The sequence below is a fragment of the Eublepharis macularius genome, chromosome 2 (assembly GCF_028583425.1).
Source record: "Eublepharis macularius isolate TG4126 chromosome 2, MPM_Emac_v1.0, whole genome shotgun sequence".
In the NCBI taxonomy this organism is placed as follows: Eukaryota; Metazoa; Chordata; class Lepidosauria; order Squamata; family Eublepharidae; genus Eublepharis; species Eublepharis macularius.
The window spans coordinates 66,170,926-66,459,283 of NC_072791.1; the positions used below are offsets into that span (position 1 = coordinate 66,170,926).

The following is a 288,358-nucleotide window of genomic DNA, read 5'->3' on the forward strand; positions in this document are numbered from 1 at the left end:
TTCAATACCCACTCTATCAGTAGATCCTCTGTCCTGAAGGAGCAGGCTATGAGTTCCTTTTTCTGGACCATCAGTCTGGCCCAGCATCTCCTCTCTCTGTCCTTTCTTGTGGCCTTCTTCAATTTCATAATATTTTGTTCAAGTTCAATTTTGCCTTCACATCAACGATTCAGGATATCCAGATACAAATGCAAATTAAAAGGATATCACATAATCTCATTAACGCAATCTGTAGTGTCCTGTCCTTTGACTCAACTTAAACTAGGACAAATTTGTAAAAGAACGCTGTGCTGAACTTGCTTGTGGCATGGGGCTCCGCTCAGGCCCGTTTCAGACAAGTAAATTGAAACTATGGGGTTCCTCTCCCATTTCACTCTATCAAATCCTTACTTGCTTGTGGTGCAGTGCTCTGATCAGGTCATTCTCAGACCTGTGGTGGTCCCTACATCTCAGGGACAGGTCTTGTTGGCAGAAGGTCTTCCTTGTGGCCAGAGGAATATGCACTTGTCTGGGATCTGAAGGCTTGCGCTGCCAGAGACCCTGGGGGGGATATACTCGTATGCTGGGCAACACATCATAGAGGTGGGATTCCGGATGGCTGTAGCGCCCCCTCGGTCATTCATTTTGGCTTTTCCAAGTAAAACTGGAGTTTGATGGGAGAAGGCCTCCCTGGCGGATTCCCATCGGAGAGGTGTTTTTTGGCTGTCACTTTCTTCTGAATAACATTCTTTCCATGTTTCCAGCCCACCCACCCACCAACAACAGGGGCACATTACTGAGGTCTCCCACCACCAGGGGTGGGGAAGGCATCCATCCTCCTGTTCCTTTCTGCTCCGTCATGGCGGTGAGTTGTTTGGACAGTTGATGTTTACACAGTCCTGGTTGTGCGTTGAGGACGGCAGGCTCCTCCATTCTGGGTTCCATGCCTCCTATCCCTGTGCATCAGTGTGATGGATGCTGTGCCAATGACATCTGGAGTGCAAGCTTTCCTGTCACCACTCCATCTGGTCACGAGGGATGTTCTTGGGCTGGGCAGCACTCATGCCCACAGTGCACATACCATGTCAGAGAGGTGCGTTCCGGCTGCTGTCCACTGTGGATATTGATGGCAATGCTCTCATCGAGCAGGGCTGTGCTTTCCCTCTTCTGCCTTTTCGCCCCCTCCTCCAGCAGAGAGGCTGTAGTCTGAGGACCGTCCTGCTCCTGCAAGCGCAAGGGGCCCTCCGAGTGGGGAGGCTGCTTCCGCTCCCTCCCCCCAGGCATGGGGGAGGGGGCTGCAGTGCCCACATGTCCTTCTTTTGCTGACACCGCCACATTCGGTTCAGTGAAGTGGGTGTTGTTGGTGACTTTCCTGCTCCTGTGAGCACAAGGGCCCCATCCAGCTGGGGAGTCCGCTTCTGCTCCCTTCCCCCAGGTGTGGGGGAGGGGTCCGCAGTGCCCGTGTGTCCTTCCTTTGTTGACGCCACTATGTTCGGTGAAGTGGGTGTCATCGGCAACCATCCTGCTCCTGCGAGCGCAAGGGCCCCTCTGAGGGTCAATCCCCAAAGTCCAGTGACAAGTAGGACAGTGGCCCAGGTCACAGCCCTGCCCCTAACCAAAGCAAGCAGACACACCGCATCACTGAGGTGGGACTCATTGTCCACTGCCCAAAGAGGCTCCCTCTGAACAGGGTAGCATAAGTCTCCTTCCCTCAAGGTGTGGAAGACATCCTTTCCATCCCTCCTGTGCCTTCCATTCCAGCAAGGGGCCTTTGAATTGCTACACGATCTCCTGTTGCGGAGTTGGCTTTCACTCAAGTACATACATTCATTTCCCATCATGGGGAGTTGGTCTCCCCACCCCCGGGGAGGGCATCTATTGTTGATGCAGCCCCATGTAGGTGGGTTTTGTGGGCAGCCACCTCTCCTGGACAGGAGCACAAGTCTCCCTCCTTCCACCAAGGGCAGGTAAGGGTCAGACAGAATAGGGGAGGGGAAGTTGTTGTTTGTCTCTTTGGAAAAGTGATAATCGAGGAGTGTTACATGAGAACCTTTGGTGGGGAAACCCTACTCAAGTGAAAATCTGTGGGAAAAAGAAGGCCTTTCTGAATCAAACCGGTTATCGAACCAGTTATCGAACCGGGCCGGTCCATTTAAAAGTTCGTGGTCCGTGGAAGTCCACGAACCATGAACCGGTGGTCCGTGGCTGCCTCCCGGTCCGTGCCCATCTCTAACCAGGAGCAATTAAAAAATTAGCACTGAGAAGCTACACTGTAAAAAATATTCAGACTTTTTATGTGTTCTGTTTGGTAAAAGGGGTTGTATGAGTGAATACAACTTGCATTCTGAATGCACAGTTATCTTCCTGGCTGCCACTGCAAATCTCCACTTCCCCAGTCCAGAGATTATGGCAATATGGAAAAGAGGATCTTCCATATCACTCCATTATGTTTGTATGATTCAAATTCTTCTTTCAATCTGAGAATGTTTTGTGTGTGTGAAGAGGGATTTATGTACAACTACATTCACCTTTTTTGCTTAGAGTTGTGTCTTAGTAGGTATGCAAAACATATTCTCTGTGGGATGGCGGCGAATGTAACTTACTTTGCTGTCACTTGTACAGGCTCCATTAAAGTCAAGAAAAGTGAACCAGCAGGGCACTAAATGAAAACCTTCATGTTGAAATGTACGCACTTTGAGGTTCAGCTCTCATCATACAGCAATAAATAACTAAGACCAAGAGCTTTCTTAAATGTGTGTGTGGGGGGGGGGGAGAGATTCACAGCTATTACACAATTACTGAGAAGTCTTGTATGTTCAGCATAAAGTATCTGTCCTCTGATGTTTTAAACTTGGCTTTTTGTCCAGTACTGAAGAAGCTTTGCCAGTTTAATAGACAGTGTAATCCTATGCAGAGTTACTCCAATTGAAATTGATTGAAATCAATGGGCTTAGATGGGTATAACACTATATAAAATTGTGCTATAAATTCTGTACTTCAATAACTCATACTATGCAAAAGACTTTAAGAAAATGAATTTCCAATTTAGAAAAAAAATTAAGACTGTAAATTACACTTTGAAAATTATACAAACTCAAATTGGACTGTGAATTTCCTAAAAATGCAGCATATATAAACCAAAGGATGTGCATTTCTTCCTTCAAAAAGTACCAGCATTTCTTTACTGCCAACTCCAATGCAAGCCAAACATTTCCCGCCTGCTGCACTAGGCCCGTTTTCAGCAGTTGCTTGTAGAGGCTTGATGAGAGGGTTCCAACAGGCATTCTGTAGGGTTAGTACTGGGACCCTCCCCATTACTGTACAGTATGATTTTTTATGGGGGCAGGATGCTTTAGTCAGCTGTTTTTTCATTTTATCCACTTGCTTGTCCATTCTAATAGTTGAAGTGTTTATGCTCCTTCATTCCTAAAATGTACTGCCAGTACCTTGAACTCTGAAGAACTGAAATAATGCAAAGGGTCAGGAGAACTCCAGGACTGGGAGATGTTGTTTACTGCGAGTCTGGGACTCTAGCCTTCCTTTGAGGACACTGAAAAAAAAGATTTCACTTCCCTCTTCTATTTATTCACCTTTCCTTCTCTAAAGGAATTTGATACAGTTCACATTCATACATTTGTCAAACCATTCTTCCAAGTTCCACAGCTTCAGAAAAACAATACGACTGATGTTTAAAGCTCCTCTTAAAGAAAGCACATAGGCTTCTTGGGGGCCCTCGCTAAGGGACTGAGAATTTGGGGGGATGGAAAAAGAGGAAGCCTCTTAGTCACAGGCATAAATTGACAGGCAGCCATATTTTTTTAATCAATACTTTTCTTTAACAGAGCACAAAATACGTAAAAGGGTAAAAAAGACTATTAAAAACAGGTTTTAAGTGGTCAGTAAATATTTAAACCATGTTACAAACAGTAAAAAAATCATATTTTCCCTTTAATTTTTATTCTTTGAATGTTTCTGAAAACAGATGAAAAACAGATGAGTAAGATGCATCTGAGAGTGGAACCACACTTTACAAAGAGTATGGGTTTGGTAGCTCCATCTGAAGTTTTTTGCTTTCTAGTTCAACTTACCCTGGGATCTAGCATAAGAACATTGTGCATTTCCTGCACCCAGGCTGCCAATTATGTGGTGCAATGAAACATGCATCCTATTGTCATCAAAATATAAGCTGTACTAGGTATTACAGAGTGGGAGGCAATAGCTCTGTATAATGTATATACTTGCCTAACAAGGCAAATTGTTCCAAGTTAGAATGTCCACCTTACAGTGAGAATTGCCATTTTTTGTCTTTGAGAGGGCCGTCTCTCAAGAGAGCAGAGAAAAACAGCTTTAGTGCAAATAGCACTCCACTCCAGGAGCAATGACCAACACAAGCACCAAGCTCCACAATAAGAGGTGGGGACTCCATGTTTGGTCTTTTAACGAACCTTCTCTATGAGACTGATTTCATCTGTAAGCACACCTATGGTATACAGTGTTGGTACACACTCTCATAATACTAGTACTCTTCATGTATTTTATGAAGTGAGGTCTGACACAAAAACTTATGTTGGAAGACCCACTTTAGTTGGAAGAAAGCTCTATAGCAAGGCTCCAAATTTTGCTGAGCGGAGAGATTAAAAAACATGCCAGTGTCTATGGTGCAAGATCTGTGATGGCTCATTCCTACACGGAAATCATTGTGTGACATTACAGTCTCCAAGAGATTAATACACAGGTGTCCAATCTATATGCTGCAGCAGCTCCCATTGATTTTAACTGCACCTTTGATATCAAAGTCATGTTGCAAAGGCATTGCAAATTGCTTGTAAACATATGGCTAACTTCCACCCTATTTTATTCTAAATTTTAGTGAAAGCTACCTGAAGTTAGCTGAGGTCAATAAAAGAACGGGCATTTTAAAAATGAATGGGACAGTGCACACTTCCTGAGAAGATCGCTTCCGCCGCCTTTATGCCAGGTTTAAAAACCTGACTTTTAAATCATATTTGGGTGTGTTTATATAGCCTCACCTATCTCCCAGAAATTATTTTCTTGCCAGTCATGATAGTGTTCATGTTTACACTTTCTGCTTCTCAACCCTATCCTGCTATCATTGCAAGTACCCTGGGAACTGCAGACAAAATTATGTGAAAGGTCAGTTAAGCTCAGGCAGGGATTCTGTTTACTGGGAACTGAGTGCAAAGTTTTTCCAGGTCATGGAGGCAGAGAGTTCATTCCCTGAAGCTGAGGCGATCAAGGGAAAATGTCTGCTTGTGTAAAGATATCCCCAGACATATTTTGGTATCATGCAATTACTTCTGCTAGCCGTCACCCTCTTGGGTGCCCCCTCTTCCCCTTTCAGCACCTTATGCACGTGGATGTGTGCATGCACTCATGCACATAGAGCCTGTTCTTTACAAAGTAATGAGAAGCTGGGCTTTAATTCTGCATTAAATCTCCACCTGCTAAGGATCTTCTCCCTGCTGTGTGTAAAGCCACTCAGGGCAGGGAGGCAGAACAGGGGGACTAAAAGTGGTGGAGAATGGAGATAATGCACAGTAATAAGATCTATATCACATGCTGAAGGTCTACTGAAGTGCCCGTAAATACCAGAGCAGGAGCCCCAATCTGGTTGATAGGGTTGCCAACGTGTCTGGAGAAAAATGTTCTGTGAAATGTATGGAAATGGACTGTTCAACCTTTTCATGGCATAGAGGTAAATAACACCAATCCAGAGGAGTTAGCCATGCACCAACTTTGGTTAGTCTTAAAGGTGCTACTAGACTCTTTACTATGACACAGTAGGGGTTTGAATCTGGATCTTCCAAATCCTAGTTTGACACATTAACTATTACACCATACTGGCTGGCTCTATATATTGTAGTGTGGACTAAACTTCCTTGGTACAGTACTGGCTTTTAGAAATTTCTGATGTCCGAGTCCCTTTATCAACATTTTGGGCTTTGTTTTTCTATGCTTTTGTTAAATTATGGAACATACTTCAATTTTGATAATTGCACACTTCAATATAAACATCTGCAGACTTCTCAGTCCCTTTTGCTTGTCCTTTAGCTTCCACTGAAATGTCTTGATGTGTATGTGTTATGTGCCGTCAAGTCGTCTCCGACCTATGGCGACCCTATGAATGAAAGACCTCCAAAATGCTCTATCTTTAACAGACTTGCTCAGATCCTGCAAACTGGAGGATGTGGCTTCTTTTATTGAGTCAAGCCACCTCCTTTTAGGTCTTCCTCTTTTCCTGCTGCCATCCACTTTTCCTAGCATTATTAACTTTTCCAGAGAATCTTATCTTCTCATGATGCGACCAAAGTACGATAGCTTTAGTCTTGTCATTTAAGCTTCTAAGGAGAATTCAGGCTTGATTTGATCTAGTACCCACTTATTTGTCTTTTTGGCTGTCCATGGTATCTGCAAAACTCTCCTCCAGCACCACATTTCAAATGAATGAATTTTCTTCCTGTCAGCTTTCTTTACTGTCCAACTTTCACATCCATACATGGCAATGGGGAATACCATAGTTTGGATTATCTTGATCGTGGTTCCCAGAGAGACATCTTTATCTTCAAGGATATTCTCTAGCTCCCTCACAGCTGCTCTTCCAAGTCTCAATCTTCTGATTTCTTCATTGCAGTCCCCCTATTGGTTGATGATTGAGCCAAGGAATAGAAAATCTTGAACAACTTCAATTTCCTCATTGTTAACTTTAAAACTGTGTAATTCCTCGGTAGTCATTACTTTTGTCTTCTTGATGTTCAGTTGTAATCCTGCTTTGGTGCTTTCTCCTTTAATCTTAATCAGTAGTTGTTTCAAGTCTTCACTATTTTCTGCTAGTAATGTCATGTCATCCGCATATCTCAAATTGTTAATGTTCCCCCCACCAATTTTCCCTCCACCTTCTTCTAGATCTAATCCAGCTTTCCTTATGATATACTCTGCATAGAGGTTGAACAGGTAGGGAGATAATCTGCATCCTTCTCTGACACCCTTGCCAAATGGAAACCATTCTGTTTCCCCGCATTCTGTTCTGACAGTAGCCTCTTGTCCAGAGTACAGGTTGCACATCAAAACAGTCAGATGTTGTGGCATCCCCATTTCTTTTAAGACTCTCGATAGCTTTTCATGATCCACACAGTCAAAAGCTTTGCTGTAGTCTATAAAACACAGGCTGATTTTCTTCTGAAACTCCCTGGTATGTTCCATTAGCCATCGTAAACTTGCAATGTGATCTCTGGTGCCTCTTCCTTTTCTGAATCCAGCTTGAACATATGGTAAGAGTCTTTGCTGTATAATTTTGAACATCACTTTGCTTGCATGAGAAACTAACGCAATTGTCCGATATTTTAAAAAAATGGGGTGATGCCAGGAGATGCTTGTTGCAGCACAGATCCTGAGGCAAGAGTGTGAGCCAGGGTTTCAGGACAGTAATGTACTTTTATGCCTGTTGTAAACCTCGAGTACAATATGGTAGAAATGTTTTAAGTAAAATAAAATAAATAAGAGAGGAGAGGGGGAGAGGGATGAAAGAGTAACAAGCCACGTGAGTTTTATTTTGTCTGGGGCAAGGAGCAAGAGGTAAAACTAATGGCTTCCCAAAATAACTAGATGCTGACAAAATGTAGAAATATGTATTCTCTTTGGCAATTAAATTGCAGATAATTGTGAGCCTCTCCACACAAGATATCTGGCAGGTGTCGGGTGATGCAATGTTTCCTGGGAACTGTAGTTTTAAGAGTTGCTGTGGAGAGGATGACTGAAAATACAAGAAAAATTAGTTTTGAAGCATTTCCTAGTGTAGTTTATGGGCACAAGCCTTTAATCTCCCTCCCTTCCCGCCCCACTCTGGGTGGAATCTGCCAGGTCTTAAAATAAAAGTTTTCAAAGATTGCTGGGGAGAGGAATTTTGCAATCTCCCCCTACCCCACCCCCCATTCTGGGTGGAATGCAAAGTTCCTCTCTCTCCAGCGATCTTGCGCTTGTCTGTTTTTGAAAACCATTTTTTAAAGACCTGGCAGATTCTACCCAGAGTGTGGGGGGAACACTAGAAAAATGCTTCTAACCTCATTTTTATTGTATTTTCAACCTTCCTTTCCACAGCAATACCAAATGACTCTTTTAAAACTACAGTTCCCAGGAAACATTGTGTCACCCGACACTTGCAGAACACGTGCCAGATGTCTTGTGTAGAGAGACTCATTGAGAAGACATTTATGAATTGTTCTGAAGAAAACTACAATGTAAATGAAAGGGTAGTTCTAAAATGGCCAAAAAACAGCCACTAGAGGTCTGTGGTTAAGATTTTTGTGGATGACTTCTCACACACCCTTCCTCCTCTGTCTAGCCACGGTGCTCTCCAATCCATAAACCATATGAGAATCATTCTCCGATATGGCCTGCTTGATCCATTCACATCAACTTCTCAGCCATCTCTTTGTCAAATATCTGTCAATCTCTCACCACATTTTCTCCCATCTCAAAGCTTTCCACCAAACATCAACTCCAAGCAGGCCTGTTGGTTTCAACATAGGTCTTCTCTAAATGCATATAAAATGTGGTATGAGTGCCACACCAAAGTTTTAGAGCAAAGGGAGCATGTGGGTGAAGAGTTTATCCATCCTGTGCCCACCTTTCCCCCCAGAAATCCTTTTCAGCTAGCTGTGCTCAGTTCCAGTACTGGAGCTTGGTTGAAGAAAAAAGTAAGCAATGGAGCAAAACTAAAAGAGCATACACAATGGGTAGGGTTCAGTATCTCCTTCCTAGGTGCCCCTTTCCTCTAAAATTTGATATTCCACCCTCCATTTTATGTGTACTTGAAGCTTGCCACTGTCACACCCTGTTTAGCCCTACCTATGTGTTGTTTGTGGTAAGTCTCTCCTCCCACAAGTGCAATACAGTGTAAGATTTTCTGTATTTGCCCAGGATTTTGGCCAGAAGTTAGGATTTGCTCACCACATACAATAATACATTTTAGACTGGAAGAGATTCTACAGATCTGAGCACTGCAATGCAGAACAATGTCATGTAAACTAGAAATGCACAAGGAGAGAGAAAATGAGGAAGCTAAGGGGATTAAATAAATTGAAATGCTTGTAACACATAATAGGGACTAAAAATAGCTACAGTAATCACCTACAAAGTGTAAACACCAGTCAGCATGGATTTAAGGGCAGTTCATGAAGTCAACATATTATTTACAAACTGGCTATCTATAATTACCATGCAGGGCTGTTGCCCGTCTGCATTATTGCTGGCAAAGTTCTCTTAAGAGAAACTGCAGTAAGTGCAAATTGGTAATGATACATAACCCCAGAAAACAAATGAAACCTCTCAGAAAGAAACATGTCCTAGCAGCCATCAGACAGAAGTGAAAACAAATCTTAGAGAATTCAACAAAAGTTGAACAAGCCTCATTACACATTAAGGTTTTTTTAAGGTATTCATTTTAAAATGTGAAATGTGAATAAGGCAAAAAGAAATATAAAAATATTTGCATTGTAGAGATATATTTTTGGGGGCCCGAATATCCCAAAATGCTAATATTGATGCCTTTGCAAAATCCAAATCCAATAAACCCTTAAGTTTTTGTTTCAAGCGCACAATCTTACTTCTCACCTATACTACATGTGCTCATCAAGCATAACAGCTAAAAACCACATTTACATCTCGATATGAAAGTTGAAGTGGTCTCTTCCATTAATTTCAAGTGTTCCAAACCTGCAGCTTCTGTTGGTTGCCCTTTTTACCTCTAGATAGGGTACAGCTCAGGAGAAGAACACAGTAGGTCTGGGTAGTTGGTGGGACTTGACTAGATGGGGACCTGGGCTGAGCTGGGCCATCTATGTCTTTTCACCTGTGACTATGTAGGACTTTTGGCCCCAATAGTTCTGAATGTTTCATCTAATAGTTTTGGCAAAAGGGGGAGATGAGACAGCTTGACAAGGAGAGTCTACTACAATGGCTTCCTCTCTTTCAGCAAGACAAGGGCCCCCATGCACAACATGAGGCTGGACTATTTATCGCCTCCACTAAAGGAGGAGAAGCACCTTAGAGTTCTGTCACCAGGAACAGCATGAGGAGGGTAGGGTGTGTTTACCTACAGCATTCCATTTTCAGTACTAGTCTGCACCACTCATCAATTAACAAGCAGATAATTACAATCACATGGCAGGTCTAGCATCATTGTAAAGCAATTACAAAAGGAGATTAAACAGTCACAGCATTAACACTCATAAAAACATCATTTAAAGGAATTCCAAGGTGTATCAAAGTGACAGCTTCTAATTTAAATGATAATTGGACACAAAGATTACACATTTTAAACATAAATGGGACAACATGCATAAAAAGGAGAGGTACGTGATACACACATTTGCTTTATATTTAATCGTCAGGAAACATTTCAGCAGGACTTCATTCATTCTTCTGCAGCAGAGAGAGAGCTGAATGATAAACTGAAGGATGTCAACAAGGAACACAAATTATAACTGCCAGTATCATCATCTCTATCAAATGTGAACAAAATCTTAGATAACCAATTAATGTTTTTGTTCTAATCAGTATTTTGCTGAGGTTTCTAACATGATTAAGGCACACTCTTGGGAGAGTAAATCTTAAATCTGGTGGAACTTCTGATAAACACGTATAAGATTACAGTGTGTCTGGGTGGACTGCAGGGTTGTTTCCTAATTTAAGGTATTCCTAAATGTATTGCTCAGGTAATTGAAATTCAACTTCAAGGTTGCATTCAGACAAACAAACTCACTCTAGGTTGCTCATGATGAAAATGTACAAGGAAGTCCATGCATTTGCATGCTCTACCCACACCTTCATGTGTGGAACTGAGACTGTGTGTATGGTTTTTTACAAGTCAGGATCTGCTGACTTTTACCAACTTTTTGATATATATATAAAGGGCAATATTGGTTGGGGAGGTCCATCCTAATTTCAAATGCTGGTAAATCATACATATTCATGATATAGTATAAATTATATGATTCCAATAACCAAGGAAAGGGCATAAAGCCTTCAGTTTCTAAAACTAGCATGCCATCATAGAAGAACTATGAAGGTCAACAGCAGTATCAAAAATTTGTATACAATATGATAAAATGGAAAGTAAGAGCTCATGAAAGACAAAAGGGAGTATGCCAATTTCATGGCCCCCCATATGGTCCCAAAGCCATGGCTTCCCAGCACCAGGGGATATTTGGCTACATCACTGACTACATATATTCTATTCTCCCAATGTTTCTCCATGCCCGTTGGGGTGGGTTCAGTTCTAAAACCAGCAGGATTCATACTAGACCCATCCATTTGTTCAAAAACTATAGGGTCTTTGAGTTCTACAACCTCTAGTCCTAATCCTGCGACTAGGGCTGGTGACATTAGGTCCAGAGTGCATCCGGAATCTATTAAAGCTTGCACTCGCACGTGTGTCCCCTTTTTTGGGTTAAGTAAAGTCACTGGCATAAACAATAGGGCCCCTTTTCCTCTCACCTCTGATGGTTTGGGCTCTTTTGGGACCTGTCGTTGGGACCTTTTTACGGCAGGTCTGTCTCGTTTCCTGACGGTGGGGTGAGGCCCTCCTTGGCTTCTTTCTGTGCAGGTTCTTCGGCGTCTCTGGGACCCTCATTGGCATCCAAGCCAGTCTCAGGCCTCCCACATTTCGGGGGCAATCTTCGGCCTGGTGGTTTTGGGGGACCTGATGGATTTGGCACAGCGCAGCCCCTTTCCCCTGCGGGTGCTGGTCGTACAGGGCAGTGAGATGCAAAATGTCCAACACTCCCACACTGCAAGCATAGTCATTGTTTCCATCGTAATTCCCGTTCAGTCCCTAGGTGGGGAGGTTTAGGCCCTGGATGGCCACATCCCCTCCCTTCCGTGGTTGGCTTCCTTGCCCCTGCCTGTTGTTGCATTCACACCAGTTTCACTACTTGGTTCCTATTTTCGACCTCGCACGCTAACTGGATCCATCCCAGTAGGGTCTGTGGGTCATCTTGCATTAGCGCCTTATCTAATAGGTCGGCATTTAGTCCATTCCAGAAACATTCAATTTTGATTCCCTCATGGTAATCATGCACTTTGGTGGCATACAACCTGAACTCAGTGGCATACTCTCGCATGGATCGTTGCCCTTGCCTTATAGTCTTGATGGATATAGATTTGGAGGGTTTTTATATACTTATTTTTATATACTAAACCTATGCTTTTTCAGTATTACATCCTTTGCACTTTTTCTATGCTTAGGAGCCAAAGTAGTACTTGTAATGTAACCTGTAAGAATTTGACACTTGAAACAAGAAGACTTGAAACTCTGTAAGAACTGATATACTGCTTTTAGGGCTGCACTTATATTATGTGTTATATTATTCTATAGATTCCAATTGAAATCAGTACCAGAGAGCCTTTTGTAGAAAACTGATTTGATGCAGCAAGCTGGTTTTGGCCACCTGTGGTATTATCTTCCTTAAAGCTGATAAGAAACTGGGGAAAGGACACAAATAGGAAAACATCCCTTCCTATCCACCAGATTGAGACTCATTGGCGCCCTTGAAAGTATTATGCCCAGAAGAAAGTAGGTAAAAGGTTAGACAGTGTCCTTCCAAAATGAGGGCAGAGGAAAAAAACTGTGAAGACTGGAATTCCCCCAAATTGAGAGGCCAGCCCAGAATTGCATCTTCAAATCAGAACTGACCCTAGATATGTTACGAGCCAATAAGATATCAAATATTAGAATACTGTAATATTGTTATGATTATCTGAGAGTATTAATTGCCTGTATTTCTATTGTAATTTTGATGAGTTCAGGACACAAGGAGACCACCTACTTCTGTGAAAATAGGCTCCTCCATTGTTTAAATTAAACAATCATATATTGCTTCATTCTATAGGACTCCGTGGTGTGTGTCTCTTATTGTGATTGGCGAGAGGGACACCTAAGGCACAAGTTTGTGCATAACAGTCTTTAGCTTTGTACGGGCCCGCTCCTCCTCCAGAGGATCTTCAAATTGGGCTCCTGGGCATATACAAACACTTTTAGATCATATAGTTCTGGTGCTCCTGCCTCATGTAGAGTTACATACCATGTAGCTGCAGGGGCCCCCAATCGGGAACCCAAATGACTCACTTGGCTGTGTTCGGTTGGGAACAAGTGTCCTCAGTCCTGGTAAAAAATTCCATGGCTTGCACTATAAAAAAATCCCCAAGTCCTCTGGGTTGCCATCAAATCTGGCTTCTAGTTTAAAACACCCTTGTGGCAGCCCCGTGGCGGGAGCTCCTACTCCCTGATTTTCTACAAGCTGCTGTATTGGGGCCACTCTGGGTGGTGGCTGGATGGGTGCCTGTGCCATGTAGGGTAGGGTGCTGTACTACATTTGCTCCATACACAATAGGGGCTGCTTGTGTCACCACTCTGTGAGGTGGTTGGAGCGGTTGTGCTTGGCCTCCCAACACTCTCTGAGGGGGGTATACTGTGGGGCCTCCTGGCCACGGATGGCCCATTTGTAATCCTGTCCCTGTTGGGACTACGATCGGGGCTCCCTGTGGTCAGGCACTTCAAGGCACTCTCATCCCTGTTGTGGCAACCAATGTCCTTACGCTTGCTACCACAGGCGGAGTGCTCACTGGCATTGTTCTCCCCTGTGGGCCACCCACTCTCCCTTGGGGTGGGAAACCTGGAACTGTCATTACTGGGGGAGGGTGGAAATTGACCCTGTAAGTCTGTCCATACTCTTATCCCTGAAGTGGTGATTGGCACCCCTGCGCTAGTCGTGGTCGTTGGGATGATTAAAAGCTGTGCTCCCCCCCCCTTGCATGACCCCAGCTCCTCGGGGTGTTATATTAGAGGCAATTATTGTTATGGGAGGTTGAGCTGGCAAATATGTCGTGGGGGGAATCACTTGCGCTCCTATAGAAGATGCAGGAGCAACTAGAATTGGTCTTCCCTCCCAGCAGGCATTAGTCCCGCAACATGTATCGGTCCCTGACAAATCTGTAGATCTCTCCCTCGCTCCCTTGGCAACCTAGAACTGTCATTACTGGGGGGGGGGTGGAAATTGACCCCTACGCATATATTTTTAAGAAATTTTCTGAAACGGAATGCAATTACAGCATATGGGAGAAGGAAGCTTTTGCGGTGAAATTTGCACTTACCACCTGGCGACATTGGTTAGAGGGGGCTAAATTTCCTTTTGAAGTATGGACTGATCACAAAACCTTAGAAGCTTTGCACACACCCCGTAGATTGAGTGCCAAACAGTTAAGGTGGGCAGAATTCTTTTCCAAGTTTAACTTTGCATTGAAGTACCTCCTTGGCTGATCAAATTTCCTAGCAGACGCGCTTTCGCACATGCCCCAACATGACAGCCAAAAAGAGGAAATAATTGACACAGTTTTCTCACCAGCTCAACTGGGAGGAGCGGTGACGACACGCAGCCAAGCTGTGAAAACGCAGAGCAGCCCAAAACCTGATCTCTCAGAGTGGGAAGAGTGAAAGCTGAAACCAAAAAGGAAGGGGGTGGGGAATGCCCGAAGCCGATCTAAAACAAGAGAAAGATGGCCACTGGTACAGAATGGGCAAATTATACATTCCAACCAGCCTGAAATTGGCTTTACAACAATGCCATGATTCAAAGCTTGCTGGACATTTCGGGTGCCTTAAAACCCTACACTTAGTACAAAGACAATTTTGGTGGCCGGCTATGAGAAATGATGTTTCACAATACGTAGCTTCATGCCCAGTGTGCATAATGGGGAAATCTAGGAGGGGAAAAACCCCTGGACTGTTACAACCTTTAAAAACCCCTCCTAGACCATGGGCTGTGGTTTCAATGGACTTTATCACAGACTTTCCCCCCTCAAAAGGGCACACAGTAATTTTGGTAGCAGTGGATTTATTCTCAAAGCAAGCTCACTTTATTCCATGCACCACTATTCCTACAGCTAAGAAATTGGCCAGCCTTTTCATGAAACACATAGTCAGACTGCATTCATTTCCTACCAAGGTAATCTTGGATTGAGGTGTACAATTTGTTGCCAACTTCTGGCAGGAGCTTCTTAAAGTTGCTGGAATTGAACAAGGTCTTAACTCCACCCATCATCTCCAAACCAACGGACAAACTGAACGCACAGATCAGGTGTTAGAACAGTTTTTAGGTGTCACTGTCGTCAGAATTTGTTAGTGGATCGGAACCAGGCCTTTTTGGCCCATGTTAGAAATAGAGAACCAGCTATAGTTTGGAAAAAAGAAATCTTCTCAAAGCCCTCTCTCTCTCTGCAGAATAAAGTTGCATTTCCTGGGAAGACTGCACCCTCTGTGACAGGGAACAGATAAGGCCATAAAAGTTGTTAATTGTTTGGGACCTTTGAAGGGTCCTCTGGCCTTTTGCATATAAATCACCAAAAGAGCAAGGTGATAAGGACCAGGACAAAACAGCTTATCTCCAGGAAGAACAGGATATCCCAAACCTACAGCTAGTGAAGTGTGAACATTCCTTTGTAATTTACAATGTAGCCAAATGCATATCAAAGATGTAGTCTATCTTAGAGGTAAAGGATGTGTAGACTTGTGTTTACATGAAAGACCCTCAATGGAACTGTCTTTCAAGAACAAAGACAATGTAATTGATTAGGATGTTAATGAAGCAAGCCTTTGATATCTCCCTATAAAAGATGGACGAACCAGGCACTCGGTACCCTTCACTTGCCAACATGCAGAGACTAGCTAAGTCTCTCAGCTGTGCAAGGGGGGGGGGTGTCCCAGAACTCTGGAATGGGGGGAAAGGTTTTTGTAGTTGTCTTATAATATTGCTGTGTCTTGCATGCTAACTTGTATTCTGTATCTGTCTCTCTAGTGCTTTAGTGTTCAGTGGGTTGGGGCCCAGGTCTGGTGCCTTGCCCAACTGCTTGTATTCTCTTATTCTTTTAAAAATAAAATTACTAGTTTTGGTTAAGAACTTTTCTGTGCTGTGTACATCACTTTCAGCCAGATACTTAGAGACCAGCAATAGGGAAAGAGCAGAAAGGCTTTATTCCATCTCAAGCCTTTGGTGAGGGGCTACCCGAGCAAGAACCGAACTCTGCTGGTGGGACCCGATCCCAGCAGAGATTTCCCGCCACAGTTACATCAATTATCAACAAGATGACTGGATTGATTTTATCTATTTTGCAGAGTATGTGTACAACAACTCAGTACACTTCTACAGGAGCTTCCCCTTTTAAAATAGTACATGGATATGAAGGAAATGCCTTGCCTTTTGCTACAACCCCTGGCTCCCAACAGTCATGAGATTTAGGAGAACGGTGGACTAATCTAACTTACCAGTGGGAAATCATACAAAAGACTTTGGACAAAGCAAAAGAGGACTAAAAAAGTTTGCTGACAGAAAATGCTCTGAACAATGAAAACTACAACCAGAAGATTTTGTTGACATCTCCACCAAGAACATTAAAGGGGAGCAACCTAGCAAAAAATTGGGGTGGAGATATTTAGGACCTTTTCCTGTGAAGAGATTAATCAACGAAGTAACTGTGGAAGTAGAACCCCCCCAAAACTTAAGACAAATTCACCCAATATTCCACTTCAGCCTTTTAAAAAGGGCTCCCCAACCTGACCAGTGGCATCCAGAAAGGGGAGCCCCACACCCAATACTAGAGGATGGACAAATCCATTATGAAGTGGAAGACATTTTAGACTCTAAAATAAAACACAATAAACTTTTCTATTTAGTAAGATGGAAGGACTTTAATGAATCTGAGAGAGAATGGGTGGAACAATCCCATATAAACGCTCCTAGACTTATATCAAAGTTTCACAAATGCTATCCTGGAAAACCTGGACTGGGGAAGGGACATCTTTAGGGGGACAGTTAATGTCATGTCTGCACCTCATCCATGCCATTATTTTAAGCTGAGCTGTTACAGTGAGCCATTGCTGTTATAATGTAATGTTGTACCTTTATGTCATATTGCAAATGCCATAAATTGCCTTGCTTTCACAGGCCTACTGAAGCCACAGGTGCCTTATCTAACTGCTTTGAAGCTCCCAGGACTTCTGACCTTGTAGACTTTTTGTTCTCATGAATCACTGTTTCATTTTTAATCTTATGCCTTCCTAGTGTCTAGACTTGATATATAAACTATGCGAGGAGTACTCAAAACTGCTTCGCGCCAAAAGTTATGATTTACTGTTGGGAAGGGGGATGAATAATTGTGCTCTATAAGAACGATGGTTTTCACACATTTAGGTATTCCTGTCAACTTGCTTGTATGCTTGCTTTTCTTCTGAGCAACCCTATGGACATATCTGTGGATTTTATTGAATTCCTGAATAAAGCCTTTCAACGAAGAGTGTGGATTTCTTGATGTGAGGGTACAGGGGTCTATCTGTCATAGCCTGTCATCCATAGACTGACACTCAGTTCCCCCGCTGTATTGCAGCTCCTTGAGACATTTTATTTATTCCACTCCCCATACCCAAGGATTTTCAGGGCAAGAAGGAAAAAGGGACTGTTGATTTAAATTTGTTCTGAATGGTTATAATTTCCCACAAGAACAACTGGGAATAGTGTTTTCTAAAACTGAGCCAATGTAATGGATACTGTTGGCTTTGGACCAGTAATATCTGAGTTCAAATACCTATTTAGCTATGAAACTTGCTGGGTGACTTTGGATAAACCACACTTGCTTTGTCTAACTGATCTCACAGAAGTGTTGTGTGGTCAAAATGGAATAACCCCATGCATGCCATCCTGAGCTCCTTGGGGGAAAAGACAGGATACAAACAACTCTGGGACCACCGGATATCCAGCCATCACAAAGAATTAAAAATTACAGTTTCTTGCAGGAAAACCATGATAGTTAAAACTATTTTAAGTGAAAACTTGAGATGTAATCCATTTGCTAACTGCACATGACAATTAACTGTTTGAAATGGTATACATGTGAATTTTATTTAACAGAATGAATGTCTCAAACATATACCACAGCATATAACTCAGCCATGCAAAACCACAAAAAAGTAACTTGGTAAGCACAATTTCATCCCATCTGATTCACCAAACTCTCTTTCCATATTTCAGGGCTTAAGGAGATACAAACAATTGCTCAGAAAATATCACACTCTTCTCTGAGCTGTTCAGTACTGAGCACTGTGACTGAGAAAGTGAGGATGGCTGAGTTTCAATGCGAGTGGCTGTGTCCATATGATTTATGCTGAATATGCTAAAAAGCCAACAGGCAATTCCTCACCGCCTTTTTTTTAAGGGAAATTTTGCTTCCTTAAAGTGCATTCATATGAAGAATGGCTTCAGTTGAAGACTACTGAAAACTAGGGGTGTGCGCTTCAGGTTCCCGGTTCGGAACCCCCCCCCACCGAACCAGGCCTGATTCGTAAAGATTCGGTATTTCTGAACAGGGGCTAGTATGATGGCCCTGATTCAGAAATACCGAATCAAAGCTTCCCAAAGCAATTCAGACTGCTTTGGGAAGCTTCGGGGCCTTTTTAAAGGGTGCCCTCCCTCCCACCACCACCCCATTTACCTGGTGACAGTGGAAGCAGCAGCCTTCCCTGCCACCTTGCTGGCCGCTGCGGAGGTTGAAGTGGCGGTGCAGGCAGTGGAGGCGCCGGCGTTCACTGCTGCCCTGCCAGCTGCCGCAGAGTCTGAAGTGATGGCGCGGGCGGGGGAGGCGCCAGCTGCAGCCTTACCTGCTGCCCTGCTGGCTGTGGCGCCTACCCCGGCCTTCGTGAAAAGTAAGCGGGGTTGGGGTAAGGTGGCTCAGGGGGGAGGTGGGGATCATTTCGGTATGCTCCAAATCATTAAGAAGCATACTGAAGCGTTTCCGACAACCCGAACCCGAAGTGGCTTGCCGCTTCAGGTTTTGGGTTATTCTGAATCATTTTCCCACTTCAGGTAAACCCTGGAGTGGTTCTGCACAGGAGTGGAGTAGGCTGGAGTGGTTCTGCACAGGATTGAACTGTTGTGACTTACCTTTAGTAGAATCAACACGCAATATGAATGAAAGCAGTTCTGAATGATCCTTCTTCTTAGTCAAGAGTGTGCCATTCAACAACTTGCCCATCTGTTCATTGTCTTGGTTAAACTTGCAGAGACGTTAACAAGTTTTTCCATGATTAAAGGAGGCTATCAATTTTTTATAATTTCTGCTATAATGAAATTTGTTTACCTTATGTTAAAATCCAAAGACCAAATAAACCCAGCCTACAGTATCCTGCAGGAGCAACATTCCAACATCCTCCAAAGATTGCAACATTCATACTACAAAAGACCATTATCCATGAGGGGCTCAACCTGAGGGGCTAGTCCTATTCAATATCTTTTTAATGGTTGTGATTTGTTAGCAAGTTGCAGTAAACGAATAATGCTGTGAGAATTTAAAGTGGGGAAAAGTGATGCAGCTGACTCTTCTAATATTTTGTAAATTAAGTTCAGACAACGTGATGGCAAAGAAGGTAAAAAATGATGCACTTTGTGAATTAAATGACATCATAAAAATATAAAATTAAGACGTAAATATGTCTCAAAGTCACAACCTTCTATCAAGTAAATATTTTTTCTTCTTCACTCACAATAATAAAGTACAACTGTTCTCAGCTGTAACATTCTCTCCCTCTGCAGGCAGCAATTACAGTAAGAAATATATCAGATAAGACTGGACCAGATTTACTACTGTTGCAAGAAGGAGGGACAATTTGCATGATCTCCTGCACACTGCAACCTTCTCCCATGTAGCATTTTGTCCACCTAGATTCCACAATCCTTGGCATAGCCTTCTTCTGTGGTGAAAAGGGGTCCCCATCTCCCTTTTGCAAGAATGGAAATGCTTATACAGTGAGGATAAAAGCAAAATTGAAGAACTATGGAATCACTGGTAAATGAAGTAAAGGTGCTCTAGTGAAGAAATTATGTTCAAGGGCTACATGAGGGAGAGCAGGTGTATACTATTAGGGACTTAATTACTAAAGACATACAAACAGAGGAGAGATCAGAGTATCACAAAGCAACCAGAGGTCAGACAAAGCATTAAATTTGATTTGAGTATCACAGAAAATGTTTAGTGAAGTCAAAGGTAAGAGATTAACAGATTCTTGTGGAATCCCATTTACAAATTTTCTTTGGTGCCTAGCAAAATGGCAGAAGATTATTAAATCCCTAGAACAATTAATGAGTAAGAAAGAGCTAGGATTGCTTGCCAGCTACCTTTAGTACCTGAGATCATGACTTGTTAGTATTAAGAAAATCTGAGCATCTCAGATTCTCATCAATACTAATCAAACAAGATCACAACATCTGCATATCACGATTTCCCTTAGCAAACCAATGGCGTTCAAAACTTTATGGACTCTGACTATCTCGGCATCCTCAGAAGCCACTGTTGGGCACATAGCTACCAAACCATAATAGGCAAAAAACCCCAAAGCAATGTTGTGTGCCTTTAGTTTGGAGTTTAAGAATGAAGGGAGAGAAGGATGCAGGGGAGGGTGATGGTATCTGTAACATCCATAATCTATAATGTTAATCAAAAGATAAAAGACTCACCATACAGAATGGTACGCATTGTTCTGCATCTGCTCCTTCACTGTTCCATCCCACAATACACATTTAAGTAATATTTGAATGGGGAAATTGCATACCAGATCACCCACATAAGGACAGGCAAGATATGGAAGTCACCTATATTTTAGATCTCAATTGAACAGCCAAATGGCTGAGATTATAGTGAGAAGGAATCTTCTCTTGCAAGCTCCTGCAAAACGTCCATACATCTTACAGCAAGTAATCATTACCTTTTTCTATATTTCTGTAAGATATCAAAATTTAACAAAAGAGTAAACATACTTACCTAGGCACACTTTCAGAAAGAAATGCTTCGACATGTATTTCACCACACTCTCATGGAAAAACAACCACAGAGGCTGAATTTACATAAAATTATCTCACTCCATTTTATTTAAGATTCTTTTCTCCAGTTAGTAAAAGAAAGATGTGTCTCTTTTTATACATATATACAAGTTCAGTTATAAAAATAGACAGCACATTCAAAGAGGAAAAAAAGGCTTGGCATTTTTCTGATTCCCTCTAAACACTGTATATACATGTGAATCTCGGGGGGGGGGGGGAGAAGGGTAAAATCTTCATGATTTAACTTAAATATCCCCTCCCTACCCAATAATCCCCTCCAAATCTTTTTCTTTTAAAAAAGGTATCTAAGCAAACTCATTTCTGCTATTTTCAGGTGTGCAAATTAGAGGCAAAGTCAACAGGAAGCACTTGCTCTACACTGTGGGATGCCAGGCAAGGTGCATGAGATTGAAAAATCCTTTGCTTTCTTAGCTAAGATCTTCACCTCATAACCTGGTTCATCCTTGAAGGATGAAAATGCCCAGAAAGAACAGCCATTTATTATCAACACAAAGGCAGGAATACTGCCTCTCTCCTTCATTTCAGTGCAAGGCAGACATCATATATACTATGCCAAAACAGAGGGATCTTGGGCATTCAAAATGGACTACCAAAACAAGAGAGATGTACTAACACAGTTGCTGCTCTCTGACAACTTTTGCTAGCTTCACAGAGCTTTTCTATAGAATAGATCATCACAATGGAGCAAATCCTAACCTCTTGGGGGGTTAAGGGTTGAACAATGAGATATGCTTAAAAACAGCAGGAAAGCAAGTGAGTGGATGGCTTGGAATGAGCCATCACTTTAGCTAAAGACTGTGTGGAAACAGAGAATGGTGCATTGCCCTTGCTCTTTTATTGGGGTATGGCAGCTGATGGTACTTAAAATGTTATTTTAAAAACTCTTCTATGGCACAATGAGAAGAACAGAAGTGATCTTTTCCTTCAATCAAATTCCTTGTTAAAAATTACACGCAAAATGGCTGACTTTTTTCCTTCTAAAACCTTTAACATTTCCACATAAGCCAAATGCAAGAAACTGTATTTAAAATCAGATGCTATGAAAGTAAATGCTTCTGAATCTAGGTACTGTGATGTAAAGCAGCAACTTAAAGCATCTTCTGCTCTGAGGAACAACATTTCCAAAAGATCTCATCGGATCTGCTGTCATTTCTTCCAAATGAACAGAACTCTGGTTGATCAGAATATTGACTTTTAGGCCACAGTGCAATACCCCTCTCTCCTCACAAAACCATTTTTCATGGCATCTACTTATTCACACTCATGAGAACCATCAAGTTGTTCCTCCACAGTTCTCCCCAAAATATGCACTAACCAGAAGCCTCTTCAGAATCTGCAGAGATACCCCCAAAATTTAGATACTTATCTCTTTATTTTAAGAATAGAGCTGAATTCTGCATGAAGTCTGAAAGACGAAGGGAGAAGATGCTGGTGTGAGTACTAACAAAGGGGGAGAAACTTGCAACTAGTCTCACATGGAAGCCAGATCCTTTGCCCACATGATTTCTAGGATGCTAGAAAAAATTAACTTTTTCAATTAAGCACAAGTACCCCAAGTCTATGTCCCTCCTCCTCACAAATTCACAAAGGTAGTAAAAACTGGGCTACACATGACAGTGCACACAGAACACCTCTCGCCCCAATAGTGCAGTAATCTCATACCCACATATGGGATGGAAACAAGGCATCATCTGTATATCCTTTTGCTGGTAGGAGTGGACTGCTTAGAAAGCCGATATGGATATAGGTAAGGTTCCAGGGATTCAAAATTACTATCGCCCACCTGTGGTGTGGGCTCCTTTGTATTGTTTGCGGACTGGTGTTTCCGATGCCAAGGAACTTGTCAGGTTTAAAGTTTTGGAGGTTCCACAAACACTGTTTCCTTTGCTTAATGGAGAAGAGGCGCTTGATGGTCCAAAGTCTGCAAGTCCAGAGGGTCGGATAAGTGGCATCTGCAGCGGGCTGCCTGAAGACATACCTAGCAATAAAAAGCAAACCCTTCCTCAACATGCCATACTCAGACATTATGGATTTTAATTGAAAATAAAAATTACAGGATTAAAACTAACTTTGCACTTCACAGTCCTAATTATGACTGTTGTATCTTTTTAAAAATATGACTAGCTTGCCTTTCACCCTGAGGATACTGAAGGTACTCAGTATGATGGAAAGGAAGTTTTTAAAGCAAAACCTTGACAAAAGCTCAATGTGAGTATTTAATGTCAATTTGACCGATCTCCACCTAATTTTGGTGTGAGAGAGTTAGTAAGCTTTTTAGTTCAAAAATGTGGGGAAACTTTTTAATTACAAGAGTAATGACAACAAAAAATTAGAGTGGACAAGTGGGGGACCAGCAAGCATTTGTGGAGGGCATCTTATTTTCTCCTCCCTTACCATGTCCTCTTCCCTTTCCCTGCCCCCCATAGCCTCTCCCCCTTTTCCTACTTCCTTCTCTCCTTCCCACACTCCTTTGTCTGCCCCTTTCCACGTCTCCCACAGCCTCTCCCCTATGGCTCATGGGCTGGGCCCAACTGTGCTGTGTGGATCCTGTAAGGACTTGCAAGGAGGGGGTAGTTCACTTTTCTCTGTATCTCCTTCTCCACACTATTTCCTCTTTCCCTTCCTCCTGGCAGCCTTCATATGCTCACCTTTCCCTACGTCCTCCTCTCCTTCAAACCCACAAAACAACTTACCTTTTATCTGCCCCCCCTTCATCTATATTTATTAATTTACTTCATTTATATATTGCCTTTCTCCACAAGGTGGAACCAAAACAGCTTACATCATTCCCCCTGCCTCCATATTATCCTCACAATAACTCTAAGAGATATGTTAGGCTGAGTGTATGTGACTTGATCAAAGTCACCTAATGAGCTTCCACAGCAGAGTGGGAATTTGAACTTGGGTCTCTCATATTCTACTCTAAAACTTGAACCACTACACTACATTGCTTGGGGAAGGGGGCTGCTGTTGAACAGTAGCAAGCTGTTAGACCTGGGTGACTCATGACAGTCAAATGGTATCAAGTCTTTCAGCGGTTGCTTCTGAGTGTGGCCCTAATGAGTTCTCCTTCAAAGGCCAAAACAGCTCTGGAAAGGGCCCAGGTCCTTCCCCTTGCCTTTTACTGAAAGAAAACAAGCCTGGAATATTGGCTAAACTGTTATGGTTGCCTAGCGACAGCCACTTGGGGACACAGGCACTCCTTTGGCGTTTTTAACCCACCAATGTATTCTTTTTTAAAAATAATAGATTTTTCTTCAAAGCTGGGGAGTGTTTTGGGTGTGCAGAAAGATCTATCTTCTCCATCCATGGCTCCAATCTCTAGATTTAAGTATCCACAGATCAAGGACACTTGGCTATTGGTTACTTTTCTCTCTGGGACCATGTAAACTTTTGTACCATTTTACACATTGGTTATTTCAACATGCCCAGATTTTACTTGGAGAGGCCAAGCTACACAAAAGATTTCTTACAGATAACTGGGGTCTTGAAATGAAAACATGCAAAGTACTCTACGGCACTCATTTTCTCATACCTTTAGACACATTGTATCCATACGCTGCATATGCTGCTGCAGAGGCAGCTGCTGCCCCTGCTTTAGCACCTGCCATGGCAGCTGCACTTCCTGCTGTTGATTTTCGGCTCCGGCCTTTTCCTGTGCTTTTTGACCCACTGTTTGAACCTTTGGGGCGACCTCGGCTTCTACTTGAATGACCTCTCCCTGTGACTGGCATATCCTGTATGGAAATTCCTTAAGGAAACAAAGACAACATGAACACATTCACGAGTGTATCACAAATGGAGATGCTATACAGTTTAGTAAAAAATACAATTTATTTAGTCTTTATAGTTCCATAGATGTTTAGTGCAGGTATTATAAATTTCATTGTCCATGTATTCCCTATATGTAGCAGTGTTAATCTGCAGCTGCAAGATACAACAAGAATCCACTGACACGTGAGACTTTGTTCCAGCATAAACTTCCATAAATTAGAGCTCACTTCATCAACATACATGAAGTGTATATCCATAAGGCCAAATGAATTATTTATTTTATTTATGCAGAGGAGTTAGCCGTGTTAGTCTGTAGTAGCAAAATCAAAGAGTCCAGTAGCACTCTTAAGACTAACCAACTTTATTGTAGCATAAGCTTTTGAAAATCACAGTTCTCTTCGTCAGATGCATGGAGGGCAAGAAGAAACTCGTCAGATATATAGGTGGAGAGGGGAGGGAGGAGTAGATGCAAACAGTTTCTTCTTGCCCTCCATGCATCTGACAAAGAGAACTGTGATTCTCAAAAGCTTATGCTACAATAAAGTTGGTTAGTCTTAAAGGTGCTACTGGACTCTATTTTATTTATGTCATTTATAGTCCTCCTTTCTCATTGAGACTCAAGGCAGATTACATAGTGTGAGATTAGTATCAAGGACAGTATTATAAACAATGTCATAGCGTAAATAAACACAAGTTTACAACGACATAACGTTAGCAAGAATCCAATACAGAGTTGAAGAAATCCTGAAACAGAACATAAGCAATTCTAGGGCTGACATAGGAGCACATATTTAAAGCAACAGATAGTACGTAACGCAACATAGCGGTATGTGAGGCAATATAGTGCTGAAATCTAAGGGTGAAGTCTATGGTCCCTAACTCATTAGTGGAGCAACTGAGACCCCTCCCTATAATACAAATTATATTACATTTATATGGAATCTAATATAAATTCATTGCCCTTATGTATATACATTTCATACATCTGATGGAGTGAGCTCTGATTCACAAAGCTTACGATGGAATAAATTCTGTTAAAGTGTCATTGGACTCCTGTGGGACTCCTGTGGGACTCCTGTGGGTTATCTGTGGACTCCTGTGTCATTGGACTCCTGAGGGGTGAGATTCTGAGATGGAGAGGCAAGAAACTTGCCTATAGTCACCCAACAAGTTCATGGCTAAAATTATATTGGCACCAGTGGCTTCCCAAACCATGCTTAGCCAGGATGATACACTAACCTCTAAATCTTACTAAAAAAGCATTATATAGTGAATGATGAAACACATCAGATTTCGATGGCTGTTGTGGGTTTTCCGGGCTGTATTGCCGTGGTCTTGGCATTGTAGTTCCTGATGTTTCGCCAGCAGCTGTGGCTGGCATCTTCAGAGGTGTAGCACACTGTCTTTTTGGCATCTTCAGAGGTGTAGCACACTGTCTTTTGGTGCTACACCTCTGAAGATGCCAGCCACAGCTGCTGGCGAAACGTCAGGAACTACAATGCCAAGACCACAGCAATACAGCCCGGAAAACCCACAACAGCCATCGTTCTCCGGCCATGAAAGCCTTCGACAATACATCAGATTTCAATTAAAAAAACAGTACATCTCTGGCCTGTGCTTAGACAAATTTCACATTCATAAGCAACACAAAACAGAAACCACACTTTGATATTCTTAAGACAGGGCCTTACAATGACAGAAAAATACCAACCATTCATGTTGTCAGAGACGGAGCCAGTGATGGAAGCAGGAGAATTGGTAGCTCTTGACTGAGGTGCTGAAGATGCTGGATCATCTACAATCACCAGCATGTCACTGCTGCTCTCATCAGGAGGGATGGAGCCCATGTGCAATTCACTGCTGATGGAGATCTAGACCACATAAACACAGAGAGCTTAAAGCTTATATATACATTATATACACATTATGCCCCTCTCCCAAATCTGTCCGCAGGGGCAACAGAACTCTCACATCCCAGTGTTCCATCCCAGATGTGCCTTGGCTTGTTCTGGGCTGAAATGCTAACTAATATTTATTCATACCCTACATGATGGACAAACAGGAAGAAAAAGTGTTCCATCTTCAGGTGTTTCTGGCAACAAAGGTCTTCTGGATTTCTTGTGCAGCAAATTTCAGGACTTCAGATCATTTGGAAAAACCAAAAGAGTTTTGAACTAGCTTCATAGTGGTGTAAAGAAACTCTTACCTCACTAAAAGGGCTAGGCATGGCAGAGTCTACGCTAACAAATGACTCATCTCCATCTGCTGAGAGGTTGGAGTTATCTGCAGATGGAACAAAGGGGATCACTAGATTCATGCCTTCTCTCCTTTTTTTCCCATCCAACTCATCTTCTTTTTTCTTCTGTAATCCAAACAAAAACAAGCATCATAAGGTCTGGAAACTAAAAATCCAGAAATTAGGAAGCTAAAAATCAGGCAGATTATTTAAGTGTCCACCATAATATGCTATGTAATAAATTTCATTCTGCGATCATCTGCCAATATGAAAATTACAGTCAGCTGCTCCAAGACTTCCACTTATTCTAATAAAATAGTTGGATGATGTAATTTAAAAGCAACGCTGCGGAATCAAGACACAATTCTATCTAGTGCAACATTCTGTTTCCAGCAACAGTCAGTCAGAAGCTTCTAGAGAGTTTATTGACAACCCAGCTATGGATCAATGATAGACAAACATAAAAACCTGGCAAGAAATCCAGGCACAAGGCAAAAATATTCCTTGGCTGACTTATCACCAAATAGTATCAAGACTGAAAGATCAAACTCTCAAAGAAGGCAGCAGGCTGAGAGCAAACACACAATATGAACTATTAATATCTGCAGACTTGTTGCAACTTTTGGGGAAGAGCTTTTGGGAGCAGACTGAAGTTGAATCCAATGAAGATGGGGGTCCTGTACCTGGGCCATGGGCTATTGGGTTCAGGGATCCGGCTCCCAACTCTTGATGGGGCACTGCTCACGCCCACTTCAACGGTGAGGAGCCTGGGTGTGGTCTTGGATATTTCCTTGTCTATGGAGGCCCAGATCATGGCAGTTGCCAATCAGGCAGCTTGCCCCCTACCTCTTACTCCATGACCTTGCAACAGTAATCCATGCAATGGTCACCTCCAGGCTGGACTACTGTAACTCGCTCTATGCTGGGCTGCCCTTGGGCCTGCTCTGGAGATTACAGCTGGTCCAGAATGCAGTGGCGCGGCTCTTGATCAGGACCCATATGACACCTATCTTGCGTCAGCTGCACTGGCTCCCAGTGGAGTTCTGGATCAGGTTCAAGGTGCTGGTCTTGACCTTTAAGGCTTTTAACGGACTGGGACCAGCATACCTTCGGGACAGTATCTCACCCTATATACCCCAGAGGGCACTTTGCTCAGAAGGGAAACATCTTCTGGAGATCCCTGGCCCCAAGGAGATCCATCTTGCCTCGATCAGGTCCCGTGCCTTCTTGGTCCTGGCCCCAACCTGGTGGAATGCTCTGTTTGAGACAACTCAAACCAGTGGGATCTTTTAGCATTCTGCCGGGCCTGTAAGACAGAGATGTTCCACCAGGCTTTTGGTGGTTGAGGCGGGCGGGCCTCCTCTTGGCCTCCTACCAAGGGGGGGGGGATTCCCCCCTTCCTGGTTTTTAGCTCATTGTTGTATATTAGCATCCACAGACCCAGTGATCTATCTACTGTGAAATCCGGTCTGTTTAAATTTTGCTGCCAGTTTTAAATTGCTTTTTAGCTATATGTTATTTATTGTATATTGTATTGTGTTAATCAGGTTGTGATCCGCTCTGAGCCTGCAATGCGAGGACAGCGACTATAAGCCTAATAAATAAATTTATAAAATACTATTGCAATACCATACAGAAATGGAGCAAGTCAAAACTGCATGATAAAATGGACGCAAAATTTTGGGGAAACTATTCCAATGGACTTATAGGGAAATTTATGGACTAAGGACATAAAATTTACAGGCTGCCAGTTATTGAGAGGAAATTGGTATAAAATGTTCTTTAGATGGTACATTACTCCCAAAGATATTGTGAGGATTAGTAAGGGTTACGGTAGACATTGTAGGAAATGTCAGAATATGGATGCAACATTTTACCATATGTGGTGGACTTGTAAGGAATCATGAAAATACTGGATAATAATACATGAAGAGATGCAAAAGTTTATCAAACTCAGATTTGAATTAAATCCGAAAAGTAAGCTCTTAAATATTTTACCAACTAATCTGAGAAAAGAACAAGGAGACTTCTTCCGTTATATGGTGATGGCAGCGAGAGTACTATGCGCAGGAAAATGGAAAAACTATGCTTGTCATGGTCTCCCAGAGTGGAGAGATCAGATTCACGAATTCTCTTCAATGGCCAAATTGACTACCTACTTATAAAATAGACCGATAACTGAGTTTGGGAAAAAATGGAAGGATTTCTTCGATTACTTAGGCTAAACTAATTGACATAGAAGCTTGGAGGGAAGGAGAGAGAAGGAGAAATGTATTTAGGTTTAGGGAAAACAAATATGTAATGTTTTGTTTATTAGGTCAAAGAAACTTAAATGTATTGCTTGTTTTACTCCCAAAACTATTATAACTGTACTGTTTATATACTAATTGGTTGTATAAGATTGTATAACTTTTTAATTTAATGTCTAATTTAGAATCTGCATAACTTTTATACTATGCACTTACTTTCTTTTCTTTAAATAAAATTCTTTTTTAAAAAAAGAAAGTTTATTAACTGGGCTCCAAGGAAACAGCCCTCCTCTACTGTTTGCCTTCAGCATCTGGTCTTCAGGGGTATGAATTAATATGAAAGCTCCATTTAGATATAATGGTTAGATATCTGAGCCAGTGGCCTTCACCTCATTTTGTGGTAGTGAATGACAAAACTTAATTTAATTATAGTACACCAATTATATAACAATAGTTGCTTTAACCATTAGTGATCCAAAGAATGCTGTTTTTCAAGTTAGAAAAGCACAAAATTTTAAACTGAATTTCTTAACAAATATTATTGAAAAGGCAGATACGTTTCTAAATATTATTTTTTTTCACGAAAACTCAATTCAGGAGGCAAAGAACAGACACATATTTATTAGAGTTCTTGTATCAATTCACTGAGTGCCCAGCCAGACTGACCTCTGACCAGATCAGGACTTGAAATTAGACCAAGTGGAACACACTGCCATTACTAACCTTGATTGATAGGTGTATGGGACAAATGAACCCTATACTTATTCAAAAAGTTACCTTTTCAGCATATTTTTCCCTCTTTCGTTTACGCTCTTTCACACGATTTGTCTCCTCTTGCTGCCGCTTCTCCTCCTGACGCTGGCGTACTGTTGATTTAAAAAGTAACCATCAGAAAACTTGTATTACTAGGGATGCTAAGACTCTTACATGTCTGGGTTGCCCCTTTAATCCCAATTCCCTTCTGCCATGCTTTTAATTGAAGAAACTGATACAATTACAGCAAAATATACACAACTTTATACAGGGAAAAATAACACTGAGACTTGAACTGGCAACACACCTCTCCCCAACAAGTTTAACATTCACCAAAAGGCAAAGCATGAAAAAAGAAACAAAAGATCTCACTTTCCTGCATTATGTCCACACTCCTAACTTGTGTTTGTTTATATGAAATAATGTTGGCTTCCCGTTTTGATTTGATTTTCTCTACATGCTATTGCTGCTGCCTGCTGAGGCTCAGCCCTAGCTGTAGGAGGACAAGTACAGCCATATAACACTATTTGTCTCTGGTGTGCATAACACTCACACAACAAGTAATGTCATTCCATCCTTCCATACTCCAAAATGTACAAAATGTAGGGTTGGGGTGAAGATTGGCCCTATCCTTCAAATTTGGAATCTCCTGCAGTAGTTTAAAATTCCTCTGGCAGAACTTTATCGTGGGGCATTAATCCAAAGTAAGGCTGCACTATGCAGTAAATAGCAGAGAAAATGGAGTCCAAATATGGACGGTATAATTACTTTTAAAAACCATGACAATGCATGCATGCACATAACTATACTATTTCATCCACTGCACATGGTAATTATCAACACAAAATAAGAAAGCAACAGAAACACGTTCATGGCATTTGAATGGAAAGATTTCTAGAACTAGGGAAGTACAGATCAGACTTGGGAACGTGGCCTCAGACGTACATTTTTTCTCAAGCTCTTCATCATCAAGCAGCAGACTAACCACCTCTTTGGGTTTTAAGGTGTCTGGTTTGAAATTGCCGCCTGAAATCACCATTCTTTGAATCTACAGGAGAGAACAAAGCCATTAGCCTTTCTTCTTGGACTATTTAATGCCAGAGGACCCCCTCCCTCACCAAAACCAACCTCTATATTATTATGGTGATAAGGAACAGAATGAGGAACTTTTTTCTAGACTATAGATTGGATGGATGATTATGAACATGAAGCCAGACATAATACTGAGTACAGAACATTCATCCGCTTAATAAATTGTTAATAGTAAAAGTGAAGGATATTTAAAGCTTAAAAATAGTCATATAAAATGAAAGCTTTTAAAAACAAAACAGAAGTTTATATCTTGCTAGGCATGCTTAAGTAATAACGCACTGCAGCTTGGCCTACATAGGCCATAAACACAGTTAACGTCCTAAAATACGTTCATATAAACATGTACTCATGAACTCAAATTACAGCTTCAAATAAAAACAAAAAAGAGATTGAGAAAAGGAATAATGGCTTTGTGACTGCCACGCTTTGTAAATGGCATTTACTATAAATTCATAAGGCAACTGAAAGGTTGCATTGCCACTCTCAATTTGAGTTGTTCCCATCTCTCAGGATTATATCTGGTTAGTCACTGTCCAAATTCCCTGCCGTTCCTTCTACCTTTCATTGATCCATGTGTCCTGCCTCACTTACCTCACTTTTCTCCTTGGCCCTCTGCAAGATGCGCTCCTCAATGGTGCCTTTACAAATCAATCGATACACAGTGACCTGTTTTGTCTGACCCAACCTGTGAGCTCGATCCATGGCCTGCTGATCCACTGTTGGATTCCAGTCACTATCGTAGAAAATTACCTGTCAGGGCATTTTTAAAAAAAAGTTACAAATAGAAAAACTAAATCCCAGCTGTTACTTCTAAAGAATATCTGTATTTACTCTGATGCAACAGCTTTGCTCATCTGAGAGAAGTCTTTTAAAGGTGCCATCCTGCAAATGGGTAACGTTGGCAGCTGCTCATCCATGTGTATTCTTTGTTGTAGCTCCCTCTTTGTGGAATGGTCTGCCTGAGGAAGGCTCTCCCAACTCTGTCATTCCATAAAATGTTCAAAACCGTAATGATCAGTTATTAGAACGGTAGTATAATGGAACATTCCAGGAGAGCACCTCTATAATGGAATAGGATTACAGGCCACTGCAATGATTACTGCAGGTAGTACCTGCTTTTACTCCATTGTCTTATACCTTGTAATCCACTTTTTGTATTGTATTCTGCATCGTTAGGGAGAGCATGGCTCAGTGGTAGAGCATCTGCTTGGCATGTAGAAGGTTCCAGGTTCAATTTCTGGCATCTCTAATTAAAAAGATCAGGTGACAGGAAAAACCTCGGCCCAGAAGAGCCGTTACCAGTCTGAGTAGACAATATGGACTTTGATGGACCAATGGTCCTATTCAGTATGAGGCAGCTTCATGTGTTTATAGTATACTTTGCCTTAGATAGTTGTTTGCACTGTTCTCTAATTCTGTACTCCTAGTCCTATTACACTGTTCACTGGTTGTCTTATGCTGTCTAATTGAACAGTTTTATATCCTTGAGTGTCAGGAAGAAAGGCGAGCTCTAAATGAAATAGATAATGATGGCTTTTATTCATAAAACATACATTTTATTGAGTGCTTGTTCAAATCTATGACATGCAAACTATAGCCTTTGGTGGTAAGACAACATATTTAAAGCAAGCTGTTTACTTACTGTATCAGCAGCTGTAAGGTTAATACCTAAGCCGCCAGCTCTTGTGCTTAACAAGAAAACAAAGATATCATTCCTATAAAGACACAAAAGAAAAAGAACTCTTCTGTTTAAACTGTATTGAAGCACTCTACACAAACATTACATATTATAAATCAGGACAAGTTTCACATCAGGCAACCTTTTTACACCAAAGTACTAATTTAAGTTGGTTTTACATAGTTCTGAACAATTCTTAACAATTCATGTTTTAATGATTCAGTAGTGATTTTTCAAAAAAAATGCCACACAATGGTGATTATTTAATAAACAAATATATATAAAGGTTTTAGAGCGGTGTGTATGTGAGAATGCTACAAAGAAGAAAGCATTCTACCAAATACTTTATTGAAGAATTCAATGAATGTGCAAGAAAAACATTGCTAGCACAGCTGTTAGATTTATTTTTCTTCCTGGAAGCACATCTTAAGGAATAAGTTCAGAATTCTTGTTTAGCCTGCTTGCATATTGCATTGATTTCTAACTGACCCCACCCTTCCAACCTGCCCCAGTCATTGTACCATGAATCAACACAATTTATACAACACCTGACAAGATGAACTGCTGATCTTTGAGGGAGATTGTAATAAACATTAAGAAAACATTGCTGCTGACATTATCGATTACATTCATGATTTTCATTCCTCGCAGCTAGAATAGGCAATATATTTTTTTTTCTTGCAAAAGATTCCTGCTTAAAGGGTTTGCTTATGTGGTATACAATAGCTCTTGAGGCTTAGATAGTATGTTTAAGAATATAATTTCCCCTTGTTGGTCTTAAGAAGCCCAGGTAGATTATATTTCATAGGACAGTGCATAGAAAACTGCATGTCAGTTCCAAGTATGCAAGAATGGAGAGATTTCTGCTTTTAAACTTTCTAAAGATTTGTTTCAACTTTCCCTTTAAAGGGGCTTCTGCTGGAGACTGCATCCTCCCAACTCTGCCTCCTTCTTCCTCCATTCTTTGCAGCCACGTCAGAGCTGCATTGTGCAGCAAGGTGGAAACACAGGAAAAAATAAGCTTGAGAGCCAGTGTGGTATAGTACTTGGGTTCAGATCCCCCAACTCTACTATAAGGTGACCATGGGCCTCTCACTATCTCTTAGCTGAATCTACCTCACATCATGATTGCAAGGATAACATGGAGGGAGGAAAAATTATATACTCTCTCCTGAGTTCCTTGGAGGAAGGGTGGGACAAAAATTTGATCCAGACAGATAATTCACTGGTATGTAAGAATATAAAGACAGGATGGGAAAAAACCCTAAACAGCCAATTTAAATGGGAAGAAAGCAACAGGGAAAGCCCACCACAAAATCTAAAACAAAATTAAAAAGCAGTTACTAAAACGAATGATGAAGTTCACAGTGTTTTTCCTCTTGAAATGTCTCGGTGTGGTGAAAATATGGTGTGTGACTCAGCAATCCACTAGTACATTTATTGCAGTTATTTCTGAACTGCTGCCTGCTTTCTGGCACCACACTGATGGCAGAAATTGCTGCAAAATATATCTGTGCCCTTACAGTTCACATAGTTCTTTCTTTAGGATGTACAAATAGGATTTGTACAAATAGGATTTGGGTGGAGCAAAAAACTGACTGATAGCATGCATTAACCCTTTTTGCATGCAACTGCAAAGAAATTGTAGGACTTTTACACTTTGGGCCTTTGTATTTGCATAGATCTTATTTTATCTTCAAAACTGCAATTTACAATCCCAGGCAACAGCCATGACAACATAAGCAGTAGCCAAGGTAAAAGGTAAAGGTAGTCCCCTGTGCAAGCACCGAGTCATTTCTGACCCATGGGGGGACATCGCATCATGACGTTTTCTTTGCAGACTTTTTATGGGGTGGTTTGCCATTGCCTTCCCCAGTCATCTACACTTTACCCACAGGAAACTGGGTACTCATTTTACTGACCTCGGAAGGATGGAAGGCTGAGTCAACCTTGAACTGGCTACATGAACCTGGCTTCCGCCAGGATCGAACTCAGGTTGTGAGCAGAGATTGGGCTGCAGTACTGCCGCTTACCACTCCGCGCCACAGGCTCGGTAAGCAGTAGCCTACATTGCATATTTTAATTTCTTGGCAGTGAGAAGCCTCTACTTTTGTGAAAGGAGACCAATACTGTTGGTCTCTGCAATACTGCACAGTAACAGGGAAGGCCCTCTCTGCTAGCTGGCCATGCCCGCTGCGGCTGCACAGCGGCGGCAGGGGAGGCCTTCTCCACCGGCCAGCTGTGCCGGCTGTGACTGTGCAGCAGCGGCAGGGGAGGCCTTCTCTGCCGGCCCGCCACGCCGGCCATGGCTGCGCTGCGGTGGCAGGGGAGGCCTTCTCCACTGGCCAGCTAGCCAGCGCAGCGTTTGTGGCTGAAGCCTGACCAGGTAAGAGGGGTGGGGTTAAAGGGTGGGATGGGAATTTAAGGGTGGGGGTGGGCCTCCCCCTCCCCATCACTTCAGTATGCTTCGAATCTTTACGGAGCATACCGAAGGGACTTAGAAACCCGAATCTGAAGCAGCATGCTGCTTTGGATTTCGGGGCTTTTTCCAAAACCTTTTCCCGCTTCAGGTAAACCCGAAGTGGGAAACCCGAATATTTTTCAGGTGCACACCGCTACTCAAAACATTACAGAACAGATATTTAAATGTAAAAAAGCAGTCACTTTTATATGGAAGGTTTGTTTTGGAAAAATCTTCACAGGAGTAGAAATCCTGGTTAATCAAATTCCAAATATGTAAAGGCTTGGAGAATCTTACATAATTCTCTTGAATCTGAAGTTTGGGGACAGGGATGGTGTGGGGAAGGAGAAAGAATCAATAAATTCTGCTGTGGTTATTACATTATACATTCTCACAAAGTAATTGTAAAATCTCTGGTAGACCTCACCTGGCTGAGACCTCTTGCATAACTTCTGACCAGTCACCAATGTCCCTTTCATCATTATCACAATGCACTGCAGTTTTAAATAGCTGAGTATGAGGCAGAATCATAAAGGAGTATCTGAGAGAACTGCCAGCACAGCCCCTTCATGCATGATTCTGAAGCAGGGATATCTTACATTTATATTAATGTGGTAATTCCCAAATGGAAGAACAGGAGTCACTACCACAACTGTACTGGTCACCAGTCTAAGACTGGGATCCAAAGACTACCACGTGTGAGCTGAGAATGTTTCCTGCATGCACTGTGTACACATGTGCTGCCCATTCTCTCTCCTGGCAGTATCCCCTCCATGCCATGTTGCACAATACTTTGTTTTTTTTTTTGTGAAAAATTTTTATTGGGTTAGAATCCATTATTTCCACATTTACATTCAATTTTCCCCAATTTTTTCATCTCTAACCCCCTCCCTTTCCCCCCCCTTTTTGTTGACTTCCAACAGCTTTCCAACCCTTTGTCCCCTTTCCCTTACTTTTATTAGCTTCCTCTATCTAAAACAAATATATATTCTCCATTATTCTAAGCAGTACATCCTTAACTATTTTTAACATTATATGCCCAAACTGTAAGTCTTTGTTTCCATCTTAGATAAACAATTTATCCCAATTTTTCAATTTCAGATATTTCTATATATCATAAACCATATAGATCATACATTCGTTTATATCAAACAATTTGACTTATTCTCTATATATATTACTCATTCTATCTTTTTATAATAGTTCTATATATCTCTCCTCACGTAGTCAATCAATTTGACCCATCTATATCTTCAGACATTCAGTTTGGTACAAAACTTATCAGAAAAAAAGAAAATATTGTTAGTTAATCGCTCCTTATATTTAGTCCTTATAATTAATTATTTTCTCTATGTTCTGTTTGTTAACCTATATATATCTATATATATGTCAATCTATTAATCTGACTGCTTATTAATTCACATTTATCTCTTCTCCCCCCGGTAAAGTCTCCCCCCTCTACTTCAATACTTCAGTAGTTCTCAAACTGCCACAGTTTTCCTCCCACCTCCCATTTCTTCTCCAGGTATTGTTTCAGCTTCTCCCAGTCTGTGTTGAACTGCCCTGAGTCCAGATCTCTCAGTTTTCTTGTCATCTTGTCCATTTCAGCCATATACAGCAATTTGTAAGTCCAATCTTCAATAGTTGGCACTTCTTGTACTTTCCATTTTTGCGCATACAAAAGTCTAGCTGCTGCTGTCATATAAAATATCAACGTCCTGTGTTGGGCTGGAATTCCCTCCATTCCCAAGTTCAGTAGCAGGAGTTCTGGGTTCTTATTAATTTGAAATTGTAAAATTTCACTCATTTCTCTTATTATTTCCCCCCAGTACTGCCTGGCTACCTCACACGACCACCACATATGATAGAGGGAGCCCTCATGCTTCTTACATTTCCAGCATTTATTAGAAGTATTCAAATTCCCTAGCGCAATCTTCTTTGGTGTCATGTACCAACGATAGATCATTTTGTAAATGTTCTCTTTGATATTAATACATGTCGTTGTCTTCATTGTAGTTTTCCACAAGTATTCCCATGCCTCCATTGTTATTTCTTTATTAAAGTTTATAGCCCATTTCACCATTTGTGTTTTAACTATCTCATCCTCGGTATACCACTTCAACAGTACTTGGTATACCTTGGATATTCTTTTCTTATCTTCTTTAAGAAGGGTCTGCTCTAGTTCCGAATTCTCTATTCGTATACCTCCCTTTACAGAGTCCGAATTATATAAGTCTCTGATCTGTCTATACTGGAACCAATCGTAGTTAGGTGATAGTTCCTCTTGTGTCTTTATTCTAAGTTTGGATGCTTCAGTTTTAGTTATTTCTTTATACGTTAAACATTGTTGTTCATTATCAACAGCTCTCGGGTCTATCACCTCATATGGAACCACCCACAAAGGGGTTCCTTCTTGTAGATAAATTCTGTACTTCTTCCAGATTATGTATAGACTTCTCCGAACAAAGTGATGCAGGAACATCGAGTTGACCTTTACTTTGTCATGCCATAAATATGCGTGCCATCCAAATATTTTTTTATATCCCTCTAGGGCTAATAGTTTCTTGTTCTTTAATGTCATCCATTCTTTCAACCAAACTAGGCAGATTGCATCATGATAAAGTCTCAGATTGGGCAGTTGCATTCCGCCTCTTTCCTTTGCATCTTGTAAAACTTTCACTTTCACTCGAGGCTTCTTGCCTGCCCAAACAAAATCTGATATTTTCCTCTGCCATTTTTCAAATTGTTTGGAGTCTCTGATGATTGGTATTGTCTGTAGCAAAAACATTACTCTTGGTAACACATTCATCTTAACTGCTGCAATCCTGCCCAACCATGACAAATTCAATCTATTCCATTTAATCAAGTCTCTCTCTATCTGAGTCCATAGTTTTTCATAATTGTTTTTGAATAGATCTATGTTCTTTGCAGTTAATTCGACTCCCAAATATTTCACTTTACTTGTTACTTCACAATCCGTTGTTTCCATTAACAATTGTTGTTTCTGCTTAGTCATATTTTTGCATAATATCTTTGACTTCTTTTTGTTAATGAAGAAACCTGCCAAGTCTCCAAACTCCTTGATCTTATCTATCACTCTTGGCATGTTCTCCAATGGGTCCTCTACAATTAACATTATGTCATCCGCAAATGCTCTGACCTTGTATGAATAGTCCTTTATTTTTATTCCACGAATTTCATCATCTTGACGTATTTGTATCATCAGAATCTCCAATACTAAAATGAACAACAATGGAGATAACGGGCAACCTTGTCTTGTTCCTTTACTTATCGTCAATTTCTTGGTCAATTCATCATTCACCACGATTGCTGCAGTCTGGTCTCTATAAATTTCCTTAATTGCTCTGATGAATCTTTCTCCCAATTGTAGCTTTTCCATAGGGGCAAACATAAAGTCCCAGCCATGTTGCACAATACTTTGGAGAGCTCTCTGATCTTGAGAGTGGGGGTTTGGGGGGTGAGTGGGAAGGGCCCCAGTGTGTAAGTGGAACTGTGTGTGACCTTTTGGATTCTGACATATATTAAGAAGCTGAAAAAATTACCCAAGCAACAGATTATGAGTAGTTAGGAAGAGTTCCAACATGAAGACTAAATATGGGAGAGGGAAAGTGATATGCTTAAATGGGAGTTTGGGAAGTACCTATCAACACAATTACTACAATTAAAAAAGATACCTGTTCTGAAAGTCAGCAACCATATCCCTTCTTTCTGAGATTTTTGATGAGCCATCTAATCGCATGTATGTATGTTTCCTGTAAACCATGTATTCCTAAGTCAAGAACACAAGAAATCCAAAAGAAAATTGATTAATCTTATACCTTTCCAACTAGAATTTCAGCAGAAGTGAAAATCACACTAGCTATTGAACATCAACTTTGTATATCATATTATGGGTGCTCTGATGTACCAAAAGGCAACCTAAATGCAAAGTAACATTTTTGTACAATACTATTAAAACCTATTCATTTTGAAATGAATGGCATAATGAAGAAATATTGGACATCAGAAAGCTTGTATTGCACAAGTACTTTGTGAATTCCCATTCGATCAAGATTAATTAGCCAGCCAAAATTACCAAGTGATTTTAACCCTGTACCTGCTTAACTATTTCTGACCTACATAATATATTGTTTGGTTATCATAATATGCAGAAACAATTTCAAGCTCTCTGGAAGAGCATTTGGGATGCTCTTAAAAGGCTGTAATAATCTATAAAGTACAAATACTGTAAGAGAATCAAGAGCACAAGATCCTCTTGCTATATGCAGCCCCAGCACCATTCTCCACAAACACTGCATCTCTTTTCCCATCCATAAACACAGATGCTCAATATTTTGAATGTTATATTAATGAAAACAAGGATGAAAAAATACTAATAAACAGACTGCCAGTCTTGTTCAAAAACTGTGTTGCTATCACAAGCAAAATCTAAATTACTTACCTTACATCCCAGAAATAGATTAGGTATACATTTATTTGTTTTTCACAACTAATTTCCCCACAAAAGTAACAGGACAACATGAATTAAGGATATATTGCCTTCTAGCCATAACCCCTCAGTCTACTGCTGTTTTTCAACAATACTGGCCATCACACCAGAAGTAACTAGCATTCTTGGTCTTCAGCTCTAAAAAAAAAAGTGTACCAGCCTTCTTGCACTCAGCTGTCAAACACACCAGACAGCCTTTTTGACCAGGAAAGAAAAGGAAGGCCAAGCAGCTTTTGTAATAGAAGCAGCAAGAAGGGCAAAAGGAAGCCCAGATCCCCAGGCAACATCCAGCAAGCTCCAATCCTAAATTTACATGATTGCCCTTTTGTTGTGTTGGCAGCTGCTGGGGGGATCTCTCTGTTGTACTGTAGCGCAACCAACAAAGATATTTTAGCATTGCAGCCAGCTGTCTGAATGGAGGTGAATTATCCTGGACAAGCAAGATCACTGGACATGGTTGCTAAGCCACAGGGAGCTTGAATCATGCCTGCTACAGATCTCAGAGCAGCTCATACAAACATCAGAGTAGTCGGGTGAGGATGGAGTGTATATTGGAACCTGCTTCAAATGGGATAAATATATTTGTATGGCTAAAGTAGGAGGGTAGAATCGGGGCCTAATGCACTGTTTGTTCTTCTAACAGAAATCCAGAGTGGTCTTAATATACAGGCACATTCAACATCAAATGTAATATTTGGGATGTTAACACAGGCACAATTATGACAGAGGTTTCAAGAGGTCTCGCCTGATAGATCTTTCCCCACACACAGACTGGAATTTTCAGCATTTTTAAGTAAAGAAAGGTGATACTGCCTAATCCTAAAAAGTGTATTAAAATCACTGTGAATATGTTTCATTAAGCTTGTTCAACTCTAAAAGGTCATTATAACACCAAAGGAACTAATCCTGAAAAATAATGAAAATCAATTTAGAGTGTAGAAAGCCTGTTACTTAGGCAACAGAGGAGTTGACTCATTTCATCTCTCCCTTCCTTTGATCCACTGGAAATGACAGGGAATTTGCTAAGCCAAAAAAAAATTATACACCACACAACAGCAATTATTCAAATCAAGAAAGTTTATGCAGAGTCTGAGCTCTTGCTTACTGTGGAAGCAAGAAACCAGGTAGGACTGGGGAAATGGGCCATCTGACAGTGCAAAATCGAGTCACAGAGTGGGATCTTACCATCCTCAAGTGCAAGGAACTTGTGGAAGAGAATCTTCCCCTTCCCCTAACAACCTCCTGGAAAGCCAGTACTGATGTTCAGGGAACTCTTCTGGACAAGATGCCACATGCAATCTGGATGCAGTAAAAAGGAGGAAATCCTCCCCCAGTTTGTGCTGGAGGAGCCTGCTCCTCCATCATCACAAGGGGATGAAGATTGCCCTCTCCCTGCCCTTCACAGCAGTCCTTCCCTATTTCATATGATATTGTGCCAGAATGGCCCTTTGATCCCTACTATCAACTTTTTGGGGCACACGGGGATCTTGAGCAAAGGTACAGAAGATTCACCTCTGCAAGCTCCTCCTATAAGCCAATCATTCAATACTGCACAACTGCAGGTGCACACAATAGAACAACTGTTCTGAGCATGGTTTTACAGAAATCAGTTATGGTAGCAATGGAAAAAGTATGCAGAGTTCTATGATAAAGAACATATGAACCAGTCCTAAATACTGCAGTACTAAGGTAAAGGATGCACAAAGTATCATCAAGCAATAAAACTCTTCTTCTGGCACACAGCCATAATTGGAAAGACTGTGCTATTTAGGTTGTGCTGTGGCCTGAGCCCCTGCACAACACACCTACCACATAGATAAAGATTCATCAACCGGCAGTGGTGCTGCACAAAGGTACTCATGCTGCACTCCTTTACACATTACTTGGGCCTACTGGAGATGTAGACTCAATATAAAGTCTGTACAACGCCTCCAAATTTAAGTTGCTTGGTGAACTTTTCCCTGGCAGTGACAGAAGGGTAGCAGGGAGCTCTATCTCCCTTGCCAAAGATAAGAGTACTGCACTAGGAACACTGAAACTACGAAAACTGCAGTTCTGTAAGTCTAGAAGAGAAAGTGAAAACTTGTAAAATGTCACTGGATCGATTGGTCTCTGGCTTTTCTTTTAAGATTCTAATGCTAGATCCTAGATTGTAGATTTCATTAGTCATCAGCTTCAGAATACCCTCTGTACAGGTTACATGGTTCCTACCTCCAGTAAGTCAATCATCCGCGTCATTTGAGAGTAGATAAGAACTCTGTGTCCTTGAGATTTTAATCTTGTCAATAGAACATCAAGGGCATAAAGCTTTCCGCTGTCTGTGATCAGGCTCTCTTTGTCTAAAGGGAAGGAAGGGGGAAAAGATAGCTAAAAGCTTGCCGCAAGGAAGACATTGCAGCACTAGATAAAAGATTCATTTTTACAATCATACTTTAGTTGATTTATATGAAGATGCTCCTCAACCTGACTGAGGAAACTCTTATACCTCATTTTCAAGTCCTTAATTCTCCAAAACCAAGGGACTTCTCCCAAAGCCAGCCATTCATATTGTACTTTTCAGACATTTAGACATTGCCAAGTTTATCTATAGTTTTCCTATACAAGCACGAGCAAAACAATGATGAACACAGAACACAGGTAGTACTATGAGCAAACAAAACTCTATATGCCACTTAGAGCTCAAATACTTTAAACAGTAAATAGTAAAAAAAAAGTCTCAGCTAGTAGAATTACAGGTGTGTGAGAAAATACATGTGCCTCTCCTTTATTTTCAGGGCTAATAATGCTGTCAGTTGTAGATAATTTATATTAGGCCAATATGACCAACTTTGTGTTCAGATCTTTAAAAAACTCATTTACTAGATACTAAACTCTGTACTTATTAGATACCTATGGAAAACTGCCATCTTTACACGACCACCTTCTTTTCCTGGTTCACATTTTTGTTATATCAAGATGTTAGCTATAACCATGAGCTGTGTATATATCCTACGCATATCCAGCATAACATGGGATACTTGAAAGATTCTGGCATCATGAATTTTACAATTTTCATTTCTTCTCACTTCAGCTTCTCAGTTCATAGTGGCAAAAAACATTAAAATATGTGCACTTGGTAGTGCCTGCCTAATAAAGACTTAGAAACATAAAGGGCTTTGGAAGAGATTTCTGGGTATCCAAAGGCTGTATTTCTCCAACCCATCTTACCACAAATGACAAATTCTGTAATATAAAACATGCTTCTATCTATCCCTCCTCTTTCAAGATCCTGAATTGGGAAAGATTTGTAAAGATTAAGCTTTTTAATCACACGTTTGGTACACAGCATATCAGACAAACCAAAGTCTTTCACTCTTAATGTGAGAAACCAAAACTGCAAAAGAAGAAAAGACAGAAGAAGCGCAGCCAAGTCATGGAATTGACGTATAACTGCCTGCCTGATTTAGAACTATATTAAATGCCGCTATGGTTACACCTACTGTCTTGCTTAAAGTGGATGCCGTCATATGACTCACTGAGCTGGTATATCTATATATGTTTAAGGGTTCAAATTACAGATGAGAAAGACTGTAGGCTCCCTAAATGATGCTGAAACAAATTTGCTTACAAAGGAGATTTATGATATCAAAGACTGATTAATTCAATCCTATTATATTTTCCCTTTATTTTCACAGTATTATTCCAGAAGCGGCAAAAGTACTTTTAAAACACCACTCTGTGTTTTTCTACAAACTGTCTTGTATAAGGTAACTAATATCAGGGTAAAGCTGCTGGGCAGGGGGAATTCCAGATTGTGAAATCACAGTTTATGTGATTTGTTTTCATAGGATGTTGGGGTCTGCATATGAGAAAAGGGGAAGAGAACTCAACGACTTTCAGTAGCCCTGTGCTAGGAGGTACTTCCTGGTATGTGTTTAGATTATCTCATGAATCTGAAACTGTCTATCAGACTTTACAAAAACCTTTTAAGGAGACTTTTGACCTTGATGCCCTCTGCAATAGTAGAGGACTGATCATTTTATTTAAAACACTGGTATGTCACCTTTGACCCAAACAGGGCCTTCTGATGAAAGAAAATACTTAAAGAGTGGCCCAACCATATTTCCCTTACTATAGAGGACAGAAATCAGATACAGTAAATGAGAGGTGGGGAATACATTTAGCTCACACAAAATATATATTACTACTAACACCAGTGTTTATATCTGAAGCAAACTGATATGGATAAATGTTTGTATAAATTCACTAGGAAATAAGCAGAATATTTTTTAACCTGGGGAAATATTACCCACATAACATGGTACCTTTATTTAACAAACAAAAGTTAAAACACACAAATGTTTTTAATCTGCTATCTAATTGTAAAAAGACAAACAAGTCGTTTCTAAACTGTAACAACAAATTGTTAAATTATTTGTCCTTTGAACTGATCTCTAGCTCTCTGTCATCTCCAACAGGACGAAAGAGTATGAATAATTTATGTGTTATAGATTACCTAAGCTCCAATTCTGCCTTCCATACAATATATAAAGAATTTTTAAAAAGGAAAGGCTGTTCATCACTGACACAAATTTGTGCTGCCAGAATATTAATCAAAACTGGCTTCCTTTTATTAAAAAAATTGCTTTTAGTAGGCTTAACTGAGCTTAGTTGGTTAATGAGACGGTACCATGGATGCTGTCTGTGGAAATAATCAAAACAATAGCTTAAGAAAATAGCCCCAAACAGATTTTATTGAGAAATATTGCTTTTATCTTAGTTCCTACTAGGGAGTTTGAAAATGACCCCCTGGTAATGTAAAAATAGAGAAGAAAAACTGCTAAATCCTGGTTTCTGGTTTATTCCCTCCATGAGAAGTCTGCAGGGCATAATAAGGTCAATGAAGCGTTAGCAAGCTCTCACAGTAAACAGTCAGTGGAACTGGTACTGTTTATCAATATAAGGAGGACTCAGACACTTCCTGCCATTTAATCCAAGACCATTTTTCTTTCAAAGAACAGGAAAAGCCTCAAGAGATTCCCACAGTGATCACAAATGGGAACATGGAGTCTGAGAGAAGACAGAGTTAACTGCAATAACAGCTGTTCTGCTGCTCATTTCAATATCCACCTCTCATTGCACTGAATCACTCCTAGAATTGTCATTCTTCTAAAGCAAGCTAGATCTTATCTACTTTCACATCCAGTTTTCCTTATTCAATTTCAAAAGTAACTCTGCTGTAGATTTTTTCCTCAGAACTTCCTGGTATGAATCTAAAGCTACTTTTATTAATTTACAATTTACTATAGTCCTGTTTACAAACTCTTACCTGAGTCAATCTGCCTCTTTAGAGCCCATATAAAGCTGTATACTTATACATGGGAGTGCACATATTGTGAGAAAATAATGGATGATGGGACATTTGGAATTTTCTTAATAGTTTCACTCTATTACTTGACAGTACCATATACAGATATATATTAGGACACTTCCATGATCTGACAATGCAAGAACCTTAATTTCATATCTCTACTTATAACCATCTCACACTTTTCCTTTTCTTCTACAAGCAGTTATTAATACTGTGCAATGGAGACAGTTAATATAATGTAGAGATGCATGTAAACACAAAGCAGTAATCAAATATATGCAAAGCATAATTAAGGAAAGCACAGATCCTACACATGTCCTTGATAGTTTATCAAGTGTCTCGGAGGAAGCCTTCATTTTACTTTCTAGCATATTGTTACACAATACATGGACCAAAGTTTGAATACTTATAGCAATAAGGTAAACAAAAAACACACCCTGACACACCCTGACACACCCTGACACACCCTGACACACCCTGACACACACACACACACACACACACACACACACACACACACACACACACACACCTCCAAATATATATATTTGGTCTGCTGCCTCCCACATCCATTAAATTATTCAATCATAGGACTGCAACCCACCTGGTATCCTTATGAAAGACCAGCCATTTTGAGGCCTGATCCCTAACAATCCTCCAGGGTATTCTGGGAAGAACTGAGAGCACCTTTTCAGCCAGCCACTTGTTAGTTCAGGTGCACCATGCAATATACACTGCTTTGCTTCAAGGCTTCCCCCATCTTTGAATGCCCTACGTTCATACTCTGCACTCCGATCATTGCAGTAAAAGTCCAGTGGCACAGCTGTTACCTGTGGATTAAAAGAGTAAAATTATACTGGAGATTATACTTAAACAGCAGTAATAATTTACTTTCTTTTAGGAACACAACCATAAAAACCATAACAATCATTCTATCCAATTTGCAATAGTGAATGAGTCAAACAAGAGGTGATGTCACAGGTGTTAGGTTATGACGTATCAAAAGGATTGTTTCTTGAGGAAGCTATTACTATTCTTGATGTTTATTATACCTTGGAGACATACTGAGGACAAGGATTTAGGATTTTGACTTGCTCTAACCAGCTTGAAACTGTAGAAAAGAAGCAACACTATCACAGCTGCATTCATGGATTCAGTTTAGTGCAGCACATTTAAAAGCTGCCTTGCAAAGAATCTCCAGTGTTCCCTTTGGGGGATGGGGACTGGGCTTAGGCTTCAAGGACCAACTGCAGTGGTGGCACAGCCTGTTCTCTTATGACCCTCAAACCGCTTGAGGTGTGGACAGATCTCAGAAGGCACCCAACATGGCACTGCCATGTTGAGTTTGCGCAGCAAAAAAAATTATTTTTGTATTTTCTAAAACAGAACACTTTATTTAAGCTTGAGAGTCAACCTGGAAACAGTCCTGGACTATCCAAACACAGAGCTCCATTTCCATATTTAGAATGTCAAAATCATTGGTTTATCCTCACACACCACTTTCCCTACTATCAGTTTCAGAATGAATTACCCTACCAAATGAACAACATTGCCAACATAGGAATCTAAACTGTATACCAGAGTAGCTATCCTGGACAATCTCCATCGTTTTAATCCTTGCTGTTATCTGGATAGAGCAGAATTTTAGCCAAAGAGCTGTCTCCTCAAATGAATGGCTTCTTGATAAGAAGTCTATTCCGCCAGACAAGGTTGTCTTTTTTAACACCCCCCCCCAAGCTATAGTACCCTCTTTATCTCTCTTCAATAGGCTATAAGGCAAGACCATAGTACCACCTTGTGCAGCAACTCACTGCTTCTGAAAACATACACATTTTCAGAGATAATAAGTGAATGCCAAGGCAACAACAAATGGATGTAAGATATAGTGAGAAAGATACAGAGTTATAATCTCTGCTTAAATACTTGCATAGCAGATGTTGGGCATGTCTCATCTGAAAAACTATTAATTAAACAGAATGTCAGTGGACAAATCTCTTCAATGCATATCAATGCAGGAGGGGTACCTGTACTATTATGGAATGGAATGCACTATAGCCCCTCTATAAACAAAGAGAAGCAATCCAAATCTGAATTAAAAAAAAAATAGCAGTCACTGTTTATATATCCAGAATTAAAACAAGTAATCCCGTGAGCTACAGTTCTTCAGGTAAGGAACAGAGCTTTCACAATTCCTTAGTAAGTCTATTTAACTCTCATGTGAAAAGGGAGAAAGAGATGATTGCCCAAATAAATGATCCTGTTTCCAATGATCCCAAAGCACATTCAACAAACCAGTATAAACCAGATGACCCAGATCCCACCTCCACCTGCCCTGCCACATGGAGGAAGTCAAAATCATGTTTTGCAACAGAAGTAAGTAATCTTTGGATTTCCTTGTCCACTACTTCACTAAGCCACCCTGCTATTTTAAAAGACAGTAAGTATGTTACAGTAGATGTGAGAAGCAATGTGTATCTTGGTTTTCACCAGAAATTCTTAACAGGCCTTTGTATTCCCTAGAAAAAATTTCTAGCTATTAGCAAACAGAAATTGGACATACGCTTATAGCTTATTACATGTGATTAGGTGTTGATATGTTTGAATTTCTCAAAAGGCACTGTGAATGTCACTCAACTGAATAGTTCTATACAAACCCTACCCTATGACAAACGTTTATTTATACCATGATATACAAAAATAAAAGTCAAAACTGTTTGAAGTCTCTTAAGATATAGATACTAGAAAAGGCTGAAGGTACTAGGTAGTAGGAAAGAACAAAGACCCAAAATGAGATGGAATGACTCAATAAAGGCAGCCACCACCATCATCTTGCAATACCTGAGCAAGGCTGTTAATGATAGGACATTTTTGAGGTCATTTATTTATAGGGCGTCAGAAGTCAGAAGGGACTTGATGCCACCTAACAAACACAAGATTTAGAAGAAGTGGAAAATCATTACTCAAGCAGGTATAAAATTAGGCAGTGGATAATGGATGAAGCCTGTGTATCTGACATTCTGTAGTCCATGTATGGTACAAATTCAAAAAAGAAAGGCAGTGTGTCAAGTTGTATTGTATGCTGCAATGCATCTGAGATAAAGAGACCGGCCCATGAAACAATTCATAAACAATTCAAAAATGTTTTATTTTGGGACAATAAAGCGAGAAACCAGTTACTTGATGCTTGTCAGAGAAGAGATATATAAAAAGCAGTTCCAATTGAGCAGTATGCAAAGTATTACTATTTGGAGGAGTCTGCTACTTTCAAGTCAAAAGCAATGCTATGGACAGCAAATACAGTCACAAATAATGCAAAAGTACCTAAAAAGGATATCCTATACTGTGCTGCCATCTGCAGTCAAGAAAAAGGAAAGGTTTTATAAGAACTATATAAAGGTTCCTCTGATGGAACACTGCCACCAAGCATTCATTCTTCAGCAATGTATGCTACGAACATTAAAGCACCTGAAGTCTACTGCTGCCCAATAAAGTACAGCCTCACAGTTTGTTTAGGTCTTAAATGAAAATGAAGTATAAGGAATCTAAAAAACCAAGTTGCTTTCTTTCCACTCAACAGTGAAGTATTAGTTCCTAAAAAAATACTTGAGAAAGACCTCATAAGATCATACTGAATCAGAGTTATGAATACTGTTTGTAGGTATGAGTGCAACTTTTCTGAAACTATGCCTCAGTGTTCTGCTAAGGACTTATCCAGAAATATATTCCTATACATACTGCCAATTTTACCTTAAAATCTGCCCTAGCTGCAAATCATATTCCCAATGTCAGAATCAATACTCAGGTGGATAGAGCAGGAGGCTGATGTTCGGAGGAATGCCTTTGTTTAGTTACATCTGGCTTGGAAGCTGTGTCTGATGTTGAATACAGCTGATTTGGCCACAATGATCCATGCTACTGTAGGGTTGCCTTTGAAGACAACTTGGAAACCTCATTTAGGGCAAGATGCAACAAGATTGGGACACACAGAACCAGTCATGTTACTGAGATACCTAAACAGCAACACTAGCTGCCAGTGTGTTTTCAGGTTCTATTCAAGATTCTGGTTTTAACCAATAAAACCCTTAATGGCCTAGGACCCACATACTTACTGGACTTCTTTCACACAAGGACCTTTTGTGCCTGCAGCAAAGATTGTTTAGCATCCTGATGACAAAGGTCAAAACTGTATGAACAAGGGATTTTTCCTGTGGCAGCTCCAGTTCAATGGAATGGGCTGCCCAACGAGTATACCATTATTTAAAAGAAAGTACAAAGGAAAGCTTTTAAAAGGAATTTTGGTTGATTTAGTATGGTTTTGGTTTTTCTGGAGAGCATATTGCTTTTGAAACTCTTGCAAAATTCATGTTTTATAGACTGTCTTGTTTTCCTCTTTGTCTTATGGAAACAAGTCATATACATAGTTTAAATTAAGACTTTAGCCCATTTTTTAGAGTGCCAAGGACAGAAGTTGAGCTGCTTATATTATTCTCCTCATTTGCCAGCACATAGGTATCTATGGCTCAATTCAGATAATGCCCACAGATGTATTACTATTAAAGCAAATACAGATCAGCAGTGGGCCATTTGGGCAGCCTGGTGATATGGGCCTTCTGCTCTTTGCCTGCTTCTATTTGATTATTGCTCTCATTGCTTCTCTACACAGAATGGGGATTTATTGCTCTGCTATCACTTTCAAATAAACGACATCATACAGTGGAGTGCAAGCAGATATCCATACCAGTGGAACCTTACCCGATAAACCACAAGCATGTTTAGGGTGGAGAGGATTTTCTAACAGCAGATGGTTAACTGTATCTGAAGTTAAATGTTGCTGATTATGGCTTTTCATATTTTGTCAGCAAACAATAACAGCTCATAAGAAACCAAAAGACTTTCAAATTTTATGGAACAATAAAAAGTAAAGTTAATATGTAAGACACACTGGCGTGTATCCTATCACTCTACTCCGCAAAATTTGATGCCTTGCTTCATCCTAATGAGGGGAATGCTCAGTGTATTTGTTTGACATGCAGAAGGTCTCAGGTTAAATCCCTGACATCTCCAGTTAAAAGGATCAGGTACTGTGAAGGACTTCTACTGGAGACCCTCTATCACTGGTAGACCAATGGTCGGATTCAGTATCAGGCAACTTCATGTGTTCAAAGAGACTTCTTCCAAAAGCTACTGAAGATGGAGGAAGGCTCCTTAGAATAGAGAAAGGCATCAAACTTTGCAGAGTGGTATGGTTTGATACATGCTACTCTCTATCTGTGCTTCCCTTTTCCTTGGCATTTAAAGTTTAGCCGTACTCTCCAAATTTATACTACCACAGAGTTTGTAGAGCACTAGAAATCTGGATATCATGAAGTAACTTAAGTGGTCAACGCTCTTGTTATTAAGTAATTTTCTGCACTGTATCCCTAAATTGCTACTGACTTAAAAATACAGGCATTTCCCAATACCTTAAGACATAAGAAATCTGAGAGCAGATTTACTGGTTTCATATGAAGTGAGAAAGGATCTCATTATTATCCAAGAAATTATACTTCATATGGATATGGGGCAAGGGAAAAAAACCCTCAGTGCCTCTTCTATGTTGCAATTAAAATAGTCGTTAACAAGGTGAAATGGTACCAAGCAGCTTGTAGAACATACTTGGTTATGATGAATTTCTGATTTACACATTCTGAAATGTAGTTTCAAATGCTGTGGACGCTCTATGCAGACACTGTATTTGATGGAGAGAACAAGATTGCATACTCCTCCTATTACATTTGGGAGATGGGCTGCGGCTCAAGGAGGAAAGCATCTGCTTTCATGTAAAACTACCAGGTTCAACCCCTGGCAGCTCCAGTTAAACGATTTCAGATAGCAGATGCTGGGAAGGACCTGTTTCTTCCTGAAACCTCAGAGAGCTTGTGCCAGTCAGAGCAGACAATAATGAGTTGTATGGAGTAAAGGTATGACTAAGTATAAGGCAGCTTCAGATGTTCACAGGCAGGCTGGATGATACTTGTGCAGATCAAGTGTGAGGCAGAGGGTACAAAATTAGCATATGTAGAATTCTGTGGTATGCACATATGTTACCATGCAACTATGATATACAGTATTCAAATGTTAAATGAGAATAAGGCAGGTATGATCACATGAAAAGTAACAGTGCCTGGATTTCTAACATCTGAGCAAAGCCAAAATTTCTTTTGGAAAATAAAACAGCACAAAATTAAACATTCAATGAAATATAATAAAGATCAAATATTTAGAAATAATAAGAGCACTGGTCTTCTTCCATCTACGATACATTTAAAAATATTCATAAGAGAGCAGGAAGATGGTTTTAAATACATACCTTTGGGCTCACTACACACAGGAAGGATGGCAGCTCTGTGATTTGACAACACTGTTTCCATGAGGTAGCTGATCGTTGATGAACAATATAATCGGAATAGCCAATTACTGCTTTACAGTGACTTGTGAACACAAGGTTCTAAAAAAAGTAATAAATTTCAAGATGTTTACAAAGATTTCAAATAGGGTTTTTTAAAATAGTAATTCTATTCCATGTAAGAATGGGTACTAATGCAAAATTATCAAATATCTTCTTTACAGTATGGCCCTTCTTTCCTAAGAAAATGACCTCAGTCTATTGCCACTAATGATCTTTTCAAATTTGATTCTGATAAGCAAATTTAATTCTGGAGAAGCATAATTACCATATAGTGTTATTAATAAAGTATATTGAAGTGGGAAAGATTAATTTAAAAGTTCTGAAACTTATACAAATGCTGAGTGTAAATGCTGTTAGCAATATTTTCAGAATATATTGATAAAAAAGCAGACCCCAGGGACACACACATTTAGTCATGTCTTGGCCTCCAGTGGAGACACATGAGAGCATGTAGAAGCTTTAAAACTTGACTGGACGTAATGGGGGAGATATGAACCGATACCTCCATGTAGTAGATGGTTTCCATGCTTTGCATGGCCACTGCAGCATTAAGCAGGACCATCAGGATTCCACAAATTGCTCCCATGAAGAGGCACCAGTTGACACAACCAGCACTTTCAGGCAATCAATTTGGTTAAGAGCTCACTGGTGGCCTAAGGCACACACTTGCAAACAATCACACAGAGGGCAAAAAGCATCTGAACCAGGCCTCAACGTAGAACCGAAATGTACAGAACATATGAGATGATGGAGAGTATAAATAATTGAGCTTGTGTTGTATCAATATAAGAAATTTTAGTAGTGATGAGCTCACCGAAAAGGAAATATAATTTCATACGGTGGACAAAAGAAGCTACTTCACACCTGAGAAGCTGTCACGGGTATAAACCAACCTAAAATATTTTAGGTTGGACAAAAGAAGCTAACAAAGTAACCTTTTGGTGGCTTCATTTTTAATTTAAAAAGCAAGATGCTCTTTTCCAGCTATATCAAAGAGAGAGATAACATTGCAAATAGCTATATATATTTAAGGTTAATAAACCCAGACAATTTTACACCAGGGGTTGTAACATAGCTTTCTCTATATAGTCAGGCCCAAGATAATGTTTCACATGGCAAGAGTTTTCCATCCTAAGTCTGAGGGAATTAAATCAGATGGGTGATCATGTCTTGGATACTATAACTGTGAAACAGGGAAGCGGGTAGCATTGCTGAAAGCAAGTGAAATACATATTTACACTGAACTCTTGGCAGAGTTTAGAGAACAGCAAATCTTGCTCTTATTTTTCTACTAACCCACCTGAGCAACAAAACAGTAGTTGCAGAGGCCAACATAATCCCCTTCCTACAATTAAAGAATCCTTGCCAAGTTAATTATACCAGGAATTACACTAGAACCCTGTCCATGTCTCCTTTGTTAATTCAGGTCACAGTCTCAGATTTGAATGAGATCATCTGGACAATCTGGTTTCTTCTGCACAAACCAGGCTTCTAAATCATAATTTAATCCTGGTTTAGAATCCTGGTTTGTGGAAAAAAAACAAGCTCTAGTTTGTCCAGATACCCACATTTGAATGTCGTAACAAACTGGCCAGACTTCCAAAACCAGGAAGTCTACATTCTGTGTGAGGAGAGGAGAGAACAGAAACACAAGTACAGTAATTTTAACCAGATTTGTGACAGTCATAAACAGAGGTCTGTTTCTTGACACCTCAGCGCACCCAGTCCCTAAGCCAACAACTGGCACTAAAACTCTTGAATCCTGAAATCGGTTGCAGTTTCCATCTCTCTTCTTCATGACTACTACCACACAAATATGTATTTAAGAAAAAAAAGGTGTGCGGAATTATAGCTACTGTAAAGCTGGGGCAAGGGTACTGCACAGAATTAGATAACAGCCCCTTTCCACACAATAGTGTGCCAGAAAACTATAATATCCTTTGCTCTGAGGGTAGATCAGATTAAAGGAAAGAGGCCCCTTTCTTGTATGCATACTCTTAGTGGTGGTAGATTATCTATTACCCCTTTCCCCTCCAGTCTGTTCTTCACTTTCACCAGATTCTGGGAGGTAGAAGCTACATCCTTTCCCTAAGTTATCAAGAAAAACACAGATACACCACAGTCTTCTAATTTGTCAGTATGTGCTACTAAGGCAGAGTACCACGAATGTGCTGAGGCCATTAAGGCCACGACATGCTGAGATTGCTGGAGGCTTTAAAACTGCACCATTTAACCCAAGTAACTTGCAGTTGCACAGAACTGAAAGTATTGCTTACCTGCAGCAAAGTGCAGTTGTGCAAGTTGGGAAGGGAGAGCGGGTAATTGATTTCCAGCAAGAAATCTTTGTTCTTCAGACACTGAGACTTATGCTGGTGATCCCCTTTGGGCTCTCTCCAGAAGCGCCAGTGGTTGAGCCTGTAGGTAGCTTTCAGAGACAGGAAAAGAGCTAACCATCTGAAACAAACCATAGTAGACTCTCTTAGTCACAGTTCAGTTAATGCACATGTAAAAACACAGAAAGACTACAGCTTTCTAAAGCCTGTTTATTTAGCACCTACATTTGGAACTCATTTTTAAAAACAAAGTTATCAGAATTTTTTAAACTTTGTGCAATGTGACTTTTATTGTGGGAACTGTTTTATAGTACACTAGTTACTCCAGTGTAAGCTCACTGACTTCAATGAACTTAGACTGGAGTAACTCTGCACACGACTGCACTGTTAATTACTAAGTAAATCAACTTTTTGTTTCTAAACTTGTTAGTCATTCAACTGCCTTTCCTTCTTTCTCTTGCTAGGTTTCAAATTTCCTACAAAAATATTCTACTTATCAGTTATCAGGAGAAAGATTTTTCCAGATCAGGAGATGCTATTGATAAACACCATCCTGAAGAAAAGTAGCATTTTGTGTAGCAGAATCCCAAGTGGGGTTTATGCAAACCATTAGACGCAAACAGAATAGTTCAGCATATTGTTAGACTAAAAACCAGCAGAAAAGGTCATCTTCATGTAAATCAGCTCTTTAGAAAACAGGGTTGCACTTACCTGTAACTGTTGTTCATCGAGTGGTCTTCTGTGTGCAGGCCAGCCACAGAAAAGATTTCCACAGTTATCTAGAAGACTAGGAGTGCCCCTCTTCCCCTTTGGCATTTTCTCACCCAAATTATCACATGACCAGGAAGAGGGGCACTAGTCCCTCAGTTCTCTTCATGTCGCTGCTGGAGACATCCCACCCCCCTTTGAAACTAAATTTCCAGAGAGCTCACAGTGGGGCAGGAGGGAGGAATGTGTGCCTGCACAGAAGACCACTTGATGAAAAAGTTACAGGTAAGTGCAACCCTGTTTTCATCTTCCCACACTGGGAGAGTAGCAAGCTCATTTACTGAAGGAAGTGGGTGTGAAGCTGTCACATTAAGAGACTATAGAGATTCACCTTCCCAACAGATGCTTAGCGTCTCATTGACATTCACCCAGAGGTGCTTCTAAAGAAGCAAGGAGATCTCTAAAAGTGTCCCTTCCAAAGTACAAGCAGGAATCCAACAAGAAAAAAAAACAATGCTCTGGTGGGGGAGCTGTGCAGGGTAAAGGATGTTGAAGAGTCATGTACTTGAGACAGTCTGACAGCTTCTACCAACGCAAAAAGAAAGGATTGTGTGAGGATACTGCCAGGTCTCTCTTGGAGCCTGAATGACTAATACAACTGATAGTGTTGTGAGACATGAGGGCTGATATCCAAACCCTGGAAGGGAGTCCTGGCCAGAGCACTGGACACATTAACATTGTGAAACTTTATGAATGGGGGGACATAAGCTAGAAATGCAGTGTCCTCATTCCACAGATGGAAGTATTCAGGGCTCATTTTGAGGGGGAATGAACTGGAAAGCCGTTCCGGTAGTTCCTCCAAGTCAGGTGGCCCCGCCCACCTGACTTTAAAATAGTTTGGGCCATTGTCGGCCATTTTGGCCTGGATTGGGGCCGAGACTTTAAAATATTTAAAATATTTTGGGCCATTGTCGACCATTTTGGGCCGTTTTGGCCTGGATTGGGGCCGAGACAGCCCGAATCTGGTTGGTACCAGGCGGGGGGACCCTCCTCCGCCCAGCATGGATACAGTCCCGGCCATTTCGGCCCCAATCCTGGCCGAAACGAGCTCAAAATGACATTTTTGGCCTTTTTGGGCCTGGATTGGGGCCAAAGGGGCCCAGATCGGGTTGGTGCTGGGCGGGGGACGCCTCCCCCATCCAGCACTGACCTGGTCCTGGCCTTTTAGGCCCTGATTCTGGCTCAAAGGGGCCCAAAATGGCCACTTCAGCACTTTTTTGCCTGGATCTGGGCTGAAACAGCCTGGCTCGGGTCAGTGCTGGACAGGGGAGGGTTCCCCTGCTCAGCTCCGACCAGATGCAGTCCTTTTTGGCCCTGATTCTGGCCCAAAATGGCCCGTTTGGCAGTTTCAGCCCATTTGGGCCATTTTTGCCGGGATCAGGGTCAGAACTGCTGGGATCTGGTCGGTGCCAGGTGGGGGATCCCTCCCCTGCCCAGCACTGATCTGGTCCAGGCTGCTTCGGCCATGATCTGGGCCCAAACGGCCATTTTGGGCCATTTTGGGCACTTTTCGGCTGGGATCAGGACCAAAACTGCCAGGATTGGGTCGGTGCCTGGTGGGAGACCTCTCCCCTGCCCGGCACTGACCCGATACAGGCCGTTTTGGGTCTGATCCTGGCAAAAACGTACCCAAAATGGCCATTTTGGGCCTGTTTTGGCCTGGATTGGGAGCAAAACAGCCCTGATCAGGCCACTGCCAGGTGGGGGAACACTCCCCTGTCTGGCAGCAGCCAAATCCTGGCCGAATCCATAATGAGTTATGCGAATGAGTTATGCTAATGAGTTCCTGCAGTTCTTTTTCTACGAAATGACCCCTGGAAGTACTGTACACTAAAAATGATGCACCAAGGAAGTCAAAAAGGTTCCACCCCTACTTTAAATGCCTTTGGAGAGATCCAATAAAGAAGAAACAAGTTTAGAGTGTTTGAGTCCCAAACACAGTCAACAGCACAAAAAGAAGGGTCTATGTTCTGCTATAGCCTCAGTAGAGACTCTTACACTTAGAGGTGCAAGATATGGTAGTTAAGGAGCAGCAGTTGCCATTCAGAAAAAAATTGACACTACTACTATAGTACAGGAAAAGGAGCTGACCTGAACTGCCAAATCTACCAGTGGGAGCGAAAAAATAGTAGATCCACTCTAGAATAATGAAAACAGTGAAGCAGGCACGATGGGACCAAGAAAGGACAGTATATACCATCAATGAACCTTGGTGCTGCTAGCAGATCAATCTGAGCAGCAAAAAACAGCCAATGGATAAAACCTTGCAAGTGGGCTAACCAGTGGGTTAGCAAGGGCATTCCCCAACGATGGGGGTCCCCTGCAGCAAAGGAACGAAAAAAAGGGCAAGCCATGGACCATTATAGTGTGTTGCAAGGCCAAATAGCCCATGCCTCCAATCAGAGTATCTAGGAGTTGGAGCCAGTTTGTTGAGGCAACATTATTGCAATGCACTGCAATGACATGGAGCATTTGCAGTAAAACCAAAGACAAAGGTAAGGTATATCTAGCACTCTTGGTGAAAGTAGAAACAGTTGCATGACACAGCCATTTTGCAGAAGACCAGGAGCCAGCTGGAGGCACATCCTCACAGTAAGGCCCCCAGACCATATGGGCAGCCCCTGAGATGGCTCTAAATCTCAGTCACTGCATGAAGTGTGAAACTTAAGCTGAAGACTACTTTCTCCCAAAGTGACCATGCAGGTATATAAGAACACAGAACTGCAACTGTGAAAGTGAAAACACTGAATAATCTTAGTTAAATGTGGATTGACTAAGACTGAAAAGGCAAAGGAAACTAGGGATGTGCAGCAAAAAACAGATTCGGTTTTCCTGCTTCGTAAATTACGAAGCGGGAAAAAGAGTCGGAAATAAGTAATTTCTGAAGCCACTTCGGAAATTGCTTCTTGGCCCGCTTCAAAATCGAAGCTTCCCTGTCCCCGCAGCTTCCTCTTAACCCGGGGGGGGGGGGGGGTGGGAGAATTCCCTGTCTCCCCGGCATCGGGTCAGTGAGTGGGGGTGGCCAGTTTAAACTAGCCCTCCCACCGCTGCCTCCTCTGCATCTGATGTCAGGAAGATGGGGGAGTCGCTCCGTCTCCCTGGCATCAGGTCAGCGGTGCCACCTTCACCCACTGCTGACAGGGACAGGGAACTCCCAAGCCCCGCCAGCAGCAGGTGAATGGAGTGCTCGGCAGCAAGGAAGGAATGCTTAAGCCTACCTCACCTCTGCTGCCTTCAGCCGCTGCTGAACGGAGCGCACCCGGTGGCAGAGAGGGATTTTTAAGCCTACTTCCTCTGACGCCTTTGCCCGCTGCTGACGGTGCCAGGGAACTCCCTGGCCCCGTCAGCAGTGGCCAAATGGAGAACTCGGTGGCAGAGTGCAAGCTTAAGCCTACTGTCCCGCTGTTCTCTTCACTCAATGCGAGAGGGGTGAGAGAATCTCCCCGTTCCTCTTGAATCGTGAGAACGGCACCACCCTCTTGAATCGGGAGAGTGGGCACCACTGTCTTGCTGCACCCAGTGCCAGAGAGGCGAGAGACTCTCCCCATCCCTCTTGCCTCGGGACAGCAGACGCTGTCTGACTGCTGCATCTGGTGCAAGAGGGGCAGGGGATTCTCATCTCCCTCTTGCCTCGGGAGAGTGGGCGCTGCTGGGCTGCTGCATCTGGTGCAAGAGGGGCAGGGAGATTCCCTCGCCCCTCTTGCACCGGGTGCAGTAAGTGCAGTAGCGCCTGCCCGGGTGCAGTGGTGCCCCCAACAAGTAGCTGATTGGAGGTTTAAATGCCTCTTTCCGTGCCACTGCACAGCAGCATGGAAAGGGGCATTTTAAGCCCCGCAGCCTGCACTCAGCCGCTCGTTGGGGAAACCCCCGACGAGCAGCTGATTCAGCGGTTTAAATGCCCCTTTCCATGCCGCTGCGCAGTGGCAGGGAAATAGGCATTTAAACTCCTTGACCCAAAGCTTCCTGAAGCTATATAAACAGCTTTGGGAATCTTTGATTTGGGGTTTCCGAAACTGATCCAGCATGCTGGGGCCATTTTGGAAATCCCGAATCTTTGCGAATCGGGTTCGATTTTTCCTTTATTGGAAACCTGAATCACACATCCCTGAAGGAAACTCTTCCTCAACTAGCAGGACAAAAAAGGGGGGGAAAGGTCAGTAACCAACCATCAACAAAGCAGAGGAAAAAAATCTGTATTGTAGTCTCAAGTGGGATACCTTAGTTGTCATGCATTTTATAAACATCCAAGGTGTTGGAATTCTGCCACTAGTAGTCTGCTCCCCCAATAGCAGAGAGACTCTCTGCAGGAAGGGTAGAGAGATGTGTGAATAAGACAGCCAAGCACAACTGTTAAAGACTATAATACACTAAATTAGATTACCTGGACCTAAAATAGGCTTTTCCATAGGTCCTCAACAAGTAAGGAACACTCAAAAATAACACCTTTTTCCAGTCTCAGGGGGAATACTGAGCCAAATAGTTCAATTAATGGGAGGACAGGTGACCTGCCTTAACAGGAGAGGTGGGGAAGACTTTTGAGCCTACAAAACAACATATATATGGAAAAGAATTGTAGGAAAGCTGTGAGTGGTGGACAAGGCAGCAAACCAATGAATTTTTATTCTCTCTTGTAGAGTAAATCATCACTGAGGATAGACAAATTAATTTAAAGGATTTGGCAACAAGTCAGTTCATCCCCATAGAGAGTTGTCTATCTGAACTGAAGAATCCAGTCTCTGTATCAAGTCACAGTAACAGCCACTACTTTTTTTTTAGAACACCAAGTCCTAACATGGACTAAGGCAGTCCAGCTCCAGATTAAAGGAACAGACTGGTCACAATAATAGGCTGGCAAAAACACAGATATCTGAAGAAGCAAGCTGAACTCACAAAAGCTCATATCAAACATGTTAGTCCTTAAAGAGTCACTGAGTTTTTATCTTATTATACAAAGAGGCAATCTGCCGCTGGAGATGTTCAATAATCTCAATTGTAACAATTTGGCCCCAGGGTGGGGTTATAATGTGTGTCATGCTCCCTTCAAAGGGGATGGTAAAAGGAACATTATGGTCTGTTGATCAACAGCTTAAAGGAAAAATTGCAGCAGGAGAATTCTGCTTCCCACATAGGCTAACAGTTTATAGCGTTCACACTTTACAGTCACTGGATTAGAGATGAAGTACTATTTAATCTGCAGGCCATCAACAACAATAACCATGACCGACTTCCGGTTTGGGATCCATGGAGGTCTAACGCAGCTCTAAGTGCAGAGCTGACCGGGCTGCCGTTTCAGCGGCCGGAGGGGCACAAATAGCCCCCGGCCACCTGCTCTCAGGCGGAGAACAGGCAAAGAACGCTCAAAGACCTCAGGGTGCGTCGATCTCGGGCGAGGGGGGGGTTCTGCGCTAAGGACTCTCTCTCGACCCTTGAGGTCCCACCCTTTGACAGGTCGGCATAGATCTCTGCGGCAGACCCGGGGCCAGTGCGGCTGGCATAAGACCTTTGTGCCCAAGCTTCAACAGGGGGAAAACAAACGGAAAGAGAACTTAAGATTGAAGCAGTGATTACAACCCAGAAAGACGTTTGAAAAGGTAAAGATCACTATCTCCTGAATTGGGATGGACTGTTAAGAGTAACGAAGTTTTAAAAGGACTTTTTAAACTGCAACAGACTTATTATAAGGAGGGGGAAACCCGGCAAGAAATAGATTGGAAAAAGGACTAAGTAAAAAGAAGTAATTTAAGAAAAGGGACATTTGTTTATCATACCTGTGGTTGAGAATCGATAGCAGGCTGTGGGAAAATTTCTACCATCGCGAGAGCTGCAGCGGAGAGTCGGGAAACAGGAAGTACGTAATAGTGATAGAGTCGTCAGAAGGAGACGGCCCCTACTGGAAGACAGGAAGAAGGGCATCGCCATTTTTGAACAGGGAAGGGCTTTGGCTTCAGCAAGGGCGGAAGTAGGACATCTTGGATTGCAAAAGGGTACAGAGAAACCATAGAGAAAAGACGCCCGACATTTTGGATTTTTGGAGCGATTTTTGTTTATTTAAAGGACCGGGACTTTTAAATTAGTTAAAAGGATTATCAATTTGGACGCCACGGAGCTAAGAAAACGATCAGACTCGTGGGAGCGAGGTAAATCAAGCCCCACGATGTCGAAGAAAGAGTGGCAAGCAGCCATAGAGAACTTGGACAAAAAATTCTGTGAAATGCTAAAGGAGCTTAAAGAAACAAAATTGGAGTTGGTGAAAGAAGTCAAAGATGTCAAAGAGACAGTTAAAAATGAGCTGGCAGAAGTAAAAAAGGGAATGGAGACGATACAAACCGACTTGCAGGCAGTGCAGCAAAAAGTTAACGATGTGGAGAAGGCGATGGACAATCTTACAGAGACGCAGCGAACGGATATGAGAGTAATGAGGGGAAGAATGGCAGTTGCGGAGAGTAAATATATGGAGAAGCAGCTGAGGTTTCGAGGTTTGCCGGAAGTAGAAGGAAAGACAGCACAAGAACAGGTGACTGAAGTGTTAGCTGAATACCTGGAAAAGGAGGAGGAGGAGGTTGTGGCTTTCCTGGATGTGGTGTACCGAATAAATTCCAGATTTGCGACCCAGAGAAAGGTACCAAGGGATGTGATAGTGCAATTTACGACAAGGAATGTAAGGGAAATGATAGTGACTAAGCAATTTCAAGATCCACTGATAGTTGATGGCAAGACAATTATCATTATGAAGGAGTTACCCAGATCGGTGCTCTTGGACCGGAAAAAATACAAAGTGTTAGTCCAGACTTTGAAAGACATGAAAGTAAGATATAGATGGGAATTACTGGAAGGGATATCTTTTGAATTTGGAGGAGTAAGAAAGCGCATCAGATCTGAACTGGAAATGGAAAGGTTCATGACGGACAATGAAAAAGACTTACCAACAACAAGGCTTTGAATATGGAGTGCAAAGTTTTATCGTGGAATGTAAATGGACTTAACTCACCTAATAAGCGAAAAAGTATTTTCCACTGGCTATTAAAACAGAAATGTGATATAGTTTGCTTACAAGAGACTCATATTAGAAATCAGGACGTAAAATATCTTAAAGTAAGTAAATTGGGCATTGAATTTGTAGCGGCCTCAAAAAAGAAAAAAAGGGGAGTGGTACTATATATAAAAGAAGAGCTGCAGCCAAAGGTGATAATTAGAGATGGGGAAGCCAGATTTATAGCAGTGGAATGTATTTGGAATTTAAAGAAAGTGTTGGTGATTGGAATATATGCACCTAATGGAGCTAAAGAGTGCTTTTTTGAGGATTTAAAGAAGCAACTAGATGAACTTTCATATGATCAGATAATACTTGCAGGAGACTTCAATGGAGTTACGAATTTGGAACAGGATAAGAAATCAGCCACTACACAAAAGAAAAGAGGACTATTACCAAAGACTTTTTTTGGATTAATGCAACAGGAAGCGTTGGAAGATGTGTGGAGAACGCAGAATCCCATAAGCAGACAATATACCTTTTTCTCTGCAAGACATTCTACCTTATCGCGTATTGATATGATCTGGGCCTCAAAGGACTTAGTACTTTGGACTAAGGAGGCAGAAATAATGCCCATGGTAGGCTCAGATCATAACCCAATTATGTGGAAGTTTGGAAAAAGAATTAAGAGAAAAGGATGGAGAATAAATGAGGATTTGTTGCAAGAGGGAGAAAATATGGAAATGTTGAGAAGGGAGACTAAATTCTTCATACAGTACAACATGAATCAAGAAGTACCAACCAATAAGGTATGGGACACGTATAAAGCAGTAATCAGAGGTGTATTAATGGACTTAAATGGAAGACTTCGAAGGAAAAAAGAGGAGAAGAGACAGGAGATTATGGAAAAAATAAAAGCCAAAGAAATACAGCTGAAGAAAAGACCAGGGAAAAAGAAAATATATCAGGATATTAAAATCCTTCAGGAGCAGTTGACGGCTATGAACAATAAAGAATTGGAATGGAATCTTAAAAGACTGAATCAAAAGTCGTTTGAAGGGGCGGACAAACCTGGGAAATTTTTGGCATGGCAATTGAAGAAAAGAAAGGAGAAATAGATAATAAATAAAATATGTGATGACAATAAAGTACACTTGGAACAGGTCGCTATTAGTAGAGCCTTTTATAAATTCTACGCTAAATTGTATGATAAGAAAGAAGTGAATAAAGATGCGATAGCCGCATATTTGGAGAAAATGAAGCTTCCAGTAATTTCCGAGAAGTGGAGAGTTAAACTAAACAGCGAAGTAACAGAAGAAGAGATAAGGAAGGCAATACAGTCAACAAACTTAGGAAAAGCGCCAGGGCCTGATGGACTTACAGCTAAGTTTTACAAGGCAATGGCCAATGAACTGGTACCGTTTTTAAAAGAGGTGATCAATGGTGTTTTGAGGGACCAAAGGATCCCAGATACCTGGAGTGAAGCAAATATATCATTGATCCCCAAAGAAGGACAGGACTTGACCAATGTTAAAAACTACAGACCTATCTCTTTACTCAATAATGACTATAAGATTTTTGCAAAGATCTTGGCGGAGAGAATAAAGGGATGGCTAGCCGAAGTTATTGGAGAAGAACAAGCAGGCTTTTTACCAAATAGACAAATTAGAGACAACCTAAGGACAGTTATAAACGCTATAGAATATTATGACAGGCGATGTGATAAGGAGGTTGGTTTCTTCTTTGTAGACGCTGAAAAAGCATTTGACAATTTGAACTGGGACTTTATGTTTGCCACCATGGAACAGCTACAAATGGGGGAAAGGTTCATAAGAGCAGTGAGAGAAATTTATAGAGACCAGAGTGCAGCAATTGTGGTGAATGACGAGCTGACTAAAAAACTGATTATTGGAAAGGGTACAAGACAAGGTTGCCCGCTATCCCCATTGTTGTTTATTTTGGTTCTTGAAATTTTGATGATGCAGATTCGAGAAGACAATGCAATCCGTGGTATAAAGATAAAAGACTTTTCCTATAAGGTCAGAGCGTTTGCAGATGATATAATGTTAATTGTGGAAGATCCAATTGAAAACATGCCTAAGGTAATAGAAAAAATTAAAGAGTTTGGAGACTTGGCAGGTTTCTATGTAAACAAAAAGAAATCAAAGATTTTATGTAAGAATATGACCAAACAAAAACAACAGTTATTAACGGAAATAACAGATTGTGAGGTAACAAGTAAGGTGAAGTACTTGGGAATTGAATTGACTGCAAAAAATATAGATCTATTCAAGAATAATTATGAGAAATTATGGACTCAAATAGAGCATGATTTGATTAAATGGAATAGACTGAACTTGTCATGGCTGGGAAGAATTGCAGTAATTAAGATGAACGTGTTACCAAGAGTTATGTTTCTGTTACAGACGATACCAATCATTAGGGACTCCAAGCAATTTGATAAATGGCAGAGGAAAATATCAGAGTTTGTGTGGGCAGGCAGGAAGCCTCGAGTGAAAATGAAAGTGTTACAGGATGCAAAAGAAAGAGGGGGAATGCAACTGCCCAACTTGAGACTTTATTATGATGCAATCTGTCTGGTATGGTTGAAGGATTGGATCATGTTGAAAAATCGCAAACTGCTGGCCTTAGAGGGATACAAACAATTATTTGGATGGCATGCATACCTATGGTATGACAAAGTAAAAGCAGATTCTATGTTTCTGCATCACTACATTCGGAGAAGCCTCTTTACAATTTGGAAGAAGTATAAAGAATACCTACAAGAAGGAATTCCCTCCTGGGTGGTTCCATATGAAGTAATAGATCCAAGAACGGTCGACAATGAACAACAGTGTTTAACGTACAAGGAGATAACTCAAATAGAATCTTCTAAAATAAGAATAAGAACGCAACAAGAGTTGTCTCCAAATTACGACTGGTTTCAATATAGACAAGTTAGAGATCTTTATTACTCAGACTGTGCGAAGGGAGGGATAAGGATGGAGGACTCAGAATTAGAGAAAGTAATTTTACAAGAAGACCAAAAGGAAATTTCTAAGGTTTACAAAGTGTTGTTAAAATGGTATACTGAAGATGAGATAGTCAAAGTGCAAATGGTGAAGTGGGCTATAAACTTTAACAAAGAAATAACAATGGAGGCGTGGGAATACTTGTGGAAACATACATTGAAAATCACGACATGTACCAATATTAAAGAGAATATTTATAAAATGATCTACCGTTGGTATCTGACGCCAAAGAAGATTGCGCTAGGGAACTCGAATATGTCTAATAAATGCTGGAAATGTAAAAAACATGAGAGATCAATGTATCACATGTGGTGGACTTGCGAGGTAGCTAGGCAGTACTGGGGGGAAATAATAAGAGTAATGAGTGAGATTTTACAATTTCAAGTTAATAAGAACCCAGAACTCCTGCTACTGAACTTGGGAATGGAAGACATTCCAGCACAACATAGGACATTGATATTTTATATGACGGCAGCAGCCAGACTTTTGTATGCGCAGAAGTGGAAAGTACAAGAAGTGCCAACTATTGAGGACTGGATTTACAAATTGCTGTACATGGCGGAGATGGACAAAATGACAAGAAAACTGAGAGACCTTGATCCAGGGCAGTTTAACACGGACTGGGGAAAGCTGGTGAAAAAATGGGAGGTGGGAGGAGAACTGTGGCAGTTTGAAAACTATTGAGGTACACAGGAGGAGAGAAGTGACTATACCGAGGGGGCGGAGAGTTAATGGAAAAATTCTAAGCAACTTTATATGATTTTTAAGTATTATATTAAGTAGTGTTGATACTATGAGAATTATTGGGATAGAAATTAACTAATCTATATTTTTTGGAAAGATAACCGTATAACATAGAGTGAATATATACATACATACGTAAATTTAAAGATAGGTCTAATTGTTAGACTTATGGTATATGTATAGATAAAGAACAATATATAGAATAGAAGCCTAAGCAAATGACAATAAGTGTGTATAATAAGTATGTGTATAGCAGTATTGGAATTGATGTATAAAGGGGGGCAAATTGTTTGTCCCATATCGAAGAGAATAGAAGGAGTAAGATAAAACACAGGTTATCAAAATGAATATTATTAGTAGTTTTAATGAAGAAGATAGATTAAGAGGTTTTTATTTATATGACAATTTATATGACAATTTATATGTGAAAGGAAGTGGAAATAGTGCTTAGAAGAATCTGAAAGTATATTATAATAAATAAATAAAATAAGTATGAAGGGAGTAGAGGGAAAGTGGATAGGGGGTTGGAAAACTGTTGGAAGTCAACAAATAGGGGGGGGGAAAGGGAGGGGGTTAGAATTAGAAGAAATTAAAGAATGTGATTATAATTGTTATTATATGTTTCTAATCCAATAAAATTTAAAAAAAAAACAACAACAATAACCATGACCACTGGAATGAAATATAAATTTGCTAAAGGATGCAACACGGGCCCTGACAACAGCCAATTTTTCTGATTAGAAACATAAGATGTTCTTTAAAATGATGGGTGTGTAGTTTATCTAAACCCTACCTTTAAGTCCCAATAGGACTTAAAGTGGCTATAACATTTTATACCTTACCATTCAATCCACACAATGACTCTGCAAAGCAGGGCTGGCTGAGGGAATGTGATGGGCCCAAAGTCACAAGCAAGCCTTTCAGGCACAATGACGATTCCCAGATCCTAGCCCAATGATCTAACCTTTATGCCTAACTGGCTCTTGTTAGAAATGGATTCATACAAGAATGACCTCAGAGACAGGATGAACACAATTGCAATAAGAACTCTCTCCTAGCAGTGGCAATTGTAATGCTGGGGAGTCTGTTTGATGTTTTATGTTAGTTCCAGAACACAAGAATCGGAAGGAGTTACAGTCCAGGTTTTTCTCATGTCTGTGTAAACTGTCTGAGGGACTACTGGGTAAGGCCTCTGCTAGGTCTAGTGTTCTTTTCTTTGTTTCTGTTGAATAAAGTTACTCTGTGTGACCCTCTGCACATTCCTAAATGACTGCTGAATCTTACAGCAATTGAGAACCCTGGGGAGAGCCAGCACCATTCTCTGGTAGAAAAATGGAAGTGTGGGTATGCATGCATGGAACAAACAGGAAAAAAAATTGTCTTCAAAAAGTATTGGGCTTAGAGGTGCAGGCAGGGTTGCCATTCCCCGCTGAGGGCGGGAGATCCCCTGCTCCCACCCTCCACCCCTGATTACTTGGCCGACAGGGGAAGAATGCACCTCCCAGGGTGTGCTCCTGGGCCATGCAGAGCACTTCCACACGCTGCAGCAGCCCAATCCAGGCCTGAATCAGGAATGCAGCAGCACGCCCATGCTCTGCAGCAGCCTGAATCGGGCTGCTGCAGAGCGCAGCAGACTGAGCCCCTGCAAAGCACAGGAGTGCTCCCAGGGTGGCCTGCAGCCCGTGCGATAACGTCACTTCCCAGAAGTGACATCATCATGCAGGTCAGGAATGTGCACAAAAAGCAGGTAAGTGCTGGGCCTCCCACCTCCCACCTGGGAGGTGGGGGAACCTAGCAACCCTAGCACCGTGCAGGTTTGTCATCTCTGTTAAAATAGAAGCCGCTGAGGAGCCCCAATTATTACACTGATGGTTCCAGATTGCTATTTCACTGTGTTAGCTCTATTACCTTCTGCCTCCAGGGACTGCACTTTGGAACTCAGGATGGCATGGGAGGAGGAGGGATTCTTTGAGTAAGGCAGGAACATTTCCAAAGGCATTGGGGAAAAACAGCCTTGGATCAGCTCCAGGTGTGTCCCCTCAGAACTGACACAGGAAAGGAGGGGAGAGGCCTTTATCCAGGCAGGCATACAAGCAAAACCTCTGGGAAAGAGCCTTGGAACTGAGGGCTTTGTCAGGCCACATTTCCAGGCATCTACCTTTGGAATGGAGAGGGGGAAGCAGGTGCCTTTAATCAGGCTGGTGTGCAGCTGCCGCTGTGAAGTGCCATTGTGAGAGGGCTCTGATAGGCCACCCCTCTAGACTTTGCCCTTGGAAATCAAGGATGCCAGGGAGGGAGCAGGTGCCTTTAATCAGGCTGGTATTTTCCGGCATCTTAAAGAGGTGATGATAGGAAATATAGAAACTTTTCTTCTTTAAATGTAGTTTTATTCTTCACTGGAATGACTACTGACAGCTTAAAACTTTTAAAAGAAATAATTCTCCTCAGCCTCAAAGATGAGGTCAGGGAAAAGCAGAGAACAGCAACAGAGATCCTCTCTCTGTGCCAGCAAAAAGAGAACTGAGGGAATATGATGATTTTGGTGGAAAAAACCAAAGGGAGGAGGGACACTCCTAGTCTTCTAGAAAGCTCTGGAAATTTCTGTGGCTGGCCACATTGGGACTGCACAGAAGCCACGAAAATGAACTAATTGTTTTATTGTGTATTTATGCAGTTTATCAGTAAACATGTCTCCTTCTTCCTAAAGCCGACATGCATGCTTGAATACTGCTAAAATTCTGAATTCAGAATTATGTGGCTGCAGAAACTTACATTGTTTATGAATTCTGTCTTGATTTTGGGAGGGACAAAGAAGACAGAAGAAAATTTCTAACACCCTTTTATCTACATATTTATTGGAAAATATATCACTGTGCTCAAAGCATCTTACTCCAAAACAAATAGAGCAATTCATTCTTCACTCCCCCCGCATCGCACCCACATTCATTCTGATATTATCAGCATGACCGTTTCCATGCCTGATTCTGAGCTTTGACAATACAGGAACATTTAATATATACAGTTACCCCCTATTAAGCACATGATTCCTCACTCCTCCACTTGAAGCCAGCTGGCTGACCTTGGGTCAGTCACAGCTTCCTGGAGCTCTCTCAGCCCCACCCACCTCACAGGGTGATTGTTGTTGTGGGGATAATAATGACATACTTTTGTAAACCGCTCTGAAGTTGTCCTGAAGGGCAGTATGTAAGTCAAATGTTATTATTATTACTACTTACCCCGCCCCCGCTGCACCCACGCCCATTCTGATATTATCAGCATGACCATTTTCCATGCCTGATTCTGAGCTTCAACAATACAGGAACATTTAATATATACAACTACTCCTATTAGGCACATGCAACTGAAAATAGTTTTTAAAATCTGTTTCACAGACCTTTATAAAACATGTACTCTCATTTTCCCCCCTATCTGGTTTCCTCACCTGGCTAGATGTCCCTGATGCATGAGGTTTGCCATCTCTGCCGGAGAAACATCAATAAACCGTAGGAAAGAGAAACAACTTTCTTTTTCAGAACCTGTATGAAAAACGACAATGCTGACAATAAATACCTGCTACAGAAGACACTGGGACCTTAAAAACACTGATATTATGGTCCTGCAAAAGTTATGCTGAGCTGCAGAAGTTACAAAGGGCCTGCTCCTTAATTAAGGCCCTAAGATAAAGTCATGATGGTTGTTGTGGGTTTTCCGGGCTGTATTGCCGTGGTCTTGGCATTGTAGTTCCTGACATTTTGCCAGCAGCTGTGGCTGGCATCTTCAGAGGCGTAGCAGAGGTGTAGATGCCAGCCACAGCTGCTGGCGAAACGTCAGGAACTACAATGCCAAAACCACGGCAATACAGCCCGGAAAACCCACAACAACCATCGTTCTCCGGCCGTGAAAGCCTTCGACAATACAAAGTCATGATGGTTGTCCAGTAATTGTTGCTCAAACTGACAAAACAAACACAAAATATTTAGCAATCATCATACTTCCACTTAGCTAATTCACTTATTTTAAAGAAGAGAAGGCACTATTACAGTGAATACCCTATGATTACTGTCAAAGCAACATTTCTGAAATGTGACAAGAGTGATTGCCTGTGGTCTCCAATAATTTTGATTGATGGAGCAATAAAATAAACATAGCAAAATGGAGGAAAATGACTGAGCACAGGGCAGCAAGAGTGAAAAGGCACAGAGGAACCACTGACTGGAAGCAGGAGTTGTACCTATATCCTTCACTCTTACCCTGGAGATAAAAAGAGTCTAGAGAGAAGGCCCCTCAGCCTTTCACAGACTTTCTCCTTCATACAACTCAATGGAGCAAATACCAGATCTGTAAACCTGAAATCCATTCATTCGGGGATCAGGGTGGTGGGGAGGAGGCACAGCCACTATGCTTATGTAACTATTTATTTAGAAAATGTATATGCTGCATCTCCTGAGACCTGCGCTAGTCAGTTCATATTATAAAACATGGTAAAAAGACTGACTAACCCAACATAAAAACTGACCATTAAAAAAACAGCCAAAGCATTAAAAACAAAGCACAAAACATTTAACTTTTAATTTAACCGTTGAAAAGAATGAAAAGAGCTATAAAAATTCTAGAAGAGAAGTTAGTTTGAGAAATAAATAGATACGCAAATGAAGGGCAGTAGTGGCAAAACCCAACAGTTTCCAAATATTTAAAAGGATTTAATAAATAAGAATCTGTCACATTTTAACTTGCTCTTCCTTCAACTGTTGGTTTATGCCACTACTTCCTTCAATGCAGCGTACATGGGTTTTTGCTTCCTGCATTTTGTAATTCCTCACAAGGATTTTGTAAGGTAGGTTCAGCTAAGAGAATGACTGGGCCAAGGTCATCCAGTGAGCTTTGTGGCCAACTAGGATTTAAAACTCAGTCTCTTAAGTCCTGATCCATATGCTAACCACTATACCACACATATATACATTTGTTTCTTCCATCCATTGGGCACAAGATTGAAAACAAAGTATTTCCACTGCAAGAAAGTATTTTTACTATGTCTGACATGGCAGATAAACAACTGCATTAATTAGGAAGATCGTGGCACTGCCTTCTTTTTAAAATGTAATCTGAATTAAAGAAAAAAACTGATCTATTCCAGTATTTCAATTTAAATGGTATATTATATTTCACCCTGTTTTTGAAAGATTATAACATACCCTTCCTATGGAAGAGAGACTGCTGGATGTGGTCTGGAGCAAAAGGTGAAAGTAAAAGCTGCAACCACCTTAAAAAACAAAACAGAGGATTGACATGTGATAATATAAATGACAATCGTAGTCTAGAATTTGTTACCTTGCTATGCTTCCCTGCAAGGAGCACAGAGCATTGTTTAAGCCTGAGAATAATTCTATGATATAGATCCAACTGCTTTGGCTTACAAGTCAACCTTAGGGGTATGTGCTAAAAAAAATCCAGGAAATCTGGATTTGGGATTCAGGGAACTCCAAAAAACCCAGGAAAGATTCTCTGATCCAGTTTGGACAGATTAGAGAAATCCAAGTTAATTTGGCCATTATTCCCTATAGAGAAAACTGTCCAGAGGGGGTGTGGGGTGGTTTCATTTTTCAACCATACTTCACCAAATTTGCTGGGAACCTACTGTGGTTTGATGTTAGTCTCCTTGCTTCACTTTGGTTCTGGGGGAATTCCATTCCTGCGCTTCATTTTGGTTCTGTTGGGCTTTCTCTGGGATGAGCTTGCATTTGGGAGTGAGTCTTGGCCATGGCAGTCTTGTCCCAGTGTGTTTTTGTCCCGAGAATCAGCTTGGAAACATTCCAATCATATGGAAGAATGGAGTGGCTGGGCAGCTTGCTCAGGGTACACTTGGATTTGGGGGAGATCATTTTGGTTTTGCTGAGCTTTCCCTGGGTTGAGCTTACATTGGGAGAGTGCTTTTGGCCACTGGTATCTTTGGTCTTGTGTGTCTGTGTCCTAAGAACCAGCTTGGAAACTTTCTCATCATAAAGAAGAGTGGAAAGTGGCTGAGGGCAACTTGTTCAGGGGCACTTGGGTAGTGCGGGGGCTTTGGTTTGGTTCTGTTGGGCTTTCTGTGTATGGAGTTTACATCTGGGACTGTGCCTTGGCCATAGCAGCCTTGCCCCAGTGTTTTTATGCAGTGGGAGTCAGCTTTTTCCCATAGGAAACAATGGAATGGCTGGGGGGGGACCTTCTTTGAGGGCCCTTAGAATTGGACCTTAAGAATCCAATCTACCTGAAACTTGGGTGGTCTTTGAGTAGGTTTCCTGCAAATTTGGTGGAGATTGGTTGAAAACTGACTACTCTCTGTGCAAAAAAAGTGGGAACTGCTGTTTCTTTGCAAGGAAACAGCTAGGGAAACAACCAGATAAATTTCCAGAATTAACCCTACGTTCGCCTACAAATGGACCTTGAGCTTGTTTGGAGGTTCTAGCAGGAGAGTGCAGCTATCGTATACCCTTGACCGAAGAATGGTACACTCCTATCTGGGATGGTCATCCTCTTCCACCGAGTGCGCAGATTCGGGAGGGATGCACATGGAGCGGTGAGGGAGGAAGGGGACATCCGCCTAGCCAGCCAGATCAACCCTGGCGATCAATGGGGTGACAGATGTTGCAGCCAGATCACCCTCACATCCCAAATTTACCCAGATTAATTCAGGGTATATGTGTGTCTAAATCCAAGTACCTGTATTGGGGAAAGCCAAATTAGCAAAAATCCAGCTTTTTCTTTGAATCCTGGACACAGATTGCAGACCCCTAGTCAACTCCCAAGTTAAGTCAGACAGTGATATGTCTGAAGCCCAGTTTGAGTTTTCATTCTCCAAGCCCCAACTTGTAACCATTACACCAAACTGATGACCGTAATAGTGAACTAAGGCAGAATGTTTAATCTGTGGGTCTCTTTCATTATAGATGGTGAGCAGATGGCAGAATGAAGGGCCTATTAAAGTAACAGATTTCCTAGGAAGGCACCAGCATCAATCAACTCTGGAAAGAATGACAAGACTAGATATTTCATTACAGTAAATGAATATGATTTTTTTTGTTTTTAGGATGATGCTGTAAAATGTTTGGCCTTTTATGGTTGTTAATGGTAATGTTCAGTAAGTTACAAACATTTTTTTCATTTATTAAAGTATATATCATAGGTTTAAATTATATTGGTATTAAAGAGTAGGTTTGATTTTTGCTTTTATCTTCAGGGGCACTTGCTTTTATCTTTGCTCCTCAACATTTTCTGGTTCAGTTTGGTTTGTGCGCTGGTTGCAGGTTTACTTTCCCTCTTTTTTGTATGTACCTACTACAGCTCTTCTGTCCAACTTGTTTTTTCACAACTGAATTATGTAACAATAAACAGAGAATTCTGGCAAAAAGTCCTCCAAGTTTCTAGTTATAGAGATGTTGGAATCAATTCAGTACAATAGTATTCATTCAACAAACAGAAAAAAAACCAAAATGAAAATAATTAAAGGGACTAGCAACACTGCTTACCTGTCCCGTGAGTGGTTAAACACCCTGATTTGCCCATGACGGTACAGAAATTTTGAAATTTTGTATGGCTTTAGCGAAATGTGAAATGGAGACCATGTTTCTTGTCTTTCAAAGAGCTCTGGATGATTGCACACCTATAAGGAAATTTAACAGATAAAAAACTGCTGGGAAAACAAAATAAAGCTGGGCACATATCCTATTATATAAAATACTATTATATAGTACTGTATCTGCGTGGGGATAAGAAATGAGTCGTTAGCAACATGGTTTGCCTCCCCGCTGCCTCCTCGAGACCTCCAGAGGCCCGGAAAGGCCCAGTGCAGCCTTCCCACTGCCTCAGGGCTTCCAGAGGCCCAGGAAACCCAGGACCAATGATGAGAAGACCTGGCGCCACGCCACTGGGGATTTCTGCTGCCTCTGGGATTCTGGAAGCCAGGGAGGGACCAGTGCGGCAGTGGAGAGATATGGTGCTGTGGCCCCGGGCCTTCCTGCCACCTCAGGGACCAGTTCGCCAGCGTGGCCCAGCCCAGTGGCCCGCTACTAGTGCAGGGCTGCCCAGCCCGTTGCAGCGTGGCTTGGCCCACTGTAGCGTGGGGCTGCCTGGCCTGTTGCAGCATGGGAGGGCCAAGCCCAGTGGCCCGCTGTGGCATGGGGCAGCCCAGCCTGCTGTGGTGCAGGGCTGCTTGGTCAGCTGCAGCACGGTGTGACCTGGCTGCTGCGATGTGGGGGTGACCTGCCCAGCTGTGGCACAGGGTGGCCGGCCCATTGCGGTGCAGGGCTGCTAGGTCTGTTGTGGTGCGGGGTGGCCCGACCCGGCGGCTCACTGCAGCACAGGTCAGCTCGGCCAGGCGCCTGCTGCTAGAGCCTGTTGTATTATGTCACAACGGGCTCTGGCACTAGTCTAAATTAAAAGCAACAACAACATTGTCTTCCTCATCCCTCTACTTCCTGCTTTCATTCCAAAAGGAACACTCATCTTATTGCATGAACAAAAAGTATTTCCATCTGCATATTCTGAACTACAGTAAAAGGTCACAACCAAGAATGATTGCAGCTTATGGGAATTGTTGCTCTAGACAAACAGTATCAGGGATTGAGGAGGTTTATACACCTTACCTTTCTGAACTGCATGACAAGGTTCATGAGGCTACTGGTAGTGTTCTGTGCTTGCTGGGTTGTGCCCATGGAGGACTGCAAAAGGTCATCAATAGAAATTTTGTTCTTCAGAGCTTGGTACAGTAATTTTTGTCGACTGGTCTGCTGGCAATACATAAGAATCTCAATCTAAACAAAGAGTACATTAGATTTAGTGTTTTACTAAAAGAATATGGCAACAGAACCAGATTTTAAACAAATAAGCTATGAGCAGTCATATCAGGCAAAGCTCTTTTTCAGAATCTTAGCTGCACATCAATCTTGTATAAGATCCACGATTAATTTGTTAAAAAATCCTTTCTTGGCCAGGAATATTTTGGATAGGAATCATTTGTAAGAACCAGGCCTTTACCAGCTTCTATAGAGTGTGTTTGGTTCAGCCTTCTGTTCATACAGACTTTTCGCTAGGCATGTTTGGTTGAAAGTCCCTAGCCTTGTTAACTGGATGCACCTGTGGGTTACTTTGCTCTTGTGAGAAAGTGTCCTTGAGCAGGCTGGAGCCTGGTGCTGAACTCAGCTCCTACTTAGCACTTCCCACATTTTCATATGCTTTAATGCCAATTAAGAAACTGAGCCCTGATTGATTCCTAGGTTGGTGGGCCAACTTTCCCAGATCTCAAGAAACCTCACCGTCTCTAGGCAAAAACTCAACCTTTACTTTTCCGTCATTGCCATCCATCTGCAATGTGAGAGCTTCTTAGCTCCATGCCACTCTACCAGGATGCCTAGAGTTGGCTAGTATGGATGGACTCTTTGCTAAGCCTTTGGTAAGATCAACCAGCCTTGGAACAAAGTCAGAGAATGCTAGATTGTCATCTTGCAGTAATTTTAGTTATTTAGATTATATTTAGAATAGCAAGCTCTTATTTGTTTTGTGCCTTGCCTAAATGTCTTTAAAGAATGATTCCTGCCTTGCATACGCTCATGTGTTCTTTCTTCAATAAACTCCAATAATATATTTTATCTGCCTATGTCCAGAGTTACTAGCATAAAGTGTACATGCACTCAAGGAAGCTGGAGAGCTTCACAAGTATTTGACCAGAGCGCTTAGATGTTCCTAGGGGTCCTGAGGGACTGGATTTGGTATTTGGGGTCAGGAGTGGGGATCTCTAGGTTGTGACACCATCTCACAAAATTCAATACATGGGATAATAGTTACTGTAGAATGACAATGACCTAGGTCCTTTTCAAATAACAAGCTGAAGTTTATTGAAAGCTTAACTCTATCTTCAATAAAATAGTTGGATATCTTTACATCATTTATTCTGGTACTGGAATTCAAAATTCCAGGTTTCAGAATTTTGATGCAGAAATCACAGCTTCTTGCATAGTACTCTCTCTCTCATTGATGGCAGATTTGTTTCCTTATAGTTTTCCAAAGCTGGTGAAAGCCAGTATGAAGAATTCAATGCAAATCCCATGCTTGATGGGGAATGATCCCTGTCTGTCATTTGGGCAATGGACTTCACGCTTGCATACTTTTTGATATGCACAGGCTACATACATGTGATTAGTATTCATTGTTGAGGTAGTACAGACAGGTCTATTATAAATTAGGATTTGTGTGTGCGTTGATTGTATGGAATTACACTGTGTAATCTACCCTGAGTCTCAGTGAGAAAGGCAGACTATACATAACATAAATAAAATAAAAAAATACAGTGGGGGAGGCAATATTGCAATGTTTCTAATTCTCCTCATACGTAGGATTTAAACAACTGCATAGAGCAATACAGAATTATTTACTGAGCATTATTTTTTGCTACTAGACTGAGGTACTGTTTTTAATATTTTGTTCTTATTTTGCTTCATATGCATTTTAATGATGATGCAATAAACTGCCTCGTATGTTTTTCAAACAGAGAATGATATATGAATTTCTGATACTAAAGAAGCAGCTAGTGCCTGACCAGTACTCCACTACTGCTCTAAAAAATCTATGATGCAACCCCCTGGCATAAATATAGTTATGACTAAAATCTCACTAGAGAGTTACCCGTCTTGCAGTTGTATCTCTTGAATATCAACAGGTAGATCTGGACACGGCTTAAGGGGATGCAGGCTTATGCCTTACAGATGGAATTAATAAATGGGTGTGAAGCAAAAACAATATTCCTAATGCGTGAGAAGCAGTTATCTACAATACAATATATAAAAACCAATTATCTTTAGTACAATATATTTTAAAATAAATTTCCATGAAGAGGTAACAGTTTCCGTATCAGTTATCTTTCAAAACTCAAACTTGCAGGAAGGGAAATGAAACGTTTAGGTTATAATCATTACGCATTTAGATGATAATCATTATACATACTGGTCATTGCCAAAAAAAGCACACGTTAACTGCAGATGTGAGACATATTTGCTTGCAAATACTTTTGATATAATTATGTACAAAACACTAAATTATTGTTTCCATTGTAAGTTTAAGTTTGATTTTGCACTATATTGTTGTTTTAATGAAATGTCAACCATTGCCAGTTGACAAAAACAACAGAAACCTAGCATGCATAAGTATACAAGCTGATGTTGCAGCATCTATGCCTTTACCGCTTTTTCAAAAGGACGAAGTTCTGTGATAAAGGTTTTCTAATAAATTTCCTATAGGAAAATACAAGGAGGAGACCTATGAAGACTTGTGGCGGCAAAGGAAAAAACCATTCCCTCCTCTAGCTCCTATTCCCCCTCCTGCAATTGCTAGCCTGAATTTCTTTCTTGCTGCCTTTTCCTCTGCTTTTGCTCCCCCTTCCTACCCATTCTGCTGGCTCTGCCTCCCTTCCATTTCCCCCTCATCTCCTGCAGTCTCTCCTTCCCACCTTCATCCTCTTGCCCTCCCTCTAGTGGTGACATATTCATAATATAACACTGGGCTTAATTTTAGTTGCTACAAATTTCTTTTTTGTGGTGTCCAAACATGCAGACATTGCTCTTAATATTTAGGTTTTTTTAACACCCGCCCCCCGCAAGTAGATGTATCTGCAGACCTAGACTCCTCCCGGTTTGCAAAAATTACTAGTCCACTAAACAGATTTTTTTGATTCACAGGGGAGCTAAAAGATACAAGGATGCATTTTAGAATTCTGAGAGTAGTGAGAGACACCATGTGAAGTGGATGTTGAACAAGTGAAGATTTAACTGAGGACACAAGATCAAGCAAAAATTATAATAAAACTCTGAAAAACACAGTGAAGGGGAAGTAGCTGAGATTCTCAACTAATATGATTTGCACCTTGTCTGATAGCTCATTCTCCACATCTTTCTTGATTCTCCTCAACATGAAAGGTTTCAGGATCATGTGCAAGCGGGATAGCTGATCTGAAATTCAAGAACAAAGAAAATATGACTACTAAATCAATGATCTAAAACAACGTTCTACTGCCAGTTATTTACAGTGCAATAAAAAGCAGGCCTACTCAAAATCCTACTGAAGTCTACTCAGTATGGTTTACTTCCAGTAAAGTATTCTTAGGACACTCAGATTAGATCAAACAATTTCAAACCATAGTTTGCTTGTTACAGGACTGAAACTTGGGCTCAAAGACTCCTACTCTTATTTATTGTTTAGCACAAACCACACTTTGCCATTATACCTGAACTGGCAAGCTATTGTTCGTGCTTGCCTTCAAAATCATGATAGCAAACTATCTTCTGAAGCCAATCTGTAATCCTGGTTTGAAAAGTAAGCTTGAAAAGCATTTTACCAGTTCAGATATAATAGGCATGTGTGGTTTTCACTAAATGTCAATTAACTAACTGAAATGAACCACATGAGGAAAAGAGGAAATGCATAAGAGCCAGTGTGGTGCAGCAGTTAAGAATGTTGCAGCAGAGTCTTAGAGACCAGACTCAAATGTGCGCTCTGCCACGGAAGTTTATGAGGTGACTTTGGGCCAGCAACTCCCTCTCAGCCTAAAACGAGCCTAGGCTTGGTCATGTAACCTCATTTACATTACATGAAAATTCACCCTTTGTAATACTGATACTATAGCCAAAGTACATCTCAGCTTCCAAGTTCCAAACTGATTTGCTAAAGTCACTTCGTATTACAGCAATTTTGTAGTAAATCCATCTATCAAATGTTTAGTTGTAGGACCTTAGAGAAGCGACAGTCCACAGCTGTAAAAAATTACAGCTGCTCCTCCTCCTCTGCATCTCCTTCTACAGTCTTACTTCCCAGTGTGTACAAAATTATTCTACAGTATCACAGAATAAACTAGAGCCTGATTTCCAAAGATATGAAGCAACTGAGCAATTACACATTATTTATTAAGGTCATTGTGATTAACTGCACAAATGGTGCAATTCTGACCTACAGCATACAGTTTCCCATACAGTACTCACTTTCATCAATGGCTGATTTATTCTCTGCATGGCTTTCAATATCTTTAGAAAACCACTCATTGAATTCCTCATGGGAGTCAAACAATGTTGGCATAATGAAATGAAGCAAAGCCCAGAGCTGCAACACAAGAACAAAAGAAATGTATTAGAAGCAGGTATCCTTTAAAAAAACTCCTTTTGCCAAGTATACTGAAAGGGCTAAAAACAAAGTTAATTTTCTTCAAAAAGGCCTACCCAACCATACACATCGGAAAGCAACTGGGTTGGCCACTTAGTAAAAAAAACCTTTTAACCATCATGCCAGAAGCTACAGAGAAGGCTGATTATAAATAGGATGGGAAAGGCCTTACGCCCTCCTTAGTTAAACCAACTGCTTGGTTAAACCTGTGGACAGACAGTGGGCTCAAACAGGAGGTGGACAGGAACATGGCATTGCAGATTACTGTTAAAAAAAATTCAGATGAGTAACCTTGTTTTTGTTCCCCCTCCCATTAGTAGTACAGGTAATCACACATGTGGGTGACCAGCAAATGTCCATGTTGGGAAAGGAGCCCTGGCTATTTACAAACAGTGGGAAAATGCAGACTCACAGTCCTCCGATTGCAGGAAGTGAATGTGCTATCTGTCCTTCACTGGATCTCAGGTTATTACTCATTGTAGCTCACAAAGTTACACCAAGTAGTGAGGAACACAGAAATTATATGACCACATAAGAAGAATTCTTATTCACTGCCTAGCCAAAGCTTGGCTGGTTATTTCTGATACAGGCATTCCCACAGCCAAAGAACAAGCAATCTTTTAAACTGAAAAAGGCTCATCTCTCTAACAGTAGACTAGTTTCAAAACAGCAAACAAAGCTTTAACAGCAGGCATGGTTCTTCACAATGGTCTTTGGATCCTTAACAGGTTGGTTCATAAACAAGTACAGAACGATATAAAGACAATGGCGGTGTTAAGAAAAAAACAAAATATGTATACCTCAGCCATGGTGTTTTGGATAGGTGTCCCAGTCAGCAACAGTCTATTTCGGCACTGGAACTGTAGTAAAATTTTCCAACGGACACTGAAATATGAAAGTGTTTTAACTCTTAAAAATGAGCTATAATAAAAAGTGGCAATATGAAGTCAATTCTGTTGACATTTGTAAAACACGTTAACGAATCTCTTCTCAGAAAGGCAAAGATTACATGTATTTTCCTCAACTCTGTCCCTTTCTCACAGTAACCCTAGAGATATGATGTATCATAAACAACTGATAAAATCAAATTGTAAGGCACCCAAATATCACTGAGGTAGAGCCATAAAATATATGGTAGATGTACTGTTCCAGCAGCAAGCTGATTATATTAATCAATATGTACCAGACTAGAATGTATGCCTATAGTTTTAAGAGAAGTGCATCTTGGGAGTTGTAGTGCCTTACCCCACAGGTTCAGTTCCTGGGGCATTCAAAGCCTGCCAAAACTTGTTAAGGCCATTTCCTCTTTTGTTCATTCACACCTCAGCAGGGAGAGGAGCAAGTCATCTCTCTTTTTTCACCAAATTCATTGAGTCTACAAAGCTCCATCAAGTGCCTTTATGCATGAAAGATGCACTCTCTACTTTCGTTATTTAGAAGAATTGTGAGTAGAGATTCCTTATGTGTATGAAGAAGTTAAATAAAACCATTTAAGTTTGTAACCAGTGCGTGTGCGTTGACACTTGACGACAAAGGGTTGGGAATCCCTCCTCGCGTCAGAATAGTAGATAGGACCAGATTCTGAATGGAAAGCTTGAATGGGAAGCTATTGTTCATGTAAAGCTTACTTCCCACCTCTAACAATTTTTTAAAAGTTACTGAACAGCTCTCAAATAACAGATAGTTAAGACAGTCATAAGGAGCAATTGCATTCATCCAGATAGGAAAACTTAAGTTTTCCAGTCACATATTGATTATTTCTTTGTTAGTAAAACATGAGCACCTTCAACCATCTTAAGATATCACAACAGTGTACACATTCAAAATAGAAGGCATGGGGTCTTGGGCAGAGAAGGAAGAATCCTAGAATATCATAATTCAACTCAAAAAGATCTAACCCAGAGAACTCACTCAGAGATCAAAAGCATTTTCTTTTTTGTTCTGCACAAAGTTACCTGGAGCTACTCTTGAGTGCCTGTGCTTCGTCCAGCACCATATATTGCCACTTAACCCGCTGAAAATACTTTACATCTTGGACTACAAGCTGATAACTGGTGATCACCACATGGAAAGGAGCATCCTGAGTATACAAAGTCTTCTGTAACCAAGAAACAAGTTGATACTTGAATTAAATAAGCAGAATTTATTTATCGCTGGCATGAAGGTCATATATCTATGCTTAGGAATTCTCACTTCTCCCAAATTATAGTAAAAGGGCATTTTTAATATGCTGCTTGTAAGTAACATCTTTCTCATCTGGAAACATCTGCCTATGTTGTTTCCAATTCTTGTCTCCCATGTTTAGAAGTTTCACACTTTCATGCACAAATACTAAAAACTAGTATAGGAGACAAATGATATGGCCTTCACTTAAGATGCTATGTGACCCTACCACTCAGGAAGAAATCTCCCCAATATTGTCAGAGTTCTGTGGAGATTGCCATGAGGCATCATAGTCAACTGTCAGTGCCAGAGTTGCTGGAGTCTCCCCTTTCAAGAAGTGCTCAAATGTTGGAAGAAACTTCCTAGAAACTTCCCAGAATTTCATGGGACAACCAACAGGAGAAATAAGTGGTGATGCTGAAACCAAGAAGAAATTCTGAGTCATGGGAGAAGCAGGTAAGTTGTACTAGGAAATACAATGCAGACTAGCAAGAACTGGAGTGTGAGGGAACCAGGGAGATGCAAAACTGTTATGGCTTGGTGGGAAGGAATGCAGAACTGGATGCTACAGAAGAAATAAAAATTAAAACATACTAAGGAGAAAAGGACTGGACAACCCTTATCTGTTTTAAAGTATGTCCTCAGTTTTTGGCATAAAAGAGACAACAACTAGCAATTAAAAATAACATACAAATGTGTGTGTAATAGTACCTGACTCCAGAATTTCCTGATCACTTTTCGTTCATGGGGATTTCCCCAGTAAGGTAGCACCTAGAAAACATAAAAATAATTCCAAATAAATACTTCCTAATTTCCTGAACAAGAATAGGAGATTTCATATTTCTGCCTTCAGCAAAAGATCCAGAAAGAATTATAATGATAAATACAAGGAATCAAAATATTAGCCATTGTTCGAAAGAAAAAATGCAAACAGGAAGCTTGTTTATAGAACAAAACTTTGATAAACCACAGATTTATTTATTTTATTTATTTTTTCAATTTATATACCGCCCATCCCCAGGGGCTCTGGGCGGTGAACAGTTAAAATCGATAAAAACAAGAACTAAAATCAATATACAAATAATAAAACAAATTAACAAAGTGCAATGGTGGGGAGAACCCTCCCCCACCCCAAAGGTGGGAGGCCGACATGGCACCGCCCCCTTCAATCACCGAATGCCTGGTGGAACAGCTCTGTCTTACAGGCCCGGCGGAACAATAATATGTCCCGCTGGGCCCGGATTTCCATTGACAGAGCGTTCCACCAGGCTGGGGCCAGGACTGAAAAGGCCCTGGCCCTGGTTGAAGCGAAGCGGGCTTCCTTAGGGCCGGGGACCACAAGTAAATATTTATTCGCTGATCGAAGCGATCTCCGGGGAACGTACAGGGAGAGGCGGTCCCGAAGATATGCCGGTCCCAACCTGCTCAGGGCTTTAAAGGTAAGAACCAACACTTTGAACCTGATTCGGAATTCAACCGGAAGCCAGTGCAGCTGGCGCAGGACAGGTGTGATGTGTGACTGGTAAGGTATACCAGTCAGGACCCGTGCCGCCGCATTCTGGACCAGTTGTAGTTTCCGGATCAGGCCCAGGGGTATAGAGTGAGTTACAGTCATAGAGTGAGTTACAGTCATCTAGCCTAGAGGTGACCATTGCATGGATCACTGTAGCCAGGTCCTGGGGCGTCAGGTAGGGGGCAAGTTGCCTGATCTGACGAAGATGGAAAAATGCAGACTTGGCAACCGCCGTGACCTGGGCCTCCATCGATAGGGAGGCATCCAGGAGCACACCCAGACTCTTTACCACTGGCAAAGTTGCCAGTGGTGTCCCATCCAGGGCAGGGAGCTGGATCCCAATATCTGGCAGCCCCCGTCCCAGCTGCAGGACCTCTGTCTTCACTGGGTTCAATTTCAGCCTGCTCTGTTTCAACCATGCCGTCACAGCCTCCAAAGCTCTGGCCAGATTGTCTGGGGCCGTGTCTGGCCAGCCGTCCATCAACAGAAAATTTGGGTGTCATCCGCGTATTGATGACAACCCAGCCCAAACCTCTGCACCAACTGGGTGAGGGGGCACATAATTCCAAAAGAAATGCAAGAAGCTGCTGTGACAAAACATTGGTTTGCATGATTTATGCCTGCTTAGTAGCAGTTATGCAAACTGAAAACAGTGACCAGATTTTTCCATTATAGTTTATAGTTACCAGGTAGGATTAGGATCCATCAATAGAAGGATAATTTCAGGTAGGTAGCTGTGTTGGTCTGCAGCAGAACAGCAAGATTTGATTCCAGTAGCACCTTAAAGACCAACAAGATTTTCAGGGTATAAGCTTTTGACAGTCAAATATCTGACAAAGGGAGCTTTGACTTTCCAAAACTTATACCCAGAAAATCTTGTTGGTCTTTAAGGTGCGACTAACTCAAATCTTGCTGATCAACAGTAGAAGTCCCCTAACCTCTCAGCAGTTGTGGGACCAGCATGGACTAACAACCACATGGGGTTGTGTGGTTGCACTGAAGAGGGGAAACAAAGAGAAACTGCCTTTCCTACCTCTTCTCTCAGCAGAGCTGTACTGGGAAAAGAGGGAGTGGATGGCGATTTTGGACCACTTGGTCATCTGCAGTACAGCGCCCCAAAATACAGGGCTAGAGATGGGCATGAACTGGGGGGAAAACGAACCACGTGGTTCATGGTTTGTCAAATTTCATGAACCACAAACTTTCACGAACCTGCCCCTGGTTCGTGAACTGGCTCGTTTGGTTTGTGAAAACGTCACATCCAGGTCAGGAAATCACCACTTCTGAGCCAGAAGAAGGTCACTTCTGGGTCAGCAGAAGGTCTGGCAGGAAGTCCACCCCTGTTGCCTAGGAAATTGATTGATCGGCACTAGGTTGTCTGCAGTGACAAACCAAAAAATGAACCAAATTAACCAGCCTAAAGTTCATGGCAGTTCATCAGAAATGGGATCTGACGAACCGCTGGTTCGCGAACCACAAACCAGCCTGGTTCATTGTGAATTTTGGTTCGTGCCCATCTCTATACAGGGCTCTCTATAAAGGGCTGTTAGTCCATGAGCTCCTGCAAGCCATGGAGTTTACTTTCCTAGGATTGAAAAGGACTGCTGTGGCAAGAACCAGGGAAAGATTCTCACCAGTCAGTACCCATGAATCATCAGATTCAACACACTAGCAATAGCATTTCCGATAAAATAGCACAGACATTTAATTTTAAAACTATGAATCAATGTTTCCAGCGTAAGAAAACAAACATTGCAGAGCTTAATCAGTGCGCGTAAAATACAAGATGATTATTTAAGTGGACTCTGTGAAGAGTTTGGTTTAGACACAAAATTATGTCTCAGATTCCAATGCTGATTGTGTGCCAGTTTCTGGATCCAACAGGCAACTCAAAATAATAAATATATTTCATAGTGTATTTAGTTTCAGGTGGGTAGCCATGTTGTTCTGTATTGGAAAAGCAAGATACGTTCCAGCAGCACCAATCAGATTTCCAGGGTATGAGTTTTCAAGAGTGGGAGTGTGCAGTTTGATTTGGTATTTGGACTCAAATACTGAATTCTGGCTGATTTGATGAAATCTGGGTAACTTAGCCCATCAGAAGCAAACTGAAGCAAAAGAATGCCTTGTGCTTGTGGCTGGCTACTGTTTGATTTTGTTCTGTGGTGTTCCACCACTGGCTGAAACTAGTGTCTGGCTGCTATGAATGACACTGGCTTTGTTGGGCTACATTGCAACAGTGTGCCCCTTGCTTCACTTTAGTTCTGGGTGGGGGCGGGGGGGGGTGTCTGTTCCTGTGCTTCAGTTTGGTTCTGCTGAACTTTCATTGGGATGCGCTCAGCTTGCATTTGAGAGTGTGCTTTGGCCATGGCAGCCTTGCCCCCGTTTGTTTCTGCAGTGGGAGGCAGCTTTGACTTTTTCCTCATAGGGAATAATGGAGAGCAGCTGGGGGCACTTCTTTTAGAGCCTACAGAATTAGTTCTCGGGGGCCAATCTTCCTGAAACTTGGGGGGTCATTGAAGGGCAGGCTTCCCTGAAAATTGGGTGATGTTTACTTGTAAAATGGCACACCTTCGGCGCACCGGGTAGCCCCCAGATTGATTTTCCCATAGGAAACAATGGCCGAATTTTACTGAATTTCTCTACATAACTGAATCAAATTAGAGAATCAATTCAGTATTCAGGGAATTCTTTGGTTTGGTATTCCTAATCCAGATTTACCTATTTTTTTTTGTGTGTACACCCCTATTCAAGAGCCAGATGAAGGGAGCTCTGACTCTCAAAAGCTCATATTCTAGAAATCTAGTTGGTCTTCACAGTGTATTTTAACACTTGACTTTGAAAGTCAGAGTTCCCCCATCCCATTGTTCATTCTTTTACATACAAAGTCTTTAAATCAGTATCTTTGATAGAGGATCATGGGTTCTGTTAAGTATAAAACTTTGGATTTTATTTTACTCAGAGTTATCTTAAGGTTTGTACAGAAAATATACATGCTTCTCAGTATATTTAGAAAATAAACACTAAACCAACAATCTAATTTGGGGCACAAGTCATTTATTTGCTTGACTAGTTAACTTTGTTCTTCCATTCATTCAATAAAAGTTTCCTGTTATATATCTATCAGCTGCATATCTTTCCCATGCTGTAAAGCAGTAAGCTTAAGCATTAAAGATTGCTCTTTAATGTCATCGAACCACAGCTGCATATTGAAAAAGTTACTTTGTTTCCAAAATCTGGCAAAAACAATTCTAGCTGCTGCTAACAAATTTAAAAACACTGCTTGATATCTCACTTTAAGTTGTCAACTTTTATCCATCCTGGTAGCCTACAAGATACCACGAGCTCCAATAGTTTAAATAACTTCTGACTCTATCCTGCAATCATTGGGAAGACTAGCTCAGTGCAATGGGAAATGACTTGTGGCATTCCTCAGGGCTCAGTACAATTGCTGTTTGTCATTTTTGGAATATCACAGGAAGAGATAATTCTTCTGAGTTGGGTGATCAATGTGCACATGATAATCAGAACTATGCTTCTCCATAGATATATTAACGAGTGACAATCTTTCCCCTAGAACAGTGTCTTCAGAAAGCCATGAATGGATACTCAGATGAAACAGAGGTGAATCTAGAGGTCAAGCCCAGTATTTCTGAAGAACTGGTTATTCCTATGCTAGGTGATACTCACCAAAGCAAGAACAAGTTCAGAGTCTAAGGATTGCTCTGCATTCTGTTTTGCTCTTAAAGTGGCAGTAACTAAGAGTACCCTTTATTAGATACATTTATTGTGCAGGCTCACTATAACATACTTTACATGGGATTGCCCTTGAAGATGACTTGGAAGCTCCAACTGCTGCAGAATACTGCCGTTTACCCACTAATTCAGACTTAAAACTTACCACAGTCTTCACCATTCTGTTATAGTAATAGAACTATTCCCTGGAGGCCCGTTGAGCCCCAATTTGTTAACAAGTTGCTCACTGAGTACACAAAATGAAGCACAGTATTTCATCCCACAGCCAAACTTCCTTTTTATTGCATTTAACAAAGTTTATGCTATACTACCATCTGCTGGTAGATGTATAATCTGCACAAACTGAATTGCATGTAGAGTTTCACCAGCTTTAGATTTGCAAAAGCTGCTTCACAGTTCATGAGGCAAACAGGTTAGACCTGTGTTTTCGAAGATAAATATGCAAAGTGTGAAGAGGAGACATACACCTTTAAATACAGAGAAAACAGTTGCCAGGGAAGGAACTGTGGTTCCCATGATTTAATTCTGCCTGATTAGGAACAGGAAGGTAGGTAACCATTACAGGATGTAGCAAAAATTGCTGGAATAAAAAGACAAGGAACAATGCCATACAGGTATATTTGCGGGGAGGGAGGGCTAAAAATCGAATTAATAAAAAAAAATAATAATAAATCCCACATCCTTCTAGATTTCAAGCAAGGAAAACTGTTTATGGCAACAAGCTGAACCAACTACAGAAATTAATTTTCTGGATTCATCTCCTAAATAACTTGTTACCTTAAATCGAGGAACAAATCTGGCAAACTCCTGATGCCAATTGTTCAGTGTGGAAGCCGGTGAAATAATTAAAAAGGGTCCCCAGATGTTCTCTCTCTAGAAGATAGAAAGTCTTAATTGGCAAGAAACAACTTTTCATACCACACTAAAATGAATCAAAAGCGCTAAGAATAAAGGTAAGATATTGACTGAACAAAACTAGCTAGGTTTAGCAGATGTTTAAAATGTTTAGCATCTCCTTTTGGGAGGAAGAAGAGAGAAGAGCATGCAGCTCCTGTGAACCATGGCAAACAGATGACACGGCTGAGTAAGGGAGAAATAGGAATGGAGGTGGTAGAGTGGTCCTAGGGAGCTTAGAAAATGTGGACTTGTGAAAGTCCTATAAAAGCTTTGAGAACACAGGAAGATTTGAGTGATGTGCAGACTAAATAGGAATACATAAGACTAGGGCCCATCTGAACTACCAGTACTTGCCTAATCAGAAGCAAAGAATCCACCTACCTCAGCTAGATGTGCTAGCAAGGCAATACTCTGTACTGTTTTGCCCAGGCCCATTTCATCTGCCAGGATTCCATTGATTCCCTGCAAGGAAGTAAAAACTAAGTATTTCCACCAATATGTCTAGTGTTGTACATTTGTTGTTAGCATGAAGACAGCTGGTAACTTTAATTTACAACCATTCCTACTCATCATGACTCTAGTTATAAGGAAAATTTCGCATGACATAATTTCCCATTGCATGTTTTCATACATTTATAGGCCTACTGTTCTGAAAACGCATCTGTAAGTGACAACCAGCTTACAATTTAGTGAGGCATAAAAATACAGACAATATCTAATAAGAAAATCAGTAGAATGCAGAAGCCTACCATGTTCCCTAAAACATCAACAGATGCTATTTGAGAGTTTTATACTCTTACTCCTCCTCAAAAGATATCATGGATGTAAACCATGAAAAAAAGTTGCATTTATTCTCGTTAAAAAAATTGTAATTATAACAAATTCACCTGGTGTGATCTACTCCTATCTCTTGAGCTATACCAAGAAGGATCCTGTCCCTAAGAACATGTTGGCCCTGAAACAATGAAAGCTGCCCTGAGTCAGGAGCCCTGTTTTTTGGCCACCTCCATGACTTCTCAGGCCATATGCTGTGTAAGACTGTCGAAGAGAACCTATGTCTGATATTAAAACAGAGAAATTGTTATCAGGTTATAAACAATGGAAAAGCTGACTCATAGGGAAGTGGCCAGATTCCCCTGGAAGGCTGGACATTCCTTTGACAATAGTTCTTTCTATTCTTTGGTTTCTTGAGAGCTCATAAAAAATCAAGCCATGTTTAATGATCAATGTTTGCTGGACAACTGACTTTGAAGGACCATCCATGAATATGCCTTATAGTGCAGGAGTTCCCTGGAAACCTAATCACAAATGAGGCCTTGGCCATCAGGCATCTCCTAGCCTCTGTTAATCAGGCTTGTAATTCATGTAACTCAGTCACAGAGACAAGGAAGCCTATCAAGCCACTACCCAAACTTTATCCAATAGGCACGAGCTGGCCAACATTCAGGTAACCTAAGTACTCCAGGATGACTTTTCCATACTTTTAAATCATGCCCATATTTAGAGTTCTTTCTGACTTCCACTCCCATAAAATTCAAACCATCCATAGTTTCCAGTCTGAACCCAATACCATTGCTGCAAAGACAGTGCCCTTCTCAATGCAACTAAAGGTGCATAAAAGCTATCTCTTAGCCCCAAAACCTTTGAAGTTGGTTTTTGGATCCTATTTGTTACACCAAACCCCACAGTTTGTCCACTTCCTTAGTATTGCTGAAATCACTGAGCTTCTCCCTCCTTCAAATCCTGGACCTTCATTCTCAGACCAGCTTCTCATCACCTGCTCCTGGACCGGACTCTCGCTTCTTTTTCCCCTTCACTATCAGACTTGTATGTTTTCTTTCTTCTCTTTTATTACCTAAAGCACCACTGGCTTGCCTAACGATTAGCCAATCCCCCTTTTCCAGATTTTCCCCATATTTATATTTCTAGCTTAAATATAAGTCTTGCTCCAAACTGTAGTAGTTCTGGTTGATTTCTGGTTCTTAGTGCTGTTTGTCTGTGAGATGATCTAGTATTTGTTTCAGATAAGTTTCCACCTCCCTAATATTGTACCAAATCCCTCAATAAACTCCATATTTTTGTTAAACCTTTAAATCTGGTCTCTGATGTTCCTTTTCTACTAAAACATGTTCCTCGTAGCTATTCATAGCCACCTCTTTAGGTAAAAGATCCATGTTTTCTGTTCCCTGCACAAACATGCAAGCTTATTCTCTAGTGTCAGTCTCAATATATATGTTAATGTGTTTGCAGGGGTATGGTAACATCCGTGGCTTTCTCAGACAGCATATGCTGTGCACTCAAAGGCCTCAAATTCTGTCTACAGCATATTTTACAAACTAGGTGTTATGGAGCATCTTTCTACGCTCCAAGCCTGGAAAGCTTCTGTCAATGTTGAATTTACCATATCAATGGTCTGACTTGGAACACTGTAAGTTCCACAAGCTTCAAGAAATGTCCATACCTGCTCATAAAGATTGGCCAGCCAGTTCATGCCTTTCAGCTGGTAACCTTTCAGTTTACCATTAAAAATGGTAGGCTGTGGAATGTCCTCTCCAGCCCGGATAGATGGGTTGGCAAGGCTGTAGCTCTCTCCAAATCCAGTGCCAGATTTATTGGCAGCCCGAAGAGCTGCTGCCCGGCTCTCTTTAGCATCTTCATCAAATGATCTGGTCTAAACAAGGAGAAGGGAAAACTATAATCCTAAGTACTGTTGATTTGGGCATCAAGACCATTAGGACGAATTTCTAAGCAAATATACAGAGGATCAAGTTTTAAGAGTCTTGATTTTTTAAAAAATCGAATTTTTACTCCCCAAGTAACCAGCCTCTTTCCTCATGAATTTGTTACAGCATAACTATAGCCATGTGATGTAATGGCTGCAGCATCTGACTAGAATCTGGGAATCCTAGGTCCAAATGCTTACTCTGTAATGAAAACTCACTGGGTGATATAAGAAGTCCAGTCATACACAATCAGCTTAACCTATCTCACAGGACTGTTGTGAGAATAAAATGCAATGTTGCAAATTACTCCCCCCTGCCCTGAGAGGAGAAAGGCAGGGTATAAATGAAGTAATAAATATATTCAAATTAACAGAAATTAAGACAGAATAAAACTAGCAAATTGCAAAAAAGACAATCTATCCAATTTAATACTCACCTGGGCCTGATGAATCCGGTAAGCATCTTCTGCGTTCTTCAGAGCCTGAACTTTGTAGTAGTTACTATCTGAAAATATTGAATAAAGATAAAACAAAAAAACACAGCCACATGGATTAATCCCAAAGCTTTATAAAACTGTTATTTACAAATATCAGAAAGTCTACAGTACTGCACAAGCAGAAAGTCTACAGTACTGCAAATCTTTCCAAGATTTTCATAACTCCTGCTAGAATTCAGTCCCTATCCTTACCGTAATCCTCCTGAGTGATGTTGACCACAACTCCTCCACCAATATCAATCTGCCTTTGGATAGAACTGTCTTCAAGTTTCCTTAAGATTTCCTCCTGGATTCCATCATGTCCCATATCTCGTTTGCGGCTCATGAAGTGGGCATACAATTCAGTTTGTGTAATCAGAAAGTTAAGTTTCCTCTGCTGTCTCTTAGCCTAAAAGTTATTTGCAAGGAAATAGTTATGTAGAGGATCCCCAAATAAATAGCATATTTAGCTTTTACAACTGTATTAAAAACAAATAATTATATTCTCATATCAGTAACAGAAGACAGCCAATAACCTGAGAGAGGAATCTTCACCAACACACATGTTGTAAGACTCAATATCTCTTTCACTAACATTGAGATGAAGCTGTATCAAATGCTATCATATTTTTACAAAATAGCTATTTTTATAAAATACTTTTAGGATTTGGCCACACTGTAGAAAAATAAAAGATAAAACAGAATTCAAGCAGAAACAGTCTGCTATAGTTTCTACTAGACAAAGAGAAACTAGCACTTTTCTTTCTAGTGGTTGGTTTGCTGGCCATCAGCCAAAACTATTCTCCAGTGGAGTGTAGAGCGCTTATTTCTCAGCCCAAGGAAACTGGTATTACAAGAACAAGAAAAATAAAAGCTCTAGAAGCCAAGCACACAAAATTATAGTGAGTTAGTCAAAGCACATACAGTTCATTGGGTACACTTTTAAGTACCGCTAAAATATACTGCGATATCTCTTGCAACTTTCACTGTACTCCCTGTAGAGAACTGCTGACATGAAGGATATAATGGTACCTTTTAGATGGAAATTAAACAAAGCAATTGGATCATAAAGAAAAAACATATAGTGAATCAAATGATCATAAGACAGTGGCCATTGTGGTTAATAAATCTGGATGAGTTTTCACCCTTAATTAAAATTTACCTCTCTCATCTCCTCATCCAGCTTGCGTTGCTCCAGTGCCTCCTTCTCTGCTCTTTTACGGTGTTCTTTCTCCACTTTTTCATATTTCTTCCAGTAAAGAAGCATCTCTTTGGTAAGCCGCCTTGCCCGTGGCAGAGTTTCCTTACAGTTCTTTTGGGCCTGGATAGCTGCTCGACGAACCTCTCTCATACACTGGTGAGCCAACTAGCCCAAGAAGAGACAAAGGATGGAATGTGATATTCAGAGACAATGGAAATCTTCCAAGTCTTGCACAGGACAAACCTACTTGCCTAAATTTTAAGTAGCACAACAAATTGTATACAACCGTGCCCAACTAACTATGTAGTATATATTGTACTTGTTTGTATCATCCAATTTACAAAAGTTTATGCAAACAGTGTAATTTATTCCACCACTAGGGTATATTGTTTTTTAGTGCAAAATCGTATACAATAACATTTCACAATTATAAATCCTTCTCATAATAATATTCCACGTAACTGCTGACGGGTACGCCAGCAAAAGGTTCCCGTTCCAGATGCCCCTTTCTCAAAGCAGTTACTGCTGTGGAAATATACAAACAGAATTTATATATATCTATATATCTATAAATCCATCTTATCTTATATAAATTTAGAATTTAAAAATACCATTCTTCTATACTCACAAAACCACCTTACTGGGTCCTTTTTGTCTCAAAAGTTACTGTAAGACAAAATTCATATAAATACTTCCAAATTCTATATATTACATAATAAAATTACAATGAATTTTTAAATTTTTTTTTAAAAAAATTACAAGCCAAAATACTTACATACTTACATGTAATCCATTGGATTACATATATAAATTCTGTTTGTATATTTCCACAGCAGTAACTGCTTTGAGAAAGGGGCATCCGGAACGGGAACCTTTTGCTGGCGTACCCATCAGCAGTTACGTGGAATATTATTATGAGAAGGATTTATAATTGTGAAATGTTATTGTATACGATTTTGCACTAAAAAACAATATACCCTAGTGGTTGGAATAAATTACACTGTTTGCATAAACTTTTGTAAATTGGATGATACAAACAAGTACAATATATACTACATAGTTAGTTGGGCACGGTTGTATACAATTTGTTGTGTTGGTTGTTCCGTGCCTCTCTCTTGTTTTTGTGTAAATTTTAAGTAGAGCAGCTGACTTTGCAATTCAGCACTTGTTGAATCTCAACAGCATCTCCATTCTTTTACATGATAAATCACTTTGTTTGCAAATGAAATTTAAAAAAAAAACTTTTAAAAAGCCAAGGAAAATTAGAAGTCAATCTGTTTCCTTCTTTAGAATCAATAGCACTCATTCCTCACAATGAAATTAGCATTAAAGCTTTTCATGGTGGAACACATATAAAAGAGTGTGACTTCCCCAAAAGTCATAAGTAAATTAGATAACCAAATTACAGGAATGGGGAAATGTATTGAGTATAAGCAATGCAATAACTGATATTATTGGCACTGTTATGAAAAATAGGACTAGAGGCGGGCACAAACCGAAATACGAACCGAAGTTTGTCACAAACCGGGCTGATTTGTGGGAGCTCATTTCTTATGTGATGAATTTTAGCCTAGTTCGTTTGGTTCGTATTTCAGTTCAGCAGACGAACTGGCACCGATCAATCAGTTTCCTAGGCAAAAAGGGGGCATGGGATCGCTGCAGAACCGGAAGTGACGTTTTCACGAACTGGACAAACCGTTTTGCAAACCGGGGCAAGTTCATGAAAGACGATGAGCCATGAACCGCACAGTTCAGAATTTTCCCAGCTCGTGCCCATCTCTAAATAAGACAATAGGGGTGAAGTTTAACAACTGAAATTTTAGTTTTATAAGAAAATAAACTACCTTTCTGCCATTACTTAGGAACAGGTTTCTGGCTGACATTTTTTGCTTGTATGCCTAAACAAAACAAAATTGAAGAGAACTTTAGTTGGTTGGTTATATTTGTAAAAATACATTTTATTGTTTTACAAAAAGATCAACAGGGAAGTCCAACTGCAACTGCAAACTGTAAGGTACATAGATAACTATACTTCATAATTACAGGTGGATAGTCATGTTGGTCTACAGTGGATGAACAAGGTCCAAATCCAGTAGCACCATAAAGACCAACACCTTAAAGATCTGGAAACTTTCAAAAGCTTATATACCCTGGAAATTCTTTGCTGGTCTTTTAAGGTGCTCCTGGTCTCAAACCTTGTACTTCATAAGTCTGCCATCAGCTCTGATATTATTTTACTTACACCAAATGACCAAGGCATGGTTATTATTTATTTGAATACAAATTTTACACCACGTGCCCTCCATGGCCACTCAAACAGAAGGAGTAAGGGAACAAAATTCCAGGAACCCCAGCCCCCTCACAAACACAGCTGGTATGTGGCTTTAAATTCAGCACCCTTTTGTTGAGAGGCTGGAAAGGGTACATGTGGCCTTAGGCTGGTCAATTTACCTTAGCCAAACCTACCAGGGCGAAGATAAATATTGCCAGTGGGGTTATTCTGTGGTTCCTGGAGGAAGGGTGGGATATAAGTGTGAACAATGAAATGGGTGGGGAGGCTCTATGCATACCACACATTTCCTATTTATAATAACAGCAGGTTACACAATGTATTAAAACATGATGCTTGCATCGGGTCTCTATGGATGGCATGACATGAAGTTCAAATGGAATCTTTTGGCTGGGGGCCCATGATGGTTTTTGGTAGCTCTAGGACCCTCACACCTTGGTTCATGATACATACATTAATGAAATTATGCCTGAAAAAGAATGATCAGAGTCATCACAATGAAAGAGGATGTGTTTCTTTGCATTTCTATAAACAATTTATCTGCTCCAGGGAAATGTTTCTGTGTTATCTTTTTTAACCATATGAACAATTAGTTCTTCTTTGCATCAACTTGTAATTATCTCAGATCAAGAGATGTGCTACCTTCTATGAACTCATTTAGTTATTTTCCTGAATTTCTCCATCTTCCCCTATGTGAGTTTACTGACCCTTCTAGGCTTTGGAAAAGATTGTTTGCTTGAACTAATGTCAGAAAACATGTCATACACCAAAAAACAGGGTTAACATACCTGTAACTTATGTTCATCGAGTTCTTCTGTGCTGACACACATGGGGACTGCGCAGGCGCAGGCCAGCCGCCGGAGAATTTTCTAGAGCTTCCATGGCTCCGAAGGGGCCGTTTGTCGCGCGCCTCAGCGACCGTTTTCCCGCCCAAACGGTCACGTGATCCTCCAGCGACCAACGGCCCCTTCCCTCAGTTCTCCCTTGCCGCCGCTTGACCAACACACTTCAGCCGTAACACCTTAAAAACACCAATATCCGTTACAGCCATCACAGTATTGTGCATTGGAGTTCACAGCGGGGTAGGAGGGAGGGTTGTGTGTCAGCACAGAAGAACTCGATGAACATAAGTTACAGGTATGTTAACCCTGTTTTCATCTTCGTTCTTCTGTGCCTCCACACATGGGAGTGTACCAAGCTTCACACAATAAGGAAGGCGGGGGTGAAGTCCAACACAATTTTATTAAGCAAACAAGATCAACAATAAATAGATATGCATATATACATCTATGTAAAAATACTGTGTAAGGACACATAAATACTCAATATTTACATATATACACACCCCCAGGTACACATATACACACTTTCACTCAAGGGTACCCAACAGGTACGTCAAGAAAGTCATACCAAAACTCCCTCAGGAAAAGAGGGAGTGTAAGACAGCCTTGGCCACAGATACATCCTGCTCCGCATTGACATCAACGGCGTAATGCCTGACAAAGGTGTCTGCAGAGGACCATGTGGCTGCTTTACAAATGTTAACCAGGGGCACCCCCCTGAGGAGTGCCGAAGAGGATGCTTGGGACCGCGTGGAGTGGGCTCTGACATGAAGCGGGCAAGCCACCCCTGCCAGGGAATAGGCCTTGCTAATGGCCGTCACAATCCACCTAGACAGGGTCTGTGAGGAAGCCCTGTTACCCTTGTCCTTGGCCCCAAAACATACAAACAGGTGAGGACTGGAGCGGAATCCCTTCGTCCTATCCAGGTAATAGGCTAGGGCCCTCTTCAAGTCTAGGGTATGGAGGGCCTTTTCCCCCTTAGAGGAGGGTTGAGGAAAGAATGCAGGCAGTGAGATATCCTGCGAGAGGTGGAAGGCGGACACAACCTTGGGCAGGAACTCAAGGCAGGGACGCAGGACCACCTTGTTGGGATGAAACACAAGAAAGGGAGGGTCAGACCGCAGTGCAGACAGCTCACTGACCCTTCTGGCCGACGTGACGGCCACCAAAAATGCTACCTTGTAGGATAGCATATCCAAGGGGCATGTAGCCATAGGTTCAAATGGGGGCAACATGAGATGTGAGAGCACCAAGGACAGTGACCACCGAGGCACTGGCGCAGACACAGGTGGGTAAAGATTGTACATGCCCTTAAGGAACTGGCGGGATTGCGAGTGAGAAAACACCGTAGCACCCTCAACTCGGGTGTGAGCAGCTGATATCGCTGCCAGGTGGACCCTGAGGGAGGAAACCTTCAAGCCCAGGCCACGCAAGTGGCACAAATACTCGAACACAACCCCCAAGGGACTGCTCTCGGGCACCACTCCTCTGGCAAGCGCCCAGAGCTCAAACCTGCGCCACTTGGCCGCATAAGCGCGCCTAGTGGATGGCCGACGAGCATTCAGGAGGACCCTCTGCACCTCGTCAGTAAAGCCTATCGGGGAGGAACGATCCGCCAAGCCGTTAGATGCAGCTTCCTGGGATCGTGGTGGACTAGGCTCCCGTTCAGGAGAAGGTCTTGCCGAGGGGGCAGACTCACATACGTCCGTTGGGACATCCGCAGGAGCTTCGGGAACCAAACCTGCCGTGGCCAGAAGGGGGCCACTAGGATGCAGTCCGTCCCGTCCTCCTCTATCTTGCACAGGACCCTGGGAATCAAGGGGAACGGAGGAAACATGTAGTGCAAGCCCTGCGTCCACGTAAACTGGAAGGCATCCCCAATAGAGAGGGGGTCGCTCCCTGCCCTGGAACAGAACGTGTGGGCCTTGGTGGTCGCCGCAGTGGCGAACACATCTATCACTGGATGACCCCACATCTGGAAGATCGGCCCAACGCACTCTACGTTCAGTTCCCACTCGTGTTCCAGCAAGGGGACCCTGCTGAGGGCATCTGCCCGGGCATTGTCCGACCCAGCCACGTGTATAGCACGGAGCGACACGCCGTTCTTGATAGCCCACTGCCAAGTGAGTGTGGCTTCCCGGCAGAGGGCCATGGACACTGTGCCCCCCTGCTGATTCACGTAGTACATGGCAGTCGTGTTGTCCGTCTGCACGAAGACATGACGATTTCTCAGCAGTGCTGTAAGAGACACAAGTGCGAAACGAATGGCCCTTAGTTCAAGCACATTGATATGGAGGGTCTTTTCCCTGTCAGACCAGACATCTTGCACCGACACATCACCACAGTAAGCCCCCCATCCCAACAGAGAGGCATCAGTAGTAACCGTGATGTCATGGTGTTGATACCCGAAAGGGGTCCCTCTAAACAAGTTGTCATCAGACAGCCACCAGTCCAAGGAGGAGAGGATGACCCTCGGGATAGAGAATTTGAGGGACGGAGGGTGCAGTAGAGCATCATACCTCCGCACAAACCAGTTCTGTAGAGGGCGCATACGCAGCCTAGCGAAAGGCACCACAGAGGTGGCCGCTGCCATATGCCCTAGTAAGCACTGGATAGTGCGCACAGACTGGAACCGGTTCCTTTTAAACATGGACACTAGACCCCTTAGGGACCGAGCCCTCTCCAAGGGGAGCAGGGCCTTACCCTCCACAGAGTCTAACAGTGCACCAATGTAGGACACCTTGCAGTTGGGCACCAGTTTGGATTTCTCCAAGTTCACCAGGAGCCCCAGGCGTTGGCAAGTGCTAAGTACCAAGCCAATGTCCTGCACCAGCCTAGACTCCGATTCAGCCACGATGAGCCAGTCATCGAGGTACGGAAAGATGGTACAGCCTTCTTCCCGTAGGAAGGAAACTACAGGGGCCACACATTTAGTGAACACTCGTGGGGCAGTGGACAGGCCAAAGGGGAGCACCTTATACCGGAAAACCCGTTGCCGGTAAACAAAGCTCAGGTACTTCCTGTGCTCCTTCCGTATGCCCACGTGAAAGTATGCGTCTTTTAAGTCAAGAACCGCAAACCAATCCCCCTGTTTCAGCAAGGCGATCACAGCCGCCAACGTTACCATTTTGAATTTGGTCACCTTGAGGAAGGCATTAAGGCCCCTCAGATCCAAGATGGGACGTAAGCCCCCATCCTTCTTAGGGACCAGGAAGAACCTAGAGAAGAATCCCCTTACAGAGTCCTCATAGGGCAATTCTTCCACAGCACCTTTGGCCAAGAGCGACACGATCTCCGCATCCAGCTCGGCCATAGTGTTATTGACAGCTGTCAGGGGTGAACTGCATCTAGGCAGTTCAACGAACTCCAGCCCGTATCCCAGTTCAACAATAGTTAAGACCCATGAGTCAGATGTTATTGACTCCCACTCAGAGAGGAGTGGACTAAGTCTGTCCGAAAAGTTCGGGGATACGGCTGGCGTGACCCGTCAGTACTGCCTCCCGGTGCCCTGCTGATCCTTCTGCTGGGCCGGTTGTTGTGCCGGACGAGGCTTGAAGGGCCGACGCCTCCTCTGCTGTTGTGCGGGGGGGTAAGGCCGCTGTTGGTAGGCAGGATACTGCTGGTAGCCTGGCCGCTGTTGATGGTATCTGCCCTGGTAATGGTAGGGACCAGATCGGGGAGCGTACCGTGACCTGGAGGAGGGCTTGTCCGCTGGAGCCAGGCCCAAAGACCGCGCCGTCTGCCGGTCCTCTTTCTTTTTCTTCAGGGTCTCGTCGGTCGCTTTGGAAAAGAGCGAGTCCCCCTCAAATGGCATGCTCTCCACTCTGGAACGCACCTCTTGGGACAGGGCCGTAGACCGCAACCAGGAGTGGCGCCTGAGGACCACCGCCGAAGCCATTCCTCTAGCAGCAGTGTCAGCAGCGTGGCTTCCAGCGTTCATCTGCTGCTTAGACAGTCTCACAGCCTCTGTCTGCAGCAGGGACACCACAGCCTTCTGTTCAGGAGGGAGGTCTCGCGTATAGGATGCCAACTTCTCCCAGAGGTACAGCTGGTACCCTGCCATGATGGTCTGATAGTTGGCAATCCTCAGACCTAGGGAAGAAACAATGTATTGGCGCCTGCCCATGGCATCCAGTTTCTTGCCCTCCTTATCAGCAGGTACCGAGGAGTGACCCGATCGCCTGGGGTTGAACTCCTCTGTGACCAAGGAGGAAGGTGGAGGGTGTTTCACCAGCGCCGGCCAGGTACCCTGCTTGATCTTGTAGAGCTGCTCAATCCTCTTGGATGTTGGAGGTTGATCGCAGGGCACCTGCCACACCTTCTCCACGATTTCCTCAAGACCCTCGAGCATGGGGAAGCCAACATATGCCGGGTTGTCTCCATAAATGCGCTTGAGGAGCTTGTCCTTGGTCTGGGGAACCGCCGAGGAGATGTCCATCTCGAGAGCCTTGGCCATCCTCGCCATCTGGTCGGCGTAGATGCGGAGGTCCTCGAATGGCGAGTCCGCAGATGGTACAAGCTCTTCAGCTGGCGATGGTTCGGACCAGGACTCCGACTGGTAGCCGCCAAAGCTCTCCACATCCTCCTCATCGGAACCGAGCTGGGATTCCGGAACCTGGTGCGGAGGGGGAGCCCACGTCGACCTCGATGTCGAAGGCCTCGGTTCCGACACGGAGAAACCTGCAGGTGCCCCTTCCCACTGGCAATGGTATGGCGAGGGGAGGTAGGAGGCCTGTCGATGTCGGGACGCAGTGGACCGGACCGATCGGACACTGTCCCCAGACCGACGTCGCTCACGACCGGCAGCTGGTGGAGACGGACGGGCAGGCGACGGACGGCTCCGACGAGGAGACGGGCTCGGTTCCAGCCTCGGCGACCGAAGAGCAGGCGATGTTCGGATCCGACGGCGCGGGCTCGGCTCCGGTCCCGAAGAGAATTCTGCGGGCACCGTCTCGAAGGCCATCGGATCCGGCACCGGCACGGAGATGTCCTCTGGCTCCGGGGAATCCAGATGAGGGGAAGGCGTGTGAGGAAGCACGATGACCTCTTCCTGGGGAGCGGGATGCGGCGACCGGTGATGTTTGGTCTTCTTCTTCTTCTTCGCCGGTTCCGAAGAAGACCTCGGAACCGACGCGCTCCTCGCCTTCGAAGGGGACCTCGGCCTCGATCTCTTAGATTTTACCGGAATCGACCCGGTCGTCGGTTCCGATCGGGGACTCGGTAGACGGATCCTCGGTTCCGATGTCGGTCTCGGATCCGACCTGGTGGAAGATGCGCTACGGGGCGGCCGCACCGGTCCCTGCGCTGGAGAGGCCGCTCTCGACGCCGAGGCACTCGGGGGACGCGGTTTCGACCCCGACCTCGCGGAGGCCACTGAGCCAGCTCCGGAATGCCGTTCGGCAGAGTGGCTAGGGCCGGCCTTGGAGGAGGGCAACGGGGCGCCTCCGGACATGACCTTCTGCCACAGGGAGGAGTTAAGACGGGCCTTGCGCTCCTGTCGGGCCTTGCTGGTGAAGCCCTGGCAAATCTTACAGGCCGTTACATTATGGGTCTCCCCCAAACAGAACAGGCACAGTTCATGGCCATCGGTCTTGGCCATTTTAGTGTGGCATTGGAGGCAATGCTTGAAGAGAGCCTTTGAGGCCATCTTCAGGGGCACGCAAAAGGAAGGTCAACAAACAGTCCGAGTCAAATTACCGAGTCCACAACAAAGTCCAAACGAGATCCGAAGAATAGTCGAGGTCACGAAGTCCGAAGTCAAAAGCCAAGCAATCAGTCAGAATAAAGCACGAAGCACAAAAGCACAGAGCAACGAAGCTCACGTTCTCTCCAAGCGGCGGCAAGAAGAGAACTGAGGGAAGGGGCCGTTGGTCGCTGGAGGATCACGTGACCGTTTGGGCGGGAAAACGGTCGCTGAGGCGCGCGACAAACGGCCCCTTCGGAGCCATGGAAGCTCTAGAAAATTCTCCGGCGGCTGGCCTGCGCCTGCGCAGTCCCCATGTGTGGAGGCACAGAAGAACGAAGATGAACTAACACACACTAAGTAGTCAACAGAATATTAACTTCTAGACTTCCGATACATTTTGTTCTGGATTCTTGTACTTATTGACTCACTTTAATAGCATAACCCATAATTTTCTACTGACAAGGCTCACCTTTGGCAGCTCTTTTTTAGCAATGCTGACCCACACTTTCCGCCTGCGAGCGTTCAGTTGTTCAATGGATAGATGCTTTTTCTTGGATCCTGGTGGAGGAGTATCATGAGAAAACTTGGCGAAAACTTTGGTCTGATGGTGATGACGCCGTGGAGACTCCTCAGAGGAGAGTTCTTCATCCCGTCTCTTCTTTTTTTTCACCTTTTTCAACTTGGCTGCATAAGTACACAAGGTCAATCAGTTTCCCACCCACTTGATGTCATACTACACCCTCTTCTCCAATAGTAAGGAAGCTGCTTTGAAAACTGTTTACAGTCACTTCCTAATGACCGATTTATAAACACTTCCTCACTACTCTGCAGAAAAATTATCCAAGGGCTTTATTATTAAGACTAAATCATGATAGTTTCAAAGAAACATCTATACAAAATTAAGATACTTCTAAAGCACTTTTGGAATAGCTGTAAACACTTTCCATCCCTCAAAAGCTCGGCTCATTCCAAACTGGTATAATATGGTAGTGCAACATATATTCACCTGGGAGAAGAAAACCCAACAACTATCATTCAGTGTTTTGCTATTCCTGAATAGGAGCATAGTTAGAAGGAAGTCGATCCTCAGAAAATCAATGTAGTTAATACCTTTTAATTTTTTTTCATCTTTGAACTTCTTTTTCTTGGGTCCTATGAGATGACGCTGTTGCTCATAGTAAGGATCATGTGTGGAGAGCAAACCTGCACTGTAATACTGGTACTGTTGTAACTGAAACAGACAATTACATCAAAAAATTAACAGATCTATTAAATAAGGAATTAACCAGGCTAACAAATTCATATTATCTGTTCAGGCAACACAGACCATGCTACAGTAAGAATCTATATAGCCAAAATAAATGTTCCCAAAGGAATCTGATTTAAAGACAAAAGGAACAGCAGGTAATTCCACAAAATAAACATAGAGATGATAATACTACAGTTGATTATTACACTATTGCACTTCATGTGCAACACTTAGAAGCTGGCTTAAGGAAAAGAACAGAAAGAAGGGGGTATCCATCACCATGACACCTTTTTTTCTAGACAATGGGATGCAGAGTAATAATGCTGCCATTCTTAGAAAGGAAGAAAGTGAAAGCCTGCTCTTCTATACTGAAGGAATGGGTCATGAATTAGCATTCTATATACATTAACAAATGGAGACAGTCAAAGCAGCTCACCCCAAATAAAGAAAAGGTGAATAGTATGCAACAGGCAACTGATGCTTTAAAATGTTTTTACCTCTTTGTCTTTGCTGTATTTACTCTGATGTAGTTTCTTGTACTTGTGCAATCGCAGCATGTTATGAAGTTCTTCCCTGGAAAGGGAAAGCTCCTCCCCTTCTTCTCCATCCTCATCCGTTGCAGACTCGCTGTCACTGGAGTCATCACTGAGGAGAATACTCTGCCAAGAATGAGATAATTCTAGCTCAGTATAACAGTGGTTAATCATAACCATCAGATTAACCAGTAAGGACTCATGAAAGGGCCAGAGGAAAAAATGGCACATTTTACATACATTAGAAAAACTGATGCACTGAATATCTTCTCTCAACAAACTTGCTTGTGCGGCTTCCAACAAGAAAAAAAGAGGAGTGGTGTTGTATATAAAAGAGGAGCTGCAGCCAAAATTTGTTATGAGAGATGTGGAAGCTAGATTTGTAGCAGTGGAATGTAATTGGAACTTAAAGAGAGTGTTGGTAGTCGGACTTTATGCACCTAACGGTGCAAAGGAAAGCTTCTTTGAGGACTTAAGGAAGCACCTAGACGATCTTGTATATGACCAGATAATTCTTGCTGGAGATTTCAATGGAGTGACAGATTTGGAATTAGACAAAAAGACTACAAAAGCACAAAAGAAAAGAGGACTATTGCCAAAGCTTTTTTTTGATTTGATTCAACAAGAAACTCTCGAAGACGTATGGAGGAGAGAATATCCTAAAACCAAACAGTTTACTTTTTATTCTGCAAGGCATCTTACATTATCAAGAATTGATATGATCTGGGCCTCAAAGGACTTAGCGCTATGGACTAAGGAGGTAGAAATAATGCCGATGGTAGGCTCAGATCACAACCCAATTATGTGGAAATTTGGAAAAAGGAGAAAAAGGAAAGCCTGGAGAATAAATGAGGACCTGTTACAGGAAAGTGAGAATATGGAAACACTGAGAAGAGAGACTAAGTTTTTTATACAATACAACGTGAATAAAGAAGTACCAACCAGTAAAGTTTGGGACGCGTACAAGGCGGTTGTAAGGGGCATACTAATGGACTTAAATGGTAGAGCAAGGAAAAAGAAAGAGGAGAAAAGACAAGAGATTGAGGAGAAAATAAAGGCCAAAGAAGTACAGTTAAAAAAGAGACCAGGGAAAAAGAAAATACATCAGGAAATCAAAATTCTTCAAGAACAGTTAACAGCAATGAGTAACAAAGAATTGGAGTGGAACCTTAAAAGACTGAATCAAAAAGCTTTTGAGGGTGCTAATAAACCTGGGAAATATTTGGCATGGCAATTAAAGAAGAAAAGGGAAAAGAAAATAATAAATAAAATTTGTGAAGAAAACAAAACGTATTTGGAGCAGACTACCATTAGCAGAGCCTTTTATAAATTTTACGCTAAGCTGTATAATAAAAAAGAAGTAAACAAAGAATCAATAGCATCATATTTGGAGAAAACCAAACTTCCAGAGATCTCGGAAGCTTGGAGAAATAAGCTGAACAGTGAAGTAACTGATGAGGAAATAAATATGGCAATACAATCCGCAAATCTAGGAAAGGCGCCAGGGCCAGATGGACTTACGGCTAAATTTTATAAGACAATGGCCAATGAACTGGCACCATTCCTAAAAGAGGTGATGAACGGAGTTTTTAGGGATCAAAGAATTCCAGACACTTGGAGCGAAGCGAATATATCATTGATCCCAAAAGAGGGCCAAGATCTGACTAGCGTGAAAAATTATAGGCCTATATCACTACTCAATAATGACTATAAAATTTTTGCGAAGATATTGGCGGAGAGATTGAAGGGGTGGCTCTCGGAAGTCATAGAGGAGGAACAAGCAGGCTTTTTGCCAGACAGACAAATAAGAGACAACTTAAGGACAGTGATCAATGCTATTGAATACTACGACAAGCGTTGTGACAAAGAGGTTGGTTTCTTCTTTGTAGACGCTGAAAAAGCGTTTGACAATTTAAACTGGGACTTTATGTTTGCCACTATGGAAAAGCTACAACTGGGAGAAAGATTCGTCAGAGCAATCAAGGAAATCTATAGAGACCAGACTGCAGCAATTGTAGTGAATGATGAATTGACCAAAAAATTGACGATTAGTAAAGGAACAAGACAAGGTTGCCCGTTATCTCCATTGTTGTTCATTTTAGTATTGGAGATTCTGATGATACAAATTCGACAAGATGAGGAAATACGAGGAATAAAAATAAAGGACTATTCATATAAGGTCAGAGCATTTGCAGACGACATAATGTTAATTGTAGAAGACCCACTGGAGAACATGCCAAAAGTGATAGACAAGATCAAGGAGTTTGGAGACTTGGCAGGTTTCTTCATTAACAAAAAGAAGTCAAAGATATTATGCAAAAACATGACTAAGCAGAAACAACAATTGTTAATGGAAACAACGGATTGTGAAGTAACTAGTAAGGTGAAATACCTGGGAGTTGAGCTGACTGCAAAAAATATAGATTTGTTCAAGAATAATTATGAAAAATTATGGACTCAGATAGAGAGAGACTTGATCAAATGGAATAGATTGAACCTGTCATGGTTGGGCAGGATTGCAGCAGTTAAGATGAATGTGTTACCAAGAGTAATGTTTTTGTTACAGACAATACCAATCATCAGAGACTCTAAACAATTTGAAAAATGGCAGAGGAAAATATCAGATTTTGTTTGGGCAGGCAAGAAGCCTCGAGTGAAAGTAAAAGTTTTACAAGATGCAAAGGAGAGAGGCGGAATGCAGCTGCCCAATCTGAGACTTTACCATGATGCAATCTGCCTAGTTTGGCTAAAAGAGTGGATGACATTAAAGAATAAGAAACTATTAGCCCTAGAGGGATATAAAAAATTTTTTGGATGGCACGCATACCTATGGCATGACAAAGTAAAGGTCAACTCGATGTTCCTGCATCATTTTGTAAGGAGAAGTCTATTTACAATCTGGAAGAAGTATAGAACCTACCTACAAGAAGGAACCCCCTTGTGGGTGGTTCCATATGAGGTGATAGATCCGAGAGCTGTGGATAATGAACAACAATGTTTAACGTACAAAGAAATAACTAAGATTGAAGTATCTAAACTTAGAATAAAGACGCAAGAGGAACTATCACCTAACTATGATTGGTTCCAGTATAGACAGATTAGAGACTTATACAACTCAGACTTTGCAAAAGGGGGCATACGAACAGAGAACTCGGAACTAGAGCAGACCCTTCTTAAAGAAGACAAGAAAAGAATATCCAAGGTATACCAAGTATTGCTGAAATGGTATACTGAGGATGAGATAGTTAAAACACAGATGGTGAAATGGGCTATAAATTTCAATAAAGAAATAACAATGGAGGCATGGGAATACTTGTGGAAAACTACAATGAAGACAACGACATGTATCAATATTAAAGAGAACATTTTCAAAATGATCTATCGTTGGTACATGACACCAAAGAAGATTGCGCTAGGGAACTTGAATACTTCTAATAAATGCTGGAAATGTAAGAAACATGAGGGCTCCCTCTATCATATGTGGTGGTCGTGTGAGGTAGCTAGGCAGTTCTGGGGGGAAATAATAAGAGAAATGAGTGAAATTTTACAGTTTCAAATAAATAAGAACCCAGAACTCCTGCTGCTAAACTTGGGAATGGAGGGAATTCCAGCCCATCATAGGACGTTGATTTTTTATATGACTGCAGCAGCTAGACTTTTGTATGCGCAGAAATGGAAAGTACAAGAAGTACCAACTATTGAAGATTGGATCTACAAATTGCTGTATATGGCTGAAATGGACAAGATGACAAGAAAACTGAGAGATCTGGACTCAGGGCAGTTCAACACAGACTGGGAGAAGCTGAAACAATACCTGGAGAAGAAATGGGAGGTGGGAGGAAAACTGTGGCAGTTTGAGAACTACTGAAATATAATAAAAGTATAAAAGAGAGGGGTGACTTTACCGGGGGAGGAAGAGAAATGTGAATTTATAAGCAGTTAGATTAATTGATTGAGATATATATAGATATGTATAGGTCAATTGATAGAGAATAATTAATGATAAGGTTTAAACATGAGGATTGACTAACTAACAATATTTTCTTTCTTTGACAAGATTTATATGCACCAAACTGAATGTATAGAAGAGTTAAATTGATTGAGTATCTGAGGAGTTATATAGAATTACCATAAAAAGTTGAAATGAGTAATATATAGAGAACAAATCAAATTGTTTGATTTAAATGTGGGAAATTTTTATGGTTTATGATATATAGGTTTATATAGAATTACTCAAAACTGGAAAATGGGATAAATTGTTTGTCTAAAGACGTATAGTTTGGGTGTATAATAAGTAAAGGAGTTAAAGATGTACTGCTTAATATATTGGAGAATGTATATCTGTTTTAGACAGAGGAACTTAATAGAAGTAAGGGAAAAGGGACAGAGGGTGGGAAAGCTGTTGGAAGTCAACAAAAGGGGGGAAAGGGAGGGGGTTAGAAAAGAAAAATTAGGGGAAAATTGACTGTAATGTAAAAATAAAAATGTTCTAACCCAATAAAAATTTTTCAAAAAAAAAAAACAAACTTGCTTGTGCACCTGAGAGGCAGAAAAGTTTGTAAGGAGGAAAAAACAGACACACACCCTACCATGTGAGAAGTCTCTGAAACTCCCATGTGAAGATATTTCTCCCTCTCATTCAGAGACTTTCCCCATGCTTTTTTAAAAATCATTTCAATATACCTGACCACATCCATAATGCTACAATTTCAAATAAACTACACACAGATAGGGATGATTGTTGATGAAGGAACAGAAACATATCCTTCTCAAGTCTATTAAGCCAAGAGAATTTAACAGAAAGTAGTGTTTTGTTAGCAACTTCCACATTTTTCAGAAAACATTCAGATTTTGGCATATGCATCAGGCAATAATACAACTAAAACACCAGTAAGAACATGTAGATTTCAGAACAATTTCCTTTTTAAAAAATCTCACCTTAAGCCATTTCCTACTTTTCTTCAATTTGGAAAAGTTATATAGACTCCCTTTCTCTGATTTTGGCTCTATTTAAAGAAGACACAAAAAGGAAAACTTTATTATGAAAACAATGATTCAGTTTAAAAATGATGGCGATTGCATTATTTGATTTTACAGCTGCTTTTTCAATGATAAGTCCCATAGGAGCACGAAGATTTCAGTATCTAACACAAATAATGATTAAAGTGTAGTACAATATGTTTCTTGTGGAGAGAATTCTCAATTCTGCTGGATCCAAGCAAGGTCAAGGGATGCCTGGCTGCTCCCATCCCCCACAGCCCTAGCTGTGCTGGGAGTGAAGGAAAGGGAACTCCATCTCCGGAATACACTATCAGATCTCTGGGCACATGTATTGAACTGCAGGTCTTTTTAACTGCTGATAATGTAGTGTTTACTAATCTATGTAAGAGCCCCATGGCGCAGAGTGGTAAGCTGCAGTACTGCAGCCCAAGCTCTGCTCATGACCTGAGTTCAATCCTGGCGGAAGCTGGGTTCAAATAACTGATTCAAGGTTGACTCAGCCTTCCATCCTTCTGAGGTCAGTAAAATGAGTACCCAGTTTCATTGGGGTAAAGTGTAGATGACTGGGGAAGGCAATGGCAAACCACCTCGTAACAAAAAGTCTGCCAAGAAAACATGATGCCCCCATGAGTCAGTAATGACTCAGTGCTTGAGCAGGGGACTACCTTTACCTTTTTTACTAATCTATGTAACAAAATAAAGGAGAAGTCCAGTGGCACCTTAACAAGTACAAAAATGTACTCCAGCATAAGGTGAGCCCAAAGGGAAAGTACAGGTGAGGGATGGCATAAACCTGCCTGAAGTGGATGGATTAGCACACCCCTTGCAATAACTCTGCAACCACTCAGAGGTCCCCCCGCAAACTGCTACTCTATGCAAGAACATCATTCATCCCACTTCTAAGTATAAAATTGTATCCATGATTTAAAAGAAATTGCTATCTGCCTTCAAATGAGCAACTTAAGTTATAGGTCTGATAAGATATTCACTAAGAAAATAATTATGGTAGGTATATATGTGGCTGACTGAAACTACCATCATCCAATGTAAAGCAAAATTCATTCTGAAGCACACTTACCAGACTGCAACACTCCATTGAGTGAATGTGAGTTTAACATTCCAGAACTTCCTGCTCCAGAAGACTCCCCAAGCAATGAACTTGCAGGCTCTTCTTTAACTTGTATCAAGGGACCCCCAGGCTGAGGCAGCAAAGGATTGTCATCCAGTCCATCTTCACTTTCATCACTACAATAAGTTAAAAAATATGGTAACAGCAAAAGAAAAGCAGAAATATATGAAAGCTCTGTCAAAGCAAATATTCACTTAGCATCAGTAATATACAAAACACTGAACAGTAGAGTTGAGCTGGCTTCAGTCTTGACTATTTTTAAAAAAAACCCTAGCTAGAATTCCTTTATTTCATTCATGTACTTTAAATTTACAAGGCAAGAGAGCACATGCAGGACCTCCAGACTTAATACATATTAGTTATGATTTAACTGCTGTGAAGTAATCCTGAGTATGCATTTTTGCTTAGGAACATAAGAAATGCCTTGCAGGATCAGACCAAGGTGTATCTGGTTCAGCATTTTCTGCAAAAATCCAAATAACCATCAGGCACTAGGCCAGAGGCTCACAAAGTAGTTACACAGGCAAATTTAGTCCTTGGTTGCAGCTAAGCAGGCTGCACCATGCTCCACCCCATGCTATCACTTGATGAAACTATAGTGCATCAAAAGGAATAAAAATACAGCTGACTTAAAAGGGCTGTTTTAAGGATTAATGAAAATCTATAAAATGTGATTTGTACACTTTAAATGCACTGTATTGTGGCTATTGTGATCAGGGATGTCCGCCTATTGAGGAATTTTACTAGATTCATGGGTTAAAAGGCTGTTGAGTTTTAAGTCACATTTAAGTAAACTGAATATTGCCTTATTATTGAAAGTCAATTGCTCGTTTTCCAGGAGGAATTCCAAAGAGCCTGTGTCTGCTCAGGTAGTTTAAAAAAAAAAAAGGAATAGGTGCTGGGGCTCAGGGCTGCCAGAAGCTGCTTTATGGGGCTGGGAGGGGAACAACAGGTCACAACTTTGTCCATTAATGGACTGCAGCTTGACCTAACCCTCCAGGAGCCCTCCAGGTTTCTGTATGGGCAAGCAATGCGGGTGGCCCAGGAGCTGGCTCTCCCCACCATTCCCCAAGCGTGACCCCAAAGGTACAGCTGGGGGGGACATACCCTGTTCTGTGAAGGAGATCTAACCAAGAAAAGAAGTTCAATACTATTCTGCTCCCCACAAGGTCTTAACAAGGGCTTCAGATTGCTCCTTCAATATCGGTGTTAAATCTCGTATATCCCATTCCTTATACATGTTCAGCTATTCCTCATACTAACTTTCTAATTAGATCTATCATCTTTCATCCTGCACCTTCCTAGATGAGACTGCAAGTTAATCCCACTTTGATTAGCAATATTTAGGGCTGGTCTTCACCCACTCTCAGTAAATTCATTAATTATTTCATTGGATCTTTTTAAAAACTAGCCTCTTTTTGCAAAGTTTCTGGGATTCTGTGTTGTTTGCATTGTCTTACTGGATGTATAATTCATGTATCTGAACAGAACAGATGAAATATTTCTAACTAATGAAAAGCTTATGCTAGCAGAAAGTTGGATCTCAAAGTGAATTTTAATGCCATTCAAGAAAACTACAGTTTAATCACTGGAACACTAATCTAGGAAATTCAAAACTTAGCCCTTTATAATGGTTAATAACGGAAAGCAAAAATTAGATAGTGCTTCCAACAAAACAATACTTAGCCAGGCTCTCCCAATCTCTACTTAGTAAGAGCCTGTCTGAAATTATGGCACTTTGCTTATCTTTTATCTACAAATTAGATCTGGCATACAGTCCAACAATTAAAACATGCTTGTTTTAAGGAGCAATGTTTTCACATACTGTGAGCATTAAAGCCTACCACTGGCCTAATTGAGCAAGCATTGAGCAAGGTTACTTGTGTTTTCCACTCTTTGAATCCACATTAGTGGGACAGGAATGAGAAAATATGCAAGGACATACATTTTTATAGGAAAGGTTGCATTTCTGCATTTTATACTTTGTTTCCCTTCAAAAAATCCTCTTTTTATACATAAAACACATTTAAATATTATACTGATGTCTCAAAAATATATTACAGCACGGACATCCCTAAATCCAGAAATAAAATGCTTCTTTTTTCTTGGTATTCCCAGGTCCAAATAAGGTAGGGTTTTAATACCTGGATATACTCCTATTGAAGATAGTGGAGGTCTGCCGTAGAAAGTGGTCCAATCGCAGAGCTTTCTCCAGATACTGCAGATAGAGAGGTGTTGCCAGCTCTCTGCAGTTGCCATCCTCTCTCGCACCCAGCTCTGAGGCCATAGAACAAGACTCTCTTCATTAACAGAGGCCTCCTAACGCACAGCTGTCATAAAAAAGAATGGGCCATTTTAGCACCATCACATCCATGTGCAGAATTTTTGTTTTAAGTCAAGTAATGAAGTTACAGGATCCAGTTGTCTTCTTTAGCAGACTACCTCCCCACCCATTCTCCTCTTGGAAAAACCGTCAACCATTCCATTGCCAGGCTAGTTCACACTTAACCAATCTGAAGCCATTTTCTGAAACCAACATTTATGATTGAGCCTCATGGAAGAAGAGAAGGGGAATTCACATAACAGAAGATGATGGGGAGTTGGATGGAAGTATTCATCTGCCTGCTCCATTGCACTGGAAGATGATAAATGTATATATCACTTTACAAGGTGTCTGTCACTTAGATGGAAAAAAAAACATTTGATGTTTCTTGTTAAAAACTATTGGACTGGCACCTAAGAATTACTTATAAAGCACTTACCATCTATAGCTCTAAGAAGTAACTAAAGGCACAACTGGCTGACTAAATAAATAAAACAAAATTCAAGTATCTGACAATAAATGTAGTGCAAATTTATTTTTAATGAGTCTTCTATGACAGATTTTCATGAAAATGATTTCCACATGCCTTACAATAAAACAGATAAACATAGTAAAACAATAAGATCATTATAAAAACCCAAAGATGACATTATTCAAAGATATTTCAAAATAATAAGATTTCAACAGCTGCAGAAGGCCTGCAAAGTGCTATTATATGAAGGTATCTGGAAAGGGAGTTCCAGGAGCAGCTACCAAAGCATCCCTTGTGCATGTCTTCAAATGTACCTGTGAAACGCAGGTTCCCACAGTACAACAGACCCCACCCTCCAAAAACCTATGAAAATTGGCAGGAAAATATGATTGGAAGCAGGTACTTTAGGCTCAAGCCATTAAGAGATTTAAAGGTCAAAACCAGTACTTTGAATGGAGCTCAGAAACAAAATGGAAACCAACATAGTTGATACAACATTGGTTTGATGTGTTAATTTCAGCAAGTCTGTTACCAACTGAGGTGCCACACTTTGAATGGGTTAAAAATGTGACACTGCCTTTAAAGGCAGTCCCATATTAAAGTAGCTGAAGCTACTTTATTATATTAAAGTAGCTGAAGCTATGCCAAGACGTATGTAACACTGGACAGGACTGTTTTGTGAGAACTGTAAGAACTAGTATACCACCCTAAAAAAATAAAAGGCGCTTCTCAACACCACTGCTACCTGCTTATTATGAAACAGAAGAGTATTCCCTGATGATGCACCTACTTTCAGACCAAGTCCACCTAGACTCAGAACAGATGTAAACTTATTCTCACATCAGTATTACACATTATCTATAGCATTTTTTATTTATCTGGATTAGGTTTCAGTTCATCCAACCTGACCCAGTTCTTCACTGTTACCAAATGACAAGTTGACACCTTCACCATCTCCTTGGAATTAGATGGAGACAAACAGCCAAGTTTCATTCAAATACTGATGACAGATCACTCTAAATCTCCAAATAACCTCTTACACATGGTTCATGTAGATACTGAACAGAATGGGAGTCCAAGATGAAATTCTGTGGAATCCCACAGGTCAAGATCTGAAGAAAAGTACCCAAGCATCATCTGGGACTTACCCTTCAGGGAAGGTCTGGAGACATTGTAAGACAGTTTCATTTGGAAATATCTAATACTGATCATTTCCTTGAATACAATCCACAAGCCTGTACTCACGTTCTGAATTAAACCTGATATGTTTTCTGAAAATTATTTAATGTTTCTAAGGCTTAATACCAAGGAAACATAGAAAAAAGAAGTTATGTCTATTTAAAGCAAAGGCCATTTCCACATAAGTCAATTGCCCTGGGACTGATACAGCTTGAAAGCATTGTTATGAATTTATGAACCTCCCAGGATTTCCCCACAATCTTTCCTAAATATGTTTTGCTGAGAAGCTCCGGGGCAGACTGCAGCAAAGTCTGGATGGTTGCCATATGGGTAGGAAAGTTCGGATTTCCCCAGTCCCATCCACACAGCAGCCATTTTCCCTGCCACTGTCCCCATGTTAGTCATTTCCTCCCCCTGCCACAGAGGGGCTTTTTGTTTTTTATCAGCAATTTAATATAATTATTATATAGTTATTATATAATCTGTGTATCAGGTTCTCTGAATTTCCAGTTTTCATTTTAAGAGTAACTCTTTAGCCCCTTTCACTGCATAGAGATAAGGAGAAAGGCATCTCTCTGCATCAAATGGGGATAGACTTTTTAATGAAAGTTGACAATTCAAAGGATCTGATACACAGATTCTTCTTTCATCATAAAAATATTCAATTGATGATTTTGTTTTAAAAAACCTGAAACAGTGGTGGTGGGAGGCAGCTGCCAGGGTACTGAGGCAATGAAGCTACAGGAAAACCTGCCATATGGATTAAGGATATTGTAGAGTCAGAAAAATTGCAGAAGAGGGCAACTAATGTGAAGGGGCTGAAGCACCTTTCCTATCATGAAAAGCTACACAATCCAAGACTTTTCAGTTTAGAAAAAAAGATGACTAAGGAGACAAGGAGACTAAGAGACAAGATAGAGGTTTATAAAACTATGCATGGGGTGGAGAAAGTAGATTAAGAGAACTTTTTTCTCCCTCTATCATTACAAACTCCATCTACCCCTTTTTGTCATTCTTACTTTCAGTTTTAGCTTATCCAAATAACATAAACCTGCAGTTTGTCTACTTGAGAGTATCAGGGCTTTGGTCGTGTGTGACAATAACCTCAAATTCTGGGGGAAATGGACTTCCGGGATGAGGCAGTGAAATTACGACAGGGGAGTTTATGAGCTCCCTGCCGTGACCTTCCTGGTTCCTTAGGACCTGAGAGATCAGACCCCCAAGCCCTCCCCTCAGAGAGGGGAAGCAGGCTGGAACAAGGTGGAAGAGCTTAGGGGGTCTGGCAAACCCCCAGGAAGCCCCGACACCCATTCTGAAAGCAAGGACCAATGAAGGAGGCCAATATGGCTACAAAGCTGCAAAACCGAGAGTCCAACAAGCCAAATGAACCACAGCGAATAAGCAGACTCTTAACAAGACAGATAAAAAAACAACTTTAAGACAGCTCAAGTGATCCCACAGCTTTCCATCAAGTAAGCAGATTGTTTTATGGTTTTACGAGGGCAATCCAGCTTGATTGCGAGATGGCTGCTCGAGCGAGCTGGGAGGGGCAGAGACGGGAGAGGAATTCTAAAGAGACTCTCTCAGCAGATTGCTGGAAAGCTACAAATCTTTGAACATAATTAACCAAAACAAAGCTTTTTACCACTTTTTGAAATGGCTTCTTGGGAAGAAGTACTCTCTAATTTGCAAGAAATATCTAAATTAATGACCGAATTACTAATTAAAGCAGATGGGACATTTGGAGTGGAAAAGGATAAAAGGATGACAAGAAATAACAATGCAGAAAAAATTTATAAAGAGACAGATCTAACTGAAAGAAAAATAGAGCCAAATGAGGGGGAAAACAGTCTGCAACACAGTTTACAAAATGGACGATTCTACCAGGACATCTCCTTGAAGACACAAAGCATTAGTAAGAAAAAGGCGGAGCCACGAAGCAGACCTGAATGGAGAGAATCCAGCATGCCACTACCGAAAGGGGGGGAAAGAGTGCAGCGGATCTTAAAGCAGAAAAACAATCAGAGGAGTAACAACATTCATATCGACCCTCTTCAGAAATGGCTGAAAGACAAGGGAATCTACCTTTGGTGGCCCAGATGGATTAAGGATTGGATGTACTACTTTACAGGAAGAAAGAAGAAAAAACAAGAATTAGAATCAGATTAGGATCCAGTAATGCAGACCTAACCTCTTACTTTTATAGCTTATTCCCTTCCTTTTTTATATATATAACACTATATATTCTGTATATGTTTTGAAGAGTTGAGAGAGGGAGACTGATGAAATTATAGAGCTCTCTGGTTTTACTACTGTTCTCTCTTTTCCTTTTTTATTTTGAAAGTAAGAAAGGAGAAATATGGATTATGATTTAGACTTCCTCTATATGTTTAATGATATGCAATATAGATTTATTGAAAATTTTGGAGGCTCTATATTATAACACTTTGTATATCTACTGTTAAAGCGATAGTGATAATGTGATAAATGGGCCTTTGGAGTTTATTAATTGTTCTTAGACTTTACTCCTTCTCAGAACACAAATGAGTGGTTAAGCTAAACGACCATCTGCTCTTCTCAACCTTACGAGTATTACAATCCAAGTAAACAAGTGCAGATGGCCAAAATTAAACAGACGAAGGAGCTACTATTTTTAAAATGCAAAACTGTGTTTTAGCTATATAGTTATGTGGTCACCCTAGCCTTATCAATATGAAAACGCAAGCAAATAATTTTGGCTGGAACAAAATAGATGAGATATTTTTTATAGAATATAAAATTGTCTTTAAACTAAATATTGATTTGGCCTCTCCACCCTTACTATTATGAAAATTCAAGTAGACAAGTTTGGAAGGCATGGTCAGAACAGATATAATAAAGAGGGGAAATTAGCATAAAAATTGCTCTTTTCTTTATGTTGATGTATACTACTGTCCTGCTGATATTTTATGTTTTACTATTTCCATCCCACCCCTGGAATGATTAAGGATTTAAGATCCCTGATTAAAAGGTAAAAGAGGTGAAATGCGATCTATCTATAATATGCACAAAAGGAAAAATTATTAGAAATGATATAAGGAGCAGAGTAAGTGGATTAAAAAGTATAGAAATTAAATAAAGACTATAGAAAATAAAAGGGACTTTTGAAGGTATATGGGGCGCTAATTACATATATAGTGGCTTTTTGTATCTGGACAGATGGATGTGTGTCTTGTATGTGAATCTGCTAAATGTTTATGTCTTGTTGTAACCCCTCCCTGTTTACTATAAGAACCCAATTAAAATTTAATATAAAAAAAAATTCTGGGGGAACTGCCGCCAAGCACTGCGAGACATTTTGGGGGAAGAATTGTTAGCAATGCTGCACCCTGAAACAAAAGTACATACTAATAGCAAAGAACAAAAATAAGTACAAGATTGTTATAATTACTTCCAAGGAATTCAGAAATGCAAAATTAATATCAACAGAAAAATAATACATATCACCTTTATCATCTTGCCCTTCCTTCGAAGAGCTCAGACTATACAGGACCTTTGCCCTTATTATCTTCACAACGACCCAATCAATGGGTTACCGTGAGATATCATGATTGGCCCACTACACTACAAAAATGCTAAAGCTACGAATAAAGAGCTTAAACTGGTGGAGAATCAGTTGATCGGGCTACAAGTGGAACGAACACAGACAATTTTGCGCCTCCAGAATGTGAAAGAGGAGGAAAACGAGGACTTACGGGGTCTTGTCTCGGAACTATTGGCGACACCCGCGAGGGCAACTAAAGAAGAAGTTAAAAGCGCCATTTTGGAAGCCCGTCGGGCTACTTCAAAGTATGCAATGAAGCGTCAGTTGCCGCGCGAGATCATCATCGATTTTTCATCTAAGAGGATCCGGGACACTATCCTATACAATTCATACAATGCGGATTTGGACTTCTTGGGCAACAAAATTAAGATATTGAAAGACGTCCCATTTCTAGTCCGGAAAAGACGTTTTAAGTATAAAAAGTTCGCAGCTCTTCTGAGAGAACGTGGAATAAAGTACAAATGGTTATTTCCGGAAGGAATCTGGTTCACCCATAAAGATCAAGCCTTTAAGATATTATCAGAAGATCAACTAAGGGATTTTGAGGACAGGAACCCAGAATTCCAGTGCACCAAGCAAGACGAAAAGGAGAAGTCTGAGGGGGAGGGGGAGGAAACGAGCACTGCGGCTGCAGTTGCGCAGAGAGAACTCCGTCCGGGACCCAGGAGGGGAAGAAAAATTTAACTTGAAATTAAATTGTAATTTGCATTTAGTAAGGTCAACCACTCCATCAATATAATATAAAGCTTTAACTTTTGAATAATGGCAGTATGAAGGGAAAACAGAAATGTAGTGTTTAGTGTTTGTAGGGTACCTTCCCCTTTTTTCCACCCCTCCCTCTCTTTTTTCTCTCCTCTTTCCTATCCCTTGTGTTATTGTAGTCTTTTGTAGTTACTTTCTGTAGGGTATGTATGTATGTAGTAGTTGTATGTTAGATATTGAAAATAAAAAAAATAAAAAAAAAATGCTAAAGCACAGAAATATATAAAAAGAAACCTGAACAACTCATCTACAGTACTAAACTGATAAGCCACAGACATATGAAAGACCAGGACACTTTAGATCGGGGGGTCCTCAACCTGCGGCCTTCAGGCCACATGCGGCCCCCAAGCTCTTTTTGTGTGGCCCTCCAACCTCGTTTGCTGTTATCACCCCCAAGGCATTTCCCCCTCAGACCCACACTATTCCTCCTGCTTCAAGAGGCACCACCTATTGCTATTCTTCCTGTCCCTTTCTTGCCAAAAACACAACAGCAACATTGTTTCTTCTGGTCTCCATGGTTCCTTCTGCCAGCCCCCTCTTGGTCTTCTTCTCCATACTAGCATTTTGGCCATTTGGGGTGCTTTGCTGGCTACCTATCTTGTTCAGCTTTTGCTCCCCCTCTCCATGCCTTACCATGTTGAAGGCTATATATATGTATAAAGCAGCTATGTGAAAGGGTACAGAAGATGTCTTTTGCAAAAAAAAAAAAAAAAAGGCGGGAAAAGAACAGTAAAAGGGCTGGTATTTTTTGCAAAAAAAAAAGGATACAAAGTGTTTTTCATACTGAACATTTTTAGAGGCTCCACCAATCAAGGCTCCTCCAAGTGGCTTCCAAGGTTACTGGTGAAGTTGCTGCTGCAGGCAAAAATATTCTTCCTTCTTCAACAAGAGCTGATAGCTCTGACTTTTTGTCTTGCTTGCTTCTGCCTCTCCTCCCCCACCCACTCCAGCTAGGAGTCCTCTCATGCATCTGTGATTGCAGGAGCTGGTGAGTGACCCCTTGGGTTGAGTGGGAAGGAGTACTCCCTTAGCAGGGAAGCTTCTGGGATCCCCCTTCCCACATCTTCCTCCAGCCAAGTTCCCTTCCACCCAGCTGCTATTTTGCTTCTAATGATTGAGGCTTGGCTGGCAGGCAGTGTTGTGTATGTGCACCCCATATATCATTTGAAGCCAATTTAATGGCTTATCTTCTGCTCCAGGGGGGGAGGCTGCCCTTTCATTCACTCTTTCTCTCTATCTTACCTTTTTTGGAGGACCACCAAAGTATTAGCATGTGTAGATTTAAACCTCAAAGCTGTGTTTATTAAGAAATAGCTCTCATAGTATTCAATGTACAGAGGACTGCAACTCCACCATCTGGTAGGTCAGATTCATAATCCATTTTAAAAAAAATTCTTCCTGACCTGTGCATATAGCCCAATGCTCCTGAGAATTGTAGAGGCAGGGGTCTCTTCTCTTCTTTACCATGGTCAAAAAGAAAATCCCCAGCTAATAGCAGCTAGAGTGAGGTGAGTTTGATGGGGAAGGGAAGAGTTGGACCCCCAAAACTATATTTTTCATCTTTTTATTTATTCAAGGATAATATTGAAACTCTGCAACTGCTGCTCTGCTAAAAATTCTGTAAGAAGATGTCTGCAAAAGAAAGTGCTGTTTCAAAGAAATGAAAGATTGAAGATGAAAACTGTGTCTTTAATGACAAATGGATTACTGAGTATGTCTTTGTTTTAAACAAAGATAAAGCAGTTTGCCTGATATGTCTTGAAACTTTCTCAGTATTAAGGGAGTACACTGTTAGAAGGCACTTTGAATCCTGTCACATGAGCTATATAATAAGATATACTCAATATATTAAGGAGAGGTGTGAGTGAACAAGATAAATTCTCTTTAAAAAAAATCAATGTTTTTGCATCAAAATAGTTTTAGAAAGCACAGTGAGGAGAACCTATCTACTGTGAGGGCCAGCTTCCATGTTGCTAAATGTATTGCTAAGAGCAATACACTAGTGGTGAATTTGTTAAAAAGTGCATGGTTAAAGTAATGGAGGAAATGTGCCCTGATAAGGTATCCTGTGTTAGTTGTGTCAGTTTATTGGCATCTACAACCACCAGGCATGTTGAAGAACTAAGAGAAAAGTTGCATATGTCACTGATTGCCAAGGCAAAAAGTTTTTATTTTTTCCCCCTTTGGCATTAGATGAGAGCAAAGACACTGCGCAACTAATAATATTTATCAGGGAGATAGATTCCAGCTTCAGAATTACTGCAGAGTTTGAAAGGCACTACAACTGCAGAAAACATATTCTTGAAGGTGTGTAAATCAGTAGAAAATCATGGCCTGAGCTGGGATAAATTGATATCACAAGTAATAGTGCAAGAAATATGGTGCGAAGTAAAACTGGTATAAATGCAAGAATCAATGAAGAGATATTGAAATTAAACAGTACAATTCCCATGCAATTTCACTGCATGATCCATCAGCAACCCTTGTGTAGTAAGATTCTTTAGTGGGAAAGCATGGCGCGTATTGTTGTATCTAGCATTAATTATGTCAGGCCTTACTCATCATCAGTTTCAAAATTTTCTCTCAGAGACAGATGCAGAATATGGAGACATACTGTACCATGCAGAAGTCAGGTGGCTTAGCAAAAGCAAAGTCCTCAAACTTTTTTCCAGTCTTCGCCATGAAGTTGATGTCTTTCTCAAAGAGAAAGAAGGTCAACAAGTACTTTCTGACCCTGGATGGATTTTTGATTTGGCTTTCTTATCTGAGATCACAGAGTATCTGAACACATTGAATCTAAGGTTGCAGGGGAAAGGAAAGCTTATGTGTGATGTGTATCCCTGAACTGAAAGCTTTTGAAGCAAAACTAAACATTTTTGTGAAGCAAGTTAGTGAAAGTAACTTTTCAAACTTCTCATGCTGCAATGAACTAAAATTTGTGAAAGATGTGAATTTACAATTCCATGTTGAACGACATGTCAAAGTACTGAACCCATTGTAGGTGGAATTCCAATTCACAGATTACCATAAGCACAGAAAGGAAATAATAATGTTTCAAAATCCATTTCAAGTAGCACCAGAAGACGCACGTAACTTTTTTCAAATGGAACTAATTGATTTGCCAGCCAGTGATCATCTCAGAGACAATTACAAAGAAAATAGTCTGTTCAATTTCTATTGTGGCCTACTAGATAGATTTATCAACCTAAAGATATTTGCAGAAGGCATGTTTCTCTTTGGCACCCCATACATCTGTGAACAAACTTTTTCCAAGATAAAAATTGTGAAATCCAAGTGTAGCTCAAGACTTACAGATGAACATTTACATGACATTTTAAGGGTGCCTGACACAAACCTTGACTTGGACATTAATGCCTTGGCTATCAGAAAACACCACAAAAATTACACTGACTCCTAGCAAAATCAAAAAGAGTCCAGTAGCACCTTTAAGACTAACCAATTTTATTGTAGCATAAGCTTTCGAGAATCAAGTTCTCTTCGTCAGATGCCTGATACAGAGACTGGTCAAATACAGAAGAGCAGGAGAGAGAAGAGGCAATTAGGGGGGGAGGGGGAGGGAGCAATCAAAACATTCCTTTGCTAGTATATGTAAACATCTCCTTTTAGTGTGTGTATCAGTTGGCTTCAAAGGAGTTTGCCCTGTTGGTTTGTAGAAGCCAAACAGCTAGACCATCCAATTCCAATGCAGTATGGGCCTTCGATAACCACAGCTCTCCCTGCCAGATGCATCTGACAAAGAGATCTGTGGTTCCCGAAGGCCTACGCCAGGTGCCACTGAGCTCCCCCAGACCCCACCTCTGTAAAGGAAATCTGTTATCTGTGGTAATGTGATAACCATTCATAGTCCCTATTCAGTCCCAGCTTGACAGAGTCAAATTTGCATATGAATTCCAGTTCAGCAGCCTCCCGTTGGATTTTGTTTTTGAAAGGTTTCTGTTGAACTACAGTGACCTTTAAGTCTTTGATGGAATGTCCTGGTAGATTGAAGTGTTCTCCCACTGGTTTCTGGACGTTTCCATTTCTAATGTCAGATTTGTGTCCATTTATTCTTTTGCGTAGAGGTTGGCTGGTTTGTCCAATGTACAGAGCAGAAGGACATTGTTGGCACATGAGGGCATATATCAGACTGGAGGATAAGCAGCTGTAAGAGCCAGAGACAGTGTAGTTGATGCCATTGGGTCCTGTAATTGTATTCCCTGGGTAGATATAGGGGTAGAGCTGGCATCTGGGTCTGTTGCAGGGCCTGGTACCTGTGCTGGTGACTCTGCTGGCCGATTCATGGTTGTGAGTGAGAAGTCGTTTAAGGTTGGGGGGCTGTCTGTAGGCAAGGAAAGGTCTTCCACCCAGGGCTTCTGAGAGAGATGTATCATTTTCCAGCTACAATAAAATTGGTTAGTCTTAAAGGTGCTACTGGACTCTTTTTGATTTTGCTACCACAGACTAACATGGCTAACTCCTCTGCATCACTGACTCCTAGGTAAGCATGTGTAGCTAGACAAAGGGATTTGACAGTAAAATATTGTTCCCAAATGGATTGCATTCAAGTTAACATCTCTTCATTGACCTCTGAATGTTTACTGTTGATCTAAATAGGCAGGTTAATGATTTTGTTGCATTTTGATTTAAGCTGTGGCCCTCTTTAGGCATTGAGCACTCTAATGTGGCCCCCATGTGCCAAAAGGTTGGGGACCCCTGCTTTAGATGGTTCCAGTTATAACCACTTTTTAAGTGATACATTCTAGGAAAATTACACTGGTTACAGCTGCAGGACATAATTAGACCTTTCCCTGATACGGATTTCTCCATGCCTGGAATACTTGCACTTGTAACATTTGCACCCTCAAAGAGAGAGAGAGAGAGAGAGAGAGAGAGAGAGAGAGGGAGAGAGAGAGAGAGAGGGAGAGAGAGAGAGAGAATGAGAATAACGTGGCAATTTATTTTTATTTACTTAATTCTACAGACCACCCCCAAAGAAAAATTCCATGTAGAAGAATTATACTACCATCATAATGCTATCATTATAATAACATTTATATTATACTTAATAATATTCTCTTTATGTTAAAATCCTGAGAGAATTAAATGGAAATGAAAAACTACTTATGACAGCCTGTTCATAACTAGTTCTTTCTGACCATAGGTACTAAAATTAATACACTTTAAAGAACAAAAAGAGCAAAATTTCTGATCAAAGAAAAGTCCTTTTTAAAAGCCAAAAGTGCAAATTAAGAAAAATTACAATGCTTTCAAAAAATACTGCGGCTTGGGCTGCGGGGAAGTATCTGGGAAATTTCACAGCTATGGGGCAGTCACTATATAAGTTGTGATCTACTTTCTTGTAGGTCAAAGCTTAGGAAGATGGTTATGGGTCATCATTATAGATTGTATGGTCATGAGTAAAGGAACATCCAGCAAATGTGCAAATAAATGGGACAAGACAGGCTAAATATCAAGAGAGAGTCTCAATCAAGCAACTAAACACTGTTTTCAAAACCCAGCTCATGAGAAGGTGTATATAATATGAAGTCTTATTTTATAAAGAGTGAAATATTTAATGTAGCTTTAACAAATTTTCAACAATATAGGATATTCTTTCTAAAGAGAAAAGAACACAAGAAATAAATTTGGTAATATTTTGTATGTGAAAATAAGCTATTACAATGTATGCAAGAAAATTCTACTACTAAATTCCACTAGTATTAAACAATTATGCAAGCTCTCACATCCAAGGGCTACAATTAAAAGTTCCAATGGAAGATAATAATATGCTGTTTTAAAATTCTTCCTCTATATCACAATCAAACTTTTATCCAACTTCAGTTTTAGAACACATTCAAGCATGTATGATATTAAAAGAAAAGAAGCCTCATGAATTAAATGACATTGTTCAACTAGTACAGAACAGATATTTTGTCAAGCTGTGACTCTGGATGTGTTCCCAGTATAACAGCAGATAATCAAATCTTAAGCATTAACAAAGAAAAATAATCAGTTATGTGATCTCACACAAGTCCCTGTAATAATCAGTTCTTGGCTATAGACTGCACCTTGCCCCCAAATATGTCATATATATGTCACATTATATATGTCTACATGTGGATGTGTAGACCCATATGTGCACACACACTTGCTTATAACAGGGTTGCACCTACCTGTAACCATTGTTCATCAAGTGTTCTTCTGTGTAGGCACACATAAGAACTGTGCATGCACAGGCCAGCCACAGATGTATCAAAGCTCCAAAAGGTGCAAGTCACTCGTCCAGCCTTTTCACACGCTTTTTGAGTGGGTGTGGCTATAAAAGGCAGGGTGAGTGGATCCCTCCCTCAGTTCACTAAGCCGCCAGTGAAGGAGAAATCTGCATATTTAAAGAGCACACGGCAGGGAAAGGAGGGAGGGATGCGTGCCTGCACAGAACAACACTCAATGAACAACAGTTACAGGTAGGTGCAACCCTCGTTTTCATCATTATGTCTTCTCTGCAGATCCACATGGGAGATCAGTGAGCTAACTTACCCAGGAGTTAGGCGTGTTGCTCTTCATCAAAAAAGACTCTTCAGGACTGCTCAGTCAACTGCAGCATCCTTTCTGGAGTCTATGTCAATTGCATAATACTTAATAAAGGTGGATGGCATCGACCAGGTGGCCACCTTGCATCAAGAATTGAAGCCGGTCGACACTTTGGAGTTGGCGAGGGAGTTCTCGGAACTGCAAGTGGGCTGGACGGCATCGAGGTGGATGGATCTGAAACTGAGGACCGCTTTTTCTTTTGCAGTTTAGGAGTCGGGTGCGTTTCAATATGCCTCGACTTCAGCTTGGCTTTCTTTGACAGCAGCTCAGAAGAAGACCAAGATGGGCCAGAATCTTTAGGAACAGACTGGTTCGAATTCTTGGCACTTGGAGCTGACATTGGAAATACTGAGGAGGCCCGTTTAGGGTGCTGTGGTCCTTTATTAGTGGCCTTCGAAACCTCAGAATTGGATACACCTTGGAGAGCTGACTCCCATAGTGCTGCTTTTAGGCGCGATGTCCTTTCATACTGGGCCTTAGGTGTGAACTGTTTGCACATGCCACAGCACAAGGTATTGTGTGCCTCTCCTAGGCACATGAGGCATTTCTCACGCCCACTGGATTGGACCAACTTGGATCCACATTTGAGGCACTTCTTGAAAAGCGCCTTCGAAGTCATCTTCTTCTCACTTTGTTTTCTTCTTGCTTGGAATCGAGGAGGAGCTTGAAGCACATCCTTCTTTAGTGGTGGCTAAAAAACTGAGGGAGGGATCCACTTGCCCCACCTTTTATAGCCACGCCCACTCAAAAAGTGCATGAAAAGGCTGGGCGAGCATCTCACGCCTTTTGGAGCTTTGATTGTTCTGTGGCTGGCCTGCGCATGTGCTGTTCCCATGTGGGACTGCACAGAAGACATGACAATAAAAGTTCTGCAGGAAAAAGACTATTTGGAAACTTGTTTCCTTTTTTGCAAAGATCTGCAAAAAATATATTACAAGTACCACAATTCCTGCAAGTCACAGCAATCCTCTAATGGATACCACATTCTGAAGAATGGTCTCCTACTCCAACAACATGTTATTATAGCCTCACTAACTTAGTGACAACTAGAAATAAAGATCACACAAGTTCTGAACAACTTGGCAGTCAGAGAATGAATAATGCTTTGGTAGTAAAAGGTAACTGACTCATGGGGGGACATCGCATCACATTTTCTTGGCAGACATTTTATGGTGTGGTTTGCCATTGCCTTCCCCAGTCATCTACACTTTACCCCCAGGAAACTGGGTACTCATTTTACCGACCTCGGAAGAATGGAAGGCTGAGTCAGCTTTGAGCAGGCTATCTGAACCTGGCTTCCACCAGGATCGGACTCAGGTCATGAGCAGAGCTTGGGCTGCAGTACTGCAGCTTACCACTCTGCGCCATGGGGCTCTTATAATGCTTTGGTACCTCAAATAATTACTCAACTGCCTTTGTACAAGCACTAGTTTGTTAATACTTGTTTCTGTAAAAGCTGCTAAGCAACATAATCACAAGTATTTGCTTTAAGCATCAGTATGATATGAAAGTAACTTTATCTGTTATAGGGCAGAAAGCATACGCACAGAAAACTGCACCAGTGATAATAACAAACACCCCCCACCTCAGCCCTCATGCAAAACTACTGTATAAAGCTATAATACAGCTTGGGCAAGATATTTCTGGTCCAACATCATAGGATCAGGTGCATTTGTGATTAGTCAAAACAGTGTTGCCTTAATATTTTTCAGTGTTTTTTTTACCAAAGCAAAAATGTTCTTTAATCACCATACTGAAAAAAAAAATTAGTCTTACCTTAATCTGCTTGTGCATTTTAAGTACCAGCACTGCTTATTCAGAAGTAAGTCTCATATTATTCAATGAGGCTTACTCCCAGTAAATTGTCTTAGGGGACTGCAGCCTAAGAAAGGCCTAGAAAAGACAATGCCTGAGTTCAGGTATCATGCAAATGCATGATCTAATTTATCTATGTTCACTGTGATCATCCAAATGCACACTATCAATGGTTATTTAGTATATATCAAACTAGAATCTGAAACCATGGTTTGAAGCTGATTAATCAACTAAGGTTTAGCATGACATATGAATGTGGGCAGTCTGGCTGAATTCTAACTTGTTCCTTGATGTCGCCCTTGTCACAATGCAAGCTGAGATACCAGCTGGGTCTGTGTAGAAAGGTGAGGAAAATCATGAAAGTGATGAAACTATCATTTGCCAAGAGAAAGCAGGATTTCAATGAGTATCTGTGACCAAAACTCTGGGTTTGCAATCTATAGTTAAAATAAACCATGGCTTCTTGTTATGCCTGAATAGAGTCAATGCCAGTCTGCAGTCCTATGTTAAAGATCTCCTATTAGACACATGCAGCATAAAGAAGTAGACCAGAGACTACAACCCCCAGCACTCTGCTGGAGAATAGCTCCATTTACTGAGGCTTCTCTGGTGGTGCAGCATGCTACCGGTTCTGACTCAGACTGGGCAGGAGGAATCCAATTAAATTCTGTTTTCTTTTGGTGCAAGAGATTAACAGGGCTACCCATCTGTGCAATCCTATGAACACTTACTCAAAAATAAGCTCCACTGAACCCAACAGGAATCATTTCAAGATAAACATGAATAGAGTCTGCCTACCCAGCTCCTCCCCACAGCTGTAAAATGATAATTCTAGTAACTTGCTTTGCAGAACTGTTTTGACAGCAAAACTATGTTTTTACTTATTTTTATTTTACAAAATTTATACCCCATCTATTTTACAAAATTTATACCCCATCTTTCGGCGCTCATAAGAGCCTCCAAGGCGACTGACAAATTAAACACGTGCATAACTATATCAGATTTCAAGAACCATTAACATCAACAGAAAACACACCATTAAAGCAAGAGCTAAAATACATACGCAAAAAGGACAGATGAGAGTCTCTGTACACGAGACATCTTACATGAGGACGCAAAAGTGTTGGGAAAAGCAATGTTAGCCAGGAAGCATAGTTTAAAAAGAAAGCGAAAAGCTCTGTCAATTTCACCTCTACATGAGGGTAGTTTAAAAAGATAGAGCTGAGATTGCTCCTCAGAGGGTTTGTTAATGTCATCTTCCCCTCCCCAAACAGGAGGTGAAATTGGCAGTGCCTTTGACTGTGGCGGAGCAGCACATGTGGTAGCAGTGGGGTGCTGCAAATGACTTAACCACCCTCCATCCTCCTCCTTTCCCCATCTTCTACAACCAGCCACAGAGCAAACACACAATCCCATCACTGTTGGCTCTCCCACTTTCAGTGCGACTTCCTCCCCCACCCCCGTTCCTGGAATGCACACCAGATTCATTGCAGCTTTGAACAAAGCTTTGGTCACTTGCAAGAAAGAGGACACAAGTCTGCAATCCTAGCAATCTCTATGTTTTTTCAGAAGTAAGCTCCACTGATTTCAATAGGACTTACTTCTGAGTAGGTATGTACAGGATTGTAGCAGCCTTACAGCCTGCTCCTCATAATCTTAGGCAGAGTTAGCCTGCCCTTAAGCAGTCTATCCCGGGATGAGGCTGCGTAGTATCCACACACACCTTTCTCTTTTTTTGCCTCCCTCTCAGGGAGCAATCCAGGGCACAATTACTTGGGAACGACTTACTTCCCAAGTGGCAGGCAGCTGGCTTGTTCCAAAGCAAACCCCCCAAAGCAGCATGAAACCAAAGTACAATCTTTCACACTCTCCAGAAATCTTCACCAATCTGGGCGTTGAATGGGGGAGTGTTGACAAACATTTTAATGCCTACAGATTCTCACTGCTGCCCCAGCAAACCTGCGCGTATTTACTTGGGAGCAAGTGAGGCTTGCTTCTACGTAAACCTGAGAGTGGCTGCTCTCCTCCTCCCCATTGCTCTGCACACCTGAGAATAAATCCTCAGAACTCATCAAGACTTGTTTCGAAGGAACCCTGCAGGATGCCGGCGCTGCAGCTCCACCATCTGTTGTAACATTCACTCAGATTTCTTGTGTTTAGGGGGACTTGCTTCCAAGTAAAGCAAGTGGCAGACTCAGCCCAGAAGGTAGCCTGTGCGTTAGTCTGTTGCAGCAAAGTGAAACCAAGGTGCAGGATCGGTGCCATCCTAGGTGTTCCAAAGCCTGGCTTCCCAGGAGTTACTCACAAGGGAAGTTTGCCTATATTCACAGAGTCCAGTAGCATCTTAAAGACCAACTAGATTTTCAGGGTAGTTTCATGGGTAGCCACGTTAGTCTGTAGTAGAACAGCAAGAGACCCTTTGAGAACTGATCTTCCTGTAGAGAGGTAAAACTGACAGAGCCTTTTGCTCTGTCTTTTTAAACTATGCTTCCCAGCTAACATTACATCTCCCTTCACTTGAGTGACTTGTGTAAGATGTCTCATGTATAGAGACTCACATTCTCCCTGAGAACAGAATTCCCGGCTACAGCTGCCACTTGCTTATGCAGCAGGACTGGGTCCAACAGCACCCCCAGACTATGGAGCTGCTCCTTCGAGAGGAGTACACCCTGCCCAGAATGGGTGACACCTGAAGTCCCAGGTCAGACCTTCTGTTCACTGGTAGTACCTCCATCTTGTTGGGATTAAGCTGTGGCAGTTTATCCCACATCCATTTCAAATGTACAGGTACGGATCACAGTTTCTACAGTCTCCCTGGGATTGGTGAGAAGCACAAGACAGAGCTCAATGAGATCCACATATTGGTGATAACCCAGCGCAAATCTCTACATGATCTCACCCAGCGGTTTCACACGGACATTAAAAAGCACAGCGAACAAGACGAAGCCTTGCAGGAATCTACAGGCCAAAGTACTGAGCAACAGTCACCCAGAACCACTTTTGGGGTAGGACCATAACCACTGCACCTCCCAATCACAGCCCAGAAAGATGATCCTAATTGTCTGATTAGGACTGATGGTATTGGGAGCCACTGAGAGGTCCAGGAAAATAAATATAGTCAGGTCATCCATCAGGTCTATTTTAGTCTCATAACCAGGACTAAAACTAGACTGGATAGGTAAACAATTTACTTCATCCAGGAAAGCCTGAAGTTGTCCAGCCACCACTTGTTCAATCACCTTGCCCGAGAATGGAACATTTGAGACTGGTTGATAGTTACCCAGAGCTCCTGGGTCCAGGGTAGGCTTCTTTATATACATATAATATACTTACCAAATTTAAAGAGCTATGTAGATGATTCACAGTGATTCTATGTAATTTAAGTCTAAACTTTCATGGACCTGTGTACTTTTTTTTTACCATTCAACTATTTTTTCCAAGACATAATACATGTATTTCAGTTTTTAATCAAAGCAAAGGACAGACACTAGATTCTAATAGCCCAAAGTCTTAAAGAATTCAATAAACTTGAAGGGAATCAAACTACCAGCCCAGATCAAAACAGCCAAATAGCTTTCTGCAATAGAATATCAAGTCTGATATAACAGAGGAACCAAACTGGATTCTAAGATTCAAATTTTGGTATCCCAAATTTGGAAATATTCATTCTAGACAGAATATGGGGAAACAATGTTTTCCAATTGCCAAAGTTGTCAAAGATGCATATTAACTCCCTATCTATTCAACCTATATGCAGAACATATCATAAGGAAAACTGGATTTGATTTAGAAGAAGGTGGAGTGAAAATTGGTGGAAAGAACATTAACAATTTGAGATATGCAGATGACACCACCACATTAATGGCAAAAAATACTGGAACTATTACCGATGAAGGTAGTGCCAAGCCGAAATGCCGAAGCAGGATTACAGCTGAATATCAAGATATAAGTAATGACTACTGACGAACTGCACAATTTTAAGGCTGACAAAGAAAATTAAAATTGTTAACTTTCTATTCCTTGGCTCAATAATTAACCAAAAGGGAGACTGCAACCAAGAAATCAGAAGAAGATTGAGACTTCGAAGAGCAGCTGTGAGGGAACTAGATGAGATCCTTAAAGATGTCTCTCTGGGAACCAAGATCAAGATAATCCAAACTACGGTATTCTCCATTACTATGTACGTATGGGAAAGTTGGACAGTGAAGAAAGCTGACAGGAAAAAAATTGATTCATTTAAAATGTGGCACTAGAGGAGAGTTTTGCAAATACGATGGACAGCCAAAAAGACAAATAAGTGGGTATTAGATTAAATCAAGCCAGAATTCAACCTAGAAGCTAAAGTGACAAAACTAAGGCTATCGTGTTTTGATCACATCATGAGAAGACAAGATTCTCTGGAAAAGTCAATAATGCTAAGGAAAGTGGAAGGCAGTAGGAAAAGAGGAAGACTTAAAATGAGATGGCTTGACTCAATAAAGGAAGCCACATCCTCCAGTTTGCAGGATTCAAGCAAGTCTGTTAATGATGGGACATTTTGGAGGTCTTTCCTTCATAGTCACCATAGGTCAGAGGCGACTTGATGGCACATAACACACACAGAGATCAAATAAAACCTAATTCACTCATAAAACTAAAATGACATAATTGAGGCTATCATACTTTGGTCACATTATGAGAAGCCTAGACTCACTGGACAACTCAATAATTGTAGGACAGCTAGAAGGCAGTAGGAAAAGAAGACTCAAAATAAGATGGCTGGACTCTATAAAGGAAGCCATGTCCTCCAGTTTGCAAGAACTCAGCAAGGCTGTTAATGATAGGACATTTTGGAAGTCTTTCATTCATAGGACTGTCATAAGGCGGAAGTTTGGTGGGTAGCCCTGTTAGTCTGCAGTAGAAGAGCAGAGGTACCTTAGAGACCAATAAGTTTTCCAAGGTATAAACATTTGAGAGTCAGGGCTCCCTTCTTCAGCTTGATGGCACATAGCACGCATACACATGCTGACATACAGCACTAGAGCCCTGTCAATAATTTGGCAAGCAAATCAAATAAGCTTATGATAGCCTCAGTTTTGCTGTTTTAGCTTATGATAGAGTGGCCAGTGCCCTGTCTGTAAATCCAGCACAAATCAGGACAGATTTTTTTTTCTAATGACAGCAAACAGTGTATAACGTTACTGACATCTATCTTTTTAAGTAGTGTCCTGAAAGTCTTCCTGCAACAATAATAGCTCTCAACTCCAACTGGCAGCATAAACACATGTTAAGCACTGAGCAAGCACACTTATGAGCAAATCACTGAAGTATGCCAGCACCAGAGGAATCAAAGGAGCACTACCTTACCAAGCTACAAGTAATAGTAAAGCTTTCCGATGATATATGGAAACACTTATCAACAGCACCTGATGACCACCAGCACTAGTTTTCAGTCACTGCGGATGACCAAGCAATCAGACTTGTGTTTTGCAATCAGGAGTGCCAGCTACCCACACTGAGCAGACCCCAGATCTACTTGTCAATAACCACTTCAAACTGTGCCAATAAGACATATCAGTTAGGAGGCCTGTATGACTTAATTTTATTTAAATTAGGAAACACTATCAACATGCAAAGTTGGCTCTCCAACGGTATCCCAGGATAAGTTGTTCTTTATTTGATTTTTCAGTTGATAGGCAAATATACTAGCAAGGCACCGAGTGCCCTCCTAAACCTGAAAACGAGCCAGTGTTCTATCACGCATTTCCACACGCATCGGTGCTGTGCCAAAGGCCAATCGTCGAGGGCCCCTCTGCTCACGCCCAGTTTTCCAGGCCCGCGCGGGAAGCGCACGTGTGCTGGGAGCCGGGTGTGACTACCACACCCTTGCTCGCCGCTCGAGGGCAGTGCAGGCCCCGTCTAAGGCGACCTTCCTCCTCCTGTTGAGGCGTTCTGTGAAGGGCGGGAGGCTGGCTGGGTGTGTCCCCCCCCCGGGGGAATGGGAAAGAGGCTGGCCCTTTAAGAGAAGGCCTTGCTGTCGGGGCCGCTGCTCCGGGAGCTGGAAAGGGGACGGGTGGAGGGGGGAGCCGGGGCCTGGTCCGCGGGCCGCCACCAGCGTTGACACCTGCCCCGGCCCGCGTCTCACCTGGGTGCGTGTCGCGGCTGGGGCCGGGGGTGACTCCCGAGTTGCCCGCTCGTTTCGCTCCAGCCGGCCTCTTGCCCTGAGCTGCGTTGCCTGCGATAGCGCTGCTTGCGTCTTACCGCGATGCCTCTCGGCTTCTGCCTCGCCAAGATGGCGGCCGCGCTGTTGCCGCTGAGGAGGAGGCGGCGGCTGCGGGCGCTGGGACGGCGGCGGCGGCCACTTTCGCTCACTGAGAGGAGAGGAGCAGGGACACGGGGAGCCATGGCGGGGGGGAGGAGAGGCGCCATGGCCAGGCCAGAATAATCGAGCTCAGCACCACCGCCTGGCGCCCTGAGCCCCAACCTACAAGTACTTTCCGGCGTCCTTCGCCGACGTCCTTGCCTGGCCCCTCAGCCCGCACCCCATGCCCGACCCCCCACACGGACCCCGCAAGGACCCCTCCTGCATCGATTTGCTCTGTGCTCTACTGGTAGAGTCTGGCGGTGACGGAAATTGCCGATCGTTTTCGGCCGAATAGAATTGCGTGAAGCAGTTCTCGCGCGAGAACTAACAACTACTCGCGATGGTCGGATTCCAACGAGAATTGTATGGAAGTGACGTTGTTTGACGAGGTGGAGGGGGCAGCTGCGGCTGCATAGCATCTCAGTTTGACAGGGTTGGTGTGCGCGAGACATATTTGTCCGCATTATTTTCCATTCCTGGCCTTACATACTGTTCAAGAAACACGATTAAAGCATTGCGGAGTTAGAGACTAATGTAGCAGAACTTCACTGGCCCGTATTTGCTTTTGGACTAGAGTTTGGAATATGCTGTTGGCTTAATATAGAGGCCTTTCTCGATTATGACGGCATAGGGTGTCTTTTCTCCTTTTCTTTCTGCTTTGAAGAGGGGGGGGGCTGTCACGTGCCCTCAAGTAACTTCCGACTTATGTCGACCCTATGAATGAATGATCTCCAAAATGACCCATCATTAACAGCCTCGTTCAGGTCTCGCAAACTGCAGACCATGGCTTCCTTTATTGAGTCAATCCATCTTTTGTGTCTTGCCCTTTTCCTATTCCCCTCCCCTTAAGATTATTCTTCTCATTTTGTGAACAAATTACGACAGCCCGAATTTAGTTATTTTTATATTCTTGGGAGAATTCAGGCTTGATTTGATTTAGAATCTACTTGTATATCTTTTTGGCAGTCCATAGTTATAAAACTCTCCTCCAGCACCACATTACAAATGAATCCATTTTCTTCCAGTCAGCTTTCCATTGTCCAGCTTTCACATCCATGTATAACAATGGGAAATATGATCTTGGTCTCCAGCAACACTGCCTTGCGCTTACAGATCTTTTCTAATTCCTTCATGGCTGCCCTTCCAAGTCTCACAGTGCAAGCCTAAGCAGAGTTACTCCAGTGTAGTAGTTGGTTCTTGCACAAGTAACTGTTTAGGATTGCACTGTCAATCTCCTGGTTTCTTGGTTGTTGGAAGGGATAAAAGTCTCCTAATAGGGAAGATAAGTATATACTAGGTATTTGTTAAAGTGACATGATTTTCTGTCACAGCCTCACATCTCTTATTAGGAGGAAAGGTGGTTCCTACTAGGAAAGGTTATGTCTACTAGAAAGAAAGGTTGTGTATAAACATCAGTTTGTATTAAAGTTGCCAGAAGAACTGTGTTGAGGTTACCAGGTTTCTTAGTTTTATTGGAAAGTGCTAACCTAAGACCACCATGTATCAGAGAGCCGGCCCCACCCCCCATCCATAGGCCTTTTCAGTAGCTTCTCTGTTAGCCAATAAACAACGTGGCTACTATATGTAACAGTATTAAATGGACATTTGGCTGTAGGATATCTTTGGATCCCAGATTACATAAATGCAGATATTTAGTGTGTTCATTCAGTTGTACATAAGTAATATGATTACTAGCCTTGGATCCTACCCTTCCTCAACAGCAGCATGGTGGTGGAAGTGGTGTTTGTTTGAACTTGAAACTAACAATGAAATCCTAAAGGAGTTACACTAGCCCATTTCAGTGGGCTTAGACTGGAGTAACGCTGCTTATGATTTCACTGAAAATGTGCTCATTGGGAACAATGGGAGATGCCTGAAGGCCAGTTGGAAATAATGGGAGCCATGAATGCCAATTGACCTGCATGGCCTCCATTGAAATCCATTGCAAACTCAGTACAGAAAATTTACAATGCAAAGGTGGAATAACATGGGAGAACTCTGCTCTGGGCCTGGAATGGCAGCCCCCAGAGTGGAATTGACAGTCCCTGGGACTGGAATTGGTGCTCTGGTATTGGAATGGCAGCCACTGCAGTGTAGTGGAATGATGGGCCCTGGAAGGCGCATTAGTGTTCTGGAACTGGAAAGTCAGCCCTCAGAACAGAATATTGGTCTCCAAAAGCAGAAAAACTGTTCTAGGCTTGGAATGATGGACCCTGGGAGGAGGTTCTGGGTGTGGAATGACAGCCCTTGAGAGTAGAATACTTGCTCTGGAGGTGGAATTAAAACTTTTGATTTATATACCGCCCTTTAGGACAACTTAATGCCCACTCAGAGTGGTTTATAATGTGTGCCATTATTATCTTCATGACAATCACCCTGTGAGGTGGGTGGGGCTGAGAGAGCTCCGAAAAGCTGTGACTGACCCAAGGTCTCCCAGCTGGCTTCAAATGGAAGAGTGAGGAATCAAACCCAGAGCTAAACCACACAAGATGAATTAGACAAGGATATTCAAGTGAAGAAAGACGCAATGTTAGCCAGGAAGTGTAGTTTGAATTTCACCTCTCTCTACAGAGCCAGCTAGATCGCTCCTCAGAGGGTTTGTTAATTTCCTCTTTGCATCCACAAAGGCTGTCAATTATTAACAAACACTGAAGAATGTTGGGGGCTTTGTAGAGAAGTGAAATTAACAAACCCTCTGAGAAGTGATCTAGCAGGCTCTATAGACAGGTGAAATTCAAACTTTGCTTCCTAGCTAACATTGCGTCTCTCTTCACTTGAGCATCATGTAATTCGTCTCATGTGGTTTAGCTCCCAGTTCTCCAGATTAGAGTCCTCTTGCTTTTAACCACTACACCAAACACCCCACTGAATCGAGTGACGATTCTTGAGGACAGAAAACTTCCTCTGGAACTGGAATGACAGGTGCTAGAGTAGAATGACACTCCATGAGAGAAAAAAACTGTTACAGGCCTAGAATGACAACACAAGAGTCTCTAGGAATAGAAAATGAGGTCTCGGACTGAAATATTTTACTTTATATTCCATCTTTCTCCCCAACGGGGACCCAAAGTGACTTACATCACTCTCCTTTTTCCATTTTATCCTCACACCAACTCTGTGAGGTAGGTTAGGCTGGGTGCATGTGACACCTAATGTCAACCAGCAAGCTTCCATGGCAGAGTGAGGATTCAAACCTGGATCTCAGATGTCTTATGCTCTAATCACTACACAAGACTGGCTCTTGTGGTTCCTGGTAGTAAGTAAGAAACATGCTCTGGGACCAGACTGGTGATCCATGGGAACATAAGAATTTTGAGGGGTCTGTAATAACAATCCAAGAGTGGAATGACTGTCCCTGATCATAAAATACCTGCTCTGAGACTGGAATGACTTGTCCTCAGAATGGGGAGTAGAAAGCAGTTCTGGGCATGAAATGAAACCCCCTGTAAATGGGGCTCCCATCATATTCAATGGGCCTTTAGGCATCTTCTATTGTTCCCAATGGCATTCTTGTCATTCATACATGAGGGGAGGTAGTCATCCCATTTAGGCTGAGTCTACTCACCTATTTAGGCCTACATCTCCCAAACCCAAGTAGCCACTATCCCACCTCACCTGCTCTGGCAAAAATGGACTCCTATGTAATATGTGCCAGTGTCTACAGAGTCACACATTTTTACTTTCATTTTAATAAATTATTTTTAGATTTCAATTGATGTTCAGTATTTTATTATGTTACATTTTCCAATGAAATCTTAAGTATAGTGTCATCTTTTAACATACCAAAGAAATCACATTCTAGGGCAGTTAGGTATAACCTATAAAGCGTCTTAGAAAATATTTTTCGGTGATAAAGTAATCATTTTAAACATAATACACTGCAACCATTTTAAGAGAACGCAGAAAAAATGTCCAAGCAAAAAATAAAGAGTATGTTTATTACTGAGATGTAATTACCTGCATTTAAAAAAAATACATTTGTTCAAATCTCAAAGAACGTTTAGCCCTTTATTTTGAAATCTAATTTCAAAGTATTTCCCATATACTTCATTGGGAAGTATTTCCAAAGTAAGATTTCCACAGGATTCCTATTTATGTGTCTCATATTTGTTTTGAAAATACAAATGAAAAACCTTGCATCTAACATAATTAAGGCTGTAGCTCTAAACCTTCATTTTTGGACACATGTCTATTGAAATTAGTGGTACTACCTCAGAAGTAAACATGACTTAGGAATGATCTGTAAATGTTTCACTACAAAATGTAACTTGCAATTTCCTTTATATAAGTGCCTGCTGTTATCTATGGGTACGTCATGCAATACAGAACTTTCTTCTTTGCCCTGGGGGTAATTCCACAGTCCAAAATGGAATGCACGCAGTATTGTTTCACAGTCCAGAATGGAAAACATTCCTGTTCCAAATACTGTAACATACATTAAAGTCATGCAGGGGAGAAAAAAAAACACCATTCTGAATTAGTTAATTATAACTGCCCCAAACAATTAAATGCTTTTGATACGTTAAGGATTGTATCTACAAGATTATAAAAAAAAATACACATAACACTCACTACCACCAAAAAGACAAGGGTTCAAAACTTCCCCCTTTTGTGCAATTACCATTACTGAAAATCCACAAACTTTAATCTTCATTAGGCATTTAGAAATATTCTGTTACCACAAATATCGGAGGCTCTTTGGAATGATTTAATCTGAGTCTACAGTGGTAGAGCAGTAACATTCATTACATTTGCATAAAGAAGTTGTGCGCAACAATAAAAACCTCACTATAAGATCTTTGTTCTTGGAAGCTGGCAAACAAGAAATGACAACCGTTGGCAAACTAGAACAACAAAATAGTAGGAACTGGGATAGGAAGAGGGCAGCTAAATTCTGAAGGTAAGGCAAAAGTAATTGCTGAGTCACCTTCCTTCCCTTTCAGTCTTATAGGAGGCTCCAAAGCATAACCTCCAGCTGCTTGAAACAGGATTCTGGTTCTGTGCAGTGTTTGACAAGGTTTGGTAAAATGTTTCGAAAGCCAACAAACCAAAGGTGGGAACGGTCACAATTGAAAACCAAGCTGAAGTGAAAACGGACCGTGAAAGGACGCAAATTCGTTTCCAAAGTTCTTTTATTGGTTCATCTCAGGCAACGTGTTGTACATTCAGTTTAGTAATAATCATACAGGGAGCAAACCCCCACGAAGAGTTGGGGGTTTCTCCCGGCGGGAGAGTGGCAACGGGTGTGCCTGGCTAAGTATCCCGTTTCGCTATATACACGCTTCTTCAAAAGCCTCCATACATTTGCCAATGAAATCTATTTTTTATATGAAGCAGGAGTCGAATAACATGTGAATTTCCTTATTTTCCTCCTCTCCAGGAGAGGAGATCGAGAAAGGATAGAGGTTTTGCCCAGGATTAAAATAAGGAAATTCACATGTTATTCGACTCCTGCTTCATATAAAAAATAGGTTTCATTGGCAAATGTATGGAGGCTTTTGAAGAAGCGTGTATATAGCGAAACGGGATACTTAGCCAGGCACACCCGTTGCCACTCTCCCGCCGGGAGAAACCCCCAACTCTTCGTGGGGGTTTGCTCCCTGTATGATTATTACTAAACTGAATGTACAACACGTTGCCTGAGATGAACCAATAAAAGAACTTTGGAAACGAATTTGCGTCCTTTCACGGTCCGTTTTCACTTCAGGTTGGTAAAATGTTTCTACAGAAGGTAAGGCAATCTTGCACCCTGAAATAAGACCTGAGAACTATTCATTTTTTGAAACAAAGAGGCAGAAATTGCAGTATCTGGTATGTCTTTATCATCTCTTGTTTGATTCCTCTTTTAAAGTCTTTCTTTGTGGGCTGAACTTTGGAGATTGTCCCTTTCCCCTTGCCTCAGTCTGTTCTGATGCTGATTTACATCATTTACTCTGGAATTGGTCACAGCTTACAGAATCCATTGTTTCTGTTTCAGAGTTTACATGACTACCCCCAGCTGCGATACTATGACTATCCCAGTTATTTGTCCCCCTCTCTTCTTTCATAGAGGTGTCCTGACCAACTGAATCCAAGAAATGGTCAGGGCTGGAACTGGATGTTATCAGAAATGCTGTCCTATTCAAAGGAGTGAAGCCGGTGCGCTCTCTCTGGTTTCCCCCTTTTTTTGCTGTCCTGCTCTCCACAGGCCCCATCAGTGTTCTAATGAGGTGGCCGTCTTCATTCTGCTCAAACTTCTGCACTGCTTTTTGTCTTCGAAGCTTGTGAAAATCTGCCAACTGTCGTAGCTCTTGTGGTAACTCCATGCAAGAGAACTGATTCACACAGAGAGATTATCAATAAACAGTAGGCATCTATCATTAACACTGTTCATTTCATGAAGAGTTAGTACATCTATACATGGAACAAAACATGAAGGGAATAATTCAATTACCTTTGCTCTATGGTATTTCTACATTTTAAAAGCCCCACTAAATGAAAAGCTGAGCATTCTGTGCTTAGTAGGTTATTCCCAGAGTGCTCATTTGCAACTATGTCTAATAAATTGTAGTGGGGAGAAAGTAAGCCACAAAAGAAAAGACTGAAATATTCCTTCTGGTTTTATAATACAGAAAGTATACAAACATAGCTTGGCAGGCCCAGTGGTTCAACAGTGTCAAAAAACACACATGCTTTTACTTGAACAGAAAAAAAAATCACAAAGAAGAATTTTACTTATTTTTATAAGTAATTATTATTGCATGGTGGCCCATCTTATCTGTTTCCAAACAGAGAATCTCATAGATGGTTTCCATATGGGAACAGGCTTCTGTGTTTGCCCTGTGGTGCTGCCAGTAGCAAGGAGGCTTCCACATGCAATGTTTCCCCACAGTTTCCATCAACGGCCATTCCCACTCCCCTCCAACCAACAGAGCCTTTTCAGCTGTTAAAGAAATTGACAATTATATATCCACATAATCTAACAATCTGTGTTTCAACTTAATTGAATTGCCAGCTTTCATTTTTTTTAAAAAGTCTCTAGTCCCTTTCACTGCAGAGATATTCCTTTTCCCTTATATCTCCACAACAAGAAGTATTAGACTCATTTTTTTAAAAAAAAATAAAGGCTGGGAATTAAGAAAATCTGTTATGCATTTTGTTATTGATATAATAATATTAAACTGCTGATTAAAAAAAAATCCCTCTGGTGGCAGGCAGGGGGGAGAAAAAGGCTACCCAGGGACATCCATGCTTTACTGCAAACTTTCCTTAAACTTCTCAGTTATGCAGGTTTGAGATAGATCAGAGAAAAGCTGGGAAAATCCTGGGAGGGGTATGAATGCACCACAATGCTGTGAAAAAGCAAGAACAAACCTGCTTCCCAACAGCATTGAACCGGAGACAAATAACTAATGTGGAAATAGGCATAGTAGACTAAGCTGAAATCATGAACAGCTAGGGTATTTTTAAATTACAGAACAGATATAAAGACCCACATTTATATAGAGTCAGTTATGTGATTAAAACATATAAAGCTCAATTGTTTGCATTTTTAAGTCTTTTTCTTTATTAACACTAAGTTCCTTCAACCTGAGGTCTTGAACCAAGCAGTACAATATTTATAAAATCACAGATAACATATCAGTAACAAGCAGAAAAGAACATACAGAGAAAATTATACCAACAATACGTAATATATAACAAAGGAATCTCTCAAAGTTAAATAAATAAAAGATACTACAGTAGAGAAAAACCTGGCAACAGCTCATGTTACTGCAGGGTTAACATCCGCCAGCAAAAAAGATACTACTTGGGGCTCAGTAACAGATTGGTATAGAAGGATCAAGAGATCCTGAAATGAAGACCAATGGTCACAGAATAACAAAATGTGATCTTTAAAAAGAAACAATTTTTATTGAGAATTTTAGACAAATTAATAAAAATAAAGAGAAAAAAGCACAGATCTAAGAAAAAATAAAAATAGGAATACCAATTTTCTCTGTGAAAGATATGTAAATATTACATATTATACACTAACTTTGAAATTACCATGAGTAAATAGTTCTCTTTTCCCTCTAAACGTTTTTCCTACCTCCTAATCTTCAAAAGCACAAAGCATCAGTTCATTTATTTCTGTTTCCTGCAAAAAGTCTATAAGGGGTTTCCAGATAGGAATATATTTCTCTAATGTCTTTTCCCTGATCAAAAACACAAGTTTGGCAATCTCTGCAAACTCCATCATCTTCATTAGCCATTTCTGTGTTGTAGGTAGGGGTGTGCAGCCCGAAAATATTCGGGTTTCCTACTTCGGGAACACCCAAAACCTGAAGCGGCAAGCCACTTCGGATTCAGGTGTTTGAATCACTTCAGAATGCTACATGAAGATTTGAAGCATTCCAAAGTGACTCAGGGGGCTGGGTTTTCTCCAAGCACCCCCACGCCCCCACCCATCACCCCCCTGCTGGTTTAAGCACTGGTCCCTTTAACTATCAGCTGGCAGGCAGCAGGGGGGATCCCCCCCAGCCGCCTGACAGCTGATAGTTTAAAGGGTCCTGCTGCTTGCCGCCCCAGCGCACCACTTACCTTACCTCTGATGGTGGGGGTGGGGAGGATGAGGGCCTCCTCCCCTGCCTTGCAGACCTGCAGCAGAGGAGAAGGGAAAAAACACCCTTTCCGCCCCTCAAATGGCAGCCGTGGCAGGGCAGGGCAGAAGGCTGCAAAGGGCCCTCCTGCCCCTCAAATGACAGCCACGGCTGTCATTTGAGGGACAGGAGGGCCCTTTTCGGCTTCCTCCGCTGCAGAGCAGGCAGTGAAGGAGGCCAAAAAGGGCCCTTCTGCACTTAAAATAACAGCGACAGCTGTCATTTGAAGTGCAGGAGGGCCCTTTCAGGCTTCCACCGCTGCAGAGCAGGCAGCAAAGGAGGCTGAAAAGGGCCCACCTGCACCTCAAATGATAGCTGTAGCTGTCATTTGAGGGGCAGGAGGGCGCTTTTAGGTTTCCTCCGCTGCCCTGCAGGCCCACAGGAAAGTGGAGGAGGCTGCAAAGGGCCCTCCCGCCCCTCAAATGACAGCCATCTCTGTCATTTGAATTGCAAGAGGGCCCTTTTCGGCCTCCTCCACTGTCATGCGGGCAGTGAAGGAGGCCAAAAAGGGCCCTCCTGCACTTCAAATGCCAGCCGCAGCTGTCATTTGAGGGGCAGGAGGGCCCTTTTTGGCTTCCTCCGCTGCAGAGTGGGCAGCAAAGGAGGCTGAAAAAGGCTCTCCTGCACTTCAGATGACAGCCACAGATGTCATTTGAGGGGCAGGAGGGCCCTTTTTGGCTCTATCCCGTTGCGCAGGCAGTAAGGAGGCCCAAAAGGGCCCTCCTGCACTTCAAATGACAGCCACGGCTGTCATTTGAAGTGCAGGAGGGCCCATTCAGGCATCCTCTGCTGCGGAGCAGGCAGCAAAGGAGACTGAAAAAGGCCCACCTGCCCCTCAAATGACAGCTGTAGCTGTCATTTGAGGGGCAGGAGGGCGCTTTTAGGCTTCCTCCGCTGCCCTGCAGGCCCACAGGACAGTGGAGGAGGCTGCAAAGGGCCCTCGCGCCCCTCAAATGACAGCCGCGTCTGTCATTTGAATTGCAGGAGGGCCCTTTTCGGCTTCCTCCACTGTCACGAAGGACAGTGGAGGAGGCTGAAAGGGCCCTCCTGCACTTCAAATGACAGTTGTGGATGTCATTTGAGGGGTGGTAGGGCCCTTTTTGGCTCCCTCCCGTCGCGCGGCGGCAGCGAAGGAGGCCAAAAAGGGCCTTCCTGCACTTCAAATGATAGCCGTGGCTGTCATTTGAAGAGCAGGAGGGCCCTTTTCGGCCTCCTCCGCTGCAGAGCAGGCAGCAAAGGAGGCTGAAAAGGGCCCTATTTGCCCCTTTTCAGCCTTCTCTGCTGTCCTGAGGGCCTGCAGGGCAGTGGAAGAAGCCTAAAAGCCGTGGGTGCCATTTGAGGGGTGGAAAGGGCATTTCCCCCCCCTTCTCCTCTGCTACAGGTCTGCAAGGCAGCGGAGGAGGCCTTCACCGCCTGCCCCCAACATCAGAGGTAAGGCAAGTGGGGGGGCTGGGGCCAACGTTCCCGCTAACGTGCGCTCGTGTGCAATTGTGCACGAATTTTTACCACTCAGCGCACAGCTGAGAAGCGCAGCGCACAGCAGGCCCACCTGGAGGGCTTGGTGTAGCTCCAGCCCTGGTGCCAAAGAATTTCCTCTCCTCCATATCCACCGAGCTGCCTTTCAGCCCTGGTGCTGGGATCCAGAGAAGGAGGCAATGGTGGGTGGATGGCCGAGCTGCCCCTCCTCCGGTCCCACCCAACAGGCTCTCTGGCGCCAGGAGCTGGAGGAGGCAAAGATGATCACAGCCGTAGTGGACGCAGCAATAGGTGGGTTGGGGGGTGGGCGCCTGCATGATCTTCCGTTCCTGGCGCCGGGTGCAGGAGGAGGCCGTGGCGGCGAGTGGGGCGGGCAACCGCGTGATCTTCCTTTCCCAGCGCCGGGTGCAGGAGGAGGCCACCGCCACGGCGAGTGGGGTGGGCAACCGTGCGATCTTCCCTTCCCAGCACCAAGTGCAGGAGGAGGCCGCTGCAGTGAGCGAGCTGGGCAACCGCACGGTCTTTGCTTCCCGGCGCCGGGTGCAGGAGGAGGCCGCTGCAGCGAGCGGGGTGGGCAACCGCGCGGTCTTCCCTTCCCGGCACCGGGTGCAGGAGGAGGCCGTGGCGGCGAGCAGGACGGGCAACCGCGCAATCTTCCTTTCCTGGCGCCGGGTGCAGGAGGAGGCAGTGGCAGTGAGCAGGACGGGCAACCGCGCGATCTTCCTTTCCCGGCGCCGGGTGCAGGAGGAGGCAGCGGCGGCGAGCGGGGCGGGCAACCGCACTGTTCTCCATTCCCGGCGCCGGGTGCAGGAGGAGGCCGCCGTGGCGAGTGGGGCGGGCAACCGCACAGTCTTCCCTTCTCGGCGCCGGGTGCAGGAGGAGGCCACCGCAGCGAGTGGGGTGGGCAACTGCGCAGTCTTCCCTTCCCAGCGCCGGGTGCAGGAGGAAGCTGCAGAGTTGAGCAGACACTCGCACAATCTCTCTGTCCCAGCGCCAATTTGCTCAACTCTTGCAGTATGTCACAGCCAGAACTGAACACAAGACTCCTGGAGAGTTCTGGCTAGCACAGAGCAGAGGAAAGCAATTTGAAAGTTGGCACACAATTTAACAGAAATTCTGTATGAAGAAAAGGAAAATGACATTGACAATCATTATAAATCTTATGTCAGCGGAACTTTTAAGGACTTGGTAGCTCACTCCTAAATCCTTAAGCTGATTGAAGCAATAACTATTGCCTGAGTTCTGAGCTCTATGCAATGGTCAGATAAATTCCACCAAAAGTGGGGAGTATAATGTCCTTCAAGGTCTCTGCCTTCTCAGTTAGCACCAGTTTTGCCTTTTCTGGATTCAATTTCAGTTTGTTTGCTTTCATCCATTTGACCAAAGCTGTCAGACAGTGACCCAAGATTTCTACCACATCGTGTGGTGATTTGGATAGCAAGATATAGATTTGAGTGTCATCTGCATATTGATGGCATCCAGTTCCATAGCTATGAATGAGTTCTCCCAAAGGCTTTACATAGAGGTTGACTAACACGGGGGACAATATTGCACCCTGTGGAACCCACAAGATAATTTCCATTCTGCAGATAGCTGGTCTCTGACACTGACAAGTTCACTCAATGAGAAACAATTTAAACTAGTCTTGATACCCACTTCTACCTCCATATGCCTCAATAGGATGGCATGGTCTACTATGTCAAATGTGCAGATAGATCCAGGAAAAGCAATAATGAAGCATGGCCTTTATATTCAGGCTTATGTGCTAAAAAAAACACAAGAGTGCAAAGAAAAGGGAAAGGTTAGGCCTCAACTTCCCAGAACAGGAGATATATTTTTCAGGAGCTTTTTAAAGACTTTCAAGAAAGAGAAAATGCTGATATGAGAAGGCAATGAAATCTTGAGAAAGGAGCACCTAGAGAAAGAACAAGGTGTGAGAGGGAAGTAACCTCAGGGTTGTTTGTATATTTGTTGACTGAAATACATTAAAAGGGGGGGGGGCGCTCACAACTTTAATACATGTTATTGTTTCAGCTCATGAAGTAGATTTTTTGCTCACAGCACTGCACAGCTTAGAGGGAACATTGGCTGGGGCTGGGCCTGGTGAGGGGCTGGGGGTGGGGCCTAGGGCTATGGGGGTGGGAGGTGGCCTGTTTAAAGGGTCCTGCTGCTTGCAAGGGGCAAGACCCTTTAAACTATCAGCTGTCAGGTGGCTGGGGGGATCCCCCCCGCCGCCTGATAGTTTAAATGGCCCTGCCAGCTTGCAAGGGCAGGTCCCTTTATACTATCAGCTGTTACTTTAAAGGGAACTGCCGCTTACAAGGGGCCCTTTAAAGTTGCTCCAAAGCAACCCGAATGTTTCGTGGAAGCTTTGATTCGGGATTCCCAAATCGGGGCCATCATACTGGCCCCGATTCGGGAATCCCAAATCTTTACAAATAGGGTCCTATTTGTGTATTTCCCCGAATCAGACACCCGAAGCGCACACCCCTAGTTGTAGGTAATATTGTAGCTTTCCATTTTTGATCATGTAACAGTTTCACTGCTGTTGTCATATAAAAATAATGTACCATGAGTAGTTTCTAGCTGTTTATCCATTTATCCTAACAAAAAAGCCTCCAGTTTCATTTGCATATTAGTCTTTAGAATCTTCGGTATAATTAAATGTATTTGTATCCAGCTTGGTTACAGATTCAACGTAGGTGATAAAATGTCCCCTCCTGCTGTTCACATTTTCAACATCTATTCAAAACATTTGTATACATTTTTGCTAATTTTTCGGGTGACATATACACATTCCACATTGGGGTTCCATAGGCAACTTCCTTCTTTATCTATCAGTGATTCATAGCTCGGTTGATGAATTTTCTTCCTGACTGCTACATCATAATAGGCGTTAATGGGTGACATCAATGGGGAATTTGGTGGGCTCAGTCTATTTCTGCATTGAAACCATATTTTAAGCAGACCATCTCTTATAATGTGAGTCCCATCTTGTTTGAGAATAGATTTCCATGATTTATTAATCCATAATTATGGATACCTTCCTTAGCATCCGCTGTTTCGAATTTAATCAGTCTGTTGCTAGGATTCATAATCCAATCTGTTATCCAAACCAGCGCTGCTGCTTGATGATACAATTTGATGTTCGGTATGGCCAGTCCTCCCCTATTTTTTTCATCTTTTAATACTTTAAATCTTATCCTTGGCTTCTTCCCTTTCCATATAAAGTCATTTATAGCTTTCTGCCATCTGTTGAGAATCTTTTGTTCAATGTAAATTGGAATAATTTGAAAAAGGAAATTTAATTTAGGTAAAATATTCATTTTGATAGCCGCAATTCTTCCTAACCATGAAATATTTAAATTTTGCCATCTCTGCAAGTCTTCAGTAATTCCTGTCCAAACTTTTTGATAATTATCTTTATAGAGGTTTTCATTTTGTGAAGATACATTCATCCCTAAATATCATATTGGCTTGGTAGTAATGGTACAGTCAGTTATGCGTCCAATCTTTTCAGATTCCTCTTTCATTGTCAAGAGTAACATTATCTTTTTTTTCTTCTTATTCAGTTTATATCCAGAATGCTGCCGGAATCTTGATATTTGCTCCATTACATAAACCAGGGAGGTATGTGGATTTGTCACTGATATAACCACATCATCTGCATAACTTTTTATCTTATGCATCTCTTTTCCCTCCTTTATTCCAACAATTCTACTATCTTCTCTTATTCTCACTGCCAAAACTTCAAGAGCAAGTATAAACAATAGTGGTGAAATTGGACAACCTTGCTGTGTTCCTTTTGTTATTTCAATCTTCTTCGTAAACGAACCGTTAACTAAAATTGCAGCTTGCTGTTTGGTGTAAATACTTTGAATCCAATCAAAAACTCAGTCCCACAATTCATTCTATGCAACATCTTCATAAGAAACTTCCAAGAGACATTGTCAAAGGCTTTCTCTGCATAAACAAACATAAATGCAGTTTTTTCACCTTTTCGTCTTGAATGTTCAATTGCACTAAGGAGGTATCTGATATTATCTTTCATATACCTCTTTGGGACAAAGCCTGTTTGATCTTCATGTATCACCTCAGATATGCATCTTTTCAATCTTTGAGCCATTATTACTGTAAATTATCTTGTAATCCATGTTCAATAAAGATATAGGCCTGTATGATTGGGGTGTAATGGATCAAAGTTATATTTGTTTCTTGCCACGTTGGAGGTAAGATCTTCTTAGTTTGTATCTCATTCATCACCTTCTGCAATGGTATAGCCAATATATCCTCAAAAGATTGTAATAAGCAGTCGTGAATCCATCCAGACCAGGAGCTTCTGCAATCTTCAAAGTTTTAATTGCAGAATTTATCTCTTGTATCGTTATTGCTTGATTTAAAATAACTCTATGCTCATTAGTAAATTGTTTAATTGGCATCTCCAATAAATATTTCTCCATTTCGTCTTCATTTATTGATTCTTCTTTGTAGAGATTTGAGGGAAAAAAGCTCTAATTTGTTCTTTCATTTTCTGATCTCTGTAAAATAGCTGGTTGCCTTCCCTAATTCCTGGTATCCTTCTCTTCTCTGACTCCTCCTTCAGACAATACACTAAGCACCTTCCAGGCTTGTTTGCAACTTCAAAATGTCTGTGCTTTAAATACTTCAACTTTTTCTGAATTTCTTCGGTCTCCAGTAGATCCAATTTGTTCTTCAGCTGCTTAATTTCAACCCATATTCTTCTATCCCTTGTTCTTTTATTATCATGTTCCAGTTTTTTCAATTTTAGGGTTGGATTATTTCTTTCTTCAAACTTTATTTTCTTCTTTTTGGATGCTACTGCCATCAATATTCCTCTTAGATAGGCTTTACTTGCTTTTCAAATTGTTATAGGGTTGGCATCATTTGTCGTGTTTATTCTAAAATAATCAGTTAATTCTTGCTTGCATTTTTGCAATACATCCTCATTTGAAAATAAAGTATCTTCCAATCTCCATCTTCTTTCTCTCTTATTGCCTGTTTGTGATCCACTATGATCCTTGGGTGAATTTCTGCATTTTCTACCTGCATCAAAAGACTCTTAGATATCCAACACATCTATTCTGGATTATGTTTGATATCTATCTGAGAAGAATGTATAATCTCTATCCTTTTTATACAGCGATATCCAGGCATCCTCTATTTCCAAAATTGACATATAACTGAATACACATTTAGGCAGATTTTGTCCTGTCCTTGTAGATCTATCAATTTTACAGTTCAAGAAACCATTAATGTCTCCAAAAATTAGAGTCTCTCCTTCTTGAAAATCTAAACGTTTCTTGAAAAATCTCTCATAAAATTTCTTCTGGCCATCATTTGGAACGTATAAAGATACCAAAGTCCATGTTTGTCCACGAGATAATCTTATTTTCAAGGCCACATATCTCCCATAATCATCTTTTAATTCTTGTAAAATTTCCAACTTTGAATTATTGATATATATGGCCACACCATTTTTCTTAAATTGCAGTGAAGATGAGTAAACCTTACCTAAGTTTTTATAATTTAGTAAATACTCTTGATCTTTTTTAATGTGGGTTTCTTGAATGCATATAATATCTGCCCTTAATTTCTTCAATTGATTAAACGTTCTTGGTCTTTTAGTGGGAGAATTGAGTCCATTTACATTAACTGAAATTATCTCATTCATTTTTCTTCCTCCTTCTTTTTCTTCTTCTGCTTTTGTTTACTTATTGCTCCTTTCTCTTTATCTGAGGAGTTTGTGTTGTCTGTACCCGATGAATAGTCTTCAGACAGCACGCTACCAGTCTCAGGGAAAGCACTTAGCTGATGTTCCCTCAAAGTTTAATGCATATTTTCTGAATACAAATGTCTATTAAACATTCGAGCACAGTTAATACAAAGCATAAATATCAGGACTCATTTTTGATGGAAGATGTGAAGTAAATCTGAATGCACTGAGACAACTATCGTCTCTATACCAATATGCTTAATGTTAAGTAACCAAAATGGCTAGGGGACTAGCGGCACCTTGAAGATGAATACATTTTATTCCAGCTGTAACTTTCATGGACTAGAATCCAGAGCTGAAGAAGTGGGTTCTACTCTACAAAGATCTATGCTGGAATAACATTTTGATAGTCTTTAAAACCTTGGTTTCTTTTTATCATAACAGACCAATAAGGCTACTCCTCTAGAATGAGAAGAAAGTACACATCACAGGAAAAAAAAATCCCTCTCCAACCCATTAATGAGATGTTATACATATAAAACATTTCCGTTGGAGTTGAAATTATGAATGCATATAGCATTCAAACTCAGATCTGAATTAAGATGAGAAGACTGGCAGAAATAAGGTATCACATTATCCCACTCCTTGGAAATCTGAGGAACCTACCTCTGTGCTTCCCAATGGGTCGGCAGACCCTTCCCGAAATGCATTTAGGTATCCATCAACCAAAGTTGTTAGATCAGACATAATTTCATCCAAAAGCATCATACGAAGAGGGAGAAGGTAGACTGTTTCCAGAGCCAACACATCCAGCAATGCAGGTGGAAGGGGTCTCATAAACCACACATCAGGGTTTCTCTGTATGCCCCAAACATAATGGCAAATGTACAATTATTTAAACAGTAATAAGAATGGTTACAAACATCCTTCCAAAATTGGATTCGTAATTTTCAATTAAGTATCATGGCTAAAAGACTGATCTACTGAATCAGGACATCCTCGGTTAGACCTTGCCTATACTGTCAGCTTCCTAGGTGGTTTCCCATAAGACTCTCACAGTCCCCGCCCCCATCGTCAATATAATATTGACCTACTTTACAGGCATCTTGTATTCTATGTCTTCATACAGTAAACAGATGTAAACATTTTCAGAAAAATGACTAGATTGGACAAAACACGACTGATGGTGACTCAAGTAACTTTGGTGTTAATTTTATGTCTCTCTTTGTTGTACCAAGGCCAGTACCAAACAAAAAGTAATGGATATAAAACACTCTCTGTCTTTCACTGAGCTCCATTGAGTTTCCACATCAGCTAAAAGAGATTGCAAAGGAGGTGCTAATAGCCTCCTGGGCCAAAGACAATGAAATAGCAAGCTCACAGCTCTGGCTGAAGACAATTCCTGGAAAAGGAATGCCGGGAATATACAATCAACAAGGTCTTCAAAATTTATAACCGAATTTTTAGTGCAAAGTGTGCAAAAGTGCAGTGCGCCAATCAAATAAATATAATTTATACATACAAGTAATAAATATGAACATTCATTAGTCCGTATTATTCATAAGCGAGCAAATAGATGGGAGCTGCAATAATGCTCCCGCTGGAAATAAGTGGAGAGTCTTCAAAGAGAGGGAAAAGTGATCACAGTCCAAGTCAAGATGAAAAACTGACGTGCCGACGGGATTATGCTTGCATATTATACCATTCCCGTTTCGTATTGACAACTTCCTCCTGGGCACAATTATTGGACTGAAATCGATATAGAGTCAGTTATTAGTTATTAATTACATTTTCTTTAAATCAGTAGTAAATGAACATTGCTTAGTAAAAAACTTACAGATCACCGTCCTGATAGTCTCCAGCTTAAACAGCTCACCATAAAGTATTCACATTGCTGGCATAAATTACCCTTTATCACGGACATGTGTTACAAAGGGAGAGGGCTCTGGTGTATATACAAACGTTGGCATCATTAACTCATTAAGAACGTCATCCTGTCATTTAAAGAAACATGGACCAGTACATTGATACAAACTGCTTCACATAAAAATACATACACATGCATTTACAAACCTACACATACAACGAGAGGTCAAGTTAACCATAGGAATGAAATATAACCATATGTGAGGAATACGGAAGGCAAACGGCGCTGCTCTAACTCATAGGCCCTACTACCCAAAAACACGAATAATCTATCTCATTATTCAGCCCGTGTGGTGCCAAACTTCCCAACTGGAATATCCATTTTGTTTCTAGTTGGAGCAACCTCTTAGGACTATCTAGAGTGTAGGGTTCCTGGATCATGTCCACTACTGTGACTTTAAATTCCTGAATCCTGTGGTGACGTTCTATGTAGTGTTGTACCAATGGTGCCTCAGTAATTCTATTCCTGATCCTTGAGAGATGTTCTTGGATTCTGGTTTTAAGGGGGCATGTAGTGCTACCCACATATATAAGAGGACAACTACATTGGATTACATAAACCACATGTGATGTTTTACATGTAGAAAAACCATTTGGTCTACCTGGTCCATCCCTAACTACTTCTTCAAATTTTGCCATGAGGCTGCACACATTGCAGTCTCCACATTGGAAATGACCCCTAGGGACTGGTCTATTCGATCCACTAGTATCACTCCTTTTTAAACTCGGATGTAGTCAATATCTCTTTAAGGCACCTCGTGCGGCGAAAGCCAATGGCTGGGCTGTCCTCACATCCCACAATATCATTAAGTAAATGCCAATGGCTGCGCACAATTTTGCAAATCGGAGTTGCTAGTGGTGTATATTCAATTGCCCACTTCATTTGCCTATTGCCCATATTGGTCTTGGGGTAGAGTAATTCCTCATGTGGGGTTCTGATTGCTCTTTCTCTAGCAGCAGAGATTGCAGGGAGCGGATAGCCTCTGCTTGCGAGAGCGTTTCCAAGTTGAGTACTGCTCTCACAAAAATCCCTAGGATTAGAGGAGTTACGTTTAAGCCTTAGGAACTGGCTGACTGGAATATTAAATTTTAATCGTTTGGGATGGAATGATGAATAATGAAGGTAGGAACACCTATCCGTGGTCTTTTTAAAGGGACGTACACCTAATTTACGCTCATTGATTCTGTATATTGTCACATCCAGGTAGTTGACATTTTCTGCACTCCCTTGCCAGGTGAACTTAATGTCCTCACTAATGGTATTAATCCACTGGCCAAAGTTCTTTGCCACGTCTGGAGTTTCCACAATTGTGATAATATCGTCAATATAGCGTCGATAATACACAATCTGGTCCCTATATGGATTAAAGTCCCTATTTAGGATATAGTCCTTCTCCAACTGTGCCATATAGAGGTTGGTGATACTGGGCGCGGCAGCGCAGCCCATCGCCACCCCTTTAACTTGATAGTAATAGTCTCCATAAAATTGAAATAGTTATATTCTAATATAGTATCTAAGATGTTAAGAAGAAAAGGGGTGGTAGGGCACTGAGATGTTCTAGATAATAAAGCTGACTGCACCACTGTCCTCGCCCCCTCATGGGGGATCGATGTGTATAATGACGTTACATCAAGTGTCATCATAAAGACTGAGCGGGAGATGACCAGTGGTTCTAATGTAGAGATCAGATGCATGGTATCTCTTAGGTAAGCATCAGTTTGGACCACTAATGGCTGGAGAAAATAATCTATGTAATTAGATAGGGGTTCCAGTATGGAATTGGAGCCCGAGATAATAGGCCTCCCAGGTGGTGGGAAACCTGTCTTATGAATTTTTGGCAGCAGGTAAAATACTGGGGTCCATGGGCTCCTATTCTGCAAAGCCTCATACATTTTTTTATCTATTTCATGGCTCATTAAACCCTCATCCAGAACGATCTTAATTATTCGCTGGATATGGGATAAAGGATTGGCAGCAATTTTCTTATAGTCCGTGGTGACAGATAGCTGTCTGGTGGCCTCCTGAATATAATGAGCAGTATCCAATATAACAATGCCCCTGTCCTTATCTGCCGCTTTAATTACAATATTTTTATCTGTTCTAAGTGAATTCAATGCTTGCCATTCACATTTATTCAGATTATTGGTCCTAAACCTACCTACCCTTTCCAGATGATTTGTATCTCGTAATACCACCCTTTCAAAACAATCAATCGAAGGGTCTACAATTGGGGGACAAAAGGTAGATTTGGATCTAATCCCAGCATGTGGTGGTGCCTCTGGTGTATTACCAAAAAATCTTTTTAATTTTATGAGTCTTATAAGCTTATACACGTCCACTCTAGTGCTAAATGGGTCATATCTTGGCACAGGCACAAAGCCCAGCCCCTTATTCAACACGGCTTTTTCTGTGGAAGTAAGGGGTCGGGACAAAAGGTTAAAGACTAGGTCCTCGGTTTGAGCTGTTTTCTGGAGCGTGTATACGTTCTCCCTAAAAAATTGCTCCTAGGGGGATAAGGTACACTCCGATTTCTCAGGCTCCTGGTACTAGTCCCCTCATCTCCTGAGGTATCAGTTTCTGAGGGCTCAGTCGTCTCGAACTCTGAACCCAGTGTAAGATTTTTTGCCCAGGTTACCCTCCTGCGGGGTTTCACATTGGCATCCTCTCTCCATGCATATATTCTACCTGTCGTGTAATCCCTCCTGTCTCGCTCAAATTTTCTTCCTTCAGCTTCTCTTTACTCTTTGATGGTACGGTCCAGGAACCCTACACTCTAGATAGTCCTAAGAGGTTGCTCCAACTAGAAACAAAATGGATATTCCAGTTGGGAAGTTTGGCACCACACGGGCTGAATAATGAGATAGATTATTCGTGTTTTTGGGTAGTAGGGCCTATGAGTTAGAGCAGCGCCGTTTGCCTTCCGTATTCCTCACATATGGTTATATTTCGTTCCTATGGTTAACTTGACCTCTCGTTGTATGTGTAGGTTTGTAAATGCATGTGTATGTATTTTTATGTGAAGCAGTTTGTATCAATGTACTGGTCCATGTTTCTTTAAATGACAGGATGACGTTCTTAATGAGTTAATGATGCCAACGTTTGTATATACACCAGAGCCCTCTCCCTTTGTAACACATGTCCGTGATAAAGGGTAATTTATGCCAGCAATGTGAATACTTTATGGTGAGCTGTTTAAGCTGGAGACTATCAGGACGGTGATCTGTAAGTTTTTTACTAAGCAATGTTCATTTACTACTGATTTAAAGAAAATGTAATTAATAACTAATAACTGACTCTATATCGATTTCAGTCCAATAATTGTGCCCAGGAGGAAGTTGTCAATACGAAACGGGAATGGTATAATATGCAAGCATAATCCCGTCGGCACGTCAGTTTTTCATCTTGACCTGGACTGTGATCACTTTTCCCTCTCTTTGAAGACTCTCCACTTATTTCCAACGGGAGCATTATTGCAGCTCCCATCTATTTGCTCGCTTATGAATAATACGGACTAATGAATGTTCATATTTATTACTTGTATGTATAAATTATATTTATTTGATTGGCGCACTGCACTTTTGCACACTTTGCACTAAAAATTCGGTTATAAATTTTGAAGACCTTGTTGATTGTATATTCCCGGCATTCCTTTTCCAGTTTCTGACTACCCGGGGTTTCCCTGCTCTTGTTGTTGAAGACAATTCCTAGCAAGGAAGAGAGATTTGAATGCTAGACAGAGTCTTTTCCAGGAGACTTCAAGAAACACTTCTTTGACCACCCCCAGGGGGTAGGCAAACAGAGATAAACCTTCTCAGCACAGGGAGGGAGGCTCTCTTTAGCTGATTCCATCTCAAAAAATAGAGCTTCCACACCTGGGTTCCTGCTGACAGCGGCCCCCATAGCCTGATGGATCCAACTGGTTTTCATATGGCATTGAGGGATTTTCCTGATGGCACTCTGGTCAATATCCTGGTTGACCGGTGGAATAAGGAAATGACCCAGGCAATTGGCATAATTGCTCCTAGGAACTCTCTCTCCTGTCTAAGAGCCCAGGCATCCCCTTGGTTTACTGAGAGGCTGGGGATAATGAAAAGACAGGGGAGATTACTAGAATGAATCTGCATCTATGTAAAGCCATTGGAAGAGGTCATCCAGAGATATGGGTTGAATTGTCAATAATTTGCAGATGATACTCAGCTCTATCTCACACTTCTAGCAGATCCCAGGAAAGCTGTGGAAACCATGAACAGATGCCTGGAAGCAGTTTTGGAATGGGTGAGACCTAACAAGCTGTAATTTAATCCTGACAAAATGATACTGTTGAGGGGGAAGGTTTGACCCAGGAATGTGGTTATCTCCTGTGCTGGATGAATTTGCGCTCACCCTAAAGGAGAAGGTTCGTAGCTTGGGGGTGCTGCTGGACCTTAGCCTCCTGTTGGATGAGTGGCAGTGGTGCCTTTCACCAGCTCTGGCTGATGACCTAGATGTGGCACTTCCTGGGCAGGAAAATCTTGCCACTGATATGTGCTGTGGAAACATCTAGATTAGATTACTGTAATGTACTCTATATCGGGTTGCCCTTGAAGATTGTCTGGAAGTTGCAATTTGTACAGAATGCTGCAACCAGAGTACTGACTGGAGTGGGTCACAGGGACCATATAACTCTAGTCTTGTTCCACCTACATTGGCTCCCCGTTTGCTTCCAGGCTCAATTCAAGGTGCTAATATTGACTTTTAAAGAACTACACAGCTCGGGACCAGCATACTTTAAAGACTGCCTTCTCACATAAAGGCCTATCCGTATACTATGGTCATCTTTGGAGGCCTTGCTTCAGGTACTCCTGCCATCTGAGGATAGATGAGTGGCAACCCAAGAAAGGCACTGAAATTTTGGAACTACCGCTAAAGGGAGATGTGCCCATTTCCCTCTGTTATTATCTTCATTTTGTTGGGAGTACCCCCTGCAAACTCTTACTGGTCTCCTGCCTGGTTTGTGTGTGTTTGTTTACGTCTGTATGTTTTTATTGTATTCTTATATACATGTTAAAGGTTATTTTAATGTTTTATATATTGATACATGTTGTTCACCACCTTGGGTACCATTTTGGATGGAAAGGCAGCATGTAAATGTTTTCAATAAATAAATAAATAAATAAATGTGGAGGGCTGCAGGCCTAAACAAAGACTTCAAAGTAACAGGAAGCTTTTAGAATCTTGTAACTTGTAAGTTAAAGAGCCTGCCTTAGAATAAGATCAGCTAGGGCATATACAGAGTGATAGACAGAAGAACTGTAGGTTTATACCTCTCTTTTGGGATCCCTTGCTCAACTGTTGCTGCACCAAGAGTATGCATGTGAACATTTTCTGCTTAATAAATGCATTATAACTTTTAATGCTGGTAGCACCACAAAGACTTCCACCACTCAAACATGCTATTTAAATGGACACCAGGAGAACTGGGTATTGTATTGGCAAATTGCTAATCCCCCAGGGATGCACAAGTGCAATAGGCAGTCCTCATGGTAACCAGATGCTGAGTAGCAGAAAACTCAGTCATAAGCCTTAGAATGGAAATGCAAAGAAGGTGAACAGCATGTTGCCAGGCAGCAGTCTGCATGACTACTGGTTCGCTCATGCCTCAAAGGGCAAGGCGAAGCAGTGCCTGAGGGTCAGTGGGACTGTTCTACCACACAGTTACAGAAGAATATATTCAGATTAAATTTCCTTTAAAAGGATAAGGTAATGCCATCCCAACAGACTCACCTCCACTGCATGCTGCCTTTGTGCCATGAAAGAGAGACGTTTGTAAGGCATCTCCAAGTGTTGCATCAGGCATTCTTGTAGAGTGCATATGCGGTGTGGAAGGAAACCACCTGTTTCCATTGAAAAGTACAAGACATCAGCAACCTATGGAAAGGAAGCATAGGTAAGAAATGTCATGGACACAGTTTGATAGCCAGAAGGATACATGATGTTACAGAGCATGGTGGATTACTGTGCTGTCACCAAGCCAAAATGTTGTGCCAGTTTGGTGTAGTGGTTAAGAGTGCAGGACACTAATCTGGAGAACCAGGTTTGATTCCCCACTCCTCCACTTGTAGCCAGCTCAGTGACCTTGGGTCAGTCACAGCTTCTAGGAGCTCTCTCAGCCCCACCCACCTCACAGGGTGATTGTTGTTGTGGGGATAATGATAACATACTTTGTAAACCGCTCTGAGTAGGTGTTAAGTCATCCTGAAGGGCGGTATATAAATCAAATGTTGTTGTTGTTGTTGTTATACAATCAGGTATTGCTTATATTTTTTGAGTATATATATCTTCTAGATATTTTATTAAATCTAGTAATTGACTTTTTCGAGGAAACTGAATGTTAACAAATCAATGTTTAATGGTATGATGGAAAGACATGACCAGCAGAAAATAGAGGGTGTAAAACTGTTCTGGTCAGGCTCCATGAACAAGCACAAGAAAGTCTTCAAGGCACAACATGAAATGTTTTTGGTTTATACCTGTACATTATTAGACCTCATGCTAATTTTATGGAGAAATGGTTTCCATTTTTTGAATATCTGGAATATAACAGCTCTGTGCCCGGCCTAAAAAATTTTCATACATATGCAAATATATAAGATACCTCTTAGTTTCATAGAATATCTGGTGTACTTTGTAAGAATTCCCTCTCTTTACTAGATCAACTATAATTCCTTATATTGTAATAAGCATCACTTAGTATAATTACTACTCATTATTAACATAGACTTCTTGTGAGTTATAAATCTTTGTATATTTAATTGTTACTTATTACTTGCTTTGACTTTATGCATGTTTTTAAATTTTGTGTGCTTATTGTTTAACAGTTTATAGTTGTGTTTTACAGTTTTAATAAAATTTTATTTAAAAAAAAAACCCTCATGCTGGTTTCCAAGACCATGAGGTCTTGGAAACCAAAATAGATTTCTCAGGAATCTTAATTCAGATGAGTATTCAGATTCTCTGGAAGGCTGCATGCATTAAGAGCAAGGTTCTTCAAGATAAGACATTTCTTTATGAAAGCTTGATTTCACAAACCACCCAGTCAGCTACCTGTGTATCAAAGACATTAGACAGCATAATTCCATACTGATGAGCAAGGCAATCAGAAAGCCACCGGCAGTCATGGATAACCTATGTAACAGAGAAAGAAGCAACCTTGATTTTACTAGAACAGGAAAGGAGGTTAAAGTATAAATATACACTGTCACTTTCTTGTTGCAATGTTAAGACTATCCCACATTTTCCCTGTACGTGCTGTGAAATATTCTCACAAGCAAAATACGCACTTTCAAAATGTTCCGATCTTCCAGTACCATTTGGAGGCCATTCTTGAATACTCGAGCTCCCAGAAGAAAAATGTCAAATAAGAAAACATGACTCCTTGTTGCTACCTATGATAAGTATGTGTGCAAACAGAAATAAAAATTAGTGTACTATTACCCAAATATAAGCACTGCAATATTTTCCAAAATACTTAACCTTGATGACTGATTCAAAATATAATACATAGTAAAAAGCACCAAGATTAACTTTCTGATCTGAGCAGAAAAATGACAAGAGAAAGAACTGCTTAATTTTTAGTCTTTCCACTATCTGTCCACCCCAAACAGCCATCCTAATGTTACTTTTCTTCAAACACAGCAAAGATACAGGGATTCATATAATGGCCAGTAAAGCAATCGAGTAGTTCAGCACACAACTACCAAACAAAAACATCTATTTCTCACTTTCCCTGACAATATAACAACACAAATGAAAGACAAGAAATTCACTCACCTCAGTGTTTGGGAACTAGATTGTTCCACAAGACTTCCTTTACAATTAATCAAATTGGATTTTGAAAAACAGAAACTTTTTTTGTATGAGCATTCCTTCTAATAAAAAAAAATCTAGCTATATATTAGCATTTTCAGCTTTAAGGTTTTCCCTCATCAGTCTGGACAGTTGTACGCTATTCCACATTCTGATGAAGTACCCAAAACCACCCCAAGGCTCCTTTTCATTTCTTTAGAATAGTTCCCAGTGCTCAGGAATTCATTCTGCCACAGTTTCTGTCAGTTGGGAAGCTTGCCCGAGCATACCCGGATCCTCTTTTCCTTCCCCAAGCTTAAGAAAAAGGATTTCCCCCTTATCCTATTCAATGTGAGGTCCTATAACTGAAGCCAGAATCTTATCCCCACTTATACTCAGTACGCTAATCTGCTGCATTCTGCCCTGCTGTGTGCTCAGAGTTCAGCATGCTTACTGCGCTAGTTTATGCACACACTGCATAACGAATGTGGACGTTTGGAATACTTGTAGTTCAGAGTGGGCATTCTAGCATTTAGTGCTACTTCTGAATGCCCCTTATCATTATCATAGCAGGGACACAATCATTATATCTTATATATTAATAGTCAAGTGGCCCTGATCTGAGGATATATAAATCCGGAGACTGGAGCCATGAACAGTCAAGACAGATCTTCTAACACACCTGAAAAATGCCCCAGGTTTGCAGAAAAATCTGAAATCTTAGAAAAAATCCCAAATCATAAAAAGGAGTACCTGTAACTTTAACCAGATGCCTTCAGTGGCTGTTGCTAGACAGTTTAACCAGTATTCCAAGCTTGCTTTCTGTCAGGAAAAAGCAGGGAGAGGGACAGGGCCTTTTCCAGGGCTGCTTTGGCCTTTGAGGGGATGACTCATTAGGGGTCAGGCCCAGAAGCAACCACAGGATGACTTGATACAACATGACTTGCAAGTCTGGCTGCTTGCTACTGTTCAAGAGCAGCCCCCCCACACACACACATAAGCAAGTGTAGTGTAGTGGTTATGAGTTTCACAGTAGGATGTGGGAAACTGAGGTTCAAATCAACACTCTGCTGTGGAAGTTCATTGGGTGACTTTGATTCATTCACATAGTCTCAGCCAAACCTCCCCGTCAGGGTTGTTGTGAGGACAGTATGGAGATAAGTAGAATGATGTAAGCTTCTTTGGGTTCCCACTGTTGAGAAAGGCTGTATATAAATGAAGTAAACTAAGAAATATAGATGAAGATGGAGAGGCAGATAAAAGGTCTTTTAGCTGGTTTGAAGGACAGAAGGATGTAGGGACAATGATAAAAGGTTCAGCCTGCAAACACTTATGGCATAATAAAACAGTGTTGCACTTACCTGTAACTGTTGTACATTGAGACTCTTCTGTGTAGGCACACAAGGGACTGTGCATGCACAGGCCAGCTGTGGCGAAGAGATTTCTAGTTTTAAGATGCTGTAGAAAGGGCACCTCCCTTCCCTGTGCAGGTATGCCTGCACAGAATAGACTGGATGAACAACAGTTACAGGTAAGTGCAACATGGTTTTCATTGTCATCTCTTCCTGTGCAGTCCCACATGGGAGATTAACAAACTACTCACCATAAGAGGTGGGCATTCTGTCAACTGAATAATGAATGTAGAACTGCCATTACCACAGCTGATTCCTGTCTGGAGTTCATATCCACTGAGTAGTGCCTTACAAAGGTATCAGCTAAAGACCAGGTCACTGACTGGCAGATCTCACATAGTGGGATGCCTCTTAAGAAGACTGCAGATGAAGCTTGAGCTCTGGTGGACTGGTTTTGATTACAACAGGGTAGGAGACACCAGACTGTTTGTATGGGAGCTTAATGGTCAAAACTATCCACTAGGAGAGCGTTTAGCCCGAGTCTAGGTGCCCTTTGAAGGGGCCTGAATAACAAACAAAAAGTCCTTTGGACTTGCGAAAACTCTTAGTCCTGTCTAAGTATAACAGTAAAGCTCTGTGGACGTCCAGCATGTATAGGGTTCTTTCAGAATCCGTAGATGGAGTTGGAAGAATCACTGGCAAAATAATCCCTGGGACAAATGGAACTTAGATACTATTTCAGGGAGAAGCTCTATACCAGTATGAAGCACTGCTTTCTCTCCAAAAAACTGGGTAAACGTGTGTGTGTGTCTACCTGTAAAGCTGTTAGCTCCATGACTCTCCTGGCAGAAGTGACTGCTACCAGGAAACTGAGGGCCAAGCTAGTCCAAGTGGAGCGCAAGTGAACAGGGAGGAATGCATGTGAGTCTGTTCACTTGCCATTCAAGTGTCATTCGTCACTTGTAGCTTGGCCCTGACTTTCCCTGCTACTAACGCTAGAGGGCAGGAAGCTATGGGTTTGAAAGGAAGAAGCATGAGTCTTGCTAGCACCAAGGATAGGCTTCATTGAGGCACTGGTATGTGCCTTGGGGGAAAGGTGTGGGGTAATCCTTTAAGAAACTGTTTCAATGAATAGCGGGGAAACAGTTTTGTTTTCTACAGGATTGTGGAATGCCAAGATGGCCACAATGTGCACTTTAACAAAGGAAACTGAGAGATCATCTTTGGCAAGGGACAAAAGGTAATCTAGAAGTGGGCAGGAAGAGGGTGATTTTCCTTTTTTTTTAAACAATTTTTTTATTGGATGGGTTGACATACAATTCATTCATATCTTACAAATACATTTCCCCTTTTGTCCCTAGATGCATCCCAACCCCTCCCCCTCCCCCCTTTTCTGTGCAGACACCCGACAGCACTACGGTCCCGTATTTTCTTATCATTTGTGCTATATTGCTTTTCCTTTATCCCTACTAACTAGAGGTAAAATCCTAACTTACCATTACTTAATACAATTCTATAACTATTAATAAGCTATTAAAAAGCCATCAGAACATATTTCTTTTGCTCATATACATTTCTTCAAACCATTCATTTATCATTCTCATTTTTTTAATCTAAATACATTTAGCTTAATATTTTCCCAAATAACACTATAGATTAAAATTAACAATTTAACCTTTCTCTTATTTCCTTCTACAATTATATGTAGATTTGCTTAGTATCAATTTGCATAGTTAACTTTCCATTACATTTCCCAATTTTTCCATTTGCCTTAATTTGCTAATTTCTTCATTTAGCTCACGACATTTCATTTGCATCATACATCCCAATTCTACAAATAGACAAATAATTAAAAAAAAACTATTAACAATTTTGCCTTCCTCTTAATTCCTTCTACCATTTTATATATAAATGTATTTAATATCAATTACCTAGTTAACTATACATTACATTTCCCTTATTCACTTTAACCTAATTTACTAATTCTTCAATTGACTTTTAACCTTAAAAACCCCATACATCCCACTTCTAAGAAATGAAAAATAAACTCTTCAGACTTTAAACTGTGGCCTTAGTCTTTTAAGTAACTCCCACTTGTAACTTGATTCTTGTATTCGTATTGCTTTTCTCGGCTTTCTTCTTCACTTGAATTCTTCTATCACTTGGTAGCTTCTTCCACTTGAAGTAACTGGGGATGGCTCTCTCTTTCATGCTTGTTGTTAATCCTTGCACTTGATTCTTTAGAAATGCTGATACGTCTTCATTCAGATCTTCTTGCAAGTACTGCTCCGTTTCTCCTCGCCCCTCGCGTTTTTGTTGTTTACATCCTGCTGTTTTGTAATCAATTTCTGCCGCCTGCTCCTCTCCTTGAGTTGTCTGCCTAGTTGCTTGCTCTTCATCTTTCAATTCCACAACTGTTTTAAATATATCCTTAGTGCTTTTAATTAAACTTTCTTTCATTTCCCGAATAAGTTGTATCAACTCTTTATGTCCCTCTGCAATTTTTTCTCCCAACGATTTTATAGCTGATCGCATAGCAGCCTGCCATTTCTTATCCACTCTCTTCAAATTTACGCTAGATTTCTCCCCCCGACATCTTCTTTATCTTTTGCTTTAAATATTCGTATTATTTTAATCTCACCAGATATCGGGTGGAGAGTCTCTATGGCAACTTTAAGGTAGTTCAAAGTGATGAATATCCCCTTCCTCTTGCCTTCTCGCTGCTATATCTCACGTTGCTTCTTCAGGGACTTCTTTGCTGCTTTACTTCCTTCTTCCTGTTTCCCAAATCAAGCCTCTCTAGGCAGTTCCGCTCAATGTTCTTCTTGCTCCGTTCTCTCGCGATGTTTACTCAGCCATTTCTCCACCTCCTCCCCTTTTCTCACAGCCAGCTATCTCTCTCCAAACCGCAAGTATGCATAAACAAAAGTTATTTTCTCTTCTTTTACGCTTTATAATCCTTCAAATTTCAAATCTTCCTTCAAGATGTCTTGTTCCGATCTTATTTTATCATCTCAGTCCACAATTTTCATTTTTAGTAAAGATTTTCCTTCTCTTTTTAAATCCGAAAGCCAAATAAAGTTCTTTTACCTCGATTTGTTCCGTTTGGGTCTTTCGTGCTGCCTCAATCGTTACCCATTAGCCAAATCTGGTTCTGAAGCTTGGGTCCTGGCGGGCTTATGCCGAACAACGACTCAAAGAGTGCTGCAGAGATGTTAGCTCGTCCTTCTTCGACAATACCTCAAAGCGGTGTGGGAGATCCATCATCCTGGACCCTCCCCCCCGCTGAGATCTCGCTGTCTCTGGAACTTGTAGCGTTCTGGCTCCTCTCCTGCCTGGAGAGAAGTGGCAGCCGGTGATCTGAGCACCTGGCCTGTCCAAAACAGTCACTCTTGACGGTCCAGCTCCCTGGACCACTTCAGCCCACCATTAGCCAAACCGGAAGTCTCCTTAACAAAGGAAACTGAGAGATCATCTTCGGCAAGGGACAAAAGGTAATCTAGAAGTGGGCAGGAAGAGGGTGATTTTCCTTTACTTCTCATCCACAATGAAAACTTTTCCCATTTATGGCCATATGAGGTGCGCAAGGAGCCTTTGCGTGCATTGAGCATTGAAACTTGCTGGAGTTCCAGTTTCCGGAGCTAGTTTGACTGATGCTCTTAGGCTGTGCTCTGCATTAAGGAGTTTTATTTTTTATAATGTTAGTTTCACTTGTTCTTGTTATCTTTTTTCCTGTTCACTAGAAGTCTATTTAGATGCTTCTTTCGTTTTGTTTTGTCTTTCACATTTTAGTTTGACTACTTTTGTGTGGGGAATGTTATCGGCAGATAGCCTGTCCCTGTTTCTCACTCCTTATTAGCTCTAACTATGTTGGGGGTGGGAGGGGGGATGGAATGCTTTAAGCAGTTCTATAGGGTTGGGGTTTTTTTGGTATTACTTGCTGCACCTCGTAGGAGAAATACTAACTGTGGGATTGATTAACCAAGTTGTGAGTCTTCATTTTGTCATGTCATGGTGAAGAATCCTGTCTTTATGAAGGAGGCCTGACTCTGGCAAGAAGTGGATGTACCAATTCCCTGCCATCTCTAAGAGGGTTGGGAACCATTCCTGGTGGGGCCAGCAGGGTATGACTATTATGCAGTGCATCCCATAATACCAAATCCTGTTTAAGACCCTGGGAATGACTGAAACAAGGAGGAAGGCCTAAAACAAATATCCCTGTCCATGGGATTTGGAAAGCGTTCCCAAGGGAAATGGGGTCGCTTCCCACCAGGTAACAAAAGGATTCAGCCTTGGTATTTACTGAAGTAGCAAAAAGGTTCACAACTGGAAATCCCCGTTTCTGGAAAACCAGTACAATGTGCTTTTCTGACAGGGCACACTCGTGGTGTGGTAAGAGGGTTCTGCTGAGTGTATCTGCTCTTTGGTTCTCTTTGCCTGCTACGTGAACCACCTAGAGAGACACATTGTTGTGGATCGCCCATTCGCCCAGGGCCATGGCTTCGAAGCAGAGTGTGAGTCAGGCTGTTCCCCCTTGTTTGTTTAGATAATGGAGGGCAGTCATGTTGTCTGTGGGGACCTGAACCCTCTTGTTGCACACCAGATCTGTAAAAGAAGTAAGGGCATGACAAATGGCTCTTAATTCCAGCACACTTACACGCAACTGGAACTCATATGGAGCCCATATGCCTTGTACTGAACTCACATGGAGCCCATACGCCTTGCAACTGGAACTCATATGGAGCCCGTACGCCTTGTACTGAAGAGACAGTTTGGTGTAGTGGTTAAGAGCGCGGGACTCTAATCTGGAGAGCCAGGTGTGATTCCCACTCCTCCACTTGAAGCCAGCTGGGTGACCTTGGGCTAGTCACAGTTCTCTGGAGCTCTCTCAGCCCTTCCCACCTCACAGGTGTATGTTGTGGGTATAATAATGACATACTTTGTAAACTGCTCTGAGTGGGCATTAAGTTGTCCTGAAGGGTGGTATATAAATCTAATATTGTTATTATTATTATTATTCACAGTGGGGCCCCCCACCCCTGTAGTGAGGCATTGGTCGTGACAGACATATCAAGTAAGCATCCCAAAGGGACTACCTCTGGCTAGGTTATCCATGTTATTCCATCAGGTTAGGGACCTGATAATCATTCTGGGTATAGAAAACTGAAGTTCTGCGAATGCATTGGGGCTATATTTCTAGACAAAACAAATCTGCAGTTGGCTCATATGGAGATGTGCAAAGGGGATTACTATGGTCATGGAGGCCATTAGCACTAAGAGCTTCTGTATTATGAAAGCAGATTAGTAGCGCACTGTAGAGAAGTAACACACCATGGAATGTAGAGAAGTAACCCACTCCTCTGCGAGAAAACATCTACCAGCTATGGAATCCACCCGGGCACTCTCAATGGCATCTTTGGTAAGAAGCTCATCAACTGCTTGCTGCAGTTCTGCAGGGCAAGCTGTAGCAGTGCTAGGTGGTTTGGTCATAGGAGGTAACTCCTTGAAATGTAAGCAGTACCCCCACTGAATAATCTCCAGGACCCAAGAGTCAGTGGTGTTGCTTACCAACATATGGTGGAATGGCGCCAATTTGTCCCTAAACATGAAGGTGCTTCCTGGATGCAAAACTGTTAGTCAGAATGGGGCGGTAGGGCCTTGCTGTGTAGCTTTAGGCTGCTGCTGGGCATGCCTTAGCCTTGATTTGGAGGATGACTTGCCACTCTGAAATCTAGAGGTACAGTAGGGCCCGGACAATTGGTATTAATATGGTGAATATCTAGCGAGATGGTATTGGTGGTGGTGCTGTTGTTGGCCTTGGTACCTGTACCTTGAGGCCTGCTGCTGCTGCTACTGGGATGGAGCAATGACACCCAGGGATCTGGCTGTTTGATGGTTCTTTTTCATCTGTGATAGTAATTCATCTGTCTTTTCAGAAAAAGAGGAGATGGCCTTTAATAGGAAAATCTTTGATCTTGGCTCTCTTTTGTTGCACCAAAGTCATGGATCTCACCCACATGTGGCATCATGGCATGATAGTGGATGCCATTCACCTGACTGAACAAGCCACTGAGCGTTTCCCCGCAGATATCTTTTATTTTGCAAGGCAGAAGGCTTAACCTTGAAGAACCTTGGCCAAGGTTCAATAGTCTTCTGGGAGGTGTTGGAGGTATGCAGAAAAACACTCCTGGGGGAGAGATAATCAACTGGTAGCTGGCAATCCACAAATTAAGGGCTGCTGCTGAGTAGACCTTCCTCCTCATGGCATCAAGCTTCCGGCCTTATCTGCTGGTGCCAACTGGTGCCATACCTATATCGAGTCTGCACCTCCTCAGCTGCCAGTGATGATGGGGGTGGGTTAGTAAACAAGAAGCTGCAGTCTTGCTGCTTCAATTTATACAGCTGGTTGATCTTTTTAGAGGTAGTGGGAATTGAAGCAGGCTTCTTTTATACCCCTTTTGCTATGTCAGACAAGTCCTCTACTGAAGGAAAGGCCACAGTGGCTGGAATGTCAGAGTAAAAGGCTTGCAGAAACTTACTCTTGAGTTTAGGTATTGAGGATGAAAGATCAAGCTCCAGAGCTCTGGCCCATCCTAGTCATTAGCACTGCAAACAGGCAGTAATCATCTGTGGGTAAGATAGATATAGATTCTCCTACTGATTTCTCCTACTGATTTCTTCACATTGGCTTTCAATGTGAAGCACTGGTAATGCTTACACTCAGCCACATTATGCAACTCGCCTAGGTAGAGTAAGCATAAATTGTGCATGTCAGTGTGGGGCATTTTCGTCATGCACTGTGAGCATGTTTTAAAGAATTATTTTTGAGATCTGCTGCATGATGAATCAGATAAAAAGGAGGAGTCTTCCAAGGGCAAACAGGGCTGCCAACAGAAGGAACCTCCCCCAACGGCGATGAAAAAGAAACTGAGGGAATGGGCAGGTGGCTCTCCTTTAGGCGTGCAGTATTTTGGCAGGAATGGAGGGGAGGCGCCCTTTCTACAGGATCTTAAAGCTAGAAACCTCTTCACCATGACTGCCCTGCACAGGAAGAGATGATGAAATATCTGTTTTTCAGATGCCACAAGACTTTTTTGCTATCCCTCTAGAATATATATGTTTACATGCAATACAGGCATTAAACACAATAGAATTAGGGATAAGAGAGGGAGTGATGCCCAGCCAAGGGGACCCGGCTAGAGAACCCACCAGAAATCACTCCAGCTACACACATAACCTAGACTTTGTGAATCCCCTGATATCAGCAGCAACTGTGCACAGTAGGAGTAAAGGGGAAAGATTCCATTATGAATCTCAACAGCCCCCAGGTACTTCCAAGCAGATAATAGAGGAAGCAGCCTACCTTAATTGGGTCTACCAGAGGTTCTTGGATACACACCTTAACGCGGTGAGCGGGTTTGAGTGTGTCAGTGAAGCTGAGAGCAACACCACCAGGAGCACAGGCTTGGTCAAGAGTCTAAACTTCTGGAAGAGTCACTCAAGGTGGAATGGTCAAAGCTGAAATACCAGACTAAGATCTATCCACCCCCTTCAAGAATCAACGGTCAAATCAGCAGAAGAGAACTGAACGTTCCAATAGTGATGGGAGTAGAAGAATCCTTGAAGGTGAACTACTGGGCAGCAGCAGTAGTGGAAGGTAACACTGGCGGAGGATCTCTCACACAATGGCAGTGTCACTTCAACTAACCCTGATTAGTACTGCGAAGTGGAAGAAGGCAATGGTAAACCACTTCTGATAATCTCTTACCTTGAAAACCCTATGATGAGACAGTCCAAAATGAAAAAAGATATAGTGTTGGAAGACAGGACCCCCAGGTCAGACGGCACTCAATTGGCTACTGGGGAAGAGCCAAGGACAAGTATGAATAACACTATTCTTAATGATGGGACTGGATTAAAGCCGACAGGACATCCAGTTGCGGATGTGAATAGATGCAAAAGGAATGTCCAAAGCTGTGCAACACACATAATAGGAACATGGAACGTGAGAAGTATGAAAACCGGTAAGCTAGAAATTGTAAAACAAGAAATGGAACGTTTAAACATTGCAGTCCTGGGTGTGAGTGAACTAATGTGGACCGACTCAGGACATTTTCAGTCAGAAAATCACAGTGTTTTACTGTGGATATGAGCTCAAAAGAAACGGTGTTGCTCTAATAGTGAGGCGAGACATAGCACAAGCAGTCAAGAGCTACAACGCAAAGTCTGACCGAGTAATATCAATCAGACTTCAGGGAAAGCCTGTTAACATAACCATCATTCAAGTTTATGCTCCAACTACGGCTGTTAAAGAGGAAGAAATAGAAAACTTTTATGCAAGTGTCCAAGAAGAAATTGACCACACACCTAAACAAGATATGCTGATAATCATAGGCGACTGGAATGCAAAAGTAGGCGATAAAACAGAATCAAGCATAGTTGGAAAATTTGGATTAGGATCACGAAATAAAGCAGGAGAGCAGCTCATAGAATTTTGTGAAGCCAACAACCTGTTCATTGCTAATACATGCTTCAGGCTACCAAAAAGACGATTGTATACGTGGAAATCACCGGGTGACCAATACAGGAACCAAATAGATTATATAATTGGAAGCAGTAGATGGAGAAGCTCTATTCTTTCAGCTAAAACAAGACCAGGAGCTGATTGCAATACAGATCATGAGTTGTTAATATCAAAAATTAGAATAAAGCTGAAGAGAAACACTAAAAGAATCATAGTGCCAAAATACAATCTAAATAATATTCCTGAAGAATTTAAAGACCAGGTAAGGAACAGATTTGCAATACTAAGTTTAGTTGATTGTGAGCCAGAAGAATTATGGGCTGAAACTAGAGATATTATCGTGCAAAGACTATCCCTGTAGCCAAAAGAAAGGAGAAGCCTAAATGGATGTCTGAGGAAACTCTTAAAATTGCTAAAGATAGACGAGAAGCAAAAACAAAAGGCAACAGAAATAGGGTCATAACTCTAAATGCAGCTTTTCAGCAACTTGCACGCAGAGACAAAGAAATCTATTATAATAACCAGTGCAAAGAAACAGAACAGAATAACAAAAAAGGAAGAACGAGAGATTTGTTCCAAAAGATCTAAGAAATCAAAGGAAAATTCAAGCCACCGCATGGAATGCTAAAAGATCAACATGGAAATACAGTATCTGATCAGGACAAAATAAAGGAAAGATGGAAACAATACACTGAAGAAATATACAAAAGAGATGGAAGGATGGCAGATACTTTTGACGAAGAATCTTTTGATGAAGAACCAGAAATCCTAGAAAGTGAGGTAAAAGATGCACTCAAAGCAATTGAGAGAAACAAAGCACCTGGAGTAGATGGAATACCAACAGAGTTATTTCAAGCCACAGAAATGGAGTCCATCAGAATCTTAACAAGAATATGTCAACAAAATGGAAAACTAAACAATGGCCTGGAAACGCTCAGTCTACATTCCAATCCCCAAAAAAGGGGACTCCAAGGAGTGCAGTAACTATTGGACAATAGCGTTAATTTCCCATGCAAGCAAAGTGATGCTCAAAATTATACAGCAAAGATTCTTACCATATATGGAACGAGAAATGCCAGATGTTCAAGCTGGAGTAAGAAAAGGAAGAGGCACCAGAGATCAAATTTACGATGGCTAATGGAACATACCAGGGAATTTCAGAAGAAAATCAGCCTGTGTTTTATAGATTACAGCAAAGCTTTTGACTGCGTAGATCATGAAAAGCTACGGAGAGTCTTAAAAGAAATGGGAGTTCCACAACATCTGATTGTTTTAATATGCAACCTGTACTTTGGACAAGAGGCTACTGTCAGGACAGAATATGGGGAAACAGAATGGTTTCCAATTGGCAAGGGAGTCAGAAAAGGATGCAGATTATCTCCCTACCTGTTCAACCTCTATGCAGAGTATATCATAAGGAAAGCTGGGTTAGATCTAGAAGAAGGTGGAGTGAAAATTGGTAGGAGGAAGATTAACAATTTGAGATATGCAGATGACACCACATTACTAACAGAAAAAAGTGAAGACTTAAAATGTCTTCTGATGAATGTTAAAGGGGAAAGTGCCAAAGCAGGATTACAACTGAACATCAAGAAGACAAAAGTAATGACTACCGAGGAACTACACAATTTTAAAGTTGACAATGAGGAAATTGAAGTTGTTCAAAATTGTCTATTCCTTGGCTCAATCATCAACCAACAGGGAGACTGCAATGAAGAAATCAGAAGAAGATTGAGACTTGGAAGAGCAGCTTTGAAGGAGATAGATAAGATCCTTAAAGATAAAGATGTCTCTCTGGGAACCAAGATCAAGATAATCCAAACTATGGTATTCCCCACTGCCATGTATGGATGTGAAAGTTGGACAGTAAAGAAAGCCGACAGGAAAAAAAATTGATTCATTTGAAATGTGGTGCTGGAGGAGAGTTTTGCAGATACCATGGACAGCCAAAAAGACAAATAAGTGGGTACTAGATCAAATCAAGCCTGAATTCTCCTTAGAAGCTTAAATGACAAGACTAAAGCTATCGTACTTTGGTCACATCACGAGAAGACAAGATTCTCTGGAAAAGTCAATAATGCTAGGAAAAGTAGAAGGCAGCAGGAAAAGAGGAAGACCTAAAATGAGGTGGCTTGACTCAATAAAAGAAGCCACGTCCTCTAGTTTGCAGGATCTGAGTAGGTCTGTTAGAGAGAGAACGTTTTGGAGGTCTTTCATTCACAGGGTCACCATAGGTCGGAAACGACTTGACGGCACATAGCACACACAGAGAGGTTCTCATAGCAGCCTCCTCCTCACTTGAAATTTGGGTGGTTCTATAGAATTAGATTCTGATAGCCTTAATGCAGGGCAGGATGCAGTAGTTAATCAGCCTTATCATAAACCTATCATCTTTCTGGAGATAGCCATCTCTTCACTCCTGGACTTTAGAGGTCCAGTAGCACCTTAAAGACCAACTAGATTTCCCAAGTATGAGCTTTCGAGAGTCAATGCTCCCTTCTTCAGATACCTAAGCTCCTGTTGTTCACTTATCCCTGCCTCATCCTATGGCCAGCACATTCCAAAACATGAACATCTGTACTAGTTGACAGGCCCATCCTGAACACGCTCCTGCTTGTCAGTTAACTTTAAATCACCCAACAGAAATTACACTTTTTGGCCCCAACTCAATCTTGAGCAAGGAGTAACCTGATCTTAGCACCACCAGCATTTTTACAGTATACAAATAGCCCCCAAAGCCCAAACTGGGCCGTTTTTCCTGGTTGTTCAACTATTGCCCCTATGTGACTTGTCACAGGCTCCTTGGGGACACAAGGTTGTCTCTCTCTCTGTGCTCCTCTCTTCTGCTCTCCATATCAGGACTCTACTGGATTTCCACACTCTACAGACAGGTTGTGTGCTCTCATTCTTCCCACCTCCACTTTAGTTTATTGATTAGGTATTAAAGTTTAGCATTTTTACTGTGTGTGTGCTTGCAGGCGTGTTTGCACTCTTATGTGCCTCTCTATTCCTCTGTTCTTTCAGCTTCTCAATAATAAAAAAAAAATTATTCAGTCTTCTGCCTGTTTGTTTTTGGGAATCTCCCTACTTTGATATGAGATGCTGACCAGATCTGAGACCTCAGTAATATATAGGCAGAATCTCATAATTTATCCAGTTACATGTGTCTGTACTTGACACGCTAAGAAGGGGGATGTTCCAATAGTCAAAGGGCAGATGAGGGTAGACTATTTGGGAGGAAGAAAAGGACATGATGTCAAGGTAGGGCGTGGGAAGCAGAACAGAAAAAATTAGGTCATACTGTCCTGTCCTGAAGTGAACTTTTATGTTGGGGATGAAGAAGTCCTTTTTATATTGAAAACTGGCAGTGGGAAACCAAATTTCAAGCATTATTATGGGGAGGGGGGTTGCTAATGGGACAGAAGGTGAGCTTATCTTACTGATTAACGGCTTGATTAGGTTTTCAAGAGGATTCGAATGATGAGGGATATTCCTAAGTGGAATGGAATGTCAAGCTATAGTCCTGCAAACACTGGTTATTCATACTGGCCTGCGTACGGGGGATCCCATCAAACCACAAAATGACTCCTTCAGTGGCGTGTATTACATCTGTCCTATGGGATCCTGGTTGTCTTATTATGAGATTCAGATTTGCTTGAATGCCTGTAGTCCTGATCATGATTCACTGTTCTGATATATATATATCCAGAGGAGTTAGCCATGTTAGTCTGTAGCTGCAAAATAGTAGAGATTGGACAAAAATAGCAGAGACTCCAGCAGCACCTTTAAGACTAACCAACTTTACTGTAGCATAAGCTTTCGATGCCCTCATGTGCCAACAATGTCCATCTGCTCTGTACATTGGACAAACCAGCCAATCTCTGCGCAAAAGAATAAATGGACACAAATCTGACATTAAAAATGGAAACATCCAGAAACCAGTGGGAGAACACTTCAATCTAACAGAACATTCCATCAAGGACTTAAAGGTCACCATAGCTGAACAGAAACCTTTTAAAACCAAAATCCAACAGGGAAGCTGCTGAATTGGAATTCATATGTAAATTTGACTCAGTCGGATTGAATACAGACTATGAATAGTTATCTCATTATCAGAAGGAACTGACTTCATTATCAGAAGCAAAAACTGATCTCATTATCAGAAGCAAACTGATTTGCATCTAGTCCCTCCTCCCCTCTCCACCTATATATATCTGGCCAGTTTCTTCATACCCTCCATGCATCTGATGAAGAGAACTGTGGTTCTCGAAAGCTTATGCTACAGTAAAGGTTAGTCTTAAAGGTGCTACTGGACTGTTTACTATTTTGTTCTGATACAAGATGGAGTTTCCCTGTATTTCTGGATGCACAGGGGCCTGAGAATGAAGAGCACTCCAGGGATCATGGCTTCTGAAAGGGAGTAGACTATGGATCAACAAAGATATTACACCGCTGCTGTTTTTGTTTTTTCCTATAAGCTGACACAACTACCTAAAATCAACCTATGTCATGATACACAGCAGTAATGAAGAGATGAAGTTATATAAACAAAGCTATAACACATTTAAAATATTTATATCTATAGATTGTAAGGCAAATCACAGACTGAATCTAGGAATCAAAGATTTTGATATAAATGTCAAGACATGTTTTTAAATTGTGTTCCTACCTGCAACCAAGAGAGTTTTCCGTGACGACACAGATTGACACCCTCTGCTGCTATACCACAAACATTTTGTTTTTTGATATGCATCATCTAGTTAGAACAAGGGGAGAAAAAGAAGAAAAAACTACTAACATGAGGATATAGAAGAAAGCTGGTATAACATAGAATGCTAAAGTTTAAATCCAGTATAGATCGGATGTTGTGATGTATGGGCATAGTACTATATACAACACTATCAAATATATGGCATTTGACAGATGAGCAAATGACAGATTCTGCAGGTTAGAATTTGAAAACAGTGAGGAAAGGGAACAAAGGATGAATGTGAACAAATACAACTGGCATGTAAACACACAACTACCAAAAGCCACCAGCCTTTATTACAGAATCAGCAAGCATATGAGAGAAGTAATAAAGAATGAATACAGAGTGTTCTTCAACCTTAAAGAATATATTTTGTTGCGCTGTTTATATTTCGGTGAAGTTAGGTTTTGCCATATGCTTTCTAAAAAGTCAGATTTCAAACACGGAAATGAGTAAGTGCTCCATTACACCAGTTGCAAAAATGTTTCTAGCATTATCTTAGCTCCAGTTTCAGGAGGCAAATTATCAAACATTCTTTCTCTAATTATCTAGCCTTGATTATCTTGAGAACCCATGGGCGAGTGTGTTGAAATTTCCATAAAATAGCAAAACCTATATGAAGATTGTCTAATAGATTTAAATTAAACAACCATTTATTAAATAGTTTAATTATAATTAAATATATTTATTGAAGTGTCAGATGTTTGAGTGCCTGATCATCCTAGCACTTTCACAACTCACTGACCGTAGCACTAAAAGACAGGAGCAGTTTTCCTGTTTTCCTGGCCAAAATACTATCAACAACTGGGTGGATCTCAAGGAATTCAACTTTTATGCCTTCCCCTCGTTCTGCAGCCCAGAATGCTCCCAACCATGCAGATGAGAAAGCTGCACTATGTGGGAGGAAATCCTTTTGCCTGCAGAAACACTCTGTAGGATCCACCCTTACACTTTCTCCTTGTGTTTCTACAGGGAAAAGGGCTAGAGACTTTTAAAAATGGAAGCTGAAAATTTCAGAAAATGGCCCAACAGAACAGACCACCTTTTTATTGTACATGTGCCCTTGAAAGAAGTACAAAATCCTTAAAAGAGGCTGATGAATGGATTTGTGATACAAGCTGTGTCCTTTGCATCAATATGTATGCTTGTATTAGGAAGGAGAATATCCTTAAAGGAAATAATCTGCCTTTGTTTCTAGCCAATGTGGATCTTATACAATGCATTCAGCATTCAAAATGATTCACCCATGATTTATCCTGAAATCCTTACATCATCCATGTAAGACTGGCCAGGATTATTTTCCCATATTCAAGACTGGGAGAGAGCTATGTTATACATACTCCAATGATGAAAATTTAACACCACTAGCTTCCAGTAAACTTTATTTTCTGTGGTATCAGCACTCTGCTGCTATCCTATACAATTTCCATTACAGCTACCTTAATGACTGACATTCTTCATATTTGTCATTTAACAAACTATATACTTCTTGTTAAAGAAATACATCTGCTTAAAAGAGGATTTTGCAGTTTGACGTTATTTATATAAAAGGTAACTATATTTTAGGAAGCTCTCCGCACACTTCACATCCTGCCAAGCCTCAAATGTCAAAAAACCATACAAAGAAAAATGTGAAAAGAGTAAATACAATATTTATGCTTCTTTTACAACTACACTTTTCTATATGTGTTATACTGACATATACAAATACTACTCTCTGCCAACTTGGTCATATAGAGCATATGTATACTATAAATTTATAGCCTGGACTGATTTAAATCAGTCATTTATTGTGGCAATTTAAATTAATTTTTAAATCAAGATTTAAAAGATCAAGATCAAAATCAAGATTTAAATCAAGATTTTCCATTATTATTTAGATAGCAGACACTTATTTAGGAACTAATTATGATTTAAAGCTAAATAAATGTTCATACAACTTCAGAAGGTATACAAATTATCTTCTTAATGTGAAAAATACGCAAATGTATTTGAGGTGTATTCTCTACCCCAAGTCAAACTCCAATAAACCTGAAGGCAATAAAATATTCTTCAATAAAAACCTGGTTTTAGTGGCTGAAGTCATTGCATTTCACAACTTCCAGGGCCGTTTAAACCTAGATTCCCACATACAATGGAATGTTTATTTAGTTTACAGTTCCACACCATTCTTGTATATTTAATAACTCATACCAGTTCTGTGGAATGTTATTGGGTCATCTTTCCATGACAAGATGCAGGAGAAACTCTCTCTCATAGTTTGGGAATGCTCTTCAACTCAGGCTTATAAGCCAGTGGCAGCTGAGGCAATTGCCTTCTACTAGTTAGCAAGCTGATGCCTTTCCTTGGCAGAAAAGATCTGTCCACTGTGGTGCATGCCCTGCTTACACCTAAATTAGATTACTGCAATGCCCTCTGCATGGGCATTGACAAGAAGCACCTTGACAAGAAACTTCAATTGGTGCAGAATTCTGCAGCCAGGTGATTAGAGTGGCTGCCTTGGTTGCCCTGATGAGGGCAGAAAGGCGGGATAAATTTTTTGGAAATAAATAATAAATAAAACACCTAACACTACTTGGATCAATGCCTTCTTTAAAACCCTCATCATTTTTAAAATTCCAACCTTCTCCCTAAATTCAACATCTGAGACAAAGAGCACCCAATTAAAAAGTCAGTGGATTTTGACTTCCGGTTTGGGATCCATGGAGGTCTGACGCAGCTCCATTTGCGGAGCTGACCGGACTGCCGTTTTAAGTGGCCGGCGGGGGAAAAATAGCCCGCGGCCGACTGCTCTCAGGCGGAGAGCAGGCAAAGAACGCTCAAGACCCTAGGGTGTGCTAGATCTCGGACGAGGGGGGGCTCTGCACAACGGGTCCCCTCCCGATCCTTGAGGTCCCACCCTGCGACAGGTCGGCTATAATCTCTGCGGCAGTTCTGGGGCCAATTCGGCTGGCATAAGACCTACATACCCAAGCTTCGATTGGGGGAAGAAACGGAGAGGAGAAGCTAAAATCGAAACAGCGATTACAACCCGAGAAAAGTGAATGAGAAGGTAAAGATCACTATCTTCTGTTACGGGACAGATTGATTAAAGCAGAGAGGAATAAAAGTAGATTTATAAACTGCAACAGGCTAACGATAAAGAGGGGAAGACTCGGCAAGAGTTGTATTTGAAAAGAGACTCAGTTTAAAGAAGTTATTAAAGGAATTGGACTATTGTTTTGAATACTTGCGGTTATGGAGCTGTGAGAAAAAGACACCATCACGAGACCTACTGTGGGAAGTTGGGAGACAGGAAGTGCGTAACAACAATAGAGTTGCTGGAGAGAAGCGGCCCTTGCTGGAGGGCAGGAAGAAGGGAATCGCCATCTTTGAAAGGGGAAGGGTCGCGGCCTCAGCGGAAAAGGAAGTAGGCCATCTTGGATTGCAAAATCATAGAGAAACCATAGAGAAAAGACGCCCGACATTTTGGACTCTTTAAAATTTAATTTTTGCAAGAAGACCGGGACATTTGAAATAAAAGGACATTAAATTTTACGCCACGGAGTTAAGGAAGAGAGCGGACTCGTGGGAGCGAGCCAAAGCAAGCCCCACGATGTCAAAAAAAGAGTGGCAATCGGCAATAGAAAACCTGGATAAAAAACTTTTAGATGTGATTAAAGAACTTAAGGACACGAAATTGGAGCTGATTAAAGAGGTTAAAGAGGTTACACAGACAGTAAAATCGGAGCTGTCAGAAGTGAAAAAAGGTATGGAAACAATACAAAGTGAACTACAAGGAACGCAGCAGAGAGTTAAAACAGTAGAAGACGCGATGGAGAACTTAGCAGACACGCAACAAACAGAGATGAGACTGATGAGGGGGAGAATGTCAGTTGCAGAAACTAAACACATGGAGAAGCAGTTACGTTTTCGTGGCTTGCCAGAAGTGGAAGGAAAGTCAGCGCAAGAACAGATGACTGAGGTGTTAGCTGAATACCTGGGGAAGGAGGAGGAGGAAGTTGTGGCTATCCTAGATGTGGCATACCGTGTGAATTCGAGAATTGCAACCCAGAGGAAATTACCAAGAGACGTGATTGTGCAGTTTACGACACGAAATATGAAAGAGAAGATTGTGACAAAACAGTTTCAAGATCCATTGGAGATTGATGGCAAGACGATTATCATAATGAAGGAATTACCCAGGTCAGTGTTATCAGATCGGAAAAAATACAAAGTGCTAATTCAGATCTTGAAGGACATGAAAATCAGGTACAGATGGGAGTTACCAGAAGGTGTGTCCTTTGAGTTTGGAGGGGCCAAAAAGCGCATCAGATCTGAGCAAGAGATGGAGCGATTTATAAGGGACAATGAAAAAGACTTACCAACAAGACTATGAGTATGGAGTGTAAAGTTTTATCTTGGAATGTAAATGGACTAAACTCACCGAATAAGAGAAAAAATATTTTCCACTGGCTATTAAAACAAAAATGTGACATTGTTTGTTTGCAAGAGACCCATATCAGAAAGCAGGATGTAAAATATTTAAAATCAGGAAAATTGGGCAAAGAATTTGTAGCGGCCTCCAACAAGAAAAAAAGAGGAGTGGTGTTGTACATAAAAGAGGAGCTACAGCCAAAATTTGTAATGAAAGATGTGGAAGCCAGATTTATTGCAGTGGAATGTACTTGGGACTTAAAGAGAGTGTTGGTAGTCGGAGTTTATGCACCTAACGGTGCAAAGGAAAGCTTCTTTGAGGATTTGAGGAAGCAACTAGATGATCTTTCATACGACCAGATAATTCTTGCCGGAGACTTCAATGGAGTGACGAACTTGGAATTACATAAAAAGATAACAACTGCACAAAAGAAAAGAGGACTATTACCAAAGCTCTTTTTTGACTTGATACAACAGGAGACTCTTGAAGATGTATGGAGAAGAGAATATCCTAAAAGTAGACAATTTACTTTTTACTCTGCAAGGCACTGTACACTATCAAGAATTGATATGATCTGGGCCTCAAAAGACTTAGCGTTATGGACTAAGGAGGTAGAAATAATGCTGATGGTAGGCTCAGATCATAATCCAATCATGTGGAAATTAGGGAAAAGGAGAAAAAGGAAAGCATGGAGAATAAATGAGGACTTGCTACAGGAAGGAGAGAATATGGAGATGTTGAGAAGAGAGACAAAGTTCTTCATACAATACAACGTAAATAAAGAAGTACCAACTGACAAAGTTTGGGACGCTTATAAGGCGGTTATAAGGGGCATACTAATGGATTTAAATGGTAGAGCAAGAAAAAAGAAAGAGGAGAAAAGACAAGAGATTGAGGAGAAAATAAAAGCCAAAGAAATACAGTTAAAAAAGAGACCAGGGAAAAAGAAATTATATCAAGAAATTAAAATACTTCAAGAACAGTTAACAGCAATGAATAATAAGGAATTGGAGTGGAATCTTAAAAGATTGAATCAGAAAGCGTTTGAAGGTGCAAATAAACCTGGGAAGTATTTGGCATGGCAACTGAAGAAGAGAAGGGAAAAGAAAATAATAAATAGAATTTGCGAAGATAATAAAACGTATTTGGAACAGACTACCATTAGTAGAGCCTTTTACAAATTCTACGCTAAGTTGTATAATAAGAAGGAGGTAAATAAAGAGTCAATAGCGTTATATTTGGAGAAAATGAAACTTCCAGTAATTTCGGAAGCTTGGAGAAATAAACTGAACAGTGAAGTAACAGATGAGGAACTAAACAAGGCAATACAATCTGCAAATCTAGGAAAGGCGCCAGGGCCAGATGGACTTACAGCGAAATTTTATAAGGTAATGGCCAACGAACTGGCACCATTCCTAAAAGAGGTGATCAATGGAGTTTTAAAGGACCAGCGGATTCCAGATACCTGGAATGAAGCGAATATATCATTGATCCCCAAAGAGGGCCAAGACTTGACTAATGTGAAAAACTACAGACCTATATTGTTACTTAACAATGATTATAAAATCTTTGCGAAGATACTGGCGGAAAGACTGAAGGGGTGGCTTTCGGAAGTCATTGAGGAGGAACAAGCAGGCTTTTTGCCAGACAGACAAATCAGAGACAATTTAAGGACAGTGATTAATGCTATTGAATATTATGATAAGCGTTGTGACAAAGAGGTTGGTTTCTTCTTTGTTGATGCTGAAAAGGCGTTTGATAATTTAAACTGGGACTTTATGTTTGCCACTATGGAAAAGCTACAATTGGGAGAAAGATTCATTAGAGCAATTAAGGAAATTTACAGAGACCAGACTGCAGCAATTGTGGTGAATGATGAAGCGACTAAGAAATTGATTATAAGTAAAGGAACAAGACAAGGTTGCCCGTTGTCTCCACTGCTGTTCATTTTGGTATTGGAGATCCTGATGATACAAATACGACAAGATGAAGAAATTCGAGGAATTAAAATAAAGGATTATTCATACAAGGTCAGAGCATTTGCGGATGACATAATGTTAATTGTAGAAGACCCATTGGAGAACATGCCAAAAGTGATAGATAAGATTAAAGAGTTCGGAGACTTGGCAGGTTTTTATATTAATAAAAAGAAGTCAAAGATATTATGCAAAAATATGACTAAGCAGAAACAACAATTGTTAACGGAAATAACGGATTGTGAAGTAACAAGCAAGGTGAAATATTTGGGAATCGAACTGACTGCTAAGAATATAGACTTATTTAAAAACAACTATGAAAAACTATGGACTCAGATAGAGAGAGATTTGATTAAATGGAACAGACTAAATCTGTCATGGTTGGGAAGGATTGCAGCAGTTAAGATGAATGTGTTACCAAGAGTAATGTTTTTGCTACAGACAATACCAATCATCAGTGACTCTAAGCAATTTGAAAAATGGCAGAGGAAAATATCAGACTTTGTATGGGCAGGCAAGAAGCCTCGAGTGAAAATGAAAGTTTTGCAAGATGCAAAGGAAAGAGGTGGAATGCAACTGCCCAATCTAAGACTTTACCATGACGCAATTTGCTTGGTGTGGTTGAAGGAGTGGATGACGCTAAAGAATAAGAAATTACTAGCCCTAGAGGGATATAAAAAAATATTTGGATGGCACGCATACTTATGGCATGATAAAGTAAAGGCGAACTCGATGTTCCTGCATCACTATATACGGAGAAGTTTATATATAATCTGGAAGAAGTATAAAATCTATTTGGAAGAAGGAACCCCTTTGTGGGTAGTTCCATATGAGGTGATAGACCCGAGAGCTGTTGATAATGAGCAACAATGTTTAACTTACAAAGAAATAACTAGAACTGAAGCATCTAAACTCAGAATAAAGACTCAGGAGGAACTATCACCTTATTACGACTGGTTCCAGTACAGACAGATTAGAGATTTATATAACTCGGACTCTGTAAAGGGAGGTATACGAACAGAGAATTCGGAACTAGAGCAGACCCTTCTTAAAGAGGACAAGAAAAGAATATCTAAGGTATACCAAGCACTGCTGAAATGGTATACTGAGGATGAAGTAGTTAAAGGACAAATGGTGAAATGGGCCATAAATTTCAACAAAGAAATAACAATGGAGGCATGGGAATACTTGTGGAAGACTACAATGAAGACAACGACATGCACTAGTATTAAAGAGAACATTTACAAAATGATTTACCGTTGGTACATGACACCAAAGAAGATTGCGCTAGGGAATTCGAACACTTCTAATAAATGCTGGAAATGCAGGAAGCATGAGGGCTCCCTCTATCATATGTGGTGGACGTGTGAGGTAGCTAGGCAGTACTGGGGGGAAATAATAAGAGAAATGAGTGAGATTTTACAATTTCAAATTAATAAGAACCCAGAACTCCTGCTACTAAACTTGGGAATGGAGGGAATTCCAGCCCATCATAGGACGTTGATATTTTACATGACGGCAGCAGCTAGACTTTTGTATGCGCAAAAATGGAAAATACAAGAAGTGCCAACCATTGAAGATTGGATCCACAAATTGCTGTATATGGCAGAAATGGACAAAATGACAAGAAAATTGAGAAACCTGGACTCAGGACAGTTTAACACAGACTGGGAGAAGCTGAAACAATATTTGGAGAAGAAATGGGAGGTGGGAGGAGAACTGTGGCAGTTTGAGAACTACTGAAGTACAATAAAATGTAGAGGGGGGTGACTTTACCGGGGAGGAGAAGAGGTTAAAGAGAATTTCTAAGCAGTTATGATATTAGATTGATATATATAGAATAATAAATAGAATATTGATAGAAAACAATTAATCATAAGGGTTAACTATAAGGACTGACTAACTAATAATATTTTCTTTTTGATTCCGTACAATGTACCAAACTGAATATGTTTATTTGAAGCTGTATATGAGTCAAACTGATTGATATCATATATAGACTTATGATTGAAGGGGAATAGAAATACTAATGTAAACAAATATAATTAAAATAGAAAGAAGAAGATAGAATGAATAACATATAGATTATAAATTAAACTGGTTGATTTATATGAATGTATGGTTTACATAGTTTATGATATATAGAAATATTTGAAAGTGGAATAATGAAAAATGGGATAAATTGTTTATCTATTATGGAAAAAGGGACTCATAGACAGGGTACAGAGTATTAAAAATAGTTAAAGAAGTATTGCTTAGAATAAAGGGAGGATATATATTTGTTAGATAGAGGAATATATAAAGAGTAAGGGAAAAGGGATAAAGGGTTGGAAAACTGTTGGAAGTCAACAAAATGGGGGGGGGAAAGGGAGGGGGTTAGAAATTGGGAAATGGGAAAATTGACTGTAATGTGTAAACATTTGATCCTAACCCAATAAAAAATTTTTCAAAAAAAAAAAATTCAGTGGATTTTGTAGGGTTGTTTTATATTACAGGTCCCTTTTGTGTCTGCAGACAGAAGACTCTAAGTGGTTCTACTTTGAGAATACTGTTGACTAATATGCAGGTAACAAAGCACTAAAAGAAAATAGTGGTAGAGTTACTTCTTTATGCATTCTGCTAAAGTAAAAAGAGGGGGCAACTGGGGAAGAATTTCATTCCAGAAAACTGTTGAACTGATTTATATTGAACTTGATATGTTTACTATTTGAAGAAAAATGACACACTGCTTCTTTCTAACAGCTCAATCCTAAAAGGAGTTACTCCAGTCTAAGACCATTGATTACAATGGGTTTAGACTGGGGTAGCTCTTTTTAGACTACACTGTAAATGTACTAATTACTACTACTCTAGATATGATCTCTTTCACAATCTGTTGCTGTGATAGGCTTTTGTAGACAGACGCTAAGTGGAATCAAAACTAGAAGGTGCCACTTCTTTCTGGTGTTTCTTTCTGCTTTAGTCTTCCCCTTTATCATGTAATTGTCCTGCCCCATCTCACAACAATAAATAATCACTACCAGAAGTAACAGCTGGTAGCTGAAGCCTGGGTGGATCCGTGATCTCCATGACATGGAAGGTAAGTATCTATATTCTTTGACTGATATTTTTAATTAGAAGATTGAGTCCATTGCAGAGATCAAGTAATTACTGGATGGAAAACAAAGTAAGAGGTCATCTAGATGGATCACTGAATAACTCTTGTGGTAACCTAGAGATGATGAATTTAGAGATGGCAGTAAACATGACAGGACACCGGGCGGGGGGAGTTGACATTGACAAGAGAAGTTGTGGAGAGGCACCTGGCTACACCGGATGAATACAAATGCCCTGGGCCGGATGGTGTGCACCCAGAAGGGCTCAAAAAACTTTCTAGAGAACTTGCAGAGCCTCTGTCCATCATCTTCAAGGCCTCCCGGAGGACTGGAGATGTGCCACAAGATTGGAGAAGAGCGAATGTTATCCCAATCTTTAAGAATGGGAAGAAGGACGACCCAGGAAACTACAGGCCGGTCAGTCTGACTTCTGTTGCTGGCAAGATATTAGAGCAGATTTTAAAGGGATCGATCTGTAAGCATCTGAAGGACCGCTTAGTGATCCGAGGAAGTCAACATGGTTTTGTCCCCAACAGATCTTGTCAGACCAACCTGGTTTCCTTCTTTGATTGAGTGAGAAGCTTACTGGATTGTGGGAACTCTGTCAACGTGATTTACCTGGATTTCAGTAAAGCTTTAGACAAGGTTCCCCACAACATCCTAATGGGTGAACTGGAAGACTGCGGACTGGATTATAGGACAGTTCGGTGGATAGGAAACTGATTAGAGGACCGCACCCAAATAGTGGTGGTCAATGGCATTTCATCAGATTGGAGGGAGATGTCCAGTGGGGTGCCGCAGGGCTCGGTTTTAGGCCCGATACTTTTGAATATTTTTATCAATGATCTGGATTAAGGGGTAAACAGGCTACTCATTAAATTTGCTGATGATACCAAATTGGGAGGAATGGCAAACACCCAAGAAGATGGAGTTAAAATTCAACAAGACCTGAATACTCTGGAGAAGTGGGCGGTTGTGAACAGGATGCAATTCAACATAGGTAAGTGCACAGTATTACATCTGGGCTACATTTGTGAAACACAAATACAGGATGGGGAATACACTTCTGGGTAGTAGTGTATGCGAAAGAGATCTTGGGGTAAGAGTGGACTGTAAACTAAATATGAGCAGTCAGTGTGATGTGGTAGCAAAAAAGGCAAACTCAGTCTTGGGTTGTATCAAAAGGGCCATTACATCGAAATCGCAGGAGGTCATAGTCCCTTTCTATACTGCCTTGGTCAGGCCGCACCTGGAGTATTGTGTGAAGTTCTGGAGGCCTCATTTCAAAAAGGATGTGGACAAAATCAAGAAGTGAGTGATGAGAATGATCAGGGATCTGGAGACTGAGCCCTATGAGGAAAGGCTGAAGGCTTTGGGAATGTTTAGTTTGGAGAAGAGGAGATTGAGGGGGGACATGATTGCTCTCTTTAAGTATCTGAAAGGCTGTCATTTGGAGGAGGGCAAGGAGCTGTTCCATTTAGCTGCACAGCATAGTACTCGAAGCAACAGGCTTAAATTAAATGCAGAAAGGTACCAGCTGGTATTTGGCCAGTATCTGTATCAGGCATCTGACGAAGAGAACTTGATTCTCGAAAGCTTATGCTACAATAAAATTGGTTAGTCTTAAAGGTGCTACTGGACTCTTTTTGATTTAGCTGGATATTAGGAAAAACTTTTTCACAGTCAGAGTAGTTCAAAGGTGGAATCAGCTGCCTAGGGAGGTGGTGAGCTCCCCTTCACTGGCAGTTTTCAAGAAAAGGCTGAATGAATATTGGTCAGGGATGCTTTAGGCTCATCCTGCACTGGGCTGGGGGTTGAACTAGAAGGTCTGTATGTCGCCTTCCAACTCTGTGATTCTGTAATCTGCCAATCTCAGGCCCCCAGCTATAAAGTACATGGATTATTGTGTAACATAACTGACAGAAATATTTTCCCCATACTCTCTCTTTACAAAGAAAAGCACATCGCTGGTGTTAAATTCCCAGTAAGTCATAAATCCAGTGTTCAGAAATTAATTGCACTCAATTCATTTCATTTTAAACCAGGTTATGTTATGAGAAAAGTTCATTTAAGTCCCATATGTGTTGCTGTAACTAGGACTGCTGGCAGCGATTTAGAATGTTTGCTCTAATACAACCTACCATAGATCTTGTATCGACTACAGAGAAAAGCAAAATCCTGGGAAGGGGGGAATTAACAAGTAGAAACAAAAGTATACTCACAGCAGAACCAAATTTCCTTTGGAACTGATCAATGACAATGTATTCTATATTGTCCTCTGTGTTGTCATCTAAAATCAAATTAACACACTGAATACTTTCTTTTTACCAATCACAGCAAAACTTCACTTAAATATGTTATTTAGCAATGTTTCATTGACTCTTACAAAATGAAGTTTAAAAAAACTGAAATAAGAGCGTCCAGTTCTAAGGTGGATGGCATTTGGTTTTGATGACTCTTATAACCTGATCATTCAAGTGCCTCTCCTAACAAGCAAACTGTACTTTACTGTGTGAAACACTACTATATTTGAATGGTTCTCTGTCTAATTAGCTGCAATCACATGCAAACAATTATGTCAAAACTATCTGAATGTATGCACAGTTCTATGATTTAGAACTGATCCATTTAAAGCCTGATGCCTTTTTAAAATCTACTATAAGAACTACACAATTTTTTTTTCCATTTTTCAGCATTGGTCTATTCAACCTATGGGGGGAAATGGTAAGGTACATTATTCAGTCAGATCCAGATCCAGTCGGATGTTCAGCAGTCTCCTATACCTCCATCATTCTCAGTTGCACAATGTAGTGCTGCTATTCATCCTATCACATATATTCATTTTAATCTTTATTCTTTTCTTCTTGAAACATAATTTACTTAAAAATCACAGAACGTGTGCACCACAGCCATAAACACTAGCTGCATATTTGCCCAAGTGCATGTAGCACTCCCACTCTCACCTCCAATGACACTATTTAAGATTGTTCAGAGGAAGAAAATCTGAAAAGATATGAGGCCCTTCAAATATTAACTGCTACTAGCAATAGAATCCATACCACAATTCTGTTTCCAACTAAAGCATTCTTCACTATAATTTTTAGATGTATGTTATGACACTTTGTCATCCTATAAATCACAGTAAGTGCTTTGGCAACGTGCACATAAAGAAAACACCAATGAACTAGCCACTAGATATATAGCTGGTGTTTTAAGAATAAAAAAATCAAAACCGAACAAAAATTCATTGCTAAGTTATGTGCCTTAAGATGACAGTACAGAAAAAGAATTTTTTTAAAAAAGGAAGTGCAGAATAAATAATAGCCTGGATTTATAGTTGTTACCTGAAAAGGTAGATTTGGAGTGAAACAGGCTGAGCTGCTTCCTATCTTGGACAGCAGCATTAGAACCTTGAATGTTCTGCTTCATTGGTTCTCCTGTGACCTTGACAGCCATTCTAGTATCTGGATTTTCCCTGCTGCACAAGAAATCATTATTGGCACTGTGGATCAATAACTATAAAGTAACAGACAGGATGTTAGTTACATTTTAGCTAATGCTAACACAAAACTAAGTGATGTTCTGTTCTCCATGCAGTAATGGCTTTTTAGTCAAACATTCACATCTTCCCCGGCAGCAGACCCTGGCAGTTCTTGCAAGCTTTATTCATCCAATAATTATTCAGAAGTTGAAACAGTAAAGAAAAAAGAGACCTTAGGTGAAAAGAAAACCAATGGCCAAGTCAGCAATAAGGATTATGACATGGGAAGGAAGAATTCAAAGAGGAAGACAATGAAATCAAAGAAGAAAGAAGCACCCAAGGCACAGCAGTGGGGTAACTGATCTGAAAGCCCAGATTTAAGGAATGTTGCTTAGCATAGGAAACTGCTGCCATGTTCATCCACGTGGGAAATATTCACAAAATAAGTGAAGTGACCTCTTGCTGTTTTGAATGGTGTAAGAGCATGCAAGTTTTAGGATGACAGAAAATCCATCTGGCAAAATGGTAAATTTACTATGGGAAAAGCTGTTTATAAACAGTAACTCTGTTAACACACAACATACGGACCAGCATGGAGTTACAAGCATTTGAGATCAGAACCAACTGGCTCACTAAACAAATGGGACATATACTTCCCAAGTTACTTCCTGCCCCATAATGGCTGATTCTTTTCCCCATCTAGTTAAATGGCTAGAAAGGAAATAGAAGTGTAAAAATCTGCACCTTCCCTTTCACACTTTCCCTAAACCCACTTTGGGTACAATTTTTCAGGAAAAATAGCAACAAAGTAGGTTTTGGGGAAACCCAGAAAGGATATGATAGCATGATGATGATATGTGGAAGTCCCCAAAAGAATCACTGCAGGGAGGTCAAAACAAAACAAAATACAAAAGGTCATTCTGAGTTTTTGACAACACAGCTTTAATCCTCCATTATGAAAGGGATTAGGCAGAGGCAGCACCTAGAAACTGAGGTATTTTAAATTGTGAAATGTGTGATGTTTTCCTGCTGTATTCTACAAGGTAAAGTTCAGCTGAAAAAATGTAAATGGCTAAACTCTGGAAAAGCAAATACTTGTTATATTTATTTATTTGATTTCTATTCCGCCCTCCCCACAATTTCAGGCTCAGGGTGGATTACATACAATATAATACATTTTATATATATTTGTGGTTTTGGAGTAGGTTCTCATCAATATTCTGATGAGACTTAGCCTTATATATCTTTATTAAAATTGCCTGCTGATAATGTAGAGCCTGACTGCTATGGTTAAATGGTTACGAATTAATCAGTTGAAGCTGAATCCTGACAGGACGTTAATGCTAGCTGGGAAAGCAGAGATCTTGAAGGACACTGTGCTTCCCACATTAGATGGGGTCCAGCTGACACACTGATTCAATTAAAAGTGGTTATAGCAGACCTAGCATTATTTCTGGAGAAGAAAGATAATTCAGTTGCAAAAAATGTTTTCTTAAATCTTCATTTAGCCCAGAAGACATCTCCCTACCTTGATTTAGTCAATCTGGTCATATGAGTGCATGCCACTGTAACTTCAAGGCCAGACTATTCTAATGTACTCTACGTGGGTGTGCTCTTAAAGTCAACTCAGATACTGCAGTTGGTACTAAACATCATAGCTCAGTTGTTATCGGGTTGTGCATATCACAACCATTCTGCAGTCACTACATTGGTTATCAGTAAATTATCAGGTTCAATTCAAAGTTTTGGTCTTTCGGTACAAAGCCCTTAATAGCCTTGGACCCACAAACCTGCAGGATTTTCTCTCTCCTACTATGCTCCACTGTGTGAGCTTTGCTCATCTGAACATAGTCTTAGTGCCACTCTGAAAATGGGTAGGATTGGCAATGGCCTATATATCTGCATTCTTCATTGTGGCTCTCCCCTTATGGAATGACCTGCACGAGGAGATCAGAAAGTCCCTACAACTTCTATAAATTTTGCAGAATGTGCAAAACAAATGTACAAAGGGTAATTTATAAAGGGATTAGAACTGTAGTATAAAGGAATAGCCCATGAGGATGTTTTTATAAGGGAACAGAAGTGTAGTCTATTGCTTATGTTGACTAACTTTTAACTTTGTAATCCACTTTCTACATTACTGCATGTCGTATCTTAAGACAGTTTTTCTTTGCGTTGTTTTCTAATTCTACATTCACCACATTTATTGGATTTTATAAAATTCTAAAATTTTATAAAATTCTAAAATTTTGCAATCTCCTTTAAGCCTCAGAGAGAAAGGTTGGCTATAAGTGAAGTAAAGTGAAGTACGAGTAGGCTCCACCTTAGGGACTAACAAGACTTTCAGGGTATGAGCTTTCAAGAGTCAGAGCTCCTTTCTGCAGATAACAAATAAATAAATATGATATGGGAATTTTTATAAGCTAACAAAATTACTGCACATGAATAATTATATACAAAAAGAGATTCCCTTATATCATTTGATGACTTAAGAAATTTGGTACATGCCCTTAGAGATTGAGATCCATAAACATACACACAGATAAACAAACATAAAAATAGTGAGCTATATTAAGTGGTCTTTCACCTTCATTAAAAAGCTATATAAAGCACTACGCATTGATTCTTTCTTACCTATGGCTGACCTGCTAAAATTCTTAATCTCATGCTACATTGTAACATCCTGTACTGTAAGGGATATAGATCCAGAGGAGTTAGCCATGTTAGTCTGTAGTAGCCCATCTTGTAAGTAATGGATACCTCAACATTTTGATACTCATCTGGGCTGTACATAATAGCTTTCATTGGATGCATCAACACAAACAGAAAATTTTCCATGGCTTGTCTTAACATCCAACTTTTTAAATCACTCCTGGAAATGGACAACTTAAAACTCTTCATATGTACCTGGTAGGGGTTTCCATTCCTTCCGCAGCACATTTCTCTGATTCATCAAGCAATTGTACTGAAACATAAATCAACACCTTCTGTTACAAATTTAGCCATTAACTAGGAATCATATTTATTTCTGTATGGTTAAAGCCTCAGCTGAGTTTTGTATTTTGTCCTCCTCTACCAAACCTCATTTCTAGATCAGCATTCTGTTGATCAGAATGAAACACTGATGTAATCTTAGCTTCCTTTGTCAATATGGCAAGTGGTTTTAAAAGAGATGCTGTAGTAGCCAGTGCAGCCTCTGTACTACTACTTTAGAATGCTTGCATTTGATATGCCAATACTCAAACAGCTTACTCCAGACTGAAGTCCCATTTACTTTATAATAACATGTTTTTAAACGTTTTACTACTTAACATTCTGTATAGTTATCATTCCATTTTCATTATTCTCTGACAGTAGGGAGTCCTGTTCAGCTGTTTTTGGTTTGCTTACTTACTTACTGCTTATTAGTAGTTCCAGTGCTTGTTTATAGTTTTATCTTGCAGCTGGACATAGCATCACTCTTTGGTTAATTATATCATATGGTTGAAAATATGAGTAATCAATTAAGTCTTAAACCAATCATAGTTTATTTATTCTATCACACGCAAAAGATCTTAGATTTCTGCATAAGATAACCTATACAAGTGCCAACTCAGATAGTAAATAAGAGTTCTGGCTGAAAGCAATCTCATAAAAACCTAGGTGAGAATCTTACCATTGTAATGTATGCTATGGGATTCTGAATGCTTTTCATCGAAAATCTGCTTGTTTTAAACTTGAGTTAATTAAGAAATTATAGGAAACCTATTTATTGGTTTTCTGTGTTTCATCTTTGTAGCATTTATATTAATAAGCATTTATGTTTTAGTATTTTGCTTCTTTGAAAATATTAGAGTTTATTCTAATAAAACAAAAATTTAAACTCTAAAAGGAGTCTTTGTGTCTTGGAGGGAGAATATTGCAAGAAGAACCCTATAAATAATTGTGTGCTGACAAACAGCCTTGTTTAAAAAGTGAGTGCTGTTTTCCAGGTCTTAGTTAAGGGTCTGAAAGCTGTCCAGGAGTAAAGATAAAATCTTTAGTTTGAATCAGTGGAAGCCTTAATTAGACACGGATAACAATCTATTACAAAGAGATTTCCAGTACATCCCTCAGTAACACTTGGGTTTGCAACTGAATGCACGTTTATTGAGAGTAAGTGCCATTTAACCCAGTGGGACCTCCAAAACTAACATGGACAGGAGTATGATGCAAATTGCTTTCCCTAGAATAAACCTAACACGGGAGATTGGTGTGCAAATCTTTGTTCATCATTGAACTCTATGCAGAGCTTCAAGTACATCTGTTTCCCTCAACCTCAGCTGCCTGCTTATAACTATAAGGAAAATTATGACCTATATCACAGGGATGATGTTCAAATACATCAAGTATTGTCAAAACCATACTGCAGTTAAAGATGTAAAGTGGATATAACAACAATCTCAAGGTAGAAGTGGAGAAAATATGGGAACCTTTGTTATACCATTTTCCTCTAATACCTATTCTTAACAAAGCACTCCAATGAAAGAAATCTCTTTTTTTAAAATAAAGAACATGTACATAGCACTTTTAACAAACAGCTTAGAATTCTTTGGATTTATTATTTCAGTAATCTTAAAAACACCTCTGTGACTTGTCATTACTGCTATACCCATTTGACAAATGGGGAAAAGATTATGCTAGAATGTGGGTTGGTCAAGACTCCTTATGACAGTTTATGATAGATTTGAATGAGACATTTTCTACTTCACACAGCGTCTCTTAGCCAGCTCATTATAATCCTGCTGATTCTAAAAACCATTTGCTCTTGTAATACCTGAATCCTCCAGTGACTAATTCCACTGATACTTTTAAAGATCATAGGTTGGCATAACTACACTTTAAAGCTGCACAAAAATAGAGCCAAATTCCAGAGGGGTGCTTGTTCTCATGCCACCTTAAAGACATTTATCATGGCATAAACTTTTGAGAGCCACAATAAATTTAATTTATGGGGCTGCAAGACTCTGATATACTAAGATTAACACATGCTTTTTACTTTCAAACAAAAATAATTAAATTTCCTTCCTTCTGGAATATTATTGAGCATAGGTCTTTGCAAAATACTGGAATGAGCTTTTAATGCTTCGCAAGATGTTTTTATGAATCTTCTATAGTTATATATTAATAGCTCATTTGTGGAGTCAAGATTTCAATGACCATATATTCTAAGTTAAGTGACTCAACAGGACTGTATACAGTTAAGTATACTGCAGCCCAATTCATTCTAATACTGGATAATTACTTCCTTTGCACTTGGTTTGGCTTTCTAGACTTCATTAATTTTTATCTGAACAGGATAACGCTCTTGTAACATTGTCAAAACTCTTATAATTGTTTTTATTTAATGTATTTCAGAAAATAAATTGGAGAAGCGATCTGTACATTTTTGTTCTTTTGCCAAAGCTAGTAACATTTAACTTTCCAGGAGAGGAATGAAAAGAGAGCACTGTGAGTAGGAAATTAGAAATGGGCAAGGAAATCCTAAAACATACAAAAGAAACAATATACAAAAGAAGCAAAGAATTTCTAAGTATTATCAAAATTTATTCTCACCATTCACAATTTCATGACCAAAAAACATCTTTATTCCTGGAACACATCTGCCATTTTCCAAGTTCTTAACTGATATAAAAATTTAAGAGCAATATCAATCATTAACCAAGTCAAAAATAAATAATTTTATTCTAACAATTAGAATATAAACTATAACATGCAAATAGAAATTGTTTTTTAAAGGAACTTTCCTGAAACTTTTGATCAGTTTTATTTGCATAGTATGTTTATTTGCACAACTTACTCATATTATGGATGTCATATTTTAATGTATTGAACATATGCAGTATAGCAGTTACTTTTATTGCCTGCACTCAGTTTATTCATATATACCTTAAATTCCTTAATATTTTGCTTCGCTCCTCCCAGTAGTGTCTGTTGTCTCTGCCTCTTTTTTCTAAGGCAGAGCCAGAAAGGGAGGAAGCTTAGTGGAGATATGTCATACAGTCTGAAGCTGTCATTTCCTCCAGGAGAACTGATCTCTGCAGTCTGGAGATCAACTGTAAGCTCTCCAGGCCTCACCTGGATGTTGATAAACCAAAGCTCTTCCCACTCAAGATACTAATAGGTTGGGTAATACAAGTGTCTCTTCTCCACCTCATTCTTCGTCAAATCTTCCCAGAACAATTTCTTCATGGGCTTTGTACCTTCTGTTGGAAATAGCAATGTCTGGTATACAAGAAGGAAGAAGACCCTTCCATACAGCGGCCCAGCAAGGACCAGTTAGATAGGACAGTGCGAACAGCACCTCTCTTGTCTCCTAAAGGTCATTTCCTTGTCTTCTCTCCTGTTGGACTAAACAGGGCAATATCCTCCTTCTCTCTCCTCTAACACACTCTCTCCCCCATGTAGTCAGATAGGATCTCTATCTCTCCTCTTTACTATCTGATATATAGTTCCTAAATGAACTCTTTTACACCTATAATCAGTACTGCGTACTACCACTGTGTTATTTACCACTCTGCCAACACCTTCTGCTCTTTCTACTACTAGATAACTAATCATACCCCAACCTCATTCTACATCAAGTTTTCATCTTCCCCCACCTTAGATTGTAATCTCAAATATACTTACTTGGAAGTAAATCACATTGATATCAATGGTTAAGACTTCCAAAATACTACTGAAGTACTACATAATTTCTATGCTTTATACAGTGCCTCATATATTACATAGCTTAAATATTAAATAGAGGTGGTAGTAGCACATAGAATACAAGTACTGCTAGACTCCAGTTCTGAAATCACTTATTATGTTTGCTGATATTTATTAATGTCTTAATGAAATCAGTGGGGACTAACACCACATGTGTATGTTCATAGCCTCAAGGGCTGAAATAAAAAAAATAAAGGAATCTGAGTGTTTGAGTATATATTCCCAATCACTAGTAAGTTTGTACAAATCCAAAAAACCCATCTTCACAATGTCAAGAAACAGGCTGCTACATTAAGAACCAAAGTGCTTTTAAGACTTAGTCTTTTCAACATTACTAAACCTGCACAAAAAACAACGTTGTTAACTGGTATGCAAAGTACAGCAGGAACCTTCTGCATGCATGACTGAGCAGGAGGGCGCTATGTCAATGTTTCAAGTTATTTCTTTGGAACTTGTTAGTGGATGCCAGCTATTGAGCAACTCAGGAAGTGCAGAACAGCAGCCAGCGCCTCTTATAGTTGAGTAAAATATGGAGATAATTTATCTTCTTACACATGCCAGTGCTGTGAAATTCACACTTGCATAAGATGACTTGAGTAAAGATTAGATGTATATTTCAACTAAAAGGACAAATCTTAGCCATTCATATGGCAATGTGCTTCCGATAAAATAAGGCAGTAGGCATACTCAAGAATTTCTGGGTTAAGGATGGATGCTGAGAAATTTTCAACAAAGAATTTTCATTATGATGAAGTATGTTCAGTATTAGGCAAGAGACTTTTGGTATCTAACCAGTGTCACTGGCCTTGAGATTCCACAAAAACAGGCTGTGTGTGTGAAAGGCAGGGAGCGATTGATGATAATATCAGTATTCTACTGGGAACAACTACAAGGAAGAAGGAATTATTTGCAACTTAAGATAGATAGGACTTAAGAACTGGAAAACTACATTCACTATCTTCTGTCTGTAGGATCAGGAATGCAGAGTAATAAATATTTCCAATTCTTGGCTCCTAAACTTGCCTCTACAATACCCATTGTGGAGATCATTTCTTTTTCATTAGGAACTTCCACTCATGCAAGACCAGTGACATGGTCTGCAGCAGAAGACCACATCTGCAAAGGAAGAAGAGGGCCGCAAAGAGAAAAAAAGGTTAGAATCGAAGTCCAAGAGTCCTGTGACAAATTTCTGTGATGTTTTTGCTACAGTAGACTATTTCTATTCCTGCTATTTTTCTCCATTTCCAATGTTTATGCTGTCCAGTATCACAAGCTAAGGCCCTCGCTCATTGCACCTGAATGTCAAAAAGGTAAGAAGGAGAGGGGCATTCAACTTCTCTCCTATTCATTCAGGATCATACACTCTTAAATACAAGAAGTGACAACAGAAAATCATAGGAATGATGTTGTTCTACAAAAGTCTATCAGGAACAGGTACCTCAAGCAGTGTCAGTTATCCTACTTCCCTAACTCCAACATTACCTGGAGTTTGGGTGGTTTAAATAAAGAAGGCTGCAATCCTATGCTTGCTTACTTGGCAGTAAAATCAATAGCAACAACTTCTGAACAACTCAAGAGGATCAAGTTCTAGACAGGTCAGGTTACTCATACAGAGAACCATTGCTGGTTCTCTGATTAAAATTTGAACTAAGGCTTGAAAAAGTTCCACCCATGGCTTCACTTGTATGAAAAAGAAGTTGTTTCCCAAAGTACAGAGGGATTCAAGCTATACAGGTATCTGCACAACAACCCATTTTAAAGCTACTCTGGATCTAGTTACAGCCCAAACTACACGTTTCATGTAATATGTGATCATGGGGACTTGCAGCCCCAAGCAGCCACAAGTTCCCCACTGGAACTCAGGTTCCCCTGTGGAGCCCACAGAAGCCCAATTCAGACTGGAGCAGTAGCATGGCAGGGAAGGGCTTCAAGCTTCCCCATGCCATTTTCCCAAACTGGAAAGGTCTGGGGGGCATTATTTGCCCCATATTTGCCCCACTGGATGGCTGAAAAAGTCCTGAATACTTGCATATGCAGCTCCTCATGGGGCAAATAATGCCCTCCAGGATTGTTTTGGTTCAGGAAAAGTGTGCAGGAGGGAGCAGAAGCCTCTCGTCCCTTGTACCATGGTCTCAATCTAAATGGGGCCCATATGGTACTTCAAATTAACTTCTCATTACAGCTGGCATCCTTATGGAAGTATTGTGTCAGTCACATTACATGTAATGTGTAGCTTCTGCCTACATGATACCCTATTCCCAGGTCTGTCCCTAGGTTCTATCAAGCAGATGTGTATTGAGCGCTCCCAGCTGACAAGGATTTATTGTATGCTATTTCAAAATAACTATGTTAAGACATGGAAATAAATTAAAAAGGATATGTTAAAATGGGATAAAGTACAGCTGTTCTTGTTGAGGAGAATATCAGTTTTCAAGATGAATGTTTTACATAGGATGTTTATTTTTGTTCCAGACAATACCTGTCTTAACTTCAGAAGTACCATTTAAACAGTGACAAAAGGATATTTCAACATGTATATGGCAAAGGAAAAAACCAAGAGTTAAATACAAAATTTTATAGGATGCAAAGGACAGAGGTGGCCCAGGTTTAACAGACTTGAAGTTGTATTTCCCTGCCTCATGTCTAATGTGGATGAACGAATAGATGCTTCTGAGAAATGATAGGCTCTTGACTTTGGAAGGTCGTGACCTGAGATTTGGATGGCATGCTTACTTGTGGTATGACTCTGCCCCAGATGTCCTGGAATGTGTCTTCAGAGCTGTGACTGGATGGTCGAAGCAGAGTTGGCTGAGACTGAATCCCTGAAAGACGGAGGTCCTGCATGTGGGTCTAGGGTCCATGGGTGCAGGACTCTGGCTCCCCGATCTCGATGGAGCGCCACTTATGTCTGTGTTGAGAGTGAGGAGCCTGGGGGTAGTCCTGGATGCTTCCCTGTCTACAGAGGCACAGGTCGCAGCGGTTGTTCGATCCTCATTTTTCTATCTAAGACAGGCTCGACAACTTGTCCCTTACTTATCGACCCATGACCTTACGACAGTGATCCAGGCAACGGTCACCTCCAGATTAGACTACTGTAACTTGCTCTACGCAGGTCTACCCTTGGGCTTGATCCAGAAATTGCAGCTGGTTCAGAATGCAACTGCACAGGTGGTTGCCAGAGCTCCAATCATGGCACATATAACACCCATCCTCCGTCAGCTGCACGGGTTACCGGTTGAGTACCGGGTCCGGTTCAAGGTTCTGGTGCTGACCTATAAAGCCCTATGCGGACTGGGCTCAGCATACCTTCGGGACCGCTTCTCCCCATATGTTCCCTGGAGGTCGCTTCAATCAGCCAATAAGCACTTGCTGATGGCCCCTGGCCCCAGGGAGGTCCACTTGGCCTCTACCATAGCTAGGGCCTTTTTGGTCCTGGCTCCGACCTGGTGGAACTCTCTGTCTGACTTCCTACAGACCTTCTGCTGACCCAGAAGTGATGATTTGCTGTCCTGGATGTGATATTTTCATGAACCAAATGAACCGGTTCGTTAACCAGGGCAGGTTCTTGAAATGCGACAAACCACGAACCACATGGTTCGGTTCGTGTCCATCTCTAATTGTCAGTATATGATAACTGTTGCTGATAAATTAGTAAAAATGAGTAAAGGTATGTCAAACAAATGTTGGAAATGTAAGCAATATAAAGGGACATCTTATCATCTTTGGTGGACTTGTTCTAAAACAACAAAATTTTGATCACAAACTCCTATGATAATACATAAAATTTTGAAGAGCAATATCAGCTTAAACCAGTAGCCTTTTTGTTGGGACTAATGGATAAACAGAAAATAAACATGGTATCTTCTTTCTATAAATTACAATGGCAGCTAGGTTTTTATATGCACAAAAATGGAAAAGTATAGTATTGCCGTCAATGGATGACTGGATTGTGAAAATGATGGAGTTAGCGCAGATGGCTAAACTTATAGCTCTAATCAGAGATAAAACATTGTCTACATTGGGCTTTTAATCTTATTAATAAAATAAAAGTATTCTGGAAAAAAAAGTTTCCAGTTGAAACACTGATTTGTAGGCACATGGGGCCCAATTCAGACTGGGACCAGGGGTTGTGCTGAGAGGGATCTTAATCCTTTCCCTAACATCATCTTCCCAACTTGAAATGGCCCTGGGGGAGCTGCTTTTTGCCCTTTGTGGAACAAATCCATATTGTACCCCCCATGCTTGAGAATCTAAGTTTCAGCAGGGACCTCCCAGCACACATCTGTTTAACAGAACGAGGAGATGGACCCAGGAACAGTGTATTGTAAAAAAAGACTTTATTAAGGGAACCACCTGACATCTTATGCATCAAAACAGACTTTAGTGAGGGGCGTGATGTCGCTTTGGAGGAAGACAGTCGCATAAACCTGAGCTCCACTCCCCCCCCCACCCCCGAGAACAAATTTCAATATCTAAATATCTCACGGAGATATGAACACCCAAAATACGGGTAAGCATAATGCAGAAAAGAAGAATGCAAACAACAAAATTTCTAAAAAACTCCAAGACTACTTCCCCATGCCTCAACTAACTGAAACTCAAAACGGCATTGGAGACGAAGCGTCTAAAATGGCGTCTGAGGCAAACGCGGCAGGTAAAACTTTGCCCGAAACGGATCTGCCTTTATTACTTCAAAGCAAAGAATCTTGGACAAAAATATAAAACTGACTGATCAGATCACTGACATAAAACTCGCTATCACTAAAGCTATTCAAAAAGCTGATTGCGCAATGGATCTGAGTATCTCATTGCAAAACGAAATCCAAGACTTACAAAAAGAAAATAATTTAATGAAAAAGAGAATACAACCCCTAGAACTTTCAAATCATCAACTTAATCTTAAATTTAGAGGGACTGAAGAGGAAGAAGCAATAAATGAAGACCTAACGGCATTCCTAACAAAATGGTCAACAAAAATCTGAAAGAGGCATCACCCTGCTAATTACGAAAGCATACCGGCTTGGCTTTCCAAACAACTCTAGAAGGGAAGGGCCTAGAGACATTTTAGCAACAATCTCAGACTGGAGATTAAGGGAAAAGATCCTAGAAACAGCTAAACTACAGAATTCACTCTCATATAATGGAACTCCATTGCTGCACTTACTGATCTGCCCAAAGAAATCCTCAACAAGAGAAAACTGATTACAGAAACTCTTAGAAAAGCAAGAATAGACTACAAATGGACAAACCTCACAAAACTTAAAGTTAAACACAAAGGAAAAACCTATCTGGCAGAAGATCAAGAATCAGGCTTGAACCTGCTAAAGAATATTAACCTGGAGACACCTATGGACTCTGAGAACTCATCCCTTAAGAGGAAAAGATCACAACCGTCTGCTCCCCAAAAGGGTAGCAAACTTTCAATCAGACAAACTCAGTAGTCATTTTCCTCACAAGCATTTATCCGTTGTAATTTATTTATGATTGTAACCCACCCTGAGCCTGCTTGCACGAAGGGTGGGCTAAAAATCTAATCAATCAATCATTTCTTACTTGTCTGCACTGAAATAACTAAATGTAATTTAACAAACATAGTGTTTATTAGCTTATCGTTAAAGATTTGGGGGAGGGAAAAGAAAAACATTATTTTAATTTCGGTTTAGCTCCCTGAAGTCGTACGGCTCTTCTACCTTGGTAAGTATACCAAGTACCTAGGTGGGGTTTTAACCCATAAGGTGTAGAGAGCTGTTTAAATTGCAAGGTCAAGTGTTTTAATTTTAAAATTCTGGGTTGTTGTTTTTTGCTTCTGTCTAGCGATAGTCTATAACACTTGATTACTGATTCTAGTTAATTATATCTTTCTTACAGGAGAAGTGGGGTAGGTTAGGGAAGGGAATACTAAATCTCATGAAGGGAAAGTTTACTTTAATTCATCAAGCTAGGGGAAGGGGGAGATGGTTCATAATTTCAGCAAATGGGGGGATAGTGGATTGTCTGTACAAATGATAAGACATACTGTTAAATTCTAAATCAGTGTTTCATATATCCTTAATTGAAATTAGTCCTAAGATGTATAAATATTCTAATATGCAATACCAAAGTTAAGTTCTTCTGTAACTATCACTTTTTTGTTAATGAATATCATCCCCTTTGTTGTTACTGAAAATATTGAAAAAAATTAAAAAAACAGACTTTAGTATGAAAACAAAAGCTGTCCCCACCCTGATCTAGAAGAAAAAGAGCCTATTAAATTTTAAATAATATTGGATAGGTATAAAAATAGTTCTAAACAAAAGCAGAACCTCTATTTATAAAGATACTTCGGTTGGAATCCACATGTTGCAGCATTCCCTGGAATCTGCTACATTTCAGTGTGATTTTCACCATCTTCCCCAGAATATCATTGAGAAAATGATAATCGCTGCTAGGATCCATTACAGTGTGTTTTCCATGGAATCTGGCTTTCAGCCTAGGTGAGAAACTAAACAGAGAAGGCTTCTGTTAAAATGTTTCCAGAAATATCCAAAACCAAAAAAGAACTAAAGTTACTGATAAAATTAGTAAAACACTGTTCTCGTTTAGCTTTAGATTCTAGAGATATTATTTGGGGAACAAAAAGTATAACCAACACGCGCCTAGAAGTGAATTCTTAATACACATAACAGCAAAATAGAAAGTAATAAATAGTAGTAGACCCAAGAATGTGGTCAATGCTTGTTAAAAAAAACCAGGACTACTAGACAAAGTGATTTGAGAGAGAATATTCAGTCCCAAAATCAACTACTATAATTCACAAACATTGGAAATCAAGATAGTTACAGTTGCTCAGCACATAGCTTTTCCACAGAAGAAACATCAGGTGGCAAGCCACCACCTTAACAGTAAACAATGGAAATAAAAAACAGTCCGAGTATTATATAAATAAATCAGAGAATTTGATTTTAGGCAGTAAAGTGTTAAATTTTTCCCTCCATATATGCTGAAGCCATTTAAAAAGCTCTCTAAAGGAAAATGGCATTTAAAACATTTTGTCTAACAAAACTGTAATTTATCATTGACTAACAAGTATAATTTATATGGATGCACCTAGACTGCACTACACATTGAGGGGAAACAAATGAACAATACCTTTAATTAAAAACAAGAGAATGTTTAGAAAAAGGCTATTGCATCAAATTCATATTACTGTGAGTTAGTACATCAGTCCTATCGCTGCTATTTTATTTTTTTATTTATTCTTTATGTCATTTATAGTCTTATATCTTTTATAGCCCTTCTCACTGAGACTCAAGGCATATTATGTAGTGTGAAATTAGTACAATCAATATCAAGGACATTTCAATAAACAATGTTACAGGGTAAATAAATGCAAGTTTACAAAGACATAACATTAGCAAAATTCCAACGCAGAATTGAAGAAATGCTGAAACAGAGCATAATCAATTCTAGGACTGACGTTAGACAACACAGAACTACCCAGTAAGGTCATACTTAAAGTAACAGATAGTATTTAAGGGAACATTGTGGTGAAGCCTATGGTCCTTAAGTCGTTAGTGAAGTATCTCTTTGAGACCACCTCTCTACAATACAGCCCTCCTATCTGAGTAAAAGGCCCTTTTGAATAATTCAGTTTTGCATCGTTTGCAGAAAGCCAGGTGAGTGAGGGTTTTTCTGACCTCTTCAGGTAGGCTGTTCCATAAGGCAAGGGCCACCACAGAGAATGCATGTGTGTGGGCTGCTGTTGATTTCACCCATGTGCAGGGTGGATATAATTAAGGTTCCTGCCAAATCTCTGCAATCCTTAAAGCAGAAATTCATACTAATCTGAACAGGTTAGGGTTACAAGTCACTCAAACCCTTAAGCAGAGTAATAAACTATTGCTGGCTTTCAGAAATGTTTCTTATTTGAAAGGAATACCTGTTCCATAAGACCAGTTTCACCAAGACATGTCTTATTTCAGTCCACAGAACCACTGAGGACAAACCACTATCACATTGCCCAGAGTCCTCCATTTTTTATATTTGGATCAGGTAAACTTTGTGAAAGAAGGGTCAGAAAAAGCCTCATGTTGCTTTCCAATGTAGAACTGTGGAACTCAAAGAATGCAGATCCAAGGGAAGACAGGGGAAACTAGCAGCATGTTTGCAAATACATATGCAACTTTATATTAGCTTAAACCGGTTTGCTTGAACTAGTAAAACGTGGTTTACATTCATTTCCATTTAAATTTAACTAACAGAACAATCCTAAGAATAGTTATAACCTTCCAAGTGCATCAATAATGTAATGTAACTCACATTATAGATATATGTGGGTCCCATGTAGGTAAACAACATTCATAAGAATGCATTTTAAAGTTAATTTAAGAAAAAATAATGCTGCAACTGTGTGGATAGTAGCCACCTTTTGGCCCCAGCAGAGCTCCTTTCTCTACTGTTTCTAGAACAAGAAATCTGAAATTATATAATAGTCCCACAATAACAAGGGGGTGGGGAAGTCCAGGTTTCAACTAATAATAAAGCCACTGTAGCAATATATGCTATTGTACTTTGGCCACATCAGGAGAAGACAAGATTTTCTGTAAAAGTCAATAATGCTAGGAAAAGTGGAAGACAGTAGGAAAAGACGACCTAAAACGAGACACCTTGACTCAGTAAAAGAAACCATGTCCTCTAGTTTGCAGGATTTGAGCAAGTCTGTTAATGATAGGACATTTTGGCGGTCTTTCCTTCATACGGTTGCCATAGGTTGGAGGCAACTTGAGGACACATTAACACACAAGCAAACAATATATGCAGTGTGGTCTTAAGACAAAGCAAGAGCATATTAAAGGAAATAAAGATAGAAAACTGCGATATGGACCCATAGATCATTTTTAGAGTTTTGAATGCATCACCAGCTTTGGAAAGTATTCATAGGACTATAAAAATTAGATATGAGACATTATTTGGCAGAAACGTTCTATGCAACTATTGTATGATCCTAAATATATTACTTAGAAGTTAGATCCATGGAAGTTATTTGCTAATACTATAAATAATTTTAGGTCTGCAATGTATCCTAGTAATGGATACTAAACCAGTAAGCCAATAATCTAGCTTTTGCCTCAGTCACATATACTCCACCATATGGTGGCAATGGCAAAACACAAGACACATTTCCTTTAAAACAAATAAAATTACATAGTGCTCCCGTTAGAGTAGGCCCACCTGTCCCTTTGAAGGCTTAGAATTTGGCTCGGGGTAGAATTTTATAACTTCAAAAAGGAAACGAGTTTATCTGTGAACTACAAGTTGGCTTGGCACCACTGAAAAAGAGAAAAGAAGGTCACGAAAGGGCGTGCCTCACGCCTAGAACAACCGTTTCCAAGGCTCTGAAACCATTTCAAACTTTCAAGCGCCTCATTACTCCTCCGCGCTCAGTGACTTCCGGGCCACACCCGTTCCTGAAACATGCTAGGAACCCGAGCGGAAGGTCAACAGCCTCTCTACACGTGAGAATAGGCGTCACGGACGCCCAAGAACACTAAAGAAAGGAGGGGGGGTAAAAATTGCGCCACTTCAGGGACTATTGGGAATCTCTTCCTTCACAAGACACCACATAGCTAAATTGCTGCCGGGATTTGTAGTTTTTAGGTAACATCTAAGATCCGCCTGCAGTGACGTCAGAATCCGGTCAAATAGGAGAAACAGCCGACTGGTTTGGAATGTATCGCTCTACGCAGGCGCACTTCCGACAGGCCGGGCTCTAGTTGTACTCAGCGGCTGGGGGAGGTGATAGGAGGTGTCGCGCGCTTGCTTAGTCCCTTGCAATCTCGGCAGTTGGCGCAACGTCGCTGATTGGCTGGGTGGCGCAGCAGAGTCTCTCCGGCTCTAGGCTTGGAGAAGACTAGTCTCGCGGTTTCCTCTGCCTGGTACTTCTCGGTGGGGTGACAGTGATGGGCTCCCGGGCGTCCACTTTGCTTCGGGACGAGGAGATCGAGGAGATCAAGAAGGAGACGGGCTGTGAGTACCTAGACGGGTCGGTCCGACCTTTTTTTTTCTGGGCCCGGACCAGTCGAGAGGAGCAGCTGGGTCTGCGAGCTTGGGGAGAAGCCGGAGTTCCTTGGAGTCAGTCAGTCCCAGCTGCCAAAACATTTCGCTCTCTTTGTCTCTCCCGTTTCTCCAGTAGGATGCGGGTTTGGTTGTCAGAGGGCTGCGTTGTCTGCCCCGCGGGCTTCAGCTTAGCTGTAGTAGATGAAAAGAGTGAGGCGCTGCATAAGAAACTAAACTTCGGCATGTGTTTTCTCTGTGACCCACGAGAAGCGGCACCTGCAAAAATTCTCCTGTGTATCTCTTAAAGGCATAGGAACCCTTTTGTTCTGTTCTGCTCCATCAGTACGCGTGCCCCGTGATATTAAAGGTCGTGTTCCTAAACACAGCCCAGGGAAATCTCTCTTTTTGGCTAAAGTTTAAAAACACCTTTTCTCATCAGGTATCTTATTGTCATGTTTTTCAAGGTGTTGTTAAAGTCGTATTAGTCTAGAGTAGCTGCCAATAATTAACCTGAAAGCCTTGACACAATGGAGTAAATACAGTTGCAATATTTTCTTGAGTATGTGGGCTTATGATCTTATTTTTTTTAACATGGTGATCAGTTAATCTCCCCATCCCAAAAGCACTGGCACTCGAGGGTAGAAAAGGAATTCGTGTTGGTAGATAGCTATAGGTCTTCCTCTGTTTAATTAGTTGTGAACTGCTTAATATCTTTTGGAATCCTGGCAAGATCTATTTTTGTCTGGTGGCAGGGAGAAGTTTAAGAGAGTAGTGGAGATTTTAACAGCACTTGAATTTGTTTATTTTATCCTGTTTTGAATAACGTAACCAGCTTAAAATGTTTAGTACCTCAAGTTTTTAAGTGACATGTGCTGTAAGTATAGTTAAGCTTAGGTCTCTCACCTCATCCTGGATATGTGATAGCTGATGGTGGCAATGTAAGGAGTTAAACTTACTTGCGCTCACATGTCTTCTCTTATTTGTTAGTACTAAATTTATTACAGAGGTAGGCATTCAAAACAAGTCCTGGCTTAAATTATGCTTTGTTTTATTAATGCCCCAATTTGTGTCAAAACCACAGCATCACTTCCTGAAAGAATCTTCAAAATGTGAATTGAAGGAGGAGATCTTATGCTACCTCCTTAATACGCTTTGGGACATTCAAAGGGATAGATGTCAAAGCAGTAGTCCATGTGTGGTTTCTTATTGCATACACTTTTATGTGAGTGTCTTTACAAGCAGCAAATCAGTGAGTGCATCTGTGTTTATTTATAGTACTTCTAATGTGAAATGTGTCACTACCTTCATCTGGTTCACCTTCATAACAATCCAATGAGGTCATTGTAATTCCCATTTTACAGATGAGATAGTGATTTGCCCAGGGCCATATGGTAAATTGTTGGCTAAGCTAAGAGATCCTGATGTTGATCTCCTATAGCCAAATACAATGGTGTGCATTCGGTAATGCTGCATACAGTAGTGGAGATTTAACATAGTATTAGGATATCAGGTTTGCAGTGCTTTGTTCTGTACAAGAAAAGCCCAGCAGTTACTCTGATTTCAAGTAAATCGCAAGGGCTCAGCTCCTGAGGGCACAGCTCTATCAAAGGGAGGGCAGAAACTCTTCCACCATGCCTAGATCCAGCAGAAAGACCCTTCTTTCCCATTAACTGCCATCAAGGCAGGCACATTTCATTATACCTAGCTAACAAGCCCCCTTCCCTCCAGTTTGTAGCTGCCATTGATGGGGTTGTTCTAAGGTAAGTTGAAAAGTAGCCAGGTAACCCTTCATTGTGTCTGGATAGAGCCGCCGCTGATCTCACTTTCACAGTCTAGAACATTTTGTATTCAGTTTAGTAATTTGTACTGGATTTTTGTTTGTAATCTGCTTTGGAGGCTAGTTTTTGTCAGGAAAGGAAGGCAAAATATTATTTATGATTTTAGTGCATGTATATGCTACTCTCCATATACATGTCTAAGACAGTTCGCAACAAAATTTCATAAATTAAAATCCATTATGGTGTGAATAAATCTTAAAGTTTAAAATCTATAACATTACAGTGCAAAATAAAGTGCATAAATTGTGCTATAACAAAAAGGCAGATGGATTTTTGTGCGTATTAGGGTCAGGTGTGCTTGACAGAATAGGAATTCTTAAAGTTCAAAGTTAATACAAGATGGTGCAATAGTGCAACCTGCAATTCCTGATGATGTGGGTGATTTTCTACAGACTGCTCTTGCATGATCAGCCTCTCTTTTTTCCAGTTGCTTAACTGCATCAAAAGAAACTAAAAATACAGTAAATGGTTTCCTGGTATTACTTTTTGTAAGCAACTGCTGTGGTTGCCATGGGGATAGTATATCAGTAAGGATAGGCTGACTGATAGCAGCTTAGCTGGGAGCGGTGATGCAGGAAATTATACCAAAGGTACAGTCACTAATTACTTTCTGGAAGCTCTCAGTCAAAGTGCTGAGAATTGTGTTAAGGTATGTGCCATTAAAGGGGCTACATGTTGTCCAAGATTCTCCTTTGTGTGAATATCTTACCTTAAGTGGATGATCTGTCAAGTCTAATTATATTCTGTAGAGTAAAAAGTCAAACTCTGTAGATAAATCATAAAACTTGACCAAATATATTTTGCACCAGTCTGTTTCTGCTAGCTATAAAGAGGGACAAAAACCTTCATGGAGCATTAAAGCCCCACAATTTTTGCCAAATGCTACATAATTTGGCTTCTCACCTCACCTGGCTTCTGATATTTTGCCAGATGCTACCTACATAATTTAAACCTTATCTTTGCAGCCTCAAATATTAAAAATAAATTGATATATATTTTAACAAAAACCCTGACATTTTTCAGATGCCAAATTTTATGCCAGTTAGAGATTTTGTGCTTGTATTTCTTGGAATGTTTTCATAAGTGTAAAGTAGTCATAGGTCTTTGACTACATTATAAATAATCTGCATGTGAAGGAGCTGCATCTGAAGAAGTGGACTCAATTGAAACTTACACTAAAATAACATTAAAGGTGCCATTAGTCTCTTGCTTAATTTTATAATATATCTGTGACTACATATTATGAAATACTGCTGTTTGAGATCAACATTTGCTGTACTTCTACAGAAAGATCTGTATGCCTATGGGGCAATAAGTTTATAGAATGATTTCAGTATGTCTAGCCACTGAATCATTTCATGTTGAGAAATATTTTTAAATGTAAACAAGAGGTTTCACAAACCATATGTGCTGTATTAACTGGATGAGTGCAGCTTTCTGAAAGTCTCTCGTTTCTTATATTGTCACTAGATTTTTTCCCTTGGATCCTAAATATATTTCCTTTATGGTGTTTTACAACTTCATCGTTGTCATCCTTTCACCTTAAATTAAGACTAACCCAAATACTTCTTCTTACTCTTCATTTGGCTTTTCCTTTGATGTGTCAGGATACTTTCCTTGTTCATTTAAAGTATAATCCCAATGAGAAGTATTGTCAGTAGCTAAAGAGAGATCACATAATTATCATTATTGAATAAAGGTTAAAGCTCAGGAGTGTTCTTTAAAAAAAAAAGTCTGGATCCAAAAAACAGGTTTGCATAGTTCTAGGGTCCCCAACCTTTCTGAGCCTGTGGGCACCTTTGGAATTTTGAGCTAAGGGTGTTGTGTGCCACCACAAAATGCCTTTTATACAAGGCAGAGCCAAGTAGAAAATGGTTGGTAGATGAGGTGGGGCTAGGGTTGCCAACTCCACAAGATTTGCTGGGGCAGGGCAAGGAAGAACTGGGGAGGGCCTGGGGAGGGCAAGGAAGAACCTCAGCAGGGTTATAATGCCATAGATTCCACTCTCCAAGAGCAGTTTTATCTAGGGAAATAGCTCTTTGTCATTTGGAGATCAATTGTAATACTGGGAGAGGCTGGCAACCCTAACCACAGAGCCAAGCATGTACAAGGAGGAAGGGAGGTTTAGGAATGTAAATAGAAAAGGCCCAAGAGAGATAAAAGTCCCACTCAGATGTTGCCCAAGGAGGTGGAAAGGGGGAATAAAACAGACACAATTGAGAGGGAGAATAAATTGGATTGGAGGGGTGGGGGAGAGGATACACTGTTTTACTCCCTGCCTAGCATTTATTTATTTTCCTACTCAGTCTTCCTTTCTTCCCCCCTCCCCAGCTGTAACGGCACTGCACAAGGAAGCCAAGTGCTTCTCTTCAAAGCCAGAACAGGAAATAAAATAGTAAAGTAGTTCCTGCCCCAGCATCTCTCCCTCCCTCTCTTTCTCCAACAGCCAGTTGCATACAGCACAAGCAAGTTAAGTGCTTCTTTGCTTTATGCCTTGCCATGGCTTTGACGAGAAGTGTTTCGCTTTCTCTTGCTAAGAAGCTGGGCCTGGAGTAAAACACTGCTCCCAGCCAGCACCCCAACTGCCTACTCTCGCTCCCTCCTCTTCCACTGCACACATGATAGGGAAGGGGTGTCCCCTTGCCCCAGGCTCCCTCTCAAGTAGGTGTTACAGCGAATGTCAGCAGTATATTCCTTTTATTGGTACAGACACTCATAAAATATACTCAGACTCAGTCTTTTATTTAGTTGATTACTTGGAATTGTTATGAAAAATGAATTTAGTCTGTATCTTGCAGCTTATGGAGTGACATTGTCTTCTGTGCTACAATTTAAAATTTGAATATTTGAAGCATGAAATATTTCAGTATAAAGCATTACATAATGAATGATGGTCTAAGAGAAAGAATAGAAATTTTACCATAGATTGTTTCACATGTTAGATTTCCCCCCCAACATTCCAAAGAGTTCATAGTAACTTACATGGCCTTCCCAGACAATTTCTCATTCCAGTATTAATCAGGAGCAAACCCTTGTAGCTGTGAAAATACATACAATTCCATTATTTAGAACTACTCCTGATACTTGCAGTTGATACCATATATGTGGCCCCTTTTTAATGGTACTGGGACGAGGACTGTGAGACCTGCCTTTGGCCCTACTAAAATCAGATGGATATTGCAGCTTTCTTCTACCATTAAACTTCTTCTCTTTCATACTTCTGATCTGTACCAATCTAAGACTTGGTTCAGATGTCATGGCAAACCATGATTTGTTGCTTTGTGAGCAAGCTGTTCACTAGGAGTGTTCTGAGTGTTAAGACTACAGTATTATTTCTGTGGAAAATGCTTTGTATGCCTAAATGGGATTTTTTTAAACACTTTTTTTGGCTGGAAGTATTGTTGTTTGCGCTGTGTGGTGCTATGATAGAAGACTTCAGTGATGCTAAGAGGTATTAGCTTAATTGAATTGCTTGTTGACTTCTGGCTTGTAACAACTCCCTGATTACAGACACAGGAATGTTGTGCAGGAATGTTGAACAAGGCACATCCATTTTTCCTTCTGTGGAAGTTAAGATAACACTGTATGATGGACTGGTAACTTGTCATCTTCATTGCTTACCTGTGGCATCTTTGTTTAGAGTAGTTGGCCTGCTTTTATATTTATGCACATTGCTTATGGTAATAGGAAAGCTACTCTTACACTGAGTGATATAGTTGTGGAAGAATTGTGATGTAGATTACTGTGACCAAAGAAAGTGTCTTAAGGAAAGGCCACAGTTGATAAACTAACAGAAACTGGGCAAAGGTGCTATGGTCAGGAGTATAACACAATTTTTTGACCTTCATCCACTCTGTTTACCACTTGCTGACAACTATTCATACCTACAAATGTAAAATGTCCATAAATTTTGAAACCGTGGTGGATGGAAAGGTTTTTTTCAAGGAAAAAAGGACATTTTGGGAAGGCTTGAAATATATACAACATTAATTTTGCTATCAAACCTAAACTTCTCTTACTGGTTTAACAAAAAAGCATCATATATACCTTAGCATACTAAATTAATGTGATGCATTGTTTAGACCATTGGTAGGTCCAGGTTAAAATACCTACTCTTCCATAGGAGCTTGCTGAGTGACTCTGGGCAAGTTTTACAGTCTCAGCCTAACCTATCTCATAAGGTTGTTGTGGGGCCAAAATGGTGGAGAGGAGAATGATGTAAGCTGCTTTGGGACTCCACTGAAGGAAAGTGTAGGGCTTAAATGATGGGAATAAATAAATACTATTTTCTGTAAGAAAAGTTGCAAATATAGTCAATACTTGTGAAAAAGTTGCAAACTGCTGCACCCTATGCTACTATTGCAAATGTATCTTAATTATTGCTGGCTGAGAGGTAAGAAAAAATAAAAGTTGAAGGTTGGAAATCAATTCCCTAGTAAACAAGGTATACTATTTGGACAGAAACACTGTCGTACAGCCACAATAGGTAGGACTACCAGCATATCTGAACATCAAGTTAATCTTTGAAACATTAAAATCATTAGTAATATATTATTAAACACATAGCATCATATTAATTTATCAAAATAATTTACATTAAAACAAAAATAGTCTTGAAAATGTGCATTTCTACAGTATATATATATTCATTATAATTATCTAATGCTGTAGATTGTCTTATACAAAAAATATCATACTACACGTTTTGAATAAAACCTTGTCTTTCATTTCACTCATTTAAAAAAAATTCAAGAGTGTTTTTTCAGTGTTCTTTTAATTAGAACAGTTGAAATATTCCTCCGACTTCCATGCTACATGCTTTGAACGAGTGAAATGCTTCTCATTCAAAAACAAAAAATAGTTCCATGGCAAGAATGGGTAGATCCCCTCCACCCACACAAGCTTTTCACACTCCTTGCCACCTAGGCAGATAAAGGCCAGCAGTCCACCCTCACATGCTACCTGCCTAGCCTCCACTACAGCAGGCAGAGAGCCCTGACCCAAATCCTTACAGGGTCTCCTCTCTCCTCTTCCAGAGGCTCCACCAGACAGGCAGCCAGTTCCCTGTATGTACCTCTCCTCACTCAGCTACAGCCCAGGGCTATTGGGGAAAGGGAAACTTGGAGGTTACTGTCCCTATATATACATACTTGCCACCATTTAATTCACTAGGCCTATTGGTTGTGAGCACTGTGTGTGTGTGTGTGTGTGTGTGTGTGTGTGTGTGTGTGTGTGTGTGTGTGTGTGTGTGATAATATTTCCCCTCAGTTAACAACTTCAGGCCAGCAAGGATTAAACTTACTGCCCATTCCATGTGTCTGCCCAAGAGACGTACGTCGGTGGCAGTAAGATGAACAGTCCAACATAAGTTGGATTGGCCACCAACCCAACTCACATTTAGCATCTTGTGTAATCAAACCCTGAGCAAATGTCCTCAGGAAAAATAAATGGGGAGAACTCACTCCCCCGTTTTCTTTTTTTTTCTGGGGCTTCACATCTCTATCCAGGACCAAACCTAAACTGATCTGAGGGGGGAAAGTTGGGAATCATCAGTGTATTAATGACAACTCTCCAAATTCCTGTATTTCTCTGCTATGGAGGAGAGGAGAGGTTTTTATAGGATCCGAAATTCAGAAGAGTTCTAGGCAGTAAGAAGTGAAATAATCCTCCTATCCTAAGAATAGTGGTTGTACCATGTTGGTATTCAGTATATTCATGCTGCCAGCATTAGTTAACGACAAGAAAATTCAGTTCTGGTTGGATCACATCCCTAATCCCCTGCATTGCCTAATCCCAGCAACAGCCATATGCATTGTGTTGTGGAACACTTTCATGTACCTACTGAAACAACAGGAATTATGTCAAATTGTATTGCACTCCTTTTGTGCTATTTATCAAAGTAGAGCTGTTAACACTTGCAGACTGAGTTTGTTATAGGAATAATTCAGACTTCTTGAGATCAAGCCCATATTTGAGCTGTGATCATTCTACTTGAAGGCTACAAAGGAGTTCTTGTATTTGCAAAACTATTTTCAAATCTGATCTGTCCAGCAGAAAAAGAGTTACTAGATAGTGCTTATTATAGCATTTGTCCATCTTATCATGTCTCTCCCTATGTTCCATCATGGCAATTTCATTCATCTGAACAGGGCCTTCTGCAGGTACAATTTTGTACATGGGCAAAATCAAGAGCTGCCCGTACACGTGCATTCTCTGTGTTGGCCCCCACTTTATGGAATGGCATATCTGAAGAGGTCAAGAAAGCTTCCACTCTCCTGGCTTTCTGGAAATGATACATAACTGAATTATTCAAGAGGGCTTTTTAGATAGGAGGGTTGTACTGTAAGGAAATAGGTTCAAGGAGATGCATAAGTAAAGGGATAGGGACCATAGATTTTATTAGTACTGTGTTGCTGTAAGTATAATCCTACTGGATAGTTTATATCAGTGTGAGCATTGGTTATGCTCTGTTTCAGCATTTCTTCAACTCTGTATTGGATTTTTACTGGTTTTAGATGTCTTTGCAAATTTGCGTTTATATATTTATTATATTGTTTATTGAATTGTCTTTGAAATTTACTGTACTAGTTAACACTATGAAAGCTGCCTTGAACCTCAGGGGGAAAGGTGGACTATAACATACATAAATAACAAATTTAAAATCAGTCAAAGGTATGTTAACTATACCACCTTTTGTGTAATAGTATTTTTCAAACCCAACTAAATGCTTTTAAAGACAAGGTGGACATGCTGTAGACATGTACAGCTCTTAACTCTAAGATGCATTTCTAAACCTAGAAGGTGCAAAAGAGTAAAGAAACTTGTTTCAATTTGTGCAAACCTCAGGTTTTCCAAAGAGCTGCATGAGGATGCAAATGAAGGCTCAGAAGTTTCAGAAACTGATTCTAATTAGAGACTTGAGGTGCTAATACTTTAATTTTGTACATAATTAAAATGCTATAATGTGTATGCTGAGAGTACACTACTTAATAGTAGAATGCTTTAATGTTATAAAGTTTAACTATATATCAAAATATGGTATTAGTTTTATTGTGTGATCCTTTTCTCACCAAATAATATATTTTATGTAATTTCTCACAAACTTTGTATTTTCTGTTTAACTTCTATCTTCTTCTACTTTTCAGATAGCAAAATTTAAGATGCATGCGCTAAGGTAGCATAGAGTGCATTTGTTTGCAGTTCTTTCTCAAATATTGGAAATATTTGCAGTTTTGCTTGTAGAAAACTTTAATGGCAGGTATATGTTAAATGGTGCAATTTTATACACTACATAGGTTATAAAGAATGTAGTTTATGTTGTTAAAGCAGTAAAATTGGTTTAGGTTTGATAGGACAGTACGTATTGCATATATTTCAATTTTCCCCAAAATTTTCAGTTCAAAGTTTCTGGAAATTTCTCTAGTCTGAACTCTTAATTCAGTCTCTTTATATAGAAAAAGTGAATGTATTGTTATAGTTTCATCTCAGAGCAGTATACATGGTACTCCCTGTTCCATTTTATATCAACAGCTCTGCCAAGGTTGTTTAGGCTGAGAGATCAAGATCACCCCGTATGCTTCATGGTAGAACAAGAGTTTGAAACTGGGTCTCTCCAGTTCTAGGTCTGTGCTCCATCCTCTATAGCACAGTGACACACCAATGTGTGATCATGAAGAACGGAAGTAAAAAAGAAGTGGCTTTTGCATCTTAGACAATGTTGAGTGCTAAACTATTTACAATTCACCTTTGAAATGTAAAGCAGTTTCTTACTTTTGTAACAGCTATCACATGTGTTCACACTGTAACCTTTGGTCAATTTAGACTCCTGATAAGAACTGGAACTTTTTGTCTGAAAGCTTAGTTATTTTAGCAGTTATAGATAATGTCTCAAATTAATTTCAATAACTCAAGACCAAGCTAATTTTATGCAAACATGGCTAGTCTGACTGTGAGATATTGGGCTTATTTAGTTTAGCAGACTCACCAGTATTGTTAGAAGTCTGGCTATTCTACCCTTTCCTTGTTTTAACATTTACAAAGTAGAAATGTTGTGAATCAGCCACAAAGATATATGATAACTCATTAATTGGGATAATCCAAAAGCTTTTTCAGAGCTTCCTTGTTACCTGTAAATTGACAAGAATGAATGGCATTCACTCACAAAGTTTGGAGGAACTGATGGGGCAAGTTTAGAACCACCCCATACCATTTAGAAATCCTCTGTCTGCTAAGTGGCTTTTGTAAAAATGAAAGCTGGGCTAGGCCTTTGACCTAATTTCCAAAATAATGCAGGTTAGACGGAACCAACAAAAGATTAAGCAAATATATAAAACACATAGAAAAAGGCTACAAAGTAGATTGATATGAAGTGAGAAAAAAGGTAGTCATTGGCATTTGCAAGTCAGTACTGGAACGTGTCATCTGCAGTGCTTTATTTGAGGTGTCTTCTGCTGAGATTTTTCCAAGAGCATTTGTGGGGCAGCTTACATTCAGGTCAGCTGCCATCTCATGGGAGTGATACCTTCACTACCTCAGGTTTATTTTTATGTTTTTATTACCAAGAAGAGTAAGTTAAAAGATTTCTTTTTTCCTCACAAGTCAGAGGGTTAGCTGTGAATCTCTCTACACAAGACATCTGGCACATGTTCCTCAAGTTTGGGTGACACAGTGTTTCCTGGGAACTGTAGTTTTAAAACAGTCACTTGAGTTTGCTGTGGAGAGGAAGGTTGAAAATACAAGCAAAATTAGGTTATAGAAGCATTTTTCTAGTGTAGTTTACGGGCAAAAGCCTTTAGTCCCCCCCTCTGCATGCTTTTATTTTAAAAGACTAGAAAAAGGCTTTTAACCTAATTTTGCTTGTATTTTCAACCTTCCTTTCCACTGCAAACCCAAGCAACTCTTAAAACTACAGTTCCCAGGAAACATTGTGTCACTCGACGCTTGAAGAACACGTGCCAGATGTCTTGTGTAGAGAGAGACTGTGTTAGACTGTTAGCAGTGTTAGGATGTTGCAGTAAGTCAAAAGAGAACATTTTTTCCAATTTTTATATTTTTCTTTGGAAAACTCAAATTGTAAGTCACTCATTCAAATTGTTTGCCATTCAATTTTCCTATCAGAAAAATTGGATAATTGGGAAATTTTGAGGAGTGCTGAAAAAAAAACTATTAAACGTTCAAATGAGTGAAAAGCTTTTTAAGACAAGGTTTTATTCACTCAAATCATACCATGAATAAGTCTAAAGACTTTTTTCAGTTTTTTCAGTGGAAGATTTTGGGGGACACTGAAAAAACTCTTATAAAGCATATGTTTTTCTTTTGGAATGAATGACATATGCTAAAGCAGTATGGAGTGCAGCAGTGTGCAACTTTTTCACTTTAGTATTGGGTATATTTGAAATTGTAGAAACTTAAATTCCATGAGAGTGTCAAATAGTACAATTTAATATGCTAACATAAATTGTGCATTTATTTATTTACTTCATTTATACCCCACCTTTCTCTTCACTGGGAACCAAAAGTGGCTTGTAAATTTCTCCCCTTCATTTTATCCCCATACCAGCCCTGTGAGTTTGGTTAGATTGAGTGTGTGATGGTCAATGGTCACCCAGTGAGCTTCTGTGGCAGAGTGGGCATTCAAACTTGGGTCTTCCAGATCCTAGTTTAACACTCTAACTGCTATACAAACTTGTAAAAAGTCCAGTAGCACTTTTAAGACTAACCAACTTGCAACTGATGAAGAGAGCTGTGATTCTTGAAAGCTTATGCCTCAATAAAGTTGGTTAGTCTTAAAGGTGCTACTGGACTTTTTACTACACGGCTAACTCCTCTGGATTTATACAAACTTGGTTTTTGTTAGGGCAGCAAAATAGGTTTAGGCTTGATAGGAAAATGAGTGCTGCATATTTTCCCTGAAATATGCCCATTAAAAAAAACCTTTCCCCCCATCACCGCACAATTTCATGAAATTTTACATCTCCATACATGCACATGGATACAGAGGGGGAAATGACAATGGAAATAAAAATCCTTGAGATGGAAGAGGTACAGTTTTGCATAGATGTCTCTTGCATTTTGTGGCCTTACATTTTTCCTTCTATATCTGTTTATTTATTTATTTATTATTTATATTTCCATTTATATACCGCCCATCCCCAGAGGCTCTGAGCGGTGAACAGTTTAAAATCAATAAAAACAAGAAAGCAACAATACTAAAATCAATATACAAAACAATAATGATATATTTATATTTAAATGTTGATTGAGGATTCACTTCATACATCTGTTCCTACAATGTAATTCAGTGTAATTCAAAATCCTCAAACATGAACAGAAATGTTGCTACCTTTCCTGATAGGAGGCCTTCTCAGGAGATAGCTGACCCCAGCTGCTTCTAATGGCAGTCTGCAGTTCTGCTGTGCAAGCTACTTACATGGAAGGGGAGCAACTTTCCCATATCTGTCTCCCATCAGTGGACCCATTTGCAAGTAATGAAAGCAGCAGACTGGAGCCCTTTCCTGTTCTACATGCAGATTAACTGGAAGTGGACTTTTGAAAAGTAAAGATTTCTAAGAAATCAGGGAAAATGAAGATTTGCAAATAGAAACAAAATAAAGTTCCATATGTGGGACTCAAATGTTAATGGAATCAAAGCAATGCCAACAGGAATGGAGTGTGAGGTGTGACCTTTGAGCTACTGCCTAGTCTCTGCCTCCTTTTTTCATTCACTAGTCCTTGGGCATGACATTATTGGTTGGCATAGATGGATGTCTAGATTCATGAATTACCAAGTGCAGATTCTGTGAATGTTGCTGAGTTTTGCCACGTTAATTTGACCTTATATGTGTGGTCAGCAGAACGATGCATACTCACAAGTAGTAGGAAGCAAGCTGGACTGGGAAGAAAAAGGCCCTGGAAAAGGGCACTGTCCCCCTCCCATCCTGCCTCCAAGGGAGGAAAGGAGGAAGAACCTGCCTGACCTGCTCAGCCACAGACAGACCTGCTTCAGCCCATCAAGTAGAAATACTGTAGTGGTGGATATATTGGGTCCTATGTAGTTAGGGGTGAGGGAGGCCCACTGGAGACATTCTGCCTAATATTTTACAAATTTGGGGCCATCTGTGGCTAATTTTAACCCCTTGTTTCCTGTAACAAGCTGGACTTTTAATTTTTCCTTGTAGCAGAATAATAATATTATAATAGATTTATATACCACCCCTCAGAATGACTTAACACCCACTCAGAGTGGTTTACAAAGTATGTCATTATTCCCACAACAAAACACCCTGTGAGGTGGGTGGGGCTGAGAGAGCTCCAGAGAGAGCCATGACTAGCCCAAGGTCACCCAGCTGGCTTCAGTTGGAGGAGTGAAGAATCAAACCCGGTTCATCAGATTAGAGTCCCACACTGGGAGAAAAATTAAAACAGAAAGCAGAAAAACTGCCTCTTTCTAGCCACTTCAGATCTTCTGGATGGTGGCTGGCAATTCTTGTCATTAAGATTTTTAATCTGTTGAGCTTTGTTGTAGTAAACCAGATATTAATAGCTACTTGCCTAATCATCTATGCTAATAATTGCTTTCATACAATCAGGCAAGGAAGATTTTATTCAATGGAAGAACATTTTTTTCTTTTAAGCCAATGAAATGCTATGAATGAGAGCTGTTTTTCATGTTACAAAATTCATGTTGACCACCATCAGTACTTTGGTTCAAACCTGCACCTGGAATCCTGAATTGGGAACTCAACTCTCAGGCAGTAGGGATCTCATTTGGCTCATATCACAGCACACCAGAAGAAGAGGCTTAAGACTTCCTACTGCACTGTTTTCCTGACCTGAAATGGTCCTATGGGGACAGTGTTTGCCCCATTGAGGAAATTTGCATATACTGATGGTTACATGTAATTTTTCCAACTAGGAAAATGGCTTTTGGAGCAGTTTCAGGTCAGGGAAAATAGCATGGCTTAAGGTCCTTCTTCACATGTACTGTGGATTCACCCTTTCCTTCCACTGTGTACCTGAGATCAGAGTTCTTAGCACAGAACTCCCAAGTGCACTTTTTTAAAAAATTAAACAGAATTTTATTAATATAAAGCATACAATAAATTACAAGATAGCATAGATTAACAAGTGACAATTGGTAACTAAAACACAACCAATAACCAAATAACAGTATTATATACAATGTAAAGTAACAGTGACAAGGCTTAAATTCTAAGAACTACATTATAGCAATTCAAAAGCAGATTTGTGCACGTCTTTTGACAATCCCCACATGAACTTTGTAATATATGAATCAGTCCTGAATGATGTGGGCATGGATGGGCAGAAAAACTAGTAAACTTTTTTTGTTTGATAATAACTTTGGCTTTATTTGCAGAGATAAAATATTTTTTCTAACTATGTCATCCCTGCCCCTTTGAATAGATGTGTATCTCTTATTAGATTAACACTGTAGTGTGTGAATAATGGAACATTTTGCTTATTGGAGTAATGGCTGAAGTTACTTTCATTAGAAGTTAAACATCTGTAAGGACTTTACAAAATTAAAGTTCTGGCCACTGAACTACAACGGAGTAACTTCTGCTCCTGTATTCACTGCTATGGATTAACTAGTGTTAGTGTTACTGTTAAACTTGTCTAATTTTTCTCTTTCCTCAGTTTCTCACAGTCAGATTACTCGTCTATACAGTCGATTTACCAGTCTGGACAAAGGAGAAAATGGCACTCTTAGGTAGGTACTCTTCTTCCAGCTATTGTGCTGAAGTCCTTGCTTATAAAGTATAATTTACAATTGCCATCTATGCAAGGAGCTGGAGAAATTACATGTAGCCATCAGGATTAATACTCGGCCAAACTACAAGTGCATCAGACCACATAAGGAAAATTCAACTGGGGGAGGGAGGTATATGTTCACATCTGCAGCTGTGTAAGACTTCACATATGAAGTCTTATACAGTCAAGTCATTGGCCAGTCTCTCAGTATTTTGTACTCTGACCAGCTACTGTCGAAGTTACTGGTAAATAATCTTTTCCCAGGGCTTTTGCCTAAGGTCCTTTAACTGGAGATAAGGGAATGGGTTGGGTTGGTTAAACCTGGTATTCAGGTTCTGCATGCGAAGAATGTGCTTTACCACAGTTATCGTTCTTTTTCCCCCTTATTGCAGAAAGTGGATGGGAGGTGGAGTCAGATAAGTAGAAAGCAAGCTTGAGGGCAAAATAGCTATCTGGGAAGATGATAGAGAACTAAAACATTATCTTCCTACACTGCAAACATGAGAGGTACTGATCAAGTGGTGTGGTGGAATGGAAGGGGCTGATCAAAGGGTGCAGGAAGTATGTGGAGTAGGAGAGCTGGTTGGAGATTATTTAAAACACAGCTGTGGCTTATTTATCCTCCCTGGGGCTCTGATGGAACAGTAGGAATATTTCCAAATGTTGACTCAACCTAAAATAAGTAGAAATCCATTGAAGGGCATAAGATGGGCAACTGACTTTCTCACTTCTTGTCAGAAAATCCAGTCTGGCCCAGGCTTTTCAGCCCAATCAGATTCCTGTGTTCTGATTGTCCACTGTTTCATACTACCCCTCCTTTCTCTCTGCAAAGTCAAATGTATAAGCTTTGGGCTTAGTTATACCTAAGGCATTTTTTACACCAGAAAAAAGTGAGGGGAGGGGGGAAAATATGCTCATACCACGTAGCATATCTTCAAAAGGCAAGTACAATTTAAAAGCAAGTTTTGACTATTGATTTGTGTTTGTGGAGGTTAGATGTGTGTGTGAAGAAACAGAGAGAGGGAAGTTGTGAGAGAAAATATCCTAACACAAGTCGTCCTTTGCTGTATGGGGAAGTATTTGAAAAACAGCCTTTGTGTTTGTATAGTGTAATAACTGCAGAACACTTAACTAATCTTACAGGTAATAAAGCTTGAACCTTGTATGTCATCAAGAAAGTTAGCCAGTACATTGGTAGTTAATGTGAATAAGGAATAAGATAAGGAGTCAACTACAACATGTAAATATTAGACCCCTAGCTCTGTTTTTAAAAATAAAGTGGCTTCAAAAGGGAGCAGTTAAGCAAAGCAGCAAGATAAAGTGAATGGGGGTGTAGGATGCTGGCAGTGGCTGCCAATTCCCTGTTCTGAATTGTTAACTCTTTGCTTCTCTGCTTTCAGCTGTCTCAGTAAATTGGCTTTTCTATTAAAAATACATGCTATAATACATGTACAGTATATAGTTAGTCCCAGCCACCTCCCCTTTTTTCCTTACTTTAAAATAGTTTAAGCAAGCACAAGAAAAGTTTTTTAAAAATTAATGCTAGGTATGGTGGTGCAAAAGTAATAAGTGTCAGTGGTAGATTTGGATGAGGAGAATAAAGGTTCAAATATCCATTTGGTTAGGAAGCTTCTGAGGCTAGATCTCACTTCATAACAAGGTTGATACAAATGTAAAAATAAAACTGTTTTACAGAAATATGGCGAGTTAGATCCTATGATCTCTTTATGCTGCTCAAATGCAGCGTTCTGCTGTTTATACAAATTCTCCACTCACTGCAGACCCCCACATTGCATCCAACACTGCTTTAGGAAGATGGGACTGTCAAGCGGGAGGGAAATTAGGGGGGTATACTTTCAGGGGATTAGAGGAAATAATTCGGAATGTAGTCCTCATATGCAAAGGCTATATATTTTGGAATGCCACTTGCCTGGGTTTCATAGTAGGATGTTGGTTTTTCAAAAACATTTGGTTGGCCACTGTAGAAAATAGAATACTGGACTAGATGGGCACCAAGGTCATTCTGCTTAGGGTACCAGAAAATCTTGGGCTGGATGAGCCATTACCAAGTAATTTGGACTTGTGGGGCACCATATCCAAAAGGTTTGGAACAACTGCTCTAAATTAATTTTAGAATGAAGCAGCCTCACTTGTGTTATTTCATAAACTGCCTTTTTTGGTCATTTTCCCATTTAATCTTAGCACTAACTCATAATGAGAATGAGTGCAAAATACAGCAACCAAGCTATAAGCAAAGAGAATTAAGTGAAAGTGACCTGAATGTGGTAAGATGAGCTGCTGATTGTTCTCTTTCTGTTTGAGCAAATTATTTATACCGGACAACTTGCCACCTCTCGTGACTTTAAAAATTGTTTTATTAAATCTTTAGCTCTGAAATTAGTTCCTATATTCACTTTTAACATTGGAAAGTCCCCATGATTTACCCGTTATTTCTGTTTGGGGGACATGTCCGAATGAAATGCAGTGAGATCAAGAATTAGATCTTCGTCTCCAAAAGGATTGCCCAGTCTTCTGCAGTAGGGGGATACCTGCTGTTAGCAAACCACTCTTCCTTCCACAACTCCTTTGGTCAGTGGAAGAAATTTTTTAAAAATTGCCTGGCATCACACAGGACACATCATCATTTCCGGGGAAAACCTGAAAGTCCCATCTTGTTTATCTAGGAATTGTGATTCCTATAGCTGTGTGTCAACACTTTTCCCCCCAGAAATGACATCACACCTGACAATGATGATGATACCCATGTCCTCATCCCCCATTTTCTGCCAGGTTCCAGCCGTTAGCGTGCAACCCTAGTCCCCAACCTTGTTGAGCCTGCAGACATTTTTGGAATGTTGGGAGAAGGTAGTGGGTGCCACCACAAAATGTCTGCCAGGGCGACAGAACAATGGCAGAGTGTTGGAAGACTCCACAACATACTGGAAAATTGTAAACCAAGTGTCCTATGATAGAAGCAGCTTGTTCCAAATGAACAGTGCATGCAGATTCCATGGCGATGCCTCCTGGGTTCTTCTAAAGCATTTTCTGCATCAAGGAGGCATAGGGAAGTTAGGAAAACAGATTGTTTGTCTTCTGTTTCTAAAGAAAGGGGAAAGTTTGCTCCATGCATGACCCCAGGAAGAGGTTTCCATGTCCAGAGACATCGAGAAGTCTGTGTTTAGCTACATTACATCACTGCACTGGTGCAAGTGTCACAAGGATAAGAGGGGCCACTGGTGCAGAGAAGATAAGCCTGTTGCTGAACATGTGCCTCATGTAAATAACTTGTATCAAGTACACTGTTTATTCAATATAAAGTGAATGCTTCTCCATCGTACTTAGTAACATGTTGCTAAAATACACTCCTTCCAGGCAGATCTTGTTCTGAAATGTGAACAAACACAAAGTAATCATTTCCTGTATGTTCTAGCCTAAGCCAGGTGAAGTAGGTTTTAAATTGAGACTTGTGTACATAAAGCAAGTACACCTTGCATCTCAGTATTCATTTATTTTTATGACTTGTGCATATTTTCCATTTGGCATGCTTAGCAGATAGTGTCACTTTCATGGGCAAAATGGCATATTTAAATGCTAGTAACAATGCAGCAGAAATAGTCTTAAACGCTATAGTTACATGTGGTTAATTTTTAACTTTGAGCCCAACCATAAAACATAGAAATGTCTTTCCTGTGGTTTTTCATTTAAACTTCAAAAGCTGAGCTGGAGTGCTAATGGAAAACTTTAACAGTGCTGGGATTCTGACATTGACCTGCATTGATGGAAGAGTTACTTTTCATTGGTCACCTACACTGTTTGGAACTCTTGCCTTTTGTACTGATTTTATAACCGAAAATGGATACCCAGGCTGCTTTTCTCCCAATGTGTACCCGTATTGCCCAAATAAGTATACAGTTCAAAACGGCAAGTATGCATGTCATCTCACACCAAATGCTAGTTTTACTGGATCTTAAGAACGTAGCCTGAAAAATCTGCATTTGTTCCCTCTTAATTTGTTTTTATTTTGTAATATTTAGCCTGATCAAGTATGAGCTTGAAAGTTTACACAATGTTTTTCATTTTGTTGACCCAAGTAAAAGGGTATTACACAGATTTTGGGTTTTTGCTTTGGATTTTGCATGGGCCAATACAGGTGCTTACAGGATTTTTCTACAAGGGGTATAGCGTAACATTTTCTATACAAAGCTCTAATATAAAAAGATAAGCACAATAACCATTCAGAACTGTAGTAATGGGACATAGCAAGTCTAGGAAACCTTATTTTCCACATGTATTGTAAGAGGCAATACAGAGAGGCCATAGTACCAAATTTTCTAATAAATTCTAATTCATTGACTTCTTTCATTGAATAATGATGACTTTCAGGGCAGCAGCAGAGTGTCTGGGGTGATTGAAATGTTCCCTCTCTTGTTTCTGATTGTTCCTTTTTTATGGCAAACTTATCTTGTCTTGGAAAGCCATACATCTACATGCCTGGCTTGAGTACTTTGGTTCAGGCTCGTAAGTTCTCACAGGCCCAGTTCTGGCTTGCCACCCTGGGAATGGAATGAGCAGGCTCCTTAATTAATTGCACCTGCAGCCTGTTATCGCGGAGTAAGATGTCATTGGGTGGAAGGGAGTCTCAGCTCCGGTCGCCCTCCCCGCTTTCTCAGGCCTAGCAACGCTGATATCGAAGTGTGTCCTGTTTGGCTGACAACCCTAGAAAAGATGGCTCCTCACAGCACTCAGGAAGACACACGCTCTCACTTGGACACCTGGTTTGACCATTCTATTGCAACAATTATTCTACCAGCATGTAAGAGTCTTTGCTCCATGTCAGGCCCTATGATGACCAGAGCTGCCTGGCATGGTTTTGGAACTTTTTTGTCAGTATGAACAACCTGAAAGCCTCAGAGAAATGTAAGTTAGCAAGCCTTCATGTCTAGTCAGTTAGTTTTAGCTAAAGTTAGGTAAGCTGTTATTTTATTGCCCTTTGCTTGTGCCTTATAGAATGGTTCCTGCTCTGCATACACTCTCTTGAATGAATAAAAACACATTTAAGCCTGTGTCTGGAGTTTCTGACCATTTGTGTGCAAGTTCTCCCAGAATGAACCCAGAGACTGGGAAGTCTCAACAAATGAAGGGACCTCAACCTTCCAGAGGGCTGCTAGGAGTCTCAGGTGGCTGTGTTCAGTGCTTGGGAACAGTAGCCAGGGGTTGAACCTTTATACATATCTGTTTATTGTTTGGCACAGAGACTGTCTAGAAAGTCAGAAGGGTATTATTGGCATGTAGTGGCATATATTACACTGGATGGTGAGCAGGTGAATGAGCCCCTAATGCTAGGGGTGATGTAAATGGGTCCTGAAATATAGTGATGCCTAGTACCTAAACAATTTATTACACTCTATTGAGAAAACAAACAGTTTGTCAAAACCCAACTAGTACCCAGAAGTATCCTACTACATGCTAGGCCCAAAAAAAAGTGATAATATGACTTGTTCTCCCCTAAAGTTACCAGCTGAAGTCACAGATATATAGTCCAGCACATACAAAAAATGTTTTTTTTTCCCTCAGACTTAACATGCCTGCTCTTGCTTACAGACAGGTCTCTAAATTAAAAAGCAACTCAGCAATAAGTGGAGGTCACCTAATAGGGAAGTAAGCCTTGCAACAAACCCGTATGTCAACTCTGTCCCCATAGCTGCCCAGACAAGGTAACACAATGACAGGACCTAACAACAACCATATTATCATCATCTGCTTGTTCTTCAGCCAGTGTGATATATGCCCTCATGGTTACATAGGTTCAATTCAGCAGTTTCACCCTGGAGTCTCCCTTCTGAAGGCAACCCAGTATACAAATGCTAAATTAGAATTCCTCAAGAAATTTTGTTATATTTTCTAAGGCTTCAGCAAAGACGACATTTTTCTATCATTGCAGGTACTGATTAGCTTAACAGAAATACGGAGATTTCTCCATCAGTTTATGAATTTTAATGGTCTCCGTACTTACTGTTATACTTAACATAATAATGTTACTCCCTGTACTTCTTTAATAGCCTTTTTCCCATGCTGTTTACATTTTTTCCTTTGTAACTGTGTTTGCATATGTATATGCCATGAATCTGAAATGGGTTCTAGTCCAGGAGTTCCCAGCCTTTTGGGTATGGTGACCCAGAAGTCCAGATTTACTTTGTATGATGACCAATTCAGGGCTGGCCCAAGAGTTTGAGAAGACACGGGATGGAGGGGAGGGGGTAGGTTGAGGAGATGCAAAAGATGGCAGATGTTGTCAAAGAGGTAGGTGGCAAGTGGCTCAGTGCTGTACAGCCCCACAGCAGGTAGAGGGCAGCGAGGCACCAAAGGGGCTGGGCAGGAGGTTAAGCTGCTGAAGGAGCAGTGCTAAGACACAGAGCCTGCGTTCATACGCACCTGTTTCTTTCCTCTTGCTTTTCTATGAGCTGAATAGCTCTCGCCTACTCTCCAGCCTTTCCCCCCACTCATTATTGTCATAAAGGGGGATGGTGAGGCAAGAATGTGAGAAGCTGGGAAGGAAGGAAAGGAGAGAAAGAGAAGTGCATGTGGCAGGAGCCCCCATTAGGGATGGCTGGCTCATGCCCCACTTGAGAGGCTTTTTTGACCCACTTTTGTGTCCCAATTCACAGACTGGGAAATGCTGTCCAAGTTTGCCTCAATAAAATGTTTACATTTAAGACACCACAAGTCTCTTGCATGGTATTACTGCAATAGACCAATATAGCTGGGATCTTTTCTCTTTACTGGATTTTTGTTTCATTTGTGTTATGTATAGTAATCTCTTACATTGCCACACCTTTTTGGCCTTCCCTCTTCTTCTCTGTATTTAATAACTGTCTACAAAAGTTTGTCATTATTTTGCTAGTGTTTACAATATCACAAGTCTCTTTGTTGTTTCTGGAAAAGGCTACCCCTGAAATCTAATGACTAGTGCAACAATGTCTTTACGGTGGAAGCCTTTAATACATTTATAGCTATAAATAATGTGATGCCTAAACAACAATCGGTCTTGATTCATAGCGTAAAAGTTTAATATAGATTGTTTTTGTTTGACTAAATAACTGATGTGGATTTTTTAAAAAACTCTAGCCGTGAGGATTTTCAGCGCATTCCTGAGCTTGCCATCAACCCACTAGGAGATCGGATTATCAATGCCTTCTTTCCAGAAGGGTGAGTTTCTGTTAGGTGCATTATAATTAGACTGTATTTTTGACATAGCGTACTTGTAGAATAAATATAAACTTTTTCATTTTTAATACAAAATGTGTTTTGCTGCACTTTGATTGTAGTGTTAAAGTATAGGAAGCAGCGGAGACCTTTGCAGCATTCTATAATAACTATGGTAAAGGTAAATTTGCAGCGATATTCAGGGTACCCAAGCTGCTGTTACTTGTTAAGATAACTCGCTCAAAACAGCAGTAATCACTACTGTCTTTTAGCAGAGGTCTCCATTCAGGAGATTTAATTATTGTATGTATGTATTTAAGACATTTGAGCCTGCCTTTCTGCCCTATTAGGCCCCTCAAGGCAGCAAACAATTAAAAAGACATTATAATAATTTAAAGAGTGATACATATATAAAACCAGCAATGAAAAACAATCAGTTAGGGGGAGGGTCACTAAAGGAGACCCAGATAAAACAGAGTAGTCTTCACCCACTGGCAAAAGACAATAATTGGGGGGACAGAAAAATCTCAGCAGGGAGAGAATGCATTACTTCGAAGCCATTAGGTTTCATATGGGTGGCTGTGTTCAGGGCCGGATTGACGGGGGATGGGGGTGGGGTAGTCTGCTCCCGGCACCACCAAAGAGGGGGTGCCGGGCGCAGGCCACTCATGCCATTCGCCTGCCCTGCAGGACGGGGCGCATGGTAAGCTGGCCGCCCCCTGCTCTGGGGCAGGTGAAAGGCAGCGTGGGAGGCTGCCCCCACCATTCCCCTGTCCTGTGGGGCAGGTGAATGGCACGGGCGGCCTCCCAGCCACTCGCACGGCCGCCGCCAGCTCTGCGGCATGGCAAGTTAGCCGGCTTGCTGCGGGGCAGCACGCTCCGCCCTGCATGATGATGTCATGGAAGTGATGTCATTGCACAGCGCCGGGAGCGTGTGTGCACAGTGCGCATTCGCAAGTGGCCAGTCTTCGGTTGCCCTGGGCGCTGGCAACCATAGATCCAGCCATGGCTGTGTTGAGCAAGATTCAGGCCCAGTAACACCTTAAAAACCAACTAGATTTCCAGGGTATGAACTTTTGGGAGTCAAAGATCTCTTCCATCTGTTTAGTAGCAGATCCGTCTTGTCAAGCTTCATTTTATTGGCCCTCATCCATCCCAAAACTGCCTCCAGGCATTAGTTTAAGATTTCCATAGCCTCCATGGGATCTGCTGGAAACATGAGTTAGAACTCAGTGTCATTCACATGTTGGTGACAACCCAGCCCAGATCTCTGGATGACCTCATCCAGCAGGTTCATGTTGATGTTGAAAAGCAGGGGGGGACAAGATGGAATTTTGCAGGACTCCAAACGTCAAGGGACCAAGAAGCAAGTACCCCAGTACCACCTTCCAAAATCACAACATAAGATGCCTCCCAGCTTCAACCATGAGAGTTGCAGTCTGGTAGGATTCCAGGATGAATGATATCAAAACCCTAGGAGAGGTCTAGGAGAATCAGTAGAGTTACACTCCCTCTGTCCATCTCCAAACACAGGTCATTCACCAGGGCAGTCAGAGCTGTTTCAGTACCATAACCAGGTCTAGAACTAGATTGGAAAGGATCCAAACTAATTACTAGTTACTTGAAAATCCTTGACAATTAGTTCTTTAAGTATACGATTTCATTATGAAGGCTTAGATTTATTTCTATTATTCTCTACCCCATTTATCAAACAGAACTCTACTAGTCGGGGCATAAGTTCTTTTATTTTTTGCTTTAAATGTGTTTTAATTTATTTTTAATTAGACTGTTTTTACACGGTTGTTACCTGCCAAGAGCTGAGATGCCTGGGAGAAAGGCAGATATATAAATATTTTCAATAAATAAACTAATTTTTATCTTAGAAAAATTTGATTTTGCCAATTATCAAATAACTAGCTGACCATTGAGATCCTCACTACTCCCCAGTTGAGACGTCCTTATTCATCATGTTTTAAGATACTCTTTGAACACTCACTCAGTTAAACAGCAAGGCAGTTTAAGTTAAGAACTAAGAAAAGGAAGCCAGAACTGTGCATATGGAATAACTGGAGGGAAAAGAAAAGCTAAGTTTTTAATTAATTGCATTTCCCAAATGTGGGTAAAGTATTGTGTGATCACTGAAACTCGCAGTCAAGAGGGACTCTAATATTTAATTACAAATCATAACCTCTGTGCAGAGAAGACCAGGTAAACTTCCGTGGCTTCATGAGAACTTTGGCTCACTTCCGCCCCATTGAAGATAATGAGAAAAGCAAAGACCAGAATGGGCCAGAACCACTCAACAGTCGGAGCAACAAGTTGCACTGTAAGGAATTTTAAATTATAAATTGTACAGCTTTGTAATCCTGCGTTTTACAGTACAATCTTAAGAACTCTCTTCTGCAGTAAGTCCCACTGAATAGACCCAGATAGCATTCTGAGTAGGTCTGCTTAGTATTGCTCTCTTAATGTATTCCCCTCTTCATTCAAATGTACTGGGAGGAGGAGAAGCTGGCTATAAATGTTATGGAAGAGTTGTAATTGTGTGAAACCAGATTTTAAAAAACTGCTTGTCAAAGTAAAACCCTGCTTCTGTATTATGTTACTTTCAGGTAGTATCCTCTTATGATGAAGCTCATTACTTGATATTTGGGTTTCATGGATCTAAATTAAAAATAAGAAATACTAAGAATATTATTTCATAGCATTTGAAACTTGAATAGTGCTACAGAAAATGTTTACCTATTTTTGACAAGTAGGAGACCCACAAGAACTTACAGGAGCATCTCATTTTTCCCTCTCGCAGTATTTCCTTTTTCCTTTCCCTGAAAACCCTGATAGCCTCTCCCCTCTTCCTGCTTCCTTCTTTCTGTCCCACCCACCAGCCAACATACCTTCATCTGGCCCCTTGTCTTCAGCATTCCCTACTTACTTTCCCCTGGCAGCTAGAACTCTGGTTGACTTGTGCAGTGCTGGCCACCAGACCCAGTTGTGCTGTAGGCTACCCAGAAGGATGTGTGGGCAGCGTGTCACTTTCCCTTGTATCTCCCTCCACACACTATTTCCTCTTTCCCTCCTTCTGGCAGCCCCTAAGGCCTCTCCCCTTTCCTTGTTTGCTTCTCTCCTTCCCTTCCACCAACCAACGTAACTTTTATCTGTCCGCCATCTTCAGCTATATTATTTATTTCATTTATATACAGCCTTCCTCCAATGGAGGGACCTAAAACTGCGTGTATCTTTCTCTTCTCCATTTTATCCTCACAACAGTTCTCCAAGGTTGGTTAAGATGAAAATGTGTGACTGGTTCAAAGTCACTCATTGAGCTTCCAAGCATATTAGGCATTTGAACTTTTACCTTTTACTGACAGAAACCAAGGATTGAAGGCCAACAATACTGTTGTAGTTGCCTAGGAACAGCTGCAGTGGCCAATGAGAGGACATTTGTTACTTAGTTACTGGCACTGCTTCTGGGTTTTTTTGGAGTGTGCGTGCGTGTGTGTTTAATTTCAGATATCTCTGCAAACCCTGGTAGATTTGATTGGTAGAAAGATATGTCTAGTATGTTCATGTCTCAAGTCTCCAGATTTAAGTATCCACAGATGGCACCATGTTGAGAATTAGATATTTGACTGTCAATGATACTTTTAATTTGTTTACATTTATCTAGGAATTTAACAAATATAAAATTATTAAACATTTTAAAGGTAATGGTTGACTCTCCAAGACTCATAGTAATTACTGGACATCTGATAAACATTTCCTTTACTACACTTTTATTATTCCATGGTAATTCCTTATTCATTATTACCTTTAGGCCTTCTTTAGGATACATTTTAATTTAATCCCACTTCTCAGCCCAAAAAGTTCTTCCAAAGCACCTTATAGCAATTGAAAATACAGATGTAAATAAAACACAGCAAACTGTGTGTAGGGAAGCAATTCTTTATGAGGCCTCTATCTGGGCATGATAGGGTTCTAGAAGCAATTGCTGTTTCTTCTGCCCTCAGGAATGGCAGTTGGCAACTCATTCGAAGGATTCAGTTTTATATGTGTTCTAGAAATTCCTATATATAACTAAACGAATACTGATACAAATTGAAGTGATATAACTCTATAATTTGCCCTCAATTTTTAAGCCTTGCACTCTGCAGAGAGAAGAAAAGTTGACCAACCTTGAATTGTATTTACTTCCTTTAGTTGCTTTTCGGCTATATGATCTGGATAAAGATGACAAGATTTCCCGGGAAGAGCTTCTTCAGGTATGTTCATCTGACACAACTATTGTATGTCACTTCAGGTTTAATTTGTGCTTGAAGGCTCAGACCCCAAACATGCCTTATAAGGGAGTATATTTAAATGTTAAATATGGCAACAAGGAAATCTTATTTTTCTGTTGCTGTTGGATTTACTCTGTGCAAATCAGGGTGGTAAGGACTGGAGCCTATTATGTACCAGCCCCAGTGGGAGTTAATGGAACCCTCTACAGTCACTGTGATCAATTTGTAATTTCTTAACAATATGTAATTTTAGACTCAGCAATTGAAAATACAGGTTTAAATAAAAGCAATATAAGTTGCTTGGAGAAACAGTTCTTATTAAAGCCTGAGTGCAGGGATGATTGTGGGGTCACCATCTTCTTCCTTTTTATTTAAACTTGAAGACCATAGTTGGTGCACGAAACATATGGAAGAAGGAAGGTCTTTCAGATATGCAGGCCCCAGACCATGATGGGCTTAAAGATCATATCCAGCACTTTGATTTGAACTCTGAAATAAACTGGCAGCCAGTGTAGTTCCAAAATGGGTAACATATGTTCCCATTGGCTAGCTCTGACAATAATCAAGCCGCTGCATTCTGGACCAGCTGTAGTTTCTGGGTTGTCTTCAAGGAAAGCCCAACATAGATTGTGTTACAGTAATCTTATCGTGAAGTTAAAAAAGCATGGATTTGTATACATATCTTTAAGTTTGTGTAGCCTGATGATGTGCCAGAATGCTTAAAATCCTCTGTTTGTGTTCTTGACTTTACTCTCTTTGGCTGCCAAGGAAATTTTGTCTGTATGGTGGAGCAGATAATGCACCATTCCTAGTGCCAATTAGGGATGTGCAATAGGAGGCTCATGATCCAGCTTTATAGCTGGATTTATGCTGATCTGGCATCTGGCAATAAAGCCAGATCACATAAGAGAATCCCTAATCGGATCTGGGGAACCGAAATCTGCTGGGCCAGATTATTCGGCCACAGGAAGCTGCAGCAGTGGTGAGCAGGAAAGTTTATGGGCAGGAGGAGAGCAGCATGAAACTGGCAGGCCAGAGGAGAATGGTGCGAAGCTGGCAGAGTAGAGGAGGAGGCAACAGGCAGAGTGGTTTCCCTGCCCTCTACTCCTGCCTGAGCTCTAAAAAAGTCCTTCATGCTGCTGCTCCCCTCCATTTAAACTTCATGGCTCTGGTGAGCCTCACCCCTCCCTGCCCTTCAATTTAGGGAAGATTCTCTGGTTTGACATTTGGGGTTATCTGGCTTGACATAGGTGCCCTTGCTGTAGTTTTGTTCTGTTAGGCTTTGTTGGTTCAGCTTGCATGGGAGTGGGACTTGCATTTGGGATTGGCTTTTGGCCAGGGGTTGCCTTTTCTTGAAGTTTCCCTTTGCTTGGAAAGCCTTGGAAATGATTCCCCTATAGGAAACAATGGAGAGTGGCTGGGGGCAGTTTGTTCAGGAGCCCATAGAACTGGACCTCTTGATGCAATCTTCCTGAAATGGGGGGGGGGGGGCAGGAAGGACAGGTTCCTTGAAAGTTTGGCTGAGTTTGCTTGAAAAATCCCCCCCCCCAACTCTCTGGATAGTTTTTGCCATTATTCCCCAGTGGCCTGATAAATTCAGGATTCTCTAACCAGGTTCTCTGTAACATGTATTTCAGGGATACCAAATTGTTTTGGTAATCCTGAAATCTGGATCTGGATCACCTGGATTTTTTTTTGGTGCATTCCCTTAGTGCCAATGAGTAACATGTTAGTTTGTAGCAGCAAAATGAAACAAGTCCTTAAAGACCAATAAAATGTATTTCTGCATGAACTTTTGTGAGTCAAACCCATTCCCCCAGATGCATTCCTAGAAAACTGAAGTAAGCGGTAATAAGAAAGCCATTCTTGGATGCCTAGATCCAAATAACTTTTGCCCTGTATCAAATCTTTTTTTATTGGGCAAGGTGCTCAAAAGAATGATAGCTTCTCAACTCTACATTTTTTTTCCTGGTTAGGAGGAATTATCTGGGCAAACTGGCTTCTCACCTGGTTGTGGGGAGAATTATTTTGGTCATCCTACTGAATGACCTTGATGGGTAGCTAGCAGGAAGAGTGTGTCCCTGTTGTTTCTGTCAGACTGCAATGGCTTTTGACATCAGCCTTGGTATCCTTCTGGACCATCTTGCTGCAATGGGATTTGAGGGGGCAATCTGTATTTGATATGATGAAAGGCAAACAAACTATACAGACACACAATCCAGACAAGATGACAGTACTGTTAGTAGGAGGTAAAGCTGATCTAGAATTTGGCTTACAAACTGTTTTGGACAAGACTGCATTCCCTCTGAAGGATCACGGCCACAGTTTGGGACTGTTGTCAAGACTCAATATTGCAACAGTCATGTGCACTTTAGTAACTGGATCCAGGGTGGATTTCTCTAATATATGAGGTTGCCTTTGAAAAATGTCTGGAAGCTCCAGTTAGTCCAAAACAGTTTAAGAGCCTACCGTGAAGACCACATAATAACACAAACTTTTTCCCAGTTTCATTGGTTGCAATTCTATTTTCAGGCCAAATTCAAAGTGCTGACATTACCCTTCATAATACTAGAGTTTAGGCAGTGTGAAGCTGGCAGTAGATTGAAGATGAACAAAAGGAAATACAACTTCACACAGTGAATAGTTGACTTGTGGAACATACTGTCACAAGATCTGATCATGGTCATTGGCTTGGATGGTTTAAAAGGAGGAAGATTTAAAAAGGGCAAGAACAGGACAAATTTATTGAGAATAGAACTAATACTATTAGCCTTAATAGCTGACAGGGACCTCTGGGTTCTGAGGCAGAAAATCTGCACTATTTTCTCTTTTCCTGAAAAACTCTTGGACACAGAAAATCTTTTTGGAAGGATCTTTCCATGCATCACTTAGAAAAGTAGATTTTGTTGACTAGCATTTTTGAGAGCTTGATACAGTACTCTGTTACTTGAATATGAGAAGAAAAACTAACTTCCTAAATAACTTACAGGTGTTGCGGATGATGGTTGGTGTAAATATCTCTGATGAACAGCTGGGCAGCATTGCTGACAGAACTATCCAGGAGGCTGATCAAGATGGTGATAGTGCTATCTCCTTTACAGAGTTTGTTAAGGCAAGAAAACTACTTTGTTATGGCAATCCTGGTTACTCTGATGGTAGGATTTTCTGATCAGATTTGCAAGGACTTCAGTTGGCCTAAGACCATACTGCTCTATTACATTCACTGTTTACTCAATTGTCACTAGTTGTTCTTGCCTGGGCAAAAATGAACAGCCCTCTGTGCTAACAGAAGCAAACAAATGTGTCTTGGTAACTTAAATTATTCTAGTTAACATATTTTTCTGTTCTTGAATGCCTGAATTCACATAGAAGAGAAGCAGAATTTAACATTTCACGGTTAAGGTGGCAATGCTCTTAACATGGGTGGTGTTTCTCAAGTGGTTCTATGTACAAATTTTTATTACCCTTATTGGTATTCTGCTGATAATCACTAGATTGTTGTGCAAAAAAACCCTAAAGCACAACAAAATGTATCCAGTTTGAAAGATGATTAGCACAAGATTTATAAAACTCCTTTTTAATACTGAGAGAATGGGAATCCTATAACAAATTGTAATAATTTTGCTTTTCTGCAGGTTTTGGAGAAGGTGGATGTAGAGCAAAAAATGAGCATTCGATTTCTTCACTGATGGATTAAGGTCCCTTCCTTGTTGTCCTGATATTTAAGAAATAGAGTTTATTTTATCCTCCTTTCTCCTGAGCATTGCTACTGGTGCATGTGAGGTACATCTCCAAATCCTTCTCAGTTTGTTCCATCAATGTGAACATTCCTTCTGCATCAGAACAAAAGGATGTGGCTGCAGTGCAGCCTGGAATGGAGCAGTGAAATGGCCTCTTCCTCACAACTCTCTCTGCATTGCTTTCAAATTAGAATTGTGTTCTTCCTGTGTACGATAGCCTTCTAACATCTTATGAACTCTGAATTGGAAACACAGAGCAAATTCCACCAAAGAGCTATTTGGAGTACAATATAAATTTCTTTGACTGAGAAGTAGTATATTCTGGGTTTTTTTTTCATGCCTTCTAAACTTCAAGGTAATGCAAGGCAAATGGTTTTGTTTTCGGGATGAAGGCTTGGGGAGTATACCCTCCCATCCATGTAAAACAAGAATTTGTTTATAGGGATGTAGGGCACCTACCAAGTTTGTAATCTGCAGTTCTGAGAGCTCAACAACTAGGCATCTGCATTATGTGTCTTCATGCTCATTTTTTCTGTACCAGTAAAAGTTAAATACCTTCACACTAATCATCCCCCTTTGTTGAATTACTTGCTCTGAGTTCTTCCTCTCCCCATCTTTGATTATTTTTTCAATGTTTGCAACATATTTTGTTTATTGCGCAACTGTGATGAAAGTCCTATTTTCATTTTAATCACAGTAGCCCACTTAGATTTTTGAGCTCTGACAGGTGTTCTCACCGCCCAGGCTGGAGGATTGGGAAAAGGTTATATGCTCTCTTCATTGGGAACACTAACATTTTTATGAAAATATTAGCATGTGACTACGATTAAGTTATATTTTCCTTCAAGCGCACTCCAATTATTAAACATTGCTACATCAAATTTTGATGTAATTTCAGAGCAGTAAAAGCTTCTTTTGAACTTTCCAAACTGGGTTACCTTTGTGGTTCAATAGGCAATTCCATTATGCTAATTTTCAAAATCAGCTGTTTTCAGCAATGCAACTTGAATTGACAGTGTTTGCCTCCAAAACGGACAATATACTTCTACTAAATTTTTATTTACATTATTAAATCAGTGTTCAGATGTTCTTGTCCTCCCCATTACTTTCACATGTCAGCATGTCTGTAAGTATTGAATGCAGTTTATTGAATGCAATATATTATTACTTCAGTCCTGCAAAATTCAGTGATCTTTTAGAGTTGTACACATTTTTTTCACTTCAAAAAACTGCAGAAGAAAGTCTTTTTCAGACAAAAATGTAAAGTTGGAAAGGCCTGGGAGCAAAATTAAATATTGATCTCTCAAAGAGTTTAGGATTTTGATCATGGTGTAACGTAGACATTTTATAAAAAGAAGGAATGTAACAGTAACATCATTAGATGTCATAGATTGAAATAGCTTATTTTCAAAGAAACACATCTTCCTTTTGATTCTGTAGCTGTAATCTACAGTTGTGCCTTGTCAGATCTATTGTATTCATCAACAATCCATGAATAAAATCCTTCACCATAATGTCTGCCTTTCTACAACAAAAGAAGTGTTAACTATTTAAGACCCTGCAATTGTTGAAATCTACAATTGTAGGGCTTTCTCATCTAGTAACCTGATATTTAAAATACAATCTGTATGTATTGCTCAGTACCTTAAACAGATTTGTTGAAAAGGGGGGACATTATTTAGAACAAAGACTTGACAGTAAAAATCAACTGGAACTTCTTTATTGCTGTGGGACTATGAAATTTGTGTCCTATTTATCCAATGTAATGGTGGCCAGACAGACATCCCAGCATTGCATGTACTTACGATAATAAAAACTGTGTACATTTATACCGCCCTTTTGGACAGATTAGTTCTACACTCAGAGCAGTGAACAAAGTCAGTGTTATTATTATCCCCGCAATACTGCTGGGGCTGAGAGGAGCAGCTTATCCAAGGCCACCTGTAGAGTTCATGGCACTAGTGGGAGTCAGACTATAGCAGAGTACTGATTTGCAGCCAGCCACTTAACCACAATGCTACAGCAGCTTTCATGTAGCTTGGATCCTAGCTACATTATTCACTTATGGAAGGCACATCCACCATTGGAAAGAAAGGTTGTTTTGTCAGGCCCTCATTCCCACAGCAGCCTCCCATGCAGTTCCACCAACGTGCAAAGGGCAGGATGGTTGGGCAAATAGAGCAGGTGCTGCAGTAGGAGGGGGAAGGTTGGAAAGTTTCCATCATCGTGTCTTCTGCGCAGTCCCACATGGGAAATGCACATGCACAGGCCAGCCACAGACGTATCAAAGCTCCAAAAGACACACGATGCTCGCCTGGCCTTTTCTCATGCTTTTTGAGTGGGTGCAGCTATGAAAGTTGGGGTGAGTGGATCCCTCCCACAGTTCTTCTTTAACTGCCGCTGAAGAAGGACGTGCTTTGAGCTCCTCCTCAAATCTGAGCAAGAAAATAAAAAGCGAGAAGATGACTTCAAAGGCACTCTCAAGATGGCCCAATCCAATGGGCACAATAAATGCCTAATGTGCCTAGGAGAAGCACAGTACCCAGAACGGGCATCCTCGATACCTCAAATTTTGCCTAAAATAAAAACCAGTCGGTTCCTTCTACTTTGGCTCCAAGCGCCAACAGTCCAAACCAGTCGGTTCATAGAGATTCCAGCCCATCTTGGTCTTCATCTGAGACGCCGTCAAAAAAGGCCAAGCTGAAGTCGCATACTGAAAAGCACCCAACTCCGAAGCTGCACAAGAAGTGGTCTTCAGCTTCAGTTCCTTCAGCCTCTGCAGCAGCCAGCCCACCCACAGTTCCAAGAACACCGGCTCCAAGGAGATGTTCAGCCTCGGTTCCTGCCATGTTAGATGGCGAAAATTCCAGACCTCTCAGATCTGGGAGTGCCATTATCTCTGCTGGCACCTTCTCCAGTGTGAACTGCACAGAAAGAAGCAGCTTCTTCGGCTTCAACTGACACCAAGGGTTGTCTAGAGGTCATGAGAAGTCACAGATGTCCCTGGGTTCCATACCCTTATGAGTCTGTGTCATTATTATGGATCTCTGGGTCTTTACTCGCCATGGAAGGATCAGCATCCGAGCCATAACCTTCCGAGTGTATCACAGAGGACTCTGCTGTCTCTCCCACTGATGACCTTTGCCTTTACTCTGAACAACTCGTCAGAATGGCAAGGTCATTGGAGATCGAGGTGACTTGTTCAGCTCCAACTTTATCTGATCCAGTTTTCAAAGTTCTCCACTCTGTGGCAATGGGCCCGGTGGCTTTCCCAATTATGCAGGGAATTACAGATGACACGAAAGACATTTGGTCAACTCTGGCATCTGCACTGGCAACCTCAAAGAAGTTACATAACCTATATAAAACCAAGCAAGATCGGGCTGGTTTTCTGTTCAATTACCCTCCTGCTAGCTCTATTGTTACGGAGACCCTACAAAGCAAGGCCCTTCCATGAAGTGCAGGTCATTCTGTCCCCACAGATAAAGAGGACAGAAAGCTTGATATCCTAGGGAGAAAGGTTTATGCCTCTTCAGCCTTAAATTTCTGTATTGGCAATTATGAGGCTATTATGGCCAGGTACCAACTGTTCCTGTGGGACAAGATCAAGCCTTACATAAGTCTCATCCCTGATGAGAAGCAACATCTCACAAAAATACCCCACGGTGAAGCCCTTTGGCTCTTAAAACAACAAATTCTCACTGCGAGATATATTAGGGATTGCTCCGCATAAGCTGTAGCCTCAGCCATTGTGGTTCAGAGGCATGCATGGCTTAGATCCGCTGCTTTAGCCCCACACCATAGGTTAAGGGTTGAAGATCTACCTTTCAAGGGAAATGATCTTGTCTACCACTGACGATGCACTTAAGAAAATAAAAGATGAGGTAACTGCTAGGTCCCTGTATCTGTTGATGGATGGCCGGCCTAACTCGGCCCCGGATGTCCTGGGGCATGCTTTTAAAGTTGTGACTGGATGGTTGAAGCAAAGTCGGCTGAAATTAAACCCCACAAAGACAGAGATCCTGTATTTGAGTCACAGGTGCATGGATTTGGGATCCTGGCTTCCTACCCTCGATAGGGTGCTGCTTATGCCAGTTCTGAGGGTTAGGAGCCTGGGGTTGATCCTAGATGCCTCCTTGAAAATGGAGGCTCAAGTCATTGTGGTTGCCAGGTCTTCTTTTTTCCATCTCCGTCAGGCCAGGTAGCTTGCTCCCTATCTTTTGACCCGCAATTTAACTACAGAGATCCAGGCAATGGTTACCTCTAGGCTAGACTACTGTAACACTCTCTACGCAGGACTTCCCTTGGGTCTGATCCGGCAATTGCAGCTGATCCAAAATGCAGCGACGTGCATCATCACTGGGGTGCCTAGCACTGCACCTATAACACTGGTACTGCACCAGCTCCATTGGCTGCCAGTAGAGTACTGAATCAGATTCAGGGTTTTGGCAATGACCTATAAAGCTCTATGCAAACTGGGACCAGCGTATCTGCGGTACCGCCTCTCCCTATATGTGCTCCAAAGGACGCTCTGGTGATAAACATCTACTAATGGTCCCTGGCCCCAGGGAGGCCCGCCTGGCCTCGATCAGAACCAGGGCCTTTTTGGTCCTGGCTCCAACCTGGTGGAATACTTTATCTAATGAGACCAGGGCCTGGCAGGATCTGCTATCTTTCTTCCGGGCCTGTAAGATGGAGCTGTTCCGCCAGGCATATGGTCGAGGCTGAGCCGGGCCCTGCTGGCCATTTTGGAGAAGAACATGGCCCTCTGTATCAGAAGTACCCACCACCAGGTTGTGCTTTTATCTGTTTATCTACTTATCTGTTTAAGTACTTTTCAGTGATGGTTGGGTGAGAGATTGATGGATTTCTGTGCTGCTTTTGTAATTTTTAAATATTTATATTGTATCTATTTGTGGTTTTAAATTTTTCTTAAATATCAAAGCACAAGGGCAATCGGTTTTATGGCCTCTCTGACATTGATAATTCCGTTTGCTAGACTCTGGCTCCGGCCGTTACAAAATTGGTTTGTCAGGATATTTCATCCGCACTACCAGAACCCATACAAATGGTTCTCGGTTCCGATGATTATTCACAAAACCTTGTCATGGTCAAATGATAAATGGAACCTAATGGTAAGGAGCCTGTTTGGTTCCAGCCCCATTCACCTCTCCCTTCACAGACGGTTCCCTTTCGGGGTGGGGGGCTTACTGTGGAAATAATCAGGTGAACGATCTTTGATCTCAACACAAGTCAAAGTTTCACATCAACCCTCTGGAACTAAGGGCTATATGATTTGCCATAAATGCCTTCCTCCACCTTGTCAGGAAAAAGAATGTTCAAATATGCATGGACAACACAACTGCCATGCATTGTCTGAACAAGTGGGGGTGGCACAGTCTCTCTGTCCCTCTGGGAATGGATAATCCAACATCAGATTTCCCTCACAGCCATCTACATCGCTGTGGAGGACAACACTCTGGCAGATGCCTTGAGTCAGTCCAAGAATCTCAATTATGAATGGTCCATCCATATGGACTTCCTTCAACCCTTGTTCTGAAACTGGGGGTTTCCAACTATAGACCGCTTTGCTACCGCACTCAACAAGTGGTGACCCCCAATACTGCTCTCGAGCAGGCAAAGAGAAGTCCTCCCTAGGAGACACTTTCCAAATCTCCTGGTCAGGCAGTCTGCTGTATGCCTTCCCTCCTCTCCCTCTCATGACTTTAACACTCAGCAAAATGATGAGGGAGAAGACATAAGCTATTGTAATCACCCCTTATTGGCCAAGACAGGCTTGGTTCTCCACCCTGTCCAGAATGTCACAGGGAAAGACGTATCGGTTTCCGCTATCATCAACCTTTCTTCAGGACAATGTGGTTCTTTACCATGATATAGACGCTCTTAAGCTGACAGCTTGGTTAGCGTCCCCTCCAGATTAGAGTTCTCTTCCCCAGTCAGAAACAATTTTACAGGCTAGAAAGCCTTCCACCCAAAAGTCATACTCTGGGAAGTGGAAACGTTTCTCCCTTTAGCAGTTGAACAGGACTTAGCTCCTTCTTCGACGCCCTTGCCATCTGTCTTAGACTATCTGTTCCTGTTAAAGAATCAAGGACTCTCTAACTCCTCTGTGAAGGTCCATAAAGTTTTTTAAAGGAGAGCTTGGCTATCTACTTGGTATACCAACCACCTAGTGCACCAGTAGCTACCCTGTCAAGCTTGTTAGAGGCAGTATCGGGGTGGGCGTTGGATCACCCTAGACTGTTGGTCTTGGGTGACTTCAACGTCCATGTTGATGATGCCGCCTCTTCTCAGGCTACGGACCTGGTGTCTTCCATGGCAGCACTGGGACTCTCCCAATTTGTTTCAGCTCCTACGCATCAAGCAGGCCACACACTGGATTTGATCCTTGGGGCAGGGATTCAGGTGGATCTGGATGCTATTAAAACGGTGCCATGGTCAGACCACCATGTCCTGAGGGCTTGTCTGGGTGTGCTGGCCCTCTCCTGCATGGGCGGTGGGCGGATTTATGCTTGCCCATGGAGACTTATGGATCCAATTGGCTTCCAGAATGCTGTGCGGGATCCAATCGCCCTGGGAGTTCGTTGGATGAGCTGGTGGGGGACTGGCATGACCACCTCTCGAAAGCCATTGACGAAATTGCTCCCCGACACCCTCTCCATCCCCGCATCAGACTGGCTTCCTGGTATACAGAGGAGCTTCGTCTGATGAAGCGGGAACTGAGACGGCTAGAGTGAGTGTGGCGGTGGAATCGGGGCAAAGAGGCGAGAACATTTTATAGAGCGTTTATGAAAGCCTATGAGGTGGCAGTGAAGGCAACAAGGAATACTTTGCCACCTCCATAGCATCTGCAAGCGCACGCCCGGCAAAATTGTTTCAGGTAGTTCAGTCCTTGGTCTCCCTATCGCAGGAAGACTGCCATATTGGAAATTCAGCTATTAGCTGTGAGGATTTTGGGAACTTTTTTGCAGATAAAATCTCGTCCCTCCGTTGTGATCTGCCAGCCACGATTGATACAGTAAGGGAACTGGAGGCCCCTCGGCCGTCTTCCGGTCCATTTCTAGATCACGTCAGCCTGATCTCGCAGGAGGAGGTTGACAGGATCCTGCAGCTGGTGAGGGCCACCACATGCTCCCTAGACCCCTGCCCGTTGTGGCTGGTGAAAGCCAGTACTGATGGGTTGGGGCCCAATTGGAGGTCATTATTAATACATCATTGAGCTCCAGGGTTTTTCCCGGGGTGCTGAAGGAAGCCGTAGTGAGGCCTCTTTGAAAAAAACCATCTTTGGACCCCACTGACCCGTCCAGTTACCACCCAGTGTCGAACCTCCTGTTCCTAAGAAAGGTGATTGAGCGGGCGGCGGTAGATCAGCTACAGGTGTTCCTGGAAGAGACCTCTGTCCTGGACCCATACCAGTCCGGGTTCCGTTTGAGTCATGGGACAAAGACAGTGTTTGTTGCCTTTACGGACTATTCCCGTAGGAACCTGGATCAGGGCAGGTTGGCACTTCTCATCTTGTTAGACCTTTCAGAAGCGTTCAACATGGTCGACCATGAGTTGTTGGTCCACTGTGGGGATTCGTGGGACAGCCTTGCAGTGGCTTGTCTCTTTTCTCCACCGTCGGGGACAGAGGGTGGCACTGGGGGAGAGATTGTCCACATGCCAACCTTTGGAGTGTGGCGTCCCATAGGGGGTGATACTCTCTCCCCTGCTCATATTGTTAGACCTTTCAGCAGCATTCTACACGGTTGACCATGAGTTGTTGGTCCACCACCTCTCCGATGTGGGGATTCATGGGACAGCCTTGAGGTGGCTTGTCTCTTTTCTCCACGGTCGGGGACAGAGGGTGGCGCTGGGGGAGAGATTGTCCGCACGCCAACCTTTGGAATGCTGTGTCCGACAGGGGGCGATACTCTCTCCCCTGTTGTTCAATCTTTATATGCACCCCCTCGCCCAATTGGTGTGGAGTTGTGGACTGGGTTGTCATCAATATGTAGATGACACCCAGTTGTATCTGTTGATGGGTGGCCAACCTGACTCTGCCCCTGACCCCTGTTGAGAGCTCTGGCGGCTGTGTCTGGGTGGGTAGAACAGAGCAGGCTGAAGTTGAATCCCGCGAAGATGGAGGTCCTGTACTTGGGCCGTGGGCTGTCGGAGGTGGGGATCCTTCTCCTGACCTTTGGAGGGGCACCACTTGTGCTGATACCATTGGTTAGGAGTTTGGGTGTGATTCCGGACTCCTCCTTGTCTATGGAGAGCCAGATGGTGGCTGTGGCTTGGGCAGCCTTTTCCTACCTTCAGCAGGCCTGGCAACTGACGCCCTACCTCTCAGCCCAGGAACTAACGACAGTGATCCCTGCAATGGTCACCTCCAGGTTGGACTACTGTAACTCGCTCTATGCAGGGCTGCCCTTGGGCTTGATCCAGAGACTTCAACGGCTCCAGAATGCTGCTATGCATGTCCTAGCTGGAGCTTCATGTAGGACACACATTACACCTATTTTGCAGCAGCTTCACTGGCTCCCAGTAGAATTCCGGATCCAGTTCAAGGTGTTGGTTCTGACCTATAAAGCCCTAAAAGGACTGGGACCAGTATACCTAAGGGACCATCTCTCCCGGTATGTGCCCCAGAGAGCACTTCGTTTAACCGGAAAACATCTACTGGTGGTCCCTGGCCCTAGGGAGGCTTGACTGGCCTCTACCAGAGCCAAGGCCTTTTTGGTCCTGGCCCCAACCTGGTGGAACTCTGTCTGAGGACACTCGGGCTCACCATGATCTTGTATCATTTAGATGGGCCTGTAAGACAGAGATGTTCCACCAGGCATATGGTCAAAAAGAGTCCAGTAGCACCTTTAAGACTAACCAACTTTATTTTAGCATAAGCTTTCGAGAATCACAGTTCTCTTCGTCAGGCATATGGTGGAGGCCAATTTTAGTCCATCAGTGCCGAACCTTCCACCTGTCTCCCTCGATGAGCGGTTATGGAGGGTCCACTGCTGGCTGCCCCAAAAAGGGGTACAGTAATCTATCTGCCTGCTACTACCTCCCCTTTTTGTATGCTGACGGGCAGGAGTGCAGGACTGCCCATCTTGGAATGATTTTGATTGCTGTTTTTATGCTGTGTTTGTTTTTATGTTGTATTCTAATCAATGTTGTACCTCACCCTGAGCCCGCTTGGCTAATGTTTACCCTCCTGTGTCCAAACCAACTCCTCAGTGGAACCTATCTTTGGTTTTAACAACTCTCATGCATAAGCCTTTCAAGTCATTAGCTACATGTTCTCTTAAATCTCTAACAGCTAAGATGACCTTCTTAGTGGCCTTTACATCAGCCAGGAGGGTGAGTGAACTGCAAGCCCAGAGGTATGATCCACCTTTCTTCAGAATGTTTGCAGACAACATAGTTCTCCATCCCAGCCTCCAGTTCCTTCCTAAGGTGGTCTCTGCTTTTCACCTCAACTAGGATATTACTCTACCAATGTTTTGTCCTTCACCTTCTACAGAGACTGACAGGCTCCTACACACCTTGTTTTTACCTAGACAGGACTCTTGACTTCAGAAAGGACCCTAGTCTGTTTCTTTCAAAGGAGCTAAAAAAGGACAGAAAGTCACCACTTAAACCATCTCCAACTGGTTGGTGTGGCTCATTAAAGAGAGTTATGGACAGTCCAAACAGCCTTGCCCTTTGAACATCAGGGCACATTTGACAAGGGCCCAGTCAACTTCACCAGCATTTAGTCTGAGCATTCCACTCATGGACTTACGCAAAGCAGCCACCTGGTTGATTCCATCCACCTTTATTAAACACTATATGATGGACATAGAATCCAGACGGGACACTGCAGTCCCATCTCGCTGTCCCGAAGAGTCTTTTTCAATGATGATGAGCAATGTGCTTACCTCCTGGGTGAGTTAACTCGCTGCTCTGGGACTGCACATACCTCCCTTCCCTGCCATGTGTTTTTTAAAATATGCTAATTTCTCCTTCACCAGTGGCTTATTGAACTGAGGGAAGGATCTGCTCGCTCTGCCTTTTATAGATGTGCCCACTCAAAAAGCGTGCGAAAAGGCTGGGTGAGCATCTCACACCTTTTGGATCTTTGATACATCCACAGCTGGCCTACACATGTGCAGTTCCCATGTGTGCCTGCACAGAAGTACACTTGATGAACCACAGTTACAGGTAGGTGCAACTCTGTTTTCTGTATGCACTACTGTCTCTCTCATGAAAACCAATTGCTAGGGTTGTCATGCAAAGGATGGCAAATAGAAGCAGTCATTGGTTCCTTTAATCTGTTCTGGCATTTAAGAGCCAGAGTGCTGTAGGGGTTACTGTTAGACTAAGATCTGAGACACCCAAGTGAAATGTTCACACTACCATAAAGCTCGGTAAGTAACGTCGGGCCACTAGCACATACTTTCAGCTTAACCTACCTCACAGGATGGTTGTTAGAACAAAATGAGAAAGGGAGAACCATGTACACTGGCTTACATTATTTATAAGAAGTGGCCTGCAGCGTACAGCACTAAAAAGCCTTGGTGTTTGATTCCTAAATACAAAAAGTGCTTCCTACTATTCCCAGCTAGAATTCAGTGCTTTCCCATTAGTCTAAGCTGATTTGTGAACACAAATGTGCTTTAAATAAAATGACCCATCTTGGTACAGATGTTCTATATCTGATCCTATGCAATTTTACTTTCCAAACCCTGTCGTCTTTAAAAGTCTTACTCCCAGTAACTGCATTAAGCAACAGCCTTTTTAAAAATCTCTCTTTAAAAATCTATATTCACTTTTAAAATAATTTAGATTCAGTGTACTTTCCAACAGGGACATTGACATGCTTTTAACATTTCAGTATTTTATAATGATGATTAAGTATACAGCTGTTTGTTAAACATACCTGCAATAAATATAACTTTATATCATATTTCCTAAGGGGAAATCTCAACTCAAGCAATTTCCAATAACTCTTTGTGCTGCTGCTCAAAAAAAAACCTTTGTTTCTCTTTTCCAACCTTAATTGCATCCAAAGTGAACATTAAAAAGCTTTGTTGGTTCATTTTGTTAAACTGATCCAACTTCTGAGTGCTGAGAAATTCTAGGGGCTAGTGCTTAGCCAGGTTGGTTAAGGGAGTACAGGATGGAGGAGAGAAATTTTTTATCAAAAGGAGCGAGTACTGGAAACTTGTGGTGTCTTTGTAATATTTGCATCCTTTACAAATATGCCGGTAGAGTGCAGGTGAAGATGCAGATAGATTTGTTACCTCATGCTGGCTCCCCAGAGAGAGAGATTCTGTACTTCTGCCAAAATTCTTCCATTTGCAGCTCCTGCTTCTCTCTCTCTCCTGTCTCCACCTAAACAGAAGCCTCCTGACGCCAAAACAGCAACAAAATATTGTTACTCAGGTATCATTGAAGTTTTGTTTAGTTTTCCTGCTATAGGCTAACATATTAATTACATTTCACTTTATACTTCTGCATCCTATCTTACTTCTTTGCAACACCTCTCCCACTTTCGGACTGGGATTAATAAGACTCAGATCTAATGGTGGGCACTAAGAAATTGATTTTTTAAAAAAAATCAGGTATCCAGAATACTATATATATTTGGGTCTAAAATAACAGTATAGTATTAGGATTTGGGTTTTATTCAGAATTCCAAATATATTTAGCTCCATTATTCCCTATGGGGGAATATTTCTGGGAGCCTGAAGAGGCTGTTTTTCAAGCAAACTATACTAAAATTGAAGGAAATCTAGTTCTGCCTGTCCATCAAAGAACCCCCCAAGTTTCAAGTAGATTGGGTCAAGAGGTCCAGTTTTATGGTCCCTAAAGGTGCCCCAGCCACTCTCTTATTTCCTGGGGGGGGGGATCCATTATACAATGTTTTCTCTGGGGCAAAGATAGAAGCCTAAAAAGAAGTCTTAGCCAAACTCACAAGGGCAACCATGCTGGCCACGCCTCCCTGTCCAAGCAGAACCAATGTAATACCAGAAAATCACAGCAGAACCAAACTGAAGCAAGGGACACTGTTACAAGCTCAAAAGATCCAGTTTCATTCACAGATGTGAGGCAGAACCCAGGGCCAGTGGAATCCCAGCACCCAAACTGGCAAGCGGGTAGGACCAAGGAAGCCAGCTAGAGGTGACAATGGCATATAGCAAGCAACACTCGCTCCCACACACACACAGTAACACTGCCTCTCTTTCCCCTCCTTCTGTAGCCTAGAAACCTGTAAAGGGATAAAAAACAAGTTGCTGCAACCTTTAAAAAGTGATCCCCCAATATTCTCAAATACATCTGGATAATTCAGGAATTTAAATACTGGTTTATCTAGATATACCCAAATAAGACTGAATAGGTATATTTTTAAACCAGATATGCTAAATTGCACATCCCTAAGACCTCCATTCCTATTCGTATCTGACAAAGGGAGCTTGACTCTGAAAAGCTTATATCCTGGAAACTTCGTTGGTCTTTAAGATGCTACTGGATCAAACCTTGCTCATCTGCTGCAGACCAACACAGCCACCTGAAACAGGCTGACATAATTACCCTTCTGGAATTACTTCTGTCCAAAATGTGGTGCCTTCTTCACACATCCATGTCTCCCTTTGTTAAATGCTAAATTTCATTCAGATCCTGTTCAAATGAGGCAGAAGGACAATCGGGCCCAATGCCTGCTTTCCTGAGCCAGGCAAAATTTTATCTCCAGTGTGAGAAGACAAGGAAATGACCACTTGTGCATTGAATAAAAATGCTATGTTTATTGAATCATACCAAAGAACCAAGGCAATCTATGTTGAGGCTTCCACAACGCACTGTCTCATCAGTCATCCAGCATGCTGTGCTCTCACATACCAAAGGTTGGCTTCTGTTGCAGCTGCAATGGGCCGATTCAAACTGAAAAGTCAAAAAATGGTCAGGATTCTGCCTGTTGGTTCTACTCTTGGTCCTTTTAATACCCTGAGGTGTAAAAACCTCTCATGCTTGTTGCTCCTGCCTTCCTAGAGTTACAGGCTTACAGGCTACATCAACATTTGGCAAGTGAGTGGGTTGAGGGTATCCATCTCCTCCGGGACCATCTGTTTCCTGCAAGTCTCTGCTGATTGTGCTGACAATTGCAACCAACTTCCTCCTCCTCTGGAAAACAAAGGCATCTGGTATGTATAGGTCAAAATAGCTCTGGTTAAGGCACCAACTCTGTGTTTCTTCTCCCAGATGAGAGGTTCCAGCACATCAACTTAAATCTATTCTGGAAGGACAAGCAGAAAGTGGCATCACATACGCCAAGTCTCTGGCATTTCTCTGGAATACTGACATTAAAATTCCTGGTTCTTTTGGCCTTCAGGTCACATACCCACTTAGACAACCATTCTCAGTGACCACCCTGCAGCCCCAACTTTAGAAAATGATAAGAGTTTCCTTAGTATTGCATAGTTTAAATCATACATAAATTCATAGCATACATAGGTACAGCAAACCATAAGTTCAGGTCCCACTTTTCACACTGTCTCCAGCTTGCAAGAAAGATTATCCCCTCCTTACAACACAACCAAAACCCAGACTTCTGTTTCCATGAAGAGCCAGCTTGCTGCTTTGAAAAAGGCCACAAGAAAAGTATAAAGGTAACAGCCTCCCACAAGTGTACATTCTCCCCCTGATCGGAGAAAGGTAGTTGCCAATAGGAGATAAAAACTTAAAGCTATAATGCCTGTGGCACCTTAAAGACAAATAACATTTATTCCAGCATGAGTTTTTGTGATTCGAGCTCACTTCTTCAGATGATAGAAGAAACTAATCCACCTAATGTTCAGTTGTGTTGAAGATCGAAAGTCTTTTCATCTTCGTGGCTTCTGAGCAGTCCCACATAGGGACTGCACACATACAGGCCAGCCATGGACAAGATTTCCAGAGCTTTCTAGAAGACTAGGAGTGCCCCTCCTCCCTTTGATACTTTTCTGCCAAAAAAATACGTGATCAGGAGGAGGGGTGTAATTCCCTCCTTTCCCTTTTTGCCACCACAGAAAGAGGATCTCCATTACTGATCTCTGCTTTTCCCTCACCTCATCCTTTATGTTGAGGAGAATTTTTTTTAAAAAAATTTAACCTACTCCCTCCCTGGCACCCTTGAGTACTAAGGGCTAAGTCCAGAGGTGTGCCTTGTCAGAGCCTCTTCACAACGGCTCCTTCAAGGTTATGGCTTCATGCCAGCCTGATTAAAGATAAGTCCAGATTAAAGATAAATCCAGAGGTGTGGCCAGTCAAAGCCTCCTCACAATGGCTCTTCCTTCATGGCTGCAGTTGCGCACCAGCCTGATTAAAGGCACCTACCTGCCTGGTTCTGAGGGGAGAAGCCTGAAAATGTGGTCTGACAGAGCTCTCAGTTTCAAGACTGTTTCCCAGAAACTTTGCCTGCATGCATGCCTGGATAAAGGCCTCTCTCTTCCTTGCCTGTGTCATCTCTGAGGAGATACATCTGGAGTTGTTACTTAACAGAGGCCTGGAATCTGAGGCTGAGCAGCTTTTCCCCAAGGCCTTTGGAAATGTCCCTGCCTGATTCAAGGAATCCTGCCTCCTCCCATGCCATCCTAGGTTCCAAAGTGCAGTCCCTGGAGACAGAAGTTAATACAGCTAACACTGAAATAGCCTGGAATCATGTAAGGAGCAGGCCTTATACCACCTAATACAGAGTAAAACTTTGGTTCAGTCCTCACATCTTGTGTGTCTTTTGCTAGGGCTGTTTACTGGGAAAGGAACAGACTCTGGTAATTAGCGGCACTTGGGCTGCTTTCTTCTTATGAGAGAGTGACCTTGACTATAGCCATACTCCCTATACTTTCACAGGGCTGCAATATCCAATTAAGTTGAGTTCTGATTGGTTCCTTGAGTGGGTTGATGCCCCCTAGATTTCAAGAAGCTTCTCTGTCTCTAGGCAGTTTTCCATACCATACCAGTCTTGCTACCTTATATCCATTGCCAACTACCTGCAATGTGTGAGAGAGCTCTTCAGCTCCATGCCTCCAGGATGCCTGGAATAAGCTGGCATGGATGGACTTTGGTAAGATCAGCCAGCTTTGGAACCAGCTCAGAGAATGCTTAGTCAGTTAGCCAGGAGTATTTTAGCTAGTTAGAACACATTTAGATCAGCAAGCTGTTTTCTGCGTTGCCTAAACTCTTTCAAAGAGCAGTTTCTGCCTTGCACATGCTCCTATGTTCTTTTTTTAATAAACTCCAATAATATATTTTACCAGCCTGTGTCCTGTGTTGCTTGTCAAGGAAGTAAACACACTCAAAAAGAACAAACGACCAGAGCTCTTAGAGGCTCCTAGGGGTCCTGAGTGGCTAAGAAAGCCGTCAGGGACGGGGGATGAGAGTCTTAGAGTCAATACAAACCATCAGTGTAATGATTAGGGTTCCTCAGCTGCTTCTGTTTTAACCTACACCTCTAATTCCAATGCTTTTGAAAACAGTTTTTTCCTGTCTGTTTCATGTATGCCCACACTCCCTTTTTCCTATCAGGAAATCATGTTGGCTCTCCCCAGGGTTCTCAATCTCATTGCTGTTAAGATTCAGCAGTCATTTAGGAATGTGCAGAGGGTCTCTTTAGTCAACACAGAAACAAAGAAAAGAACATAATGCCTGGCTTTGGCCTTCCCTAGCAGTCCTTCAGCCAGTTCACACAAACATGAGTAAAACCTGAACTGTAACTGCTCCAGATTTTAGTATCTTGGAATTAACATGAAACACTAAACAGACTTCACAGCATTATAATTTTCACTGCTAGGAGAGAGTTCTTGTTGCAATTGTGTTCATCCTGTCTCAGGGATCATTCCTATATGACACCTAGGGTTGCCAGTTCCATGGTGGGGGTGGGGAATCCTCCATTCCCAGCCTCCCCCCCACACACACACCACTCGTGCAGGGCCAATTACTCTACAGGTAAGTGCTAGGGTCCCGTCCCCCCCTCTGCTGGAAGGGTAAGGGGACCTGGCAACTCTAATGACAATTTCTAACGAGCCAGTTTTGTATAACGGTTAGAGCATTGGGCTGGGATATGGGAAATCCGGATTCTAATGTCATTCTGCCTGAAAGGCTTGCCTGTGATCTTGGGTCTGTCTCTTTCTCTCAGCCTGGCTTGTTTTGCAGGGTTGTTGTGAGGATGGAATGGAAAGGTTTAAAATGTTACAGCCATTTTGAGCCTCCACTGGGGCTGAAAGGTGGAGTTTAGATAAACTCTACACCCATCTTTTTAAAGGACATCTTTTTTTAAAAAAAATTTATTGGATGGGTTAACAAACATAAACATGATAATCATCATTTTCCACCCCATTGCATTTTCCCCATCCTTTCCCCCCTCCCTTATCTGGTGACTCCCAACAGTTTTCCATACCCAACTTAACCTAAAGAATATATACTATAAATTCTTAAAATCTATAATAGTATATATATATATATATATATATATATATATATATATATATATATATATATATATATATATATATATAATACATACTAATCTAGTCTATTTAGTTGTATTAACTGTATTAATATAATACTTATCTAAATTAAGAGTATAAAAATATATAAGTATATAATAGGTACATATACTAACTAACTAACTAACTAACTAACTAACTAACTATATATATATATATATATATATATATATATATATATATATATATATATATATATATATATATATATATATATATATATATATATACACTAATCCTTAAATACCTATTATCTATATTATAAATCTATTGCTTCTATTACATCACTAAAATATTATATATACTCCCTATTGCCTATACAACCTTATTGTTCAACCTTATTACTTCCCATATGAATACACTGTCTTACTCTTAACTTTATAATACTATAACTCTATACTAATCCAATAAAATATACCCCCTTTTAACCTTAAGTAAGTTTCTATCTCCCCCTTAACAACTATCCAAAGACCACAATTTCCCCTTCATGTCCCACTTTTTCTCTACATATTTCTTGAATTTTCCCCAACTTAATGTATATTCCAATACTTCTTGCTCTTTCAATTTCCTTGTTAGTTTGTCCATTTCTGCCATGTTCAGAACTTTCAAGATCCAGTCTTCCATAGATGGTATCTCCTGAGTCTTCCACAACTGTGTATAACACATTCTGGCCGCCGTAATCATATAAAATACCATAACTTTGTCCATTTTATCAAAGTCTTCTAGGTTCATACATAGTAACAACAATTCCGGGGTTTTAATTACATTCCTTTGTAAAATATCCGACATAACCTTAACTATATCCCCCCAGAACTGTTTTGCCTTGTCACAAGACCACCACATATGATAAAATGAACCTTCATGTTGTTTACATTTCCAGCATTTATCAGACATCTGACTTTTACCATTGGCCAACTTCTTCGGTGTTAAATACCATCTATACATCATTTTATAAACATTTTCTCGCACCGTGGTACATGCTGAAATTTTAACTGTATTTTTCCATACCTTTTCCCAAGCTTCCATTGAAATTTCCCTATTACAGTTTATTGCCCATTTAACCATCTGAACTTTAACAACCTCCTCCTCTGTGAACCATTTCAATAATATCTTGTATATTTTAGAAATCATTTTCTTCCCCCCCTGAAGCAAGCAGTTCTCAATCTCAGAATTTTGTAGCCTAAAACCATTTTTCCTTTTGTCCTTCTCATACAAATCTTTTATCTGCATATATTGAAACCATCCATATTGGAATGGCAATTCGTCATTGTCTTTAAGCAAATAATTGTTCTGTTTTATCTCAAGAATTTCTTTGTATGTCAGCCACTCTTCCCCTGCATATTCTGTTCTTGAATTTACTACTTCAGCAGGAATAATCCACATTGGTATAGTCTCTTCCATATATTTCTTGTATTTGGTCCATACAGCTAACAAGCTTCTTCTTACATAATGATGTAAAAACATAGAGTCTGCTTTTACTTTGTCATACCATAGATATGCATGCCATCCAAATAGTTTATTATATCCTTCCAATGCTAACAGCTTCAAATGCTTCAATGTCAACCATTTCTTTATCCAGTCCAAACATACCGCCTCATGATATAATTTAAAGTTTGGTAATTGTAAACCTCCTCTTTCTTTTGCATCATACAGTACCTTCATTTTAACTCTGGGTTTCTTTCCGGCCCAAACAAAGTTTATTATCGTTCTCTGCCACTTTTCAAATTGTTTGCTATCTTTAACAATAGGTATTGTCTGTAGTAGAAACATAATTCTTGGAAGAACATTCATCTTAATTATTGCAATACGGCCTAACCATGACAAATTCATTTTGTTCCATTTAATCATATCTTTATCTATTTGTTGCCATAACTTGTCATAATTATTCTTATATAAATCGATATTTTTCACTGTCACTTCCACTCCTAAATATTTAACTTTGTTCACTACTTCACATTCTACCTTGTCCATCAACTCCTTTTGCTGTTGTTTAGTCATATTTTTACACAATATTTTGGACTTTGGATTTATAACAAATCCAGCTAAATCTCCAAAGTCTTTCATTTTCTTCATCAATTTAGGCATGCACTCTACTGGATCCTCCACTATCACCATTATATCGTCGGCAAAAGTTCTGACTTTATATGCAAATCCTTTTGTCCTCAGTCCTCTTATTGAATTGTCTTCTCTTATTTGCCTAAGTAAAATCTCCAATACCATTACAAACAGAAGTGGGGAAAGCGGACACCCTTGTCTTGTTCCTTTTCTTATTTCCAACTTTTTTCTTACATCCGAATTAACAATTATATTTGCAGATTGATTTTTATATATTGCTTTTATTGCTTGTATAAATTTCTCTCCCAACTGTATCTTCTCCATTGTTGCAAACATAAACTCCCAGTTCAAATTGTCAAAAGCTTTCTCCGCATCCACAAAAGAAACCCCAACCTGCTTCCCTGGGTTTTTATCATAGTACTCAATGGCATTCAACAATACTCGTAGGTTATTTTTTATTTGTCTTTCCGGTAAAAAACCAGCTTGATCTTCTTCTATAAATTCCACTAACCACACCTTAAGTCTTTCCGCTAATATCTTAGCAAATATCTTGTAGTCATTATTAGTTAGAGATATTGGTCTATAATTCTTAACATTACTTAAATCTAATGTCTCCTTCGGTATCAATGTAATATTAGCCTCATTCCATGTATCTGGCATCTCTGCCCCCTCCAGTATCTCATTCATCACTTTTTGCATCAATTGTTTTAAATCCTCTACCATCACTTTGTAAAATTTTGCTGTAATTCCATCCGGTCCCGGAGCTTTACCAACTGTAGTAGCTTGTATTGCTTGCACCACTTCCATTGTTGTTATTTCAGCACCAAGCTTCCCTTTCAGCTTCTCTGGCAGCTTAGGTAAATCAATCATGTCAAAATAGTCTCTTATCTTTTCATAGTCCACTATTTTCTTCTGATATAGTCTTGCATAATATTTATAGAATGCTCTCTCAATCAGTCCTTGATCATATAATTCCTTTCCCTCTTCCATAATTTTACTTATTGTTCTTTTTTCTCTTTTTCTTCAATTGCCACGCCAAATATCTCCCTGGTTTATTGGCTCCTTCAAATGATTTTTGCTTCATTTTCTTCAATTCCCACTCCACTTCCTTATTTTCCATAACCCTAATTTGTTCTTGCAATAACTTTATTTCATACAACCATTTCTTTTTACCTGGCCTCTTTTTTAATTGCTGTTCTACTTGAATAATTTTTTCCTGAATCTCTTTTAACTTCATTTCTTTTTTCTTTTTGTCTCTACCATTTAAATCCATCGACACACCTCTAATTACTGCTTTATATGTATCCCAGACCTTATGTGTGACACTCCTTTATCAACATTACATTGAATAAAAAACTTTGTTTCTTTTTTAAGCACCTCCACACATTCTGGGTCTCCCAAAAGATCCTCATTAATTCTCCATCTCCGTTTCTTATTTCTCATTCCAAATCTCCACATCACAGGATTATGATCTGAGCTAATTTTCGGTAAAATATCAATCTCTTTAGTAAATACTGCCAACTCTTTAGACGCCCAGATCATATCTATTCTAGAAAAGGATTGATGGCTAGTTGAGAAGAAAGTGTATTGCTTCGATTTAGGATTGTATTTTCTCCAAATATTCTCTAAATTTTTTTGTTCCTGAATTTCAAAAAATGACTTTGGTAATTTCCCTGCCCTTACTTTACTTAATGATGAGCTTTTATCCAACTGTAAATCCACAACTCCATTCATACCTCCAGCTACAATTATATGATCATAAGTTCATTGTTCCATTTGCTCTCTTAAGTCTTTAAAAAATAAATCCTTAGAACCATTCGGTGCATATACTCCAAGTATCAACTTTTTTTGGCATTACATAAAAATTCCACAGCCAGGTATCTTCCATTTTTATCAGAAACTATTAATTTGGGCTGCAATTCTTTTTTAAAGGACATCTTATGTTTCACTCAGAAAGGGTGCCCCAGGGCAAGAAGCCCTTGACACACAGACTTTCACTGAATTGGTTGCTGTCAGGGCCCCTGCTGCAATCTGTTAGCAGAATTCCTCTGCTGCAATTTTTCCTTTAAGCAGCTAATCAACAGGTCATTCTGATCCTTTTACCATCCCTTTGAAGGGAGCATGAAACACGTTTTAACCCCATCCTGGGGCATAAAGGGTATTGGCCAAAGTTATAAATTGAGGCCATTGAACATCTGTGGCAGATTGCATCTTTGTAGAATAAGATAAAAGCCCAGTTGCTTCTTAAGAACTAATATTTATTTGCTATGAGCTTTTGTGAGTTCAGCTTACTTTTTCAGATATCTGTGTGTTTCACAGCCTGTAACTGTAATGTATGTGATGAGTCTATTTCTTGAATCTGGAGCTGGACTGCCCTAGTCCAGGCTAGGATTTAAAAAAAAAAAGTAGTGGCTGTTACTGTGACTTGACACAGAGACTCTGAATTCTTCAGTCCAGATAGACAACACTCTGGGGAAAAACAGGCTTGCTGTCAAATCCTTTAAATTCATTTGTCTGTCCTCTGTGATGATTTACTCTACAAGAGAAGGTTAAAATTCAGTGGTTTGCTGTCATGTCCACCACTCACAGGTTTCCTACAATTCTTTTTCACACCTGTGTTGCTTTGTGGGCTTAAAAGACCCAAGGTCTTCCCCACCTCTCACCTGTCCACTCATTAATTGAACTCTTCAGTTCAGTGAGCTACTGTAGCACAGTGCTTAAGTGGTTCAGCTGCAAATCAGCACTCTACTGGTTTGAATCCCACTACTGCCATGAGTTCAGTAGGTGGTCTTGGGTAAGCCGCTCCTCTCAGCCCCAGCTCCCCAGCTGTACTGTGGGAATAATAATAATACGAACTTGTTCACCATGCTGGGTGAGGCCCTAATCTGTCTAGAAGAGTGGTATATAAGCATGTTGTTGTTCATCCCGAGACTGGAAAAAAGTGTTATTTTTTAGTGTTCCTTATTTGTTAAGGAGGACAGATGGAAAAACCTTTTTTAGGACCAGGTCATCTAATTTGTTGTATTGCTGTTGTTACAGTTGTGCTTGGCTGTCTTATTCACACATCTATCTTTCCTGCAGAGAATCTCTCTGCTGTTACAGAGCAGACTACTAGTGGCAGAATTCCAACACTTAGTTGTTTATAAAATGCACAACAACTAGGGTATCCCTCTTGAGGCTGCAGTATAATTTTTTCCTCTGGTCTGTTGATGATTGGTTACAGACCCTTTGCAGGGCACCCCCTTTTTTGTCCTGCTACTTGAAAAAGAGCTTCCTTTGCCTTTTTAGACTTCGTCAATCTACATTTTTCTAAGATTGTTCAGTGTTTTCACTTTCACAATTGCAGTTCTGTGTTCTTATATACTTGTATGTATCACCTTGGCAGAATGTAGTCTTCAGTTTAAGTTTCACACTTCATGGGATACCCAAATTTGTTTTCTCCTTTCCTAAACAGAGCATATGTGCATCTTTCTCATGTTTTTACTGCACTGCTCTTCCCAGGAAACTTTTGTGATGCTGTGACTCTGAGATTTAGTGGCATCTCTGGTCTGCTGCTGTTGTGTGGAGGCTACTATAAGGGTGTGCCTGTAGGTGGCTCCTGGTCTTCTGCAAATGACATTGTCATACTACTACTACTTTCACCAATACTACTAGACATACTTTACCTTTCTTTGTTGTTTGTTTTACTGCAAACATTCCATGTCATTTCATTGCAATAATGTTTCCTCTACTAACGGGCACCAACCCCTAGATACTGTGATTGGAGGCATAGGCTATTTGGCCTTGTGATGGTCCGTGGGCATACCTTTTTGTTTAGTCTTTTGTTGCTGGGGTCCCCATCATTGGGGAATGCAGTTGCTAGTCCACAGGCAAGTTAATCCATTTTTACGTTTTATCCCCTGGCTGTTTGTTGCTGCTCAGATTGTTCTGCTACAATCTGATGGTACATACTGTCTGTCCTTTCTTTGGCCCCATCATGCCTGCTTCATTGTTTTCATTACTCTAGTGTGGAGCTATTATTTTTTCTCTCCCATTGATGGATTTGGCAGTTCTGGTCAGCTCCTTTTCCTGCACTATAGCAGTAAAAAAAAAAAAAGGTAATGGTAGTCCCCTGTGCAGGCACTGAGTCATTACTGACCCATGGGAGGATGTCACATCACCATGTTTTCGTGGCAGACTTTTTTATTACAGGGTGGTTTGCCATTGCCTTTCCCAGTCATCTACACTTTACCCCCAGGAAACTGGGTACTCATTTTATTGACCTCAGAAGCATGGAAGGCTGAGCCAGCTACCTGAACCCGGTTTCCGCCAGGATTGAACGCAGGTTGTGAGCAGAGCTTGGGCTGCAGTACTGCAGCTTACCAATGTAGTCTCAGTTTTTTTCGTGAATGGCAACTGCTGCTCCTTGACTACCATATCTTGCACTTCTAAGTGGGTAAGAGTCTCTACTGAGGCTATAGCAGAACTTGGACCCTTCTTTTTGTGCTGTTGACTCTGTTTGGGACTCAAACACTCTAAACTTTCTTCTTCTTTATTGGATCTCTCCAAAGTCATTTAAAGTAGGGGTGTAACCCCCGTTACCTTTTTGACTTCCCTGGTGCTTCATTTTTAGTGTACAGTACTTCCACCTGTAGAATGAGGACACTGTGTGTTTCTAACCTATGTCCCTCCATTCATAGAGTTTCACAATGTTAATATGTCCAATACCCTGGCCAGGGTTTGGATTTCAGCCCTCATGTCTCACAACACTATCAGTTGTATTAATCATTCAGGCTCCAAGAGAGACCTGGCAGTATCCTCAAACAAACCCTTTCTGCGTGTGTTGGTATAGGCTGTCACACTGTCTCAAGTGCATGACTAGTGTTCCAACATCCTTTACCTTGCACGGCTCTCTCCACCAGAGCACTGTTTTTTCCTTTTTGCATTCTGGCTTGTACTTTGGAAAGGTTACTTTTAGAGAGCTCCCTGCTTCTTTAGAAGCACTTCTGCTAAGCATCTGTTGAGAAGGTGGAGCTTCATAGTCTTACTGTGAAAGCTTCACACCTACCTCCTTCAGTAAGTGAGCCTGTTACTCTCCCAATGTGGGTCTGCCCAGAAGCCATGAAGATGAAAACAGGGTTGCACTTACCTGTAACAGTTGTTCATTGAGTGGTCTTCTGTGCAGGTACACATTCCTCTCTGCTGCCCTACTGTGAACTCTCAGGAACCTTAGTTTCTGAGGGGTCTCCAGCAGTGGCATGGAGAGTATTACTGGGGGAACAGCATCCCTCCTCCTGGTCATGTGATGATTTTGGTGGGAAAGCCCCAAAGGGAGGAAGGGCACTCCTAGTCTTCTAGAAAGTTCTGGAAATCTCTGTGGCTGGCTTGTGCATGCTTAGTCTCAATGTGTGCCCGCACAGAATACTACCTGATTAACAACAGTTACAAGTAAGTGGAACCCTGTTTTCTATTCCACCCCCAATTCAAATGGAACAAACTGCTTGAAAGTGCCAAATTAGATCTCATCAAGAAATTAAATACCATCTGTCATCCTGGCTTAAACAAAGACTAGCATGTCCTTATTATATTTTCTACCAGCTCAGCAATTAAAAAACTTCACTTGGTCGTTCTTAACATGTTACACCATACTACATTTCTGATGTCAGTTAATTTTTAGTACTTCAGAATGAGATTGAAACATGACTCATCATCTTCAGTTCTGTAAGTAACCCTAGCCCCACTGCATTGTTTTATTAGCCATTTTTACTGTTTGAATTTTTATATACATGTTGTAATTTGCTTTGAGCCTTGGTGACAAACAGTACAATCCTACCAAGAGTTACTCCATTTTAAGCCTATTGGGTTTAGACTGGAGTAACTCTTCGTAGGGTTGCACTGAAAGGCTGGCTATTAATGAAGTTACTATTGTTCTTATTGTAACAGACTAATTCATCTCAGTCACTTATAGACCGAATCACATCTGAAGAAGTGTTCTCTGACTCACGAAACTCATGCCGGAATAAATGTTGGTTGTCTTTAAGGTACTAGTAGACTTATGTTTTATTTTTGCTGCAATAGACTAACACAGCTACCGATCTGGAACTACCATGGCAAGCTATAAAACCCGTCTGTAGCGTAGGATCGACGCATTTGTAAGAAGCTGACATTAATTGGCGCAGATAATCCTTTCCTGCTACCCCGTATTTTCACAGCTAAGGTACTTCCAGCAGGAGGCGTGCAGAATGTTAGTTTGCACAGACCCAGAACTTCTATCCCACCAACTGCACGGAGCGTTTACGAACTTGAGAATAGCCAATCGCTTTTCAAATTGATGTCCCATCCTTAGCCAATCGGGTGGAACATTCGGGAGGGAGTCCTCCTCAGCTCCCTCAAGGCTATATCGGGTATCCAATAACGTTCCTCGGTCCAGAAGTGACTGATGGGGACATAACCCAATAGAAGGATTCTGATGTAGGCGGGGCGGTCGTTGGGTCGCTCTGCACGGATCCCCATTGGATGGCCGAGGCAAGGAGGGGAAGATGGCGGAGTGAGAGGAAGAAGTGAAGCAAGAGCCAGGGGCTGCGGCCCGATGGCCTCAGCTGAGGTAAAAGGGGTGAGCCGAAGGGATGGTGCAGAGGGGATTTGAGGGGTAGCGGCCAGTGGCCAGGCTCGACACATCCTCCCCCTTGCGGATCGGGCTAGTTTCAGATATGTGTCCGCCTGGGCTCTGTTCTGGTCAAGTCCGGGTGTTTTAAGCGTCGATCTTTTCTCTCGCTGAAGAAGGCTTTCCACTCGGCCTAATGGGAACTCTGCTCCGCTTTTCCGCCCTTGACGGTGGTAGTTTCCCTTCGGAGCCATGAAACCGTTAGTGGCTTGGGCCTGGATACTTTCCGAGCCTGGAGGAGGCTTATGTGGCCGTTTCTTTCAGTAGCCTTTTTGTTGGTGTCTTCTGTTTTCCGGTGATTGTTCACAGGTTATATGCCCTGGGAATGGAATTTAGTGGGAATTTGGGAGCAGGGTAGTTCCAGTCCTCCTGTCATTCATACCTGTGCAGTATTCTTTAATAATTTTCTGGCTGTTTACTTTTCCTGTCAGTTTTGTCTTTTCACTTCCAGTGCTCGTTACTGTTTGGAATATATACTCATAACAGCAGTAGGTAGAGTTTTCTTAAACATTGGAAATAAACAGGATGAGTAGCCCCGTCTGTAGCAGTGGAAAAGAGCTCATACCCTACCACAAATTTTGTTAGTGGTATAGGTCCTAGTGGATTCTTGCTCTTTTCCACTGGGAATAAACGAGTGAGGAAGGATGAGCCTTTTTCTAATGCAGTAAGTTTTGGGTAGTTTTAGAAAGAAATTTTGAATGATATAGTGTGAAGTAGTTGACAGTTCTCTGATGTACCATTGTTCATGAACTGCAGCAGATGGTGAAAGAACACAGTTTGAATGTATTAATTGGTATGCACTGTATTTACTGCTGTATCCTAAATAGTTAGCAGCTGCATCTATTGAAGTAGAGGTTGCAGAAATGTAATAAATGCATGATTTTGGATTTTGCTTGTTCAGCTGCCAAAATGACTTAGAATTAGGGGGGCATGAAGGAGCATCAAAGATCTTTTTTCTTTCTAGAGCAGCTGAAAATGCAGTTAAGTGTCTTTTCCTTTTTCTGTCTGAACCCAACAGGCATTGGAAATGTGTTGAACTATTTTATTACCTACTGTCCTTTAACATGTGAATTCTGGTTTTATCACAAGTGTCTGTTTTGACACTGTTTCCCTTTCATTTATTTTTATATTAGAGGAGGATCTTCTTGGAGAATAGCTAGACAAGACAATAGATGAGGCAAGGCCGGTTACTGATATTGCCTCTATGACAGTATCTCTAATAAGCATATGGATTTGTTTAGAAGCCCCTGAAAATCTGTCCTCAAAGCACCTTACAACAACTTAAAATCCAACCCAAATATACCAGAAAGAGTATGTGTGGCAAATTCTGGCCCCTGCAAAAATAGTCCATACTCTTTCCGTCACAGTGAGAGGGCAAGATAGCTGAAGGTGAAACTGGGAGCTGGCTGAAGGATATTTGTTATATTTGTATTCTGCTTTCCCACAGAAGTGTTCTCAAGGGAAGATAAAAAGTTAAAACCAGTAAAAGCTGGGGCTAGGTCCAGGCATAGGGAATGGGCTTGATTAACCCCTCCAATCTTGTAAATATAAGATTCTAATATGTGCTTCTGCAGTGATCTAGTTCTATAACTGGATAGTCTAGTATGAATGCTCTAAGAACACTGTTGACATTTAATGCCTTGTTGTGGGCCTGCTTTCTCTGCCACTTCTACCATTTTAGGGGAGAGCCTGGAGGACTTGTGGTCTGGGATCTGGCCCTGTGAGTCAGGAGGCTGGTTGCCCTGAGGTTTGGCACGTTGGCATCATCTGGGGCTGAGCCTTTAGGAGAAGATCCTTCAATTGAGTCTTAGGGATCTGTATGCAGAGGGTGTCCAGTGGTGTTGGGTTCCTCCTGATCTTATTCATGTTTGTTCATCTCATCCTGTTTGTTCTTGGATGATGAGTCCTTGCCTGGGTCCAGATTTGGCCCAGGATTGTTCCTGACAGCTAAGTTGATAGCTGCTTTACTCAGGTTCAAGCCCTTTAGATTTCTTGTTACCACTAGCATTGGCTCGTTAGCACCCAAGCCTTATTGATTCTTGCTGTAAATGGACATAGTAACCCTTAATATTGTGTTTTTAGCATAGCTAAATAAGAGCAACTGAAAAAATAATCTATTATATCTTCTTTGGCTCTTTAACCACTTGCTTGCTATTATTTTCTGGATATGCAAGGTGCTACGAGTCACTGTAGTTGCTAACTGTGAACCATATCTTCTTTTAGTATGTACAGTGCAGTTCATTTTAAAAATACTGTCAATTCTTATTTTGCTGTATGGAGTAGGGAATTGGAGGTTCAGATTTTTATCACTCTGAGTATTGATTTCTAAAAAATTAATGGGCAGCTGTTCTAGAAATGAATTTGCATTACAAAATCATGGCTTTCTTCTCTTAAATGTGCATATCAGCATCATAACTGTGGATGAATACCAGACCATTTGAATGCTGATTGGGTAAGGGAAGGGGTGAAGAATCCAGAGTTATAAATGAGATGAATAGACAGCCTGTTTTCTGAAGTTGGCAGTGCTTTCTGAAATTCTAACTGATTTTTGGATATTTTAAAATCTTGGGTTCCCAGTTTTTGTTCCTTGGTTTACAAAATGCTATGCATCTGCATCTTCCATGAGATCCATGTGAATTGCAAATACTCAGCACCACTGGAAATTAGGCATGACTTGGTGTGAAAAAAATCAGGCCTGCTACATGTTGTGTGAATATGACTGAAACTGAATAACTGTACCAACCAAGTTCCTTTTACCTTTCCTGCTATCTTAGTTAAGTATATACATTACAGTAATCAGAGTTTTTATCATGGGAATAGTAAGAAAACTTAAATGTCATATCTGCATTCTTTAAAAATCATATAATGAATGGCATGGTAATTGCAGTTTGATTTGAAAATGTAAATGCACAGTGTAGGATGATGTGAAAATGTCAGGACGGTCTTAATACATGGCTGAACCACAATAAACCTAAAGAGCTGCATCTTGCTAAAGATGCTGACTCTTCCTTGCCTTTGAAAATATTTCCGCAATGCAGAAGGAGGATCATACAGACTAGGGTGCTTTGATTTGTAGATAGTGGGGGTGTAATTGTGTTTTAATTGTGTAAGCTCTTTCTAATGGAGTAGCCCTTTTCATAGGTGATCCATCATTCCGTTGCTGAGCTTGTCAGCTTTGCATTCTTGAGGCCCAATTCTAATCTTCCTCTTCATAGAGGTTCAAGCAGAAAGTATAAGATTTGCTGATCATATCAGTGTCAAAATACTCCATTCTTCAAGTATAGTGCATTTTTGAAAACTGCTCCCCCAGTTTTTAATTCATGGATGCACTCCAGTTAAAAGGTCACAATTACTAGTTGTCAGAGGAATGCATTTTAAAATGCATTTTGAGTGTTTTTGTTGTGGCCTAAGTATATTCTGTTTTAGTGTACCCCAATGTTAAATGCATTTGCATAGAGGTACATGTTGGTACATACTTTATATGGCAACCTCTAGACAACTGCAAGTACACAAATTGTGAAGGGAAGCTGCGTATTTCCCAACACACAGTTCTGATATGTTTGTTGTGTGCGAAAGTGGAATGCCTATGTAAAGTATGAAGGAGCCTGGTGTCCTCACATTATCAGGTGCCACTTCATAAAGTTCTCAAATTCCTGCCAATGTGATCCAAGAGAATCTTGCTTGGAATTCAGTTTCAATGAGATTAAAAGGAAGTGATTATAGGTGAAGAATAGAACTGATGTTGGAATGTAGTACCTTGTTGAATTGGACTGCAAAAGGAAGTCGTCTGCTGCCTGCTAATTACAAGATCAGAGTGATGATAGGGAAGAATATTACAGATGGGAGAGGTAGAGGGAGTCTGCTATAACCCCACAGAAACAGGAGTATGACTTGTGTGTATTCTTCCAAGAGAAGAACAGAGTAAAACTTTCTAGAGAACTTGCAGAACCCCTGTCCATCATCTTCAAGGCCTCCTGGAGGACTGGGGATGTGCCACAAGATTAGAGAAGAGCAAGTGTTATCCCAATCTTTAAGAAAGGGAAGAAGGATGACCCGGGGAACTACAGGCCGGTCAGTCTGACTTCTGTTGCTTGGAAGATATTGGAGCTGATTTTAAAGGGATCAATCTGTAAGCATCTGAAGGACTGCTCAGTGATCTGGGGAAGTCAGCATGGTTTTGTCCCTAACAGATCTTGCCAGACCAACCTGGTTTCCTTCTTTGATCGAGTGACCAGCTTACTGGATCGGGGGAACTCTGTTGACATGATTTATCTGGATTTCAGTAAAGCCTTTGATAAGGTCCCCTATTCAGCCTGTTGAAGAATTCTGGGAAACTTGCACACTATTTTGTGTTATTGTCTTAATAAGAGGGTATGATATGGATTTTGTTTTATACTTGGTCCAAATCTAGGAAAATACTGATATCTATCTTAGTAGATCTTTGGTAGTAGGTAGTACTTGCAATATGGGAAAGAGCAATATATAAGAATGTCCACATTTTTAAATGTCCAAACTTAGTTTTATTCCTGTTGTGCTCTCCAGGTCTATACATAAACCGTCTTGATTGCCAATTGGAACAAGAAAATTGCTTTACCAGTAAGCTAAATACATTATGGATGATGATTTGTGCAACCCTGAAACAAACAGTAAGTATCTTCTGCTGATTGCATCTTTTAGCATCTTAGTTATTTGAAAGTAGTTTACAAGCTGACCTGCTATGGATTAAACTTGTTTTAAAATGTGTTATTTGGATAAGAACATGCTGGTGGGCGTCATTACTAATAATCTTTCAGGGGGTTTTCCTGTCCACTGAGCTTTATGGTTTTAAAACAATATTTGGAACTAACTTATTCCAAGCAAGGAGTAAATATCACTCAGAAAGCCAGTGTGATATAGTGGTTTGGATTAGACATGGGCACGAAACAGAAAAAAAACGAAACATGATGTTCATGTTTCATCATTTCTCACGAATCACGAGCCATGAATTTACACAAAATTGACCCGTTCACGAAACAATTTTGTTAGTTTTGTGATTCATCAAAACCAGAGGCATTTCAATGGTCCCCTTCACCCAGAGAGATGGCAAACTCGCAGGGAGACTTCAGCTCGGGTTCTGCTTGAATAACCACAAAATGAATGGGTGTAAGGTGGCCTCTCCCCACCACTGTCAGGCTAGGGCAGATAGATCCCTGTACCATTGCAACAAGAAATCCAAGCTCTTGGTTAAATTGCTTTATTCAGAAATCAGATCATTTCCCCAGGTAAGTCCATAGAATTACTCAGAAGTAAGGTAAGCATCTAAGCAGTGAGAGCAGGTTGACAGGAAGCATCTATCAGTGAGAACAGGTTGACCTGTGGGAAAATCCTTCCTCTTAACACACGTTCGGTCCTTCCCCCTCCTGACAGTAAAACAAGACTTTTGGTGCAAACTCATCCTAAAAACGTCTAGACACTGAGAAAGCAAGAGATCAAAGTTGAGGCATAGCAGTGCATGGGAGTGAGCAGTATACAAGGTCAGAAGCACTGAAAGTTCTGCAGTCCACTAGATAAGGCACCTGGAGCTTCAATAAGCCTGTGAAAGGAAACAGTTATGGCATTGGCAATATGACATCAAGCTATAGCATGAAACATTGGTTCAGAAACAATAGGTCAGCCAATAACAGGTCAGTATTAAGTAGTGGCATGGATAAGGCACAGACATGGATATGACATGGATAGGGCACAGACATGACAACCACTGTTGTCATGTTAGCCAGCCCTTGTATATCTGGAGTGAGGGGAGGGGCTTGCCAGTCAGAGTTATGGCACAAAATGGTGTGCAAGCTTTTGAGCTCTCCAGAACTCACTGTTAGACTGGATGTTAAAAAAATAGGTGCTCCTCAATGTTAAAAGTTCCCTTCAGGTTTTACTCTCATTCTGTACAAGAAGGAGTTTTGTTTCATGGACTAACATTCCACAGGGTTATTGGCCAGTGCCTCACACAGAATCCCAACATCTCCACAACCTCATGGACAAGTACCTTGTGCCCACAGTAGTGATAAAACTATTCTAATGTCTAAATGTACACTTTTTTGGATCTTGGAGTAAATGCTGTAGGGAATGGTGCTTAGCAGGTTCTCCACCCACCCACCCTCCAGTTTGGCCAAAATTGCAATTGTTGACTGGGAGGTAAGTGCTGCCCAGAGTGCTTGACTGAAATGGGGACCGGGAGTTGCTGGGTCAGACTCAGAAGGAGGACAAAGGATTACCGGCAATGGTGTGGAGCTGGGCCAGGAAGACGGAGTGATGAATAGATTCAACTGCAGTCAGGCACAGCCCAAGAGTTTGGGATGTGGATTGAGGAGCTGAATGTTTCTCCAAAACCTTCCCATTCATCCTGAGATGTGCCCTAAGGGGTGCCCACAACATCCGGCATGCGGGTTTTGTCAGTGGCCACCCCTCCTTGTGGACCCGGGAGTCGGTCAGCTTCCCTTTTTCTCCTCCATGGGCAACGAGCTGGGGGGTGGGGGTGGCCCACACGCTCTTGTGCCCTAAAGGGTGACCCCAAAACATGGCGTATGGGATCTCTCAGTGGCCACCCCTCCTTGCGGGCCCGGGAGGTGGTCAGCAGAGGCAACTGCCTTCCTTCTGCCCCTTGTGGGCAATGGACTCATGGGTGGGAACGGCCCACACCCCCTTGTGCCCTAAGGGGCAGCCCCCAAGTAAGATGTGTAGGTTCATTTGGTGCCCCCCCCCCTCCTCATGGGCCCAGGGGCAGGTCTTTCTACAACGGCAGGAAGGGTGCCTCCAGGTCATTCAGTACAGATGCCCTTGCAAAGGAGTGGCGGTTCCCAAGAGAACCCACCCGCCGTACTTGGTGGAACTCCCCTTCAGGGGAGGAAACTCGTAATTCCCGGGGGGGGGGGGCTCCCTCACCCTGGGATGTGCATGGGAGGGTGGGAGGGACGGACGAAAGGAAGGACGGATGCTGCCCACGTTTTGGTGCAGAGAGCCATAAACCACCACACACACACACCTCGCCAGGCGGCACACATGCTGCAATTAAAACAAAATTTTAAACAGCAAGTGTGAGACCTCAGCAGAGGAACCCACTAAGCTGTACCCCATGATCATGCAGTGGCCCTGAGATAGAAGCCCCAAACACCATTCGGAAAACCTCACGTGCCCAGATCAGATGGGCGGACGTCTTCCACCTTCTCTCAGAAGCTGCAGCTTCCGAGAGAACCCACCCGCCGTACTTGGTGGAACGCCCCTTTGGTGGACGTGCATGGGAGGGTGGTACGTACTGAAGGACAGACGGATGGATGCCTCCCCCTTGGGGGGAAGACAAGGACACCACCGATCTCATCTGTAGCTACAAATTTGTCCACGGGCTGGATGGATGCCTTGCTTCTGAGAGAATCCACCTGCCATACATGGCGGCACTCCCTTTCGTGAGCTACCCCTCTTTTGGTCACGGCAGTACTGGCCACAGCACACGATCGAGACATTGTGACTCCCCACACACAGAGAGGACAGTCTCCATCGCCGACTTGTGCACTGTGAGCCCTCAGGCGAGGAACCCACTTAGTTTTGCCCCAGAGCCAGGCAGTGGACCCAAGAGCGGGAGAGGCCAAAACCACCACATAGACACCTTGCCATGGATGGAACAGATGGTCGAATGCCTCCCCCTTAAGGGGAGGAAACTAAATGCCCAGGGTGGGGCGTCCCCCTCACCCCGGGACAGCAGAGCAATGTAATGGAATTGTGCCCACCAGTCACCTCCTCATCTTTCTAGGCGTCACAGGTTCTCAAAACAAGGACTACGACCAGAGACTGCAGGACAGCAGAGGCGAACTATGCCCTTCCCCCCCTGCTAGGGACCTAAATAACCCACCTATCAGACATGGTGGAACGTACATGGAAGGGGTAGAATGGATGGAAGGACAGATGGACGGACTACTCCCCCTTGTAGGGAGGACAAGGACACCACCGAGCTCCTCTGCTCACTGGTCACACTTTTTGAGGCGGCACCGGATCTCAAAATACAACCTCTGGTCTGCATGGAGACTGCAGGTCAGCACTGCGGAACTATGCCCTTCCTCCCCTGCTAAGGACAAACAGAGACCTGCAGAACCCACCTGCCGGACATGGCAGCACCAGCAGAACCCCTGCCCCGTGTTGGGGAGGGAAGGAGACAGTCCCCAGCACAGAGCAAACAGGGCAGCACAGCTGAGCTATGCCCATCCCCCATGCCAAGAAATTGCATGGCTCCCCGCGCAGACAGAACCCACCCTCTGGACATGGCTGTACCAACGGATGCCCCCACACCCTCTCAAGAGGGACTACTGTTCAAAATAAGACTCCCACCTCCTGCCAGTAAAACCCACCAGTTGTAGTTGGTGGCATTGACGGATGCCTCCTACTCTTTGGTTTCCGTCAGTACCTACTGCAGCACACAACTGAAGTAGCACCCTCCCCCCCCCCCATGAGGAGATATGTGACAGTGCTACAGACCAACTGACACGGACTTCCCCCTCAAGGATCTGTGAGTGGCCCAGACAGAGCCTAACAGTGGACCATTTCACTGTAGGCACAGGAGTGACACAACCCACAGACCCCTTACAATTAAGGATAGGTGCTCCAAGAAAGAATATTGGTCCTGTGAGCTCTTGGGTAAGGATCCCTATCAGCTTTGCCCCAGAGCCAGGCAGTGGCCCCAGGACCGGTGCCCAACCAGCACACAGACACCTTGCCATTTGAGAGCACAGGTGCTCAAAGAAAGAGAAAGGAGGAACAGAAACAAAAGGTTGTCCCACGTGAGCCTCCAGGGGAGGTGCCCACATTCAGCTTTGACCAGAGCCCTGCGGTGGCCCGAGACCGGTGCCCTAACAGTGCACAGAGACAGGTGCTCAAAGCAAGAGTAAGGAGGAACACAAACAAAGCGGACGTCCTGTGATCCCGCCGGCGGAGATGCCCACTCAGCTTTGACCCAGAGCCCGCCAACAAATCAGCAGTAACACTCAGACACCTTCCCATGCAGGAAAACGGCAGAAAATGGGATTGAAGGAGTAAATTTTTTTAAAAGGCAGAGTGAGCGACTGAGACCTCACAACAGGAGCTCAGGAGGAAGCTTTTCCCCAGAGCCTGGCAGTAGGCGGGTGGACACACATAGATCTGGGTCAGCTCAAGGCCCAGACAAGTCCAGGTCCAGGGAGGGGGTACCCAAGCAGTGGGAGGTTGGCCTTAATAAAGGATAACATATCCACCAGGTCCGGGTGCAGATGTGCGCGGCGGGGACAGAGAAGGTCTCCCAGGTGGGAGAAGACCCGCTTGCTCTGGACATTGGTGGGAGGGCAGGAGAGGATGTTATTGGCCACAATGGAGAGGACCGGACAGATGGCAGATTTTTGTGCCCAGTACTCCAGGGGGTTGGTGTGGGGGGCTTGTTGGGCTTGGCAAGGTATTCTCGCACCATGGCCTTCACCGAGTCCTCCACCTTGACAGATGCGCCAACCCTGCCGGCATCAACCACGCAGCCCACCACATACGACCAGAGGTCCCTGTTGGAAGGGCTCTCATGACTGGGGACAGCCGGCTCGTTTACAGCCTCCTGCTCCTGCTTCTCCTTCACCACCCCCGCCACCCCCTCAACCGTCAGTCCTGCTTTGTGTGCCTGAGACCTGCTCACCGCTCTGCAGGACCTTCTTCCAGTCCTGCAGCTGGCCGACCCGCATGGCGATGCTGTTCTTTCACATATGCAGGCCAGTCTGTATGGCTGCTTTTGGCAGAGAGGATGCAAGCGGGTGGCAAGTGGGTGGTGAGGGCAGGTTAGCCGTGATGGCAGCTGCTCCACATATCTGCCATGAAGTGCACGGTCCAACCTGCAGCATGCAACAGCTTCCGAGCAATCATGTCTCGCACACTGCGGTAGAGGGTGGGAATGACTCGCCAGCCAATCATCTGCCACGACAGCATTACGAAACGGGGCGAAATGATAGAGCAACCTCCGAAAGCCCACACTGTCCACAATAGACAGAGGGAGTCCTTCCAGGGCAATTGTCTCGCCAGCACACAAATGCCTGCCTCCTGAGCCTTCCCTTTAACTCTTTTGAGAGGCACCGTCTCCAACCCTAAGGCCACCTCCTGTAAGGTGGCCTGCCTAGATGTTCCACTTCCAACTGCATCACCCTTGGGGCAAGGCTTCTTGCTCGGGGTGGACTCTCGTGACCCTCCCCCTTCTTTCTGATCAGGAGCCTTCCTCTTCCACCTGACTCGCATTGTTCTGGAGGCAGCAGGCTGAAGTGGTGCCTCTGTAGATGCAAGCAGAGAGCGGTTGACAACAGGTGCTGAGAGTCACAGCCCCTATGCACCAGGGCATCACAGGAATGGCATTGCACCTCACAGGGGTCGTTGTGAAGGGGCTGGAAGTACTGCCACAGTCCCTGACCGAAATGGACAAAGGATTACTGGCTGCAGTGTGGTGCTGGACTTGGAAGACGGAGTGAGGGGCAGACTGCAGACAGGGACAGTCCCAAGAGTTTGGGATTTGGAGGAGCTGGATGTCTCTCCAAAACCCCGCCATTCCTCCTGAGATTTCCCCTCATCATCACCCTCAAAAATTTTGAGTAGATCCAGGTCAACTCCCGCCAGCGGCAAGACCTGTTCTGCCTTTTTCACTGCCCCCGCAGGGAGACCTACTGCAGTTGCGGTCTCTGGCACCTCCAAGACCTCCCCCACAGTATTGCTGGGCTCCGATGGGCAACCAGGACAAGCTGTGCACTCCTTCCCACATCCACCCTTGCCCTTCATTCCATGTCTCATAGTGCTGCACACAAGAGTGACCTGCACCAAACAGGTATGCAAAGGAAGCAGGAAAGAGGCAGCAAGCAGAACAACAGAAGAGAGTTGTGAGTGGGAGACCTCAGTCAGGAGAGGAAGCCACATAAAGCTGGGTCCCAGAACAAGGTGGGCCTGGGCCTGGTCTTGGGGGAGAAGCCCCAAAGCAGCACAGAGACACCTGCCCAGGAGTGGGAGGTGCTGAAAATAAAATTGAGATACACACAGTGGGTGAGTGACCTGCACCAAACAGGTATGCACTGCAAACAGGAAAAAGACAGCAAGTAGAAGAGAGACCTCAGTCAGGAGAGGAAGCCACACAAAGCTGAGCCCCGGAGCAAGGCAGTGGGCCTGGGCCTGGGCCTGGGGGGGCGGAGCCCTTAAAATCAAAATCCTCCAAATAAAAGGTGCGCAAAATAAAGATTAGATGCACACAGTAGGTGCACAAAACAAGAGGGTCCTGCACCAAAAACAAACAGAACAGAAGAGAGTAAGGCCCTCAAGAGGAACCTGCACAAAGCTGGGCCCTAGAGGCAGCAGGCAGTGGCCCTGGGGCTGGCCTTGGGGGAGAGGCCCTGAAACAAAGCAAAACGAAGCAAGGAAACAGTGAGAGTGAGCCCTCCTCAAAAGAGAAAGCATTTAGAAAACACAAAGACAAGCAAAAAAAAAAGTGGAGGCCTAGGCCCAAGGGCCCAGAGCCAGGCTAAGGCCTGGGGTGGGGTGGGGGAAAAACACCCTCACCCAAAGACCTTCCCACAGCAAGGCCAAGAAAAGCCTGAAAAAAAGGCTTCTTTTTCAGTCTCTTTTAAAGCAGCACTGAGAGCGGTAGCAGCCAAAGCACTGTCAGAATATAAACTCACTTGCACATGTGTAAAGGCTGTTGTGCCCTTTAACATAGAGCATAGGGTGAGTCAGCAATTTCTCTGACAGTTCACACCTGATCAATTAAGCTGGGATTGCGGCAAGATTGCATCAGCCGTGTGCTGGTTGGCTGACTCCAACTCACCCTATAGGCTAGTGGACACTTAAAAGTCCAGCCAAAGGTTTGTGCATCGCTGATCTGCTCAGCTTGGTGCCTGGTGCAAACCTTTGTCGCTCAGAACAATCTTGGATAACTCTGGTAACTGACCTAAGGACTGGACTCTGGTTTTGCTCTCTCTGTATGTATGTATGCTGAGCACTTTTGCACCTGTAATATATGGACTTGTATAATACACCATCTGCACTTCATCACAACGTCTTGGCTCCAGTGTTTTTGTTGTTGGGCAAAGCGGGTCACTTGGCAGCACTAATTACAGGCGGTTATTCCGTCAGGGTTATGGGCCCAGCACGCTTCCGCTGCGCCAGTGTACCTGCCGCCTGCAACTGAACCTGTTGGTTTGCTGGAGCATCGTTTGGATCGTTGTGTGGCAGCTCAAGGGTTGGAACAGACGCTGACTGGTTACAAGCCGGTGCCTGGACCCGTTAAGGCAGCTGTGAGTGCGGTGAGTGCATGGGAGTCCTGCAGAGTGCAAGATAACAACCATGGCACAAATGGCTCTCATGCCGGCTGAAAGGCTGGGAGCCGATAACTATTTTACGTGGGCAGTATGGATGGAACATTATCTAAAAAGGGAAGGGCTGTGGACTGCTGTAAGCAACCCTCCCGCTGCTCCCACACCTGCAGATCAGACTAACATTGAAAAAGCCCTGGCCACCATCGTTTTGAGTGTGGATAAGACTCAGCTTGTCCATGTGATGGGTGCTGCTTCTGCCAAAGCTGCATGGGACGCTTTGAGAAGGCTACATGTGAGGCAAGGAGCGGGCTCACTCATTACTCTGACAAGAAGGCTTTACCGGTGCTATCTACAGCCGGGGGAGTCGATGTCTTTTCACTTGACTCGGATGGAGGGCTTTTTCCAACAGCTGGCTCAGAGAGGAAAAATCCTGCCTGAACAGGACAAAGTCTTCGCCCTGCTCAGCTCTCTGGATGCCAGGTTTGATAGCCTCATTACAGCCTTGGAGGCAAGAGACGTGGACAGTTTAACGATGGGCCTCGTCTCTGGGTTGCTGCTTGAGGAGGAATCAAGGCAGCAAGAAGCGAAGACTGCTACGACCTTAAAGAGCTCTGCAATCAACAAACAATGCGGAGGAGTGTCCCAGCACCTGCCGGAGAAAACTTCCAGCGAGGAAACTGCACTGCGTGTCCGTCATTGCTTTGCCTGCGGTTCTACACAGCATCTAAGGAATGCCTGCCCATCCAGCCGGAGGAAGAAAAAGCAGCAGAAGTCAGCAGGAGTCGCAAGCAGTGGTGTGACCCAGCGTACTCAAACAGCACTCGTGTCTGCTGGACCCTCTGTGTCTGGTGGGAGTATCTGGCTAGTCGATTCGGGTGCTACACAATCTTTTTGTTGTGAGCGTGACTTGTTGGTCACTGAAACAGAGCCCAGGCTCAGCCATGTCTCCCTTGCAGACGGCAAAGCTGCTTCAACGGTCTGTCAAGGGGAGATTTGTTTTCCTGCATTGAAGCACTCCCTGGAGGGGGTGCTTTGTGTCCCATCCCTGCAAAATAACTTACTCTCTGTAGCTGACCTTGACAAAGCAGGCTTTGCTGTTTGCTTTGCTAACGGAGAGTGTACAATTTCCAGGGACGGAGTGGAGCTGCTGTCTGGACCACGAACTAACAATGTTTACATGGTTAAGAACTCTCCTACCATTAGCCATGTGAGTAACCGCCCTTACCACGATGGGTGTATACACTTTCTCCATCGCAGGTTTGGGCATGCTTCTTTTGGGGCTTTGGAGAAAACTTTGGGACTGCTAGGGGTAAAGGTGAAGCCTTGCAATGCTTTCCTAGACTGCAATATCTGCAAGGAAGTAAAAAGCAAGGCAGCCCCAGTAGCCAAACACAGCCAGAGGCAGTCAGCCAAGCCTCTTCAGCTGGTTCATATGGATGTGGCTGGCCCCTTTCCTCAAAGTGTGTCTAAGAACCAATATGTGCTTGTAATAGTGGATGACTGTACAAGGTTTTGTTGGGTGTATCCCATGAAACATAAGTCAGAGGTTTTTAGTACACTCAAGTACTGGATGAGCAGAGTTCAGAGACAGCTGGACACTGCTGTGGTATCTATCCAGTCAGATAGGGGGGGCGAGTTCTGTTCAAACCGATTAAAGGCATGGTTGCAAAAGCAAGGGGTTGAACAGAGGCTTGCCAACACTATGTCTCCTCAGGAGAATGGTGTGGCTGAGAGGTGGATACAGACTCTCAAAACTAAAATGCAAGCCCTTTTGGCTGATAGTGGTCTGAAGAAACACTTCTGGGCTGAAGCTATGAAGGTTGCCTGCTATTTGGCCAACAGGACTTGGACTTCTTCAATACAGGACATTCCATATCATGCCCTGTATAAGAAGTACCCTAACATAAATCACCTCAGGGTCTTTGGGAGCAAAGCCTTTGTAAACGTCCCTTTGGGTAAGAGACGGACCCTGTCCAAGAAAGCCAGGGAGCTGGTTTTTCTTGGCTATCAGTCAGGTTCAAAAGCCTACAGGTTCCTGGGTGATAGAAATGAGGTGATCTTCAGCCGGTCCGCGGGGTTTAAGGAAAATTCTCGCTGGGAGAGGCTAGGTGATAGCAACCACTCACAATTGCTATTGCCTCTGGCCCCTCCACAGCAGGAGGAGGAAGTTATCACTCCAAAAACTCTCAGCCCGAAGAAACGGCATGCTTCTGTGAAGCAAGAGGAGGGTGAGTCGGCTGTCAGCCGATCTCCCCCTCCTGCAGAAACAAACAGTTCCTCTCCCTCCTCCAGCCCTGCTCAAATGCAGGCTGTGCCGAGGAGGTCACAGAGGGAAAACAAAGGTGTGCCGCCAGACCGGCTGGGCTATTCACAGGCCATAAATTATGTTTACACCTCTGAGCCAGAGGATTTTTGGCAGGTTCAACAACTGCCACAAAAAGAGCAAGAGGGCTGGAAGGCTGCTATGCAAGAAGAATACCAGTCCCTCATTACCCATAGGGTTGTGTCACCAATGTGGCTACCCAAGGGTGAAAAGGTAATCGGGTGCCGGTGGATTTTCAAAAAGAAACCACTGGAGGATGGTTCTGTCAAATACAAAGCAAGACTGGTCGCTAGGGGATTCTCACAAGTAAATCAGATACACTATGACCAAGTCTTTTCCCCAACAGTAAAAACCGAGACTTTCAGAACTGCATTGGCTGTAGCAGGTTTCAAAGGGTGGAAAGCTTTCCACTTTGATGTAAAAACTGCCTACCTCAATGCAGATCTTGAAGAAAGTCTATACCTGGATCAAATTCCAGGTTTTCCCATGGGAGAAAAAGGTATGCATTTAAAACTGCACAAGGCTTTGTATGGGCTGAAACAGAGTGCCCGACAATGGAACCAATGCCTGGATCAGGCACTAAAAGCTCTGGGTTTCAAGCAGAGCAACGCTGACTCATGTCTGTATACCTTACAAAGGGCAGGTAAATGGGTGCATTTACTGGTTTATGTAGATGATCTATGTCTCATAACAGAGCATGAGAAGCACCTAACATGGTTCCAGTGCAAGCTGCAGGAAAGGTTCCAACTAAAGTACCTGGGCCCCTTAAGACACTACCTAGGGGTGGAAGTGACCAGGCACTCAAATGGAACCTATGTTTTGTCCCAAGAGGGAAAAATCCTGCAGCTCCTGGACAAATTTGGCATGGCAGAAGCCAAGCCAGTTAACACTCCCATAATTACAAATAGCTGTGATGAAGAAGGTGAGCTTTTTCCTCACACAACATTATATCAATCACTGGTGGGATCTCTCCTATATCTGTCCTCCTGGGTTCGGCCTGATATCGCGTACGCTGTACAACGTCTTTGTCAGAAGAATGCCAGTCCTAGGCAATCTGACTGGGTGGCAGCCAAGCGAGTCTTGAGGTTTCTCAAGGGCACTAGCAACAGGAAACTAACTCTGGCAGCCAGCCATACAAACCTGTTCGCTTTTTCAGACTCCAGTTGGGGGGACAGGGAGCAAAGGAAATCCACCACTGGTATAGCTATTTATTTGGGTGGTGCCCTGGTTCAGTGGAAAGCAGTAAAACAAACGTTTGTATCCCTAAGTTCTGCAGAAGCAGAATTTGGTGCTTTAAGTTCCTGTGTCACAGAAGTGGAGTGGTTTACTTCGCTATGCCATGATTTTGGTATAGCCCAAAACAAGGTCATTATACACTGTGACAACACGGCTGCTATTCAGTTAGCTAGGGAGCAGAACTTTAAAAGTCGCTCCAAGCACATAGGGATCAGGTATCAAAACGTAAAAGCAGCTGTTGACAAAGGGTTGGTGGACCTGCAATACAGCAACACTGAACAAAACATAGCTGACATGTTTACCAAAGGGTTGGATGTGATAAAACATAACATATTCACTGAACGGTTGTTTGATGGTGTAAATATGTAAGGTCAGCTGTGTATAATATATATAAATGATATGTGACATGTGGCAAGGAGTTTAGCAGGAGTGTCAGAATATAAACTCACTTGCACATGTGTAAAGGCTGTTGTGCCCTTTAACATAGAGCATAGGGTGAGTCAGCAATTTCTCTGACAGTTCACACCTGATCAATTAAGCTGGGATTGCGGCAAGATTGCATCAGCCGTGTGCTGGTTGGCTGACTCCAACTCACCCTATAGGCTAGTGGACACTTAAAAGTCCAGCCAAAGGTTTGTGCATCGCTGATCTGCTCAGCTTGGTGCCTGGTGCAAACCTTTGTCGCTCAGAACAATCTTGGATAACTCTGGTAACTGACCTAAGGACTGGACTCTGGTTTTGCTCTCTCTGTATGTATGTATGCTGAGCACTTTTGCACCTGTAATATATGGACTTGTATAATACACCATCTGCACTTCATCACAACGTCTTGGCTCCAGTGTTTTTGTTGTTGGGCAAAGCGGGTCACTTGGCAGCACTAATTACAGGCGGTTATTCCGTCAAGCACAAGCCAACTACCCTAGCAGCAACAACAGTCAGCCAGTCCTCCTCCTCCCTCTTACTCCCAGGACTGAGACACAAGGCAGAGAGGGGGGCATCACATAGAGGAGAACAGGAGGTCTGTGGTTGGCTGACAGACCTGTCCAACAGGGTTTGGAGGGGAGATATTGGTGTGTCCATGGCTACAGAAGGCCCACCTCCTTGATTGCCTAGGGGATTGACCCCCCCCAGCTCCTGGCTGCATAGGGCAGAATGGAAGCTCTCCAGATGGCTAGGAGAGCTGCCAATCAAGGGTAAGTGGGCTGTGAGTGGGGTTTCCAATGGCAACAAAAGGTTGACATTTGGAAACCCCATTGTTGCCAAAGGAATTGATGGATCGGCACCAGCCTGTCTGCAATCACAAAACATTCACATAGCTAACAAAACAGGCAAAAAAAGTTGTGAATTTCGTGATAACCTTGCAAGCCACAGCCCCACGAAATGGTGCTTTGCAATACACAAAATGGCCAATTTTGTGACCAAGATTGCTTTGTATTTAGATTCGTGCCCATGTCCATTTTGGATGATGAACTAGATCTGGGGAGATCTGGGTTTGAATCCCCATTCAGTCATGAAACTACTTGGGTTACTTGTGCCAGTCATTCACTCTCGGCCTAATTTACTTCACATGGGTGTTAGGAAAAATTGAGAAGAGAGAACTGTGTATGTGACCCTAAACTCCCTAAAGGAAGGGCAGGATAAAATTGTGATATTTAATGACTCTGAAAACTGGGTTGCTAATGTTGACATTTATTGAGAATGAATTTTTAATGCTCTTGATTTTGTTTTGTGCAGGAAAAATATCCTTGTGGTTTGAGTCAGGCTCAGGAGTCAATAAATTATAGTACTCCAAGACAACAATAAGTAAGTATAGAATTGGGAACATTAAAATGAAATACCAGATTCATTAATGCTTAAGAGAAAGGTTCAGGCCCAGTAGCACCTTAAAGACCAACTAGATTTCCAGGATGTGAGCTTTCAAGAGTTAGAGCTCCTTTCATCAGATACGTGTAGAAAAGGGAAGGGGTCCTCATAATCCAGGCAGAGGGGTGGGAGGAGTATTGTAAATTAGACTGTCAGGAAGCTATCTATAATGCGTGTTGTGGTTAACATGATACAGCTTGTGTGCGAAGTGCAGAAAATTAGCATCAGTAATGTGAGAAAAATGCTATGTCCAGATTCAACCCTGGTGGATCTATTGTTCTAAATTTGCACAAAAAAATTGTTCCATGTCAGTCTTAGAATTGCTTATGCTCTTAAGCATTTCTTCAACTCTGTTAGATTTTTAAAGATTTGCAAATGTACATATACACACACACACACCCTATTATATTGTTCATTGAAAAATTTTTGAAATTGACTCATACTGTGTAATCCACCTTGAGTCTCAGTGAGAAAGGCGGGCTATAAATAATGTAATAAATGAAGTGAAATCCATGGCAACTGTCATTACAGTATGACACCATAGATGGTTTCACTCTTCCTGTCTGCGTCATGAAGGTTGGATATGGGTTGAACAATTGTCTTTTGAGGCAACAAAATGAGAGAAGACTGACAAAACGCTTAAGTTACGCTTCAAAATTCATTCAATGGACTTTAATACTTTTTCCTTCAAGAAGTAGAGAGGAGAATCTTGGAATCCTGTCCCTAGTTGCATAAGCTGCACCCACGTGGCGCTGGACAAGTCTTGTTTTTAACAGTCCTCCTTGATTCACTAAGCAGGGTTTTTGAGGATTTGTGTGGTTTCTCTGTTTCTTGTTTCCATCTCTGACAACACATTAGACCACTGGGTTCACATAATCATCAGACTAGGTTATGCCATGGAATTATCTTTGCTTCCCCAATCCAGAGTATTTATATCTACCATTTCACCCTTAATCTCCTCAAAGAGATGAACTCCCTCCTGCTGAAAGAGCTGTTAGAAGCAGTATTAATTTATCAAAGAGGCATAGAATTCTACTTCAAATAATTTACCATCCCAAAGAAATGTAGAAGTCTTGATTCCTGACAGATGCAAAATAGCACCTGAGATTCCTTGCTTCTTACTCCAAACTGAATCAGACACTAGAGCAGAGCTGTGGGCTCAAATACATAATGGAACAAACAGTGTCCTAGACAAAGATTCTTTAAAATAAAAACATTTTATTGAAAGTACTTATGCATTTTAGGCCAGACACTCTCACTTGCTGAAAGTTCAGGTTGGCTATGCGTAATTGTGCAGGTTGCTTGCTCAAACAAGGAAGCGCCAATGAAGATGGAAAGTGCACAGGCTGCTTGAGTAGGAGAGCTCCACTGATGATGGGAAGTAGAATTCTGCCTGTTCCATCTCTGGCTACCTCCTTTATGGCCCTTCTTTGCTGTTTATTCACCACTTAGGTCTTTTCTCCTAGAGGAATGCAGAATTTGCGTCCATTTGCTGACTTTTGCTCACTGCCAGATGCTCCTCATTGACAGAAATTGTGGTGTTGTCTTGCAGTCCTGGGCTCCAGGAATCTTAACCACCAATGTTAAGCCAGTGTTTTAGGCATTACTGATAGGATGTGTACACAAGATGATGTGTACCCAGGGAGGTTCAGGTGTGTATCAGGATGGCACAGGACTCTTTGTTTCAGGCTGGGGAGGGGGGTGGTCATGGTTCTCACCACCCCCAAGGTGTTACTTCTGCTGTTCGCACATTTCCTGCAGGCACTCTGTATTTTTAAACATAGCTTAGGAAATTTTAGTCTGAAGTTGATGGATACACAGAAGGTTGGAAATGCGAGTTCTTGATCCTGCAAATTTAGAAGCAGAAATACAAGCATTTAATGAAACATTTCATAGAGCAATCAGTATCAGATATGGAATTAATATTCCTTATCTGTCACCCCATTCTCTGTCTCAGGGTTATCAAATATATCAAGACCTAGAAGTTTGAGATGGTGACCCTAGCATCCGTCCTGTCCCTTCTGACACAGGTAACCTAGTTTATATCTGTTGGATTCAGACACCTTCTTCCACCTACTTCTACCCAGCAACAACATTGCTGTTTATTCTGGTTCGCTGGGGAAGAAAATCACTATCACTACAAGGTGTTGACTTTTGGCCTCTCTGCCACTCTGAGGATCTGCACCAAGTGCAGGGTGGGGCTGCTTGCAGCGCATTTTTAGTGTAGAGGAATCACCATCACCATCTGGCAGTGCCCTCTCTCCCGTTCACCTTGTGAGGGCTACCTTGCATATCAAGACCTCAGTAGGTCTTGGGGTGAACAAAAAGAAGTCTCACCCCTATCTTGCCCAAGCTTTAGCATTCATATAGGACCCTACTAGTGTGAGGGTTTATGTACTTCTAAATCAGAGGAGTGAACTCATGGCCTTGGCGTTTCTTCTCATCAGTCCACTACAACCAGCAAAATGGATCCAATGTCCCTTAGGTCTCGTCTCTTAGGTCTTCCGTCTCTGTAGGGCATTTCACCAGACTTTGTGTGAGACCTCTGCAAGCTTTAATTCCTTCATCATTTCCAGCCTACAGTGTACTCTCAAGATACCCATCTTATGCTTCTGAAAGTGCTTCAATTTCTCCAGTATTGGACAGACTGCCACAGTCTAGTCCAGGGTGTCCTATTTACCCCTTCCACTCCATATTTGACATTCCATCCAGATGTCTCTCTGGGGACTGGGGCACTCACTGCAACCTGGGGTCATTTTTGGCAGCCCTGACTGTATCAGAAAAAGAAGCTCAACCTAGACCTCCTGGCAATTTATAAGAAGCTCCACCTAGACCTTCTGGCACCCAAGATAGAATTAAAATTCAACAAGACCTGAATACTCTGGAGAAGTGGGCAGCTGTGAATAGGATGCAATTCAACAAAGACAGTATGTGGCACAGTATTACATCTGGGCCACAAAAATGGGAAGCACAAATACTGGATGGGGGATACACTTCTGGGCAGTAGTATATGTGAAAGAGATCTTGGGGTAAGAGTGGATTGTAAACTAAATATGAGCAGTCAGTGTGATGTGGTGGCAAAAAAGGTCAATTCAATACTGGGTTGTATCAAAGGGGCCATAGCGTCGAAATCGCAGGTCATAGCCCTTCTTTATACTGCCTTGGTCAGGCTGCACCTGGAGTACTGTGTGCAGTTCTGGAGGCCTCACTTAAAAAAGGATGTGGACAAAATCGAGAGGGTGCAGAGGAGAGTGACAAGGATGATCAGGGGTCTGGAGACTGAGCCCTACGAGGAAAGGCTGAGGGCCTTGGGAATGTTTAGTTTGGAGAAGAGGAGATTGAGGGGAGACATGATTGCTCTCTTTAAGTATTTGAAAGGCTGTCATTTGGAGGAGGGCAGGAAGCTGTTCCAGTTGGCAGCAGAGGGTAGGACCCAAAACAATGGGCTTAAATTACATGCACAAAGGTACCAGCTGGATATCAGGAAGAACTTTTTCACGGTCAGAGTAGTTCAAAAGTGGAATCAGCTGCCTAGGGAGGTGGTGAGCTCCCCTTCACTGACAGTTTTCAAGAAGAGGCTGGATGAATATTTGTTAGAGATGCTTTAGGCTGATCCTGCACTGGGCAGGGGGTTGGACTAGATGGTCTGTATGGCCCCTTCCAACTCTATGATTCTATTCTGTGAAGTGTCTTTATACCCCTCCCCCACAGGCTTTATGGCCTAGTAGCCACTGACAACACAGCTGCCAGGTGCTCTGTCAAGAAACAAGATGAATCCATCATTCTGAACTTGTGGGAGAGGTATCAACATCTTTCCCATAGCTGTTTGTGACAGGCAACACAATACTCAAGACCATGTGCTCAGTTGCCTGGGCAGCTTAATACACAAGTGGACTGTCAGCAACACATACCTGAACCATATTGTAATGATTTTAAGTAAATGCGTGTATGTGTCTTTAAATGCATGGTGTGGTATAGAGGAAGAGTGGGGGTGAAAGAGAGGGATGAGTGAGTGATATGATTGGTTGATGACAGAGTGTGGGCGTAGTGAATGCAGTTTTAGACTGAGAGTGGAGAAAAAAGATGCAGTCAGGACAAGAGAGGCAAGCCATGTGCAGCCTTAGCATGCTTTAACATTTCTGAGAAAAATACTGAGTCTGGTATTAGCAGGCAAGCTGTGTGCAGCCTGAATATTTTTATGTTGTCTGAAAGAAATATAACCTGTTTGGAAGCCTGAACTGTGTGTTTGTAAAAGAACATTCAGTCAGGAGAAAGCAGGCAAACTGTGTGTGCACCTGAGAAAAGGTCTTGTAATTGAGAGAGAAATTAATAGCAAAAGTAGGCAAACTGTGTGTGAAGCCTGAGATAAGATCTATGTGACTGGGTTTAAGTAAAGCAAGTTTAAGAATTGAGAACTACTCTTCTGAAACCATCAAGTTTTAGAAATAATATGACTTCCGGTCTGGATCCATGGAGGTCTAAAGCAGCTCTAAGAGCTGAGCTGTCTGTGCCGCTGTTTGTGGAGGCTGGAGGGGCACAGATTGCCCGCAGCCCCCTGTTCTCAGGCGGAGAACAGGCAAGTACGCACTGTATCTGAGGGCGCGTTGATCTCGGGTGGTGGGGGGCTCTAAGCAACGAGCTCTCTCCCGCCCTTGAGGTCCCACCCGAAGACAGGTTTGCTAAGATCTCTGCAGCGGCTCAGGAGTCAATTGTATTGGCATAAGACCTGCATGCCCAAGCTTCATTAAGCAGCAAGGGAAACGGATTCGTTTGATTAAAAGAAGCAGCAATTACAACCCAAGAAAAGACGTTTAAGAAGGTAAAGATTGCTATCTCTCAAACCGGGACAGATTTAAGCAAGCAATAAAGTTTAAAACTGGATTTAAAAACTGCGACAGACTGATTAAGTGAAGGGGAAGATTCCGACAAGGGAAAATTTGAAAAGTGACATTTTAAACAGTAGTTAAGGCGGAAAATTGGATATTGTTTACATACCAGCGGTGGGAAGAGATACTGGACTGTGGGAAAGCCTGAATATCGCAAGAACTGCTGCAAACATTAAAGAAACAGGAAGTACGTCAGGACCATAAAGAGACTGGCAAGAGGCAGTCTGTGTTAATACAGGAAGTGGAAGTTCGCCATTTCAGAGAAGGGCAAAGTTTTGGCTTCAAGGAAACAGGAAGTAGGACATCTTGGAAGAAGGTAAGGGTGTTTGCTTCAAGTTAAAACCATAGAGAAAAAACGCCCGACATTTTGGACTGAGCAAAACAACTTTTAACAAAAACTGAGTAAATTGGGACTTTTTAAAGAATTGGAAGCAATAAATCAGCGCCACGGATTTAAGGAAAAGGGCAGACTCGTGGGAGCGTGGTAAATCTAGCCCCACGATGTCGAAGAAGGAGTGGCAAGCTGCGATGGAGAATCTGGATAAAAAAGTTTCTGAAGTTACAGAAGGCAATAAAGAGCTCAAAGGTATGATACAGGAGATGGCAAAAGACTTTAGAGACTTTAAAGAGACACTTAAATCAGAAATGGCAGAACTGGTAAAAGACGTATCAGATACGCAGCAGAGGTAAGGTAGTAGAAAACACGATGGATCTGCAGAAGACAGAGATGAGAGGATTGAAAGCGAGAGTGACCATCGCGGAAAGTAAACAAATGGAAAAACAACTAAGATTTCGTTCGATCCCGGAAACAGAGGAAAAGACCGCCCGAGAGCAGATTACAGAAATTTTGGCAGAGTATCTGGGGAAGGAGGAAGAGGACATTGCAGCTCTCCTAGATGTGGTGTACAGAATTAATTCAAAATTTGCGTCTCAGAGGAAGTTACCAAGGGATATGATTGTGCAGTTTACGACAAGAAATACAAGTGAACTAATTGTGTCCAAACAGTTTCAGGATCCACTAGAAGTTGATGGAAAGGTGGTAAGAATTATGAAGGAACTGCCCAGATCGGTGTTGTTGGAAAGAAAGAAATACAGAGAGCTAGTCCAGATGTTAAAAGAAATGAAAATAAAATACCGATGGGAAATACCAGAGGGACTGACATTTGAGTTTGGTGGAGTAAGAAAGAGCATCAGATCTGGCCAGGAAATGGAGGATTTTATTAGTAAAAATGAAAAAGACTTACCAAAACCCACAAAATCTTGATCATGGAGTGTAAAATCATATCTTGGAATGTAAACGGACTAAACTCACCTTGTAAACGTAAGGTTATTTTCCACTGGCTTGTAAAACAGAAATGTAAAATTGTATGCCTACAAGAGACACATATTAGAAAGCAAGATGTAAAATATTTGAAAATGGCAAAACTTGGAAAAGAATTTGTAGCTGCCTCCAAACAGAAAAAGAGGGGTGTTGTGTTGTATATAAAGGAGGAACTACAGCCTAAAGTGGTGTTTAGTGATGTTGAAGCTCGATATTTGGCGGTGGAAATAATTTGGAATTCAAAAAAGACATTGGTGATTGGAATTTATGCGCCTAATGGTGCAAAAGAAATTTTTTTTACGGACTTACAAAAACAGTTAGATGAACTGTCTTATGACCCAATAATATTGGCAGGCGATTTTAATGGAGTTACAAACTTGGAGGAAGACAAGAAATCTAAGACTACACACACAAAAAAGAGGACTATTACCAAAGTCATTTTTTGCAATCATGAAACAGGAAAGTTTAGAGGATGTATGGAGGAGACAGTATCCCAAGAATAGACAATATACATATTACTCTGCAAGACACTCAACACTATCAAGAGTTGATATGATCTGGGCCTCCAAAGAACTGTCGCTCTGGACTAAAGAGGTGGAAATAATGCCAAAGGTAGGCTCAGATCATAATCCAATTGTGTGGAAATTTGGTAAGAATAGTAAAAGAAGAGGATGGAGAATAAATGAAGACCTGTTACAAACGGAAGAGAATATTGCGTTGCTGCGAAGAGAGACCAAGTTCTTTTTGCAATACAATTTGAATAAAAAAGTATCGACAAATAAGGTTTGGGACACATATAAGGCCGTGATCAGAGGGATACTAATGGACTTGAATGCGAGAGACAGGAGGAAAAAGGAGGAGAAAAGACAAGAAATTATGGAAAAAATTAAAGCCAAAGAGATTCAGCTCAAAAAGAGACCAGGCAAAAAGAAAATATATCAGGATATAAAAATATTGCAAGAACAGTTATCGGCAATGAACAACAAAGAATTGGAGTGGAATTTAAAGAGGATGAATCCGAGGTCGTTTGAAGGTGCAAATAAACCTGGGAAATATTTGGCATGGCAACTAAAAAAGAGGAAGGAGAAGAAAATTATCAGTATGATACGAGAAGATGATAAGCTATTAAGTTATCAAGTCGCCATTAGTAGAGCTTTTTTTAAATGTTATGCAAAATTATACCAAAAAAAAGAGGTGAACAAAGATTCAATAGCGGAATATTTAGATAAGATGAAACTTCCGACACTTTCTGAAGAATGGAAAGAGAAATTGAATAAGGAAGTGACAGAAGAAGAAATAAAAAAAGCTATTCAATCAACGAAATTGGGGAAGGCGCCAGGCCCGGATGGACTAACGGCAAAATTTTATAAAATAATGGGCCAAGAATTGGCACCTCTCCTGAAAGAGGTGATGAATGGTGCTATGCAGGATCAAGGGATTCCTGATTCTTGGAAGGAGGCTAACATATCATTGATTCCAAAAGAAGGACAAGATTTGACTAATGTTAAAAATTATAGACCAATTTCATTGTTGAACAATGATTATAAATTATTTGCAAAGGTGTTGGCGGAAAGAATTAAAGGATGGATGTCGGAATTCATTGCAGATGAACAAGCGGAATTTTTACCTAATAGACAGATTAAAGACAATCTGAGAACAGTAATAAATGCTATTGAATACTATGATAAGCATTGTGATAAGGAGGTTGGTTTCTTTTTCATAGACGCAGAAAAAGCATTTGACAATCTGAACTGGGACTTTATGTTCGCCACCATGGAAAAGCTGCAAATGGGAGAAAAGTTCATACAAGCAGTTAAAGGAATTTATAAAGACCAAAGTGCAGCGATTGTAGTGAATAACGATTTGACAAAAAAACTGAAAATAAGCAAAGGCACAAGGCAAGGCTGCCCATTGTCTCCATTGCTGTTCATATTGATTTTGGAGATATTGATGATTCAGATACGAGAGGACGACACAATCCGAGGTATAAAGATAAGAGAGTTTACCTATAAGGTCAGAGCATTTGCGGATGATATAATGTTGATTGTAGAGGATCCAATTGACAATATGCCAAAGGTAATAAAGAAGATAAAGGAATTTGGAGATCTGGCTGGTTTTTTTGTAAACAAAAAGAAGTCGAAGATACTATGCAAAAATATGACCAAACAGAAACAACAAGAACTGATGGAATTAACGGACTGCAAGGTAACAAACAAAGTAAAATATTTGGGAATTGAACTAACTGCAAAAAATATAGACTTATTTAAGAACAACTATGAGAAGTTGTGGATACAAATAGAGAGAGATTTGATAAAGTGGAACAAGCTGAATTTATCATGGCTGGGCAGAATCGCGACAATAAAAATGAATGTTCTACCTCGTGTGATGTTTCTGTTACAAACGATCCCGATTATCCGAGACTCTAAACAATTTGAAAAATGGCAAAGAAAAATTTCGAATTTTGTGTGGGCAGGCAAGAAACCACGTGTTAAAATGAAAGTGTTACAGGATGCGAAAGAAAGAGGTGGCTTGCAACGGCCCACTTAAGACTGTACTATGAAGCAATTTGTTTGACATGGATAAAGGATTGGATAACGTTGAAAAATCGCAAACTTCTGGCATTGGAAGGTTATAAGAAAATATTTGGATGGCATGCATACCTATGGTACGATAAAATAAAAGCGGACTCTCTGTTTCTGCATCATTATATTAGAAGAAGCCTCTTCACAATTTGGAAGAAATATAAGATGTATCTGGAAGATCAAATCCCCTCTTGGGTGGTCCCGTATGAAGTAATACACCCGAGAACTGTCGAGAACGAACAGCAATGCTTAACCTACAAGGAGATAATACAAATACAATATTTAATGCCAAAAATAAAATCAGAAGAAGAAGTCTCCTTGTTATAACTGGTTTCAATACAGACAGATTAGAGATCTTTACAAATTGGACTGTTCAAGAGGAGGAATAAGAATGGAAAACTCAGAATTGGAAGAAGTAATGCTACAAGAAGATAAGAAACAAATTTCAAAGATCTACAAGATACTTCTAAAATGGTATACTGAAGATGAAGTAGTGAAAGTACAGATGGTGAAGTGGGCAATAAATTTTCATAAAGAAATAGCAATGGAGGCATGGGAGCACTTGTGGAAGAATACAATTAAGATTACAACGTGTACGAATATTAGAGAAAATGTATACAAGATGATATACAGATGGTACCTAACACCGAAGAAAATTGCGCTGGGGAACGCTAATATGTCAGATAAGTGCTGGAAATGTAAAAAGCACGAAGGATCATTATACCACATGTGGTGGACTTGTGAAGTAGCGAAGAAGTGCTGGGGAGATATAATAGAAGTAATTAATGAGGTGTTACAAACCCAAATAAATAAGAACCCAGAACTGCTGCTACTAAACTTGGGAATGGAGAATGTTCCAGTGCAAAATAGAGCATTGTTATTTTATATGACAGCTGCAGCAAGATTACTGTATGCGCAGAAATGGAAAATGCAAGAAGTACCTACTGTAGAGGACTGGATTTATAAATTGTTGTACATGGCAGAGATGGATAAAATGACAAGAGACCTGGATCCGGGACAGTATTTGGCGGACTGGGCGAAATTGAAACAAGTTTTGGAAAAAAAATGGGATGTGAAAGGAGAACTGTGGCAGTTTGAGAATTTTTAAAACAAGACATTTTAAACAGAAGAGAGAAGTGACTTTACCATTATACCAATTTATATCTATTTTAATCTAAGCTTTGACTATAATATAGTAGAAAAGGGGTGAAATTTAGAACTGATTTTGTAAAGAATAAGATAGGGAGGTTAGGATAAGTAATATCTTTTTTAGAGTATATGAATAAGGAAATAGTTAAATAAATATACTGATGGGTTATACTATATATACTATAATGCTAGTGGATCAGATTGTATATTATATAATGAATGTGTAGTACGGTGTTGTATGCTGTGCCACATTGGTGGCAGTGCACACAGTAGGGGTTTTAATACATATTATAATGACGACAGTATATTTGATAGAATATAGGTTTAAAAGAAATAGAATATGTTTAAATTAAGATTTTTGTTATATATTATACTATATTATACTGGTCTGCTATATTGAGGGGTATAAGATCTATACTATATTGATAGTACAACTGATAGATGTATATTATATTGATAGAATATTTGATAGCATAATTGATAGAAGTATATTATATTGATAGGATATTTGATATATATGATATAATACCTGGGGGGGGGGAATTAGAATGTGCTTAGAGTAAGGGATTTATTAAGTAATAAGAGGGGTTAAGGGTTGGAAAGCTGTTGGAAGTCGATAGAGAGGGGGGAGGAAAAGGGTGGGGGATAGGGTTAATTAGATATTGAGGGAATGAATGTATTGAATTTGAAAAGTATACTCACCAATAAAAAATTTTTTTAAAAAAAAGTTTTAGAAATAATATGAAACCAATATACTTCTTATAAAAATAAAAGTTTACGTTGGTTTTTTTTTAATATCCCAGAGTATCTGTCATTCCTATATCCCATTCCTTTCCTCAGGGCCACATAGTACCACGAAAAAGCCTGACCCTTGGGCACATTACTAAAAGGAGAAATTTAAGTTATTCTGGAATTTAATTCCTGGTGGCAGTGATCTACCAAGAGGAAGCAAGAATAAAAGGCTTAAAGACCAAATCTACCCAAGAGAAAGAAAGGGTCATAACACATATGTTTCATCATTATGTCCCAAAAGTTGGCCATGTTGCCACCTCAGCCTAGTGCAGCACTCAAGTGTCATTGTTTCTGTTTCAGGGCAGGTGCAGGGCACTTGTCCGTGGGAGATGTTTTCCTTCATAATAAACTTAATAAAGATGCCTGTTCAGTGCATTCCCTCATTATTGCTCTTGTAAGCAAAGTCATAAGGAAGATAACAAGAATGCATAGACTGTATTCTGTTCTCACCATACTGGTCACACCAACCACGACTCACAAAAGTCCTGCAGTTATCCCATGGTTGCTCCCTGATCCTCTCCATGCTGCCAAATCCAGCAAGATTCTTCATCCAGACACCCAGCACTTAATGGCCTGGAGTGACTAATTGCTTCTGGAAGCTTTGAAAGAGCTTTTACTCAGCACATGGATGTCATCCTCCAGGTAGTAATTCCTGTAAGTGCAAGCAAAAATTCTTCACATATTGTCTTCCCAGTGTGGACAGGCTCTACCTGTCCAGTGATTACCATCCCAGAGTGTCCTTTAAAAAAAATGTTCGTCTTTGTTCTTCTGTACAGCCCCACATTGGGACTGCGCCTGCACAGGCCTGCCTCCGAGAGAGATTTTTAGCTCGAAGACTTCTGAGGGGGTGTCTCCACCCGTCTGTGCATGCCTGGCTTTTTCCCACCCAGCCATTGTGCAGGAATGTGGAGCGCCCCCTCATCCCTCTGTTCTCTTTCCACCGCCAGTAAGAGGTCTTGCCGCTCTGTCTCTTCAGTTGACTTACCGCCGTGATAGTTCTTTATAGTTAATAGTTGGATATTAAGTTAATAGTTCGATTCATTCAAAAAGTGCTCCAAATGTGATACAAAAATAACGCACAAAGACAAGCACAATTTATGCTTACTCTGCCTGGGCGAGTCCCACAATGTTGCCTCTTGCCACCACTGTTGGAGGTTTACTCGTAGGGCGTGCAGCACTCGGGTTTCCCATCTTAAAGCAGCCTTTTGGGAAATGGGCTTGTCGGGATCCTCTGAGCCAGCAGCAAAACCATCTGCTGAGCTAGACCCGACCACCGGTTCTGAGCCCCAGGTTCAGAAGACAGGGCAACAAGATCTCTCTAAATAACAGTTGGCTCCACCATCTACCTCAGAACTAACAGCCAAAGGAACTGATGCGAATCCAAAGCGTTTTGAGGAGAGTGGGCTCCTCAAAACGCTGTTCCTCAGAATCAATGCGGTCAGAACGAGAGTCTTTGGAGCCAGTTCTAAAGAAAGTCAAATCAAAGACAAAGCATTTAAAGAGGCCTGCTTCTACTCCTTCTCATAAGGAAAGACATTGCTCAGCATCATCGACTCCTCCTCTCATTATTGAGGAGGAGATACTTAGCCCACCTCCTACTCCATCCTCTCCACTCTCTCCTGTTCTTCAGCAGGATGAAGGGAAAAGTGCTGGTGAGGAAATGGATCAAGCATTCTCTGTGGCCCAGTTCTGAGCCCTCTACAAACAGATCCGAAAGCCTTTGTTCCGCTGCCACCGGTTCCAACAACTGGGTTTGCATCGCAGCCACTTCCACCAACTCAGCAATGCACCCCATTTTCATGGACTTCTTTGTCAGTTTCAACAATCTCTAATCCTTCGATTTCAACATGGCCATATACACTTTCTTATCAAGAACCGGCTCCGAACTTTCCAAGAATTTATGTCTTGGCTACAATCAGCTCCACTAATACCCTCATCTGCACCCACACATCCAGTGCAGCAACCACCATCTGAAGCCCCAGGCACATCTCTCCATCAGTTTCCATTGCATTCACATTCAGCATCGGGTTCAGACGAGGACATAGAGACTATCTCTCAGTTTGACAAAATTTCTGAACTAGCCTCTGACCCTTCACCCAAGGAGGTAGTGGGAGACCCCACTTCAGCCTCACCCACGGAAGATTACCGACTTTTTTCTGAGCAAATGCTCAGAATGGCTAGAGCACTGAAACTGGATGTCTCTTCTTCCATGCCTAAACCTAAAAGGTGCTTCAAGCCCACTATTCTGACACTACATCATTGGTTGCCTTCCCAGCAGTGGAAGACTTACTTGATAAAGCCCATGGAGTATGGGAGAAGATGGCCTCCACCCCAGCTACATCACACAAAGTGGAAGGTTATTACAAATTAAAACAGCAAGACTGTGCATTTCTTTTCAGTCACCCTTAACCATCTTAATTGGTCACGAAGTTCAGCCAAAGCATAAATATGGGTCCCACTCTTCACTGAATGATAAAGAGGGACATAAACTGGAATAATTGGAGAGAAAGTTATACTCATCTGTGGCCCTGAACTTTAGGATCTCAAATTAACAAGCCATTATGGAATCATACAATTTGTTCCTCTGGGAATTACTTTCAGGGTACATAACGAGTCTACCTGAGGACAAAATAATCCCTGGTTTGTGTGCTACAGGGTGAAGCTGCCAGGTTGGCTAAACAGCAAATGACTGCAGCAAAACATAAGGCCAATTGTGCTGCAAGAATCATAGCCTCAGCCATTGTACTGCATAGACATTCCTGGCTATGATCAACTGCTTTAACTCCTGATAAACTCAGTAAGATTGAGGACTTTCCATTTGAGGGTACATCGCTGGATAACCTAGGAAAGGGGACACTCTTTGGTATCCACCCACCTGAGATTAGGCTAACCACTGATACCTCCCTGGTAGGCTGGGGAGCCCATTTTGATGCATTCTTGATACAGACCACATGGTCATAGCAGAACCCAAACTGCACATAAACGTTTTAGAATTGAGGGCCATATGTTACTCACTTACCTCTTTTGCAGGAATATTATGCGACAAGAGAGTTCTGGTGCAGACAGACAATACCACCACACTCTATTACCTCAGCAAACGGGGGGGGGGGAACAGCTTCTTTAACTCTCTGCAAGGAAGCCACACAACTTTGGCTATGAGCTATCCACAACAACACTTTCCCTCAGGCGATACATATTGCTGGCATGTTGAACAACAACAGGTATATCCGTCCAATCTTCGAGAAGTGGGGATTTCCAGAGATCAACCTCTTCACCACTTCAGAAAACACCAAGGCTGAGATGTTCTGCTCTCAGGCAAGATCAGATCACCACTCCATGGGGTACACGTTCCAGATACCGTGGGACAAGGGATTGTTCTATGCTTTTCCACTGATCCCCCTACTACCCCAAGTCTTGTGCAGAATCAGACATTATTACACTCACTGCATCCTCATTGCACCTTTCTGGCCCTGCAGGGATTGGTTTCCACTCCTCTAGGAGATGGCCTAAGGTCAATTCCTTTGACTACCAGTGGTCCCAGACCTACTGTTGAGGGGCCAAATTATGCACCATGACGTCACCACCCTCAGCCTTACAGCCTGGCCACTGTTCCTAAAACTCCTACTTTCTCAAGGGAGGTAACTCAGATTCTTTTAAATGCTAGGAAGCCCTCTACCAGGGTATCTTATGAATTCAAATGGAATAACGTCACAAAGTGGGTGCTGGACAGAGGACAATCCCCTTTCACCTGCCCCATACCTATGCTATTTGACTATCTCCTCTCCCTCTTACATAGAGGCCTAACAGCACCATCAGTTAAGGTTCATCTTGTCGCTGTTTCAGCATTCCACAAACTGGGGGA

General features: G+C 41.5%; 3 protein-coding genes across 3 annotated transcripts; 1 reads left to right on the forward strand and 2 right to left on the reverse strand.

Moving 5' to 3' along the window:
- Positions 1-20,934: 20,934 nt before the first annotated feature.
- INO80 (INO80 complex ATPase subunit) lies at positions 20,935-131,067 on the reverse strand. The gene is made up of 36 exons (XM_054971763.1): positions 130,821-131,067; positions 110,116-110,301; positions 107,921-108,087; positions 106,780-106,847; positions 101,806-101,967; positions 101,170-101,290; positions 100,529-100,743; positions 93,086-93,139; positions 91,203-91,406; positions 90,254-90,449; positions 90,002-90,069; positions 89,304-89,513; positions 87,224-87,304; positions 86,723-86,818; positions 81,388-81,447; positions 80,469-80,611; positions 79,314-79,398; positions 78,336-78,453; positions 77,224-77,309; positions 73,956-74,123; positions 72,840-72,973; positions 70,527-70,594; positions 68,777-68,870; positions 53,764-53,941; positions 51,389-51,526; positions 45,644-45,869; positions 41,901-42,028; positions 38,875-38,969; positions 32,683-32,755; positions 31,632-31,790; positions 30,894-30,996; positions 29,973-30,061; positions 26,917-27,072; positions 26,422-26,581; positions 24,472-24,687; positions 20,935-22,914 (listed from the first exon to the last, which is right to left on the reverse strand). Exons 2-36 carry the CDS (start codon positions 110,256-110,258, stop codon positions 22,709-22,711), a joined length of 4,668 nt encoding a protein of 1,555 aa, XP_054827738.1. The 5' UTR covers positions 110,259-110,301; positions 130,821-131,067; the 3' UTR covers positions 20,935-22,708.
- A 5,677-nt stretch (positions 131,068-136,744) lies between these two features.
- EXD1 (exonuclease 3'-5' domain containing 1) lies at positions 136,745-200,279 on the reverse strand. The gene is made up of 12 exons (XM_054972057.1): positions 200,156-200,279; positions 197,248-197,426; positions 189,791-189,859; positions 187,124-187,181; positions 184,080-184,213; positions 182,958-183,025; positions 171,167-171,253; positions 156,117-156,221; positions 155,881-155,961; positions 154,561-154,704; positions 147,537-147,728; positions 136,745-137,353 (listed from the first exon to the last, which is right to left on the reverse strand). The coding sequence occupies exons 2-12, from the start codon at positions 197,378-197,380 to the stop codon at positions 136,964-136,966; spliced, it is 1,461 nt and encodes a 486-aa protein (XP_054828032.1). The 5' UTR covers positions 197,381-197,426; positions 200,156-200,279; the 3' UTR covers positions 136,745-136,963.
- Positions 200,280-200,708: 429 nt separating this feature from the next.
- On the forward strand, positions 200,709-232,323 carry CHP1 (calcineurin like EF-hand protein 1). Its single transcript, XM_054972820.1, has 7 exons — positions 200,709-200,950; positions 215,476-215,548; positions 222,715-222,795; positions 224,991-225,118; positions 226,990-227,051; positions 230,059-230,181; positions 230,705-232,323. The coding sequence occupies exons 1-7, from the start codon at positions 200,884-200,886 to the stop codon at positions 230,756-230,758; spliced, it is 588 nt and encodes a 195-aa protein (XP_054828795.1). The 5' UTR covers positions 200,709-200,883; the 3' UTR covers positions 230,759-232,323.
- Positions 232,324-288,358: the final 56,035 nt, after the last annotated feature.

What these genes read in the sequence shown, in the direction of transcription:
- INO80 (XM_054971763.1), bottom strand. Translation starts at nt 110,258, where the DNA reads ATGGCCTCAGAGCTGGGTGCGAGAGAGGATGGCAACTGCAGAGAGCTG. An exon ending in TCCTAAGTAATGGCAGAAAG is followed by an intron (nt 91,407 to 93,085) that starts GTAGTTTATTTT and finishes TTCTTGGGCTAG; the next exon opens with TTGGCTCACCAGTGTATGAG. An exon ending in ACCTTACAGCTGCTGATACA is followed by an intron (nt 31,791 to 32,682) that starts GTAAGTAAACAG and finishes ATGCCCTGACAG; the next exon opens with GTAATTTTCTACGATAGTGA.
- EXD1 (XM_054972057.1), bottom strand. Translation starts at nt 197,380, where the DNA reads ATGGATCCTAGCAGCGATTATCATTTTCTCAATGATATTCTGGGGAAG. An exon ending in GGAATGGAAACCCCTACCAG is followed by an intron (nt 184,214 to 187,123) that starts GTACATATGAAG and finishes TTTCTTGTGCAG; the next exon opens with CAGGGAAAATCCAGATACTA. An exon ending in GAAAACTCTCTTGGTTGCAG is followed by an intron (nt 156,222 to 171,166) that starts GTAGGAACACAA and finishes TACTTATCATAG; the next exon opens with GTAGCAACAAGGAGTCATGT.
- CHP1 (XM_054972820.1), top strand. Translation starts at nt 200,884, where the DNA reads ATGGGCTCCCGGGCGTCCACTTTGCTTCGGGACGAGGAGATCGAGGAG. An exon ending in GGAGAAAATGGCACTCTTAG is followed by an intron (nt 215,549 to 222,714) that starts GTAGGTACTCTT and finishes AAAAAACTCTAG; the next exon opens with CCGTGAGGATTTTCAGCGCA. An exon ending in TCGGAGCAACAAGTTGCACT is followed by an intron (nt 225,119 to 226,989) that starts GTAAGGAATTTT and finishes TACTTCCTTTAG; the next exon opens with TTGCTTTTCGGCTATATGAT.